At 39.2% G+C, this 288,358-nt stretch overlaps 2 protein-coding genes across 2 annotated transcripts; one reads left to right on the top strand and one right to left on the bottom strand.

Annotated features, from left to right (window-relative positions):
• Positions 1–85,309: 85,309 nt before the first annotated feature.
• On the top strand, positions 85,310–108,260 carry STARD4 (StAR related lipid transfer domain containing 4). Its single transcript, XM_084882852.1, has 6 exons — positions 85,310–85,430; positions 94,009–94,128; positions 95,237–95,286; positions 101,316–101,442; positions 102,452–102,566; positions 103,958–108,260. Exons 2-6 carry the CDS (start codon positions 94,024–94,026, stop codon positions 104,185–104,187), a joined length of 627 nt encoding a protein of 208 aa, XP_084738978.1. The 5' UTR covers positions 85,310–85,430; positions 94,009–94,023; the 3' UTR covers positions 104,188–108,260.
• A 7,255-nt stretch (positions 108,261–115,515) lies between these two features.
• Positions 115,516–259,080, bottom strand: CAMK4 (calcium/calmodulin dependent protein kinase IV). The gene is made up of 12 exons (XM_084882843.1): positions 258,919–259,080; positions 258,079–258,295; positions 189,616–189,694; positions 176,711–176,773; positions 174,145–174,227; positions 165,763–165,835; positions 146,759–146,849; positions 144,596–144,670; positions 133,341–133,416; positions 128,393–128,519; positions 123,743–123,895; positions 115,516–122,693 (listed from the first exon to the last, which is right to left on the bottom strand). Exons 2-12 carry the CDS (start codon positions 258,225–258,227, stop codon positions 122,250–122,252), a joined length of 1,413 nt encoding a protein of 470 aa, XP_084738969.1. The 5' UTR covers positions 258,228–258,295; positions 258,919–259,080; the 3' UTR covers positions 115,516–122,249.
• Between the last annotated feature and the right edge of the window lie 29,278 nt (positions 259,081–288,358).

The raw sequence follows: 288,358 nt of genomic DNA, 5'->3' as shown, positions 1-288,358 counted from the left end.
CCACAGCCCAGTCATTGTAATATTCAGATGGCCAGATCAGATCAAATGTGATGTGAAGGTTGAGCAACCACCCTACAGGTGTTTGAACCCGTTTAATGCATAACTGTCTCCTTAATCATGGAGGCAAAAGCAACACTGACTTATTGCTACAACCGGGGCTTCTCATGCTTTTTGCATGATTGCCATCTACTAGCCTTCTTTCAATTTGTGGCAAATGTAAATTTCAGAGCCAGTGTTTTCCATTTCACTTTTTATGTATTTATGCCCATTGAGTGTTTATAAATATTTAAGCTTGTGAAAGCTGTTTATTATATTTCTATTATCCACCTTTGTTGCAGAACATCTGCTTTCTTTTATATGCTCAATACAAAAAAAAAAAAAAAAAAAAAAAAAAGGTTTTGAGCTAAGGAAAATGTGCCCTAAGCTTACACAGTTTTTCAGTACATGGTTTCCTGTGTCCTTTTTCCATCACAAATTGCATTTCACTTATTTTCTCCACATATTTTTATTCCAGAGAACAGAGGTTAGCTCACTGCTTTGTATGGGCCACATCTAGGCCGTGGCTTAGTTTTGTAAATAATATTTTGTTGGAACACAGCCATGACCACTCTTTAAGTATTATCTGTGGTTGCTTTCACACTACAGTGTCACAGTTAAGTAGTAATGCTGAAGACAGAATGATGTGCAAAGCTTAAAATATTACTACCTAATTTTTTACATAAGACATTTGCTGACCCTTGCTATGGAACAATCACCAAAATTCTTTCTGTCACGGAATCTTATAGTTTCAGAGCTGGAAATGGTATTGGTCTAGAACATCATTTTATTGAAAATAAAACAGGCCCATCCATGCAGGAGTCAACTTTTATTGAATGCTTATGTGCCAAGCACCGTGCTTAGCAAATATTACCTCATTTAGTGCACAACCAAATATTATAATTCCCTTTTTTTTTTTTTTATAGATGAGTAAACCATGGTGCAAGAGCTTAAATAACTCTCTCGTGGTCACAAATCTATTCTAATAAAGGAGGTGGTAGTATTGGACCCAGGAAGTGAGACCTCAGTCTCTAAGTGAAAAAATCTTCAGTAAGTCCCATAGAAAGTCGGTTCAGAACTATGGCTAGTCCTGGTTTCCTGTACTCCCATGCCATTTTTTAATTTTTTTTATTGCTGCATGCTCACCACCTAGTACTTGGCCTGGCATGTGGTAGGTGCCCATATCCCCTTGGCCCACTTCTGACTTCAGTTCTCCAGGGGTGGTGAAGGATCCCCACGATTGCTGCCACCTCACATAACTCTTTGCTGTCCACATTCAGGCTTAATCTTAGAACTTCCTCTGGCTGCCCCGGGAGCAGGCACAGCCTGGAGGTTCAGGGAAGTTAGCTCTTAACTAATCAGGGACAGAGGCCTTAGCCTACCATGCTTCCTAGGAGCAGGGTTGGGTCTCAGGTGCCCACGGTCCCATGCCATGTAATAAAATTTTTATTGACCTCTGTGTTCTGTGACCAAGGGAAGAAGAGGGCCTTTTTTGTATGTCTTTCCTGAGTCTTGATTGAAAATATGCTGACCACTGGCTGTGGGGAAGGACATCTGTTCTAGCATGTGTGACAGCAGTCTTTCCTGGGTGAGTCACACACTTATGGCTCTGCTCTCTGGACTCTTGCTTGGGCTCAACTTAACCCGTTAAAAGTCTAACAGTCTGTGTAGATAGGAGTGGACCGCCCATTAGAGGCCCCTTTGTTCCCATGGGGAAGTGGGACTTTTCTTCCTCAAGTCCACCTGTTATGGCGTGGTTCCTTGTGTTCAAAACAAATGGAAATACCTAATTGGAGCCATAAAATTCATTCCTAACATCATCAGTAGGCACAACCTGAGGCAACACAATATAAAATGATTGATTCAGCACAAAATGAAGCGTTTGCTGATTGCACTAAGACCTGCAGCTTTATAATCATGTGGGGTTCCACCTGGCAGGGAGCCCCAGGGCTTCAACCCCCATGGGCTGGCCCAGCTGCCTTACACACATGCATCTCTCACTCTAGTGAATCTTACCTTAACTTTTAACCCCTTAACTTTTGTAACTTGGTTCTTTCCTCAGGTTTCTGATATTGTCCTCCTTAAGTATTCACTCCTCAAATGAGGGCCTTCTCAGTGCCTTAACCCTGGGCTGTTACACTACCAGAGTCCCACAGGTGGAAGGATTGTCCTCTCCATACATGATGGCCATCATCCTCAGCCGAATGCCTGAGATGGAGCAGCCTGGCAATATTCTCTCTCCCTGGTCAGTTCATATTCCCAGTGCAACCTCAAAATTCTCCCCAAACTTCGGACTCTCTCACCCCCTCGTCCATTTGGAACCCTCCAAATCTCTACACAGCCTGCTCTCAGAGTTTGGTCTCTCTTCAATCTTTATACGTGACAAGGAGCCCTTCCTCCTGTGAAAGGTCAGATATCCCATAGGTTTTCTCCATCATCTCCTTGTCTTCATCTCAAGTGATCTGCGCCGACCATTTCCCCATCTTCAGATCTGCTGTAAAAGTCAAGTTACCTGAGCAACTTGCCAATTTGTAAAAGGTGAAAAACATCCCCAGAGTAAACTATTTTATAAAAATACTACTGTTTGATTCAGGTTTTCACGTACCACCGTCCAGTATAAATTGGCCCCCCTCTTATGAATGAAAATTAAAACCAAACAAAAGGAATCAAACAACAAACATGCCAATTCCTTTTGCAACTCTGATGTCTGACAAATGAGTTTTTGTGATCTTTCACGTTGTGGGATGCAAACCCAGCACTGCCACCAACACTGAACTTGGCCAGCTGACCACTGTCTGGAGTCTGCTGAAATCCTTGAATCTAATATGGCGAGGACGCATCAACAGTGGTTTTGACTTGTTTGAAATCAACATAGTTGAGCCACTCAAGAGGGAGCTGAACAAAAAGTGAGAGCTGAGCAACTAACAATTTAAATCTGATAAACTACTGCCTGCCAGTCTCCTCACTTCTCAGCTGACCTACAATAGTGTTGTCAGGGAGGAGAAAAATGAATCCCTGGGGTGTGTGTACAACGCCCATCTTCATTATCTCATTCCTCATCGCACAGACACTGAACTCATCATTATTGTCAGCATCAGTCATCGTGGTGAGTCACCATTATTACCATCAGAGCCAAGCAAAACTATCCAGGATGCCTGTGAGTATTCAGCATCAGTGTTTTCCCTTTTTTATATGCTTCCATTCCCTTTATCTTGCTATACCATAATTTAAAATCCTGTAGAGTTACATTTTACATGTATACACTTTATGATATCCTGCACATCTTTTACACTTGTGTACCTACAGACTGCCACAGAGTATAATCAACTCTGTATTCAGTATAAAGGATTCTCAAGATTACTTTGAGAAAACATGTTTATCACTTTGTTCTTTGACTTTAAAACCCAACCCCACCTAATTCACAACCAACTGTAACATAGAGAATAATGTTGTTTTCTAGGAGAGAGAATCTTATGTTATTATCCCAGAAAAGCACATAAAGATGTTATCTGATTTTAAAAAATCAAAAGAGAAAGCAATAACTAGAGAAAAGCTGGGAAATATTTTGCCAACATGAAATCTGGAAAAAGAACTTTAGAATACATTTTGAACAAAAGCTGTAGATAATGTGGTTTAAGTTCCTTATTTCCTTAGAGAGTTAAAATGACTGAATAACCAGTTTTGCTCTAAAATGTATGACAATTTCAAATAAGTTAATGCTATATAATATATAATATTTAATACTTAAAACAGATTTCTTATTTTGAGTGGGAGTTTTATGAAAAACTAGAGGCCTGGTGCAGGAATTCATGCACTAGTGAGGTGCCTTGGCCTGGCCTGTGGGATTGGGCCAGCTCTCCAACATCCCCTGAGGTGTCCTAGATTGTGAGAGGGCATAGGTCAGGCCAAGGGACCCCATCAGTTCATGATTGGGGCTGGGGAGGGACGTGGAAGGTTGGCCAGTAGGGGAGGGATCATAGAAGGGCTCCAAGGCATGTCCAGCCTAACTCGCTTAGTCCTGATCAGCTGGACCCCAGCAGCAAGCTAACTTACCATTCGGAGCATGTACCTCTGCTGGTTACTACACATCATAGCAACTGATCGACCAGTTGATTGTCTGCCCCCTGGTGGTCAGAGTATGTCATAGAGAGTGGTTGAGTGGCCTTAGCATATCATTAGCATATTAGACTTTGATTAGTTGAACAGACAACCGGATGACTGGACAATTAGCATATTAGGCTTTTATTATATAGGATAAGGTATGCCATTTCTTTTACATAAAAGATCAGTTTTTCCCTGCCCCAACTTGATAAATTTTAGCCACATATTTTAAAAATATCTTATATGACAGGGAATCCCAACAATGACCATGATGTCTAGAAGAGACATTTAAGCTGAGAGGTGAAGGGTGAATAATAATCAAAAAAAAAATCAGGAAAGAGGAGAGTGCAGACAGAGGAAATAAGTATAGCACAACTGAGGAACTGAACCAAGAAAGACTGAGGGACTAGAGCTCCAAGTGAACAGTGAGAGTGAGAGGGGTGAGGCACATAGAGGCCAGATAGTGGAGAACCTCATCAGCCATGTTACAGAATTAAGATTTGATCCCAAATAGAAGGATATTTTAAAAATATCTCCTTTGTATGACTCCAATTATTATCCTATATCAACTTGGGCTTGCCTCCTTCTTTAATGTATCTTCAGGCATTTATTCTGAATTAGCTGTTGCTGTTAGACTCAAACCTTTCCTTGGCAAAACCAAACCAAACAAAAAATAAATAAAAAATTTCCTTGGAATCTATGTTCTTTCCAACCAGTGTCATATCATCTCACTTTTCTAGCCAAACTTCTTAACCTGTTAACTGAGCGGGACCTATAAATACGTCAAACGTAAACAATATCGGGAACGGGTAGGACGTATGAATACGTCCTTGAAATATATGTTGCGCCCCTAGAGGGACGGTATATATTTTTTGTAATCTTTTTTTTAAAATATTTTATTGATTTTTTTACAGAGAGGAAGGAAAGGGGAGGGATAGAGAGTTAGAAATATCGATGAGATGAGAGAGAAACATCAATCAGCTGCCTCTTGCACACCCCCCATTGGGGATGTGCCGGCAACCAAGGTACCGGAATCGAACCTGGGACCTTTAGGTCCAAAGGCCGACGCTCTATCCACTGAACCAAACCAGTTTCAGCTATTTTTTGTAATCTTTATCATTGTAAAATTTATAATTTTTTAATGCGACGTGTCCATTTTTTTTTTGTCGGTATTCTTTTCTAATTTTTTTTTTTTTGGTAATTTTGTATTTTCCTTTGTGCTTTATATGTATAAACAAACGAATATATATATATATTTCATTTATTTTCATTAAGTATAAATAAAAAAATAATAATATGAAATTACGTCCTCCGGGCGTGACGTACTGACACGTCCTAGTAAAAGAGTACCGTACGCGCCCATTACAGGTTGCGTCATTAAAAAGGGAACTCCCCGGTTAACAGGTTAAATTAGCTAATGTTGTTTGCAATTCTGAAACCTGATTTTTTTTTCAGCCTTCTAAGTGGTCTTCTTGATTTGTTTCCTATTCCAAATGCATCCTCTGAACCATAAATAGAGTAACTCCTAAAATACAGATCTTATCATGACACTCAAACTTAAAATCCTTCTATTTGGGATCAAATCTTAATTCTGTAACCTGGCTGATGAGGTTCTCCACCATCTGGCCTCTATGTGCCTCACCCCTCTCACTCTCACTGTTCACTTGGAGCTCTAGTCCCTCAGTCTTTCTTGGATCAATTCCTCAGTTGTGCTATACTTATTTCCTCTGTCTGCACTCTCCTCTTTCCTGATTTTTCTTGATTAATTCTTACTCACCCTTCACCTCTCAGCTTAAATGTCTCTTCTAGCCATCATGGTCGTTGTTGGGATCCCCTGTCATATGCAGTCATTGCATATTCTTCTCATTAGTCACCACATTTGTAATAACTGGTTTAATTCCTGTACTTGAAGTCCATGAAGGTGAAGATCATGTCTGCCTGTCCTCTTTACCCCTTTGTCTCCAAGACCTAGTACAGTGCCTGGCAAGTGGAATGTACTTAATGACTATTTGTGAAATATAGAAATAATATTGTGATCTGATAATAGAGAGGTTCCCTTTTGAAATTTTAGAAATCAACATTTCAAGTTCTTAATTACACCTTCACTCCAGAATTATCTTAGTTTTCTTTACCCCTCTATGAGAAAAACAATATTTTGCAATCCTAGTCTGTAAAATGGTTAACAAAATCAGACTCTGCCATAAGTGGAGAACATATATTCAATAATCAGTCAGCAACCCAAAATACCAGTGTTAATTATAATTTTTAAAATTAACATGTAGGGCCCTGGCCAGATAGATAGCTAAGTTGGTTAGAGTGCCATTCCAATGCACCAAGGTTCAAGCCTCATACATCACTGAATGCATAAATAAATGCATAAATGAGTGGAACAAATCTCTCTCTCTCTCTCTCTCTCTCTCTCTCTCTCTCTCTCTCTCTCTCTCTCTCTCTCTCCCCTTTCTCTAAAATCAATAAAAAAATTTAAATTAAAAAAAATGAAGATGTAGGAAGAGAAGATCTTGCTTGAGGTTGACTGTCTTATGTATTCTACCTAATGATATAATAAAAATTTAACTAAAAAATAAAATATTAGAAAATCAGTTAAGAGATGTTATATACTACACAGGTGTGAATAAATACTTATACACACTTTATCAAATCTAAAAACATAAAAATATATAGAAATATTTGATTATATAAAAATTTTAAATCTTGTGTGGAAAAGATATTATAGGCAAAGTCAATTAAAAAATATCAGGAAAAAGAATTCAAATAAAAATTTAGTATATGTAATTTTATTAATTATTTAATTCTGCAAAATGAATGAGCCCAGACTTGGCAGTTTAAAACAATGCACGTTTATTACTCACAGCTTCTGTGGGTCAGGAATCCAGGCACAACTTAACTGGGTTCTCTGCTTCGAGGTCTCTCGCCAGCCTGCAGTGTCATCTGAGGGCACGAATAGGGCAGGATCTGCTTCCACACTTATGCAAATATTTGCAGGATTTCTTTTCTTAAGGACTGTTGAAATAAGGGCTGTTTCTTATGGACTGTTGGCTAGAGGCCACCTTGCTCCAAGCTTAGTGGCCCCCTCAATCAGCGCAAGCGTAGAGGAGAGAATACTTGTAAAATGGAGGTCTTGGTCTTTTGTAACCTAATCACAGAAGTGCTATCTCATCACTTTTGCTATACTATCTTTAGAAGCAAATCACTAGGTCCAGCCCATGCTGAGGAAAAGATTACACTAAGGCCTGAATAACAGAATTCAAGGTCACTGGCAGCCATTCTGGAAGGTTATCTACCACAGTAATATAACAATTACTTTTACAAACTGGTTAGAAAAAGATAACTGAGGTGCAGTCTGACTCCACTGGTCTAACACTTGGACAACAACAAAAGGAAAATAAAGATGGCACAAAAAGTATAACCATAAGAACAAGCATGCATTTATATAAAATTATATTTATTTGTGGTGATGTGAACAAATAAAATAGGTAAAGTAAGTTTTAATGGGTTAACTCTGTATTAAGTGACTTGGATAAATTTCCATTAGATATTTCTAATATGTCTACTTTGAAAATCAATCAATAACATAAAGAACACATATGATTATATGTGCATAAAGACAGATATGGAAAAACATGCAGCAAGTTTTTACCAAATTGATTACCTGGGGTAATTTTGTTAGATGGAGTGGTACAAGGAAAGATCAGGAGGGAGTTATGCAACAAATAAAATAAAAATCAAACTTATATAGGAAGCTAAATATGATTTTAAAAAGCATATTTTATCACATTTATATAACAAAATATATGCATATTTGTACATAAAGAAGTGCAAAAAGGAGTCACCAAGATGTTCATAGTGGTTGTCTTAAGACTGAGAGTCCAAGTAATTTTTATTTTCTTTCTTATAGTTTTATATAATGGCCTAATTTTTTAAAAAACCTGTAGGATTTATATAATAAAATATATTTATATATACTACACACTTACGATAAACTTATATATTATATATGAATATGTGTGCATATAACCTATAATAATAAAGCATAGTATGCTAATTAGATTGGACGACCTTGCGGACAAAGCTGGGGCTTTGAGGGAAGCCAGGTCCCAGGTGCCTGCCAGGGGCAGGAGGGAAGTCTGGGTCCCAGGTGCCAGAGGGAAGCCAATGCTGGCAGCCGGGGGAAGGAAGACCTACCTAGTCCTGCACGAATTTCATGCATCAGGCCTCTAGTTTATTATAAGCTGATTATGGAATGGTAGACACAATTTCTATAGGTAAGAGAAGAAGAAAAGGGCATTTTCTATAAAGACTCCAGAATAGATACTGACTCAGAAAAGCAAAACATCACATGGATAGAAAACAAGAGAGCTCATAGGGAATGGATAAGAGAACAGGAAGATTCTAAATATAGGCTGGAACCAGATTTCAAAGGACTTTAAAGACAGTTCTGACTTTATTTGGTAAGCAGAGGGGAGCAACATTGAATTTAATATGACATGATAAAATCTGCTGGACTATGAATCTGGTCCCGACCTTCTGGACAGATGAAGAGAGACCTGCTGCCAGAAAGGGCATGACTGAGGTGAGTTATACAGACCAGGCAGGAGGCAGTCAGGGCCAGAAGTGGGCATGTCAGCAGAAGAAAGGGACACATTGAGCATTGCAAAAGATGGCTTAACGATGGTTCCTGGCATGGAAATTTTGAGGAAGAAAAATAGATGTGTTAACATTTCTGAAATAACTAAGGATAGCACATTGTGTATTAATGTGTATAGATTGACATTTATCAAGGAATTACCCATTTATTGTTTAGCTCTTATCTTTACAACAATCTAGTAAGAGATGGGAAGATGAGGTAGTATCCTCCTATCTCAGATAAAGAAGATAAAGCTTACAAAGATTAAAAAAAAACTATTTAGCCTTATACAGCAGAATATCCACCTAAACCACATGTGTCAAACACAAGGCCCGCGGGCCAAATCCAGCCCGCCAGGCCTTGTAATGTGGCCCGCACTGCGCTGTCATCACTGCACTCCGCTGTCAGTTTATGACATTGTCAGTTTATGACTGTTCAGTAAACCATTCGGCCCGCGATTTAGGCTGGATTTTAGATTTTGGCCCCTTCTCTGATTGAGTTCGACACCCCTAACCTAAACATTTGACCCAAACCTGCTCTTTGGGTTGGGCATCAACCTTAGCCTTAGGAAGTCCTTCATGGGTTTTAGCATTTCTGACAATATTTATGATCAATGTTAAAATGAACCACCAGGGTTCAAGAAAATCGAATCAGTGTAATGTCAGTAAAACAAACAGGGCCCACTAGTTGAGCTTATTATTAATAACTAGATATTCACTTTTAAATACAGGGAAGCATTTCAGACATAAAGTGAAAACCTACTTATGTGCTTTACATGTTGAAATTCTAGCAGTCAGTAAAATTCTGCAGTAATTCATGATGACTGTGATAACTGTTAATCTTATATAGAACAATTTTAAGTTTTCTAAAAATACTCAAAGCAAAATTTTAAAGCAGTGCACAAAGCTTCAGTTTGTGGCATAGTCTCAGTAAAATTATATCTTCTGATAGGTGACAAGAGAAGATAAGTCTTTACCTTAGCAAATTACTCCTAAGAGAGAAAAGAACATTTACTATCTGGTTGGCAACATCATTAGTATCCGAGACTAACACAGTAGGCCCCCAAAATAAAAAGTATATGTACTGCTCCTCAATAAACCCAAATGGAAACTGAGTGACTATTCAGTATGGCAAATTTACAGTGTAATAGCCATCTAGTAGCTGACAGTACCAAGAAATCATTGTTCCTGTAACATAATGTCAAATTTATAAACTCCACCAACTAAAAACTTAAAGAACAAATTATCATAACAATTAAATTGTCGTTGGACTAGAAATTTATTCTAGGATGAACTGAAATTTATATTTGGCCTTGGCTCTGTTGAAATTTGATATGAACACTTGCCCACTCAACACTTTGTGGCCCTCTGAATCATCTACCTAGCCAATGATTATAAGAATAGGTTCAGACTCCATCACTGGCTCCCACATTGTGCTCTCTCCTGTACCCCACCCAGCAGGCTTGTTTCCACCAAAGGAAAGAGGGGGACGCAGAAAGGTCCTTATCTTTTAAAATTATTTGGGTAGTACTGTTTTTCTCTTTTAAAAAACTATATATTTTTATTGATTTCAGAGAGAATGGGGGAGAGAGAGAAACAACAGTGATGAGAGAGAATCACTGATCAGCTGCCTCCTGCACATTCCCCTACTGGGCCATTGAGCCTGCAACATAGGCATGTGCCCTTGACCAGAATTGAACATGGGACCTTTCAGTCCACAGGCCGATGCTCTATCCACTGAGCGAAACCGGCTAGGGCAGTACTATTTTTCTTATCAACCAGAGTCCCTTGAAGCTAAAAAATTAGTAGGGAGATCATAGCCAATTGGAATCACCCAGAAATAAAATTTGTATCTCTTCTTAGAACTTCCAGTAGCCTTCATGCCCTGAGGGGAAAACAAACCAAAACAAAAAAAACACCCATGTGTTATGTCAGGACTGGAGGAGGAGTTAATCCTGACATAGATTTTTATGCAACAATAAACACAGCATTATCCAGAACAGACTCTCACTGACCTAAACTAATTTCTTGGAAAGTGTTCTAGGTATATTCCAAAAAAAGATTAGAGAAATACAGGAAGTTAGCCAGCTTGGCATTGTTTATCTGAAAAACCTGCCAAAAGTCTGGCCTTCTTTGCCAGTGCCAATACTCTAGAGTGCAAACAGCCTTGTGCAAGGGCCATTATGTAAGCTAAAAATTAATCTTAATGAGTCATCCGTTGTCCAAGGGTGGATGCTGCAGAAGCCCCATGCAGTTTCAGAATCAATGTACTCTATGGTCTCCGGTGACCCTACGCTTCATTCTCTTTCTGATAAGGGAGGAAAGCCCTTGGAAAGTTTGTTTGAAACAGTGTTTGGGGCCGCAGGTGTGGTGGAACCAAGTGTGATCCCATTGTCTTCTTCATATCTTTGTCCAATGCACTAGAACTAAAGATGCATTTAAAAAAAAACACAAAAAAAACCTTTTACATTCAGCCTGGGTAGATTTTCTTCTAGTTATCCTCTGCCTACACCTCAGCAACAAAGACCGGAAGGGAAGCCAACCTAAAAAGGTCAGTCCTAGCCCATCTTGATTAAGAAGGGAAAATTTCCTCATCTCGAGGATCTTACAATTTGAAAGGCACACGAGTAGCAACATGGATGGAAGGTTAATACTCCACTATCAAGTCGAGGCAATACATAGCATGATGTTGATCATGATATATCAAGATGTCAATGTGGTATGTTTAGAGATAATAATTTCTCAGTTCCTAAACTGTAGATTGAATCTTACACTTCTAGTGGAGATCTGGGCAAGTCACTCGGCTGACTTACCATCCGATTGAGGAGATGGGGTGGGAATGGTCACAAACCCTAAAGTTTTGTGTGGTTCAACGAACAAGAGTTTATCTAGCCTACTTTGTAGAAAGAAGGTCCTTCCGGTAGTAACCAATTCTGTTTCTGTGCTTCTTAATCCACTGCCCTTCCTTCAGGGGCTTGAGTGAGTATAGTTTCTCTCTTTAGCTCACATTCAAAACTCAGTGACCAGAGAAAAGAAATGAGGCAAGATGGGAAAATATGTTCCCAAGGCCATGGGCTTCTTTCCTTCTGGCTTGGCTACTTGTCTTGCGCTCCAAAGAATGTGGGCAAATGTGTATGATTGGTTTAATAAGAATAAAAGAACTGTTTAGTGCCAGGATCAGTTTCCAACTCTGTTTTTCTACATTCTCTTAGGTAATGAGCCTGCCCAAGAAAGAAGAGAACAAAAAAAAAGAAAAAAAAAAAAAAAAAACAACACACACAAAAAAAAAAAACTTGTATGAGAGATCATATCTCCTGTCAAGCCAAGACCACCCAGCGGACTAATAGAAGGATAGATGCCAGGCAGGGCCACAGGGTAAATACTGAAAAGGATATTTACTTAGGCATAAGAAATGCTACTCCCAATGTCTCATTTCTGCAAATATTCTAGCTCTTATATAATCAGAGACCTCCCCCCCTCCCCCTTCATTTGTTCTACTTCTGGAGCTTCTTTTGAAACTGATCATTTGTACCTTCTCAGTTTTATATCTTGTCATGGGTCATTTTTCTTACACTAGACGTGCTAAAAGCTGCAGATTCTGCCAGAGAATGACTCATAAATCTCATTAGTATTAAACATTTACAACCTAATGGAATTCAGTCAAAACACAAAACCACTATTTTCAGGATGTTTGAAATCCTATGAAAATGCAGACAAAGCCTTGAAATAGATAGCATAATGACTGAAGAAATTAGTTATAGTAGTAGCTGCGATTTGTTAGGTAACTACTAGGCACTTAAAGGTACCAAGGGCCAAGTTGCATTAGAACAGCATCTGTTAAAAGATAAGAGATTCAAAACAAAAGGCTAGGTCTTTTCAAAGCAGCCTCTGGAAGGTATCTAAGGAACTCAGGAGCATATTCTCTTTGTGAGCACTCACCCTGGCACCAGAGATAGATCATGTGGGTTTTCAAAGAGTGGTGGTGGCTGCTGGTTGACAGCAAGCCATGGTAACTGTTGCCCAATAGTGGTGTGGAGGGGCTGAGAGAGGGAAAAGTTGGCCCAATCCTGCCATCATGACCTTGTTTGTGGGTTTTCATGGCTTTTAATCCTCAGCGGGGGCTGGATTTGATTGTCCAGAGTCATCTAAGAAAGGCGATGGGCAATTGGATAATAACAGCTTTTCCCTGCAAGCAGGATTGGCAAGGTGCCTTTTATAGGTGCTTCTAGCAACCAACAATTTTTACCATTTTCCCCCCTCCACTTCTAGAATAACTTTAAGTAAAAACATGTAGCATATATTCATATATTCATTGCTTTGTTCCAGGCTCTGTTTTAAGTAATTTACATGTATTATCTCACCCAAATAAGACCTTAGGAGATGACTAATATTATCATTCTCTATTTACAGATAGGGAAACTGATGTGCAGAGAGGGTTAGTAACCTAGCAGGGGGTGAATCTAAGATGTCTGACTTCTAGTCACTCTGGTTCACACTTTCTAGAACAATTACTCTCTTGCTCTACCACCCTCCCTATTGCCCTTTTCCCTTCATACCTACATTATTTCTTGTGCATTTTCTCCTCTCTTGGAGAAAAAAAAAATTAACAAGTAATATTACAAATGTTTGCTATTGTATCCCATTTGGGAAGGTGGAGAGTTCAGGTGAATATATTGTACTCCATGTGGAGGTGCACCTCCTCCCGTGGTGGGGGTACATAAAGTGTACACTCTCACTATTTGTGTGAGTAAGAAATCTAAGTCTTCCAGCAACCAACCAGAGAGTTTAGCTGAAATTAATACAATGAAACATGACAGGTTATAATTATGACAAAAGGCTTGGCATGATCCAAATTACTTCCTAAATTACTAGTCTGGCAACTTAAAAGGCTACTAATAATATTCATGTTTTTAGTAGAGTTCTGGTTCCAGCCACATGGTAGATTGAGCTAAGTAATGTGTATTGTTCTTATGCAATTACATTGAATGGATGAACAATGTATAGTATAATACACAAATGTTAAATCAGACATTAAAGAACTCAGAAAAGAAAAATTGACTTGTGCCAGAAATGAGGAGTGGATCCTAAGTCAGACTTCGAGCAGCTGATTTTTATGTAATTTCCAGGGTCACCGTGCTTATTTTCATCAAGCTGATTAAGGACACAAGAGCATAGAGGATGGCTTGTAGGAAAGTTTTGTGGGCCAGGCCTAGAAATGGTCTATAGGCATTACCCTTACCCAGAAGTTTTGACTTCGGTTAAAGACATTAGTACATTATTAAAATGTTTCTTAAGTGTTAGTCCCTAGCAGTGGTCAGCAAACTCATTAGTCAACAGAGAGGCAATCTGTAGCTTGCAAGCTGCACGTGGCTCACGAGCCACAGTTTGCCGACCACTGGCATTACTTCCACTAATATTGCATTGAGCACACTTGACAGCAACTGGGAATGTAGCCTCACTGGGTGCCAGGAGGAGGAGCAATTGTGATTGGAGATTAGACGCCTGTATCACAGTGAACAAAATAGCCTTAAACACTCTGGATAAATGAGAATTGGAGAAAGAAGTGCAAATTCTTTAAATCTCAGGTGCTAACATGTTCAGGAAAAGTAGACTGAGGAATTTTTAAGTAAATTAATTAATAGTTAAAGTCTTTGTCCCTGGGGTACATTCTCCTTTGACCTCACTCTCTTGTCTGTAGATGGATTCAATGCCTCCCCACTCCTCTCTCCTCAGGGTGAAAGTGTGGTATTCAATTTTACAGTAAAGGAGGATGCTGTTTTTTCATTAATGAGATCTCACATGCCTAATAAAGTTATTTCTTGACCCAGGGAAATCCCAGCACTACTCAAAATCAGTGTGTATTTACTGCTCTCCGTAGAAAACTATGACTGTGCATAAATCAGGATGTTAAAATAGCTGCACATGTTTTAGAAGATAAATGAGTTCAGGTGCCAAGGCCAAATCTACTGAATCATAGATACAGTATTCAGATGAAAACATGAATTTGATTTAATATTTCTGAGCATTTGCTTTATAGTATTCTCCTGTAAGGGTTTAGTTTTGCACAAAGCTTAAAGGCTGGTTAGCTTTCCCTTAGTTTGCCCTAAAATTTGAGGCTCGTTGGCTAGAGATATCAAATCAGAAGCTGAGGTGCAAGAGACAAGAATGCTCATCTAATTTCCTTTTCTATATCTAGAAGCTTCTGTGAGCCTCTCTTTATCCATGGTCTCCAGAAATCCTTAAGACGACCTGCCAGCTGCCTCAGTCCCATGCAGGCAGGCTCACAGCTCACTGTGCTCCAGAACCACTGTTTTCCTTTTTCTTTTAATGAGGTGTAATTGACATATAGCATTGTATTATTTTCAGGTGTACAACATAATGATTTGATATATGTATATATTTTGAAATAATTAACACAATATGTTTAGTTAACATACATTATCACACATAAAAGTATACATTTCTTTCTTATGGTGAGAGCAGTAAGATCTACTCTTAGCATCTTTCCAATATACAATACAGTATTGTTCACCATGGGTACGTTACATCTCTAGGACTTATAACTGGACGTTTCTACCTCTTGACTACATTCACCCATTTCACTCACTCTCAACTGTGGCCTCTGGCAACCACAAATCTGTTCACTGTATCTGAGTTTGGTTTCTTTTTATGGGGAGGAGGGGGAGTTGATATTTTAGATTCTACTTATGAGTGAGGTCAGAGAGTGTTTGTCTTTCTGATTTATTTCACTTAGCATAATGCCCTCAAGCTCCACTGGTTGTCACAAATGGCAGGATTTCCTTCTTTTTATGGCTGAATAATATTACATTGTATATGTACTACATTTTTCTTATCACTATGCTTTCTTCCTCTTCCTTGGGACATTCTTTTCCTTCTGCCCAGAGCACCATCTTTGCTAATTAACTTCTATTCGTCTTTCAGATATCAACTTAAACATCATTACACAACCACACAACCTCAAGGAAACCTTTCCTGAACTATAGGCTGGGTCAATGCCCTTATAATATACTCTGTAAAACTGGGCACTTCCTTGCAGTCATGTAGCACACCTGTAATTAAATATTATTTATGAATTTGGTTGTTCAAAATTGGTTTTTCCATGAGAATGTAAGCTCCAGGACAGGAGTGGCCATCTGCATTATATCTCTAGTTGCTAGTATAGTGCTTGGTTAGCATGGGCATCAATAGATGTTAATCGAGTAAATGAATATTACATTTATCCATAAACAGCTTGAAGGACCTTGCCTGTCTCCATGTCAGGGATCTCTATGGTTTTTTACTGAATGGAGGGCTAGAAGACTACACCTTCCCAGATCTTCATAGCTGAAAACATCTCTATTCACTACTCTCTGCTGGTGGCTCCCATTCACTACCAGGAAGTGTCCCAACCAGCATTGTGGAATATGCAAGGACAAACAAAAGGATGGGTCTCACTTCAAGAATATTCTCTTTGTACCATGAGGAGCAATCCTGTTGGCTTGGGCTTCAGGGTAGCTCAGGTCTGAGGACAAGCACCTCCCACTCAGTCTCCTCATCTGCTTTCACTCAACCATTTGAGGGGACTTGGGGCTATTAGGCAATGGAACTTCTCTGATTCTTGTACGATTCCATTTCTGTCCTAGCCAGAAGCTTATGGAGGATTTTCTCAAGTCCACAGCTGCAAAGAGGTTGTCTCGGGTCAGTGAGAAAGACTGAGCCATCCCTTGATGTGAGACTAAATAAAACTTTAAAGTCATTAAGGTTGCATTTTTCACAGGAATCCCTGAGAAGACTCAGGCCATCCAGGGCCACTGGACCACAGTCAGCAACATATGGTGGGGGCCTGACCTGGGACTCCCTTACAGCAGGAGCAGAGAACAAAAAGACCTCAGGAGAGGTGTCCTTTCTGTGGGTGTCCATGTTTCTGACCTTTATTTCTATTTAAAATTTCATTATTTGGATTTCATGGACTGACAGATGTGACTCTGATCCTTGCTTTAACTATTTCTGGAGTAACAAGTGAATAAATTGCAAATTTCCTCCCATTAAAGCCTGGGAGCTGTTTGAAACTAACCTTGTGAGAAGAGAAAGAACTAGCAGCCACCTCAGCCTGTGGGTATCCCCACTTGGCTGGGACCTTCACTCAATCAGACTCTCACTGCTCCTACTCCACAGGCCTTTCCTAATGAGTTCTACCACCTTTCTCTGGCCTCTTCAGCATTCATTGGCTCAGTTTTATTATAATATTCTGTACAATTGCTTTTCACAGATGTGTTATTCTAAGTATTTGCTTTCTCTTAAGCCAACTAGGAAATAGGACTTTTTCATGAACTGGGCAGTGGTCTTAGAACCATTTATTTGGTTGTGATAAGGTGGATGGCTCTCCCTACACCTAGAATTGCTTGCTTCTAGCCTTTTTTTATTTGTCTTTTGTTTATAGAGGAATCTGAAAGTGGTTGTATGTGCATAATACCCACACTATCATGATATGTAACTCCTTCAGTGTCAGCAGATGGGTAGCCTGGGAAAAGTAGGAAGCCTAACATCATGACTTAATTCTCTCATGTCCTTCACTTTCTATCATCAGTTTATGTAAGTCCTGCATTATTACAAAATGAATTAAATAATATAACCTGCTGATATATATTCTGTGCATTCCTACAGTAATAGAAAACTTTCTCAGAATATTTTTAACTTCTCTCTACTATTGGCCTCTAGAATAAATCTACTGTAGTATTCTTCACAGAGACTGCTCACTGCTTCCCATCCTCTGTGTTCTGCTTCTTAGCCATAGGAAACCAAAGTTTTAGCTGGGTGCATTGCTGCCTACCTTTGTTTTTGTTGTTTTTTTAAAATATATATTTTATTGATTTTTTTACAGAGAGAAAGGGAGAGGGATAGAGAGCTAGAAACATTGATAAGAGAGAAACATTGACTAGCTGCCTCTTGCACACCCCCTACTGGGGATGTGCCCACAACCAATGTACTTGCCCCTTGACCAGAATCAAGTGTGGGACCTTTCAGTCCGCAGACCAACGCTCTCTCCACTGAGCAAACCGGTTTTGGCGAATTGCTGCCAACCTTAAGGTGCATTTTTCAGCATTTCCTGCAGCCAGCTGTGGCTATGTCATTAAGTTTCAGCCAATGAAGAGATAAATGTAATTGATAAATGGAATTGGGTGAGGGGAGAGAGAAATCCTTAAAAGAAAGTTTCTCCTATTTGCTACCTGGCTGATAGATGTAATTAGATGACTCCTTGTGACTTTTGAGGACAAAAACCACAGCCTGGGATAATGACAGAGACCTGAAAGGACCCTTGGTTCCTGATAACTATGTGGAGCCACCTCATAGCTCTGGACTCCTACCTTTGCTTTGCTTTTGTGTGAAAGAGAAATAAGACACATCTGTCTTGTTTAAGCCAATGTCATTCTGAGTTTTTCTGTTGCATGCTGCTGATCCTAATTCTAACTCATAGAGCCACCTACCATTCACTAATGCCATCGATACAGGGACCCACAAATGAGTATAACAAGCATTTTCAATCTATGGCTTTAAGGCTAAAATGGCAAAAGTGAATGTGATGCCTCCAATTTCAAGAGCTAACGCAATTGCTAAAATTCAGGAAAAATAGAGCTCAGAACCATTAACCTTATTTTCTTTCTTGCCCTTTCTGTCAAGTGTAGGATTATTAAAGTCATTACCCAAGAAACATGTCCACTGCTGTATAGAGCCTGTAGCTGCATATCCCTGATATCCACCCTTGCACCCTCCCACTTCTGTTCTTAGCACACACAAAATGAAATTGTTTGTTACTCAGGTAAGATGAAAGCACTTTGACAAAAAAAGTTTGGTTCCTGGGCTTGGACTAAAGAACTTAATTGGGGCATGTGTGCATAATTACTGGGTTCTATAAAGGAATGTTTGTTCAAATAAGAAATCAATTCAGGAAACAAAATGACAAGAGTGATGTTTATTGTAATCATGACATCAAAGCCCTTCATTGTTTTATCACCAGACCAAATAAATCTTAAACTTTATTCTTAGTGGTGGTTGTCTGAGTTATGGATACTAACATCACCAGATTGTCAGAAAGGAAAAAGCAGAAAACAGAGGCCATCTCACCTTTTCGGAAAGAGGTGATTGAAGAAAGAGATATATATTCAATAAGATGCTCTACTACTTTACTATGCCAACTCAGTTCTCCTTTTCTATATAAATGGAGCTAAAATTAGAAACATCCCATAGGTCAGGGGTTTTATTTAAACTAAAAAGTATAAAGAGAAAATATTGTGTAAAGAATGTCTAACTCCCTCTTAGTAATATTGGCAGGCATTGACATGTTTTTATTCTCTCGAGTCCATTTACCCCCAATTGTGTTCTCTCATTTTAAGCATATGATGGTGCCATATGATTGGCAAAGATGACCCTGTTAGAGTAAAAAAATCTATAAAGAACTAAGCAAGTAAGGAAAGAGCTTAGAATATCCTTTTTGTACAGTGAGCTGCACCTGTGAATTATAATACTGCTAGTTTCATGATCATTCACTTCTAATCCAGTTCCCAAAACCTCTGAAAGAATTGGCAAAACACATGCCACTTTTATATCCCAAGCCACCTAATTGGTTAGTATAAAATTATACCCAGTCAAATTTCATGTCTTGTTGTAGAGAGAAGGGGGACAAAGATAATTCCCAATTAGAATGAAAACCAATGTCTAGTCAACTATTGATTATGTGAGATGACTTAACTGTGGTTAAGGAGTACTAGGACCTTTGCTCCCAAACTTTGGTCTTTTCAGTCTAACCAGTGTCAATTGCTATCATTGCACAGCCAGTGTCCAGTCATGACCCCTAATCAGATACCTACTCCACACATCATCCTGGGCCCACAAGTTACTTCACACCAAAATAATACAACAGCAGCAACAATTTTCATAGGTAACACAGAGTACTACTCAGAAGCACGTAATAGGCATTCTTTCAAGCTATATATGTGTTAGCTCATTTATTTACATCAACTCTCTGAGAGTCTGTCATAATTCTGTTTTAAAGATAAGTTAACTGGGCACCAGATTACATAACTTTCTCAAGGCCACCCAGCTTCTAAATGAAACATCGTAGGTAGTCTGACTTCAGATCCCATAGCCCTAACCACTGCACACACTATCTCCTGAGTAAAGCAGATATAACAAGCAAAGCATGTTGGAGAGCATTCCAATAAAGCTCAATCTCCTTCTCTATGGAGCCAGTCTTTTCTCAACCTGCAGAGGTGTTAGGGTCTGATTAATGGTTGCCCTCAGGTGATGATTCCATAAGAAATACTATCAACCTTTGGGGCATATATTGAACTCAGTAACTTTGCTTAGTAAGGTAAATGTGAATATAATTTAGAATTATGTCATCCTCAGATGAATATCTCTCTCAGTCTCCCCTCCACTCCAAGTCTAGCTTTTTAAAGGAAAGTTTGTATTTATCATTTTCTGGAAATGCTCCCACCTCTTCACCTCTCAAAGTGTCGCTGCACGACCATGCCTAATGCCTTCATTTGCTCTTCAAATGTGTTCCCCATGCCCTGTACACGAATAACTCAAGGAAATCCTCTATCATGTTTCTCAAGCAAAGTGGGGGGGAAGAGCCTTTGGCTTTGGTATTTTAATTCCCTGTTTTCTCTTATTTTGATATTCGTATAAATCATTAAAATTTGACTCTTTTCCTAGGCAGGTTAAATTAACAAAATTTGGCTAATTTGTTTTTATGTGGGAATAATAATTGGGTAACCATCATAAGTCACTAGCATAATGAATCAGGACCTGGGCACAAGCCTGACTTACGTGTCATGCATTTAACAGCCTCTGAGGACCTTATCTAATATAAGAAATCAACATGCTTTATAAATATTGTCTCAGATTCTGTCCTTTGCTTCATAGATTGTTAGACTAAGGGAAGTTCTATGACATAGAATCTATGTTAATCTTTCCACCTGAGAATAGTGAACCCCAGGAGATAGAAACGATCTGTCTAAGGTCACACAGTTATTGACAAAGCCAGGATTCAACCTTTGTTTCCTAGCTTTCTTCTGGTGATCTTGCCATTTCAATATGTTGTCTCTCTGGATTGGTTTAGGGACATAGAAAGGGCCTATTTTATTTTATTTCATTTTTAAAATTTAAATTCTTTATTGTTACAAGTATTATATATGTCTGTTTTTCCCCCTATTGACCTCTCCCCGGCCATTCCCACCCCCCAGCACATGCCTTCACCCCCCTACTGTCTGTGCCCATGAGTTCTGCTTATATGCATGCATATAAGTCCTTTAATTGATCTCTTACCTGCCCTCTTCTACCTTCCCTGCCTTCCTTCTGAGGTTTGATGGTCTGTTCTATGTTTCTATGGCTCTGGATCTACTTTTTTTCATCAGTTTATGCTGTTCATTATATTCCATAAATGAGTAAGAGAATGTGATACTTACCCTACTCTGACTGGCTTATTTTGCTTAGCATAATGCTCTCCAGTTCCATCCATGCTGTTTCAAATAGTAAGAGCTTCTTCTTTTTTTACTGCAGCATAGTATTCCATTGTGTAGATGTGCCACCATTTTTTAAATCCACTCATCAGCTGATGGGCACTTAGACTGTTTCCAAATCTTAGCTATGGTAAATTGTGCTGCTATGAACATAGGGGTGCATATATTCTTTCTGATTGGTGTTTCTGAGTTCTTGGAATATAGTCTAGAAGTGGGATTACTGGGTCAAGAGGATTACTTCATCCCAATAAATTTTTTGAGGAACTCCATACTGTTCTCCACAGTGGCTGCACTAGTCTGCATTCCCACCAGCAGTGCCCAAGGATTCCTTTTTCTCCACATCCTCGCCAGCACTTGTCATTTGTTGATTTGTTGATGATAGCCATTCTGACAGGTGTGAGATGGTACCTCATTGTCATTTTGATTTGGATCTCTTGGATGATTTGTGACTCTGGGCATTTTTTCATGTCTCTTGGCCTTAGAGAAGGCCTCTTTTGAAGTCTGCAAGGACAAGAAAAAGTCATGTGGTCTGCCTCAGAGATCTCAAGCTTGAACTTTCAGGAGCTAGAACAGGCATTTACTGTCATTCTCTCAAGAGCAGCTGTAGATTCCAATACTCATATCTTTTCTAGAATGCCCAGGAGAAAATCTGGAAATAAAGAGCATGTTTCTATGCATCATTTCTCCACTACAGACACACGCTGATTAAAAATGTTGTCTTTTATTTGCAAGTCTCAATTGTTCTACTATTTGGTTTGAAGCTTTCATTCTAGTTCAACTGTAGTTCTTCTCAAAGCAACTTCACTTCTGACCCTTAAAATTCACCCAAATCCCTGGGCCCATCTTCCTTTTTACTCTTTCATATTGTAACCCTGAAGCCCCACCTTCTTCTCTCACGTTGTTAGTCCTTTCATCCCAAATTCTTCTTTCAGTCTTGATAGCTATTCTACTCCTTTAACATCATCCCTCCCAAACCAATAGCTAGCTCTCTGATCAAGCCCCAAGAAGTCCCTCTCCTTATAACCTCTGACATCTCTCTAGTCTAGACACTATGGATTAACAACAGAAAATTAGAAATTCATCTATTTCCCTAGCAGCCCAGCTCAAATTAACTTTAGTCTTCTTCTCTTCCATTTATCTTGCTTTGGATAAACACTGGATTTGGAATAAAAATAACTGGGTTATGGTCCCAGTGCAGCAATCTGGCAGCCTGAGTTCTAGGGGGAAACATTTAGTCTTCCTGAGATTCAATTTCTTCATCTATAAAATGAGAATAGATGGCAATAGTCCCAGCTATTTCAGTGAGTGATTATGATGTCAAACGAAATGATAGATTTCTTTGTTCATTACAAATTCAACCAATTTTGGCACCTATTCAGTGTTGGGATGTGGTAGTAGTTGGGTGTAACCAATTGTGAGCAGACAGACAGAGCCCAGATGTGGAAACAGTGTTCAAGCTAGAAACCACCTCCTGGAATTTCCTTGATCTTTCAGGCTTATTGATTAAAACCCCAGGGTCCAAGGCAGGCTTGACTGAAACACTCGCTACACGCGTCAGAGCCCCAGAACAAGTTTGGCCAGAGGAATGAGGATCTGGGCATACTGGAGGAGAGTACTTACACAGAGGATGCCAACCCCTGAGAAGCCAGAGAGAGACTTCTCAAATGTGCTTGCAAATGGTAATGGGGTGGGGTGGGCTGCACTGGGGATGGAAGCCACCATCTGGAAGCTTGGTCTTGGCTTTGTGCCCTGTTCTTTGGATTCCACCTTGCTTCACGTTTCAGCTAGCACAGCTTGGGGGGTGGTGGGGAGCAGCAGCAGCAGACCTAACAACCAATCTGTTTTCCATACGTTGCCTTTTTCTTTCATTGGTTTATCTTAAAATACATCAGAAGGTCTCTTGCTTCCTCTCAATGCCTGATGCTCCCAGAAGGATATTTATTCGGAAGTATGAGCATAAGAGAGGGACTCTCATTTACCAACTCCCCTGAACAGCAAATGAGAGAAACAACCTAGCAGCTGTCTGTCTACAACTTGCATTCTCCTAGATTTTCTAGTCAATGCCAATTTCCTTGCTGCCAACACTTTATAAATTTAGACACTATATGTTAAAGATCACTTCTGAAATATAGGCTTTCACGGATTTTTCTGAGCCCCAGTTACAGTGAATTCAACTGTGTCAGCAATTTTTGGAACTCGGGGCAAAAAAATCAGACTTTGCATGGAACTAGAAATATGCCACTAGTTATATGCCACTCTAGAACATGCTAAATTGACTGAATATTCTTTCTTCATTCTCCAGTGCCAGGAGTTTCTGAAATAAAGTTAGTTTGCAGCTGATTTTGAAGGGGAAGCATGACTGCAATTCAGGGTTTTGCCATGAGGAATATATATCTTTCCTTCTTGTAAATATGATAAATCCAATACTTACATAATTATCTGAGGTCATTCTTGGATCCCATGCAGAGAGTAGTGACAAATATTGATTTAAAAAAATTTTTAAAGGAGGGATGATGGTGAGAGATGTATGAAAAACATCATCATGTTCTAGAACGGTAGTGAAGAACCTGAAAGCACAAAAGTCAATAAACACAAGCATATTTTATGCCTCAAGAAAATGAAGATCTTTCTGAATCTTAAGTAAGGGGAAATGGTCACTGCACACCCAAGGGATGGCCTTGCACTGCCTATAACATTTCCCAGCTGAATGCACCACCTGCACTAAGAGCGGAAGTCAGCCTGTTATTGACAGGTTGTCTGTAAACCTAAGGATATGTGTAGGGACCCTGGGCATGGTAAACTTTAAGATGAAACCTGAACTATTATTTCTGAAGTGCTGTGGCCTTCACCCACCAATGATCAAGTGAGGAATCTTAGAAAAAAAGAAGTGTAGAAACATTTAATTAAAAAAAAAAAAGAGTTTTTTGCATCCTCAGGGGTGGGAGTGAGGGGTGATGAGATTATGTGACAATGTTATGTGAGTGGGCCAAGGTAGTAATGTCCATGCTCTGATATGTGTTTTGGTAAAGGATTTGTCAAATTCTTCATATCCAGAGTCAGTAAGATATTTTAGAGAAAGGCAATGAACTCCCATATATTTATTGACCTTACTTCAGCATTTTATACCAGTGGGTCTGGATGCTTTGTGTAAGTGGGGTTACCCAGAAGTGATTGTAACATTCTGAGAATATTTCACGATCAAGGATTTGGCACATTCAGTGTGAATGGCATTGCCCTTAACCCCATCTTTTTATAAGCCAGATCTTAGCCCTGAAACAGACCTTGGGATAATTATCTCTTTTGAAAATGTAGCCGGGCTTGGCAACCCAGTAATGCACGTCAATCCAAGGACCCATTTTCAATCCTCCAATCACCTCTCCCGTTCCCACAGGCTGCCATCTCTCACTGATACCTTTGAGAAGAGTAAATCTGGGCTGATGACGGAACATTCTTTGCACACAAAGGAAAAGCTGCACAATCAACCACCTGTAAGGGCTCAGGAAAGCATCACAGGTTGAAAATTAGGCTGAAGAATATCAAGTATCAAGTATCAAACCCTTTTGGGAAAACCCTGGACCTAGCCAAGGTCCCTTGGCAAGAGCACATGGCAGAGAGCCTGAGTCTTGCCTGCCTGAGTGGCTGACTGATATTTGATTCTTTAAATAGACGAAAACTTCAAATCCAATCAGCAGGCATGTCTCCAGACAGAGAGAGAGTCTAGAAGGGCAGGAGGTTCAGAGCAGGTTTTCAGCAGTTCACCTTGAAGCTGGTCATCATTGTGGAGGGTGTTTGGGCTTCAGAGTAAAATGCAGGAGGACAGACTTAGGAAACTTGACTTTATCACTAGCTACATGGGTGACCATGAGTAAGTGTTTAACCTAAGAACTACCTGGGGATAGTCCTCACAGGGGTGTCATAAGGACTAAATGAAGATTGTCTTGTTGAACATAGAGCTTCAGACATAGGAAAGGTTCAAGAAAGGGGAACCAGAATAATCAGAGGCTTAAATGAATGAACTTTTAAAGAGTCTCTTTAAGCAAGATAAATTAATTCAGGGACTAGAGACAAATCATTGATCTATGCAATGCAATGGATAATAGACTTTTATACATATATTTTTCACTAATTCCAGAGAGGAAGGGAGAGATTGAGAGAGAATCATCAGTCTGCTGTGTCCTGCAAGGCCCATACTGACGATCAAGCCTGCAACCTGGGCATACATCCTGTACTGTGAATCGGTCCACTCCTGGTTCATAGGTCCACACTCAACCTCTGAGTAACACAGGCCTGGCTAGAGATAGGCTTTTTAACAATTAGTACTGGGACAATTGTGTACCTAAATGAGGAAGGCACAAAACTGGATCTGTACCTCATCCTATACACAAAAATTATAAACCTATATATGAAAAGCAAGATCATAACGCTTTTAGAAGAATCTAAGATAATATCTTCAGAGCTCAGGAGAAGGAGTGTGGTTATGATAAGGAACTATTGGGTATTGGCAGATTCAATTCCTTAACCTGGGAGGTAGCTCTGTGGTTATACACTTCATAATTAATATTTAGACTATAGATATATGTTTTCTACCCTGTTTTTTATGTATGATCACTCTCTCCTTTTGCATTCTTCAAAGTCAAGTGTTTTCTATATGCCTTTTCAGCACATCCTATAGTCATGTCATTTAGAGAACAACACCAATCAAAGTCTAATATGCTAATGATATGCTAAGGCCGCTCAACCGCTTGCTATGACATGCACTGACCACTGGGAGGCAGACAGTCGACCAGTTGACCAATCACTGTGTCATACACTGACCACCAGGGGGCAGATGCTCCAACTGGAAGGTTAGCTTGCTGCTGGGGTCCAGCCGATTGGGACTGAGCAAGATGGGCAGGCACCCCCTGGAGCCCTTCTGTGGTCCCTCCCCGACTGGCCAACCTCCCACATCCCTCCCCAGCCTGATTATGCACCAGTGGGGTCCCTCAACCTGGTCTGCATCCTCTCACAATCCAGGACCCCTCGGGGATGTCAGAGAACCAGTTTTGGCCTGATCCCACAGGTCAGGCCAAAGGACCCCACTGGTACATGAATTTGTGCACTGAGCCTCTAGTAGTTAAATATTTATTATATTTGTTTTATTTTTTTCTATTACACTTAGAATGGTCTATTTTTCATTTGGAATCATTTATAGGATTTCCAAACTCTAAGTTGCTATTCAGATTTATTCATTACTAGAGGTTCGGTGCATGACGTTCGTGCACTGGGGGTGGGGGTGAGGGGGATCCCCTCAGCCCAGCCTGCACTCTCTCACAGTCCGAGATGCCTCAGGGATGTCTGACTGCCAGCTTAAGCCTGCTCTGGCAGTTGGACATCCCCGAGGGGTCCTTAGCACTGCCACAGAGGTAGGAGTGGTTCCTGCCACCGCTACTGCACTCACCAGCCATGAGCCTGGCTTCTGGCTGAGTGGCAACCCTCCCTATGGGAGCGCACTGACCACCAGGGGCAGCTTCTGTATTGAGCATCTGCCCCCTGGTGGTCAGTGCACATCATAGCAACCGGTCATTCTGCCATTCTGTCTATTTGCATACTAGGGTTTTATTATATAAAATTGTTACTATTACCATTTAAGTGGGCCACAGACAAATCCTCTAGGGAACATGTATTGGGACAGGGGGTTATCCTGAATGATCAAGCTAAGAGCTCTGGCCTCAGCTAAGGTTGACATGGACATGCATGTGAGAATATTCTTCCAGAATTTCAGTTACCTCCTAGGGAAGCAGAGAAGGTCTATCTCAACTTTTAAAAAAAACTGTGAAATATTTGTGATGACAAAATTCTGTGCTATGACTAAACCATCTCTACTTTCCAAGTGTCCTTCAACTTACTGAGGATCAATCTGTTGTGCTTTAATATCTGCATTGGTAGATTAGAAATCTGAAAGAAAAGTAGATAATCCTGGTCAGAAGCAATTAGAGAAACTGACTCCACTGTAGCTTAGCTACAATGCTGAATCTGAGAGGATCAAATAAAGCTAAAAAGCTCTGGGCTTCCCTGGGGACTGTTCTTTTGCCCAGATCCTCTCTATTAGGTCATGTGTGAAAACGAAGAACAAATAATGCATCATAAAGGTTTTCAATTCTACAATGTCACCATTTACACAGAAAAAGAGATAAAGCTGTGCCAATGCACTTGTTTTTCTCTTTAGAATTAACAAGCCAATCTTGCTAAAACGTCTTTTGGATCAAGTCACCTCCAGTTCAAGATTTTACAGTGGCTCTTCTTACCAAATGAAGGCTAAGTCATTCATCCTCGCATTCAAAGTCTTGAAGATGAGATCCCTGCCCTACCTTTGCCTTTCTTACTTTTCACTATTCCCAGAGAGAAGTAGCACAGCAAATTTTAAAATATATATTTTTATTGATTTCAGAGAGGAAGAGAGAGGGACAGAGAGACAGAAACATCAATGATGAGAATCATTGATCGGCTGCCTCCTGCAGGCCCCATATTGGAGATCGAGCCAGCAACCCAGGTATGTGCCCCAACCTAGAACCAAACCATGACCTCCTGGTTAATAGGTCAACACTCAACCACTGAATCATGCCAGCCAGGCAACCCAGCAAATTTTATTAAAAACCTATTATGTACAAAATGCTGACATTCATACACACATTTATATATATATGTGTGTGTGTGTGTGTGTGTGTGTGTGTGTGTGTGTGTGTGTGTATGTAATGAATGACTCCAGCTCCTCATAATATATTAAAAGAAATACATTATTATGTAGGGAAACATGTGAAAGTCCCCATTCACCCACATCTAATTCTCAATGCTTCCCACATGCAAACATTGCTAGCAATTCGGTATGCATCTTTCTCATTTTGTTTTAGCATTTATAAATATGTATGCAAAAATACACCTGGGTATTGTTTTTACATAAATGAAAAAAAATTTTCAAACTTTTTTTACCTAATATCTTTTCATAATGATATTTCCCTGAAGTGTATATAAATCTATCCCAATATTTACAACAGCTGTATAGTAGATTTTATAGTTTGAATGTTTAATCTTTATTTTGCCCCTGAGCGACATTGAGGATTTTCAAATAAGCATCCTTGCAAACATGTGTAAATTATTTAGAGCAGATAATCAGACATAAAATGCTGGCTAATGGCATGTACTTTTTTTGCTATCACCAGCAGTGTATGCCATACTAGTTTATCTGTATCTGACATCTTGTTTTACCTCACTGATTATTAATGAAGTTGATTATCTTCTTAACTTTATGTATCCTTAGCATTTTTTGTTCTGTAAACTGCTTATTGATAAGTTTGGCTCATTTGAGAGGGGGTCCAGTCCCTTGTCATTTTCTTATGGATTTGTAAATTCTTCATATTATGGACATTATTCTTTGGTATACATATTCTTATCTTAAGTTGTCTTTTGTCTCTTTACATTATTTATGACACCTTTGCCAAATGAATTTAAACTGGGAATGGTGAATTTGTAATGAGTTTAATTTAAATTTAAATAAATTCAAAATTGCATGTGGTCAAGTTTATTAATCTTTTTCTATAGCACACTAGAGGCCCAGTGCAGGAATTCCTGCACCAGTGGGGTCCCTCAGCCTGGCCTGCAGGATTTGGCCAACACTCACTCTCTGACATCCCCCAGGGGGTCCCAGATTGCGAGAGGGTGCAGGCCAGGCCGAGGGACCTCACTGGCTGGGGAAGGACATGAGAGGTTGTCAGCCAGGGAGTGACCTTGGGAGGGCTCCAGGACATGTTCCACCTATCTAGCTCAGTCTCGATCAGCTGGACCCCAGCAGCAAGCTAACCTACCAATTGGAGCGTCTGCTCCCTGGTGGTCAGTGCATGAAATAGTGAGCAGTGGAGCCACCTTAGCATATTATTAACATATTATGCTTTGATTGGTTGAATGGCTGACCAGACACTTAGCATATCAGGCTTTTATTATATAAAATGGGTTTTATGTCTTGCTTGGGAAAATAATCTCCCTCCTCTCATCTTAACCACTATCTTTGGCCAGGGTAATTATTTAAAAATTCTTTATTTTTCCCCTAATAAAATATTTCTTAGAATTTATATTTTTGGTTCATAGTTCAGAGCACTTAGTAATATTTTTTCCAAATAAATAAATAAATAAATGTTCCAGAGCCTCTATTTCTAGAAATGGTGCACTACATAATTTAGATTAACCTTTCCACTGAGAATACCTAAAAAGGTAAAGGAAAAGGTAAAAACAAAACAAAACAAAAAACAATCTTAAAAACACCAAGCAGCTAATGAATGGAAGAGAATATAACCTCTAAAACAACATGTAAACCAGTGTTCCAATAAAACTTTATTTACAAAAACAGGCGGCCTGCCTATGAGTCTGCCAGCCCCTGACAGACAATTACTTCAGAGAAGGCAGAAGTAGGCTGCTCTCTGGTCCTGCATGCAATGGGTGCTGAGCCATGGTGGCAGGAACTTCAGTTAGAGGAGCCCTGGCACGGTTGGATGTTGTTCTGGATTGGATAACATGTAACTCTGCAATTGGACTCTACTCTTCCTTCCCTATTCTGGGAGGTAGTTAATATTCCTTTATAAATCTCTTTTCTGCTTAAAATAAACAGAGTAAATTTTGTTATTTGAAACTTAAAGTCGGATTTATACACCCTCCTCCTTACATCAGCAATTTTCAACTGGTGTGCTGCAAGAATTTTAAAATATGCAATACTTGACTCTTTAGTGGGGGACACTGACCTCTTTTGCCTTAGATTGTCAAATAAAAAAGTGACAACAGCCAACACAACAATAGCCATCCGGTGTGAATGAATCAAAATTATAGCTACTTTTTTTCAGGTCAGCGAAAAGTATAATTTGGGTGTGCTGCAGAATTTTAGTAATTAGTGCCACGAGATGAAAAAGGTTGAAAATCGTTGCCTTACATTATTGTACCTCCTTTAAATTTTGTTGAGAGAGGGTACTTTCATTTACTAATATAAGTTAATTATATAATTAAAATTGTTTTCTGTCAACTTACGCAATGTACTCATTCTGTCACATTTGCTTCATTATCACTCAGTTAATGTCAGAGGAATTTTAAAGTGTGAGTGTTTATTCCTCTCAGCTGTTGCAAGTTTGACTCTTGTAGACATACTGATCAGCCTCCTCCTTCCGTGCAATGCTTAACTCATTCAAATGTCTATGCCATTGCAGGTGTTACTCCCTCCCCTTGAAAGTCACCACCTCCATGAAGCCAACTCTGACTTCTTTAGCCTTCATCAATATATCTGTTCTCTGAGTTCTCATCCTGGACAATATTACACAAGTTGGTTCTGAATTTACTTGTTTAAGGTAGTGAATATAATAACAAGATCTAACATTTATCAAACCCTTACTATGGCCAAAACACTTCAAAGTATTAATTCATTTAACCCTCATAACTCTCTGAGGTAGATGCCATTGTTATTATCCTAGTTTTACAGAAGATATAAGCAACGCATAGTACAGATTAAGAAAATTGTCCATGGTTTTATAGCCAGTAAGCAGCACAAAAAAAAAATCAGGATTCAAATTCAGAGTCTGGCTCCAGAGCTTGGTTTTACTATCTATACTGTCCTACCTGTTTTGTTTTGTTTCCCCTATTAAATTGTAAATGTTTATGCTTTTCTCTAGAAGCCTAGTAAGGGTGATAGACCAAAGTGGATATAATTTTGTTCTTGCATTAATTATATCACGCTGTGATGGCCATGTAATCACCTTGATATGCTATCAGTCAAAGCTACTTTGATTCACTTGGTTCCTCTAAGACTAAGCAAGAAACATAGCCACTGTTCTCCTGGGAAATGAAGCCATTATTGGAAGTGGCCCTTAACGCCAGGTGAAAGACACAGCTCACCATTGACAAATCCATGTCTAACCAGTTAGTGGCCTTTGGTGGAGAAGTGAGCATAAGTTCACGTTACTCGTTGGGCTACCTTCTTTCTTCTTATTTTCAAAAGACCAAGACTATGAGTGACTTAAAGCCAGAGAATATAATACTCATTTTTATCTCTTTCAACTTGCCATTTCCTGGTACAAAAATAACACATAGTTAAGTATTCAAAAAAATATTCATAGAATTAAAAATAATCTCACTTTACCTCAATGACAACAGAAAGATGGATGGAGGTGGCTTAGAGACCTGGCTAAAAGCCACATATGGCCAGGGACACCTACAGACCAGAGAGTTTTGATTCCTGGGACTGATGGATCTAACAAGTGTCGCCTCTAAGCAAATAAATGTAGACAGAGAGATTTCTGTCAGGAAACAGGATTGCTCCATTTGCAGTATATAAGGTTTTTGACACCTTGTGAATCATAAAATACTAGAGATAAAGAACCAGTTCTTTCCTGCATATCTTGGGAAATGATTCTGTCCTTTGCTGCTACTTATTACCAGGCTGCATTTGTTGTTGTTGTTGTTGTTGTTGTTGTTGTGTGTATGCGTGCGCATGTGTGCGAGGGAGCAAAGAAGTGATTGGGAAAAGGGATATATTGTACTAGGGAAGACTGGAAAGGTAGAGGTATCCTACAGATTTTGTCTTCTATCTTTCTAAACAGTCTTTTAGATTTCTAAATTGGCCTTTATTTTATAAATATTTTACTTTTAACCAACCATAATGTTTCTCCTTTAATTCCTTTCTATCTTAGAAGATAAACCTTGCATTTTCTTGGAACATTTTTTTCTTTCTTTCTAAACTTTTTTTTTTGTAGCCACCGATTCTTCATTGCTTTTCCTGGGGTTTTAGAAGGGAAAGGACATGGTGATAATAGCAAGGAGCCTGTATTGAAAAGTCTGGTCTTGGAGTTAGAGGAAGACTCATGATACTCAGCCATTAAAACCAAGTACAGACCTCAAGAAGAGTGATTCTTCCAGGCAAAATTAGAAGCCTCAAGGGTGTGATTCTGAGCACAGGCTTCAACTAAATACAATTTTGTAATTATTTCCTACACCAGTGAAAAAAAAATCCCCCTCTCGGTCCAGTCTGAAGAGAAGCTTTGACAAGAAGCACAAGCTACCTCACAAAGGCCCAGCTGTAACACACGCCAATAAGCCCAGCTCCCTGTCATCCACAGGGGTGAAATGTTCGCATTAATTTCAAATAGGAAAGCTGTTAATCTTGAACTCTAAGGGAGAGGAGAAACAGGAAGCCATTGGGAACATAGAATAACATGCTGAACTTTGAAAGTAAAACAGAAAATCACTGCCTGGCTTGCCCCCTGAAAGTGGCTTTCACAGTCCCTTGAAGAAAACAAAAGGCAGCTCTTTGTGAAAGATTCACGACATCATATAGGTTTGCTCACAATGTTGACTGAAACTTGGGAGTCTGACTTCAAAGATACTTATGTAAGAGGGTCTGATTTAAAAAGAAATTTCAAATACCACTTCTAACTCTTCCTTCTCTTCTGTGTTCCTTGTGTTCTTTCATTCCAAGATCTTTGGCAATGCCTACTGACATCTCATAAATGTTTCCCTAAGTAAGAAATGTTACATTAACTCACATCATGTCTGTCAGTTCAGTGGGTTTCTCAAACCTTTCCCAATAGCAGTGGTGCAGAGAACCCTGCACAGAACCCCTAAGACACAGAATCCATTTTAGCTCAGGGACTAATTACAAGCAAGTCAAGTAATCCTTTTGTCCTATGGCTTCATTATTTTTCATTTTAAAAAAAATATTTTTTTATTGATTTCAGAAAGGAAGGGAGATGGAGAGAGAAATAGAAACATCAATGATGAGAGAGAATCATTGATCTGCTGCCTCCTGTACACCCGCTACTGGGGATGAAGACTGCAACCCCATCATGTGCCCTTGACTGGAATTGAACCACCTGGGATCCTTCAGTCTACAGGCCAATGCTCTATCCACTGAGTCAAACTTGCTAGGCTTCATCTTTTTTTTTTTTTTTTTTTTTTTTTTTTTTAAAGAGAGAGTGGATTTCACAGAAAATATCAAATCTTTTTAAAGATGATCTGATCCACCGAAACCGGTTTGGCTCAGTGGATAGAGCGTTGGCCTGCGGACTGAAAAGTCCCAGGTTTGATTCCGGTCAAGGCATGTACCTTGGTTGCGGGCACATCCCCAGAAGGGGGGTGTGCAAGAGGCAGCTAATCGATGATTCTCTCTTATCGATGTTTCTAGCTCTCTGTCCCTCTCTCTTCCTCTCTGTGAAAAATAAATAAAATATATTTTTAAAAATATGTATTTAAATATATATATATATTAAAAATATGTATTTTTTTAAATAAATAAATAAAAATAAAATAAAAATGATTCAATCCCAAAGCTCAAGCTTATTTATGCTTAAATTATACAACCTTCATTAGAATATTAACCATAAATGCAGGGTCTTGGTTTGTGTTGTTCTACTACTATGAACCTAAAACAGTTCCTGACCCTTAATAATTATTTGTTGAATGAGCAACAAATAAAGAAATAAATAGAAGACATTGGTTCATTAAGAGCTGTGAGAAAGACAAGTACCACATGATTTCACTCATATGTAGATCTAATAAACAAAATAAAATATCTAGGATAATTTGATTTTATACATTTAATTTTTTTTCTTTGTTTTTGTTTATATATTTTATTATAAAAACTTAAGGCCTGGTGCACAAAATTCATGCATGGGGAAAAGAGATGTCCCTCACTCCAGCCTGCACCCTCTCCAACCTGGGACCCCTCAAAGGATGTCTAACTGCCTGTTTAGGCCCAACTAAATGGGCAGTCGGACATCACTTTCACAATCCAGGACTGCTGGCTCCCAACTGCTTGCCTGCCTGCCTTCCTGATTGCCCCTAAGTTCTCCTGCCTGCCAGCCTGATCACTCCTTAACCTCTCCCCTACCAGCCTGCTTGATGCCTAACTGCTCCCCTGCCAGCCTGTTTGCCCCTAACTGCCCTCCCCTACAGGCTTGGTCACCCCCAACTGCTCTCCCCTGCAGACCTGAGTTCCCTCCCCCCTCAACTGCCCTTCTCTGCAGGCCTGGTCCCTCCCAACTGCCCTCCCCTGCAGGCCTGGTCACCCCCAACTTCCCTCCTCTGCTGGCCTGATCACCCCTAACTGCCTTCCCCTACAAGTTTGTTCACCCCCAACTGCACTCCCTTGTAGGCCTGGTCCCTCCCAACTGCTCTCCCCTGCTGGCCTGTTTCTTCCCAACTGCCCTCCCCTGCTGGCCATCTTGTGGCAGCCATCTTGTGTGTTGGAGTGATAGTTAATTTGCTTATTACTTTTTTATTAGATAGGACAGAGGCCTGGTGCATGAGTGGGGGCCAGCTGGTTTGCCCTGAAGGGTGTCCTGGATCAGGGTGGGGGTTCCCTTAGGGTATGGGGTGGTCTGGGCGAGGGGCCTGTGGTGGTTTGCAGGCCAGCTATGCCCCCCATGACCCAAGCAAAGGCCCTGGGATCCGGAATTTTATTTATCTTCTATAATTGAAACTTTGTAGCCTTTAGTAGAGGCATGGACCAGCCAGGGTGTGCAGGAAGCTTGGCTTCCTCCATTGCCAGGGAAACCCAAGCCTCCTGTTTGCTCTGTTTGCTCTGTTAACCCAGCCATCTTGATTGGGTTAATTTGCATACTCACTCCTGATTGGCTGTTGGGCATAGCTTATGGTTGTAGCAAAGGTACAGTCAATTTGCATATTACTCTTTTATTATATTGGATATTATTTTATATTTTCTCTGTGTATCTCTCACTTTTTCTCTGATATTTGAAATCTTATGTGAAATTTATTAAAACTCTTTGCCAATTGTAAAATATATATATATCAAGCAAAATAGACACATATCCATAGACAGAAAACAGACTAACAGCTGGGGGTGGTGATGGGAGGATTCTGGAGGGGTGGAGGCATTAAGAATACAGAGAAAAAAAATCATGGATACAGACAACAATGTGAGGGTTACTGGAAGGAGGGGGGTTAGGAGGGTATGGAGGAATAAATGATGATAGAAGGGACTTGACCTGGGGTAGTGAATACACAATACAGTGTACAGATGATGTGTTGTGGAATTGTGCACCTGAAACCTGTATAATTTTATTAACAAGTGTCACCCCAATAAATGCAATAAAAGGTGGAAAACATTGAGCTGTGATCTAAGCAGGATTATAACGTTGAACTTGGGAGCAAGAAAGATTCAGCTTCTCTTGTCTCAAAAGGAAGAGCCCAATGGGAGCTGAGAATTTAAGACAAGATTGAGTTAAAAAAAATGAGCCCCTTCTCCCAGCCTCTGAAAAGTATGCACTAATGCTATGGAGCCAAAGTGAAGTAAGTAAACAGTCTAAGGTGGGCAAGAAAGAAAGCCTCAATTTCAGGGGTCAGATTCAAGCATCAGCATTTATAGTGACTTGCATATATATGGAGAACTGCAAATAATGGAGAAAGATTGATCCAACTTACATAAGGTTGAGGAAAAAAAAGACTCGAGGGTCAAAGTGATTCTAGATATAACTAAGAACTCAATATGTACTGTAACTATCAAGTCAATCTTTTGTAATTATTGACATTGGCCAGATTTTTTTTTTAGGGTGATGGATATTGAGTTCTGTATTTAAACAAAGAAGAAATCTAGAAAGGAGTAGGAGAAAAAATAAATTATCTAAAGGAAAGAATTCACTATTGCTTTATTTGGAAGAAGCTGAAGAATACTGCTTTTAGCATTATTTTCAAATTTAAAAAGTAAGTTTTTTGATTTGTGTGAAGAAAAACTTCCTGCTCAGGGAGGCAACGTAAGAAATATGCAAGCAGGGAGCAGAGGGAAATCTTGTGCACAGTGGAAAACAACCTGGCAGTTCCTCAAATGATAAAATATAATATTACCATATGATCCATACTCTTAGTTATATACCCAAGAGTAGCGAAAACACACAGCTACAAAAACTTGTATATGTATGTTCATAGCAGCATTATTCACAATAGCCACAAAACAGAAATGATAGAAATAACCTAAATATTTATCAACCCAGGAATGGATAAGCAAAATATGGTTTATCCATACAATAGAATGTTTTTCATCAATTTTAAAAAATGAAGTTCTGATACCTGTTACCACAAGGATCAACTTTGAAAACATGCAAAGTGAAAGAAGCCAGACACACAAGACCACATATTTTATGTAAAATGTACAGAAAAAGCCAATTCAAGAAAAAAAGAAAGTAGGTTAGTAGTTGCCTAGGGGGACTGGGTAGGAGGAATGGAGAGTGACTGCTAAAGGCTATGAAATTTCTTTTTGGAGTGATGAAAAGCACTCTAAAATTAGATTGTGCAGATGTTAGCACAACTCTGGGAATGTACTAAACACCACTGACTTCTATACTTAAGTAGATAAACTTTGTGGCATGTAAATTACATCACAATAAAGTTGTTAAATATTTTTTAAAAGAGTAGGTACTCATCTGAACTGAAATGGTCTAGGAATAGCTATTCTGAAACAAAAAACAAACCAAAAAATGTACCATATGACCTCTTATCAGCTCTAGAACACTATTCTCCTGTGACTTTGACCCATAAAGATACCAGACTTAGATGTGATACAAAGACTAAATAGGTTGGAAAAAAGAGTTAGCAACTTTATGTAGCTCATAAGGGAAGATGCTTTACTCTAAATGCATGCAAACAGATGCTGATGGAAACCAATTACGACTCAATTTTTACTGTCCAGGACTGAAAAGTCTTATGTGTAGGATCTAAGCCACATTCCCTCCTTCTAAATGATTATCTTTTACTCCAATTCAATCTTCTTACTTGCAGTCCTCTACATGGAGAGGCCAAGGTGATCTTTTAAAATGTAAATCAGAAAGTGCTACTCTTCCTATTGTACTTAATGCAAAATCCAAATACCCTCTCCTGAAGTATCTTAAGAGCTAACTTCTGCCTCCTTCCCCATTCTCACTTCACCCATAGGCTCAAGCCACAACTTTTTTCCATCTGAGAGCCTTTGCATTAACTGTGCCCTCTCCCAGAGATGCTCCTCCTCCTGATTCCCTGTGGCTGGTGCTTCCTTTTTATTCAAGCCTCAGCTTCTCTTTAGCATTGTCAACCCCATAAGAGCATACTGCTTTATTCTTGGTACTTATCATAAAATAGACACTCAATAGTATTTGTTGAAAGATTGAATTAGGGATTTTTTACTACTCATCATGAGGAGCTGTGATGTTTACCTCTTATAACAACCCTACAGGGCCCTCATTTTATATGAAAAGCAAAGACAAGGCCTGTGAAAGGCTCCATACAGGTCAAGGTGGATTTTGTGTAGTGTGAGAATAATTTGTTGCAAGAGTCACTTGGTGGTTCTCCCTGTATTTTCCCATCTTCCAGTCTGCCAAGCAGGTTGTCAGGTTTTGCATTTCCTTGTCTTAGGATTGCTGTTGGGTTGTTTGAGGGCAATGGCTTTTCCTGTATTTGTATATGTTTCCTGCATTTCTTGCAGTTGAAGAGCTGATTAGTGTCCTGACGGGGCAAGGGAGGAGGGGAATGCCTTTGAGGGGAACTAGCCTGGAAAGGAAAATCCCAGCAGAATAAGTATGAGACCTGGAGCCATGGAGAAGCATGTCCAGTTCACGACAGTGACCCAGTAGAAAGCAAAGTTTCAAAGGGAGATGGTCCCAGGGATGACTCAAAACAGAAAGCCCTGGCTTTCCTGCCCTGATACAGTTTCTTCTTCCAAAGCAGGTTATTGTCTCTGATCTTTGTAAATTGGTCATTTATATTGGGTTAAATGACATAGAGTGCATTTTTGAAAGAGTTAAATAACATAGAATGCAATATTAGTTTTCTGTTGCTGACACCTTCTATGTGCCAGGTACTGTTCTAGGTAATGAATATTGCAAAAAATAAAAATAAAATTTTTTTTTGAAGAATATAATCACTGCAGTTTTAGAGCTTACATTTCTAATGGAAGGAGCACAAAGTAATCAGACAAATAGTAAATCGGATGGTGGTAGAAGCCATGGGGTAAAAGAAAGTGTTTAGTAAGAGACATAGAGAATGCTGGGGCTTGGACAAGGGTCACTATTTTTGTAGGGTGGGGGAAGGAAGGCCCTTCTGAGAGGTGATATTTTACCAGATTCCTGAAGGAAATGAATGAGTGAATGTATAAGTCATAGGAACATTGGGATAACAACAGTCTATGTAGAGAGAAGTACACAGTAGCAAAGTCCCGAGGCAGAACCAGGGTTGGTTATCCTGATTCCTGAAAACAGGAAAACGCCATTTTATAGGAATTCCAGTTTCATGGGTTGAGTGATCAGAGACAATTAAAATATCTTTTAAAATTCCCTCTTTTAATGTTAATATTAATTAGGGTTCTTTTGGTTGCAAGTAAGAGAAAACTTAGCAACATTTTTCTTAAGCAGGAAAACTGGCTCATCAAAGAAAAGTTCTGAAGGTCTAGCTTCAGGCACAGGTGAAAAAAGATGCTCAAGTGATTTTGATGTTATCAGAAGTCAATCTCTCTTCTGTGTTGCTTATTTTATTCTCAGATAGGCTGTTCTTATATGGAACAAAGGTGTCCACACCAAGGTGTGCCATAGTCCCATCACTGGGCCTGGTTATGTGTCCATTCCCAGACAGTGGCATCCTCTCCTCCCAAGTTGTGGAATGAGGATGAAGCGAGTCTGCAGTGACCTTCCTTTCTATGTAATGCCAAGGCAGGGAGTATTGTCCAAAGTAGGACATTGGGGAAATAAATGGGCTTTGAATTCTGGTAGGTTCAAATTCCATCTCTGTTCTTTACCAACTGGGTGCCCACCAGCAAATTTTATAGCTTTTCTGAGCTTCAGTTCCTCATAAGCAAAGTTATGTAATAGTGTTTCACTGAGAAGTTCTTAAACCCGATCATCAGTGTAAAAATGCCTAGCACTGGGCCTGGCATGCGCAGGGTGCTCAGGAAATGTAGATTACCTTCTCTCTTTCCATCTAGTGAAGGTGGATGTCCTGCAGTCAGGCAGCTTCCTACAGAACACCTCTACTTTTGGCTCAGATTTCACTACTCTCCAGAAAGCCTTACTCATCTCTACCTTTTGCCAACTTGAGTCTACCAGCTCCATGGGGGAGTTCTCGGCCATCTCAGAATCCTTCATGCTTGTCTGGCTGAGAGAGAATGCTCTTCAGTTACTTATTTAGAAACAGTGAACCCCTGTGCTCCTGCAAGAGGTGTATATCCCTCACAAGACACCCATCCTCAGCCTTAATCTACAGGGGGAAGAAAATGCAAGCGCTAATGTGCACACAGAGCTGCTCTCATTTCCCCCACAGCCTAAAGCATCCTTGCCCTTGTGAGAGGGGCTGCTGCTTGAACTTCAAAGTGGAGCAGGCAAAGCACAGAGTGCTCACAGAATTTGCTAAATGTTAGGCAAATCAATAGCAAAGCTGGTAATAGATATTTAGAAGCAAATGGAACCAAATTTAATGGAACTAAATAGTTTTCAAATTAAGAACAAAAAAGGTATCTGGCACTATACCCAGAGCTATCTTGTTCATGATCTCACATCTTACCTCACACTATCGCTACCCACGCCAAGAGCTAAAGCAGGATTGGCAGAGCCCGCACAGAATTCCAACCAGTGCTAGTTCCCATCCATGAGAACTCAATTCAGAAAGACACGAGAAAGTGGTAGAGAGAGTATCTCCAAGTTGTAAGACCCATTACCAGCTCTTTAGTTCCTCAATTCTTTTAGGTAGCCACCTCAACTCCAGACCTCAACCATTACTGGTAGGGAAATCTTGTGGAGAGAGTTTTCCTCATCACCCACATGCAGCCAGAAGATAAGAAACATCTGAAAATTCCATTCCACTAGAAACCAAGTGGAACATCACACTGCAGTCCCACTTCCAAGTCAGTAAAGATGAACAATAGTGGGGAAGGTAAGAAACGCAACAGGACAGTTAGGGAGAGAATGAATAGAGAGGAAAAGAAAATAATACCCTAAAGCTATCTTCAAATGTCAGGGGACAGAATGGATTTAAGTTGCCCAGATGCACAGAATGAAAACATTGAGCCATTCCCCGAAATCTTTAAGCATAAATAATAGGCTCCTTGTTAGCCTACCCAAACAAGACAAATCCCCTTGGCAGGTCTATTAAAAGAAAAATCTCTGCAAACTTCATTAACTCACCCTAAACTTCCTTTCAAAGGAAACTGTCAAATAACAAAATGACATCAGTAGGAAGATGTGGGTCACAAACAAGGGAAGGCTGTGGAGTAAATGACATCCTTGGACTCTGCAAAGCTTTAATGGGAGACCGTGAAAATGGCTGGTTTTGTTCTTAGGAAGACAAATACTCAGCTTGCTGACTGGGCCTGTCTTCCTTTTCTGTATCTTCCTCCTGAGGCAGCAGGAGGCTTTGTCATGTCTTATTTTGCATATGTAGCTTCGCAGAAGAAAAGCAATAAGATGTACCCCAGGAGAGAGGGGAGAATCGGGGGATGACAGCAGTCTAAACATTTAAAGCAAAAATCGAAGTAAAGTATTGCCATGCTGACCTTCCATCAGAAACAGATTTATGTGAAAACTGGTTGATAGTTTGGCAGAAAGGGTCAGAGCCTCACCTCTTTATGAGCCAATGGAGATTTTAACGGCAGCTTTTAACACTACTGACCCTATCTCCTTTGAGGACATTCTTTTCTCTGGGCTTTGCAAATACCACAGTCTGCTAATATTTTTCCTCATCCCTCTCTGGGCAGGTCTTATTACTCTCCCAAGGAGTGATTCTTCTCTTCTTTATGCTCCTGCCCCCAGACTTCTCTCCTGGCCTCTCCTCTCCACAGAGCTTACTTTCCATAGGTGTCTGCATCTTCCCTCATGACCTCATGGCGATCCTTGTGCTCAGATCTACCTTCTTTTCTGAGAGCCATAGCGATGTAAAAGCTGCTTCCTTGTCCATCTCCACTCTGGTTCCTCAGTGCATTATGGCTCTCAAATTCTTTTCCTTTCTCTTCCAAAATTGCTACGTTCTTGGCACTCCTGCCTCAGTGAATGGCCCAACTATATTCATAAAACCCTGAATGGTATCTGCAACACCAATTTCTTGCTCATTCCCCACATCCAGGTCCTATCTATTCTACCTTCTATTTATTGAATCAATCCACCATCTATCCACCATGCACCATCTTCATCCAAACTATGACATCAGAAGGCAGTGCGGAGTAGAGGTTAAGAAAACTGGCTCCAGGGCCAGGATTTAAATTCCATCTGTACACAGAAAGTATAATACAACAAACCTCACAGAGCTGTAAAAATTAATGACAGTACATGTGAAGTGCTTAGAAGAGTTTCTAGCACTTAGTAAGCTCAAGAAAGTACTAGTTGTATTTACCATAATTATTGGTGGTATTACTATTGCCATCTTGATAACCGAATCTCTCACCTAACTTCACCTCCTTACTAGTACATTCATTAATACTTCTCCCCAATACTTCTGCACATCACTTGAAGAGTTATGGTTCCTAAAGGCAAATCCTGTCACGACACCACCTTGATGATTCAGTTTCCCTCAGGATAAAGTCCAAAACCCTTAATATCACTTTGGAGGCTCTTTAGGACCTGGCTCTCCCCTGCATATCTCTCGCAACTAGTCCTTTCTAACATGCCTGGCCCTTTTCACGTGACTGAAACACTTCCCTTTCCTCACACAGATAACTCCCACTCTCCCATACATTTGCTATTGAGTGCCTCCTGTCTGGTACTCAGAGGGAAACATAATTGAAAACAAAAACTTCTCCCAGCCCAGAAAATCTCCCCACAAAAGTAGTGAAGATAAAAAACAGTTTTATTACTGAATAAGCATTAAATCAAGAAGTGATGTGTGTCACAGGCAATCCCTAAGAAACTTCAGAAAGAAATCTCACCCTTTTTCTAGCCAAGTAGATACAAACCATTACATGCATGTTTTTGAGATAAATAATAACTAGTCCATAAATAAGAGGACTCAGCAGTACCATCTGTCACATATAGTTCACCCTAACTTTACCTAGTTATTGGAATGATCATCTGTGTTAGCTAGTTAGCTTTATCCAGAAGAAAAACAAATTTCTCACACGTTTATGCCAGGAGGCAGTTTTGCAACTTGGAGCAAAGTGCCCACCTAAATTAGGCTCCTGCTCTCCCACAGAAACTGGGAAATAGGGGTGCTGTCACACTTGATGTTTCTATTTCAAAGAGATAGCTCTCAGGTCCTTGAGAAAGACATATCTGGCCATAAAACTGGCAAAGGGCCTATCTAGTTTTCAAATGGATTTATACTCATTTCAAAGAGAGGAGAAAGTATGTATGCTTACAAGTTTTCTAAGGTAAATGCTCTGAGGGAAATCTCTTCCTCATTTTCAACAGAGAGAATTAAGCCTCTTATTTTTCACTAGAGGCCCGGTGCATGGAAATTCATGCACTGGAGGTGGGTTCCCTCAGCCTGACCTGCCCCCTCTCACAGTACAGAAGCCTTCAGGGGCGGGAGGCAACCCGGCAATCAGGGGAAGGTGATGCTCCATCACACCTTTGCTGCTGCTACTGCCAGCAGTGCACACTTCGGCTGGCCCTGGTTACCTGGGTGGCTGAACAGCTGCCATCTGAGGCTTCACTGTGCCTTGGGACAGTCCTGGGTGGCTGGGCAGCTGCCTTCCAAGGCTTGCCTGTGCCTCAGGCAGGCTCTGGGCAGCTGGAGGGATGAGGAGACTGGGGGACTCCAAATGCAGGTGCACACCTTGCCACAGGTCTGCAGCCCTGTCAGGGCTAAGGGTGCTGCCATCTTGTGGTTGTGGGCACTGCAATTAGCATATTCCCTCTTTATTAGATAGGATTTGTATTTATCCTTACACTTGCACTGGATGGGTTATGAGCCTACCATGTCTGCTCAACAAGTAGCCTCTTCTTCCCTTGTATTACTCTTGAAGCAGACATTCAACATTTTGTTTATCCAATATGTAATTTAAGTAGGTTTGGATACTGACTATGTTGTGGTTAACAAATTGACATGGTTTATCTGAATGAAGTTTACAGATAGTGAGGGAGCTAGGCAAAGAATTAAACAAACAACTGTATAATTAAAAATGTGATAAGTATAAAACAAACATGCCACTTACAAATAGAAACATTTTGTTCAAGTATTAATTAAGGATTGAATAAACATATTTCCAGGGCTCCATAATTTAGGGAAGAGCGATTGCCTGGACAAATAAAAAGGAAAAAAAAATTAGCATTGGAATTGTTCTATAGCACCCTAGTGAGTGGCAGATTAGATTGGGAGTGAGGAAATTGGTTCATGCTGTTATTGTCTAGTAGGATTAACTGGTAAGGCAGAAATAACTAGTGGCCAGCAAAGGGTATTTTAGAGAAAGTAAAAGCAAAGGATTGGTTTGTGAGGCATCTGCAAACTTTTCAGAAGAGCTGCTGCATAAGGAGAGGCAGGTAGAGCTCAGGTTGTAAAGGACCCAGATCTTATAGGTCATGGGGAGACACTGATGCATTTTAAATAGCAAAGTGTGGGATAGAGGATAAATTTTGCATTTTAGATAAGTCACTTTGTCAGTGGTGAAGAAGTTTGATTTGAAAAGAGCTAGTCTATGAGTAGAGGAACACTTAAGGTGCTGTTGAAGCAATTTAGGGAATTTATATGAAGGGTATGTGTGTGTGTGTGTGTGTGTGTGTATATATATATATATATACATATATATATATATATATGTATATATATATATATATATATACACACATACATACATATCCCTAGAGCAGAAGTCTAGGGATCAGGAAGGAACAATGAATTTGAGAGACTGGGGGTTGGGAATTGAACAATTCAAGGACATGGAGATTGATTTTTAGATGGCATATGAGAAAGAAGGTGATGCCCACCCATTACTGAACTGAGCAATTACAATGGGAACACTGAAGGCAAAGCATGTATGGAAAAGATGAGTTTAATTTGAAAGACATTGAATATTGAGGGTCTGTAGACTCCCAAGTGCAGAAGTCTAGTACATGCTGAACAAGAGAAAAATTTGTCCACAATTCCCATTCAGAGAGAGAGAGAGAGAGAGAGAGAGAGAGAGAGAGAGAGAGCGCGCGCGAGCGCGAGAGTGAGAGCGAGAGAGCAAGATGGGCCACGTAAGTGATGAGCATATGGTGGAATATAAGCCCTCATGTGTGAGTCATTATTTCTCTAAATCACTTTTACTCCACTCCTCACACATGCTTTCAGAAGAAACCTGTACTTGGCCCCTCATTTCTTGCTTCTTCCCTTTCCAAAATAGTAAGGAAATCAGGAGGTAAGTAAATCTAAACAATAAAGAGCTGGATGGAAGAAGGGTTTGAAGAATAAAGGGGGAAAATCTCCTATCTGGAGTTTCAGAAGAGAATTTTGGAGATCCTGGTGTGAAAGACTCCAAGCCAGCTGTGAGGTTTAAGAAAACGTTTGAGCGTTATAAGAGGAGTCATTGATAAGAGTGGATGAATTAGATTCCATTTTTTATTCTTTTAGGGATACAGGCTAAGTTGTTTTTAGTTGTTGGTCTGGACATCTTTTTAAAAAAGAGTCTGAATATAGGCTGAATAACATGACATGACAGATTTATCAGGAGTAGATGAAGAAATCATCAGAAAAAGTAATGCCACAGAAAACAGTGAAATGAGACAAAGGCTCACAACACAGAGTGCTGCTGAGCACAGGTAACCACAGTTAACTTCTACCAATGTAGTTTTGGAAGAAAGGAGTCAGAAGTCAATGGATAAAGAATGGATGGGGGGAGGGGAGGCGGGGAGAGTGGGGCAGTGAGTTCAATTTACTCCAACAAAAATCTTGACTGATAAAGGAAAGAAGTAGGAGTAGCTAATGGGAAATATGAAGACTATATGAAGTAAGTCATCAGTTTATGCATGCATGAAGTCATTGATCTGAGCAGCTGTTTTCAGCTCAAGCACTGCTTCTCTCTTGCTAAGGAGTCAAAAGCCAGCTTCTCTTCTCTGATAACTTAAAATCTGAGCCACTTACCTCATTATTGTTGGCCAATTACACATTATTCTCATGACAAAATGCTAAAGAAGAAGTAGCAAAGAAGAAAAATTTGGCTCTCATAGAAGAATATTTGGGACAGGACTTTCCATGCTTTCCTGTGTGTTTTTTTAGAACCATTTTGTTGATTTTTTAAAAAAATTTTAGTTTAGAAAGTTCTCATAAAAATTTTTGTTTACCAAAAATGTTTTTAAAAAAATGAAATCAATTCTCTCTTTTAATTAAAACATTTAAAATAATATATCTGTTTCAACACTAAATGTGGTGTCTCTACATAGGCTAGCCTTTGCGCACACCAGAAATGAAATATCTCCAGTTTACTATGAATGAGGCAACAGCTTCATTAGAGAGGAATATTTACTTAGGAGGAGAAAAGATAACCCCATCTATATATTCTTATTTTCAAAAACAGAACTTTCTTCTTTGGAGATTTCCAGTCAAGATCAGTTTGCCTGTGTCAAGAAAGTGGCAAAATATCTCTAAATTGTTTAAATAGAGTTGGTTTTCTGCTATTGGACATCTGTTACTTAGGGTTTGATACCACTCTGCTTGAAGATGTCAGACCAGTGTTACACAAAATGTGATCTGCAAACAGCAACATGGGCAACACTTCCAAGACAAGGAATGTACCAGAAATACCCATTTTCTCATCTCACTCTGGATCTACTGAATCAGAATTACTGGTGGTTAGAGCCAAAAAATCTGTGTTTTAACAAACCCTCCATGTGATTCTTGTGTCTGCTGAAGCGTGGGCAAAACTGCTGTAGGCTACTGGGAAGGAACCCTGCCTTATCCATCTGTGGGTTAGCTATCTTCCTTCACCCCTTCAGATCCATTCTTCTGCATGCTCACACTGCCATGTTTAAGAAGCTGATCTGTATTAATAATATCACCAGCATCCTGTGGGTTTTGATCCATAGAAGGCACCAGGAGATGGATGTGAGAGTTGTGAGTTTGAGATGTTTATTTTTCCCAATGTTCTTCCTACAAAATCAAGGACTAATATCTTCCTTTAACTAAAGGTCATGCCTTCCTATCACTTGTCTTTCTCCACTCAACTTCCCCTGACTCAGTTTACCTCCTCTCGGTTCTTTTTGTGTAGTGGTAGAAATGAATTCCCTACCACTGTTGTTGATAGTCCCCCCTAAATTGAATTATCCCTTATCCTTTCTTATGATTTAATTCCAACCAACTGATAATTTGTAAATAGTTACTCTGTGGTACTCTCTTTAAATTACCCAACTTAATTTATTTCCTTTATTACCCGACAATTTCTTTCCTTTCAGACTGACAATATTCTCAATGTCTAGCATGCAGGTTAATAAATTTATAGAAGAAGTAAATGAAGGAAAATATATATAGAAAGGAATAACCCTCCCCAAGATCATTAGCTTAGTGACTTTGCAGTGTTTTTTTAAAATGCCACCCAATAGCCTAGTTTGAAAATGGGATATGGATTTTAACAGGCCCGAGGTCCAGAGCACTGGCTTTTGGAAGCACCAGCCCGAATACTACCTAAGTTCATTAAGTGGGAGGTGATTGATCCCAAACAAGACCATCAAGATTCACTGTCCTGGCCTTGTTTAGCTTGAAAAATAAAATAGGTGAGCATAGGTGGAAGAGACACAGTAGATAATTCAAAAACAATGAATAAACCTTCCAGAATTAGTGAGGTTGGCTGGTGGGAGAAGAGCACCTTTATTGCCTACTCTTATAGGCAACAGAGAATATTCAACCAGCTCATGCTTAAGATGTGGCAATATTAAGGACAAAGCTCTAGTGCTTAGAATGGTGCCATGTCTGTAGTTATTGCACATTTAAAGAATGACTATTTTCTTTAATCACAAAAGAGATCTCTAAATATCAATGTCCCCTGTTTTAATAGAACCTGGTCCTTATTCTTGTTAACCCATCTATGGCTCATTCCCTGGCCTTTAGGAAACCACTGTGACTATGAATCAAAAGGACTTGGGAGGCTAGGCAGTTTGGGACCTGGTGTACAACCACACCCCACACTTCATCACCTTTTTTTATTTCCCCCAGCTCAAGCTTCTAGGGCCATGGGTAAGCACTTATCGCTATGTACATAAACACAAATAGATGGACAATGGACATTGTTTGTTTAGAGTTATAATATCCTGGCTGTTTTTAAAAATATCCTCAGTATTTTTAAAAGAAGAACTGAATTCATCAGCCAGCTTATCGAAACACAATCCTGCAGTTTTGTTAAAGTTTCCATCTGCAGCAGACCTGTTTCTTTCATCACTTCTTTCACCCAAAGTTCCTGCAACATTTGATTCAACTCTTCAAATTTCTATTCTGGCTCACCACATGTCAAATCTTGCTAAGCAAATGGAGAAATAACACTCAACACGTCTCTTCCTGTCAACGACAACATCTGTGTTTGAGCCATTAAAGACTAGAACCTGAATTTCACCCCACTGTTTACTCTCACATCAAGCTCTGCAAGGAATGCATACAAGAACTTTCCCTTATCATTATGAGCTGAGGTATGCAAGGGCTCAGAATCTGTGCCCCTATGTTTAGCATATTGTGCCTTGTTTGCTAATTAAAATAACTGATCTCCACTGAATTCTTCAAACACATGATAAATATCTTGCCTGGGAGAATGCAAATTTGTCTACTCTGCCAGACACAGAATACCTTCTGTTAAAGATGGAAACTATAGTTACCAATAAAAATTGTCATGGTGTTAAATCATTTTACCTGCAGAATAATAGTTTCTATATCTACCCAAATTTTTGTACTTTAGTCCCCTCAAGAATTATTTCTTAAAAAAAGGAAAAAGTATCATTTCTACTTAAGGGTACTGAATGCCAATAGAATCTAAGTTCTCAAAGCAGAAAAAAATTTACTAAAACCAAAATATATTTTGCCCCAGGAATGACACTCAGCCTAGAAAGATATGAAAAATTTTGGGGTAACTAGTAATTTGCAATATTGTAAAACTCGTCCAAATAAATTGAATGAGAGAACTACCATGTTGACCTAGCAAGCTTGGTAGAACAGTTGTTTTATATAGGGTGGGACAAAAGTGGGTTTACAGTTGTTTATATAGAAAATAATAAAATAATAACTAATAATACAAGAAATAACCATAGAACTGTAAATCTATTTTGCCCCACCCTGTACATTTAAAAGTAAGCTACCATGTCCTAACAGGTTTGGCTCAGTGGATGGAGCGTCGGCCTGTGGACTGAAGGGTGCCAGGTTCGATTCCGGTCAAGGGCATGTACCTGGGTTGCAGCCACATCCCCAGTGGGAGGTGTGCAGGAGGCAGCTGATTGATGTTTCTCTCTCATCGATGTTTCTGACTCTCTATCCCTCTCTCTCCTGTAGAAAATCAATAAAATATATTTTTTTAAAAATAAAAGTAAGCTACCAGGTTTTTAAAATCCAGTAGCTAAGAAATATTGGCCATAGTTGGCTGTAGGTGCAGGTTTCAGCTTCCCTTGCTCACTTTACACCAAGTGTTCATCATATTATACCTCACACATCATCAGTCTCCATTGGAAATCCCATGGTCACTTCAAACTCAGCAAGTCAAAACCTGATCAAGTCACTCTTCCCTGTGTATTATTCTCCTTCTCTTGACTTTGTTATCACAGTGAATGGTAACCAGTTTACTCAGATGCCCAAATCAAAACTATAATAACATTTCCATCTCTAACCAATCACCACATCTTTTTTTTTTCCTATTTCTATATTTATAAAATTTTCCCCTTTTTATTCCCACTACAAATATCTTCATTTTGTTACTCAAATTTTCTTACTTGGATAAGTGAAATGTCTTTGTAATTAGTCTCTCTAATTAGACTATTTGACTTTCAATTCATTTTCTATATGTGGGTCACACTGGTTTTCTGAAAATATAAATATGATCCTTGGCTTACATATCTTTTAGTAGCTCCTTCTATTTTTAAATGATTTTTTAAATAATTCAAACCCCTTATTATGGCACACAAATTGCTTTATAGTATGACCCAGCCTACGCTTCAGCCTTATTTCTTGCCATGTTTCATCTCTTATTTACAGTCAAACTGGAGCAAACTGTAGTTTCTTCAGCAAGACCTGGTTTCTTGAGCCTTCAAAAACTGGCTTGGTTCTCAGCCAGGACATTTATGACCCCAGTTAGACTGGCAATATCTGGAGACATTTTTGATTGTCAGCACAGAGAGGGGGGCTATTGACATGTACAGGACAGCTGCTCACAACAAAGATTTATTCAGTGCAAAATGTCAATAGTTCTAGGGTTCAGAAACCCTACCCTGACCCCTCTTCTTCCCTGGCGTGACCGAGCCTACTAATTGTCATGGTATTCATGCTTCATCTTTCTTTTACTAACCAAACCTCTCAAGGTTTAACTGGACACACAGTCACTTGGCTAGACTATATTCTCCAGTTTCCATCGCAGCCAAATGGAGGCATGTGTGCAGTGCAGAGGTAACAAAGCAGGCTTGAGACTGATATCCTTAGAAAAACCTGCTTGCAGATTGACCCTTGGCTGGCATCGGGGAACTCAGATTTCAGGGTAAGAGTAGATTACCTTGCCTAAGCTATCTATGTAAAAATACAAATTTTATGATGAATATCTGCTTTCTTTCTGGGAGTATGGAATTTTGGTATGTCTTCAGGTAGAAAGGGACTACATGACCAGAACCAACAAAAACCCTGGGTACTGAGTCTCTAATAAGTTTCCTTGGCAAATAGCATTTTACACACGTAGTCACAATTTGTTGCTGGAAAAATTAAGCACATCCTGTACTGGGAAAGTACTCTTGGAAGCAAGCAGCTGGTTTCCTCTGGACTTTGCCCCATGTGCCTTTGACCTTTGATGATTTTTCTTTGTATTGTTGTTTTGCATTAAATCTTGGCCAAAATACAACTATATGTTGAGTCCTGTAAATACTTCTATTGAATCATTAAAACTGGGAGAAGTCTGGAGACTCCAAATTAAACATGTAACCTAAGTTCTGGTCAATGAGAAATGAACAGAAGTCAACTTCTAGGTCCCATCCTTTAAACAATTGTTTGGTTCTTCTTCCTCCTTTCTTTCTTCCTGAATGCTGGATGGTGGGTGTGATAGTTGCCAGCCTGCTTCAGTCAGATGGAGAAGGACCATACCCTAGAGCAGAGGTTGTCACATGCTTTTTCTGTAAAGAAACTACAATATATGGTCTCTGTTGAAACTGCTCATCTCTACCATTGTAGCACTGAAGCAGCCAAAGAGAATACATAAATAAATGTGTGTAGCTGTGTGCCAATAAAACTTTATTTACAAAAAACAGGAGGTGGGCCAGATTTTGCCCAAGGATCACAGTTTGCCAATCCCACCCTAAAGGACAGAGTTAAGAAGGTAATTCTCCATGAGTAGAACTTTTCTACTCATCTGATGAGCAGAAACCCTGATTACCTTTATTCCAAATGCTTTTCTTTTCACATATGTTTCTTTTCACAGATGTTTGTGTATCAAACAGTCTTAGAAGATAGAGATATTCTCCCTCTTTTAGGGCAAGTTAACTACTCAGGATAATAAAGATAATGTCATCTTCTGGGACAAAAATCAGGCCAACTTACTGCTAATTATGAAATATTTGGTTTCATACACCTGGGGTTCCTTTCTTATATAGTAAGACACAGCCAGTGCAGGTGATTCTTGTTTCTCTTAGTGAGCTGTGTGAGATTTGGGACTCGGGCAACTAGAGCAAATGCTGATACTCTGACTGTTGCTATTACCATGAGTAACACAGTCCTTTGTCTCTGACCCAGGAGTCTCATGTCTGTTTCTATTTATGAAACTGTGGCATGCTAAATTGATACTTTACAAATAAGATAAAATCTAAAGTCCTTCATGGTCGTTGACATAGGAACTTGGAACCCTAAATAATCTAATGGGATAGGGCTTCTTACAACCTTCCTATGTTGGAGGAAAAAATTAACTTGTAACTTGTTTGAGGTACTGGAGATCAGCTTAGCCTATAACTTCATATTCCTAGGCCAATTCTTAATGATCCTGTAAGGGGAAGTCTCCTATGGTATAATTCAACAACCTCCACACACTATTCATACAAATCCTGAGATATATACATTTCATGTGCATATCTATTACAACTACTTTCCTGAAATATTATTTTTCACCTTTAATAATCCATGAGTTCTTGAGAGGAAAGCCCATTTATAGCCATATCTTTGATACCTATCACACTGTGTACTATGTAGCAGGACTAAAAACAAATTTGTTGGTGTGATTAATCAAGTACACTTTGCTTCTTGTGTTCTTTATTACTCATTTTCCCATCATAGTGAATGGTGTCCCTGGCAGTCAAATGAATGAAGCAGCTTCACCATCCAGTCAGAACTCTACCCTGTAGCATTCCCCTAAGGCTCTCCAATCTCAGCCATATCCCATGGGAAACTCACTTTAGGGCTACACATGTCTCACTTTACAGGTGCACATGTTTTAGGCCTTATATAACACTTAATGCAATAAACAGAATATACACTGAAAGGATGTTTATATCTTACTCCTAGAATCAGGTCCAGAATTTAAAAGTTTTTCCCAATGAACCTGGTGTTTATTTATCATACACAGCACCATGTTTCCTCCTCTGTGAAAATAACAATGCCAGAAATTTCCCAATAATTCAGGTGCTGTCACTTTCAATGGTATGTTCTACTAATGTAGATAATGGTCAAATGACACACATTGGGACTTGTCATACTTGTGAGGGCCAAAACTGACCACTTGGGGCAAGAATATATGGCTCTTATGCATACTTCAATGCCTGCTCACCGCACACACTCACTGCTCTTACAATGAAGTTCCAAACACCTTCCCATAAATCCTCCTCTGTTTTTGGAAACAGTCCAAGAGGCCTGTTGAAACTATAGTTTCTTTATTTACACACTTCCTCTTTCTTTCCCTGTAGCCAAGCCTGAGTGTTAGCCTCTAGTGGATTCACCTAAAAATTGTGTGAAATAAAGACTTAATCATAACTGGGAGCCACCAGGTACAGCTCAGAACATGACTTTAGAGTAGGCTTTCCAAATGCAAAGGTTTTAGGTGTACTCCCTGCAGGGTATTAATTTCTTTGTGACTGACTAGATTGTCCTCTAGAGTTCATATTAAGCACATTGCAAGAATCATTGTTTGGTTATGAATGTTCACATGGTTCCTATTATGGCTGTCTTTTCTGGTACCTGTCTTCAATACGGAGGTGGTATTGATCCCTTGGCAGGTCCCTCAGGGAATCAATAGGACCAGTCTGTTTGTTGTTTCAGTATCTCCTGAGGCTGCTGATATTCCTCCTTTGGATGTCAATTACTGATTGCTTATTGTCTCTTAATTTGAAACAGAACAATTAGTAAAGGGACACCAAGTTTTTCTGAAACCCAAGATACATACATGTTTAGGTGTTGGTTCTTATCTAATTTGACCATTCATAAGGTAGGAGAGGAAAATGTAATATGAAAGTGGTATATCACAGATTGGGCAAATCTAGTGGTGGAAATGGATCTAATTACAAATATAAAATATCTAGAACAATAACAAAAATTTGTTGGTTGAAAGGAAACAGTGTGATATTCAAGGAACGTATAATGTTTTAGTCAAAGTTTATGAGAATCAGGAGTTCTCATAAACCTTAGACACAAAGACAGAGATAAATAGGTAATCGTAGATTATCTGAATTTGTATCAAATAGAAATCAAATTCCTTATCTCTTACTATATAAAAAGGTAATACAAGCCCTCACCAGTTTGGCTCAGTGGATAGAGCATCAGCCTGTGGACTGAGGGTTCTCAGTTCTATTGCAATCATGGGCACATGCTGGGGTTGTGGACTCAATCCCCAGTAGGGGGCATGAAGGAAGCAGCCAATCAATGATTCCCTCATCATTGATGTTTCTCTCTCTCTCCTCCTCTTCCTTTCTCTCTGAAAGCAATAAAAATATATTTTAAAGAAATTTTAAAAAGATAATACAAGATGATGAGACAACACAATGAATAAATCAAATCTGAACTGTTGCCATATGCTTTACTTAGCTTACTATGTATTCCTATCTAAATAAATTCAGTTAATTTTACATGCATAAAAGTTCTTTATAATTCATCCACCAATCAGTTTCTACCCAACCTACAAAGCTGGCCATAACATTTCTACTCTCAAGCATCCATTGCTCTCCTTTTAAGATTCCATTTCCAGGAAACTCGTCTCCCACTTACAATGCTGGCCTTCAGGACACACTTCCTTGTGTTACTCAGTGTTCCTTTATACAAATTATTTTTATCTTCTCATCTCAGAGATAAGCTTCTTGAGATCAGAAGCTTTCGCTAAAGCAGTTAACTTAGCACAGTTATAGTGCAGGTACTCAATAAATACTTGTTAACTGGTAGGTTTTTAAACATTTTAAAAGTGAAGAAAAGTGAACACCATGCTACAATGAACATGAATGGTGTGAAAACCAATTTTATGGTGGCTTAGGTTTTTCAAAGAGCTTCAGTGCTGTCACCTCAAGAAGTTCCCAGGATGCCAGGCCTGCAGTCGGAGTTCCCAGGGAAAGAGTTCTCTGGCCATTTCCTTCCCTGAGTTCAGAACAACAGGATAAAGTCATACTCAGATGCCCACATTTGCTGTCCAGAAGGAAAAACCCGAGTCTGTACTGTCTGACAAGTTAGAAGAATGGCCCGAGACTTCAACAGATGTCTTCAGTGACCGAGAATGGGTAGGACATTCTGTAGCTGTTCTTGGATCCCAACACAAGGTCATGCAGGGTGAGGCACGTGGGGCCTGAGGAAAACCAGATGCTTGGGAAAGAAGTCACAAGCGATACTGGAAATACTGTATGGTCTAGACTGAATGCTTCAGTGGTCTTAAGATAAACAAAGTAGGCCAAGGGTGAAATGTGTGAGCTCAGTCAGCTTTCCCCAGGAGAGTTTCTGCTCCTATCTTCAGGAAACAGCTAAGGCCCGTTTATGCGACCACAGTCAAACTTGGCGTGCACTTTCCTCGCTCTCTTTTAGCCTGATGGGTGTACTTGACTTTTAGAGGACGTCACATTGCCATCATAAGCATTTCCCCAGATTCCAGGGCCTGATCTTAGGACATAGGGAGAGGAACTCTCCACAGGTGTTTCCTTCTTGCAGAAGGTGCTAACTGAGTTAACAGCTGTGTGCTCTCCTCAAACATTACTGGGCAGGTCGGTGCTGATGGTCAGCACATTCACCGTGGATAGATTTGCCAAGGTTGAGGGAGGACTGGCTGGGTGTAGGAGAGGCCTGACTTAGAGCTTTAGGTGTCTTGTCCAGATGGTGTCCGAGAGCATTACTCTTCACACAGACATGAGCCGTCATCAGCACAAATCTCTCATTTGGCAGAGTAGGAAAAAACGCTCCAAAACTAGTGCTTGCAAAAGTGTCTCTCCATACTGTTCCCTTCCATCAAAGTATGAGGACCCATCCGTGCTTTGATATTGTCAGACCAAGGGCGCTGTCCAGCTGGGCTCACTGACCTGTGCGTAAGACGTTGCCAGAGCATTGTCTCAGCATTCCCAGGGCGAGTTCCTGAGTTGGCTTTGTCTCAGATCATCCTGTTTCTGACCCTCACTTTGATCCTTTGGCTCTTGTTCAGCTCAGCTCCTCCAGCCTGATGAACTTTTTGATTTATTATTCTTTTGGTTGACTTCACTGGACTTTTAATTAACTTTCTTCCTCTGATAGTTCCATACTAGCCCTGTTGGCCTCCTCCCAGGATCCCCTCCAACACTTGCAGACTCTTCTCCAGGGCAGCCCTGATTGGAGATGAACTGACTCCACTGTCCCACCCTCCACATGGCTTTGCCTAGGGGGCTGCAAAAAGCAGTCTTAACATTTAAAAGACCAAAATTTTCTATCAATTGTCACAGTATCATAATTTTAGTATGTTAATTAAAACAATGTTGAAACCACCAAGCTCTTTAAGGTCCGTAGGTGACAAGTATCAATTAAGGCACCTACATTTGACCTCAATGAGAAAGTACACTTTTTAAAAATATATATTTTTATTGATTTCAGAGAGAAAGGGAGAGGGAGAGAGAGATAAAAATATCAGTGATGAGAGAGACTCATTGATTGGCTGCCTCCTGCCTGCTCCCTACTTGTGGGGATTGAGCCCACAACTCCGGGCATGTGTCCTGCCCAGGAATTGAACCTGGTAGATTCTCGACCAATGAGCCACACTGGCTAGGCAGGCTAGCACACTTTTAAATCCTTGGAGGGCGGGGGGGAATCTAGGCTTGAGATCCCAGGTTTACAAGTGGAATTCAAAATTGAGCTGGTGATCTATTAACACAGGCAGCATGTAGAACTCATTTTTAAAAATGAAGAAATGCAAATCTTCTGAAGAAAATCAGGGAAAAGTGTATCCACATGAACATAATGTACGTGAATGTTCTGAGCACTAATGCAATGCCTTTCAGATTGTCTGCCTCTTGGGCAGCCTTATTCAAATACCTGAACCTACATTCCTAAGATAAATTGAACTTTTCATGCCTCTCAGTCCTCATATGGAAAATGAAAAACTGTAAGTAAATAGTAATGTTTTTTTTGTGGTTTTCTTTTTGTGTGTGTGTGTGTGTGTGTGTGTGTGTGTGTGTTTGTCCAGCATTGCCCCTGTGATGTTCCAGTTTGCTCAGTGAAGAACCAAGTGTCTTATACCGTATTTTCCAGTGTATAAGATGACACTGTGTTCTAGTAAAAAGCCTGCTCAGATTGGCCAGAGTCAGAGAGGCGGTCTATTAAAAAAAGAACTGGTGTTGCCTCGGAAGTGGGGGGTAGTCTTATACAGCGAATATAGGCCTAAACCTATGTTTTAACTGTAAAATTAGGGGGTCGTTTTATACGCCGGAAAATACGGTAATTTTTCTCCCTTGGGACTTGTGGTCCACTGTGCCTTCTGCCCAGAAAATTCCCCTTTCATCTGTTCTTCCAAATCCAACCAGATTCTATCCTTTCCTTCAAGTTTTTATGACTGTACCAGCCAGCTATGTTTTGTTTTATCTTTTGAAGTTTTACATTGCTCATTGTTCTTCTAGCATTGCTTATTTGACTCAAATACAGTTTTATGAAAATTTACCTAGGGAGACCGATTGACATATAAATTTGCCTAGTGTTGCTTTTTATTAAAATATAGGTCCTAAGTTAGTAATTTGGATTTGTTATTTGTATAATTTCTTAGTTCTAGATTTCAAAATGGCTCTTTTAAGCCCTGGCCAGTGTTGCTCAGTTGTTAGAGTTGGCGGGTTTGATTCCCGGTCAAGGACAAATACCTGGGTTGCAGAATCAATCTCTGCCCACCCAAGTCAGAGCATGTGTAGGAGGCAACGAATTAAGATGTCTCTCTCATGTTGATGTTTCTCTCTCTTTCCATATTCTCCCTCCCTTCCACTTTCTCTTCTAAAAAGAAAAAGAAAATCAATGGGAAAAAATATTCTCAAGTGAGGATTAACAACAAACAAACAAAAAAGCTTCCTTTCAAAATGAGTTGTGAATTGGCAGTTTCTGGACCATATTCAATGCAAGAAGTGATTTTTTTCCCTCCTCAGAGTTTTGGATTGTCCAATGTTTTAAAGTTAAATTATTATATATTCAATGTTTTTAAATTGGAAGATTTCACCAACAATATATATCTGTAACTTTTCTTCAACTATCTGAATACTTAGCAGCACTGGGGCCTCCTGATCACTTGTAGGAGCGAGCACTCAATCTAGACAGGCCCTTGTCCTTATGTCACTCACGTTTCCATAGCACTCTGTGCCCGTTGCCTTCCATCTTCCAATCATTTCACTTCACTCATTTGCCTTGTCTGTCTCGCCCCTCCCCATAGCATCTGAGCTAGCAAAGTCCTCCTCACCAAATTGTTTTTGACCAGTTTGGTGCTATTCAAATTTTAGTAGCATTTTTTAAGCTTCATCTTATCTTCACATTAGGCTTAAAATTCTTCTACTTAGCTCCCTGGCTGCTGAGAACTTCAGAACTTCAAAGAAGCTTAATTTCAAAAGCTCTTAAGTACGTAGTTGGAAATAATCTGTCTTTTTAACTCTCAATTACTAAAACACTTCTAATGCACTGTTATTTCTCTACCTCTGTTATTTATTTATTTATTTATTTATTTATTTTTTATTTTATTTTATTTTATTTTATTTTTTAAGAGAAACTGACTTCTGATCCATATTGCCTGCTCTGTTTGGTTTGGCCTAAGTTAGAAAGAGCAAGATGGTAGCATGGCCCCTACCCATGTCCCCAAACTGTAGAGAGCTGACTTTTCAATTAAAAATGAGACATTTTTTACAAATTTGACAGTCCCACTGGCATTCCACATTATAGGAAGTCAGCTCTAAAAACAAGACGGATACCTACATAGACCATACAGTTGTCATGGTCTTCACTCAGATTGGGCCCAAGGAACCAATCTGGCACTGCTGCAGCAGCCTGGAGACTGGCTGTGCAGCTCAGCACATTCTCTCCCCCATCAGGTCTGTAGATATGCAGTCAAATCTCCTGACGCTGGGAGCTAATGGAGTTCAGCTACTAGAAGGTCTTTGGAGGGCAATCAGGTGCTATTAAAAATATGCTAATAGCAGCTTGTGATCTAGCAGCAGGACCCCAGGATTTGGGGTTGGCATGGCAACTGCCAGCAACTAGTTCTGGCAGAACAGGAACAAAGGGGAGAATGAGAAGGAGCTGCTTAAATGCAAGTGTTAATGAAAAATGTGGAGCACAATTGAGGATCACAGAGAATGTTTGGTGCCCTCAGCAGTGAAAACAAACACACACACACACAAAACACAAAACCTGAAACGAATGCCTTTCATTTTGCTGTGGCAATAGAAGGAAAGCCAGCCACTAGGGAAAATGTAGTATTTAGCATGATGGTTCCATGGAGGAACCTATGACTCTGTTGAAATCTGTGTGTTTCAGATGTGGATGACAGAAGTGTCATATGTGTATGTCTCTCCTTGCCAAGGCTGAAAGGAGAAGTCTGACAGGGAACAGCTTTTAGCAATCCACTATATCAAAGGCAGTGCAGATGGCTGGTTTTGCTTTTAGCTTAACTGAATGTCAAAGGAAAAAATGGGCTCCCTCACAAGCACATATCCAACACTCAGAAAGAGGCCTTGTACCCACAGGTGCGTATCAATTACTGGGCAAACCTGCTGTATGTTTGAATGTGTATGCACACGTATACAATCCTGTATTTTAGGTGTGCCCTGCACTCTTTCCCCTGGAGCTGGAAGTTTCATCATAAGACGGCCTCTGCCACTGTGGGCTTGAGACCACACAGAACAAGATTCTTTCCTGCTTTTTTTTCCATCACAAAGAGTAAACCCCGTTGGAAATGATTTCTTGTGGCGGGGATGGACAAAAAAAGCACGCTAAGTTCACTGTCTCTATTCGTCTCGCTGGCTGATGTGGCTGAGGGGGATGACAGAAAAAAAAGTAATGTGAAAGGGGACTATCTGAGACAGGCTGTGATGGGAACGACTCCAGGAAAACAGAGGTAATTTATCTGCAACCAGCGCCTCGACTCTCCCGTGCCGAAGATGAAAATGAAGTCAGCAGTGCAGAAGGTTGGCACGCACATCTCTGGGGGCTGAGAAAAAAGGAAACAGAGAGTCAGATGGACCATGAATTGTGTTTGGGAATGTCAAGAGGACCCTGGGAAAAATCCATGAAGGCGCAAGGAACAATCTGCATGCCTGTATGCCGAAGAGCAGGAGCAGACCAAAGAAGGAATCCCACCGCTCAGAGATGTATGTCTCCATCCGCAGCCCTTGGCCTCACCTGAAACCCCTAATTTGGGAAAAAGTTGTTTTTTTTTTGTCCGTTGAAAAATACACTTCTTAAATGCCTTAGGCATAACTTCCTTTTCTTAGTCACTTCCTTCCTTCTCTTTGGTACAATGGCCCCTTAAAGAAAAACCAGAGGGGGGAAGCTGGTGGAAAGGCACACCCTTGGAAACAATTGCTATTGTCCTGGACTTGTTCAATCTAGCAGAGACTCGCAGGTGTCCTGCTGCTGCTGAGAGCGTGGACCCAGATACGGCTTCCTATAAATAACATCTGTGGAATCAAGGTATTGTGGGGACCGGCTGAAGTTCGTATAATTTGGGGAGCCCCATTAAAAAAATATACAAAATTATAATACAAAATTGCTATGCCCCTCCAAGAGCCTTGGAAAGGGCGTGGACACGTGAAGGGCCATGTCAGGTAATACGCATCACCTGCCACGCATGACTGTGCCAACATCAGTGGCAGCAGGGGAGCGCCTTTCAATAGGGGTCCTTCAGCAAAGAAAAATCAGGTTTGTTTATTCTTTTTGTACTAAAGCAGTCCTAGCCTGGGCTTAACCCACCCGACCTGTTGTCTGCTCATTAGACTAAATTCTTTGCATCCTGTCCTGCTGTTAGCACTTCCGAAGGAAATGGGCTGACATTCCAAGATAACATCACTAAAAAGCCAGGCGGGACAGGCCTATTCCCAGGGACAGATGACTGTAGTGTTTCACGTAAAATTAGACACTGTCTCTTGGTCTTCCAACAGAGCTGATGGTGATGCGTGCCATTCAAAAACGATAGAAGTCAAAAAAGTTCATCTTGAATCCTTCTAGGGCACCAAAAGCAGGCAGCTCATTGCTTATATGGTAAGGACAAATTAAATCAGAACTAACTAGGAGCGAGGGGCTCCTAAAGAATGATGACTTAGGAAGTAGATCACTAAGGTTATAACAGGGCTGTTTTGTTTGGGAATCACAGAAAAGACTGTGATGAAGCGCCACAGGAATGTAAGTGGGCCAGTGGCCTTACTGCCATCACCAGGGATGTTTTCCTTTGGGGGCCCCGCTAGGGCCTTCCTTTCCTCTGCAGTTGCTGGTGTCCCCCCCGCACAAAGGGTGTAAAGGAATGAACAAGGACTTTCTTCTGCAAGGGCACCCTCTTGTGGGAATCCCACTCATTATCCTTCAAGGGAAGGGGCCATATATAGTACACTTGTTTTATTGGGGGGTTTTGAGGGGGAGAGGAGGTAATATTCCAAACCCCAGTGGGTGCCTGAAACTGTGGATAGTACCAAACCCTGTATGTACTATGATTTCTCCTATACATACATACCTGTGGCAAGTTGAATTTTTATGTAAGGAACAGTAAGAGATTAATAGTAACTGATAATAAAGTAGAATAACTATAACAATATACAGTAATGAAAGTTGTAAATGTGGTCTCTCTCCCAAAATGCCTTATTGGACTGTACTCGCCCTTCTTCTTGTGATGATATGAGATAATACAATGACCACTAAATGACTAATGTGTGGGTAGCATATACAGTGTGAATACATTGGAAAATTCGTCACAGTCCTCAGAATGCTGTGCAGTTTAAAACTTATAAATTGTTTTTTTCTGGAATTTCACATTAAGTATTTTTGGAACATGGTTATCCCTGGTGGGAATAAATGATGGGAAGCAAAACCGTAGATAAAGGTGGGGGGACTACTGTACCACCCTGTTGCCTTACACGGGAACAATCGTGAAGATTTATGATGTTTCCTATAAAGCCTTAAGCATCAGGTCTCATCCTGAAATGATCACCCCTCTCTCTTCTTGCTGTGATTAAACTGATGTGTTTCTTGAATCTATTAGATCAGTTTCTCATCCAGCAGAGTGAGTGTCCTGAACACAAACTGCTTGACATGGACATTCTGAACTCTCCCAAATGCACAAAATCAATCTGTTGCTCACTTGCCTCTGTCCTTGCCTTCACCCTTCATTCCCTCAAAGTCTCTCTGCTCAACTTTTGCCTCCAGGTACTCTCACAGTCTATTCTCTTCCTCTGCACCATGCTCCCCCTTAACCTTCTCCTCATCTTCCTCAGGTCGCAGCCTCAGAGCCTGGGAGGGCTGCTCTCCTCCAACATGGAGAGGGTGTGGCTCTCACATGCTCCTATCACAGCTCTTATTGGACTCTATTTTGATCCCCGAAGGCAGAACTTCTGTCTGTTTCTACCTATTTTGTTCCAGTGCCCAGCCTGTTGTCTGTCACTTAGCAGATGTTAAGTAGGTATTGGTTGATGAATAAATGAGTGACTGACACATAACCAGACACCATTCTGACACTACACACATACTTGTTAGCCACGAATGCATACACACTCAGCTCAATTCATAAGCAGTATATGATTACCAACCAATATATTTATAGAGTAGAAATTACTCAGTATTACCTATGTGTCAAAGACAGAACTCAGCAGTGTAGAAGGAATTCGTAGAGAAAGTTAGAAGTAGGATGATAAGCAGGGAAAAATGGGGTCTTCGATGCCAAAGGAGGAGGGAGTTTCACCCAGGAGAGGACTGATCGGATAAAGCTTAACCTGCTGACAGCAAAATGCTTAAAGGCTTGACTGGTTAGGTAGTCAGGGTTAGAAATATTCTTACGAGCAATTCCAGTTAAGTGGTGAAAATGACTGGCTTTAATACTACTTTAATCACATTTCGAGATTTCCATGAAGAGTAAGGAAGGAGAAGGCACTGTTATATCTATTGCAAGCAAGCTCCCCAAGCAGTTGTTAGTTTTTATTAAATCTTGGCCTTCATGGGGCCCTGGCGAAAGGTTCTGATTTGTCTGGTCCCCTGGTCAGGACCCTGGCGGAGCTTCGTGTCCCCCAGGTGTCCCTGCCTCCTTTGAACACATCTCGTCAAGCTTCTTTGGTTCCTCTTTGGGCTCAAGGCACAATCTAAAATTTTAAGAGTGCACTTTGGAGAAAGTAATTGCTGTGAATGACTAAAGAAGGTCTCCTAGCCTTAAAGTGCTGTTATCATGAGCTCTAAAAACTGCAAATCGTATGATAATTATTCCTGAAGCTCCTTGGCAGCCCTTAAATATAATTATCATGTAATCTGCAAGGCATGTAATGTTTTCAAAACAAACACGAATGAAAAAGAAAGCTAATAAAGCCCCTCCCTTTTTTATTAGCGCAGCCCTACTCTGAGGTCAAAGGGACCAACCCGGGCAGCAACAGGTCATGTCCGAGAGCGCCTCCTTCAGGTGGGATGTCCGTCATTTAGTAATCTGTCCTGACAGCCTCCTTTACCTGTTGGCTCTGAACCCTGATTCTATGCCTTTGTGCTCTGTTTCCTCTTTCAGGCATTGCAGGTGACTCCTGCATTTCTTACATAAAATATCCAAGTGAGTCCTAAGGATTTAAAGATGAACTCAGAGCTAATGAACTTTGTCAGGCTTATTAACACGGCAATCTAAGCAAGCTCTTCAGTTTGCTTAGATTGCCATGTGGAGAGGGGAAAATAACGATTTGGAGGTCCATAAAGCCTGTAGGTTCTGCCCCTCACTCGGGAGGAGGATTTCACCTATCCTCCTGGCGAGGAGGTGGTTATTTATCTCCTCTGGAACCATCAGTGCCCTGGTATGAACTGGAGCAACTATGTTGAAATAATAAAGCACAGCACAATTTTACAGCTCAGGGCAGGAGGCCAAGAAAGGCTAATCATGTGGCTATTTGGGGAGATATTCAGTGAAAGGTAATTTTGAGAACAGCAGCATATTTCCATCCCAGAAGTGTTTGTTTAGCTGCAGCAGTGGCTTGCCTGCATCGATGGCAGATGAAATCATTGGCTTATGAGGGCCTCCAGGATAGAGGCAGTGCATTAACCGCTCAGTGTTACAGGGCACAAGTTCTGCCACACAGAGTGATCAAAAGTTTTCATTCAACTGCCATGTACTAATATATTCACAAGTGTTTGTCTCGTTTTTTTCCATATTTTCTCTAGCTTTTCTTATAAACTCAAAGTCACTGAAAACCTCAGGGCAATAAAACAGCTAGTAAATAAAGCAATCACAATTCTAAATTGACTGAGAAATAAATTTGTAAATATATTACCACCTTTTGGTATATTGCAATAATGGATCACATACATTGAAAAAAAAATTAAAATGGAAATAAGAATATTATATATTTGTTAGTTTATAAACCGGCCCCTGTACACAGAGGGCAAGGAGAGATTGAAGACAGAGGTGGGCCAGGTTGGATTGGCAGACAGCAGGTTCCAGAAGCAAGGAACTTACAAAGCTTGGCTTGGGCAGCCTCAAGATAAATACTAGATCTATGCACCTGCTTGCCAGAATCTTAAAGTTTGCATAGAGGCCTTAACTGGTTCAGTCATATATACCATCCAAATGGTCTCAACAACACACTGCTCTGTTAAGACTGCAGCCTTGAAAACAGCTCCAGCTGTGGGAATGGTGGGCAGAATGTGCATTCCAAAGGCAGGGAAAAGAGAAGGAGCCTCAGATTGCTGGGTTCAGCTGGAGGGTCAGGCAGCTGTCACATCTTCTCCATGACCTCCTCCAACAACACCCAGTTTGAATTTGGGACTAAAATCTCTTCTATGACGCTAACAACCTAAAAAAGTCTAAAATAAGCTTTGTCATACTGTGGAAAATTAAAAGTGCATTTTATTTTTTCGAAAGGTATTTGATCTTATTCAAATAAGAGTGGAAATTATAGATTTTTAAAGCTGGAAGGAACTTTAAAGGTCCCTTATTACAGATGTGGAAAATGAGGGAGAAAGAGCCCACAGCTGCCCTGTGCAGAACTATTGTCTGCTAGAGGTCAGTAACTCCCTTCTCTTTCCTCTGCTCTGGCATGGCTCTCCTCCCCACTCCCTAAGCATAGAAGTTTTCCTGACTGGTTGCGGGAATCTGGGACCCATCAGATAGTCTTTTGATAACACCACCTAAAAGCAAACAGAACATATGCTTGCTAAATTTTCAGAGTACTGTGTTTTGGGAGGCAAGTAAAATTATCCCAGATGTGTTCATTTTACTCTTTATTGTGGATATTTTGAGCTAGATAAAATCTCTAAGAGAATAGACAGGAATTGTTTTGTTGCCTGCTACCCTCTGGATATGCCTATATTATTACCTCAATATTTGGTTTGGGGAAGTAATAGGAAAATGTGGTAATTACTCAACTGCAAAAATTAATTCTGGGGGGCATTTCAGAGAGACAATTAGATTTATTGTAGGGAAAGAGTTTTTTTCCGTGAGGTTGGGGTTTAGTGTTGAAAGACAACAATGATGATCGAGTTGTGCATATTGCAAACTTGACTGCACTGTCTTGAGTGGGGTCTGCTTGTGTGAACGCCAGCTGGCAACTGGCAATACGTGTTCGATGAATGAATAAATGATACTCTTACCCCATAAAATGTTGTCTATGTCTACAAAAAGTTGAAGAACTATTAAGATGATGTTTTAACTCAATATGGTGAAGAATTTTCTCAAATTAATTTTGCTTACTAGTAAAATGGAAGATTTTTTATTTTTATTTATTTATTTTTTTTTGGAAAAAGGGTTGTCTTGTAGAATATTTATTCTTCTATTCTGTGTGCCAGAGAAGCCATAACAATCATACTAAGGAATCTAGTGGAGGGCATAAATACAGGATGGGCAAAGGTAAGTTTATAGATTATTTTGTCTTGAAAATAATACAATAATTAAATAATAATAATACAGGAATAAACTCTGTGTTTTGCATACCCACATCTGTAAACCAGCCTTTGCCCTATCCTGTATACATGCACAATTCCTTCGTACTCTAATATTTAATGATTCTGTGGTAAATATACAAAAATTATTCAGTGTTATTCTCTTATTACATCTTTATTCAATTTCTCTTTTCTTAAATCAAAAAAAATTATTTGGCTCAGTGAATAGAATGTTGGCCTGTGGATGGAAGGGTCCCAGGTTAGATTCCTGTCACAGGCACATTCCCTGGTTTAGGCTCAATCCCCAGTAGGGAGCAGGCAGGAGGCAGCCAATCAATGATTCTCTCTCATCATTGATGTTTCTATCTCTCTCTACCTCTCCCTTCCTCTCTGAAATCAATAAAAATATATTTTAAAATTTTTAATTAAAAGATTGAAGTAGCCTGGTCAGTTTGGTTCACTGGGTAGAGCGTCAGCCTGGAGCCTGAAGGGCCCCAGGTTTGATTCTGATTGATGGCATGTACCTTGGTTGCGGGCACATCTCCAGAGGAGGGTGTGCAGGACGCAGCTGATCGATTTTTCTAACTCTCTATCCCTCTCCCTTCCTCTCTGTAAAAAATCAATAAAATATATTTTAAAGAAGATTGATGTAATTATGATACATGAATATGTAGGACATGTATTCATATAGATAGAATATATATTCATATATTTCTGTATATGAAATAATTTTTAAAATTCCAAGACCTCGTTTATGTAATTGATTTATTTGGATATCAATTAATTTCTTCTATCTATCATGAAATTAATAATCAAGTGCCAAGGAGTGGTAATTAATTACCAAATTACATTTGGTAATTAAGATCAGCAAAATGCCTTAATCAACTATTTTTATCCCATTACTAGAGGCCTGGTGCACTAAACTCGTGCATAGGGGATCCCCCTCACCCCAGCCTGGACCCTCTTCAATCTGGGACCCCTTGGAGAATGTCTAACTGCCTGAGGAAAAAAATATGGGTATATATTTAACTATCGGACATCCCTCTCACAATCTGGGATTCCTGGCTCCTAACTGCTCACTACATGGGGTGACCAGGCAGGCAGGGGGTTAGTGAGGGATAACCCCTCTGCTATTTGGTTGTTACTGTAAGGACATCGTGACCAATTTGCATATTACCCTTTTATTAGTATAGATTACCGAAAGGGATTGTTACTTGGTGATTCCATCTACAGCTTGGCAATACTTCTATACACCATTGAAACTGATGTAAATATGTAGTTATGAGCCTCAAGTGGAAGTTCATATATGAATTTTTTCCTCACACTCTTTTCTCAATGAAATAATAATATAATAAATATTTGTACAGAATTTATAGTTTTCAAAGAAATTTCACATATTTATTAGATAGTGCTTTTTACTCTTTATTATAACCTCACAACAATCCTGCTGTTATTAGAAATTTATTGATAAGAACACAGGTTTAGGCCGGGACCGGTTTGGCTCAGTGGATAGAGCGTCGGCTTGGGGACTGAAGGGCCCCGGGTTCGATTCCGGTCAAGGGCATGTACCTTGGTTGCGGGCATATCCCCAGCAGGGGGTGTGCAAGAGGCAGCTGATCAATGACTCTCTCATTGATGTTTCTAACTCTCTATCTCTCTCCCTTCCTCTCTGTACAAAATCAATAAAATATATTAAAAAAAAAAAAAAAAAAAAGAACACAGGTTTAGAGTAGTTGAGTGACTTGCCCAAAGTTGCCCAAATAGTAAGTGATTGAGTTGAGATTGAAAGCCCAGTTTTCCAAGTCCTTATTTTCCATCCCTTTTCCACTACACTAATAATTGATAAATGTTCTCAGCAGCTTCTTCAAAGAGGTAATCAAGTTAATAATGGGGTTCTTTGATTTCTATTTGAACACTCCTCAATGTAAGATGTAGAAATGTGCTAAATATAAATACTAGAAAATAGGCCCTACAAAAACAGATTGATTTATAGAGTTTTTCAAAGACCTTTAAAAATTAAAACAATGAACTTAACTTTATAATAAACGTAATTAGGATGCATTTAAATGCTCACAAGTTCTGCTACTATATAATAGAATTACAAATTAAACTGTGTCATAATTCCAAGTAGGTACATATCATGACTAGAGCCATAGGAATCCAAAAGTAACTGGTTTTATTTTTAAATTTTATTTTGTAGAGTCTAATTATTTAATTAATCTTTCCATTATTTGGTCATGTTTTTAACATAGCAGAGGTAAGGCCTCTGTCTAAAGAAGCATAAATACTCAAAGTGAAATTGAAGAATTCAGTCCAATGTATCTGAGTTTTCTTACATTCATCTTGCTGGCTGTTTTTATATTTGATTTCAGGGTCTGCTCTTTGATCTTCAGCTTCTTGAGCATTGAAACCATATCTAGGTTATATTTTTCTCCAACATGCTGTAAGAACAAATGAGTGGTTTAAAAAAATGTGCATTGAATTGAATAAAACATCAAACAGATGAGCTTCCACAATATCCTACTCTGTGACCTTTGGTAATTTTCTAGAGCTATTGCAGTTTCTCAACACAATTAGAGCCATTCCTTTCAACATGGATGATCATTGCTTCTTTCCTAAAATCATCTTATCCCATGGCTTGGGAACACTTCTCTCTTTTGCTTTGTCTTTCCCTTTAATGCTGGCGCTTCCCAGGACCCTCTTTCCTTCTTCCTCCTGTTTCCTTTCTACATTTTCCCTGGGTATCTTAATATGCTAGTAATTCTCACATTAATATCTGCAGCTCATAACTTTTTAAAAATATATATTTATTCATTTCAGAGAAGAAGGGAAAGAGACAGAGAGATAGAAACATCAATGATGAGAGAGAATCATTGATGAACTACCTCTTGGATGGCCCCTAGTGGGGATCAAGTCAGCAATGGGGCATGTGTCCTGACTGGGAATGGAATCCTGACCTCCTGATTCATAGGTTCACGCTCAACCACTGAGCCACACGAGTGGGCTGAAGCTCATAACTTTTCATTGAGTTCTAGATCTATTATATATATATATCTAGCTACCCATTGGATAGCTTTACATGTTCACTTGATATTATGCAAACATCTCAAACTGAATTTATTCTCTTCCTCTATGACTATTTCCTCCTATTATGTCCACCATTCACTTAGTCTTCCAAGTCAGAAACCCTAGACGCACATGTGTCAAACACAAGGCCCGCGGGCCAAATCCAGCCCGCCAGGCCTTGCAATGTGGCCCGCACCGCGCTGTCATCACTGCACTCCGCTGTCAGTTTATGACATTGTCAGTTTATGACTGTTCAGTAAACCATTCGGCCCGCGATTTAGGCTGGATTTTAGATTTTGGCCCCTTCTCTGATTGAGTTCGACACCCCTACTAGAGTCCTGTACCTCTTCTGCCCCTATTTCCCACCGCCTATGAGCCACCATGTTGTGGTGAATCTGCCTCCTTAATATTTCCTTTTATTGGTCCCTTTTTTCCATCCCCATTGCACAGCTTCTAAAGAAGCTCCTATTAATTTCTCTTAAATGATCTGGCCTCCCAATGTTATAGTCCTGAGTCCTTGTTATAAAATGAAACTATGATCAGGTTTCTCCTGGCTTAAATTGTAACTTATTGGCTCTCTCTTGACCTCCAGATAAAATCCAACTCCTCAGCAGAACCTTATAGGCCTTCCGTGATTTGACCGTTTCTCCCTTTGCCACTAGCTTCCTCCTTTGCCCCTATGCTTCAAGGCAAGCCATATTAAAAAAAAAATATGCAAAAAAAAAAAAAAATAGCAAACAAAAAAAGCAAAAAAACAAACAAACAAACACATGCTATTCCTTATGTTTATATGCCATTCAGGTGTCTCATACTGTAAGGCCAGAAATGAAGAAAGGAGGTAAGGAGTTCATACCCTCACTCTATGGAAGGAACAAGACATCCAGGGACAGTATGGGTAGTGACAGTTACCTAAAGGCGAGGAAAGCAGGCTAGGGCCTAGGGGTCATAGAAAATGAGAGTAGGGTTTAGAAGCTGGAAAACCCTCACGAGCTTCTCCAAGAAGGGGAAAGTCACGGGAAGTGCCTGGGGAAGGAAGAGAAAATGCCATTACTCACAGCCAACTTGAGAACTCAGAAAACCATGAGTCCTACTTGATTTTCTGATTCCCATAGTTCTTCAGTAGGCATTGGATAATAACATTTCACTGATCTTTTCATGCCCTTTTCTTTCCTAATTTATAACAAAATTAATACTAGCTAGTATTTACCAAGAATTTAATATGCACCAAACATTTATCTTGTTTTATATAATGTTTTATTTAATTCTCACCTTAACCCTAAGAGACAGATGGTCTTCCCATTTTATAGATGAAGGCAGTGATGAGCATGCGCCAAATTACCTGAAATAACTTTCCAAGCTTGCACAGCTAAAAGGAGGAATAATTTGATCATATATTTGTCTAGAATCAGATTTAAAGAAAATTGATTATCTCCTGGACAGCCTAGCTCTGTTATCTGTGAGTAAAAACTTTGTTTTCATGGAACATGTTTTTATTATAAGACAATTATTTTAAGATTGATACTAAATTTATTCAATTTTGTTAGATTATATTTGTTAGATTACCAATTTTTCCTTTGCAGCAGAAACACAAGTTGAGAAATGGTTAATAGTGGCAGTTTGAACTATCTAAACTGAATTGAATTTAATGCAAAGCTAATTCAATCAATCACTTCAATGGCCTTGTAGAGACATAACCCTTTCCTTGAGAGAACTAGAAATACAACTTATTAATGGCTTTATTCCAAACCTCTATGTGTATAAACAAAAGTCTTAAACATGAAGGACGTCCAAAGATATGAGCCACTATGAACCAGACTTAGTAGAATGTATTAGTGGTCATGCCTCACTGGCATCTGAGTTCAATGTCACACCAAATTAATATGTCAGCTGCATAAGAGCAGAGGATTTTTTAGCATCTAAATGTGTACCCTTTTTTTCCCCTATGTCAAAGATATTTAGGAGGAAATATTGTTAAAACCAGTTTCAATAGTAAGCTTCTCACAAACATGACATCAGAGTCTCAGACTTAAAAAGTACTGAAAAACCATCTTAGACACCACAAGAGACTGTCCATCTTCTCATATGTATTTCTCATACAACTGATTTTCAACCTAGCATATGTACTACATTATTCTCCATCTGAGCAAATCAGATAATTATATTAAAAATACACTATAATTGAGAGAATTGAGGTATAATAGAGGGACATGAGGGAGAGATATTTGCAAAACAGGGGCCGATATTTTAATAACTATGGTGTATTTCAAAAGAGCGGTTAATGGAGGGATGAGGACACTTATGTAATACCTTAATCAATAAGGAAATTAAAAAAAGACCCTACCCTCTTTGTATTTAGAAATAATTTTTATGTTTTAGCCAGAGCACAATAAATTTAGATGCACATTATCATTAGGCTTGTACATAATGTTATTTCATTGTCATCTGGTGGTCTGGACATAATCAACTTTCTGAGAATTAGCAACTGAGAATTTTTAGAAATATATTAACTCTTTCATGTGAATGAGATCCATTTGGTAACCTACTGGTGCTATGTACAAAATGCTACTTTATTGATGAACAGAAACTGTTGGTTCAAAAATTGCTTAAATTAAATTAAGTTTCAGGAGTAGAATTAAAGCCCTTGGTTGATGTAAAAACAGCCATATCATATTCCATTCTTTTGTGTGTGTGTGTGAGAGAGAGCCAGTTGAAATCCAAGGTAATAATAGCTATGTCTGGTAAACAATGCTGTAAAACAAAGAGCATTGGCATAGCAGTTTCAGTCCTTTGGATGGCTAAGAGGGGCCTAGAAATTGTCTGGTGAGTTTAATCAAACCAGACACTAGTTCTGGATAATTCAGACCAAAAGAATGATGTTTCTTCTTACAAAGAGTCATTTGAAGAGGGAATTTAACATCAATGTAAACCAAGTCTTTAAAGTTTCCCTTTACTGTGTAAGTCTCAGCTTACATAGAATCACTGATACAATGGGGCACTTTTATTGGCTGATGGGAAATTGAGAACCATTTTGTTACTCAAATTCCTTTTCCAGGAGTTACCATCAAAGCACCTATGAAGCTCAGGTGGCATAGCTCAGTGGCTGAGCATCAACCTATGAACCAGGAGGTCAGGGTTTGATTCCCAGGGAGGGTACATGACAAGATTTGGGGCTCGATCCCCAGTGTGGATTGAGATCCGATCATTAATCGGATGCAGAAAGCAGCCGATTAATGATTCTCTCTCATCATTGATGTTTTTATCTCTCTTTTCCTCTCCCTTCCTCTTTGAAATCAGTAAAAATCTTACCTAATAATAGAGAAACATGTAATTTGACCGTATGTCTGCAACGCCCACAGACAATCAGAGTGAGTATGCAAATTTAACCCAACAAAGATGGTGGTTAATTTGCATACATACCCAGGAACTCCTGGGGTGGAGGTTTTAGGCTTGGACAAGGGCCGAGCCTGGGATCAGAGGGAAGGGGATAAAATTAATGGAAACATATCCTCAGGTGAGGATAAAAAGAAAAATAAAGAAATGCCATATCCTATGAAAGACACAACTTGAAAATGCTTAAAGAAAGTTGTCATTTTTTCATGGTGAAGGGACTAGAGTCTGCGTTGATGAAAACACCTTGGTGGCTGCAGTGGCTGGCAGTGTCTGCAGCAGCGAGGAAATGGGCTGGCATCTTCCCCTGATCAGCCTAGTCGCCTCCTGCAAAGGGAGGCCAGACTGTGGCTTAGGTCTGCTCCCACTGATGTTCTAAGCCACCAGTAGGACATCCCCTGAAGGCTCTCAGTATGTGAGAGGGGGCTGAGGGACCCCTTCCCCCAGTGCACAAATTTTGTGCACCGGGCCCCTAGTATATTAAAAAAAAGAAAAGCACCCATGAAGGTTCTTCCTTGGTTTTACCATTCATGAGTGTTGCCAATAGAGAAAGTGGAAAACTTACTGCCAAAATTTAGAAATTAGCTAAAAATTATCCAGTCTTTGAACTGGATTCAAACTGACTGGTAGTGTGTTACATTAGAATTCTAGTCACTTAACCCAAGGACCCATGAAAACTATTCAGGTTAACAAAAAATAAAACATATGAATAAATAAAGCGAGTTGTATGTGGTGAATGGATGGGGCAAAAATATTTCCATATCAAATTTATTATTTGATAAATTTTCTTTTTATCCTCACCTGAGGATATGTTTCCATTAATTTTATCCCCTTCCCTCTGATCCCAAGGTGGGTCCCTGCTCAAGCCTAAAGCCTCTGCCGATTGATAGGCAGTTTAATAGGAAGGTCAAGTCGATGAAAATAGTCAAAATACCTGTGTGAGTTGGTAAGATTCAGTTCAGTTTAACAAATGTTTATCCTGCATTCCAAACCATGTAATCATCACTGTACTAATTGATAGAATGAGACACCAGGCATTTCTTGGAGACATGGAGGGCACAGTTCCAGACCACTGCAATAAAGTAAATATCACAATGTGAGTCACATGAATTTTTTGGTTTTCTAAAGCATATAAAAGTTGTGTTTTTGCACTATACTCTAATATAGTGATAGACTGCACAGACAACTGTAATATGCCCTTGTCTCCTACTCTCTGTAGGTGGGTAGAATCTCATTTCCATGGTGCCGGTTAGAAAACACAAGTGGCCCAATCATAGAGAAATACATTTACAGACTCAGGAATAACTCAATGTGCTGGTTACATCTCAGTGATTAACTTCCTCCTGATGTCCTCCAGTACTTTATCACTAGCTCACCTCAGTCTTAAAAATCCTCCTACTCTTCGTTTTAGTGGAGTTGGGTTCAGACTCAGTTCTGGTTTCTCTCCCCTACTGCAACAGCCTTGAATAAAGTTTCCCATGCCTGTTTAACTTTGTCTGGTGTAATTTTGCTCTGACAATAGGAAGTTAACAAGGAGACAGGAGGGAAGACCTTTCCAGGTAGACAACGCAGTATTGGCAATGACCCGGAAGTGCCATATTCTATGTATTGGAGGATATTTAGCTATATTTGCTTCATATGTGAGGCTCAGTCCTCTCTCTACACTCCATCTTGAATGCCCTGTGTCAGAGAATTTTCTACCTCCACCCCACCACCAATGCCAATTCTCAATTAGGTACACTTCTGAGAATCCCAACCATTGTCTTCCACTCTCTCCCTCCCAGCCTGGAGGAATCTTATAGAGGGACCTACATCCTCAAACCTCTCTTCCTACCATTTCCTTCTGTTTCCTCCATATAATAGCCTAGGCGACTAGGTTTGAATACAAACAATCCTGCCATAGTTGTCACCCAGAGTAAGGAGGCTGCCTGAATAGAGCTAATATTTAAGAGAAATATTATAAATAGAAAATTGAAAATACAAGTTAATAACTCAACAAAATTTAGCGGACCAAGTCTAACCTCCTCTGTGAAGCAGTCTTTTAGTCCCAAACCGGATTTCCAAATCTCACTTCTGCAATCCCAAAGCCCCATCCACCTATGTTCAGGGGCTCTGGCACAATAGGTCCAAAAGAGCAGAATTCTCTTCAGTCTCTTTCTCCTTCAGATCTGTGACTTGAATTCTCCAGTGTCCACTAAAGTCTGTTTTATCTTCCTGATGAAAGATCCTAAGAGGTCTTCTCGTGGATGTCTGCCTAAATGGCAGACATCCACGAGAAGACCTCTTAGGATCTTTCATCAGGAAACAAAGTCCTAAAGATCTGTAGGCACAAACCTAAATGCATGAAGCTGGTCGATTACACAAATGGCCAGTGGCAGTCATCTTGGGGAGCCTGTATTCAAGAACTTTAAATATAGTGGACAACCCTGTATTTTAGTTCTAAATATTTAGGACCCACAGATATAGAGACTAAGAATATTTTATATCTGCAAATTAGAGCACTGACCCCTAGGTTCTTAAGCCTTCCCTTGAAGGCTTAAGAGGAGTATGTGCAAGTTCAAGGGAAGTTAGGTGGGTACAGGATAGTTAACAGTCAACAATTAACATGATAACAGTAACAATGGAGGTATTTATGGTCTCTGCCCAGGCACTCTGACACATTTTGTTGTGCACTGAGGGGTCTGGAAAAGGGGAAGTTACAAGTTACTCTGACATTTCAGTTATGTTATCTTAGATGCAAAAATACAACAAGCTCAGTAAAGATTGAAGTTGATCTTTGTCAAGGAGGATACTGGCCTAGGACATGACTACCCACTATAAACTGCTTTTTAATGAAAAGGTTTTAATTTCAGACCATCCTTTTGGTTACTTTAGGTCTCGTTTGCAAGGCTGCCACGCAGGCCTTCCCTGAGTTAGGTTAGCATGTGGCTCTTTTTTCATCCACATTGGGAACTTCTCCAGCAGTGCACAGGTTAGACGTGCAGTGCCCCTTATAAAACACGACCTTTGTCAGCTTCTTGTCTGGGTGTGCAGCCAAGGTAAGGAGGGCCCCGAAATCTCCTCTGACCAGGGAACAATGAACTCTCAGAGGAAGAGTTCTGACTCTTGATTCCCTTTCTCTCCTTCTTCCCCATTGGAGGATGGAAGAATTAGAAATTATTCAAGTAAATGTGAAATGTGGAGCATTGCTTAAAATTGTGAGTTTCTTGAAGATGATAAAATCATAACTAGTGTTTTATGGCCACCTAGTGGTCTAAATTGGGCTTTGCAATTGAAAAATTAATTTTCTCAAATATTAGCTCTAACTTTGCTGTCTAACTACTCTTAGAGTCAGATAATATATGAGAAATCTTAGATTTACTACTAATAAATATGAGAAAGTCAAATATAGGGGCCGTTTTAATTTCCAATTGTTTGTTGCTAGTATATTGATCTTACATCTTTCAATCTTGTTAAACTTATTTATTAAGTCTAATAATTAGATAGATATTTAGATTTCATAGAGTTTTCTATATAGATGATAATGTCACCCGTGAATAAAGACTATTTTATTCATTTCTAATCTTGGTGTCTTTTATTCCTTTTTCTGGCCTGGTTGGACTGGCTAAAACCCCCAGTACAATGTTGACTTGAAGTGATCGGAGTAGACATCCTTACCTTGTTTCCACAGAATAGGGGAAATAATTTTGTCTTTCATCCTTAACTGTAATGTTAGTGGTACAGTTTTTATATGGCCCTTTGTAAGGTTGAGGATAATCTTTCTATTCTTAATTTGCTGAGTATTATTTTTTGTTTTGTTTTTGTTTTTGTTTTTTAAAATCCAGATTAGATACTGACTATTTGTCAAATATTTTTTCTTTATTTATTAAGATGATCATATTGTTTTTCATTTTTAGTCTGTTAACATGGTGAGTTACATTTCAAATGTTAAACTAACTTTGTATTCCTGCCGGGTTACATTTCAAATGTTAAACTAACTTTGTATTCCTGCCGGGTTCTTGTCCCAGCTTTACAAAGGGTTCAGCAATCTGGAGAAAGGAGCTGATGCGCAGATGAAAGATAATTTTGAAAGGTATTGGGAGTCAGAGGATCTTCAGCTAAAGGAGCTGAAACTCTACTCCTCGTCTAAGGACCTCGTGCTATTTACTAACACAATTTGTTCTAAGGCAAGGTGGAGATAAACACTTCAAAGGGCATTGTCAGTTTGGGGAATAGCCTCCAGCTATTCAGGTGTTTGGCCAACAGGAGGCAATAACCATGCCCTGACCTATCTGGCAGCAGACAATCCTATGTGGGTTCGGAGGAAGTACTAGTCGTTCCAACAGGTAAACTATGTATGTGGCTCAGCCCTTGTTGAGCCGCTCAAGCTTCACCAACCTTTTGGTGAAACTCTTGTAATTATTACATGCTGGAATTGGTTCCCGGCACATTCCTGAAATAAACCCCACTTGGTCATGATGCATTGTCATTTTAATAGTGTTAGATTTGATTTGTTAAAATTTGGTAATTGTTGTTTCTATATTCAGGATGGATGCCATTATGTACTTTCCTTATATAACTTTCTCTAGTTTTAATATCATAGTAATGCTGGCCTCCTAGAATGAGCTGGAAAGTCATTTTCTGAAAGAGTTTGCTGAAATAATATTTCTTCTTAAATGTCAGATCAATAATTTTTTACTATCACATTTTTTTCTTAAAAATTTGCCAGTGAAGGAATCTGCAAGTAGAATTTTCTTTGTGAGAAAGTTTAAAACTCCAAATTAAATGTCTTTAGTAGATTCAGGGCTCTTCAGGTTATCTATTTCTTCTTGAACAAGCCTGCTAGGTTTGATTCCTTTAAGGAACGTGAAAGTTTTCTTCTTTTTTAAGGTAGGAGCTGATATCATTCACTCGAGATCTTTTTTTTTTTTGTGTGTGTGTGTGTGTGTGTAATAGATTCCATAGCAAAAATATTCCCTGTAATTACTGCCTTAACAGTAATTCCATCAATTTTCATTGTTATTCAGTTAAAAAATTTTCCTAATTTCCTTTGACTTCTTTTTTGACCCATGGGTTACATAAACATATGTAATTTAATTTCCAAATATTTGGGGTTTGTCCAGATAACTTCCTGTTATTGATTCCTAATTTAATTTCATTGTGGTCAGAGAACATACTGTGTATGTCTTTTGTTACTCTATCTTGACTGTGAACAGAAATTCAAGCCCATATTTTTGGACTTGTAACTTGCTTTTAATTTTTGTGCTATGAAAAACAATTCTTGGATGAAGATGAATTTGGAATCTTTGCACCCATTCTTTGGTATTTACTTAAATAAGTTCCCAGAAGCAAAATTTTGAGTCAAAGAACATTTACTTCCCTTTATAGAATTTGTACATACTTCTAGGTAGCTTGTTTTATGCTTTTTTTATGTTCAACAATGTGCAAATATTTCCTCAGATCAATAATTTTTTCTATCACATGTTCTTAATGACTGCATATTATCTTATTGAAACACCAAATTATATTTAATAATCCTCTATTGTTGGATATTTCCAATCTTTCTAATTTGGGATGAATTTCCATAGTACTTTAAGAAGTGATACTGTGGACCATTATTATGTGGGAAAGGATGGGTCTCATAAAAGCAGTGATTTAGGAAAATTAGTCAGGAAGTGGTGCAGAGGATAGATTTGGGTTGAAAAAGACTGAAAGTAGGAGATCTGTTCCCTAGTAGTAGGATTTTAATCTAATACCACAAACATGAGGCTATGGTGGAGAGAGAGGAATGGAGATGAGTCAGGATGAGTGGAAGAAATATGAAAACAAAGGAACAAGTTACACTTAATGACTGATTCAGTGGCAATTAAAATCAATTTCTATCTTTAAAGTGATAGCATTTTTAGACAAAAGTATGTCTCCATATTTACCATTAAAATATCTATTGTCTTAGCATTTGTTCTCATTTGATAAGCAGTAATGTTTCTAATTACTCAAGAAGCATTTCTTCATAGACTATGGAAAAAAAAAACACAGGGAAATATGCTTTTAAAGCAATAATATCTAATATATATATATATTTATATATATATGTATATATAATTATGTCATAACTTTACCTGCCTTTATAAGGAATTCTCTTAGTTTCAAAATGTTTTATCCCTTTGAATTATATCCTTATTATATAAAAAAAATAGTAAATTTAAGAACTATTTTTAATTTTATTACACATTTATTATTATCTTGCAATGATTAAAAGCAAAACCTATTTGATCATTGACCTAGAGAAATGGGAAGTACACTATTTCATTATTGCTCAGTTAATGTAAGAAAGCAATACTGTGGTAACCAAAACATGCCTGAAAAAAGTCCAGTTTCCATTCAATTTGTGGTCTTCAGGAATTGTCTAGTAGGTCTGTTGAATAGCAGCTACCTTAACCACAAACTCACACAGCAGCCAAGAAGCACCAACTTTAAATTTATCAATTTATGAATAATTTCTCTCACACATTAAGTCCCATTTGCAACTTTGATGGTCTTTTATGTCTATGTATATAGTATTGGTCATGACTACCTATTCAAATTCATCCTAAAGAGCTAAAAATACTATAAATTTATCCACTACTTTTTAATGCTTATTAACTAAGTCTCAGAAGTGAAGACACTGATGGCATTTATACTATGTGTTGTAAATTTCTGTTTAGTGTTGTGTAGGCAGTCAAAAACTCTGTTGGGCCAAAACCAGTTTGGAAACTCTGTTGGGCCAAAACCGGTTTGGCTCATTGGATAGAGCATCGGCCTGTGGACTGAAAGGTCCCGGGTTCGATTCTGGTCAAGGGCATGTGGTTGCGGGCACATCCCCAGTAGGGGGTGTGCAAGAGGCAGCTGATCGATGATTCTCTCTCATCGATGTTTCTAACTCTCTATCCCTCTCTCTTCCTCCCTGTAAAAAATCAATAAAATATATATATATTTTTTAAAAATTCTCTTGGTAAAATATAATGGTCTTTCATGCAAAATAAGTATTATTCTATTTTCAATTTTTTATTAAATACTTACTGTCTTGGTACCTTGGGAAAGTCACTTTCTCTAAGTAGGAGTGGTATGTTGAAGTAGAAACCAGCTTGTGAAAGGCAATTATTAATTTTTCAGGTTGGCCTACAAGTTGTAAAACCTTTGGAGACATGGTGGGAGTATTTACCATGATGATGATAATTGTTACAAATTGGAGCACTTTTTTTTTTTTTTTTCCTCAGAAAGAACTGGTTTACCAGCTCACTGCTGTCTCTAAGGCTTAGTTTCTTCATCCATAAAATAAAAAAAAATAATTCCAATCTGTATTGGACACATTTAGTTTCAGAAAACAGAACCTCTCTTCTAGTTTAACTAGAAAAGGAATTTGCTAGACAGTCTTAAATGCCCTACAGAATTGCAGGGGAGACTGATAAAAACAGGTTATAGTTTGAGCTCTCAACAAATTTGATAGTCACATCACAAAACCGGGCCACCGAAGGTACCTACTGTCTCTTCTGTGTTCAGGAAGCTATCTTCCCACTTGGAAAGCTGCAATGGTTACCTGTTCATGCCTCTACCACGATCAGGAAAGCTACTGCAGGCAAACCAGAGACCTCCACACTACCTCTGCTTTCCAGATATTTCAAAAAAGTACAGTATCTAATTGGCAAAAACTAATTAATAACCAGAGCTATAGCTGCATAAGCAGCTCGGACATATCTTTATTTGGAGTGGTCTTGTGTACAGATAAAAAATCAGGGGTTCCATTGCCATAGATTTTTTTTTTTAAGGGGCAAGAATAGCTATTGGAAAATATTTAGCAGTCTGCCATAGACCATCCATTTTCATCCCTGAGATCTGTGATTTCCCAAACAGAGAACAATTCATACCCTACCTAAGAGGTATATCTGAGTCATATCAAGTCCACTCCATCAGGTCCAGATGTGACTACCTGACTTCAGGAAGTGATAGGTAAGTTATTCCACCCTGCCCAACTCTCTCTCTCTCTCTCTCTCTCTCTCTCTCTCTCTCTCTCTCTCTCTCTCTCACACACACACACACACACACACACCACAGCTCACTGGTGGAGTAGAAACAGGCTGTACTCTGTGCAGCCTCTTTTCAACCTAACAGTGGTGTTTATTAGTTGAATTATATCCCCTCATAAAAAATATGTTTGATTCTTAACCCCCAGTACTTCAGAATGTGATCTTCCTTACAGATAGCATCTTTACAGAGGTAATTAAGTTAGAATGAGGTCATTAGAGTGAGCCCTAATCCAATGGTACTAGTGTCCTTCTAAGAACAGGAAATCAGAGTATAGTTATGCACACAGGGAGAATGTCATGTGCAGAAGAAGGCAGTGATCAAGGTGATGCATCCACAAGCCAAGGAATGCAGAGGCTGCCAACAAACCATCAGATTCTCCCTCTCAAAAGAAACCAACCCTGCCTACACCTTAATCTCAGACTGCTAGCCTCTACAACTGTAAGACCACAAAGTTCTGCTGTTTAAACCTCCAAGTTTGTGGTACTTTGTTACAGTAGCTCTACTGTGCCTTAAAATAAGGGTCTTGAATGGGAGGGCAACACCCTTAATCTGATCTATGCTGTTGGCTTGATTCTCATTGTCTAGTCCAGAATGCTTTGGAGATTTACTTACAAATAGTTGGAGCCACTAATATCCTTTAGAGCAAATTCCTAGTATTACTTCAGTGTGGAGGTACAGACACATTGAAATTTTCAACACTCTAAGGCACAAAATTATTAGGCTCACAAATATTATATTTTAGATTCTCTGTGACAGTTGAAATTCTCTGCTGCCATTTTAGATTTTCTGTTCTTTCCTTGGCAGAGATATATCCTTTCAGTTCTCTTTGTAGACAGACTAGATCTAGATTTAGTTTATCTTTCTCTTGTAAAACTTTACTGAAAGTTTCAGAAGCAACCAATCATCATTATTATGAACTTTTCCAATGATTTAATAGGCTTGATCAAAATGTAATCTCTCTTCTAAAGGTAACCATTTATCAACTGATTTGCCCCTGAATATAAGGATTTCCAGTTTTCCACACTGCTATACCTATCATTATCAGCTGCAGTTTGAACTGTTAAGTCAAAGAAACATACATGAATATCCTTTATGCAGTGCCCTACTTTTAAATGTTTTTATTGGTCAGAGTTCACTTGCAGAGAACAGAATCCATTTTAGCTAGTTTAATCAGAAAGGGATTTAGTACAGGTTTTGTTATGGTTTAGAGTAGGGGTGTCGAACTCAATCAGAGAAGGGGCCAAAATCTAAAATCCAGCCTAAATCGCTGGCCGAATGGTTTACTGAACAGTCATAAACTGACAATGTCATAAACTGACAGCGGAGTGCAGTGATGACAGCGCGGTGCGGGCCACATTGCAAGGCCTGGCGGGCTGGATTTGGCCCGCGGGCCTTGTGTTTGACACATGTGGTTTAGAGAACCATTTGGAGTACTGAGAAATAATCAAGAATCCTCTGAGAATAGTTCAACAGAATGGGGTCACCAATGCTGATCCTCCTCTAGCTACTGGGAAACCATCAAGGCCATAAAACAACCTTGAACTAGGGTGGGGGTTTGGGAAACAAACCTGTGGTAGAATTACAGAAGCAACAAAAGCATGATTTCTACCTTGCAAATCTTTTACAACTACATCTGATTAACAGGATCCAAATCAATTCAGAGCTCTAGTTATCAGTGTGTGGGAAATGTTTGTTTTTCTGAACTATGATATTCCCACTAAAAATTAGGGGTCCTATTTCTGTGAGAGGAAAAGGGGGAAGGAGATTAAAAAAATAATAAGTAGTTAAAGTGGGAAGGTAAATGTATTAGGATTATTTTTGCCATAGAGCAGGCCCTTAATATAATAATTGACACATTTATAGAAACATAATACAAGTTCCCTCTTTAAAAGAGAACATGTGAAATCAGAACTATAAGATCAGGTTCATGCAAGGCAAATATACCACAATCACTTTTTGCTTTTGCTATTCAAGTACAAATGCACTGTTCTCTGAGCTGGAATAATTACAAGTGTAACCTAATAAAGCTCATTCTCTAGAGGAGTAATTGACCTTAAAAATGAAAGGTTCTGATCTAATTGAATTCTCTTATATTTTATTCTTTTTCAAGTGGCTTTACCTCCTCATGTCCTCTGATATCCAAGAAAATAAGGACTCTCAGATGTGCACCAAGTCTGATTTTATCTCATTAAACATTTCAGTCTTAAATCTAGATTTGTAAACTATGCTTTAAAGGTCATCATTGTGGGTCACACAGTGTGCAGTTTCTCAATCATGACGTTGTAGTGTGATAGTCCAGCGATTAACCAATGCTTCTATGTTGAAACAAAACTTTATTTACAGAAAAGGTTAGGGGCCATTAATTGGAGTGTGAGTTGTCATTTGCAGACCCTTGTTTTAAATAAATGGAGTAAAAAACAAAACAAATCCTTCATCAGAAGTACCTTGCTGAAGATGTGGACTCGAGTTGGCCCATTCTCTTTTCCCTGCACAGTTAGAGTCCTATCTCTCACACACACACACAAACTTCCAGTGTCTGAGACACTTGACGGTCATATAATATCGTTCTTCTGAACATTTATGAACCTAAACACATTACATTTCTTTAACTTCAATAACTGTCTTCATAAAGAGACAGCAAGTTGCTACCAACTGTGCTCCGCCACACCTGAAGCAACCTATATGTTCTTCTTGGGGCTGGACTCACCTAAAATTCCTGATAGCTTTCACATACCATGAGTACCATAAGCCAGCATGACTCCCCACACAGGACAGAAATTCTTTTGCTCCTGACAGGGCATTAGCTTTCTACTGAAAGGGAGAATAGCATAGTGACCAAGAGCACAATCTGACCATTGCCATTCATTAGGCACTTGGCCTTAGGATAATTACCCAACCTTTCTATACCTTAGTTTCCTAATATGCAGGATGGGGGATCATCCAAATACCTACTTGGAGCAGTGCCTGGACTATTCCATAGGTGCGATCTACAACAGAGAATTTGGTATCAGCTATTTATATCATTTATGAATATTATCATTTTGTTAATTGGCCTCCATTTTTATCTGAATATTTTGACATATGAGCAATAGGTAAAAGTTGAGTTTTGTTTGCTTGTTTTAATTATGGTCTCCTCATATGAATATTTTGTATACATTGGTACAACATGTTTTACTAAAACATGCCCTAAATCTTCTTAAAAGATTTATATATATATATATATATATATATATTTTTTTTTTTGTAAATGAATGAGCATAAACTTTAAACAGTAGGGCAGATAGCACAAAAGAGTACAACACAGGAAGTAATAGAAACAAATACCATGGACAATTCAGTATTGTACCCACTGATTCTTAACAGCTGCCTGTTCCTCTGGCCCCTTCTTTTCTAGGAATTCTTACACAGTAGTCACACTGGACTTAGATGAGCTAGGTCAGTGGTCGGCAAACCGGCTCGCGAGTCACACGTGGCTCTTTGGCCCTTGAATGTGGCTTTTCCACAAAAATACCACGTGCGGGCGCGCATGTACAGTGCGATTGAAACTTCGTGGCCCATGCGCAGAAGTCGGTTTTTAGCTCCAAAGAAATTTCAATCGTTGTACTGTTGATATTTGGCTCTGTTGGCTAATGAGTTTGCCCACCACTGAGCTAGGTGGCACAATGCAACGAGGCTTGTAAGCAGTCACATTCCTAGACCTGCGTCCCCAAAGATTCTGATTTAGTAGCTTTAGAATAGGGTGTGAATCTTTATTTTAAAAATGCCTCTCATGATGCAAATGAATGGGAGACTTGCAGACCTTTGTGCCTTGTTCTCACTCAAGTGTTCCTTCCTAACCCCACTCTCACTGTCTGTGTGCCCATGTGGTGCCAAAAGCGGTGCCAGCCTCGGTAGCACTGTCTCAAATACTTACAACAACCCTGCAAAGAAATATTCTTCATCGCATTTTACAGGTAACAATTTCCTTAGTTGTGCAAACTCTTCTTCCTCTTTCCTTGATGAGAACATGTAATTAATAGTTGGTATTAGTTGATATTAGTTGATTTGTTTAAGCATGAAAAAAAAATCTCCTTGAAGGGATGGGCCAAGTGTTTTACCTCTTTGAGTCAGGGAGGACTACAAGGAACAGAAACCCAATCAAGACATGAAGGATTCCTGAAATGATATAGAATTTCATGGAATCCAAATGTAGAAAATGCAGTTTGGCCTTTAAGGAAACTCATTTAAACACAGCCTTGGGTGTTGGTGATATTTGTAACAACAAAAGAAAAAGATGACTTTTATATATGTGTTCTGACATATGTATAAATGGCCTCACTCAGAAGGTTGCTCAGGCTAGCTGCAGAAGCTGCCCAGGAATGCGGGAATTCCCCTTGTCTCCACAGAGCCCAAGCTGAAAATTTTCAGGTCCTCCTTCCTTAGAACTGAGTCTAGAACATCCTGTACCAACACCCACCCCCTTTCCCTGGCTCCAGGCCCATTGCTGGATATAACAACGGGAGAAAGTGTGGCAAGGAAAAAGGGGCCCTCTATTTCCCAAAGGCTCTTTCATCCTAAATGAGAGAAAAATCAACTCAAATTGACTTGAAAAAAACACGCACACATTTATTTGGTTATATAAATAAAAGGATCAGAGTTAAATTCAGCTTTGGAATTAGCTGGGGCCACTTTATAAACTGCCCCAGTTTCAACAGGTTTCCTACAGCAGGTATTTCGTCCATATTTGCTGAAAAAAGGTTACCTTCCCTCCTGATTGGAGTGAGCCTTTCAGAACCAGAAATATTGCAGAAGCCCCTTATCTCTGTCAGGTGACCCAGGCAGAAGGATTCACCTTGAAAAAAAGTTTCCCCACATGTGTCTGGCTTCTTTCGTCTGATCTGCTTCCCACCTATACAACGTTTAAGTGGAAATCAAGTCCCTACTTCACACCACGTGGCACATCTTGATGTTTTATTGGTCCTAACTACCCACCAACCAGCTGCAGCCTATGGATCCTTCTTTGGGAGTTTCTAACCAGAGCTGCTTTGGTTCTGCAAGAAAATTCCAGAATTCTTGAGGCCATAGCTCAGCTCTGCCATCAAATCTGTAACTCCAGGAATATGTCCTTTCTTGGGACATATTATCCTTTCTATTACCTGTCTGTAATCGATATAGATGGGACCATTGGGACACTATGATCCTTTTACGTTTCTTTCCGGATAAGACTATACATAGTAAAAGTAAACTTGCTTAAAAATAAATAAAATGACTTGAAACTCAAAAATAAAGTTACCTTCAAAGAGATGAAAACCAGAACCCTTGATGAGGCTGCTAAAGCCACCTGCCACACCTCTTCTCTAATTTCAAAGTCGTTTGTCCACTAAGAACAAAGATTCGCTCCGTGGCAATGACTTTGTTTATATGCATCCTCCCGGAGTCAGGGGCTGTGGGGCAGAAGGGAGCATCCTCCTGAGCACAGGAGCCTTTTCTAATTTGACTTTTGGTCCTGGGAGGGGAGCGCAGCTGCGTGGTATTGCCTCTGAATAGTTGAGATTAAGCCAGGCTAATCCCATCCTACGCCTTTCACACCCTGTTTGTGTTTGTATTTCTCCCTGCTGGAATCAGCCCCGGGACACCAAGCCCGAGATAAGCCCAGAGGAAACTTCACACTACCTACCAATGGAACCCGGGCCAGTTCCCGCCACCGCCCACCCACGCGGAATCATTCCATTCCCCGGTGGCCAATCAGCACCCCGCACGCCGCCACGCCGGCCAATCCAAGCCAACACACGTTGCTCGGGCCAACTTCTGCTACTAGCCCTCCGGGGCCCCAGGTTCGAGTTGTGGGCGTGGCTAGAGGTTCTGCCCGCCTCCCGGCAGCTCGGTGCCTCCTCATTGGCAGAGACCTGCAGGGGCTGGACGCCCATTGGCTGCCATCGCCCGGGGCCCCGATGGGCGGGGAAGCCGAGAGAGCTGAAGGCGTCAGTGTCTCGGAGAGTGGGGAGTCGGTTCCCGGTCTGACGCTTCCCCGCCGGGCGCCCCGCACTCCTCGTTTCCTCTCAGGTAGCCATGGGCGGGGGCGCAGGGGGCTCCGGGGCCGGTGAGGCGGCTCCGGGGGAGGGAGGGCGGCCGGCCCGGTGCATTTTCCCGGGGCTTTGGCTTGGAATGGGGCGGGGGAGGCGGCGGCGGAGGGCGGAGGTGGCGCCCCGGGGCCGCCCGGAGGGTGTAGACCTCACCGGGGAGGAAGAAAACGGAGCCCCTGGGAGGGGAGGGGAGGGGGCGGTCCGGCCGTAACCCGGGGCCTGCACCTGGTCTCTGCACACTGCTCACCAGGATGTGGACCCCGATTAGGCCTCAGTTTCTTCATTTGTTAAAAGGGGAAGGGGCGGGGATGGCTTTGCTTCCAGGGCCGTGGTGTAGATTGGTGAGGTCACGGTCTGTGAAGGGCGCCGGGCTTCCCAGTTTTCAGTGGAAGCACAGACAACATAGGATCCATCCTCCCACTGGAGGCATTGACTAAGATGATGATGATGATGATGATGATGATGAAGAAGACAGCTTTTTCCAGTGCTTATTATAGGTGTCTTCCAAGTTCGGTGCTAAGTGTATAAACTCATGTAACTCCTCAATAAGTTTATGTTACCTATTGCTGTTAATCCTTAATTGACCATTAAGGAAGATTACCTGAGCCCCAGCTGGTTTGGCTCAGTGGATGGAGTGTAGGTAGGCCTGCTGACTGAAGGGTCTCTGGCTCTGCTCTGGTCAAGGACACATGCCGGGCTTGCTGGCTCCATCCCTAGAAGGGGGCGTGCCAGGAGGCAACCGATCAGTGATTCTCATCATTGATGTTTCTATCTCTTCCTCTCTGAAATCATTAAAAATCATTAAAAAATAAAGAAAATATACCTGAGCTATTTTGGGTTCAGAAACCAGAACAAAATATAACAAATTCAATATGATATCATATATATATTTTAAAATAATTCTTTATTGTTGAAAGTATTACATATGTACATACGTCTTCCTCCCCCCCTCCCCGCCCCCCCCCCCCCCCCATTAATCCCCTCTAATCCGCCCCAGACCCTCACACCCCATTATCTGTGGCTTTGGGCCATGCATATATATGCATAAAAGTTCTTGGTTGATTACTTCCCACCCACTCATTCACCTACCCTCCCCTGATGTCCCTCAGGTTCTGCACTCTGTTCCATGCTACCATGTCTCTGGATCACTAAGTTCATCAGTTTGTTACTTAGGTTCCACATATGAGTGAGATCATGTGCTACTTTTCTTTCTCTGATTTATTTCCCTTAATATGATACTCTCCAGGTCCCTCCATGCTGTTTCAAAGGATAAGATATTCCTTTTTACTCCTGCATAGGTCTCTTCTAGCCAGTGATCAGCTTTTAGCGATCTATTTACAGAATAGATCTTTAGCCTCGAAGGCAGAAGCCCTGGGTTGGAATTCTGGCTCCATCACTTACTAGCTGTATGGTCTTAGACAAGTGACCTGATTTCCCTGTTGCCCCTTTCCCTTTCTATAAAATAGGAATAATTATAGGTTTGGCTCTTAAGGTTCTTTATGAAGACTAAATGAAAAAATACAGTTTAAAGTGGCCCGAAAATTGATCCCACAGCAAATGATTTTAAAATGTTAGCTTTATTCTTTTAAATAAAGGATTAGAGCATTAGGAGCTTGAACATTATTAACTTGGACATAAACTTAAAGTTGTGATATTAGAATTATTGCTGTAAATGTTGTAAAAAGTCTCAACATTGTTGTAAAGCTTGTGCTAAAATCAGTCAGAGTGAGCACGAAAACAGAGGAACACTAGTCACATTGCAGAATAGGCTGCCCTGTGGCAAAGGCTACAGCCACCTCTCAAAAATGAGAAACTCCATAGTTGACTGAGTTAGGAAAGCTAAATTGCTAATTCAAGATTGATTGGGAATCATGCATGTGCTGAAATTTTTATGCTAGGTAGAAAATATAATTTAATTTAAAAGGCGTTGGTTTGCACCACATCTTGGGGGGTGCAAATTGGCATGTTAAATTGAATCTGTTCACACAAATGAAACTCATATCTATTGGTTAATGGAAGGTCGATTTCTATATGAGCTTCTTTAAGGAATGAGTTCTGACTTCATTTTACTACATAAGTAGAAACATATTTTTATGGCATTCACTTTTTATTATGGGGTTTATTATATTCTATAAAATGCAACCTGTGGCCATTTCACTGGACATATATTTGACAAAAATTGGGGTGGTATTGATCAATGACTTATGGTACTTATAGAAAAATTTTAATTGGGGAGAGCTGTCCACCCTATAATGACACCCACTATTTACACCAGTGATCACTTCAAAACTATGGACACAGAAAACATGAACAAAAGGTTAAAGTAAGTAAAACATGGAGATAGGCATTACTCGGCACTGTGTAATAAAACTGTCAGGAGCATATAATCTTATATATGGAGCTCTTAGATTCTGACAAAGTTAAGTGGTACTTGTTCTCTCTGAAATGTAAGTGGTAGAGTTGGAGAGTTTCTTGATATAAAAGGTCAAGAAAGGGAATCAAAGAATTATTGAGAGGGAGTTCAAAATGGTATTTAAAACATCTCCTGACATCCTCCACAGGTGGAGATTATATAGTATAGAGGGCATATGGTATGCTCCATTCAATTAGCGTGAATACCTTGTTATATTAGGAGAGTGCCAAGAGTTTGATAACCTCAGTACTGCCTCTTTTTGGTCCTGGAATATATTTCTAGGGATCCTCTGTCATGCCTGCCCACCCAGGTGGTTTAGACAAGAATTATGGGGGTCCCAGAAGATGAGAGAGAGCAAGATATCGAAAACATACTGAAAGAAATAGTGACAGAAAACTTCCCCCACCTGGTGAAAGAATTAGACTTACAAGTCCAGGAAGCACACAGAACTCCAAACAAAAGGAATCCAAAGAGGACCACACCAAGACAAATCATAAAATTCCAAGAGCAAAAGACAAAGAGAGAATATTAAAAGTAGCAAGAGCAAAGAAGGTAGTTACCTATAAAGGAGCACCTATACGATTGTCAGCTGATTTCACAACAGAAACCATTCAGGCCAGATGGAAATGGCAAGAAATATTCAAGGTGATGAATAGTAAGAACCTACAGCCAAAGATAATCTATCCAGCAAAGCTATCACTCAGAATTGAAGGTCAGATAAAGAGCTTCACTAACAAAAAAAAGCTAAAGGAGTTCATCAACACCAAACCAGAATTATATGAATTGCTGAAGGGGGTTCTTTGAGAAGAGAAAGTAAATAAAGATAAAAATTATGAACCACAAATACTTAACTATCAACAAGTGAATCTAAAAACCAAGGAAATTAAAAAAAAATCTGATGAACAATATTAACTGTGGAATATAATAGAATCAGAGGTATGGAAGGGGAGTGAACTGACGATTCTTCGGGAAAAGGGGAGAGGGGGATGTGGGAAGAGACTGAACATAAACTGTGCACCTATGGATGAGGACAATGGGGAGTGGGGTAAGGGCAGAGGGTGGGTGGGAACCTGGTGGAGGAGAGCAATGGTGGGGGTGGGGGGGAAAGGAACATTTGTAATAATATGAACAATAAAAATTTATTTAAAAAAAATAACCATTATACCCTGTTGGACTTAATCTTGAACAAAAATTCATGTAAGAATTAACTGCCTGGTTAAATAGTTCATTGGCTAAAAGAGAGTTTTCCAAGTTTATAGTTTGTTCTCTTCCTTTCCTACTCTACTCCTACTCCACTATCCTTAAAGTGACTCAATAATTTTTAATATTTTAGTTTTTGTTATTATTGCAGTTAAAAGTTTACTTGAAGGGTGGAACACATCAATTTTGAAACCAAAAACTAGATTATGTTCATCACTGTCGTTCTAAGATCTGGTATACAGATGCTTGATAAATAAAATGGTAGACATCTTTGAGAAATTGTTGTTTCATTACATTAATGGAAGGTTTAGTCATTCAGAAGCTCAAGGATGATTAGTATGAATGGACCTGCCTTAGATATCTTGAGGTCTCCCATAAGTCAGGCTAGTAGCTCACCATTATTTTTCTGTTTTATTCACTGTGTTCTGACAACATTCTAGACTTCACATTTCCCGCCCCAAAGACTGACAGTTAAATGGGAGAAGATGACAAGTGAATAATAACATTACAGAGTTGCTGTGAGAAAACTTGGGAGGGGAAACTAACTTAATTTTCAGGGGAATCCAGGAAAGAAGAGTAGAAACTAGGTAGTGAAGCTTGGCCAGTTCCTAAAGGAGCCCATAAGCCATATTAAGGAGTTTGGACTTTACACTGATTACTAGCAATGATTACTAAAGATTCCTATCTTTATAGGTAATTTTTATTGCTTACATTTTGTGTGCTGGATTTGCGCAGATAACGTTGTTTATAATAATAGTAGCTTTTCATTTCCTCTTTGATTTCTGTCAAATATTTTTTTAAAATTATCTGCCAACCACAGGATTATCTGGCAGGTGACGTGGGGTTTAAATAACATTGTTTTGATTATGATGATCCTAGTAATAGATAAATGAAATTTCTTTTGCAAGTCTTCTCTAAGAACTTGTGCTTGTTTATAACATATTCTTGAATAAGATCCTTGTCCTAGCTATCAAGTTGGCAATCTCTTGAGTGGCAATGGGATATATTCCTGACTGGCAGACTTTCTGAATGCGCTCATTCACTTTGAGTCTGACGGTAGGACCTGTACTTGTTATGTATTTGGCTCCACTTACATAGATCCTAAATTTTATATTATTGAATTTTCTCTATATACTTTTCCATGTTTCTGTAATATGCCACTCCACAATACACCACTTGGGAGAAGGATTATTTTGAGCTGAAGGCAATTAATAAGCAGCAAATGAAAGAAGAGCTTTTTCCTCCCGCTATCTGCCTAAAAGCAGGACGTACTCTTCCCTTTGGGAGAGTTTTCTCTGTCCCTTCTCCTCCATCAGCAGGAGGACAGCTCCTCACTGGAGACAGATAGTTGGCCTCGAGATGGTCTGCACAAACTTTGCTAAAATAACCTATCTTCCATTGTTTTCTTCCAGATAATTAGTTCCCATGATTTACCTACCTTTTCCTCATCTTGTCACTTCTCCAGAATTAATCACCCTTTATTAAAATGCTGTATAAGCCTTGGGTCTATCTACTACTTTGGGTCTCCACTTCCCCCCCCCCCCACCCCACCCCCCCCCACCCCGTATTGATTAAACTTTGGGGTAAATAAAATATTTTAGTGATTGCCTCATATGATTTTGTTATTTTCTAAAGTGTTAGGATACTTTTTAAAAACTTACTATTACATTTTATCTTTAGTTAGAAATTATTTCAAATTTACAGAAAAGTTGCCGGGAGAGTGCAAAAAACTCTTGCTTATCTTTCTACCAGATTACTGTTAACCTTTTGCAATGTTGCTTTCTCTAACCAATAGTTTTTTTAAAATTTTAAATCTTGCTACTTGTTCCAATAATGTCCTTCATAACAATTTTCATTCTGGTACAAGATCCCAAACAGGATCAGGCATTGCATTGCTTCATCTCTCTCTCTCTTTCTCTTTATTGTTCACAGTATTACAGATATCCCTTTATTGTCCCCCTTCACCTAGCCCTTGCCCCTCCCTAGTCTTCACTACACTTCTTTTTTTTAATGAAGACCTCTGAGCCTTAAATTAAAATGGTAAAATCAAATAAGATTTGTGTACCTTTTCTCCTTGTTAACCTTTGGTCAGCTTAATTCCCACATCCCGAGACAGAACCTTAAGAGGGTAGAGAAAAAGTTTTTCCCTCCCCTACTGCTCTATATTATTTCAGTGTTTATCATTTTTAATGGCTTGTATGCTCTGTGTTGCACTATGTAAGTATTGACTGCAACATTGATTTATTTCTCTCACCTCTAGTTTTCTTATCAGTGGTTTTGAGTCCTGGCTGGATGACAGAATGATCAGTGAGGCTTTTTAAAGGACCTGGATTTCTGGAGCCTATCCCAGATCAGACCCACGGAATCACACTGCCTGGCAGTGGGCCCGGAAAGCTAACATTTCAAAAACAGCGTCAAAACTTGAGGGAGGCAGAAGCGGTGGGATAAGGAATTTCTGAGGGTGGGGAATTTTCACGAAACTGACTTAGGATATTTGCTAAAACAACCAAGGGGGCTAAGGACGAGCTCAAGAGCTAGGCCTAGTCAAACATCAGACTTAGAGGAACTAAGGAGAGAGTCTTTGTCAATAGCAGCAACTACTACAAAATACAGCAAAGGTGGTTCTAATGCATGCATCTGTAGTTGAGAATTGAAGCCTTATTTCCATAGAGGCTTGATATTTCATTTAAATCTTCTCTTGGTTTGATGGGTCTGTAAATGGGCAGCTTTTCCCCCCAAACCTTTTCTCCTTTAGGCTGTTCTGGAGAGTACCATGGAACCAAAGGAGACAAAACAAAGACCAAATAATTCTTGTTTTGAAGCGAACACACTTAGATGCCTGGTGTGTTCCAGGCAGTGTTCTCATTGGTGAGGCTATGGTGATGAATAAGGCAGGCAGACAAGGGCCCCTGCTCTTAGTTAGGGATGTTGTGGTCAAAGAGTAGAAAACAGTATAGTACCAATAAGTGAACAATTTATTTCAGATCATGGTAAACACTGTAAGAAAAGAAGACTATAATAGTGACTTAATAGAAGACCCTATTAAGGACAAAGGTTCCAATTGAAAGATTGTTGTCATAGGTTGTTTTTGGTCGTGCTCAAATTTGGGATCTAGCAATCCAGGCAGAGAAATAGCAAGTCCAAAGGCCAAAGACCGTGACAGGCTTGGCCTATTTGAGAAACAGAAAGCTGGTAGGACAAGAACATTGTAGGTAAATGGGTTGAGGGGTGTGGATAGGAATCTCATGTGATTTCAAGGTTTTGGACTTTGCACAGCTGGCTCAATTACCCTTTTACTAGCAAATTCTTTTTTTTTTTTTTTTTTTTTTTTTTTAAATTTACTTGATTATGGTATCACATATTTATCCTCATTCCCCCCATTCCCATCCCAAACCCCTCCCCACGCATGCCCCCACCCCCCTGTTGTCCGTGACCAATGGTTAGGCTTATATGCATGCATACAAGTCCTTTGGTTGATCTCTCCACCTTACCCCCACCCTCCCCTACCTTCCCCTCTGAGGTTTGACAGTCTGATCAATGCTTCCCTGGCTCCGGGTCTGTTTTCGTTCATCAGTTATGTTGTTCATTATTTCCTCTAGATGAGTGAGATCATGTGATACTAGAAATACGCTTATAAGAACTGAAACTGAGACAAGCCATAATGGTTATGCTGAGAGGCAAATGAATCAGTCTGTAATGAGTTTCTTTCTAGGCCAACAGTTCTTTTGAGTCCCAATTTCAATGTCAAACAGTTCCTTATGTGTACGTGTCAGCAATGATAGTCTGGGCGGTGGACAAATGGTTGTAATGCAGGTCCGACCCTCTCTGGTTTGGTCCTGGGCAACCTGCAGTGACGCACAGCTGTACCAGCAAATTCTTAAGATGGGAAGGCTAAGGTGGTTGGAGGGAAACAAGAGATGCACATTAGGCAATAAGCTTCTGGATCTGGGAGAGGTTGCTGTCTCTCTCCCTCTTCCCATGGCTTTCCATATGTCGGCTTCAGGGTAGCCAGATTTTTTGCATGCTTGCATGTTGTTCAAAGTACTCCCAAAGGAGTCATCCTAAGGAAGAGAGCCTGGGTGTCCTAGACTCCACATCTTCATGGGAGGTGTGTCAAAGAATTGGCAGCAGTGTTTTAAAACCATCACAGCAGAATCCCTTATATTGTTATCTTTCAATATTAGTAATCATTTCCTTTTAAAAACAATAGTGAATAGTACCTTGCCTTTGGGGTTATTAATGCTATAGTACTTTTTCTGTTTTATATAGTTAAAATGGTTTCCTTAAATTTAACCGTTTGTTGACACTGTGTAGTGGTTCTAAAAGTCTTCACTAGGACCTTCTTCCTTACACTGTCAGCTGGTTGAATCCTGTAACACTTCATCAAATGCAATACAATATTAAAGACAGTGGAGCATTTTAAAAATGTGAATTGTTTGGAGTTCTGTAGCCCTGTCTTTAGAAGAGGCTTCCAGTTCTTGTTCTCATTTGTTTGCTAGAATGAGTTCTAAATCTGTTGGATAGTAAAATAAAAAAAATTTTCTGTGGCTAAAATCTAAGGAAGTTTTTAAAGATCTATAACTTGTGTATTATTTTTGTATTTTGGAAATAGCAATTTTTTTTCTTTAAGTGACCTGGAATTTTATTTCTTTTCATTGGATTCTATTGGTAAGGAAATATAGGATTGTATTATTTTATATATGAGTGATTTTAATAATTTAAAATGTTTCTCAACCCTATGTGTTATTCACATGGGAAATATTTAGGAAAAAACCTGTATATGCCCAGGTCCTGCTATCAGAGATTCTAATTAGTTGATTTGGGTGGGGTTCGGGTATAGGTCTTTTTTATAGCTCCCCAGGATATTCTATTATGAAGCCACATTCGAAACCCACTGCATCAAATTGTGGCGTTTGCTGATGCTGATTTTTTATCTTTGTAACAGGGAAAAAATAAAAAAATGGAAGGCCTGCCCGATGCTGCTGCTTTTGCAACTAAACTTAAAAATACTCTCATCCAGTACCATAGCATTGAAGAGGATAAATGGCGTGTTGCAAAGAAAACGGTAAATTAGTTTAATTGGGGTATATCTTGTCTAATGAATTGGTTAATATCTTTCAGAATAGTATGGGAAAATGTGGACCATACTGCAAATGGCTGTGCAGGATAGATAATTTTCCTAATAAAGTGGGTGGTTTAGCAGATCATAAAGGAATAAACATAGTAATCCTGTACCGCTTTCAGTAGTTCTTTAGATATTGGACATGAGAATAGACTTGGGCAACAAGAGCCTAAAGAATGCCCTCTTAAGTCAACAAATAGAGTGTATCATTGTCAATTTAAGGAAGTATAGTAATTGGTAGTTTGGAATAGTTTCAGATATTTCAACAAGCTTGTGAGAGTGAGTGACCAGTTAGTATTTTTAGCAACAGGACGTGCCCAAATTATCTTATGGCTGAGTGTTGACAGAGCCAATCCTAGAATCCAGGACTCTTCCAGTTAAGTGCTTTAGCTATTCTGATATGCAGAATTTCTTGGGTAATTATCAGAAAAAGATGTGGGGATTAATTCAAGGTAGCACTGTCAGAACATATGTGAATTGTTTAATATTTTAAAAGATGTGAGCGAGTTCAGAATGAAATATTTAGGGTTCTTAATGTCTTATTCTAAATGTACCAGTAGACAAATTAGAATAAGGAAAGTAATAAATGGCCAGTGAGATAGTGCCATCACTGAATCTTCACAGTATTTGGGTCACATTAAGCTACTGAAAAATTTTTCTTAGAGGTCTGATTTAAATAAAATGTAAGAATTTTAGGATAGAGAAGAAATTCAAATGTGGATCATTTGATGGTATAAATAACTTTAAGTATCTCCAAATATTTACTTAACCCTTTGCACTCCGCTGTCCCCTCTCAGGGGACATCGGAATTCTAGCATATCACTCGATGTCCCCTCTCAGAGGACATTGCAGTTTATTAGTGATTACGGGGAATTGAGTTATTTCAACGCACGTTTCCGCCGCAAAGTAGCGTCGAGTAGCTGGTAGCCAATGTCCAGAATGGTTCGGAGTGCAAAGGGTTAAGTTTTAAAGCAAAGACTAATACTCAGTCTAGACGTATGAAATTGTCAGTTTTATATCCAAGGTTTCACTTATATTATTGTTTTTCTAGAGAGATGTCACAATTTGGAGAAAACCTTCAGAAGAATTTAATGGATATCTGTGAGTAAATTCTAGTAGTTTTAGGTAGCTCTTAAGACATTGCTAAATGTTTTATACATACACACACACAGAAACATTGATTACTATTATTGCCAGTAAAATTAGGCCTCTCCTTTTAAGATTTAAACTTTCTGAGAAGCAAGTTACCTCATGAAGTCAAAGCCTATTTCCATAACCCTTCTGGACTGAGTTGATAGTGAGGGGATCATAAATAATGATGTGAAATGACTGATATGATCCTAATTTCTTAGCATCCTATATAATAAAAGGCTTATATGCAAATTGAATGAATGGCGAAATGACCAGTTGTTATGTCACACACTGACCACTGGGGGCAGATACTCAATGCAGGAGCATCCTCCTGCTGCTCAGTGCACTCCCACGGGGAGCACTGCTCAGCCAGAAGTCCAGAAGCTGGGCTCATGGCTGGTGAGGGCAGCCCAGCGGTGACAGGAACCTCTCCTGCCTTTGCAGGAGCACTAAGGGGAGCGAGCCTAAGCCATCAATTGGACATCCTCTGAGGGCTCCCGGAATGCGATAGGGTGCAGGCCGGGCTGAGGGACCCCTAGAGTGCATGAATTTTTGTGCACTGGGCTTCTAGTCTCTCTCTCTCTTTCCACACCCACACACATAAAAGCCTAATATGATGTGTTCGGCCAGTCGCTATGATGCGCACTGACCACCAGGGGGCAGACACTTCAACCAGTAGGTTAGCTTGCTGCTGCAGTCTGGCCAATTGGGACTGGGCAAAATGGGCCGGACATGCCCTGGAATTCTCTTGCGGTCCCTCCCCAGCCCCGATTGTGCACTGGTGGGGTCACTTGGCCTGGCCTGGGCCCTCTCACAATCCAGGACCCCTCGGGGGATGTCGGAGAGCCGGTTTCGGCCCAATCCCCGGAGGCCAGGCAGAGGTGTATGAATCTGCACTGGGCCTCTAGTTATATATAAGATTCTTCTAATACTCTTCTACATTTACTCAGTGCTATAGCATACTTTATGCTAGGAATTTATCTTGGAGAAATCATCAGAAAGACAATCGTTAAGTTCTTATCTCTTCCATCACAGCATTGCCTATATATTAAAAATTAAAAACAACTTGAATAATCAACAGTTGATGAATGATTAAATTATGGAACATGTGACATTTTACATTAAAAAAAAACACATTTTCAAATATTATTTAAAAACATAAAAAAATGCTCACCATATAATCTAAAGTGAATATTCAACTGTATATAATACGTTTGTGAGTTGACTTTTTATATTTTTATATGTTGAAATGTTTTTATTAAACACCAAATGTAGACCTCTAGATGGTGATTTTGTGGGTGGTTTTATTTCCATTTTTTGTTATTTGCAGGTAGTTGATCATGAATTATCCCTTTAACCAGAAAAAAATAATTGCTTTTTAAAACCAGTGGGGACAATTGCTTTGTGTAATTATAGTTGAACTAGAGGCCCGGTGCACAGATTTGTGCTTCAGTGGGATCCCTCGGCCTGGCCTGCGGGGATTGAGCCCAAACCAGCTCTCTTACATCCTCTGAGGGGTCCCAGATTGCGAGAGGGCTCAGGTCAGGTCGAGGGATCCCACCAGAGCACAATCGGGGCCAAGGAGGAACCATGGGAGGCCTGCAGAGCGTGTCTTGCCCAGTCCCAATTGGCTGGACCCGAACAGCAAGCTAACCTACAGGTTGGAGTGTCTGTCCCCTGGTGGTCAGTGCGCATCATAGTAACTGGTTGAATGGTTGAAGGGTCAGACACTTACCATATTATGTTTTTATTATATAGGATCTTCACATACTTGGGACTCTTGCCCTTTCTAAAATGAAAGTGGGGTCTGGCCCCACTTACTATATAAGAATGTTTTGAAGTGAAATACCAGAGATAGCGTTTCCAGAAAGATGAGTCATACAATATTTATGATGAGGACTGAGAAACTAGGGGTGGATTAAGCATTGTAAGCAAGGGTGGAAAGTTAATTCTTTAGATCAATAATTCCCAGAGGGGGTTGAAAAGAGTACATAGCATTATGCTTGGTGGTTTAAAGGACTTCATACAGGAGCTAATCTGTGAGCTGAGTCTAAAAGGAATCATTGGTATTTCTTGGGAATGGAAGACTGATTCATATTCCAGGCAGAAGGAATTGCATTTACTATATACACACAGATGGGAAACACTTCAAGTTAGTTTAGGGAGGTAGAAATTGTGTTTGTATAGCTAGAACATAAAGTATGAGGGTGGGGAGAACAATATATGTGCAGGAACTTTGAATGCTAAACTAAGGGATTCAGTATGGTACAATCCCCCCCACCTCCTAGGCCCTCAAAGGATTTTAAATTTACTCTAATAGTGTTAAGTAGCATTGTAAAATGAGAACAATAAGAGTTCAGAGAAGAGGTTTTACCCTGGGAGTCCATGACTTGCTTCTTGAAGCTCCCTAAGATTGTATATAAAGTTTTGTGTTGGTGTGTATATTCCTGGGAAGACATTTGTGGCTTTTTCATATGCTTAAAGAGGTGTGATCAGAAGATCCAGAGACTGGTGGAATGTTGAGTTGGACACAGTGCATAAACTAAAGACAAAGCACAGGAGTTGAAAAAAAGGCAAATGAACATGAAAGAGACTGAGTGATGGTGATGGTAGATGATGATAGTGATGACATTTGAGAACCAGATATTGTTCTAAGCACTTTACATATAGGAAATCATCTTGTTAAAGCATGGTGACTTCTTAATTCTGGCTCTTGGAATAGGGTTAAGAGAAAAAGAAGAATCAAAGTTGAATCCCAGATTTCTAATTTGGATGACTGGATTATTTTTTATTATCCCCACTAGAGGCCCGATGCACGAAATTTGTGCACAGGGAGGCAGGGTGGGGTGTGGAGGGTGTGTGTCCCTCAGCCCAGCCTGCACCCTCTCCAATATGGGACATCCCTCTCACAATCCAGGACTGCGGGCTCCCAACTGCTCGCCTGCCTGCCTGTCTGTCTGATTACCCCTAACTGCTAATGCCTGCCAGCCTGATCACCCCCTAACTACTCCCCTGCCAGCTTGGTCACCCTTAACTGTCCTCCCCTGCAGGCCTGATCACCCCCAAGTGCCCTCCCCTGTTGGCCTGGTCACCCCTAACTTCCCTCCCTTTCCAGCCTGGTCACCCCTAACTGCCCTCCCCTGCTGGCCTGGTCACCCCAAACTGCCCTCCCCTGCTGGCCTGGTCTCCTCTAACTATCCTACAGGCCTGGTCACCCCTAACTGTCCTCCCCTGTAGGCTTGGTCCCTCCCAACTGCACTCCCTTTCAGGCCTGATCACTCCCAACTGCTCTCCCCTGCTGGCCTGATTGCCCACTACTGTCCTGCACCCCCCTGCTGGCCATTTTGTGATGGCCATCTTGTGTCCACATGGGGCAGTTATCTTGTGTATTGGAATGATGGTCAATTTGCATATTACCTCTGTTATATAGGATTTCCCATCTTCCACCCCAAGTTAGAGAACACAGGAGGCAAGAGCAGATTCAGGATGGGAAAGATCATATAAATTAGAACTTGAAATTTGCAAAATGATAAAATAGCTTCAGATGTTTTAAAGAAAACAAAAAAGACACCCCCCCCAAAAAAAAAAAAAAAAATTGTTGCTTGATAGAGTTAAAGCCAGTCTGTCTCTCATTTCTTCTCTTCACTTTTCTTTCCTCCCCAGAAGTAATTGCTCCTCGGTAAAAGCTGTGTCTGTTTCATACTTTGACTATGTGCTTCCTTTAGTAACTTGCTCCATATTTCATTTTCAGGATTTAGTCATGTGGTCTCTTCTTTCACTTTTCTATATATAGACCACAATGTGTTTATCTGATTGCACATTTCCTACTTATAACTTTACTAGAAGCCTGGTGCACGAATCCATGGGTTCCCTCAGTTTCGGCCCAATTCCTGCAGGCCAGGCTGGGGATTGGGCTGAAACTGGCAGTCCAACATCCCTTGAGGGATATAACAGTGCATGAAGAAGCAGGCTGCAGGGAAGGAGCCTGAGCTGCTCACCATGGAGGTGGGAGAGGCACATGCCATTGCAGCTGTGGTCACCAGCCATGAGCCCGGCTTCTGGCTGAGCGGCATTCCCACGTGGGAGTGCACTGACCACCAGGGGGCATCTCTTGCATTGAGCGTCTGCCCCCTGGTGGTTAGTGTGTGTCATAGCGACTGGTTAACCTGTCATTTGGTCACTCTAGGCGTGTGTGTGTGTGTGTGTGTGTGTGTGTGTGTGTATGACTAGAAGCCCAGTGCACGGATTCGTGCACCAATATGGTCCCTTGGACTGGCCTGGGGGGATCAGTGGACCTCCATACTATTGCAGGCAGCCTACCTGCTAGCTTCTCGGGCTCCAGCCCTGCCTTTGCCATTGCTTGCTGCCTCAACCACTGTCGACCTTGCACAGTATGAAGTAGTGTGTGAAGCAGCAGGCAGCTGGGGAGGAGCTGGAGCCTGGGCCGGGGCTGCACAGCTCCTGCCCATCCTGGCCCTTTTGCACCTGCTGCTGCCGCCGCCACCACTAGGTAGGCTTGCTGCCATTCCACTGCGATCCTAGGGTGATACTGGCACGCTCAAGATGGCACAGCTGCCACTTATCATCACATCCTTGTTCCTTGTGTGTCACCGGAGAAGTTGCTGTGGGCTCGCGCCCAGTCAGTCCTTTCCCCATCCCAGTCCAGATTGGGGAGGGGAGTGCAGGGGGAGTATCCACGGGAGAGACTTGTGCCTCCATAACTGCGCTTGCCAGGCGTGAGCCCTTCGTCTCATGCTCATCTATCAGCTGAGCGGCACTCCTGCTGTGGGAGCACTCTGACCACCTCAGGGCAGCTCCTGCATTGAGCATCTGCCCCTTGTGCTCAGTGTGTGTTATAGCTACCGGAGGGTTGTCTGGCTGTCCGGTCACTTAGGCTTTTATATATATATATATATATATATATATATATATAGTGTTGTCACTTCTTCCCTATAAAGAATAGTGCTACAGTAAACTTCTTAGTACGTCTCCTACAGGTGTGTGATTTTTTTTTGGGTATGTGCCTGGGGCTTAGAGATGTGCATCATTCAACTTCACTAACCATGTCAAATTGCTCTCTAGAGTGGTGATAGAAGTTTGAGAGTTCTCATTCCCTTCCACTCACTACTTGTCACTAAGTTTATTATTTCTGCCAATCTGAGGCACATGAGATGGTATCTTACTAGTATTTAGTTGATTATGAGTGAAGATGAACATCTTTTCTAAATTTATTGACATTTCAGGTCAATCTTATCATGTCCTTTTGCCCATATTTTTTTTCATTGACTTAATAGGAATTAATTATATATCCTGTTTAGTAATTATATTCTCTGTTTATGTGTTGCATATATATTCTTCCAGTCTATAAAAATGTTTATATTATACTAATAACATGTTAGAATATAACAGAAAAGAATAGCATGCAAAATAAGTGGAAACATTACAGAGTTCTGCAGATTGTTTTTGGTCATGGCATAACATCACAGTACTTTACCAGTACTATGTTCATGATTGCATAAAATATAGCCTTCAGATTTCTTATTACATTTGAGGACAAAGAATACATTCTGATAAAATAATTGGTAGAAAGGTTGTTGAGATTTACTCCCTTTAATAAGTATTCATTGCCCTAGCTGGTTTGGCTCAGTGGATAAAGCATCAGCCTGCGGACCAAAGGGTCTCGGGTTCGATTCCAGTCAAGGGCATGTGTCTTGGTTGCAGGCTCCTCCCTGGCCCAGGCCCTGTCAGGGTACATCCAGGAGACAACCAATCGATGTATTTCTATCACATCGATGTTTTTCTCTGTCTTTCCCTCTCTTCCTTTCTCTCCAAACGATCAATGGAAAAATATCCTCGTGTGAGGATTAATAATAAAAAATCAATCAATTAATCTTCATTGACATGTTTGCTCTATTTGCTCTAGTTAGTTCTGAACTACAGAACTAAGGCATGCTGAAAATTTTCATTCAGTAGAATTTGACTTTTTTTCTTCTTTCCAGTTTCAAAGCCCAAGGTATTATAGATGGTGTTGTTAATGATATAATGGACCATATACGCCCAGGTCCCTGTCGCTTGGATTGGGACAGCTTAATGACTTCATTGGACATTTTGGAGAACTTTGAAGAGGTATTTGTTTATAAACATTCAGATTGTGTGTGTGTGTGTGTGTGTGTGTGTGTGTGTGTGTGAGAGAGAGAGAGAGAGAGAGAGAGAGAGAGAGAGAGAGCGCACATGTGTGTATGGGAACATGTGTACATACTTGCATTCATTGCTTTGAGAATAAGTAGTTATGGTAGAGGTCTCACAGGGGACTCCTTGCTGCCTTTTAAAAAGCTTGAGTTTTCTCATATTACCTAATGAGTGTTAGTCAGAAGTGGGTTTATTTTCTGAAATCTAAGATTCTGAAAACACCACTATTACTGGTATGTTCAGGTTTCCAGGTAAATTGTATGTAAATTTTCTGTTGAAGCCAAAATCAAAGACCAAAGATGGCACTCTAAACAAAAGTGGCTTCCTGTCTTTTTCTATTTTTATTAATTTCTTGCCATGTTTGAATTTATTTTTAAATATATTTTTATTGATTTCAGAGAGGGAGTCAGAGGGAGAATCACTGATCAACTACCTCCTGCATGCTCCCTACTGGGGTTCGAGCCTGCAACCAGGGCATGTGCCTTGACCAGGAATTGAACCATGACCTCCTGGTTCATAGGTTGATGTTCAACCACTGAGCCATGCTGGTTGAGCCAAACATCTTTATTGAATCATGTGGTGTTTTAGTGAATGTATTTGTGTATTTTATCTTAAACACCTAAGGGCTACACCATCTACTTCCATGTTAAATATCATACAGGATACAACGCGACAGACACTATATATATATATATATATATATATATATATATATATATATAGTCTATACAGACTATATATATATATATATATATATATATATATATAGCAGCAGTGAGATTTAGAATAGAAATCTAAACCTGTCAGAATCACTGTAAGAATTATTACTAATTATAAGACATTTTAGATGAGTATCAGTTCCTTACTAAGGATGAATTTATAATCTATGAGTCTATGTATTTGTCCCTAGAGTAGTAAGTAACATCTGTTAACTTTTGTCCTTCAGAATTGCTGTGTGATGCGTTACACTACTGCTGGTCAGCTTTGGAATATTATTTCCCCAAGAGAGTTTGTTGATTTCTCCTACACTGTGGACTATAACGGAGGGCTTTTATCCTGTGGTAATGATCTCAAAACCATATACTGTCTTCTTTCAATTTGTTTTAAATATTTGAGATTTCTAGGCTGGGTTTTTTTTTTTTTCTATGCAAGATATGTTCTCATATTTATTTTATAATCCTAAACTTCATTTATAAATGCTGAACCCTAGGGATTAAAATAACAGTATCAAGAAGGGTTTTGGAATTTAGGTTTTTATTTCCAGTTACATGCTATCTTCCAGGTCAGTGGTTGCCAACTAGTGGTCTGTGAGGTCCTAAAGTTTGGTGACCACTGCTCCAGATCACAGCTAACAAACATGGATCACATGATTGCCTCTAAGAAAGAGATCCAATAAATGAAAAATAGCTTCTTAATCTCACACACACACACACACACACACACACACACACACACACAAACTTGGTATGTGTTAGGCCAGTGGTCGGCAAACTCATTAGTCAACAGAGCCAAATATCCAAACATCAACAGTACAACAATTGAAATTTCTTTTGAGAACCAAATTTTTAAAACTTAAACTTCTTCTAATGCCATTTCTTCAAAATAGACTTGCCCAGGCTGTGGTATTTTGTGGAAGAGCCACACTCAAGGGGCCAAAGAGCCGCATGTGGCTCGCAAGCTGCAGTTTGCTGACCATGGTGTTAGGATATTCTTCTCTGAGTTGTGTACAATTTTTCTTTTGAAATTAAAAATAGTGCTATAAGAAGGTTCCTGCTTCCTAAGATATATCTATAGGTAAGTTAATATGTTTTCTGTATATTCTTGAGTTGCCAGTTGTAGTTAAACATCTATTTGCTTATTTTTGACCAGCTACTAACAGAGTTGGATATGGGAGTGCCTATGGAGAGTGGTGGTACCATAGGTTTTTGTTTTTAATACATTTTTATTGATTTTAGAAAGGAAGGGAGAGGAAGAGAGATATAGAAACATCAATGATGAGAGAGGATCATTGATAGGCTGCTTCCTGCACACTCCCTACTGGGGATCAAGTCTAATTCCAGGCATGTGCCTTTACTGGGAATCGAACCATGACCTTCTGGTTGATAGGTTGATTCTCCATCATTAAACCATACTGGCTGGGTCCATAGGTTTGTTATTGGCACCCTTGAGGCCCAGATGCTACATCCAAGATTCCTAGTTTCCAAGGAGTTACCAAGATGACATGATGCCATCCATTCTAAAGGCAATTAGAGTTTCTGCATTACCTATCTTAGCTCCCTGACAGAAATCTACTTGGTAATTTTTTTTTCATCCATGGTCCCTCTTAGGGTTGAATTTTCACCTACAGGGATAACAAGACATATTGAAACAAGAAATCTTAACATTTTAAATGAGAGTTTTAGACTTATGTCAGTCCCTCTGTTAATAGTGTTATTTTAAAATTGCCTTGCAGGGATCAGCCTTGACTGGAGTGAGAAGAGAGCAGCATTTGTTCGTGGATATAACCATCCCTGCGGTTGGTTTTGTGTTCCACTTACAGACAATGCAAACCAGAGTCTTTTGACAGGCTATATTCAGACGGATCTGCGTGGGATGATTCCTCAGTCTGCAGTAGATACAGCCATGGCAAGCACTTTAATCAACTTCTATGGTGATTTACAAAAAGCCTTACGAAAGGCATAAGACATTTAAACTTGTAGTACTATGACCTTTTGAATCAACTCCTTTCAGTTCCATGGCCTGTAAAAATCATCACCCTTTACTCTCATCTTTATAGCTTGTGGAAGAATTTGAGATATTTTTGTGTTATTTTATTCCTACAGTAAATAATTATCTAAGAGAGGGCATTGCAGTTTTCTGAAATAGTTATTTGCACTTTGTTTGGTATGGCAGTCTGTGTGTCTACGAATGGAGAGCATGACAGAAATCCACCTTGAAGTAGATAACAGGTCTTCGATTCAAACTCTTAAGATAATGAATAGTGCCTCAATATGAATTTTTGGCTGCTTGGAATTTAGAGAGAGCACAAGCTTCATGCCGTTAGGTTAAAATAATCTATTTTAGAGCTTTATGAACATTTTGTAAAAGTTTTAATTTTTTTAAAGTTAAATATTAGTGCTTTCGGTATGCTCTATGAGTTTGCCAATATCTTGGAGTAAAGAAAAGGCTCTTTATATTTTATAAATATGACCTTCATTGTCAACTGACTTGCACTGCTCCAAGTATTGAAAAGATCAGAAATAAATGGGTAGCTATTATAGTAACTATAGATTCAAATCAAATGCAATTCAATTTTGATACCTAGATAGCATTATTTTGTGAATATCTTTAAAAATATGATTGTTTGTGTGCATTTATTTTGGGAGTCTTAAAACATTTATGCATGAAAGAAGCAATACAAAAACTGCCAACTATGTGATGGGGACACATATTGATTGAACAGTAGTATGACTTTTATGAAGTGGCTGGTGGTATCTTGTATTTAGCAACAGGGAATTCTCTCTCTAGAAGGTAAGATTTAATGAATGTTCTGTACATGTTTCAGTTTTAAAAATATCACTCAACTCCAAGTGTTACTAACTACTTCATAAACATTCATAATTGTGATGAAACTTTTGTCTGGAACTATAACATACATTCAGAGATTTACCCAAATGCTAGATGAGTCATTTTGTAACTAGAATGAACAATAATAATTGGTCCCTTGATTCTGTGGCTGCCTTAAAAGAACATTCTACATGATTTTAACATCCCAAATGACTGGCTTTTGAATTGTCCACCTAGTTTACTTCTAAAATAAGAACTTGAGGCATCTCAATGTGTCCAGGCAAATTTTTGTATGTTATCTGTTTGTGTACATACACACATCTTGAAATTCATTTCATTATTCAATGTGAGTTCTTTCTGAATTATTATCATTTTATTTTCTTTGTGTGTGTGTGGTTAATACAGGCAGATTTTTGTATGAATCGGTTTGTGTGCCTGCACACATCTTGAAATCCATTTCAGTGTTCAATGTACTTTCTGCGTTGTTATTATTGTATTTCTTTTTTGTGTGTGGGTTAATAGGGGTATGCTCTGGAAATGCATGATCTGGAAATGCATGCCAGAGAGGCTACAAAAAGCACAAGAGCATATGGTGGTTCAAGTACATGAAGGTTAGATCTGTGTTTTACTTTAATGTGTTTTCCTGAGTGTAAAGAAAGCGTAAGTCATAGATCCTCACACCCATTTTGATAAAATGAAAAAAATTGAGTTGGTTTTGTCTTTATATTTTTGCTATTAGCAATGATGTTTTAAAAAATAATAAATAAATAAATAAATAAATAAATAAATAAATAGTAGTACTACAGTATCCATGGTGAATATCTCACAAGTTTTAGACTGAAAATAATTTGTTTCAAGAACTGACAGAAACAATGTGTAAATGATCCTATTTTCTTAGCTTGAAATTTATTAATATTTTTTCTAAATTGTAACTTTGTTGCTGGATTTTTCTCCCACTTTTTTCTTCTTCTTGTAATAGGGGAAAAAACTCAGTAGTTTAGTTTTCAGTTTCCTATGGAAATTTATTAAATGTTAGTTTTGACTTTATGTGTTTTTTTATTTGTTTTCATTAATGTAGAGTAGGAAGATTCTTGTATTGAAGCATTATTAGATGGAGAAATACCAACAGATGTTCAGTTATAAGGTGCCCAGATTGGGTAAAGGATTTGCAACCATATTGTAGGTAAGGGCTGTGATTGCCTGATCTGGGAACCCTAAACACAAATGAACTGTCCACTCTCAGTTACTCTAATGTTCCCTTTGTCCTATTCCACTTATACCTCTGTGAATGATTACATAATCCACTGTTTCCTGTAGACCAACTGCAGGTAACAGGATACTCATAGAAAAATTCTCATTGCAATATTGAGTCATATATATTCAAATTTATATTCGAATTACCTAAAATTTATATGCAGTTTCTAAATGGCACTTCAGATCTACTGGGCTCTTGTAGAATATACTTAAAACAAACAGCTTTATTTTATGAGGTGTAATTTACATGCTATACAATTTGCCGGTTGTAGGTTTATAGTCCAGTGATTGTTTAATACTTGTATAGTTGTGCAGTCATCATCACAATCCAGTTTTAGAACATTTTCATCTCCCCAAAAGACATTTTTGCCTGGTGCAGACTCATAACTAACCAAAGTTTAGCACAGTTGCCAGTATATAGAAGATGATGAAAAAAGATTATAGAATAGGATTTTGTTTTGTTTTTTAAGGGTAGAGTTGTATTTGAATCTAAGCTCAGGAACCTTGTGTTAATATGTTGAAATATGTTATCTCCAAGTACCATAATGATAAAAATTTAAGAATGTGGGTTGGGATTAATGAGTCTGCTGTTTCTATAGCATTGTTGTAGAATAGAAAAAAGAATATGAAGCCATATGTCATTTTAAATTTTCTAGCAGCAATATTAAAAAAATAAACAGCTGGGGTTAACTTTAATAATATAGTTCATTTAATTCAATAGATCCAAAATATCATTTCAACATGCAATCAATATTAAAAGTCATTAAGCTATTTTATATTCTTTTATATGAATTCCTTGAAATCTGGTGTGTATTTTACTAATGTGGACTTGCCACATTTAAGTGCTCATTATCCACATGGGACCAGTGGTCTGCACAGTTCTATAGTGCATGTATTAATTTGTTATTCTAAAATATGAAGTAGAGAATTTCATGAAATTACTCTTAAATACAAAGCCTTCTCTAATTACCAGAGCTTTCCGTGCTGACTAAATTGGGACTGCTGAACATTAGAAATATATCACTTAGAAGTGCAATATAATAAAAATTATAGCCCTCCCAACTTTCCTTTAAAGATGACTTTTCATGGGATAGTTAATGAAAGCATATAATCTGCCTTGTTATTATGTAGTTATTTTCTCTTGCTTACAGCTAGTTTGTATTAGAAATGTATATACAGGAATACTACTTGGCATAGCACTGTTTTTAGTACATGGTACTTATTTTTTTTTTAAGGAAATTAATTTCATACTAGAAAAGGTAATTTATCATAAGTGATACTTTTGCATGAAATACTAGTTTTATTGATAACTCTTGATTGGTTAACTCTTGATGTTTGACATAATCAGCAAAAATAATTATGAGAATTTAGTGTTCTGCAGTTATGTATAATAGAAACTTCTACAGAATTATAGAGGTTGTAAATGTTTAAAAAAAAATCTCTTCATTTCACTGTTTATTGAGGTTGGGTATATTTGAAATTGTAGATTTCTATGTCTGAAATCGTCTCCCAGTTTAAAAAAAAAAAAAAAAAAAGCTTTTAGGTGTGAGAAATTCCCTTTGTTATAGATAAAAATTTTACCTGTTTACTCAGGAACACACTAGCATCCTTAAAATGTTAAAATCCAGCGTCTTTTTTTATTTAGTAGGTGCCATAGCTATCCCAACCCTATGGTCAAATGAATAGAACCTAGGGAAGGTTGGGGAATGGACCGGACTTCCATTAGAACCTGTATTATTTGTCTGATGTATCTTCCTTGCCTTTATTTTTTTTACTTTTATCCCTTGCCTTATTCAGCTTCTAGAGGTAGGGGATGGTGGGATCTGAGTATGGAAGAAACAGTAATAAATTAATCCCAGAACACAGGAAATTGGAATTATGATGTCTTCATTATTTTGTTGTTTCCAAAGATTTTTACATGTATGATTAAATAAAAATTCATCTCTTGCAATTTATCTCTTGCTGCCATTTCTGTTTGGATTTGTTTACCTTCTATAATTGAAACTTTGTAGCCTTGAGTGGAGGCCTAGGCTGGCCAGGGTGTGTGGAAAGCTTGGCTTTCTCTATTGCTGGGGAAACCCAAGCCTCTCAACTGCTCTATGTGGCTGCAGCCATCTTGGTTGGTATTAATTTGCATACTTTCGCTGATTGGCTGGTGAGCGTGGCTTATGGGTGAATCGCAGTGATGGTTAATTTGCATATTACTCTTATTAGGTATGATGTTTAAATGTGTTAATTTGATTTGGAATTATGGTGATAATTTTATTTGGAGTTTTATAAAAGCTGGAAGAGATTACAAAGAAGTGCTTGATCTGTTCTATAAGAAAGCAATTATGACTACCATGGATGGTATGCATTAGAAAATATGACTACTAAATGGTTTAAACAAATAGGGAGTTATTTTTCTCATAAAAAAGCTGGGTATAGGTAATTGCTGCTAGTGTTTTATTTATCAGCCAAGAATTCAGGGCTTCTGACTCAGTTCCTCATTTTTAACTCACAGTGTTGAGGTGACTGACCAGCCGTGGACATTACATGTGTGCTCCAGTCAGGAAGTAGGGGAAGGCATGACACCCTTCATCTGTGTCTTTTATCTGGAAAGCAAAAGCTTTCCCAGAAGCCTCCAGTAGGTTTTCTTTCTAGTAGTCTGGGTGGCAGACTACTCATGATTACTCCTAGCTGTAATTGTGGCTGGAAAGGCAAACCTAAAAATTTCCAGCCTTTTGGAGAGAGGGCATGACTCTGGATAGCCAGCCATAGCATCAGTGGATCAGCTCTGGGAAGTGTGTATAAGGTTCCTTCAGATGTCAATAGGGGAATGACAGACTCCCAAAATAGAAGTGAAAATAGCAAAGTAGTCATTCACTTCTTCATGAAACATTTTACACAGCTATCCTTAATTGAGGTAGTGAGGTAATGGAGCATCCTCTGTAGGTTAATGGTGTCACATGACATCCAACATGAATGTTTGTATTACACCATGTTCCTATTCCTTAGGAGCAAAGGGTCCACTATAGATGAAGGCTCCTATAGCCGGAGGTGACAGAAAATGGATGGAAAATGTGAACTGCCTGTGTATCCCAGGAGAGAGGGTACATCCACAGTACTGTGTTATCAACTGCATAGGTGGTTTAGTGGCATGTAGTATTCTTTTTCCTTTTTCTTTTTTTTAATTCTAAGAAAGTTTTAGGATGTTTCAGAGGTAGGAGAAATGAGCCAGTTGGGCTATGTAGGCTCAGGAAACAAATTACGGAGGCAGGAGGGCCCTTGGATCTTAGAAAGGCAAAGGCGATGCACCTTGGTGGGAAAGGGAAGAGAGAGGTGCTTCCCAAGAGGTACCACGGGTTTTGTATTCTCAAAATACTGGAGCAAGTGTAGTGTGCAAGCACCAAAATAGACTTTCCACTCATTTGGATGGTATTCTTTCTCAGGAGTTTTACCTTCCTACTTAGGTTTTGCTTTAGTGACATCCCCAAAGTGACAGCTGATTTTTTTTTAAAGGAAGTAGTCGAAGGGTTGTGCAAAGCGAGGTTGAAATAAAAATGTGTTTCATATAGTCAGAATGGACTGGCAGATGGGAGAGGTTTTTTTCTCAAGCACTTGCCTCAATTAAAATGTCATTTATTAGGCTATGTGTGTCTTTTCAACAAAATGAGGATTTGGGATTCAATGGAAATAGCAAGCTGTGATTCTGAGGGTAACTCTGCTCTCATATCTCCCTCTCAAAGCTTTCACACAAGTGATTGCTAATTGAGTGGCTGAGCTTAAGAAGGACTTTCAGATCTTTACAACTCATGTGGCTAACCAGCAACTTCTTAGAGTGAGCATGGGGTTTTGTCCCTCTCATTCTCAGGTCCTGTAAATTCTAAAGCATCATCATGAAGTGATGACTGAATAGCACTTGGTCCAAATAATACTAATTTCACATTAGGATTATGTCCTTAGGTTTCCCAAAACACAAAAGGGGATTTGTGTAGTGTTACTGAGGGGGGAAAAAAAAAATCACAATTGAGACTGATTATGCAGCTATCAGACATGGGGAGATTCTGCAAAAATGTTGGTGCTATAGTGCTAGGTTGATACCAAAACATTACATTATAATTACAAGTCTGGAAGAAAAAATAAACAGGAAAAGAATGCTTGCCTTTGGGAGATGTTATGATGTTAATTTCCTGTGTTTTCAAATCTTTACAATGAAAAATCAGTTTTTATGTGAATTGTTGCATTTACCTTGTACTCTGCGAAGTGACTTTCCAGTGCAGAGAGCACGAGATTGGACTAGGAGGTGAGCAGCCCAGGTCTCTTTTCAGCCACTAACTGTGACTTCAGGTAAGACACGTTCTTTTTGGGTGTCATATCTCTTTAACAAAATGACTGTGTTGGATTAAATGATTACTGAGTTCCCCTTTTAATAGTGTTATGACTTTAATGACATCACTGTATAGTGTTAAAAAATGCTATGAAATGAATAATTTCATCTAAGAGAATGGGAAAACACTCAAGGAATGATTCAACTCCATATTTCAGATGTAAGGGGAACATCCATTGTGTTACTCGACTTGTAACATTTCAAAGCACAGAATGCACAGTTTTGGTGGGCTCCTAGATGATTTATTATCATACTGTACATACAGATTGCTTTACAGATTTCCCAACAGCAAGATAATATGCTTTTGTCATGTTTTGTTTTGCTTTTTTGACACATCTAGGTGACTTACTCAAATAACACTGGCCCTGGATAAGGTTAGTTTCAACAGTTTGCCAATATCTATTTTGCCTCACGTTGCATATTATTTATGTTCCTGGAAAACACCCAAAAAATGAGCCTATGTAGTCATTTAACCAGGTTATTCAACTTAAGTCCAAGAAGCTACAGTTGTGTGTGGCTCTCATTTTGCCTGCCCCAGCTTTGGGCAGCTCAGCCGATGAGTGTGCTGTGTGAGAACCGGAACCCACTGCCAGTCCCACCATTGAAGAATATGGTAGCTCAATCAAAAGCTAATGGACATGGTTTTGATGAGCTCTCTACAAATGTTTTCTGCATTTACATGTATGGCCAGGTTAGACTTACATGCTTACCTAAAAAAAGTAATGATAAATCTATCTTTGTATTTAAGGAGTCGATAGCACCATTTTGACAAGCTTTAAAAATCACTTTTCAATCAGAAGTTGGGAAGATAGTGTGTGATCTTGGCTGTGTAAACTAATAGTTTTATACATATACTAGATATAAATAGGGACTCATAAAAGGGTGTGTACGGGGGGCAAAAGAGGGATGAAGAAGAAAGGACTTGACAGGACCATTAAGTTGAGTAACCTGGTTATACATATACTAGAGGCCCAAAGCACGACATTGCAGCTCTGGCTTCATCCAGAAGTTCGGTTGATTTGCATATTATGCTTTTATTATTATAGAATCCTCCAAATCCTACATGCAATGTTTTTGACTGGCTAATCTAAACTACTGGAGAGGTAGGTTTCCTCTATATAATGGTGTCCTGTCATCTAATCTTTCATACTTATGTCTGTCCAGTTCAGTAAATTTTTGACAGCCCAGGAATACAAATTTCTCTACAAAAAACTAGACAGACTTACCAGATAATGCCACATAAGCCTAAAGAACCCTTGTAGGAGGTATTCTTTTCTTAATGCCTGCTAAGTTGTGTTTTCTGATTCCTCCTTGTATCTATATCTTAGTTTCCCTTTCATCACTTATATGATAGCCAATCTTTGTTCCTCCTTCCATTTCATTTGCCCTAAAGAATAATGCAGCCATTCACAATCACAGGCATGATCTGAAACAAACGAAGTGGCAATACAACTAATGTATATATGCCGTAATCTGATCCTAATGGGTATTAAAAATGTTTTGAAGATGGGTGTCAAACACTGCCTGCAAAGAATGATATAAAAAGGGATTTATAGAAGGGTGTGTGCAGGGGCAAAAGAGGGATGAAGAAGACTTGACAGCCACTAGCTTGATGTTTGAGGAAAGCAGTTGTGAACATTTTTAAATTTCATTGTCTGAGACTTAGGGTTTTTTTTTGTACAGCTTATCTTTTGAAGTGTAAGTGTGCAGATATCCTATCTCAACTGCAGGGATTGCCTTTTCAGATCAGATCATTATTAAAGGGTTAAAATAACTATAGCAGAAGTAACTTGATGCAGGCTGTTGGGTGATTTCTAGAGTCACACGGAGTTATTCAGATATTGGAGTTCTGCAAAAACATACTCAGATAATCACTATCATTATTTACTCTGCTGTCAGTGGAGACCTAGCCAAGGCAGTCTTTGCATCAACTGACGATGTGCAAAAATGTCTTTGATGTCTTGGGTGATTTTTTATTCTGCTTAGGGATGCCCCAAATTAGTAAAGTGCATAGGAGATCACAGAGGGCTATGTCCTCTGAGGAAATGCTACACATGTGTCTTCCAAGAATAAGAAAGGAGCACAGTGGTTTCTTATTCACGTTTGCACAAGATCTGAGACTTTTGTGCAGTCTTAGCAACACTTCCCTTAGGTTTCAGCCTTTCAACCCCAAGTTGTTCCTTCATCACCTTGCCTTGCATTTCTTCACTCTAAATTTTTCCGCCAGATGCATCCCTTTCCTCCTCCCTACCTGCAAAGACTTTCCCCATCCTTCAAATCCAGCCAGTGTTCCCAGGAAGCTTTCCTTGATCATTCCAGGCAAAAAGGAGCTTTTCTTCTTTCCATCCCTAGGGGCTTACTGTCCGTGTAGATATAGCATGGGCTACACATGAAAACTTGTTTCTCCAACTACAAAACTCACTCCTAGAGTAGCTGAATTCATTCTGATTCCTTCATTGTATATAATAGTTCCTCAGTGAAAGTTTACTGAGACAATGAATTCCTGGAATGGGATATTCCTGGAAGCTTCAAAACTAGCAAATCATTTCCTTAAAAGTATGCTTGTGATGTAGGTCTAATGTCCCCTAAACTCCACTGTTTAAAATGGTTCTGAGAGGAAAATTAGTTATTGACTTGGGTCATTTCCAAGAGAAGCAGGTAACCCAGATGTCGAGGGAAACAGAGAAATGCTTTTAAGTCTACTAACAACTGCTTTCAAACTGAGCAATTATGAAAAATAGGCAGGTAAGAATGTGGAATCCTAATCTAGATTTTATCTTTTCCCTCTCCCATTCTAATTGTCTCCCTCCTACATACATTAACTAGGAGGAGCTGGCAGACAGTTCATCCCTTCCTCCCCTCTCCCCGCCTCCCCGGAACTCTACAATGTGTGTCAGTGGTTACATCATATTAATTGCTACAACAATTTCTAGAAAACAATACATTATTTAACTAGAGTCATGATAATTTTAGGTATTCTTAATAAGTTGATGATAGGTTTTCTACTTGATACTTGTAACCTTGTCTGCAAATGTTGAAAGTCAAACACAAAGGTCATGCATGCCTACATTTCTCAATATCGGTAAGTCCTGCTTCCCTTAAGGCAGAAACGATGGAATGAATAATTCCTCTGAGACAGAAATAGACTAAAAAAGGGCCCTTCTTAGGTTTTTAACCTTTTGCACTCCGAACCATTCTGGACATTGGCTACCAGCTACTCGACGCTACTTTGCGGCGGACACGTACGTTGAATTAACTCAATTCCCTGTAATCACTAATAAACTGCAATGTCTCCCCTGAGAGGGGACATCCGAGTGCTATGCTAGAATTCCGATGACCCTGAGAGGGGACAGCGGAGTGCAAAGGGTTAAATATGTAAGAACAGTAAAGGCAAGCATTTACTCAAGGCCCCCACTTTTCAAGTAAATTATGTAACAACTAGAAAACCATGGAGATTGAAAAGAAGCTTTCTTGCATGAAATAATTGGCCATCTGCCTGCTCCCTGAGCTATTGATGAGCAAGTCATTGTTATGAAATGTCACAATAAAGCACATTTCCTAAAAATGACTAAATGATTTGAACTACTTGAAAATATTTGGAAGGACTTAGACCAAAGGGCTCTCTTATTTCTTAGCTTACTAAGTAACAGCTCCAAATTGACTTAACTGTGAAATAGCATTCATTGTAAGATATCATTACATGATTTTCAAGCGTCGAATTTCTAAAACAGAGTGGTAGAAAGCTTTCTAATTTCCCTCTCACCCAAGTCAGTTCATACTCTTTCTTTTTTTAGGAATGTTGCAATTTTGAAATTTTAATTCTGTAGGGAAATTTTATGGTTAAGTTCTACTTTCAGCAGAGTTATTGTGGTAAGACTATCTGCAATAGAAATAAAGCTCTCCCACCTTCCTAAGAAGCAAATGAGAACAGGAACCTTAAGCTGAGGAGAAGGAATCTAGAGCATAGGAATCTTTATTCCCTAGATGTCACCAAAAGGCATGGCGTGCCATGAAAAGCCAGGGTTTGTGGTGGTGTGTTTTTTTAAGATATATTATTGATTTTTTCACAGAGAGGAAGGGGGGATAGAGAGCCAGAAACGTCAATGAGAAACATCGACCAGCTGCCTCCTGCACAGCCCCCACCGGGGATGTGCCCACAACCAATGTACATGCCACTGACCCGAATCGAACCCAGGACCCCTCCAGTCTGCAGACCGACGCTCTATCCACCGAGCCAAATGGATTTCGGCATGTGGTGGTCTTTTTTCATTAATTTTTATTTTCTGTAAACATTTTAGGCTTTTCTGGGCCATATGGTCTCTGTTGAAACTACTCTGTTCTGGTAGCATGAAAGCAACCAGAGATAATATATAAATAAATGAGAGTGATCATGTTCTAGTAAAACTTTATTTAAAAAAAAACAAAAGCTGGCCTCTGGCAGTTTTGGTTTGTAAACCATAGTTTGCCTAACTCATGAAAACTATTCTTGGGAGATTTAAATTCATTTCCTTGGGAAAATTACTTTTTTTAAAATACCATATTTTATATGTGTATCACAAAAACCATAGATAAGAGAATGATTGGCATTCAAATAAGAAAGAGTATAAACATCGGCATTCAAATAAGAAAGAGTATAAACATCAACCCCTAACTCTTTTACTAATGATCACCTTTCACTGATACCCCTAGTTCATTGGGCATCATGAATCTCACTTAAAACTTGTCTGCTGTTCCTTTCTATCTCTCTCTCTTCCCAAAAATTAAAACTTGTCTGCTGTTCCTATTCAGTGAACTCATAGGAAATGTTAAAACTTCAAAGGAAACACAGCAACATCTGTCAGTCAGACTTGGAATGCTATTATATTGTTTGGACCTAACTACTTAATAAAGTGGTTACAGTAGGTAATTCTTGTGGCGTTAGGGCAGCCATGAAAATATTACTGAGACTGTGTGTGAACAGAAACACCTTAGGAACTTCTGGCATGAATAATCTTGATGATAACAGTGTAAACAAAATTGTCTGTCATGAATACACTATCTGTATCCTGTGTTACTGCATATTAGCTGCATGATAGGCTATGGAACAGGTCAGGTTAGAGGAGGCAGTCATGAGATGTTAAAAAAAAGGACACAAAAAAACTCATACTTGTATCCTTTACAAACCAGATTAGCTACCATACATGTACCAAGGAAAAGACAAAGGACAAACCTAGTAAATTCTTATCATCCACAACTGACTCAGAGTGAGAATCCTTAGGGAAAAGAACAACTTTCAAAAATTTTAATGTGAATTCTATTGCATTGAGTAGCTTGAAATGATCTTTTAAATGGGCAAGAAAGCTTATTCTTTAATCTGACTAAAACAAAGTATTTGTCATTTTGAATACAATGAGTCACCGCAAAGATCTCATGGGTATATTCCATATCCATGGATTTCCAGGTCAAGATGTCCACGTCAAAACTTCTTCAAAAAGTGCTGAAAAAGACTCATAAGAACTCAGTATAATTTTGCAGTCTTAGTTCCAAAGTAGATTCTGGGCTACCAAGGACCCCCACATATCTGCAACCAGTGTGGGATCTCACAGTCCTAAAGGGCAGCCTGATGGCCAGAGGCATGGAACAAGTGGTAGCAAACCAAGACACTGGGAAGAGCAAGTGACTGGTGGAATCCCATTTTCCATGACTGAGGACCGGCAGGCAATACACCAACATTCGAACAGCATCACTTACCATCAGAGCTTGGGGAGAGGTATTCTTCCATTTGGCTCATGTGCACTCAACCAGATCAGATGCCTAGAGTCTTCTCTAGAGCAATGCCTGATTCCTGCCACAGAGTCCCGTCATGGGTCATGGGAAGACTTGCATCCTGCCTAGGTGGACCTCTGGCCCAGGCGACAGAGGAGAAGCTGAGAGTTGAAAATCAAGCAAATCCTCTAGTACATCACAAGCATTTATGAAAACTAGAATTCTAAACAAGGAAGTATACATTAGTCATGTTTGTTATTGCTCTCCAAGATAAGTATATAAATGATTGGACTTCATAAGCTGAAGTGATCTGAAAGGCGTAATAATGACAAAAATTGGTACTTAATAGGGCAAAATATAGAAGGAGGAAATGCTGAACTTGGTTACTATGAGTGGATAGCTGATTTCTCTCCTGTGGTCTTTTATTTTCTCTATTTGCCGAGGGACCAGAAAATTCTCCCGAGTTGTGCCAGGGGAAGAAAAACATGTTGAAAAAATTATAGAAAATGGCTGCATACATTTCTGCTTATCATATGGCTATGAATATTATACCAACATTGAGATTACATGTGCATAAATGTTTAAAAAAAAAACACCGAAGAGAGACACACACAGAGTCTAACTACTTAACCAGGAACCATGCAGATGCTAACTATGATCAAAGGACACATTAGTGATGAGCATTAAGAAAATTGGAATATGACCTAATACACAGCAATTACAAGGACATTACAAATGCTATTATGTAGGTAAAAGTCTGGAAACTTTGCACCATCTAAAATAGTATACTGAATACTCTGCAATGACAAATAAATTACATAATGGCATTGTAATTGTCAATTATATATGAAGTTAACCCTCAAGAAAAACCTAGTGTTGATTTTTTCTTTTTACATTTGCTTTGCAAAAATAATCCTAAAACAGAATAAATGGTTTACTAATTTTACTCTGCCTTTTCTGGCATTTACTTTTTTTTTTTTTTTTTACCCTAATTTCGAATGCAACCAGATGCTTCTGTAAAAAATAACCACACACACACACACACACTGAATTATGAAACAAAATGGCTCTCTTTAAATCTTCAGTTTGTGGGCAACCCAGGCAGTTACCTTGCCATGTGAAACTGGAAAAAGGGATTGCTAGATATTCTAAATTACAAAATATGTTTAAAATGCTATGTAATTGAGGTCACAGTATAAGGCAAACTGTTCTTTTTAAGTCTGCCACTAAAAATGGCTATGGAACATTGAGGATTATTCTAAAATAGCAGTATGTAAGAAGTATTTAAAAGTCATTTGAATCCATGTGTAATGGCAGTGTTGGTTAAGAAAATGTAAAAAATAATAAAATAGCCAGCTGATGGTCATATCCACACTTGGGAGCTTATTGTCCTCATCGTGTAATTTACATTATTCAAATTTGGTATGTGTTAGATTTCCAGAAATAACTTGCTTGCAACACAAGGATGGTGCCAGCTGAGTCCAGGCCTATAAAATCCTATTAAGGTTCTCTGTGCAGTCCTTCCTGACTGGGGACACATGGTTCACCCACAGTAAATATGGGTCCACAGGAATTTGCTAGGTCCATGGCAGTACTCAGGAGAGACTAGCCTACAGTCAAGATTCCAGGGCCCAAAGGGATCAGAGGGGCTATGGCCAACTGACAATTAGCAATGCCCAGCAAAGAATTGTCCTCTACAAGTCATGCTGGGAAACACTCCTCTGAAGCACATGACAAAGCAGAAGTGGCCAGCAGAGTTTTTACTTATTTCAGGCTATGACTTGTCTGAAATATTTCCCTTTTGGCCTCCTACCAACTCATCAGTGTGGAAAACGGAAGCAGCTCAAATCTAATAATCTAGCATAGAAATTCAGGTGTCATTTTGTTTAGAAAACACTCTAGAACAGTACTATTCCGATAAAGTAACCATTAGTCACATGTGGCTATTGAGCACTTGATTTATCAACGGTGTAACATCTACTCCTGATTTTGAATACAGTATTAAAAACAAACATTTAAAATATTAATTATTCATATTGATATGCTAGAATAATAGTTTGGATATGTTAGATTAAAATATACAGTTAAATTTGCCTAATACTTTGTTTTATTTTTTAAGTGGCTAAGAGAGAATTTTAAATTATGTATGTGGCTTGCATCATATTTATATTAGGCAGCACTTTCAGTGTTTCCCAAAGTGTGGTACGCGTACCCCCAGGGGTACGGGAAGAGTTTGGTGGGGGTACGCGTTGCACCGGAGTTTGGTGGGGATAAGCACTGCACTGTGCTTAGCTGCGCCTAATTCTGCGTTCTCATGAGTATGAGGGGTACTCAGCGGTAAGAAAATTATAGAAGGGGTCCACATATGTCAAAAGTTTGGGAAACACTGAAACTTCAACCATATTATTCTAACTTCTACCTTATTTTGTTGTCACTTTCAGAATGTATTCGTGGAATGAATGAGCTTTACAGTTTGAGAAAAATCACTGGGATTCCAATTAGGCTTTTTAAATAGCAGAGATAAAGATTGTTCTTTCTGGGAAAATAACCTAGGTTATGCTATGCATCTGAACTACTCTGAAAACAAAAATTAATAATGTAATATAGGCGGAGACCGGTTTGGCTCAGTGGATAGAGCGTCGGCTTGCGGACTGAAGGGTCCCGGGTTCGATTCCAGTCAAGGGCATGTACCTTGGTTGCGGGCACATCCCCAGTGAGGGGTGTGCAGGAGGCGGCTGTTCGATGACTCTCTCTCATCGATGTTTGTAACTCTCTGTCCCTGTCTCTTCCTCTCTGTAAAAAATGAATAAAATATATTTTTTTAAAAATAATGTTATGTAACTGTCAGCTTTAAAATGCAAAACATAATTTATTGTTCTTTGCTAAAATTCCCTTAATTCTTTTGCTTTAAATATAATTTGACTAAGGGTTACATTATGAAGTAGTTTGTCAAAATAAAGATCTGTCTGCCATTATTTAGCTAAATAATCTGAGAGAGATGATCTATCCCATTTCAACAGGTAATATCAATGTTTGCAGTTCTTTCAAAATGTTAACCCAATAATTTGAACCTATGTTGTATTTTTTTCTATTTTTTTAATATACTTTTTAATTTTAGGTTGTATGTCTATGAAATCTTAGATTGAATCTCTTGGCTGAAAGGACCCATTGTTATGAAAACTTGACTTGTTTTCCACTGAAATGACTAAATTAGCCACTATTTAGGCATTATTAAAACTTTAACATAAAAGTCAAGATTTAAAACTTCCAGTGATTTTTAAAGAGTGCAATTTATAGATTAAAAATAAATTACCTTACACCCTCTAGAACTCATCAAGGAATAGGCATGTGTACACATTTAGATGGGTCAAACTCTCCCATTGACACTGGCCTTGGCATTCACAGTGCTGTTTCTGACATCCACAGGGCCAGCCACTGACGGCAGCCCTGGGTGCTGGATGACAGAACTGCCCTGGGAACAAAATGGAGGTGGCTGGGAGGGATGGTATGATCTGATCTTCCAACTAATTGCCATTCTACAATTAAGATCTATTTTCCCTCTCTTCTTCCCATTTGAAATATATGGAACTTTTACTGTACATACCTGTGAAGTCTCACTGGGAAAAGTACACCACGCAATTTATCTTTTTTAATGGAAATCTTAATGCTTAGTAAAAAAAAAAAAAAAGCCATCTTAGAGGTTAAAAATAGTGAGCCCTTTATAATAGCTGAAATGGAAATTTTGAGAGAGATAAAGATTGAAAGAAACAGACAAGAAGAGGATAAGTACTCTCTACGAATTAAAATAAAATAAAACAAAAATCACCTTTCTCTGAGCCCAGATGATGTGCCTCACTTGAGGGCTATTTCCTCCATGTCAGCGACCTGTTAGGCCCTTCAACTATGGAAGATGAGAAATCCTACCTTGTCTTCTTCTCAGGAGAATAGCTGTAAAGGAAGATTTGTGCTTGGAAAGCGGAAGGTCTGCCAAGGTCCAATCACCCTGGAAACCAGAGATTTTATTTCATTGTCCAATATAATAGCTTTGAGGAAGTACCCAAATAATTTTTTTAAGATCTCTTTTTTGGAATAATTTTATGCTATAGTCATTTTTTATTATAATTTTGTACATTGAATGTAATTCTTTTTTTAAATGAAAGTGTACCAACATGTGATACATAATTTCATAAATGTTCATTTCATTTCAAATGAAATAAATCTGAGGTACTTGTAATTTAAATGTGATTTCTATAAGGGAAAGGTTTATATATTAAAATCAAAGAGATATTTTTGGGAAAAAATCATAGTAAAGTATAAAGTCTAATGTTACAGCTTCTCAAGTCTGACTTAAAATCAGTGCTTTTTCCTCCTTTCTTTTCTGTTTTTTAAGGTAAATGAAAAGTTGTACTGTCCTAAATTGACATGAACACTTTCAAAGCTACGTTGCAAAATGTGGGCACTTCATTCCAAGTGTGAGAAAAAGATATACTAGCTTTTTAAAAATATCTCGTTTATAATCAGTATATCTAAATAACCATCAATTGAAAGGGAAAAAAGATTTTATAAACCAAAATGTTTCCTTATTCTAGTAAAATAAATAATGATTTTTTAAATGATCTTTCAATGAAATACTATTCCCACTCTATTCAGACATTTTGGCATCAGCCTGTGGAATAGATTTTTCTAAATATTTGGAACTTGGTAATTATAAAGTTTATCCATAACAATGCTCCTATCTTTAAAGTTGTACACATTCATTAATAAATCCAATTTTACTTGAAAAATGATGTCAATATTCGTTATTCTAAGTCTTAGTCTTATCCTGTCCTTACCCCTTTTTCTTCCCTAAAATTATTTTTTAAAATATATTTTTATTGATTTCAGAGAGGAAAGGAGAGAGAGAAACATCAATGATGAGAGAGAATCATTGATTGGCTGCCTCCTGCATGCTCCCTATTGGGGACCCAGCCTGCAACCCAGGCATGCGCCCTTGACTGGAATTGAACCTGGGACCAGCTGAACGTGGGAACCTTCAGTCCACAGGCTGACACTCCATCCACTGAGCCAAACCAGTTAGGGCTTCCCTAAAATTTTTTACTCCTCCCTAAGTGTTGTCCATGAGATAGCAATGAAGGATGAATTGGTAAAATACTTTCCTTAGGATTGTAAAATAGAACAATTGTATCATAGAATATTTTTGGTTATTAGTAATATAGAATATATAACTAAGGATAAATAAAAAAGCATTCTCTACACAAGCTTTGGAGCATATAGCTTCATGGCCCTTAAAAGATGCTTCAGTTTCTTACTCTTGGGTTTTTTTTACACATGCCATACAACTATAAAGTATAACCATCTCCTTGTAAACACTTTAAACACACTGATGATAATAAGTAAAATGTGAATGTCATAGAAATACATCTTAGAGCACTACCTAGTACTGACTGAGGAACAGTCCGAAAAGATGACTGCCTTGTGAAGAAGTCCAAAGGGTACTGGATGGTTAGGTTTTCAAAGCAAAAACCAGTTAATATTTACTTCAAATGTGTGCTACTGGTCCCTGAAAATGCATGTTTTTAAATGTTGTGTTTACTTATTTCAAATTTAACTCTCATTGGTATTAAGTATCCATTACATACCATAGAAAACACTATTTTTCATAAAGCAGTCACATGCATTGAAGTTAGGATTACCAGCTGATATACATGTATTTTTTTGCACCTCAAGAACAGAATCACTATAGCGCACATCATGCTTCCACACCTTCCTTGCTGAAGAACGAAATGTATGAAGTACCAGGAGTTGGCTTCCAGGTTGGAAGGAAGCCAGCTCAGTGCTCTGGCAGGACTGCATCATTCTGCTCAGCTCCAGATCCCAGAGCAGGCTCTTCCTGCTCTTCTTCAGGCTCCTCTTCTTCCTCCACCGTGTCCACCTGCTCCTCTGCAGGGCTCTCCTCTGCTTCTGGGTCAGCCACCTCTATCCCATCCTCTGGTGACTCGGGCACCATCATGTCGGCCTCAGCTTCATTTGTATCAGCCTCTGGATCTTCTGAAGCCCATATGTTGAACAGCTCAGCCTCTGCCGTCTTGGCTGCCAATTGGGCCCCATCTTTTTTAACCTTCTCTTCTGGAACAGCTGGAACAGCTTTAACAGCTTCACTGCCATCTTGTATTGGAGATGGCTCTCGGCTGGCCTTCTGGTTGTCCTGAATGTTGCCATGGCTGCTGCTGGCACTGCCCAGCCGGGAGGAGGCCACCACGGCCTTCACTGCTGCCTGATTGGAAGCAGAGAAGGGTCAGGTGTCACCACCACTGAAAATCCCAAACTAGAGCCTAATCTCAACTTTGCATTTAGGAAGTTTGCTTTTTATGTTAGTGTTCCATCTTTCAAAATATTATTATACCAAGATTGTTATATGAAAACTCGTTTGGAGAAATAACAGAAAAGTCTCTCTAATCCCAAACCAGTCTGTGTATTTAATTATGTGGATAAATGAAAGCCCAAGTAAATGTGTTTGTCCATGAATTACCAGTTTTCAAAAATTTTAGAGTGTGTTTTCCAAAGTATTTGTTTCATGAAACATTGGTTCCATAGATGTATTATTTTAGAGGTTATAGGGATAAAAGAGTTCCATGGTTAGATTTATTTTAGAAATACAGAGTTAAGTTAAGGTTATTTAATCCAGATATTTTAAATTAGGTTAACCATGAAACTTGTCAGGTTTATTTAGTATCGGCCTATAAGTGATATTTGAGTAGAGCACCATTTTTTGCCCCCAGCTATTCTCTAAAATTCTTGTACATATAGTTGGTCCTAAACACCAATATATGAGAAAAGCTGTTTTCTCTATTCCACATATGCCTTATAAAAATAGATATATTTCTCTGGATAATTTTCTATATCATTTGAATTTTTAAAATTTTTACCAAATATGCTAATTATATATACATTATAAAACATAGTTTTTAAAGATTGTTTCCCAATATTCACACATTCAAGGAAGAAGACAACTTTCTGAGTAAATATCAATTTCTTAAACAATGCCATTTAAGGTCAGCTTTAAGTAAATGAGAAGCAGTGATAATGTATTTGGTGAGTAAATCTCAGTATACAACACATTTCCTTTAGTTAACAGTAAATTACTATCATGGATAATTTAAGACTGTAAGTGGCTTTATACTAGCACGGTTAGGATCTCAAAGCAGGATTTTCCTGTTACTGCAGGAGATGAATATAGTATTAGATGAAGAATGGTGGAATTGTCTTCGATAGTTCAAGATAAGGGAGACATCTTTAAAACAAACAAATCAAATGCCATCTTACCTTAAGCTTGCGCCGGGCATTGAATTCTTGGAGCTTCTTTTGAGCAGTATCCATGTGTACGAAATTGGCTGCTTTACCTGTGACCCATGGGTGCTGGAGAGCTTGGAAGGTAGTCAGCCGTTTCTTAGGATCCAAAACAATTAATTTCCTGACCTGAAGTGATAAAGAGACATAAGGAGATTTTTATGGTGACTTGGGCTTGCCCCTCAGCTTGTGAACTTCTAGGTCTGATTCTGTTTCCCTGAATATACTTAAAAAAATATATATATTTTTTTTTAAAGCTATCAGAGGCCACCTTGGGTAAGAATGGCTTCAGGCAGCGGTAGCTGAGGGAGTGAAAAAACAGTGGTGTATGCCCCCTGAGAGCCCAAACTGTGAGAAGACTTTCCAATAGAGGTCAAAGAAACAGGTCCTGGCTGGCCTGTGGAGTGAAAGCTCTTTCAAGGAGAACCGGCATCTGAATAATACTAGGCTGCACTTCACATCACTTAGAATTCAGAACTTCTAATATGTCTCAGTGAAGATGAAATCATTTGCTCATCATCACTCATTCTGTGGGGATTAAAAGACAAAAATGGGATAGTATCATAGCCTTCAAGATTATGCCACAATGCATAGATTTACGGTTCGCTCTAAACCTTTGGATACTTGAAGAAATAAGCCTATTTAGAATCAAATAAGCCTATTTAGAGTGCAGGGGTAAAAGCCTATTTAGAATCAAAGTAAGATGTCACTGGCTTGGGAACATTATTTGTTTTAAGAACTGAATTCGGCCATGGCAGCCCATTCTGGGAGGTTTACCCCTACTCCTGAGAAAGAGCAGACAATAAATTGCCCGGAAGATTAACAACCCAAATAAGGCTAAGAAGAGGGGATCTGGAATAAGTCAGAGACTATTTGAAGTCAGCAGGCATGTTTAAGCCCTACTTCCTGTGATCCTAGACAACGACCTACTGTGAACTGAGTGCTGATGGACACTCTCCTGGGCCCTTTTGTTACATGACCTCATTACCTTTGTAAATCCATTCATCCTATATAATAAAAGAAGCCAGGCTCATGGCTGGCAAGCACAGCTGCAGTGGTGGGAGCCTCTCCCACTTCTGCAGCAGCCTACAGAGAGTGGACCTAAGCCATCAGTTGGACATCCCCCTAGGGCTTCCAGACAGCGAAAGAGCGCAGAATGGGCTGAGGGACTGCCCCCCCTTGAGTGCATGAATTTTTGTGCACTGGGCCTCCAGAGTGTGTGTGTGTGATATATGAAAATCATAGTAGTCATGGCTATCAACAGATATATATATATATATATATATATATATATATATATATATATATATATGTATATGTATATGTGTATATGTGTATATGTATATATAATTTTAAAAACATATAATCCTTTGCATAACATCAATTCATAAAGGAGGGATGAAAGGAAGCTCAGAAGGATTTAGTAACTTGTCTATGGTCAACTTGTAATTGGTGGAAAGTGTATTCAAACTCAGGTCTGTGCTACCTCAGATTTCATCTTGTCGGTACACAGTAGTGCCTCAGGCAGTTAACTTCTCTGACCTTTGGTCTACTCAGGTGTAAAATGAGGAACTTCAAATGATTTAAGGCCTGAGGTCTTTTCTAACTCTAATAATCTAAGAAGAACTGAACACAGGCTATCAAAATCATGAAGCATGGCAAATTAAGTATAAATATCCACTTCTCCTTTTGCTTTTCTGTAAAATATGCAAAGAAATGAGTGTTTGGAGTAAAGACACTGAATTTGTAGAGGGCAAAGACATGAGACTTCTTAGGCTTAAAATATGGGAAGAGGTGGAAGGAGGTACAGATGATTAAGAAAATGAATGCACAGCAATAAATGAAGATCTGATAGTAGTCATAGCTATCCTCTGTTGAACAGGTGAACATAATACTTTTTATGTAAATGATGTCTAATCTTTAACAATATCCTTGACAATTAGATATTTTCCAATTATCGTTTCCCTCTTCCTCATGATTACCATTCTCCTCCTCATGAAAATACAAAGAATTTATTGAAAGACAATAGGTACGGGAAATTTACATATACCAGCATTAGTCTTTACATTTGAAGATATTGAAGCACTAAATTGTTTAAAAAAAGAAAAAACTTGCAGAAGGTCAGAGATTCAGGCTTCAAATCCAAACCTTACAAATATCCTAGAGCCCCCTTACAATCTGATTCCCCTCTCCTTGGCACTGTTGCCTCTGTTGAAGACAGAACAGATGTGGGTTCTGTTAGTAAGTACAGATTCAGGATTCTTTTGGTTCTGAAGCTTTGTAAATTTATTGACTAACAGAATTTAGTTAATTTAAGAAACATCACTGCTAACTAACATTCTTATGCATTTAATTTTGGAAGGGATAAAAAAATATAAAAGGAGGGCTAAGTAAAGGAATTATAATTGGGTTGGTGGTCATTACTTACCAGGTATTATATCCTTTAAGTCTCCCAACAATCTAGAGATAGGTACCAGTGTCATTCCAGATAAGAAAACTAAATCATAGACAGCGAAAGAGCGCAGAATGGGCTGAGGGACTGCCCCATTCTGCGCTCTTTCGCTGGAGTGCATGAATTTTTGTGCACTGGGCCTCCTTATATAACAAGCCCAAGGTTATACCTTTAGGTTGTGAGGAAGGGGCACTTGAATCCAGCTGTGTCCAACTTTTAAAAACCAATGATCTCCGTCCTGATTCATTGTTTCATTCAGTAAACATTTATAGTCTGTATTACATGTCCATATGGCACTAAGATCTGGGCACATATGTTTCATCCTCTTCCAAAGTTTAAGGAAGGCTTTTGCACAAGCAAATATAGGTGGTGACTATCATGAAAGAGGAAGACTAAGGGAAAAAGAAATATTTAGCAAAGGGAGGAGGAGGGACTGCCAAAGAGGGGCAGACTAAGCCTCTCCGAGGATGTCGAGGATGTCGAATGACAGCTAAGGCTTGCAGATGAGTTACCCCTGCAAGAGGGTGTGTGTGTGTGTGTGTGATGGTAGGGAGGCAAAGGGGGGAGGAATGGCAGAAAGAACATTACAAGGCAGAAGTGAGAACAATGACCCGAATTCAGAGCTACATGAACCAGGGACTGGAAGTCTGGTGCACTGGAGTGCAGAGACCAAAGGAGAGCGATGGGAAATCAGAGGCATGAGAGAGGATGACAGGCTCCAGGCCAGGCGATGTGAGTAGATCTTGTTATAGAGCTTGGATTGATCCTAAGAGACTTGACATGATGTGATTTATTTATAAGACTATACCTGTGAGTCCTGTGTAGAGAAGGTCATGAGAGGAGGCAGGAAGAGCAAACAGGAGGCTGTGACAGTGGTCCAGTGGGAGAAACTGGAGTATGGGCTGGACAGTGGTGGTGGCAGTGGAGAGAAGTGGATGGATTAAATGTTTAGGAGTGTGGGGCCTGACTTGAGGGCAAAGTTGGGATGACACATCCACATGCCACACATCCTCCCTCGCTGCCTAGGCACACTTGAAAAGTCATGGCCCACCGGAGATCTGCCTCATGAAAGAACGTGGATGGTAAAGAGAAAATGGAGGGGAGAAAAGCTTTGGATGAGGGATCTGGACACCTGATTCTTTAGTTCCTGACAATGACTTTTTGCTAGGAAGCTCTGTGACCTTGGACAGTCATTTCATTTCTCTGGGCTTTAGCACATTCATCTTAAAAACGAGGGAAGCACCTGGCCCGTGTGGCTCAGTGGTCGAGCGTCGATCTATGAACCAGGAGGTATGGTACGATTCCCCATTCAGAGCATATGCCCAAGTTCTGGGGCTTGATCCCCAGTGTGGGGCATGCAGGAGGCAGCCAATCAAGGATTCTCTCTCATCACTGATGTTTTTTTTATCTCTCCCTCCCTCTCTTCCTTTCTCTTTGAAATTAATTAAAAAAACATATATATTTAAAAACGAGAGGAAGTCATCTTAGATCCCTTGGAGATCTAATTTCTGTGATTCAAAAGTCAGCCTTTAGTAATTTCTGCATAATTTTTTTTCTGGAGGATGGCTGGTAAATGTTTAATTACATGTTAGTATCCTCTTCATTTTAGAACTGGTGGGCCATCTCCCCATTCATTTCCTGAATGCAAACAAACTTCAATAGAAGCCTAAGTGACAAGCAGAGTAAATCAAGCCAACAACAACAAAAAGCAAATAGAATGCACTGTTAGTACAGTGTAACTTATTTACAATGCCAATGATGCATGGTGGGACTTGTGTTAGTATTAGGATATTTTAATAAGTTTAAACATTTCAAGAAAAACTGTTTTATTTGAAATATAACCAAATCTAAGTAATAGCCAGCTATGTTAAAACAGAATTCTTCTGTGCAAATTACATTTAGACTCACCCAGCAGATCTGTCTTCATAAGCAAGGCTCTATACTAAGTGGGAAACGATAATACTGTAGTAATTTATAATCTGTGATAACTCAGCTAATGACGAGTCAAACATATCTATTTTTCATTATGTATAAAGAAAATGTATTAGCTTGCATTGTTTTATTTAAAAATATAATTGTAAAGAAGATATTAAGAGGGGCAAATGACACTGCCCATTAATAAGCTAAACATGAATGTGAGGGATTTTATTTTGTTCTGTTTTGATCACACTTACCAAGTCCTTGGCATTTAGAGATACTTCATCCCACCAGGGGGAGATAAAGTAATATTCACAATTCAGAATTCTCCTGAACATGAACTGATCGCCTCTTTCATCATAGAATGGCTCAAATCCACAAAGTCTAGAGGGACAAAAGATAGAGAATAAGTATCTTTCACCAACATTTTTGCAGAAATTCAAGATCGTTCTTTCTCACAGCTTCCTCAAGTCTACTCAGCACAGGTATGAAATCGCCTCGTCTCTTTTGAGTTTGTAAACACACAATCATGTTGTCAGGAAATAGGAATAGATACAAAACAAATTTAGGATTTCTAAGAACAGTCATACTAATATTAGTAATTATGACACAAAGCACCAATGACAATAGCTAACATTATTATAGGCATCATGCTTATGATTCTCCATACATTTTTTCACCAGGATTCGAGAATATAGAGATCGATTAGAATTCTGGTTTACTATCAAGTGGAAGAATAAGGATTTAGAGAATAAAGAGATTTAAAGGCGGGAAGAAAAGATTTTTCAGTCATTTTTACTCAGCCCTATTCACTGAATTCCCACACATAAATAAGCATTATATTTCCATTGCATTCCAGTTTGGATTTCAGAGAGAACAAAGACAGGAGCTAAAACTGCTGCTGGAGAATGGCCCTTTGAAACTTCATACAGTGAACAGATAGATGAGCAGCCTAGAGTCTCCTCCACCTTGTATGAGACCCTTGCTGTTGTACATCTTACAGACATTTCATTATGTTCCCCCTCATTTTCCACAGCCGGGTCAGGAAAAGAATGAATAGAGGAAGCGGGAGGAAAGAAACGGAGAACCACCTGTGGCATCCCACAGAGAGAGAGAAGAGTGAGCTCTAGGTCCAGAACCAGGAAGCCTCCAGTGTTTCTAGTCAGTGGTTCTCACCCTTCCTAAGGCTGTGACCCACAGATTGAGAACCGCTGCTGTAGAGCCTAAGACCATCGGAAAACACAGATGTTTACATTATGATTCATAACAGTATCAAATTACAGTTATGAAGTAGCAACAAAAATAATTTTATGGTTGGGGGTCACCACAACATGAGGAACTGTATTAAAGGGTCGTGGCATTAGAAAGGTTGAGAACCACTGGTGAATGTTCTGAAATCACTAGGAACCAAATGGAGACTATATAAAAATAAAAATAAAAAGTCCCTGCCAGGGCATGTGTTGCATTTGACAGGGAACGGGGCAAGGAAGGGGGGTAGAATGAATAAATTAAAAAAACATTTCCCCAAATTCTTCCTGGCCAGATTGGTGCAGAGCACGAAATGTTTTGCATCCCAACATAGTGGGTTTCTAAGAAGAAACAATTCCGCACGACCTTTTTGCTCTGGGAACGTCCCTTTGGGAGAATCTTTGTCATTTTCAGATATTCAGGAGCAGCCAGGCAAAGGCAATGTCAGGGGTGCTGTGGCCCAGGCCATGCACCCACCCTCTCCCACATCAGTGCCCACACAGAGGGTCCGACTGCAGCCTAAGGCGAGAGGGAGTGCGTGTCCACACCTTGACAAGGAGGCGGCCTAGCCTCTCCTGGCCCTCCTGCGCCCTCACCACCCTAGAAAAAGAGCCTGTTGGTTAGTCCTGGAGAAATTAGCCAGCTTTCCAGGTTTACTTTAGCTTGTGTTTCCGTTCCAGGAAATCTAGAGAGAAAAATGACAGTTCAGAAGGTACAGTGCTCAACTGCCTTTCTTTCATTTCAATCATGTCAGCAAATGTGTGCACTGGTGACAGAGGTAAAAAAGTGTATGTCATGTCAGCCTGCAGCAGAGTGCACACATACGTACACGCGCATGCATGCACGAGTCAGAAACCATTCAGAAATGGGAAAATGAGACTGCTGACAAGGACCATTTAGGAGGGTGTTACGATTACACTGTCCTGATGTGTGAATGCATAGTACATGCCATTGCTCCAAGCCACTGGGCAGAACTGCAGTGTTGAAAGCTAACGGAAAGTTTGAATCTCTGACATTAATCTGATTCTGATTCTGACTCTGACCTTGGCACTGTAGTAGTTGTTTTTGTCTATGGGGACAAGAGTTTAGTTGTAAAAGGTAGAAGGACCAGAATTCCTGTGAGAAACGACAATATGGCCTTCATTTCCAGTCTACCATCATCCTTAGAAATAGCAAGGTCATAACACAAAATGGCCCAGTGGAACTTTCAATGGCAACAAAGGAGATGCACAGGTCCAAGGGCACAGTTCCCTGGAGAAAATGTGCCAGTGATCCCCCCTCCCCCCCCAGGTAGACTTCACCAATTATTAATGAGCTACAGAATACATGAAAAGTCCCAGATCCCCTGGCAATGGGCAAGGAAACACCTGAGGGTGGTGTTTCTCTTACATCAGTCAGGGGCCAAGCAGACGTACAGTCCTTGGTTCATCCTAGCTCGATGCCTGTGGCACATAAGAAATAAAGGCCCCCAGGCTGACAGGAGTTAGACCAGAATTAAGGGATATTCATTGTAAGCAGCAATCTTATTTTCATTCTGGGGAGTTCCTGCTGCTACTTTCAACCAACACCTATTAACCAAGTAACTAGGGGAAAGGACATTTAAGATTATTTTCAGCCGAACCTGGTTTGGCTCAGTGTTTAGAGCACAGGTGTCAAACACAAGGCCCGCAGGCCAAATCCAGCCCGCCAGGCCTTGCAATGTGGCCCGCACCGCGCTGTCATCACTGCACTCCGCTGTCAGTTTATGACATTGTCAGTTTATGACTGTTCAATAAACCATTCGGCCCACGATTTAGGCTGGATTTTAGATTTTGGCCCCTTCTCTGATTGAGTTCGACACCCCTAGTTTAGACCATCGGCCTGCGGACTCAAGGGTCCCGGGTTTGATTCCGGTCAAGGGCATGTACCTTGGTTGCGGGCACATCCCCAGTAGGGGGTGTGGAAGAGACAGTTGATCGATGATTCTCTCTCATCTATGTTTCTAACTCTCTAGCCCTCTCTCTTCCTCTCTGTAAAAAATCAATAAAATATATTTTTTTAAAAAGGTTATTTTCAGGACTATAAGAAGTGTCTCAAACAATCACAGATTTTTCCCTTCATTTCCCCTTGTCAGTGACCATACCATGGAGTTATAGTCATTTCATTTTTTCAGGGTGACTGTAACTTATTTTCCTACTTCCATCTCTGAGTTCTTATACTTCCTTAATGCTTTAACCCCTCCCATAGCATTTCAGTATGAAATTGTAACTGGGTGGGCAGTGTTACATTTTTGGGGCACATATGAATCATTGTTTGTGTAGTTCAGTATTTCACTTAATGTCACTAAGAATGATATGTCACCTCCATCATTCAGGAGACAACATTCTTTCCCAGTATAAAAGTGATCTCAAGTATAAGCTGAAGGAATTTAGTAATCCTATCATGTGGTCTTAGGAATTCATGTTAATGAATTAAGAACTTAATGTGGCAAACAGAAATTACCTAACATTTTTCACTTTCATAAGAACAAACGTGGTTTCTACCTCTCCAAATTTTCTGAAGCTGCAATGCACTCAGGAAAATCTTTGGATATTACCGAATAGCCTCTGGTTACTTATGGGTTGCTTGTTGACACTTTTGTCTTAGCTACTGACCAATGTCTATGCTCAGAGTTTACTAACTTGGTTGGGGGTCTGACCCCAGTCACCCCATGCCTAGCCATATTACCTAAACACTGCAGTTTCTAAGATCGCTATCAAATTAAAAACAAAACAAAGCCCTCTTTCTTCCATTAACTGAAATGTGTCCCCTTTTCAGTTGAGATATTAAAGCTCTGGATGGGATGTGGAAATGAGGCTTTTGGCAGGAAATCAGGGTTAGAGGAGATCGTGAGGGTGGGACCTCACGCTGGTATAAGTACCATGTTAAGAAGAGACGCCAAGAGCTAGCTTCCTCTCTCTGCTGTGTGAGGACACTGAGAAAAGGCATTTGTCTATAAGTCAGGAAGAAAACTCTCATCAGAACTCGGCATACTGGCACCTTCACCTTGGACTTCCAGCTCCAGGACTGTGAGAATAAATGTCTGTGCTTAAGCCACCCAGTGTGCAGCATTTTGTTATGGCAGGCTGACCGGACAACATACTTTCTTTTACGCTCTCTAAAGCCCCTTTGCTGAATTGGATATTATTAAGGTTCCAACAATTAATCTTGCAATGGCAACCAAATCTGTTTGCTTTGAATTAAATTCTGGAACTCATTGGTATCTCGCTTTGTTGCTGTGGTAGGCATATTCTTCACTCTTCTATCGTTCTTTCTTATTTCCCCTGTATTCATCTGCAATTCCATCATCTCTTTAGCAAGTTTTCCAAAACCCCCGTTTATTAATTAAAGGAGCTCAAGAATGGGATTGGGGATACCAGAGAGAGATTTAGCCCATTTTCTCTCTCTACCTAATGTTTCTCTGAGTTTACGGTATTAAACTCAAGGTCCTTGAGAACCTAACATAGAAAGGAAATAAAATTGATAGCTAAAATACATTTAAGACATTTCTGATGGGAAATGTCCCAGTTTGGGGTTGCTTAAGAGGTTAAATATATATTTGCCCTTTAAAAAAAGGATTAATACCCTAACTATTTTGACAAGATGCAAATAGGGAAAATAACAGCATTTAAAATAAATGAACATGAGTCTCACATACATTATCATCACCAAATAAGGAGTTGTTCCCCAAATCTGCTCTCCATTGCATAGCAGAATGAGACACAGAAAGCCCTGGACAGGAGTACTGGCCCTGAGAAAACTACAAAATAAAAAGCAATGCTCAATTTCAGAAAATTATATCACTAAGCATGTTTACTATGTTGTAGAAAATCACAAAAAGTCAAAAAGTAATCTGGCTTTTTATGAGGACCGTGAGTACCTAGCAAATATTACAGTCAAGGCAGACAGTGTGCAGGGAGATTGCTTTTCTTCACTTACAGGATGTAGGTGATGATCCCTACAGACCACATGTCCACCTCCGGTCCGTAGGCGCAGCCTCTAAGAATTTCAGGTGCTGCAGGAAGAGCAAAAATTGTATTACATTGGTGTTTAAATTCAACACTTACATTTTATTTTTTTAATATATTTTATTGATTTTTTACAGAGAGGAAGGGAGAGGGATAGAAATCCAGAAACATCGATCAGCTGCCTCCTGCACACCCCCCCAAAGGGGATGTGCCCGCAACCAAGGTACATGCCCTTGACCGGAATCAAACCCGGGACCCTTGAGTCCGCAGGCTGATGCTCTATCCACTGAGCCAAACCAGTTTCAGCAACACTTACATTTTAATTTAATAATAAGCAATGGGGAAGAAATGACTTCATCAGCATCAACTTCAGAGAGTTTTATAACCTATCTTCTCTCCCCAAACCAAAGTGGAAGGCTACAAATGCTTATGTCTATGTTCGTGGGAGAGATTATCGTCTCTCTGTCTTTGGAGTGCATAAAGAGAAAGCTGTTAGTTTTAATATTCCTCATCATGCAGAGCTCTGTCTCTGCTATGAAAGATCCCTTACTTCAAAGGGAGCTTTGTGCAGAGAAAGGAAAGGAAAAAAAGTTTGGCAGGGTAAGGAAAACAGGCACAATTATACTACCTTGGGAGCCCATCTGTTTGGAGCAGGGTGTTGATGAGTGTCTGTGTTTGACAGTGCACGGGCCAGAGGCCGGGTAGACAGTGGAAGGACTGAAAAGTCACTAGAGCTGAAAGGTTGGGACAGAAGCTGGGCGGGCCCTGGCATGTGCCCCCGGATGGTGTTGAGAACTACAGAGAGCAGCCGTCCCAGCGAGTTTGGGACTATGAGCTGAGAAAGGAGGACTTCTCCGATAGAATGGGGCTCCTCCTATTAGTCCTGCCCGCACTGTGAAAGAGGAAGGCGTTCTCAACCACAACACAGCCCTCAGTACAGAACTGTGAAGAGCTCTTTAATGTTCTTATTACTTTGGAGCCGTGAAAATGGAGAGGTAACTGAATCCAAGCCCCGTGGATTGCGGGTGGTGTTGGTTTGCCTTACTAACAAAGGAAGAAAAGATGCCAGAAGTCTACCATCGATGCAGAAATAAGGCTCAGAACTACAGCCCAGAGTAGCCTTTTTTTTATTTTAAACAAAAGTGCTGTCGGTGTCAGTGGGGTCCCCAACGAAGGCGCTGATAGATGAATGCCGAGAGCTCTTTGAGGGAGGCCATGGGGATGGGGGCACCACCACACGCCTCCTTTCCTCAGGGGACAGGAGAGCAAGTGAATGGGACCCCCTGTCCCTGTTGGCGGGAAATGCCATACTGCCAAAGTGAGCTGTCCGCATGGGACTCTGGATTTAACTCCAGGAAGAAACAGTGGCTATTCCACTGGCACATTCTCATGCTACCACCTCCTCCCCATCCTTTCCCAATCAGGATCTTCTCATTCCTGCAGAACTTGTGTTCCATGCGATATAGAAGAGGAAGAGCTGGTATGTGGAATGGTGTGCATTACAGCACTCTCAGCAGCAAGTCAGCAAGCTACACCCTTTAAGGAATCCTATCTGGGCCAAGTAGTTCTCATGCATAGACAAATGATTCCTCAAAAACTTCCCTTGTAAGGTTCAATTAACATAATTAAGAAAAATGCATGCTCCATGCCAACGCCACTCACTGCCAGGTTAGCTTTCATTTCCCAGAACAATCTGTACCCCACAGACTGTTCCTTTGGACCCCAACAGCCCCAACACTGAATTCCCACTCACAAAGGCTTTTTGCTCATCATGCGTAGGAAAGTCAAGTTGGGCTGCCACTCTCATGAGGGCTCCTACGTCTGTCTGTGCCTCTGAGAGCTGTTCAGTCTGGGGACTGAAATGCATGCACAGGCCTTCACAGCCGCGAAGGGCTACCAAGCCCCCCGCTGCGGTGTAAACAGAAATAGGGAGTCTTTACGGTTTCTGGGTCTTGGTTTCAACCTCTGAAATCTGAGTGAATTGGACTGGCTATTTCCAAGTTTACTTGGAGTTTTAGCCTGCAAGCCACGGCTATGTTGGTAAAGGGAGAATCATTGACAGTTCAAGCAAGAGGAGAGGACAGCACTCTACCCATGGAACCTGTTACACGCACCCCTCCTGCGCCTTCTGTGTGTGCTGCTCTGTGGGCTCCGCTCTTGTTGGCTCCAGTGAAATAAATTAACCCTCCCATCCTGTGCTGTTTAGAGGTCAGCACGCCGTTGCAAAGGTCAGATGCTTTTGCTGGGCATTTTTCATAGCTCCCAGGCCAACAGCCTCCAATCAAGTGAATGCCATGGAACAAAATTCTCTTTGAATCCACTTTATAGGGCATCTAGCATTCTTCACTACCACGGCAATATCTCCCTTCACAGCACTGGGTACAACCTCATGTTCCAGAGACAATTCATCTCCTTGTAAGGCATTATGTTGCAATGCACGTGAACTTGGGGTATGACAAGCTAAACTTTCCATCATGAGGCTCAGAGACAAAAAGAATATAGAATGTGTTTGTCCTCCATAATACATTTCTCTTAAGATTTTTTTAAAAAGGAATTTATAATATTTATTAATCATAATATAAAATTTGGGTAAAACAAATTCTAAACACCCAGACACAATTAGATACCATTCATACTATCCTTAAATTTTTACAATTACTAGTTAATGTGACCTTGACTTCAGAGCCAGCAGAACACATTCTTATAATCTATCCGAAACCTTTCCAAGAGCCAAAAGCTTTTCTAGAATGAAGTTCAGGCTCTGGCACACCAGGGATTCAAGTCTCTCAGGGATCAAATGTCCTTGCAGGGGTTTCCAAATACACACGATTTTCTTAGAGTGAGAAATAGTTGACGACTTCCATCTTAGTTAAAGAAAAGGCATCAGATAGCCCACCTTTAACACTATAAACACATTGGGTGTCCTTCATATATTTTCTCAACTCATTGCCAAAACAAACAAACCAACAAGATAGGGGAGGGAGAAAATTTCAGGTGTAATTGTTTTTAGAATAAATTGAGAATAATTTAGAGTCATCTTTTCTGAAATAGTCAGTAATCATTTATTGATTTTCCTGGCTATCTTTTAAATCTCCTCTTCTGCCTGACCAAAGTTCCCTGCCACTTCCTAAAATTACCTTATCAGTCATGCTATTGTTCATTGAACACTAAATACCACAGAGGTCCTAGGAGAAAACATACTCCAATCTCCAATGAACAATAATTTTGGTAGACGGTTTTGGAATTTCCAAGATATCAGACATATCTTTTAAAAAAGCAATTTTAGCTGAATATAAAATTGTATTAAAAATTCCAACTCATAATATTTATTCACCAGTACACAACTTAGACTTTACAGTGCTGTATTTTTTTTTTTTTTAATAAGACCATGGTACCATTAAAATATCTAGAGATTGAGGATCTAGCAAGAGATAGAAGTGATTGTCAATTTATTAAATAAACTCACTGTATCAAGTTCTGGAAATGGTCTTAAATAAAAAGCATCAGGTATGGAGTAAGACACACAGGGATCATTTGTGCAAGGTTTTCCCTCTTTTTCTAAAGCCCCAGGAGAAAAATTAAGGTTGATTTTGGTTCTTGATTGTACCTTCATTTGCCAATGCCTTATGGCAGTGGTCAGCAAACTGCAGCTCTCAAGCCACATGCTGCTCTTTGGCCCCTTGAGTGTGGCTCTTCCACAAAATACCACAGCCTGGGCGAGTCTATTTTGAAGAAGTGGCGTTAGAAGTTTAAGTTTAAAAATCTGGCTCTCAAAAGAAATTTCATTCATTGTACTATTAATATTTGGCTCTGTTGACTAATGAGTTTGCCGACCACTGCCCTAGGGGACCTTTATGATCCCCTCCTACCTAACAAACCAACAAAGTGGAGGGAGAAAATCATCTCAAGTGTAATACAGAGTGGCATTCTTTATCAGAGGACTTTTTCAAACTACTGTTAACTGTTCTGAGAAAGCCAAATCCAAGGGAGACTAAGGTGAATGAAATCAACACATTCATTCATTCACTGATTAAAGAATTATGAGCGATTTGTTAAGCACCGGCTGTATGGCAGGCAGTGTGTTAGGCGGTGCGAGGGAAGAAGAGTGAGGCATCAGAGGACAAGCCTGCCATCATGGAGTTTACAGTTTGGAGAGGGGAGGAGAGGTTGGTCAAGAAAACCAGGTGAAGAAGCACACAGTGGTGATTGAAAGTGCTTGTAGGAAGAGTGTCTCTGATGGAGGGTTGGTTGGCTTGGTCAGAATGAGAAAGCAGTTTAACCTGAGATGTAAAGGATCCAGAGCAGTAAACTCGGCAAAGTGGGAGAGGGCAGTGGCTGGGGAAAGAGAGAGAAGAGGGTGCGGGCAGAGAAAGCACATATGAAGAGACCTGTGGCAGGAAGGAGCAAGGGGCACCCAAGGGAAGCCAGTGTGGCTGGAGCCCTTAGCAGGCAGGTTAAGGCCAAACTACAGATGCCAGTAGGTCAGGGCTGCTGTTTGTTTTTGAAAATTCTCTCCTGTTTTCATTTTAGCGATTCAAAACATACGTTTGCGGGCACGCGCCTTTTTTTCACTTTAATGCCTGACTCTGTCTTTACTCCTATACTACAGCATAGGGCATTTTCACTGTAGAGGCTTTTCTTAAATTCAGAGTGTCTTGGGGCCACAAAAATCTATGTTTTAGGTTCTAACTCATCCTTTCCATTTTCCTGGACTCTCTTGGTCTTTTAACATTATACATATCAGTCAATCCACCTCTCACTTAATATTTTTTCATTTAAGTTGTTAAAAAGTTGTCTTTGCCACATGAACTGTGTGATATCTTTTTTAAGATACAATAATAGCACAGAGGCCACACCTCTTTCTAAAAATTTCTCTTTATTGTTGAAAGTATTACAGATGTCCCTTTTTCCCCCCTATTGACTCTCCTCCCCACTATTGATGGATGAAGAAAGTTAGCCTGTTTCTCTGTCTTACCTTTCCATTTTTGTGGGATGAGGTGTGGTATAAAAAAATTAACCAAATTAAAAATAAACCAAACTCATCCTAATATGAACACTATTTAAGAATCTCTTTTGTAGATGAGATGCTAATATAAAGTCATAGACTTAGAATTCAAACTCTGACTAGTGTTAAGTATGGCAAGTATTGCTTTCTTTTCTAAAGGTGCTATAAATCTTACTGATAACTATCACTGATTCTTTTGAAACATTTTATTTCATGCATAACTTTTCTGCAGCAACATTCTAAAATGGAACATTTTGCAGGGTGTTCAGGGCCCAAATAACACATTTTAAGTAAGTCTTCTACCCACTTGCCATCAATCACCTCTTCCTTCTGACCTCTATCCCACACATCATTCCCACCCTCACATACGTACGATAACAGATCTGAGCCTCACAGCCCGGTGCATTTATGGGAACAGCTGGTTCTGTTGCTAAAGTAGTCAAAGTTACAAAGAAGTGGGTGCAGAAAATGGTATAGTATGGAGAGACAGGAATTAAGGAATACCAGGACCTTAAAAGACGATCTCTAAACCAAAGAAAACATGCGAAGTGAGGCTATGATGTTGGTGAAAACCTCTTTAGACTCCATGTTATCAGCCATCTCAGGCCAAATTATATTCAGTTAACTTTTATTTAACTAGGTGGTTTCCATACTCCTCAAGTTGACTACTCAGCTGCACACAGCTGCAGGGGTATTAAAAAACCATATATCTGCTGGGTAATTCCAAAAGTAGCGGTATTCTTCCTCCCTTCCCTTGTTGGCAGCCCTGAATCCTGAGCGATAAGTCAATCAGCTTTTGTGATCATTTATTTCCCAACCCAGGGAGGCAGCCTCTTCTACTGCTGACAGCTTTCGATGTTAAAAGAGTTTTATACACATATCGAGCCCCAACTCTATGCCTTACAGCATTCATTCACAATTCCTAATTCTGTCCTGCGGAACTTCCTCTACTATTTTGATATCTATGAAAGATAAATATGGTTCTTTCTTCTCTTTCTGGCCTCCGAATGGTATTGCCCAGGGATCAATCTGGATCATTTCCTTTTCTGCCTGGAGTCTCAGGACTTTAAATAGCACCTGTTAGCTGATAACACCCACATCTGTATCAACCACCACATCCCTGCTCCTGAACTTCACACATACACACCCTTCTGCCCACCTGTCATCTCCCCTGGATGTCTAACAGGCATCTCAACAACAAGGCCTAAACTGTTGCTCCAAAAGTCTCCCTCATCTCAGTAAACATTAACTCTATCCTTCCAGTTGGAGCTCTCAGATCCCCTTCTCCTACCTACTATTTCCCGCCTTGTCACCGCACGCCAACCAACCAGCCTCCTTCCTGGACCTTAAAGACACCCAGGAGTGTTCCTGCCTCTGGATTAGCCTCTCTGTCCCCTCTGCCTGGGCTGTTCTTCCCTAGACAGCACATGGTTTGCTCGCTCCCTCACCTCATTCAAGTCTTTGCTCGTGTGTCCCCTCTGAGTGAGGCTTCCGTGATTACCCCGTTTAAATTGCAGCCCAGGCCCCTCACACGTCCTATTCTTTTTCCTAATTCCATATCCTTCCATGGAAATTGTCACCTCTTTTCATCTAACGTACACAGTCACTTTGTTTATTGTCTTCTTCCACTAAAACATACCACCCTTAAAGATGAGTGTTTTGTTTTTTACGTCTATACCTCTAGCACCTGTACACTGCCTGGTGTATAACAGGAGTTCACTAAAGATTTATTGAACAAAAAAGGAGCAAACATCTACAAAACTGAAGCTCCACAGAACATACATTGCTTAGGTCAGTACCAGACCAACAGACCAACTCCGAGACCTCAAGAGATTCACTTCCTGTAGATGTAAAACTCCTAAGACAGCTTAAAATAAGCCCACATTCAACCTGCAGAGTCCTGTCTTCTGCAAGGTCAAGAACAAAGGAGCTACGGCCTTTCCTCACCACTTTTTCCTTTACCTGGCACTTGTTCATTTGGATCAGGCACCGTGAGCATGCCTCTGGGACAGTCATATGATGCTTGGGGACACAGTCTATCTCAGGGACAAAGAAGGGCTGTGGTCGGGAACAGAAGCTGGATTTGGGCACCCTCTACCCACCTGCTTAACATTCTCTTTCTTTCTCTCACCTTCCCTGCTCCCTTCCTATTGTCGACAAGCCCCATGGGAACCCTCGTGTACACATACCATCTGTCAAGCAGAATGTTACAGAAAGTGCAGTTGACATTTTACTGCATATTTATTAATTCTTCTAGTTTTAAAAAAGTTCATAGTAAGAAGAAAGTCATCACGGGAGGGTATTTAATTAATTCTCAGGTGAGGTTATTTCTTACATATTTCGATTACCTCTAAAGTTTTATTATTTCACTTTAGCTATTTAGTCGTCTAGAAAAGAACAAAACCACTTCTTTTTTGAAAGCACTTTGAAAGCTTGTATTTTATGTTTACTTCTTTTCATTTAGGTTTTTCTACATTTTTCTTAGTAGTGTGTGTTCTTGTGGCAGAAATCTCTTCTGACTGTAGGTTGTTGAAAAATTGTTTTTAATTTTGGTATAGTGAACATAATAACTTTTCTAATGAGATCCTGGGAAATGCAAAGAGATAATAAATTCTTAACAGTTCTGGACCCTGGAAATAGAATTTGAATAAATAGACAAGTAGAAATATGAAATATAAAATACACAGTTTAATTAAATTTATAAATGAATTAGATAATTGGTATTAGGAATATTTTTATCTCACCCATCATCATATTAGTTTCTTTCCTACTCTACCAGCTTATAGAGTAGGCCCTGGGACAGCATGAGCATAAACGGCACAAGTCTACTTACACACAGATCTTTTTCAATCTATACATACAGTGCTGTAAATGTATTTACTTTTCCTTGTGGTTTTCTAAATAACATTTATTTTCTCTGACTAACTTTACTGGAAGAATACAGTACATAATAAATACATAACATACTGATATGTGCTAATCGACTGTTCATGGGTAAGGTTTCACATCAACAGTAGATTATTGATAGTTAAGTGTTAGGGGAGTCTAAAGACATATGTGGATTTTTATTGCAAGGGTTTGGCACCCCTAACCCTTGAGTTATTCAAGGGCCAACTATCCTTCTTTTCTGTCATTGCTATGGGTAGGTTTTAGCTATTTACATCTTAAACAGTTAAACAGTTAAGACATTTTGGTAGTAATATTGCATAGTGACATTGTAGCACATTTATCAGGAGTCCAGTGGATATTTTTGAAACCTATTTTTCCCCCAAAAAACAAGATGTCGAGAATTTATTTAATATTGAACTCTTCATGGATTATTTCAGAGAACTAGTCATTGATTTCATTTAGCTGGGTCACAAATTTTAATTTTCTGGCCTGGAGTTTTGTTTCAACTGGGCAAATTTCCCAGGAAATAATATTTGCATAAACATGCAGCATCTGTGATTTTGTTTTGAGATTTACTTATAAGATAACCCTCTGGGGTAAAGGGTTTGCGAATAGCTTTTCCTTTTTGTATTTCTTGACAAATGACAAATGGTGTAACATAAACACCCACTTTCCAGTATACATAGAAATAATTTACCTTGGATGCAATCGCTCTGACTGTATAAGCAAGGAAACAAGCTCTCCGTCAAGTATATGGCCCTCAGACCCTATGATTTGAGTTAAATGAAAAGTCCCCGTGTAAAGTCATGTATCCAGGAGCACACTAGTCTTGTACTTGGGTCTCATTTCCAACTCATGCTATAAATGCAGTTTCCTTTCCACCTAAGTATCTCAGGAGGACACACCAAACTGATGTCAGTGCTTCTATGTGGTAAGGGGAGGAGGGGCTAGAAGTGAGGGTGAACCTCACAGGGAACTTTAGCCTGGTCCATAAACGGTGTAATTGTTCGTAAGACAGATAAACAGAAACTATCATTACTAAATTTTTAAAAATTCAGAACTCTGCATCTTTTTCCAGCTCTAGGCCATCCGCTTCCTTTGCCCTGATGCTACTGTGACTTCCGTTTTCCCCTAACTCAGCTTTTTCAGTTTTTCTGTTACTCTGCACAGGTGTATTTTTAAAATCCTACCCACCCTCCCAACTATTCCCACTTTAAAGTAATATTTTATTACATGCTGAAGTAATATTTTAGTGAACTTCCTTAGATCAAGAGCAAGGTCTAAATTATGTATAAATAACCAGAGTTTTTAGACCATGCTCTTGTAATTAAATATATGGAACTTATTTGTTTTTGACTTCCAAGCCTTCCTCATCCTATAAAAGTAATTCCATGCATATGTTTAGTGCATGAGTCCACAAATGCATTTGAATTTTCATCTCAATTCTCTCTCTCCCCCATCCGTTAGTTTTCTTGCTTCTTTCTCCTCCTCTTCTCATAATATAGCAAATGATTGCTTCCTGGTGAGCCTCTACCACTCAATTCCCTCTTTCCCGATTACACAGCCCTAGAGTGATCTGGATGTCTACAAAGGAAAAAATAGTAAGTGGAAAATAAGCCTTCATCATAAGGTGGCATTACCTGTAAGACAGGCTTGTTTATAGCAGGGACATGCATCTGATATAGTTTTATAATCATTTTTATCTAAAAAATAAATGATTGGACTTAGGAGAAGGTCAGAGACATCATCTGCTGAGAAGCTGTTTATGAAGTGACAATAAACCATGTGTAGATTTCTGACACGAGAAGGCCAAGAAAGAGCATTTGCAATAGCTTTCTAGTTTGTCTTCTTCTGACCTCTTTTCTTCTCCAACCCATCTGTCATAATGTCATTGTCAGGATATTTATAAAATACTGATTTGACTTTAAAATATGATGGTTCTGATTAAGAACCTTTGATAGATTACTATTATCTACCAAAGCAAGTCTGAATTGTTTAGATTGATGTACAAATTCTTTGAAAGTATGGTCCTCCTGACCTTTCCAAGTCCATCTGCATCCTCTGTACCAAGCAGTCTATGTTCCAGTCATACAAAGCGATGAAGTAACAAACAGTCCCTGAACTTGCTATCACTCCCCTGTGACTTTCCCTATGCCTACTGGCAAAGAATGCTTTGTGGCCACCTCTTCACTTGTTAAACTCCTACACACCCATCAGTGTCCAGCTCAAATGCTCCTCTCTGTATGCTTGAGCCTCTGGCTCAGATAAATATAAAATGGATCATAACAGACTTTGACTTATTATGTACATGCCTTTCTTTTATAGCGCATGAAATCCTTGGAGGGCAAGACCGTACTGTACTTGCTCTTGTAATCTCAGTGCCTAAAATGGAGTCCATTAGACAGCTAATGTTCATTTTAACAATGAATGAATCATTCATGCACAGAATGACCATTCTGGTATGCTGCAAAAAAGAACTGTTCTTATCACTATTATTAAAGCTGTTGGAAGGTTGCTGTTCTCTCTTTAGTCACAGAAGGGACTCTGAGGGGTCACTAATGTAATTGCATACTGGCCTCCCCAGGCTTCAGGCTGTTGGCAGATGAATTTAGCCACTGAGGGGGAAAAAGGGTGAGTTTCTTGCTGGCATGGATTAACAGCTATTGTTCTGTCTCTGGACTGCGGAGTGCATGTGGGGTGCCTTAAGGCCATCCTGGGAGATTGTGCGTGAGGATGTGAGGGCTGTTACACTGTCCATCTCCAGAGACTGGGGAACTCTGACAGGGAAACACCACCTAAAGCCCTTCTGTTAATGAGGTTAGGCCAGTGCCATCAATGAGAACTAAGGACTACCCCATTCCCCATTCTCTCTGTTGTCCTATATACCATCTGAATTAATGACACACCCTTCCTCACACACCCTCCCCCCAAAAAAAAGCAAATAAGGAAAGTGACAAAGAGCTCATGGCTTTAAATCCCAAAACAAACAAAGCTATTTTCCTGTCTTCTTCACCAGGGATGGTTTTTCTGCTATGGAGTGGGTCCCAGAGTAGCGACTGCCCAAAGGCAGATGCAGAGCCCCAGTCTCCCCACGTGGGCCCCTCCATTCCTGCTGTTCTAACAGGGGTGCCCTAACACTGACATCATAGAGCCCTTTATAGAGAAGAAGAGGTGGTCTGAGTATCATAGACATATGCCTTCCTTGTGGAGTCTTGCATCCTATTGTAAGCATTTTAAATAGAGATATTGGGAGTTTAAAAAAATCAAAACATTAAATAAAATACATTTCAAATAACAGTGAAACTATAAAATGTCAGTACTAAAGAACGTACCACAATACCCTGGGGTTCCACACACCGTCTTCATGAGCACTTGATGGTCCACAATTTTGGAGAGTCCAAAATCAGCTGACAACACAAGAAGAAAAAAAATAGTTTTTTTCTCAGCTTTTATAAGACGACAGAATACTTTAGTTATTAAAAAGAAAACATTTGTTAGTTTTGGTATTTGATGAGAGGATATAGATGCATACCAGTCACCAGGGAGAGAAAAATTAAAAAGAGAAGCAATAATATTTTAAGGCTTGCTTTAAATTGGAGGAAAATATGATTCCTACATACATTTTATACTTTTTTTCCCTAGAATTCCCAGCTTTCAGCATATAAGCTATTTCTTCTTGAAGTAATAGTTGCAAGAGACATATTTTGTTAAATATTAATTCCAAGACTCATGAAACTATCTCTGAAGGACGATATAGAATTAGCGATATAACTCAGAGCTTTTAATCCACTGGAACGAATTAAAATTTTTAAAAAATGAGACTTCATAAATGTTGAAAAAATGAACAGAAACATCAAAAGGTTTATTCTACTTCAAAATAATGCCATTCTCTAGTGTATTTGATGGATAAAAATTTACTCTTGGATGAGAAATATGCTTTTTTTTTTTTTTTTTTTTTTTTTTTTTTGCAAAAATCCTTTTTATTTATTCCACAGAATATTACCTAGATGAAACATTATCAAAGGCTGCTGTCATTATGGTCTACTTGCTGGGCTACGTGGGCCTCACTCAGGAAACACCAGGAACACTCTGAGGCCATTCTTCAAGAGAGGCAGGTGCAGAATTGATGCCATTTTAGACTTCAGAGATAAACCCACTTTTCCATGGAGGTGCCAGATCCTTATCAGAGGAAGCAGCAGGAAGTCCTTCGGAAAGAAAGGCGCTCCTGCCTAAATTAGAATCTATCCATCCATTGAAAGAAACTCCTTTAAGGATAACATCTTTGAAAGTGATGTCAAAGGAAACCCGGAGCCTGTCTGCCGTCCGCTGTCTTTCAGGAGTGATTACGAGAACACGCCACCGCCCCGCAGGCCTTCAGCATCTTGTTTTTCGGGTCTTTCATTCATAAGGCTCGCACGTTCTGTGGTCTGAGCTCTCCCAGGATAGGTTTGACTTCATCTTCAAAGGTGTTAACACTCACAAATGCAGTGAACTCATCAGATTAGCATTATAAAGGACAGCACTGAGAGAGAATGTCCTTCAGAGGATTTAATTTAAAAAATGTTAAACCCTACACAGACAGGACAAAAACAGATTCTGCTAAAGAGAATTCATCTAACATAAATTCTACTTTTTTTTTTTTTTTCAAATGAAGATTTACTTTGGAAGGCATGTGGAATGTAATATTTAATATGCTTTTTTTTTCTTTTCTAAAATGCTAACTGAAAAATCTCTTTGGATAGATCCCCAAATTCATCTTTTGTAGTTCCTCAAAATGCTTACTGGAAAAAAAAAACACAACAAAACAAAAAAAGGTTTCCAGAGTCAGATTAGATGTCAGCGTACACATTAGCGTTTTACAGGTTTGGGATGAGTCCTGAAGAAATAAAAATCTTGTTGAAGTTGGCACTTTCTCACTTTTTCTAACTCAGGACCTCCAGGAACCATTTCCCTGACCCCAAAGGGACTGACAGGCCCTGCTCCCTCGGCCTAGGAAACAGCGTTCTGTGAGGTGCACTCTGGGAAGCAGAGCAACGTTTATCTCTGTTCGTATAAACACAGCCTAACTCCACTGACAGGTACCCAATATTCTGTGTCAGAGTTCTTGACTATCTAAAATTACACTCCCTCTAATTTGTGGAATGAAAGTTAATAACCAAGAAAGAAGTGTTACGTTATTTGTGATTCCCCCCCACCCCTATATAAATGTATTTACAAAATACAAGGTCACCTCCTAAAGTTCCTGTTATTTCCAAGAGTTGTGATTCCTTTGTGTGTCCAGCAATGCGACACTAACTTTAGGCACTAATTCAGATGAACACTCTAGGAAAGCGCACAGACTTCCAACACTGTGCCTTATTCCTTTACAGACCACATTAATGTCTGAGAAAACTGAGTGGAGGTGAAATGGAATGGAACCGTATTTTAAAATTCCACAGGATAAATTTCTTCTGCTCCGGGAAAGGGGTCAGAGGAGATCAGGGTATGGTCCTCACCAATTTTGAGGGGTGCGTCTGGGGCTGGAGTTGCATAGAGAAGGTTCTCCGGCTTGAGATCACGATGAACAATCCCATTTTCATGGAGGTACTAATAGGGAATAGAATGAGGTAACGTTCATGTCAATATATTTATGGTTCCAACATTTTTATTTACTATTTTCAGAACTGTAATAATCTTTACTAAATTATGTGATTCAGCAACATGCACATATAATTTCAAAATAAACACCGTAAAGAAAAACTATGCTCTTCTATCATTCTAGAAGAGCTTATATATAGTTACCTAAAAGTGAAATGCAACTTAAATAATATAGTACCAAATAAATAAAAACACACATGAATAAATAAAATAGAACCAATTGCCAGGAATAAAATATTTACCCCTCAGAGAATGTTAGTTGCAGTTCTCTTTTTTGCATATTAGCTCAAATTGGCTAATCATTATAATAATAAAGTCAAGGGGTGTCTTGAAATTTGGTTTATTACCTAGAAAGCATGATTGTATGTGCCATCTTATAAATTCCGAACCGGGACAAAGGCTTCAAATTACTGTTTGAACAGACATTTGGATGTAAGTAATTATTACAGAGAACACATGCAATCTAGGACCCTGGGCAGGTCTCTCTTCTCACTGCCTCGGGTATCCGCCCCCGCCCCACTTCCATCCCTACTGCCGCTCTTGCCTTCAGCAGGCCACCTGGCCAGCTCCTCTCCAGACCATGCTCCATACTGTCACAGGGTCATTTTTTTAAAAAATACATATATATTTTTTATTGTTTTCAGAGAAGAAGGGAGAGAAACATCAATAATGAGAATCATTGATCCGCTGCTACCTACATGCCCCCCCACTGGGGATCGAGCCCACAACCTAGGCATGTGCCCTTGGCTGGAATCGAACCTGGAACCCTTCGGTCCACAGGCCGACACTGAGTGTCATTTTTGTAAAGTGCAGATCTAGTCAGGTCACTCCCTGCTTTCTCTTGCTTTTGGCATTGAGTGGCCGCCGCAATGCAGCATTTGCTTTTGTATCTGCAGCAGGGGTCAAAAACTCTCCAGGGGCAGGCAGGCACAGAAAAGAATGAAGGGAGTTGGAAGCGTGTGAAATAAGAGGGAGACACTGGGAAGTCCTAGGGACTCAGCTGTCCCTGGAGGGAGCATGACCCCTGAGGAGGCCAAGGTGACTCAGGGTCAGCCAGATGCTGTCAGGTAGGAATGCAGGCCCCAGGTGGCTAGCTCTTCTGACTTTTCAAGGTAAGATGAACATAATTTTTAACGTAAAAATATTTCCAATTTTAAGTGTTGGCAATGAATTTTAAACCCTGTACAGGCCAGACAAAACACTCTGCAGCCTTTGATTATTGCTTTGAAGTTTAAAACAATCCTTGGCACTCAATAGAAAATTGTTAAGGACATGAGTACAGTATCTTTCCTGGCTGCTTCTTAAATTAAATCCTTATTGAGCAGGTGCTGCAAGACTTCTCTTTTGCTGTAAACTCTCCTTGAGTGTTTGTGTACTCCTTCCCTTCAGCTACTCTTTATAGCCCCCAAAAGTACATGTGTGTAAAAAAAAAAAGTGTGGTGGAATTTGATTGATTTTAATTTTTTACTATGTAAAATTTAACTATAAAATTATATATTACTTGGGTGATACGTTTTTAAAAATCTTTATTGTTAAATTTGTTACGGAAGTCTCCCCTTCCCCCGCCCCTTGCTCCCTCCACCAGAATCCCACCCCCCTTGGGATGCCTTCAGCACCTTACTGTCTGTGTCCATGGGTAATCATGTATGCATGTAAGTTCTTTGCATATAATCTCTCCCCACCTCCTCACCCCCTTCCCTCTGAGATTTGTCAGTCTGTTCAATGTTTCTATGCCTCTGGTTCTATATTACTCATTAGTTTATTTTGTTCATTAGATTCTTTGTTTATTTTGATTATTACGGTCAATTGTTGGTAGATATGTATTTATTATTCATAAGACCCTTTAACATTTCATGTATTACTGGTTTTATTGTGACGAACTCCTTTAGCTTGTTCTTATCTGGGTGATACATTTAAAAAAAATATATTTTTATTGACTTCAGAGAGGAAGGGAGAGATAGAAACATCAATGATGAGAAAGACTCACCTGCACGCCCCCTACTGGGGATCAAGCCCGCAACCCAGGCATGTGCTCTTGACAGAAATCAAACCCGGGATCCTTCAGTCCGCAGGCCCATGCTCTATCCACTGAGTCAAACTGTCTAGGGCTTGGTGATACATTTTTAAAAATAAATTTTATATAACTGGCAGGCCTTTCATGTTTGTTTATCCTGAATACCACCCATCTGCTATAAATGATGTGCTCCGAATATGAATAAATACATCTAGTTGGTAACTGTGTCTGGTCTGAAATTAACTAAACAAACTATGTTTAAGAATGTTCTAGTTCAAACCTATTCCTTCAGCTCCAGCACAATTTTCCCACCTGCCTCTGTCTCATTTCCAGCTGTTTCCCAGGTACCTTCGGTTCTACATGTCCAAAATGGAACCCTTGACCTTCCCCCAGCCCGGTTCTTCCAGCTGCTCCCACCGCAGAACGTGGCCTCTCGGCCAACTCAAGTATTCAAGCCAGAAACGAATTCTCTTCCCCACCCTGCTGCTTCCATCCAATTCTCAACAGAGTGCTGTCGATTCTAATTCCAGAATGTCTCCTGAACCGCCCACCTCCCTGCATGTCATTGACGTGATCTTGGCTGGCCCATCACGGCAGAGTTGAACTACTCATTTGCTTTCCAGGGTGTCCCCTTTGATCAACTCTCCACTCAGCAGCACAGGGAGCTGGGCCATTTCTCTTCCTTGGGAAACTATCCAGAGGTTTCCCAATACTTTATCCGGGCTTTCCAGGCCTTGGTCGTCTGGCTCCTGCCTCCCCCTCCAGTCTCATATTCTGCCGCTTCCCCCTTTATAGCTCTCTGTTCTGCCCATACTGACTTCCTTTCAGTTCCTCCAAAGCCCTCATCTCCTTCCTACCTCAGCATCCTGACCAGCTGCCCTCTCTTATCAGGATGCTTTTTTACCCTCTTCATCTGGCCACCCCTCCTCTTCCTCAGGCCACAAATATAATGTCAGTTTCTCAGGGAGGTTGTACTTGTCCTTCCAAACTAACATATGTGCCCACTCTTCTGTGCTCTCATGGATTTCCTTTCTCCCCCCTTTTCCTTCCTTCCTTCCTTCCTTCCTTCCTTCCTTCCTTCCTTCCTTCCTTCCTTCCTTCCTTCCTTTTTTTTTCTTCTTCTTTCTCTTCAGCATGTCTTGATTCCTTGCAAGCTTTATGTTCAGGATGTCTCCCTCACTAGACTGAAAACTCTGTGAAGAAATGGAAATTTGCATCTGCTTTCCCATATTCTTAGTACCTGGCACTAAGTATGCACTCAATACGTACTTTTAAATGATTAATAAATACCTCAGTTTTCCTATTGAAAAATTGGAATTCCTATTGGTATAATCTGCATTTTTTATCCACTTGCCATCATTAATTTGTAACAGAAGTTAACATTTTTGTGCTTACTTTGCAACGGAAGTTCCAAAGCAACATCACTTTGATATGTTTAGCTGTAACAAGGCTCAGCATCTGTGAGCTTATGAAACATACTCTGCTTATTGTTTACTGATACTTGGTCTCCTCAAAGATGCTCACTGAGGACCAGCTAGATGAATTAGATTTACAGCATCATTTTGAGAAAAGCCAAAACCCAATAAGAACATTTTAAATGAAGATAAGGCAAAAAGATTTCATCTTTTTGAAATCTTTTGAAATGACGTTTTGAATAATTACATAATCCGTGTTTGTTCTTCCACCAGTGTATGAGCATTAAGTTGATAGTTATGGCTGAACTAACTGCTTCACATCCTTTGAAGTTGATCTGAACATCATATGCCTCAGGGGGGTTTGGGAAGTGACAGTTGAAAATTCATCTGTTAGTTTTCTCTCCCGTTTCTTTCATGATTGAAACATCCGTAAATTGCACTTGCCAGTGTAATAAAATGGAACCGATTAGGGATTCGCCAAAGATAACAACATATTAAGGAGCACTGGGGAAGCTGAAAGACCTCTGTAAGGAAATGAAGGAGCCCTGGGAAGTCCAGTGGGGAGCTCACAGGTGACCAGGCCTCCGGGGTTCCTTCAGTAAGGATCACAGGTGTGCACTATGCTTTGGGTTTGGGGTGTGGCCTAGAAGCATTCTGAATAAAGCAAAGCTTTGCTGAAAAATGCTTGCTGGGGTAGCTATACCATGGCGAAAGTGAGCAGGATGCTTCAGAGGGAATCCCGATTCTCTGAATTCAGGGGTTAGGCATGTAATTAAACTCTCTATGGTCCTAACAAAAACTGTGTCATTGTGTAATGAAAGCTGCTGCACAGCAATTTAGTTTAATTTCAGCTATGCTGTGGACGAGGGGCTGTGTGTGGTTAATTGATAATGTCTCAGGTGTTAGTTAAGGGGAAGTTGGAATCTCTTTAAAAGTCTAACAGGACAAAGAACCAGTCATTAAAAAAAGTAAACAGTGTCCTGACTATAGTTCTATTGGGGTGGAAAAATTAAACTGCATGCATTACCTCTTCTCTGTTCAGAAAATTTAGAGCCAATATACATCAATTTAAGTAATAACTTCATAGTGGAACATTCTACTTTTGGGTTGTATCTTCTTTGATGGCCATCCCTACCTTTGCCTTTACCCTTGACTTCTATTTTTGACCTCACAAAGCTGGCATAAAAGGGCAACTGCTTGTGAAGAAATATGATCATTGAACAGAAATTGAATTTGGCTACGAAGAACTGAATAAATCTTCTGTCCAATGTCTTGTTATTGTATCACATCAGGCATGTTGAACTTTTTTAAAAATTTGTATTTTATTTTTTTAATCTTTATTGTTGTGAGTATTATAGATGCTCCCCTCTTCTCCCCCCTTCCTCATCCCCCACCACCCAGTTCCCGCTCTACAACCCTATTGTCTGTGTTCATGAGCAATGCATTCAACACATCAGGCATGTTGGACTTTAGGTCCCACCATCATTGGTTACTAACGAAGTTACAGAGCTGCTTGCACCTGGAAGAGTCACATCTGTGGAGCTATCATTATTCCCACCCACTCTCGTTCTAAAAAGGGTGGAATATGCATTTGGATATTCCACCCTTTTTATCCTTCATTTATTTGAGACAGACTTTTAAATCTAGCATTAGTGTGGCTCTCTTTCATTATGTCAAAATAAGTAGTAGTTTTCAAGAACTGAAGCCAAGAGTAAAAAAAAGTAGAGGGATATATAAACAGGCACACCTACTGCAATACATCTGTGTCTTTAAAAAAAATGTCACTCTTTTCCTGCTATGTGACTTTAAAATGGATGTATCTCACTTGTCTTGTTACAGTGTTAGCCCTCAAATTTTTGTGGTTGGTGCTTAGGTCTGCTCACCTGTGTCTCTGGCTTTGGGCCCAACTTAATCTATAGCCAGGGTACAGGCAGACAGTCGTGGGATTAAGAGCATTTTGTATTTTGCATTCCAATCCTGATTTTTGCCTGGGACCAGCTGTGTGACCTTGAAAAAGTTACCTCATCTTTTTGAGTCTGTTTCCTCAGTTGTGAAATGAAAATAAGGAGACCCCTAGTCTTATAGGCGTGAAGAGTACATGAAATAATGTACATAAAGCTTTTGTCTAAAGAATTAAGTGTTTAACAACATACATGGCAGCGATGGCTGGCATTAATGTAATTACTGAGAGTTATTATTAGGTCTTAGCCATATTTAGTCCAATTGTATATTCCTTTTAAGACTGTGTCTTCTTTCAGTTTTCTAGCAAAATAGAGCATAAGCATTAAGCCGCTTTGCTAAATGGCCCCTTATATGGATAAACAGAAGGGATGGATGGCCATTGTGAATCAGTGTGGTGATATGAACTTAGAATAAGATGGCGTTTCTAGGATTCTGCAGGATCCAAAGACAATAAAGCCTTCAGTGTGGCCAGTTCTGTGACAGTAATTTCACAGGTAAAAGTCAAGAAGATAATTTAAAAGTTGGATACTGTGGTTTTGGACCAGTTGCAACATTCAAGGGAACATTTCAAAGGATAAATCACACAGATGGTCAGAATCTACGGCACATTCCACACATTATTCATAAAAGTGTAAGTGATTTAAGGTTAAATTTTGAGAAGTAGAAACCATGATTGGAATTGTCAAATATATGTTTGAGAAATTACATTTTTTCAATGTGGATTTTCCCCTGTATCTATCATTATGCCAAGGTCTATGAAATTAGATATCTTTTCCCAAACATAGAGAAATATGCCCTGTATATTTACTTAAGTATTTTAACCATATGTTCCTTAAAAAATGCTTTCCTGTAGAGCTGAGTTACCATTACCATTTTTGAAAGTAATGTGATTTTTAAAGTTATGTGATTTAACAATTTCTTGAATTATTAAACGTATTTGAAGTCCTATTGTCTTGAAGTCACCATGAATATAAAGCCAATTCCAAAATATCCCTAGGAAGGCAGGGTTGGGTGCATAGGTAGGAAGAGATTAACCAAAGAACTTGTATGCATATATGCAAAACTGTGGACACAGACCGATAGTGTGGTGAAGGCCTGGGGCTGGGAAGTGGGGGAGAGGAGGAATGGGTGTAGGCTAGGAGGAGTCAATGATGGGGGAACAGGGGAACATGTTGCTGTTTGAAAATATCATGTTATAATACTTTCAATAATAAAGATTTTAAAATAATAAAATGCTGGGATCCTAAACAAAATTTGTAAATAACTGGATTAAGTCAATAAGTATATATTGTACCTGCTATGTGCTATGAATACAAAATATATATATATAGTGTGTGTGTGTGTGTGTGTGTGTGTGTGTGTGTGTGTGGCGGGGGGGGGGGAGGTAGATGGCAGATGAGAAGAATGACAGAAAGAAATGAATAAATTATTATTCCTAATCTAGAGATAACCTGCCTACTTCAGGAGACAGGTTCCTATACAACTAACCATAACCAGTGGTAGAAATTCTGAACTTATATCTCTCAGGAATAGAAAAATATAAAAATGCAGTTAGCTTCAGAATTTATTACAGGTGAATGAAAAAGCAGGTAGAACCTTACATTAAGGTTCAGAAGTTCTCTAAGAAATGGGACAGGGAATCATCAAAACTAAAATAGATCAAATTTTTCATCCGCTTTGATTTAAAGAGTGAAGAAAATTATCAAAATCCTACAAGCCTGCTTAAATTAATGGGTTTTGTACAAACTGGCACAGAATCCCAAAGGCTCATAAGGAAGACTTTTACAGATGCCTGGCAATGTTGTCAAGCCTAGTCTGGGAGTTTTAACAGCTTTGGTTCTGCTATTTGTACAATCCCTGAGACTGTGAAAATGCTGTTTAATAAGGCAAAGGACTTTACAGATGTAGTTCAGGTTCTTAATCACTTTGGCCTTAAGTTACAGAGATTATCCTGGTTATCCAGAGGGGCCCAATGTAAATGTATAAGCCTTTCAAAGCTGAAGAGGAAGGCAGAAGGGTCAGTGAAAGAGATTCAAAGCATGCAAAGGATTGGGTGAGCCATTGTAGGTTTGAAGGTGGACGAGCAACAGAAAGGGACTGAATTCCACTAACAAAAGGCATGAGCTTGAAAGCAGATTCTTCCCAGAGCCTCCAGAGAAGAGCCACCCTGCTGACAACTCGATTTCAAAACCGTGAGTCTCCAATCTATTATGCCATGCCTCACTTCTCACTCCAACCTACACAATTGGGAGGGGATAAATGCATAAATACATAAATGAAGGACTACCAAGGCATATTGTTGAGGGGGGAAATGTCAGACAGCAATATGAAAAAACAAATTTATGTAAGTATATTGCATTTTTATATATTTTTGAGTGTGTCAAGAGGCAACATACAGCCTGAGCCACAGCCATCATTCCTTCTTTTTGATCAGGGACTTGTGTGAGACCTTCATATCTAACATATGGCAAATAACTTTGAAAACATTTAAAAATACTCTGGTTAGTGCTGTAAATTAACAGAATTTGTTTCCTAACATGCAAAAAAAAAAAAAAAAAAAAAGGGACAAAAAGAGGGAAAAACAGGAAAAAGGCATGAGCACACAAAATAACCTCTACACATTAACAAACAACAACAAGCAAACAAACTAAAACACTTGTGAGTGAATGAATCTCTGAAAGGTCTGAAAGCAAATGACATTCAAGTTTATCCTGTGTCTAGGTATTTGGGTTGATTAGTTTAAATATATTATGTTGGGAAACGAATGCATCAAACCCTTATTATGGAGAGTAGGTTGGTGTGTGTGTAATAGGCAGAGCTCTAAGAATGACCCCTCTATGAGATTTGCCTTCATATTAAATGCCTTCCCCCTTTGAGAGTGGATGGTAGCAATGAAGACCATGAAGTAACATTCCAATGACTATATTAAATGACAAAAAGGAGATCACTTAGGTAGGCTTAATCCAGTATCATGAGCCCTTGAAAAGCAGAATTTTCCTTGGCAGGCAGCAGAAAAAGAGGTCAGGAATTGGAAACACTGAGTTTGACATGGAGGAAAGCATATGCCAAGGAACGTAGACAGCCTTCAGGAGTTGAGAGCAGCCCCTGACTGACAAGCAGTGAGGAAACGGGGGCCGTGGTCATGCAACCACATGGAAATGAATTTGTCTGACTACCTGAATGAGCAATGAATTGGATTCTCCAGAGCCTCCAGTTAAGAGCCCAGCGGAACACCCGGGGTTTCCACCTTGCAAGCCTAAGACTTTAAGGGATTAATGGCCTTATATGAGGAGGAAGAAATCAGAGGTGACACCTCCCTTATGTGAGGACATAACAAGAAGGCAGCAGTCTGTAAACCAGAAACAGAGCCCTCACCATACTGATCTAGGACTTCCAGCTTCTACAACTGTGATGAAGAAATGCTTATTGTTTAAACTACCCAGTCTGTGATATTCTGTTATAGCAGCCTGAACAAGTTAAGATAGCCATGGATGCTAGGTTAGCTACAAAGAACTGCCTTGCCCAGATGAAACTAGCATTTCCACTGTCTCCACATAAAACTCTTTGTCTTAATCAAAGTTAGTACACTAGACTTTTGTGAACATTCTTTATTCAGGAGCTACATACTCAAGGTGGGACTAAAAAAACAGTGAATAGAGCAAGAAAAATGAGTTTGACACTTCAATTAAAATATATATTTCTAACTTGACAGGCAAAATATTTTATAAAATGTTTGCAGAATTTCCCCCCAAATTATCTAATAATAATAAAATCAAAATTCCATGTTTGAGGAGTGAAGTTAACATAATATTATTAGAATACTGTCTGAAATCTCTTTTTCTGACCCAGAAAAAAAATTCTACCTGACTATTGAGAAAATTGGTCATTTTTTTCAACACTATTTCTGAGTTAGCCATTCCCAAAATAAAAATTTATTTTTTAATGGGTCAAAGACATCATAAGTACTAGGTTCATGTTGCTCCAAATAATAAAATATAGGATTTCATTCCCTCAATATAGGAAATAACGTCAGCTTTGGGGCAGACAACTACTATCAGAAAGCAAGGAAATAAATTTCCTGATCTTATCCTCATCCTCCAATAGATAATCAATGAAAGAACAACATGGACATAGTTAACTAGAGTCTAACCTTAGTCACTCTACCATCTTTGGAAAGAAGCACACATACAAAGGAAGGATCACTGTTCATCTTCTAACCAAAATACTTTCATAATTTCCATACAAAAATTCTTCTTCATATAACTGATTTCAGAGAAAGAAAGGGAGAGGAAGAGAGAGGCAGAAACATCAATGGGAGAGAATCATCATCAATCAGCTGCCTTCCACACTCCCTTCACTGGGGATTGAGCCCACAACCTGAGCATATGCCCTGACTGGGTATCAGGTTATGACCTCCTGGTTTACGGGTTGATGCTCAACCCCTGAGCCACACCAGCTGGGTCGATATTTCTTAAAAGGGGATCATAATCAAAGGAATCCTTCCAGCGGAGAGCCCTTCCCTTGTGCCAGATAGGTAGAGGCTGTCATACAAAAACCACATCAATATAAAGCTAGAGCACATTGTGGGTGGTAAAATTCTTTGCTCAGCTTTTCCTGAATTTTAGCTTTTTAGAACACTGGATGTCAGAGGAACAGAATATATATATGATATAATAAAAACCCAATATGCAAATTGTCCCCTCAACCGGGAGTTCGACCAGCCACTAGGGCACTACCCACGCATGAATTTCATGCAAGATAATTTAGATGTTAGTTTTCTAGCCTCTTTTTCTTGTTAAATCCTAGCTGGTAGGGCCTCTCCCGGGCCCTGCAGTGTGTTGTGTACATAAAGAGCACAATCATCTTGGTCTGGTTGGTCTCTTAAGATGTTTGTCATTTTTGTTGTCATTTTATTCACCATTAGTTCTTAGAGGAGGGGGAAGGAGAGCATAGAAAGGAAAATGTAGGAGAAAGATGCAGGAAATGAAGAAAAAGAGGTAATTAGAGGAGCTGTGAGACTGGCTGAAGGAGAAGGATCTAAAACTTCAGAGAGCAAGTGGGCAGAGAGGTGAGGAGGAGAAGAGAATATCTTGTTAAGTGTTCATGAGGGTGAGAAAGTTAGGTGGAAAATTCTTGTCAATTGACTAAATCCTCTACCTGCATGTTCCCTGCTCTAGGTTATTTTTCATAATCTCTATATCTTGGCACATGTAGCATTCCCAAGTACTGGCAGTGAAGTTCCAAGTATGGTCTTAATTAATTAGCGTTTTTCATTTCGAGAATCACAAACCATGTCTCTTCAGATGCTTTTCATCTTTTGATTGGACAATTTCATATCTTCTTATTTTTATCAAGTAAGATTATTTCTCTTTCACACTAATCATGTTTGGGGGCTGGTGGACATCAGTGTCTGGTGTCGGCTCTACAGCTGTGGGAGCCGGTCCCTGCAGCTCTCCGCTGGTCCCGAGGGTTGATCCGCATCCTCAGGGCCCCACAATGGCTGCCTGAGCTCAGCTATCACTGCCGTGTTCCAACAGAACATAAAAGGCGTCCCTAGAAGTCCCACAGGGCACTTCTACTTACGTTTCCTGATCTAGAACTTAGGCACATGATTGCAACTAGATGCAAGGGAGGCTGAGTAACGGAGGCAGCTGGGACCTCCATCCTAGAGAACAGGCGGGCTGCTCTTTGGCCTGTCTGAAAAGACAGGCCTGGCTAGAGTTGTCGATTCACAGCCCAGCACAGGCCTCTACCTCCACCTCCCCTTGTACCCCTCCATTTGGGGCTCCCTGAATACAGGACTCTGTTGCCCTGCAGACTTCACCTTTAGAATAGTCCTCTCACTTTGAATGAGGTCTGGGTGTCTGCCCTACCTCCCCCTTATAAGCTCCTATTCAGGGCAGGGGCTGCAGGGTCTAGGGTGCTGGCCTCAGGGTGAGCCCTGGGGTCAGTGTGGGTGGCCTGGGAAGTGAATGCGGAATAATGGCTCCCAAGTCCCTTTCCTTTCTTCCTGGACCCTCTGCCCCATTGTGAGGCCATGAGGATGCTAATCTGGCCTTGGGGTCATCACCAGGACACAGGGCAGCCTCTGCTCTCTGGCTGGGTCACTGGATGCCTGCCCATTTTCTTTGTTAACACATCCTCCTCTTCCAGGATAACAACAGGGTGTTGCTCCAGTGGCTCTTCTTGCTCCCCCAACACATGACGTATTAAGTTCACGAGCCCGGTGGGGTGTAAACGGTGCCTAAAAGAGGCCAACAGTAAAGGACCCTGAGTGCATCTCAGTGTCTGCCAGTCCCGTAGGCCTCCTCACTGGCCTTGCTGCTTTGGCACTCATGCAGCCATCAGGGTAAAGGTCCTGCAGCAAAGGTCGTCCCGGGTCTCCTCATCTTCAGAATCACGTGAACCTCTCGCACTAGGCATGTAAGCCCTCAGGACAGGTCCCTGCCTCTCTCTCAAGCCCAGTTCTCACCAGGTGTGAGTCACTATAGATATCCATGCCTTTGTGGGAGAAAAGGAGTATCTCTGGATTCCTTTTCTTTCATATTGGCTGCCTATTAAACAATTTTTATTTCAAAACCCAACTCAGATATAACTTCCTTTGGCAAGATTTTCTGACATAATACATATCTTTCACCCGCTCTAATGCCTTTGAATTTGCATGATGTATTAATTGGTTCACATATTTGATCTCAAAGCCATGTGCTTATATATGTCTATCTACCCTAAAATCTGGTAAACTACTTCATCTCTGTATCCAAGACTCTGGCGCTTACCAGAGAATCAGTTAATGGTTGAACTGAGGCTTACAAAACCCTAAAGCAAGGAAAGCCATTTAGAATGTAATGATTGACATATTTTTGTATAGTAATTGGAAAGTTCTTAGACATATGCTCAATAATTTATTGTGATTCTTCTGGGAATCAAAAAACAGAATGCCACTTAGAATTTCACTTGATCGGAGCCAAAAGGCAGAGAAGTGATAAAATTTGATAAACTTTTGATATTACTCTTGCCAACAATGACGTACAGAAACAGTTACTGAGAAAGATACCTTTCCTAAGAATTATTTTTAGACCTCCAGTTTTGTAAAATTAAGTTATAATTTTCACTATGTATACTTCTTTGTTCCAGGTTTTTTTTTCCTGATAAAATATGTCATCTGGTTGGACTGAGCCACTTATCTACTTTATTCTATCTGAATATCAAAATATTACAACATTCATAGAACTGTTTGTTATTTTTTTTCTCTGATAACTGTGATCTCTCAACTCTTAATGAGAATAAGCACTTTTACTTTTTATTGGTTAAATTAAAGTACCCTTATAATGTTCCAATGCTTTGAGCTTTGCATTACTACCCACCTTCCAAAGATCCATGTTCAGAATAACAAGAGACAGAATCCTCCCAGAAAGAAATGCAAATACCATAGTAACTGACAAAGTTAAAACAAAGAACAAATCCCCACATTTTCTATTCTAGTCTCTTATTACTTAATTGAATGCTCAGGCTCTTTTTATTGACAATAAGTGGAGCTAAGCAGGAACAATATTCACAGAAACAAAGCACAAGTGTCAGAAGTAAGCTTATTGTTAATAACCTTGTGCCTTCAAATAACATTGTGCCTTCAAATCACACTTAATCCTGACTTACCAGTGTGTGGGTGTGCATTTGCTAGTCAGTAAAATTCAGTTTTTAGAAAATTGTGGTAGCAGAATCTTTTTATCTAGGAGTGTGAGCTCCATGTTATGGCTCGATGGATAGAAAATTATACAACTTGCTCTTGACCACAGAATCAATATTAGCATAAACTCAAAAGTTCATTCAAGAACAAGTACAGTATCTTACTGCTTTAAATAACAGGATTTACACTTTAAAGTGGCAGAAATATTAAGAATTTTATCAACTGTGAGATATCAAGCAGGAGGAGAATTCCAATCGTGTCTATTTTCTCTCTCTGCCTTATTTAACATAGTTATGTCTCCCTCCACAATTAGAATACAACCAAAGCAGTTCCCGGCATCAAATGCAGATGCAACAATGCCCGTGAGAAAAGGAAATGGCCTTTCCTCCCCTGGGTCTCCTTTTATTAAGGGGAAAACTTTTCCTACAACTCATAAGCAGTCTGCCCATTGGGACTCATTTGTGAGGACCAGGTCATTTGCCCTTGCCCAGCTGCAAGGAAAGCTGGGAAAAGTCCTGGTATTTTCTAGTTTAATAAAGGTAGATCTTTATAAAGGTAGATAGATCTTTATAAAGGTAGATTGGTTCTGCCAACAAGAAATGAGAGGTCAAATGGAAGATGGCTTAAATGTATCAAGTAAAGTTCAATAATGTACGTGTGTGTGTGTGTGTGTGTGTGTGTGTGTGTGTGTGTAATATTAAATCCATAAATGTTATCAAGCATAGTGCTTAGTACGAAATATAGATAGTAATTTATTTTAATGCTGCCATACTTGTTTTGATTTCACTGACCTCTAGGACCATTTCATGCTAATTAGTAAAGATTGTGAACATTTTTGAAAACTCTATAAATAGAAACAGAAACTTTGAGATTTTTGTTTTCAAATAACTTCCTGTACCATTTATTAAACGATTGTCTCTAAACTTTAAGCTCACCATTCTATAATGTACTTTGTGAAGCTGGCACTGGAATTATAAGCCACACTTTCTGTTGGCCCTTGCTTGGCGCTGCCATGAGGGGACCAGACAGAGAGCAGGAGGCTGGAAGAGCATGAAGAGGCTTGCTCAGTCCTATTTACTTCCTGAATCTGTCTTTCTGCTTGTTCTCCTCGTGCACCCTAGAAATAACTTTTTATGCTGCAGTAGCACATTATTCTGTAGCAGGTGTTGATGCCAGTTTTTAGTTATTCCAATGCTCATAGAACCAATTCCAGTGTCCCTCCTCAGCAACATTCCCATTAGCTGGCTAGGACACCATGTTCAAAGGTTTGAGTGGCAGCTTTGTGGGCGATTCCTCTGAGCTCAGAATGAGATACCAGCACCAGGCAGGCAGTGAGTCTGCAGAGTACTTTCCTTAGTCTTACAGCTTTTAATCATCTCAACCTCTTCACTGTTCCCCAGTCCAAGGGGAGGCTGCTTCCTCAAGTTCCACAATACCTCATTTTAGTGTTCCTCTTTTGGTTTTCTAGGTCTTCAATACCTAGTCATCAATTCTTTATCAATTGATTCTCTAATATAGGGGTGTCGAACTCAATCAGAGAAGGGGCCAAAATCTAAAATCCAGCCTAAATCGCTGGCCGATGGTTTACTGAACAGTCATAAACTGACAATGTCATAAACTGACATGGGAGTGCAGTGATGACAGCGCGGTGCGGGCCACATTGCAAGGCCTGGCGGGCTGGATTTGGCCCGCGGGCCTTGTGTTTGACACATGTGCTCTAATAGGTTAAGTCTGTTCTTTTTCACCAAAAACAGCCTGTACTATTTCATCCTTTTTTGCATCCCCATAATCAATCATGTTCATTTACCATGTTTCTTCACTGTGCAAATACCACATGGGTTTCCCTAACTTTAAAGGACTAGATGGTTTTGTTTGCAAACCTTCACCCACACCATTACCATTTTTAAAACAATTCTAACCAAAAATATCTGTGCTGGCAGAGCAGACATATTTAACCATTTTTCAACCATTTCCTTGTATTTTATTAAATTCAGGATATACTCTCTGTGTACAAATTCCTCCAGGCTCTTAAGTCCAGGCTTTGAAGTTAAAACACACCCAAGAGAAATATAGCTAGAAAAATAGGAAAGATGGCAGTAGGGGTGGGGGGAAAAGGGACAGAGATTTTTTTGGAAATAGAGGAACAGTAGGCTATCAGTGGTGACAAGGAAAGAACTGAATGTGTGGTAACAGTAAGAGATGTCAGAGGAGATGGAATATTCCCTGGCTATCTTTATAAGTATATGGCAAAGGAGGGCGTTAAGGGTGTGCATTGTGCTTTATGACCCATGAGGACACAATGACTCTTTCAGAATGACTGGATCGACCTAGACACTTTGACTTGGGACTCCCTGGAATTCATTTCGAGACGACAGAACACTCAAGAAGGCTTACGGACCTTACCTCAAAGACTAACTGAATGAATGAGTTAGGGGGAAATATCTTCTAATTTTACTTTAAAAACTTTCAAAAATGCTAGTTAAAGCTAAAAAGCCAAAGGTGCAAGAACACAGTCAGATTGATACTGTGAAATATTTAAGGGAAGAATTAGGGTGAAGAAGGGAGGAAGAAAAGGATTGCAAGATCTGTTACCTAAGGGATATAATTATAACGGCAACATATTTCCTGGGGTGTTTCCATCTTTAAGTTTTCAGCTTCTGTGCTTTCAAAAATCAGTCTTATAAGTGTGTGATCCAGAGGCACTGTGAGACACATCACTGATTACTTTGAGTTCCCAACTGTCCTATTTTTTTTATAGCTATCTATAGCAATGTAGTTGACAATAAACTATTTTATAAATGTCAGCCACTTCTCGCAAGTTTAAATTGCTTGCTTTCTACCTGTGAAATGCTTAGAGAAATGATTTTATGTTTTTTCTCTAACTTAACCCTTAGTTGCAGCAATCAGAGAAAATCTGATTTTGTGTAAGACTTCTTACAATGAATGTTTTACTTGAATGTGGTTAACTATGGTACTTCTTAAACTGGAGCTTGGTGCAGTTTTGTGAGTAGGTAAAAATCACAATTTTTGTTTTGAATTTATAAATAACAGTCAATCTTTGCAGACCTGGAATAGATTTCTGGGAACTCTAGTCCCTCTGTTCTATACAGGACACCCCTCTGGGGCATCTTGGTTGGGGGACCCTTTATTTATTAATTGGTAACTCCAATAGGTGAAAAATTTTGATGCTCAAAGGATCCATTTCTCATTCATTGAGTGAGAAGAGGGTTCTCCCAGTTAGCTACTCAAGGTAGAACTAAATTGAAACATGCCCACTCTGATAAGCCAGAAGAATCAAGAGCTGACATGAATGCGTGGAGGAAACCAGAAAGAACATATTGAAAAAGGTGAGTTTAGAATGACAGGAAGGTAATTAATTGATTATAAGGGAGCAGAAAGTAATCTGATGAATGAAAGCAAATTATATAGCTTTGTTTCATATGAGATGTGTAGAAAAGTGATAGTAAGGATGTTTCAGCAAATGTGGCATCCTCTAGAGCAGTGGTTCTCAACCTTTCTAAAGACCATCTGTGTTTTCGATGGTTTTAGGCTCTACAGCAGCAGTTCTCAACCTGTTAAGACCATCAGAAAACACAGATATTTACATTATCATTCATAACAGTAGCAAAGTTACAGTTATGAAGTAGAAACGAAAGTAATTTTATGGTTGGGGGTCACAACATGAAGAACTGTAATAAAGGGTCGCAGCATTAGAAAGGTTGAGAACCACTGCTCTAGAGAAATAAAATATAGAATCTTGCCTACTTCTGACTATTTTGAACTGTTTTCATTTATTTATTCAGTAAATATTTATTGAGCACTTATTGTTTCTTGTTTGATTTTAGTACTAGGTGGGGAGTTGGTATGTATATACCACTGGGTCTGAAGTGGCCTATCTTCTTTTCCCTCTCCTTTGAACATTGCTATGGCTTTTCCACATCCCCAGTAGGTTGAATGCTATGCCTATTTTATACGAGGAACTGAGCACAGAGGTGTTTAGAGAGGGGCCCAAGCTCGTATCTAGAAACTGAACCATCTTTGTTTGGCTCCCAGACTACTCGTAACTGCCACACCAGCTGCTGGCCAGAGTTTGGAAAGTGATAGTGTACCGCTGCCAGCAAGTTTACTTGAGCAGATAATCTATTGGAAAATGAAGTTTTAAAATTAGTATTTAATAGAGGTGTAAGACTGCCATTATCGAATTCAGAAGTGACAAAGTAACAACAAGATTGGAAAAGAGAATTCTAGACTTCTCTAAAGAACTGGAAGGACGTAGAAGTGATTTTGTTTGTTTTTGAAAAAGCATGCCAGTAATAGTCATAGCATGATATGAAGCAGGATTAGGTTCATGGACAATCTGAAGGAAAATTCATCTGACTTTGGGAAGATGAAGGTGAGGAGAGAAGGTAATGGAAGAGTAAAAAAATCATTCTTTAGTTGGCAAGCTTAGGAAACCAGGGGTGGTAAGTATACTATGATAGATTAAAAATAAAAAATGGAATGAAGTGATTCTTTTGGGTATGGTGAAAAGGTGAATGAATCTGATATTCGATATTCACATAATCTGAAGCTGTATTGTATATTTAGAGAGTACAATTCTATGGCATCCTCTCCAGCTTTTATCCACCCACAGTTCAAACGTTTTATCCCCCACCAGAGCAAAAGACCAAAATACTTTTATAGGAAGCGATAATTTGGAAAGACTGGGCTATAAAGCCGGTTGAACTTGGTATTAATAACTCAATAATGGGTTTGGTTAGACCAGAGATCCCCTCCTTCTAGCTGCCCTATGCAAAGACAGTGAAAGCTGTTTTTGTCTTTTGTCATTGGTAAAAGCGTTTTTTAGATTCTAGGGACTTCCTATCCTTCCTCCCTGCCTTTCTTGCCCCCTCCTTTCCATTTTGGTTGTAAGTGAAATTCATAAGACGTGTGCTTGAGTCACTGTGGCTGATTTCTCAAGATACTGAATAATGATTTTAGTTTGACAACTGACTGAAAAACAGAACAGATCTTAATTTGGAGTATATTTTATATAGATCTGTCTCTAACTGATCCTGATCAATATCTCCCCTTGAGCCCCATTCTGTTTTCTTAGAGAACAATTTGTTCTTGCTTTATGTTCAATAAACGAGTCACCAAAATATCTTAGCATGTATTAGACACCATTTAACATATGGGAAATTTTCAGTGGAGTCTGTTTTATCTCAAATATTTTCTTATTAATTTAATCCAAACAAGCTTTTTGAAAATCTATATTCTTTAAATGTATGTGCTTGCTTCCATCATTAACTTATAAAACTTTATTCCACTTTAAAATTAACTTCTATTTCTTCAACAAAATTGCCAGTATTTTTCCTTCTAATTCACTCATTCCTTGTCTTGAAAGAAAAATCAATAATCTCTGTGCTCCAAGGTCTATATTTGTCACATTCAACCTTCTTCCACTTTCCTAACAAACAACAAAAACAATAAAGGAATAAACTCAAACAAAAATAACTTGAAAAGAGAGAAAGAAAATAACAACTATAGACACTAAGTCTGATGTGATTTCATAATAATAGAATAGAAAATATTTCAACAAACTTATGGCTGGGCGTGCATTTTTAAGAGTTTGAGTCATCAGTAGAAAATATAAATTTATGAAACACATTTTCTCACAAATATTTCACATGGTTTTGCTGTAAATTTTATGGCCTATCACAGACACACACACTTCTTCAATAAGATTCTAGAAATGGAAGGAAGGTATTACCAGGAGTTGCACTACAGCTGTCACTTCATACTTACAGCAACAGCCTCCAGGATTTGTTTGACAGCATCTGCAGCATCTCGTTCACTGTAATATCCCTTTTCCACAATCCTAAAAAAACACACACATGCGCTCTCAGTTGAGTGGATGCTATCAGAAGTTTATTATATTACTGTTAGAGAGGATGGATCCAGATAATTGCAACAGACTACCCTAACACCAGAAAAAAAGATTTCCAATAATCTGGCACTTTGGAAATCTTTGCGTTTATTTAATAAAATAAAAGACATTCATTTTCTATTAACATTATAAAAATAAATAGGACAAAAAAATTTTTTTTCTTTTTAAACTTTGTATTGTGAATCATTATAAACATATACCACGTTGACAATAGGCCATCAACCATCTCTGTACTTCGAGGAATGTTTTACATTTATTTTCTTCCATTACTTTGGTTTTCTTCAGTGGATTGTGCATTTATACATGGAAATGTTTTTCAACTTTTTGATTTACATGGTTCTCCTATAATTTCCTTAATTTTAGTGTATTTTGCAATATTAAGCTATAGTTTTAGCCATTCTGTGGGCACATCCTCCTGGCTTGCTTTCACTGCCTAAAGGAAACTTTTTCTGCGTCTTATTTTCTGTGCTCTTATAATCATTTTATATTGGAATTAAATAAGACACCTCTCTGTTGCTATTTATGTTTAAGCCAAATTGGTCTTTTTTTTAAATTATAGTTAACATACAATATTTTATTAGTTTCAGGTGTACAACATAGTGACTTGACCTTTATATTCCTTACAAGGTGATCACCACAAGTCTAGTAACTATCTGTCACTGTGCAAAGTTAACACGATGATATCAACTATTGTCCCTGATCTGTACATTACATCCCCAAGACTTATTTTACTTTTTACAACTGGTGGTTTGTATCTCCTTTCCCTCTTCACTCTTTTGACTAAGACGGACCAGGCTATCTTTTCTAGTTTCATGGCTTTTGACCTTCTGTGTTTTGTGGTGTGTGTTGTTTTTTCCCCCCATGAAGCATTAAAAGTATGATCCTCATACATTCTGAGATATGCTTTAGCTGGAACTTCATTCCCTTGCCTCTACCATCTCTCTGATTATTAGAATTTCTCCCTTGCCGTTTCTCCTAAATATTGGGCTTTTTCTTTAAGGGGCATCAGGTATTAATTTCAGGAGTTCACAGGGTTTTGAATGCACTCATAACTTCAGACCTTATGTGGATACAGCCTTTACACTTCTCAGAAATGTGGATGGCAAAATTGATTTCAGCTGTTTTCCTTGTATGGTATTGGCCCATCCTGCTTCCCAATAATTTGGAGATTTTAGAAATCTGAGTGTTCTGCCCCTTTTAGGTCCATCACATGACCTCTCGTTAACCTTTGGTTCCTCTTACATAGGCGCTAACACCATGTGGCTTTTGGATTTGTCATCACTTTTTCCTCACTTGTATGTTGGGCTTCATGGGGATACCTTGTCACCTGGTTTTATGTTGTCTATGAGTTTTTGTTTTTTTCTGTCCTAGTTTATCTGTCTATTCTTAAAGGAATATTTGGGAATAAAAAATTACTTTTTATCTTACCAGAATTTCAAGATTAGCAACTTGCATAAGATGTTATTAGCTAATAAAAAGTGTGCAGTAAAGATGTGAAAAAATTCAACTCAAAACATAAAAGAGACAAAGCAACCAATTTTCATAATTTTGGATTGAAATTTGTTTTAGATCATTGATTCCTCAAATAGCATAGTTATTTTTCAGAAAGTATCTTCATTTTTGAACAAAAAAATTTAGCAAGAAGTTATAAGTTCTCAAAGTAGCTGGTGTTAAAATTTGAATTTAAAATCTATAAAATGTTTTCACAATAGGGGATTAAGGATGAGGAATGCAGAACAAAACATTATGAAAAAAATTAAAGATATCCCAATGATCATAATTGTCAAGGTTCAGAAAAACTATATTGATACAGAAAATCCAATTATTTTATTTTCTCCATTCAATTATTTAGAATATCGTCAAGAAACACAAACTCATCTTTTCAAAGGATAGAAGATGGAATATTTTTCTCCTTTTGTTTCTTAGATAGCTATTATGTAACAAGGTCAAATAAAATGTGAAAATATATCAGAATATTTGGAGGACTATTATTAATTGGTTCTTGAAAATCAATTTTCATATACTTCCAAGAATACACATTTTTCTTGAATCCATGTTTGAGTTCATAGTCTGCTTGCTAAAAATTTAATTGAAATAATTTCTTGAACTATACTTTCTGAACATTTTTAAATTAAGTAGAAGAGGAGAAAAGGACTGTTGCATCAGAGGAAGTTGAAAACTTTGGCTACCATTATATCAACCACTGCATTTTGCTCTAAGTATGGATTCTGTGGGACACCCACCTCCCAACACAAATGTAATTAGTGCTTCCTCTGGGCACTGCACCTGCTAGCCTCAAATGAGACCACAGACAGTAGAGAAATTATTAACAAAAACATTATCATAGATGCAATTCATGCTATATTAAGGTTTGTACCGATGAAAGGTTTATTAATTCTGTTGTCAGAAATGTCTCTAGAGTAACATGAGGGGCAGGAGCACAAAATGCAGGCACCTTCCCTGCCTCATCTCAGTGTGAATTCTGCACACCATCACTTGGCCCTACCATCAGAATGCAACTGTTTCTCTTCCAGGTTCCTTCTCCTAAAAGGAACTTTGTTCCCAAGTTGATTGTTCATCAGAGTGTCACAGAGTTAGGTTCCTGGAACTCAGAGATTCAACTTTTAAATATTTTATAAGTTGAGCTACCACCAAGGCCATCCATGACTGACTAAGAAAATCAATGGCATAAACTTCTCAAGTTGCAAATGCAGGTTTATCACTCAGAACTAAGATGGTAAGTGAAGATACTAGTGAGCAAGCAAAGGAAAAGGAAGTTCTACAATCTTTTTCTTTCCATTTAGGTAGCATGACTACAGTAGATGTGTTGAGCCAGTGCCTTCTACAGGTTTGGTGGCAGACTTCTTAGTTTCTCACTAGCTTGTTGCTTTGATCACCCAGAGAGCCTAGCGCCAAGACTTACTCATAGTAGGCAATCAATGAATATTTGTGGAATCAATATTAATTACCAAGTAAATGATGCCAGAAAAATGTCAGACTGTGGACATTTGGACAACTCCTTTGCCTATGTCCCTTATCCTAGGGAACAAAAGCACTGAACTGGGAAGTACACGGGCCATGGTTGCAGGGGAGAACAATCATATAGATGCTTCCCAAGGCAAAATGCAATAGGTGGAAGGGTTATACTAGCCTGAGGAAGAAAGTCAAAGTCACAGTTTCTAGATATTATTGTAATACATAACATAAATTTTTTTAAGAAAAGTATTTTGAAGAAAAAAATGATTCATATTCATTAAAATAGAGTAATTTTGTTCCATGAAACATAAATTCCTACCAAAAATTTAGTTTAAAAAATGTTTTTTTGATTTCCCATGAATTGAACATACATATAAGTAAAGACTTTATAGCTTTACGTAGAAAATAGCAGGATTTCAATTTTTAGAAGCAATAAAATGTTCAATCATGATAGTGTTTTTAGAGCTATAAAAATAGGATAATAATGGTTATTTCAGTTTTTTTTTATATTTAAACATACTTATTGCTATATTTCTCTTCAGATTGAATAAACTGATTTCCTTTTCATGCTTTGTAAAATAATAAGAAGGCAGTTACAATGCCACCAGCATCTTAAGATCATTTTCAAAGGCCCAGGGCCATGTAGTTTGTTGCTACGCCACGTCTGGGTTAGAAGACTCAGTGCTAAAATCAAAATCTTTCCTAGGATTTTAATAACAACTCTGAACCAAAAGGCTGCCCTGGGATCACAGTTCCTTCAGGTCCCTGAGTCGCTAACTCGTCTAGCTGACATCTAGAGATCTGAGAAGGCAGCACAGCTCCAGGCTGTGACTCTGGCCCCAACAGGCCTTCTACTCCAGACTGTGCCTTGTCTTTCCACTGTTTCCTGTGTTAGCTCAAATGCTCCTCTTCCCCATAATTGGCATGTTTTCCTTCTCATCATTTTAAAATTGTAGGATGAGAAAACACAGAAATAAGACTACTGTGCATTTGCTTCTGTCACCTTAATTGCTGCAAATTGAATTGAGCACATCTCCAGCCGGGCAGTTAGCACAGGCAGTGCAACTGAAGAGCTCTAATCCGATCATTTCCAGAGGCCTCAGACTTCCTGGCACGTACATTGGGAGCCTTACTGCCTTCTCCACCACTGGCAGCTTTTCCTCAAATGGAGATGTTATTGTGATTAGATAACTGCAGGTTCATGTGAGAAAGACACCGGTCTTATGAAAATGTATACTAAAAGATTCAATGACAAAGGGTAGAATCCCCAAATAACATGAGTTTTAAGAACCAGGTCTTAAAGACTGCTGGTACATCATTATGCTGTTACATACAAAAAAAAAAAATGACACTAAAATAAATTCCACCGTTTCCAATTAAATCCACTACTCCTTTATAAGCTTCATTCACTGCTTTTCCCCCTTTCATTGATGCTTTTTATCTAATGCTTCCCCATTAGTCTGTATTGATGCTTTTTCTAAGAACTTTCTCAGAGTATTAAATTCATATATTTAAAAAATAATTTCAAAGGTATTATTACCACCTGTTACATTTGAAAGGTAGGGAGAGAGTGAGGATACGGTGGGTCAATGTGTGTACTGGCCAGGAGCTGACAGTGCAGGAGAAAGGCAAGACCAGATCCAATTGTAGACCTGGGAACAGAGACTAGGGATTTCTAGCTCAATTCTCTCCTACTACACAATAAAAGTCTGACCCAAAGAGGTCATATAAATTGCCCACTGTTTATAAAATCACTCATTTTACAAATATTCAGTAACTTCTTGCTTCCTGTCTCAAACAGCTTCTAAAATGGAGACTAAGGTTCTCATATCTAACCCCCACCTGCTTTGGGACATCACTTTATCCTTCCCTCTTCCCTTTACCTGTTGATTTATGATTTCTCACTTAAGATTCAGCTCAAAGACTCTATTTCTGATTTCTGATTTAGAAGACTCCCATATTTTGTATCCGGTGTTCTGTTTATTTCCCAATCACAGCATTTATCACCCCCAAGTGAATCCGTATAGCCAAATCCATGGCAAATACAAAGCATCATGTCTTCTGTGTGCCAGTTCTTATCTGTATATATTGTTAGTCCCTTCTCATTTATTTATTCTTTTAGTCTATTAATTAGTTTATTTATTTATTTATAATGTTCAATAAATTTCTATGAGTCATGACTAGACCAAGCAGGATGGAAGATCAAAACCTCTGGAGCTTTCTTTTTCACATTATATCATAATTTTGTACAAGTCTTTTTGGGGGCCAGATTTTCTTGGACATACACATAAAAATCACTGATTTTATTCCAAAAATTTTAATCAATCTTCCTATGCAATTTACTGTTTATATGCTACATGAAATGGAAAATTTCACTTGGATTTTTATTAAAGTTTAGTTTTTTAGAAGACCACAAAATAGATCTTTTAGTGCTAATAAAATACAACCATTTTGCCTATAATGTACTAAAGTGATTATCTTTTCACCAATTGCTCCATTAGTGCATTCATTATATACAATTAAGGCCATCATTAGACCAGGGATGAATTTTTATCATCACAATTAAATAAATTTGTTTTTTGACATGAGTACGGGGGGGGGGGGGGAGTACATTATGATTTTTAACTCTCAAGAAAGAAAATAATGCATAGATAATAATGATATATTTTCAGTTTTAAATATAACTGTAGAATTAAGTAATTTAATGGAGAAACCAAGTTCATCTCAGATATGGCAACAGACATGTAGACAACAACATTAAGAGGGAATGACAGTTTACTGTCTAAGACCACTGAGAGTTTCTAGAGTGCTTTACTGGCTGTCTGCCATTCTTTAGATGTATTCTGTTAATTCTGAATATTTTATCAATTTTCTCTGTAAATGAAATTTATCACCAGCATTTAGTTTTTTTCATTCTTGTTTAAAGCTGAATTAACTCTATCCCATCAAAATCAACTAGACTACAAGATGAGAGAACCAGAATTCTTTCATAAAAAAAAAGGTTGGGAAATAAGGAAAGAGACTCATGACTCCAAAATAACTTATACAAATAGAGGTATGTAGGTAAATAATATGTGCTGTTTGTAGACAATAACTTCAGCGTGACATCCCTGTCCTACAATTACAGAACATGAGATTTCTGAGTTCTCCTTCAAGAGACCTCATGGCTACAAAGCCAGCAGGATATAACTATAAACAGACTCTAAATGTACTACCTAAAGAAGGAATATGTTCATGAGAGAGTTGGCTAAAGAGGTATTAAAAAAGGAGCCGCTATTGGCAAATTTTGGCAACCTTCAAATAAGCTAGTCCAGATGAATCTTGACTAAGCATGGGAACATGGTGGTTTTAGAACAAGACTATCCTTACATAATCAGAGGGATCAGACTGTGTCAGATCTGAGACTGAGTGGATCAGAGTGTCTCAGCTTCCTTAGCATCATAGAACTGCATCAAATTTGTAGTGAGGTTCGAACAAGTTAAGCGAATCAGGTTAGTTCGTTATTTGTCCCTTATGTTTAGCTACTAGCCAGCTGCCACAAGAAGTACTACCCTGTTTCCCCGAAAATAAGACAGTGTCTTATATTAATTTTTTCTCCCAAAGTTGCGCTAGGTCTTATTTTCAGGGGATGTCTTATCTTTCCAGGCGCTAGGTCTTATTTTCGGAGGATGTCTTATTTTCGGGGAAACACGGTAGTATATATTTAAAAACTGATGTCCACTTCCCCCCTCAGTTGATTCATTTATTGGTGATGAATGAATATACTGAAAATGTTACAACTCTCAAAGTCTGCTAATTCATATAACTTATTTTAAGGAAATTTCAACATATGTATGAACAAATTATATATCTGTTGAAGATATACATGCAGCTCCAATCAAACTGTGCCATTTTGCTCCTTCCTACTTGAAGATCCAAACCTTCATTGGGTAACATTTACAACAGAACCTTTGAAAACCAATATAATTACTTTTAGAAGCTCTTGAGAGAAGTGCTTCCTCTCCCAACATAATCTAAACCTAACCCCTTTATTTTTTAATTGTTTTTTAAAAATATTTCTTATTGATTTGAAAGAGGAACGGAGAGGGAGAGAGGGAAAGAAACATCAATGATGAGAATCATTGATCTGCTCCTCCTGCATGGGATTGAGACCACAACCAGGGCATGTGACCAGAACTGAACCCAGAATCCTTCAGTCTGCAGACTGACGCTCTAACCCTGAGCCAAACCATCTAGGGCTAAATCTATCCCCTTTAAATATCTTCCTTCTCAGAGTCCACTCATTTTAATGGTTGTTTATTCATTCATTCATTCATTCATTCATTCATTCATTCACTTAGCAAATATTTATTGAGAATTTGCTGTACTTTAGTCACCTAGATATATCAGCAGTTCCCTCGGTCTCTTTTGTGTCTTCTGTCTACAGCCCACATCTTCTTAACCAATTTTATAAATCAACAGGAACTTTATATCTGTGCATAACTTCTTATCATTTCTAATATATACCTACTCAGTCCTTTGACTTCTTCCAATTTCATTTTTTTTTATTATGCTCATGAACATAGCAAAGGTGTCCCAAGAGATAATCAGGGTAAACAGGGAATTCTCCTGAGAAGACAAGGAAGGTGGGAAAGCCATGGAGACTTGAAGCTTGTCTCTTATACAAACAGTTTTTCTATATTATGCTCTACCAGTTTTCTAGGCATTGCAGGCCACCCTCCTCAAACCTCTGTCTTGAGTGATGAACACATGAACAGACAACTAAAATTGGTTATTATTGAAGAACATGTTGTACTTGGAACTCTTTACACAGCCTAATAGAGAAAGTAGGCCTCAAAATAGTCATTTGAAGAGTATTGATTTTTAAGAACTTTTGGATCATAATCAAGAATACAATTATAACACATCTAGCTTTTTATACTTTTTATGTAATGTTTTCTTACAAAATATTATCATAAATCTTACTGTTTAGTTTAGATTTAGAATGTCTTTAGAAATTCTGTGATTATTGCACAAATAAATTTTTGCAAAAGTAAATAAATAGATATAATGCTTCCCTTTTTATTCACTAAACATCCCAACTTTTCATTCACTTACATCTTACCAGGTATGACTCTCCTTTTGTTCTACACTCCTCTTAAGATTTATTTTATAGAATTAACTGGTATGATGTGTCATTATAAAAAATTTCAGGAGAAATTTCCCTTTAATTCTTTTTTGGTGACTGGAAGCAAAGCCTTTCTGGATTTCCAGAACCAACTCACCTGTCAAATAGCTCTCCTCCTGTGACAAGTTCCAGGACCAGACTGATTTCTGTCGGGGTTTCAAATATCTCTTTAAGTTTTATCTGGAGAAAGATATTAAAAAATGATCACACATTCCTTATTTTCATCTTTCTAAGAAATAGCTAAAGCTATGGCTAAAACAAAACTCTAACAGTAACGTGTTGTCAATGAAGGGAACTTATGCTAGTATGAGGGAATCATTTGTTACTCTCTGGTTGTTATTATCAGTGACCTCATTTCTTCCAGGGTCCTTTGAGTTTTGATATTATTCCTTTTGACAGATGAAAGATACCTGCCTTAGAAATACTTTCTAATTTTTATCAAAATATCTCAATTTCTGAATTGCTGCAGAATCAATATATATAAAAGCCTAAGCAACTGAACAACTAAATGACCAGTCAACTGGTCACTATGATGTGCACTGACCACCAGGGGGTAGATGCTCAATGTAGGATGTACCCCCTGGTGGTTAATGCACTCCCACAGCCAACCTCCTATGGTCCCTCCTCCCCGCAATTGGCCAATCTCTTGGGGCCCCTCCCTCCTGGTGAGCCAATCTCCCATGGACCCGCCCCCAGCCTACCTTCCTGGGCCCCTATTGGACCTAATCACTGACCAGGCCAAGGGAACCCACCCGTGCACAAAATCATGCACTATGCCTCTAGTTTAAAAATAATAGCAAACAAATAAAGCTTCCTAAGTCATTTGAAAGCATCATGGCTGCTGGAAATGCAAATGCATTTTCTCCCAGGAAGGAATCTGGGTCTGAGACAGAATAGGACCAGGGGAAAAGATGTCTTTGTGGAAAGGGTGACCCTCAACTGCTAAAAAAAAAAAATCACTTGTAGATGAAGGGAACCTCAGAAATGTAGTGGCAATGATTTGATTGGCCATAACAGGGTTTCCATCACATTCAGATAATCCATCCAATTTTGGATATTTTCCTGACTACATCTGAGAATTGAGTGACAGGACTGATCTACATTTGAGGAAAATTCTATACTGACTTCTCTTTGAAAGAAAAAAGATGGACAATGAAAAGTTGGTGGTTGTATGTGGCACATTTCATTTGATTGCTTACCCAAAGCCCTTCTCCCCCTACTTTACTGCAAACAGAACTTTGAATTTTTCTTAGGGAAGAAAGGTGCCTAGCCTCCAAATATGGATGGTAATTGGTCTGAGTCACTTATGATAACCCTACTCCCCATTTTCCCAGGCTCTATGAAGTTAAGGCTGCTCTTGTGACCAGCTCTGACCAATAAAATCTGAAGAGAATTCTGCTGCAACTGGAAATTCTGGAAAAACTTTTACTCTTCTCATAGGACTCTGCTTTGGGGCCTTTCTACTTCATTCTGTCTTGAATATAGACCTGAAGGCTTGTGGAGTATATGGAACAGCCATTCGAGGACCATGAGGGAAAAGCATGAAAGCAAAGGCACTGAGGGTGGCAGAACCGATGGATAGTAGGCATCTGGATTCTGCATGACATCAATGAGGGGCTGAACCAGTGCTAGGATGGCCTGCCTTCTGATTTCTTATAATTTAAGGAAAACATCTGTTCAGACCAATATATTCAAGTTTTCTGTTATTTATAGCTGAGTGCTATAAATAATACTGCTGACTCATATATTAAGTTTTAAGCACTTGGCTTTGAGCCGAAACATTGCAGGCCACCCTCCTGGATGCAAGTTTCTCAGAGAAATGAGTAAAATACTTTAAGTGGTTGGCTCGACTCATAAAAACAAGTGATGGCCGGACACGGACTTTATTCTTTTCACTTCACTGGCTCCAGAAAGCTTTTCTCCAAACCTTGCCCTCAGGGCTTTTGGACACAGCCTAGAGCACAGCTTCTGAAAACCTTTTGTTTTCCCCATTCAAGCCCTGTATTTATTTGAACCCACACATTGTTTCTGAAGCAGACACTCCCTCCAAGGAGGCTGAAATGACTTTGGAAGCAATGCATTTCCTTCACAGGCTTTTTCAGTAACAGTATATTAATAAGATGGCCGAGCCCAGTTTGGCTCAGCGGTAGAGTGTCAGTCTGCAGACTGAAGGGTCTCGGGTTCGATTCCAGTCAGGGGCATGTACGTTGGTTGCGGGCACATCCCCGGTGGGGGGTGTGCAGGAGGCAGCTGGTCGATGTTTCTCTCTCTCATCGACGTTTCTAGCTCTCTACCTCTCTCCCTTCCTCTCTGTGAAAAATCAATAAAATATATTAAAAAAAAAAAAAAGATGGACACACAGAAAGAAAAAGACAGTGTTTTATTCGCGCGAAACAAAGCTATCCACATTTTAGCTATCCTTTTATGTATAAAAATAAAGATGTGATATATTGCTGACCTGTCCATTTTTAAACTCTTTGAAAAGGTACTATATTTAAGATTCATTTGGCCAAAGACTAGAAAGTTGTGGTCAGATGAGGACAAGAACCTGTGGCTGTTTATGGGTGCTGGATGAATCCCTTTTCCATGATCAGCATGGACAAAAATCCCATTCTATTACTTTAGAGATCATTTGAAATAGTAGTTTTAAAAAAATCACTTACAATGTTTGGATGTGAGAGGCGAAGAAGAACTCCTATTTCAGTTCTTACGATTTTTTTGTCCACCTAAAAGGCAAAATGAAAGAGAAACTGAAAGAAACTCCCACCTTAGAAATGTCTTAATTATAGCAAAGAATCAGAAACAGCAATCACTCACTACCTTGATGAATCAGGTAATTGGCAGAGGTACATTCTAAGCTTTTTTCTTGTGTCTCCTTCGCTCCCACCCTCCTTGTCTTTCCCCCTTGTCTTTCCTTTCTGCTTTGTACATAAAGTAGAACTTGTTACAAATACAGGTCACAACATATCAGACCCCTTGCATGGCCCATTTCCTATCAAAAGTCATTGCTATCACCATTACGTCAAAAGTTCATGTCAACCTATTCCTTCTCTTTCTCTCCCATTCTTTTATGGATCCCTGTCCCAAATCCACTGGAGCTGTCAATCATTTCACCTGCCTTTTTCACTCAGCCGTGGCCACATAACCCAACCTGACCAATCAGAGTACTGTTTCCTGTCCACAGTGATTGGGTCATGGATATCTACCAGACCCAAGTCATCCCAATCAGAGTCTTCCCTAGAAATTTTGCTCAAATAATCAAGAAAGAGGTATTTTCTTTTTCTCTGAAATTGTGAGATCAGAAAAAGAATAGAATATGCCACAACCAGTGTCCAATTTTGATACCATATCAGAATCAATTAACTGAAAACAGAGCCAAAACAGAAAAAAAAATTTTTTTTCCTCTGAGAAATGAAGAACGAGTACTGGTGACATAATGTAATCCACTGGATTCAGTTATGCATAAACTAGTTTGGCCTTTGAGATTTCTTATTACGGTACATGAACCACTAAATTTCCTTTTCTATTAAGTTATCCAGAGTTAATTTTCTGTTGCTTGCCATTAAGGAATCTTGGTTGGGCACCACTTGATCTTTATATTTAAAAGAGTAGCCATTTACTTTAGGATATTAAAAGAATAGGAGCATTTCCCTTTCTAGGTCAATGATTGACATTTTTAATCACAGTGAACTCAAGTTTTAGATGCTAAAAGTCATATACTAGAAAGAAAGGTCTTAGTGTCTGCCACTCCCAACAAAATTTGTCAAAGCAAGATATGGATAATTCCTGCACTCTTACTATGGTCTCTGCCATCTGAGCTGTCCAGAACCCACTGATTGGCAAAGCTCACATGGTTTTAGAAATGAATATGCAGAGGTTTCTGTGCAATTCACAGACAAGCTCTGTGGGCAAAATCAAGAGAGATGGCTTTAAATAGAGAATGAATTCTACCATTTAAGTTACATGCCCTGAGAAACAAAGGGTGGGCCTGAGGAAAAATCCAATCATGTTTCCATGGTGATAACCAAATATACTTTCAAGATGATGATATTGATTTATTTGTTTTATACTCTAATGAGAACATTAATCAACAAAGATATATTGTTTGAAAGTAAAGAAATATTCAAGGTAATTTTGCAAACTTTATATGTTCTTTCGCTTGGTAGCAACATATAAATATATTGTATATGCTTTCCCAACACATATAATTTTGCCAGAGCTTAGAGTGCCTGACTTAAAGACAGTGGTCACCATTTACAAATGTCTTTTGTTTCTATGAGAAGAAAAAACATTTACAATAAAGAATCCTCGTTCTAATAAGAGACTTTTTCAAGAGTCTCCTGTTTAATTACTATACATAATAAAACAATAAATAGCCATATGGTCATGCTAAGTTTATTTAATCAATATTTTTATTGATTTCAGAGAGGAAGGGAGAGGGAGAGCAAAAGAAAGAAATATCAATGATGAGAGAGAATCATTGATCAGCTGCTTTCTACATGTCCCATACTTGGGATTGAGCCCATAATCGGGCATGTGCTCTGACTAGAAGTTGAGCCATGACCTCCTGGTTCATAGGTTGATGCCCAACCACTTAACCACACTGGCTGGGCGCTAAATCTTCTTAAGCTATGGTAAAAGTTTTAGTCATTCATATGGTCAACTATAAGGCTCAGCGTGTTTTGACATATTTTTTGCCAAAGAAAATTAAATTATTAAAATTGATTCACAATGCAAAACGAAGTGTATTATATTAAGGCTGAATAAATGCTAGTAAGTGCAACTCAGCATACTTCTGAGAATATTCATAGATATCCCATATAAAAATGCAGCATCAGTTATAAATTTGGACTAAGAAGAAGGGATAAAAACATGTTCCTAAAAACCAATATGAAGCGGTTTTATAAGAGAGATTCACTGTGAACAAAGAAAAACAAGTTGGTAAGGAGTAACCAAGTGACTGTACACTGAATTGATAGGCTCTGGGACTTTCACAGTGAAGGAATAAAGGAAGGTACACACAATGCTCGATGACTCAAGAACTTTGGACACTGTTTCACCTGTCTGTCCCAGACACTACCAGGGGTCTTCAAACTACGGCCCACGGGCCACATGCGGCCTGCAGAGGAGTCTGATCCGGCCCGCCAGGTTTTTGGGCAGTGAGCGCAGCCGAGGTGTTACAGTAGGAATTAGTAGTTCATATAGTCCGGCCCTCCAGCTCTCTGAGGGACCGTGATCTGGCCCCCACTTTAAAAAGTTTGAGGACCCCTGCACTAAACTATAGCACAATTCAAACTGCATATTAATCAAAACCTTTTTAATGATAAGTAATACCAAGCTGAAATGTGCTTAAGCCAAAAAGGTAATTTATTAACACATAAACTGGAAAGTCACAGCAAATCTATCTTCAAATATAACTAAATCTAGGGGTTGTAATTGTAGTGTTTTCATCCTTGTGTGTCTCCCCCCCCTCCCCCCCCGTTTCTCTCACATTCTGCCCCCAAATGTCAGAACACATGGACATTGGAAGCCACAAGCCTATATTCTTCAGTTTCATATTTTAAAGAGAAAGAAGCACCCTTCTCCACTTGTACTATCTAACCTAATGTAGTCATCTCCATGGCCTTGCTTGTTTCTTACACCCGTAAAACAGTGTGTGTGCGCTTACATTTCTGAAATAGTGTTTCTCAAACTTTTAGACTTTAGGAGGCACTCTCACAATCCCAAATAGCTACACACACTACAATATTGGCGATTAAAACAGATTTTTAAGAAGTTTTTAATAACTTAGCCTGGCCAGTGTGGTTCAGTGGTTGAGCATTAAAAAGGTGTTTTAGTAACTAAAATATAACAATATAACAATAATAAACCTGTTATATTTTAGCATAAGTAATATTGTCTTTAAAAATAACTACATTTTCCAAAATTAAAAAATGCATATACTCCTGTGCTGAGAGCTGAGAAGGTTGAGGGAGAGAAAAGAGAAAAGATTGAAAAATATGTGAAGAAGAAAGTAATGAGGACTAAATTGGAGGTTTGAGGGAGGAAGTGTAAAATGTTCTCTTGTAGAGTGAGAGAGCCTTATAAATTAAAAATGGAACCAGTGAATATGGTTGTGTGTTTTCTTCCAACCACTGGGATAAGAGCTGTACTACTTTGGTTAAGCTTTGGGGAGGTTAAAAAACCACTTATGTTTGTTAATTACTGTTGACCATCATGGTCACATCTGAGTTACCATAGCCCTGGGCATCAGCCACGCCCTGCGGACACGGAGGTTCTCATAGAAACGTGAAAACTGGCACCATTTCTTCGCAGTGCCATTAGTAATTTCCACATGGTAAGACAGTACTTTTCCCAAAATGCTTTTTAAACTATCAAGAAGGCATGAAGCCAAAACCGGTTTGGCTCAGTGGATAGAGCATTGGGCTGTGGACTCAAGGGTCCTGGGTTTGATCCTGGTCAAGGGCATGTACTTTGGTTGTGGGCACATCCCCAGTGGGGGGTGTGCAGGAGGCAGCTGATCAATGTTTCTCTCTCATTGATGTTTCTAACTCTCTATCCCTCTCTCTTCCTCTCTGTAAAATATCAATAAAATTTTTTTTTTTAAAAAAAGAAGGCGTGAAAATAAGGAAATTTACTCTTAATTTTACATTTCTTTCAATACTCAGTTGCGTAATTTCCAGACTGTCTGAAGTGAGAGGCAGGACAATGTATACTCTCAGAAGCCCTGAGATACCCCTTGGATCTTAAAATGAAATGATTGTCTCTTAGTTATAAAACTGAGTACTTAGATATCCCAGAAGCTTCTGACTTTGTAATTTGTAAATTAACAAACACAAAAATTACGCCTGGAAGAATTAGCATTTTGAACCCCAACAGTAGCATTTTGGGTTGAATCTTTTACTGAGCATGGCTGTGAATAGGGGAAAGCCCAGACACTTAGAAACTTGCCTGTTTTTGTCCTAAGATAATTAAGACCTTCAAATACCCTGGTTAACATTACTCATGGATGCTAAAAACTTCCTAAAAAGACAACAAAAAAAAGAACAGCAATAGGGGGGAAATGTTTTTAAATGACTTCAAAAGTAGTATAATCGTGCTGTGGGGGTGGAATTGGAAAGAAAGAGATCTTAAAGATTTAGGGTTTGAAAAAACTCCATTACTGATTTTGCTGCACAGCAGTATTCTTACTCCATGGAGAAGTGTGGATGTGACTCCCTGACTGAGGAAGCTTCCTAACATGAGCGAACCCCAGAAGATACTAGGTCTTTCCAGAATTAGAAACTCAAGTTTCAGCTCGGTCCTTTTCAACATCGTTTTCTTTATAGGAATGTGCACATCCTCAATGCACGCCCATCAACATGGCTTTAAGCCTCTTTCCGGTGAAAGCACTCAGTTTAAAAGCTCGAAAGGACTCAGTTTAAAAGCTCTCCGTATGCATAATTGGGTAGATCTGAGCACATTCCTGCTCCTGTCCCAGCTTTGCTCCCTCTCCAATGCTTGCCAGGACTATTTTAAATGAAAAGAGATTAAACTGAAGAGGGAAAGAAAAAAAAAAGAAACCTAAAATATCTTTGACTAAAAATGTTAAGTGTTGTTACTCCCAGATATCCAGTGGTACTTGTCTTACGAGGAATTTTAATTGTGATAATAGAAAATACTTGAAAATAAATTTTCAGATGTAAGTATGGTAGGTAAATCTTGACACCCACATTCCCCTTCATAAAAATACATCAGAATTTGAAAGATGAAGACGATAATCTTGGATCTGCTTTGATTTATCATTAAAAGAAATCATTCACAGCTTATAGTGCTCTAGTATGTATGTCACACCTCGAAACTCATCGCAACACCTACATGTGTCTCGATGTGTTGATGGGAGAAACAGTTCCAGACTATCCTGATCTCAAATCTCAAAGGAAAATCCTCCCAGTGACAGCTGGATATGTTGTAAGAGGATAAAAAGCCATTGCAGATATAACCATCCCTTTGATATAGCTTTCAAACTTCTGGGGTAGAGATAAGTCTGAGCAGCTTGAACTGAATTTATCCTGTGACACTGACACTTGCAGCAGAAAGGAAACTGGAGCTCGATAAACCCAACCGCACCTGGGCCATCACTGCATCCCCTCTGACAGTAAGACAAAGAGCAGAAAGAGCCACGGCAAGCAAAGCTGGCATTTTGTATATTATACTCCTCCAGTTGTTTTTTGTTGGTGGCTGTTGTATGCTGACACTCCTTAAACAAAGCTTTTAACAGCACTGGAAAAGAGAGATGTTGCTTGTATTCTTTGCACATAGGGAATATTAGGTAACCTTGTTTCCCAGTGTGACTTAGAACTGCACTCGACTTCTCTGTTCATCTTTTATAAGCTTAGCAGCCAGCATCTTTTAGTTTTGGTCCTCAATATGGGCCATGAACACGCCTGACCTCTTATTTGTCTTTTTCAGGACCTAGTTGGTGTAAGTGGGAAGGGCCTGGATTGGGGACTGGGTTCAAATTCTACAGGCCATTATGTACCTTGGACATATCACTTCTCTAAAACTCCTGTAAGTAATCCAGTCCCCTGGGGCACTCGACGTTAACATGTGACAGGGGCTACCAATAGTGTTTAAGGATGAAATACAGGCTCCATTCTCACTAGCATTATGCTCCTTTACTGTTAAAACTACTGAAGTGGCAAATGCTGATTCAAGTGCTTACTTAAAAAAAAAGACAGTTGAAAGCTAATTCAATCCTGAAAATTATTTGGATCTCTTCTAATTAATATCCTCTGCACATAGCCATTAATTCCTCCCTTTTAACAAAGGAAAGGTTTTGGAGTTCCATAACTTGGCCTTTTGTAAGCCTTGTTTCTCTCTTTTCTTGCTTCTCACTTTGGATGGATGGAGGAAGTTTTGACCACCATTCAACTTCGTGCCATGAAGAAATGCAAAAATAAAAGTAGATTAAAAATGTTTTCCCAGTTAACACGAAGATTCTAGATTTTCTCCTTCTCACCAAGGTATGAGTCCTAAGTTTGCATTGAGGCTGACAGGCTCTGTTCCTCAGGGTCTCTCAGCTCCTCTGGTTGTGGTCCACTGGGTACCACTACCCCAGCTCCAGACTCCTGACCTTGGGCCCCTGTCAACTTTCTGCTGCCAGCACCTCTCCTTCGGTTATAAGACCTTTCTCACTCAGCTATCGGAGAAATAGTAACGTAAGTTCTCCCGCTAAGATTTCCTCTATTTTGGCTAGTTATACATCTCCTTTTTCTGCTCCATAGACTCTATATGAAGGGGAAAGAACACTTTAACTCCAACCACCTACTACTTAGAAAAGTACTAGTGGGTTAAATGTGATAACTTGAGTGGATGGTGTAACTGCAAAGTTTGTTTTGCTTTAGGCAACAGCAAACAGGCATATGCCTAATATTGCCTAAATGCTCATATGCATATTCATTCTCTCCCTCTCTCCCTCTCCTTCTTCCTCCCCTCCTCTTCTTTCTTCTCCCCCCCTCCCTCCCCCTCTCTCTGCTTGTCCTCTCCCTTATTTCAGCTTGTCTCTGAATTATGGTGCTTGGTTTTAACAAAATATCTATGAGTTTAATACAATGGCATGATGGATAAGCAAGCTGAACATTCTAGCAATATTTCTATCAAAAAATAAAACAAATCAAACTCTAACTACTAATTCTCTAAAAGAATGTTCAGATATCCAAGTGGCTCTTTGACTGGTAAGGCATTCCAACCAGGCCAAGCTTTTAACATTCCACCCCATTACCTTTCTTCTCTTGTAGACAATTACATGTCTACAAACTGAACAGAAATATCCCTGTTCCTATTCCAGGAAACCTGGTTTAATAGTCCCTATGAAAATCAATAGGTTCCAACTGACAGAATGCTTGAGAAGTTTCGCTTCACTTGACGCAGCTTGTTATCTGCAAATTACTTTCCTTAATATGTTCTGAGACCTCAATTGGGCCAAAAAAGCCTATTTCAGCCAGTGATGTATTATTCTCCTCCCCATCACTGACTAAAGGTGACCTTGTCTACATGTCTCAAGCATGCCCATGAATGGTTAAAAGTGGCTAGAGTGGTGTAAAAATGCGTATCTTTAACCCAAATTGACCCAGCTCTCTCTCTTATGTACATTATAGCAACTGGAAAATGAAAGACCCATGGTTATTTTTCTGTTCTCACAGGTTAGAAAGAATTAAGCCACATAGTTTGAAATTTCATCTGAATTCCAGAATTCAAATATTTGTCTCCAAAATTCCAGTGACACTATAAGTTACTGGTGAGCATAATTTTCTTACATCTCAATCAGTTCTTAAAAACGAGCTTTACTGATAGGACCAAAGTGTGTGATTATTTAAATATACCCTAAGGTGTGTACTCCTACAAAAGGTAAAGCAAATAAATCGTCCCTGAAATAGTGGCTTCTTATCACCATGTCTATCTTCAAAAGTTGAGATCCCATTTTACTCAGCAAAATTCAGTCCAGGCTGAAGGTTCCAGGTGCTTAATCTCTTCAATTTTAGCACACACACTCCCTTTTGTGCAGTTTTAAGATCAGCATATTCAGTCTTGCAACATCAGTTAAAAGGTTCCATCTTGTAAATCACTTGTTGTCCTACTAGATAGTTGTGTCTGTCAGATTCCTTCAATACCCCAAAGTCATTAACCTGAGGAAGTAGCTCAGTAAATCTTTCAACTCTAACTCAATTTCTTCTAAATATCACAACAAATGGGATGACAGAGGGCTCATGCATAAAGGGAAAAAATTGCCTTCTTCCCTTCATACTTGATTCTTGTTTTATAAAGTCATAGTAAGCTCTACCATGCCTGCAAACCAATTTGTTCTTATGTGCAAATGAGGTAAATGGCACTGCCTGTAATTATTTCCAAATAATAAGTTACAAAATAGGCCACCTTTCCCACAGAGGAGAGAGTATCGATGCCACTCCCAGTGATTTGACTTCTTCAGTACAAGAATCACTAATCCAAAGTGGGAAAAAGTTATAAATACCCAACTAAAACGGCCACTCAATTAGTTTCTCTATCCCTTATCCTCATTAATGATGCAATGAGACAAGATAATATTGTTTCTGAACACATCCAGGTTTTTTCAGTACAGTAAAAAGTTGGGTCAACTATATTTTCTATTTTCTGGCATTAAAATAGACCTACCGTATCATCGAGAATCACCAACACTTACCATTCAGATACTGCAAGATCTGAAAATGCTTTCGAATGTTGAAAGTAATGCTAAAAGTTATATAGAACAGAATCTCATTGTTGAAGCTATGCCTTTCTCAAACTTTCTGTTAGGAGAATTTTCATTGGTATATGCTGAAATGTTGAAATACCATCATGGACACTAGCATACAGTCTTAAATTCAATAATGGGTTTTTGTTATATTTCCTGTCTCTCTCTACCCCGCTCCCATATTCTCTCTGTCTCTCTGTCTGTCTGTCTCTCTATCTCTCTTTTGGTTGATTTGCTTTTCAATATACTTTAATTCTTTGAATTATAGTTTTCTAAATATATGGTATTATATCCATTTATAAAACATCCTACGTATTAAAGAGGTAATATACAAATTGACCATCATTCCAACAAGATGGCTGCCTCCATGTGGACACAAGATGGCTGCCACAAGATGGCCAGCAGGAGAGGGCCATTGTAGGCGATCAGGACAGCAGGGGAGGGCAATTCGGAGGGACCAGGCCTTCAAGGGAGGGCGGTTGGGGGAGATCAGGCCTTCAGGAGAGGGCAGTTAGGGGTGACCTGGCTGGCAGGAGAGGGCAGTTGGGGGGGACCAGGCCTGCAGGGGAGAGGAGCTAGAGGAGACCAGGCTGGCAAGGGAGGGCAGTTAGGGGTGACTGGGCCAGCAGGGGAGGACAGTTAAGGGCAACAAGACTGGTAGGGGAGGGCAGCTAGGGCAACCAGGCTGGCAAAGGAGGGAAGTTAGGGGTGATTGGACCTGCAGGGGAGGGTAGTTGGGGGTGACCAAGCCTGCAGGGGAGGACAGTTAGGGGTGACCAGGCTGGCAAGGCAGTGGTTAGAGGGTGATCAGGTTGGCAGGCAGAAATGGTTAGGAGCAATCAGACAGGCAGGCAGGCGAGTGGTTGGGAGCCAGCAGTCGTGGATTGTGAGAGGGATATCCGACTGGGGTCCCAGATTGGAGAGGGTGCAAGCTGGGCTGAGGGACACCATCCCATGCACGAATTTCATGCAACGGGCTTCTAATATGGTAATAAAAATATTTGTATTATAAGTACATGTTAATTACCCACAGGGATATTTTCTTAGCTAACATACCCAATGGTCTGAACATGATAATTCATGTTCATTATCAGTATTAACTATGTCTTGTACCTGACCAACAATGGGATATGAATTTCTCCATAAGAGCTGGTGCTTTCTATCTTTCTAGGGATAAATGAGAGTATTTGTCTACCACAAATATATGAGTGCCTAATGGATTCTCAATGATGATCAGGGTGTTTTATAGGGAAATAAGTCTCTTATTGCCAATGTAAACGGAATTCTTTATAAAATATTAAGCTCTGAGAAAGGTACCTAATACTACCACAAAATAAAATGTCGATAAACTATCCTGAAAAAGCCCTTAAATAAATCCTGGAAAAGAGGATTATTGTTATCAAATAATTAACCTTAAAAAAGATAGGAAAATTTCATTGCACTTCTTACAGATAGTATTATGGAAGGAATTATGCCCCCCCCCCCCCCCAAAAAAAAAGAATGATTTGTTGAAGTCCTAACCCCCTAGTACTTCAGAATGTGATCTAATTTTGAAATTGGGTTGTTGTAGATGTAAGTAGTCAATTGAAGATGAGGTCATACTGGAGTAGGGTGGACTCTTAATCCAATAGGACTGGTGTCCTTATAAAGAAGACGTATATTTGGACACAGACTTGCACTGGGAAATATGATGTGCAGACATACAGGGAGAAGATGGCCATGTGACAAGGAGGCAGCAAGTAGAGTGATGCATTTACAACAAGGAAACCAAGCAATAGCAGGCTGTCATCAGGAGCATGGAGAGAGGCAGGGGACAGATTGTCCCTCAGAGCCCTAGCAGAAGCCAGCCATGTTGACACCCTGATTTTAGACTTCTAGCCTTCGGCACTCTAAAAGAATACCAATTTCTGTTGTTTTAAGTCAGTTGGGTAGCTTAGTATGGCAGCCTTAGGAAACTCTCATAGATAGACAATCTTCCAGATTTCTTAGGTTTGGGTCTAGTCATAAAATGACAACCTAACAAACTATCCAGTGAAATAGTATAGTGGTCCCAAAGTTGTTGAATTAAACAATATGTATCTACTACATTGAGCCGCATAAAATTGCCATTTTGTAAGGGGGGGGGAAATGATTTAATAGAGGTAATTTTATGTGGCTCCATATAATAGATTGCATAAATAATTCAAGTTTTCTGAATTATTTTTCTCCTCAAGAGCAGATCCTTGGCTGGACTTGCTAGGAAAATACTTTGTTTTCCCTGCATCACTTTCCCTCTATATATTTCTTCAGCTTCATTCACTTCATTCAGATAAGCAAGTTTCCATCTCCAAGACCTATGTGGAATAAAACATTGGGGGCAATTGCCCTTTGAGGTGGGTTTTTTTTTTCTTCCCCCCCACCCCTTTGAGGTTTTGCCTGCTATTTCTCTCCTCTCCATGCATGGTTTATTCTAGAAAACAATGCCGGGGATTCTACTAATTCGTGTTCAAAGCTGAGTTTCTCCAGGGGATTTTCTCTTCTTCCATTTGGCCCAGCAGTGACTGTGTCTGACAACATCTGCCTGCAGCACTGCTCTGCAGCTCCATCTGACCCTTGGTTCCCATCCACGTTCTCTTCCTGCCTGAGGAAGATGTTTCCACAACAGAGATGGAGACGAGAGCACAGTGAGGGCAAACAAGTGCTTCACTTTCCAATGAGAACGAGTCCGGAGCCTACCAAATGTTTCATTCAAAATTTTTTACTTAAATCAGCACTCACTGGAGCATTCACAGATCATTTCTGAATGTTTATTTTTCTGTATTTTCATATATCTAGTGCCTTTAAAGGTTTCCTCAAATATGAGAAGAAAAATAACCACTCACACATTTTACTGACCATGTTTTTAACCTGCAGGAAAGGATACAACCAAGTCCAAAAATGTCTCATGTGTGATTCTGGATTAAGTATGCCAACTTACTTAGACAAGGAGCAGATATTTAACAGAAAATTCTATTTCATAGAAATTTTAATAATCCTTAATTCAAATAAATTTTATGACTATCAGAAACTGATTTAAGAGAAAATTTCAAACCTTGCCAATCAAAAGATTCCTCTACATTCTGGGATAACTTAAATCATCGCCTACAGGAAATCCAGAATATAGAGTTGATTAGTAGCTTTTGCCATTAAATTACCAACTTCAGCCCTGGCCAGTTTGGCTAAGCGGATAGAGTGGACTAAAGGTCCAGGGCACATGCCTGGGTTGTGGGCTCAGTCCAATGTGCAGGAGGCAGCCAATCAATGTTTCCCTCTCATCACTGATGTTTCTATCTCTCTCTTCCTCTCCCTTCCTCTCTGAAATCTACAAAAATATTCAAAAAATATTACCAACTTCAATTAAACTGTCATTGTTAGTTTGCTATAGCAACTCTGAGATTGTTTCCTAATATTATGCTACTTTACTGAAAACCCTGTGCTATTATTCTCATCTTCACTATATGAGATTCTAAAATTTCCCTGTGCCAGACGATGCATAAACAGCTGGTAACACTAAGTTGTCTTCAGGAAAATAAATCCATTGCCCTAAAGCAGGCATTATTTGACTTCAAATTTATGATACTTCTCAGTATACTTTATAACTGTGTTTCCAAAGTGTATATATATTTCACATACCTGTTGACATAAAATTTGAGAAAGGAAGAATGTGCTATAAAAGAAAATGCTGTCTTTTTTTTGGTTTTATAAGGAGAAACAACCTAAGGACAGAAAATGCAGGTGGGGCTTTAGAATTACAAATGCCCTCTGGGGCATGTGGTATAGTAGTTACATCCTACTGGCATTTGTATTTTGAACTTTCACTTGCATCACTCACTGGAGACAAGCCTAAGTAACTTTTGCCTCTTCAGCTCTCCTACAGGTATAGAGCAAAAAGAAGAAATCCCCCCAAAGAACTTTCTTAGATGAATCAAATTAGTCCCAAAGACATTAGCCTTTGTCCTAGTGTAATTCACTGAAGCAAACCCAACATTTGAAATCTAGGCCTGTATATATACCTAAAATCATGACTGATCCACAAAGCAAGATTCACCTGCCAGATCTAAATGCTTTTCCTCCCTACCCTTCTCCTCCCCACATCCAATCTGAGATCCAGCTGCTTTCAGAGGCACAAGCAGTTCCCATCAGACAACAAACAACCCATTTGGTGGCACCCTCATAACTGAAATTCAAATGAGTGGCTCTTTGGCCCCTTTGCCCCTTGCATCAGGGCGTTTGGCTTCTTCAGGTAACAGACCACTTACAGATGCTAGTATACTAGTATAGATAATGAAATAAACTTACTGTTTTCTTTAACACCTTGAGAGCATAAGGCTTCTGATTCCCCTTCTGTTTGCATCTGTACACGATGGATGTAGCACCCCTTGAGGGGAAAAAAGACAAAAAGAAAATGTTATGCTCTGGACATGCAATATAGGGTAAACCTTGAAAACACGTACCTCTTGCAGTTACTCTCATAGTTGACATATAGTTTATAAGTTCATAATTTCTACTGTTGAGAGTATTTTTTTTTATCTTAAAACTGAATGTAGCTGGCTCCAAAAAAAATCCCAGGGTTTCCAGTCCGCTCTTTCCCTTTGCCCCATCCCCATACAAGCAACAACTGTTGCCTTTAGTGGCTCCATAAGTAAACGAGGCCTTCAGGTGAGAATGGCTTGTTGGGTGCATATCCACTCAACCTGAGAGCCCCTGAGCTTTCCTAAAAGTGGGAGTTTGGAGAAAAAAACTGCATGGTGGTGTCAGTGAGAGGATTTAAGTTTAGTCCTTGGTCAGGGCAGTATCCACTAGTTGGCAAGGGAGCTGGGAACCTTTGAGAATTTACACCATTTGGTGCCCTGGCATTCTCCTAGAGCCAGTGTTAGTCCTACAGAGATCCTGGCTCCTGTGTGTTAGTGAATACTGCTACCATTTATTTCACCTGCCCTAACAAATGAGTTGTGTGAAATGTTCAGGAGAAAATGTTATTTAAAATGGTGAAAGATATAAAGGGGGGGGAAAGCTTGAAGGAGCCGAAACTGGTTTGGCTCAGTGGATAGAGCATCAGCCTGCGGACTGAAAGGTCCCAGGTTCGATTCCGGTCAAGGGCATGTACCTTGGTTGCGGGCACATGCCCAGTGGGGGGTATGCAAGAGGCAGCTGATCGATGATTCTCTCTCATCGATGTTTCTAACTCTCTATCCCTCTCTCTTCCTCTCTGTAAAAAAAATCAATAAAATATATTTTTTTTAAAAGGCTTGGAGGAGCTCAGTTGGTGTAACTCAGTGGTTAAGCATCAACCTATGAACCAGGTACCCCTGCTTTTTTTTTAATTTCCATTTGCAAAAAATAAAAAATAAAAAGAGTCTACATTGAATTGAAAAATCAAGACCAAACTATATGCTGTGTATAGAAAACCATGTGGAATCTAACAAGCAAAATAAACTGATGAACAAAATAGAACCAGAGTCCTGATACATGGGACAGACTGACAGCTATCAGAGGGGAGGAATGGGGGGACTGGATGAAAGGTGAAGGGATTAGCCAAAGAACATATATGCATGACCCATGGGCAAAGACAACAGTGTGGTGACGGCCAGAGGGGAGTGGGGAACAGGAGCAGAGGAGGAGAGATGGAGACATCTGTAATAGTGTCAACAATAAAAATAAAGTTTAAATAAAGAAATAAATAGAAAGGTACAAATAGGTTAAAAATAAAATGATAGGAAAGAGATACCATGCAAACACTATGAAAATAAATCAGGGATAGCTATATTAATATTAGCTTAACTAGACTTCAGAACAAAGATATATTACTTAATCATAAAGGAGTCAATTCCCCAAGATGACATAACAAATATAATTGTGTATACACCTAACAATAGCACTTCAAACTGCATGAAGCAAACACTGACAGTACCAAAAGGAGAAATAAAAAATACCCTAATATAGTTGGAGACTTCAAAGAACATCGTTGACAATCAATAAAAAGAAAAAAGTAGACAAATTGTCCTAAAGATGTAGAAGACACGAACAGTACTTTCGACTAAATTAACCTAATTGGCAATTTGAGAGGACTCCACATAAAAACAGAATACACATTCTCTTCAAAGTCAGAAGATTCACGTACTTGATTCCCAGATTTACTACAAAGCTACAGTAATCAAAAGAGTGGTATTGGAGGAATAATAAACATGGAGACAAATGGAACAGAAAGAAGAATCCAAAAATCATCTTACACTTATATATGGCCCATTGGTTTCTGACAAAGGTGAAAAATAATTTAATGAAGAAAGGACAGTCCTTCCAACTATAAATAGTGCTAGAACAACTAGACATATACCCATATGCAAAAAAAAAAAAAACACCAAAAAAAACAACCAACCCAAATCTTCACATACACCTCATACTATACAAAAAGTACTTAAAACGAATCACAAATATAAATGTAAAACCTAGAACTCTAAAGCTTTATATAAAAATAAAGGAGAAAATTATGCAGCCTTAAATGTTTTTTAAAATATATTTTATTGATTTTTCACAGAGAGGAAGGGAGAGGGATAGAGAGCCAGAAACATCGATGAGAGAGAATCGACCGGCTGCCTCCTGCACACCCGCCACTGGGGATGTGACCGCAACCAAGGCACATGCCCTTGACTGGAATCGAACCTGGGACCTTTCAGTCCGCAAGCCGATGCTCTATCCACTGAGCCAAACCGGTTTCGGCAGCAGCCTTAAATATTTAATGCTGTCTTATCAAAAACAAACAAAAGTACAGTGCATGAAAGAACAAATAAATAGGACTTCATTTAAAATAAGAATACTTTTATTTGAAAGTCACAGGCACGGGGAAAAGTATATACAAATCACATGCCTAACAAAGGACTTGTGTTTAGAATTATAAAAATCCTTGAAGCCCAATAATAAGAAAACAAACAATGCATTTGAAATTGGATAAGATATTTAAACATATACTTCACCAAAACAAATATCTGGATGGAAAATAAGCACAAGGAAAGATGCTCAGTATCATTAGTCATGAGGGAGATGCAAATTAAAACCACAATAAGATACAACTACTTACTTATTGGATGTGGCGAGCTGGCATGGCCCTGGCATACTCAGCCCCAAGGCGCCTTATGTGTCCGCCAGCTCAGCCAGGTTCAGTGAGCCTGAGAGGGGGCGGTGAAGGATTTAGAAAAGACAGACAAGAGGATGAAAACTGGGTCTCGGTGGGGCGCTAACCTCTGTAATGGAGAGCTAGCGACAGTGCCATGGACTACAAGCCATGTCTTTATTTTATAGCCAGGTGCCACGAGGCAAAGTAAGGGCGTGGTCAAGGTGTTTACCGCCTACTCATGGATTTTGAATCTACTCAATTACATGCACCTGAACCCTATCAAGCCCACATCACTCAGACAGGTGGGACCACATGTTGGGACCATAGGCTCAAGCTTACAACTTAAAGCTGTTGGCTATAATTGCGCTGGGAGGGCTCTGCCCTACAAGCTGAGACTTGCACGTGGCCATGGGAGGACTGTGCCCTCTCATTAGTCCGAGGATTGAACCGTAGAACACTGTAGCCGCTCTTCACATTTAGACACCTTATGGAGAGACAATATCATGGGCTGGCAAGGTTGCAGAAACAATGAAACTCTCATACGTGGCTGGTGGAAATGCAAAATGATAGGGCCCCTTTGGAAAACAGCTTGGCAGTTTTTGGAGGGTGGGTGGGAAGAGATCAACCAATGAACTTGTATGCATGTATGCATAACCTGTGGACACAAATGATGGGGTAGTGAGGGCACGTGGGGGAGGAAACCGGAGTGGGCTGGAAAAGGCTAATGGGGGAAATGAGGATCTATATAAAACTTTCAACAATAAAGATTTTTAAAAAAAGAAAGAATACTATATGATCTTTCCATTCACTCCCAGGTATTTACCCAAGTGAGATGAAATCTATGTTCACTCACAAACTTGAACATGAATCTTTATAGCAGCTTATTAGTAATCCACAGGAACTGCAAACAACTCCAATATTCCTCAACTGAGAAATAAACTGACAGAACGTGGTACATCTATATAATGAAAGACTACCCAGAAATAAAAAGAAATGAACGAGGGCACACATAACAGCTTGGGTGATTCCCTAAATTAACACCCTCAGTGAAAGAAACTATGTTCAAAAAGCTATAAGCTGTATGACTCTTCACATTAACTTATCAATAATTTCAGTATACAAGCCGTTATCTTAGCAGAGCTTTAAGAAAACTTCTTCAACAAAATACACCCTCGATTGATGGATCTCAGGACACAAGTACGTTAGAATTAACTTTTTATTTTTTGTACGTGAGGAATCTATTAAGAAAGTCCTATTTTATTTTGGTAAGTAATGGACTTATTAATATTACAGACCTTTTAATTTTTTCCAGCTTTACTGCAATATAATTAACATATAACATTGTAAACGTGTAAGGTATATAAGATAATGACTTGATATATGAATACTGTAAAATGATTGCCACAATAGTTAATAATGTTAGTTAACATCTATGACCTCACATAGGTACAATTTTAGAAATAACTTTTTAAAGTGTGGAAATATTAAATTAAAAGGATAGGACAGTCCAGTCCAGTTTGGCTCAGTGGATAGAGTGTTGGCCTGCAACCAAAGAATCCCGGGTTTGACTCAGGTCAAAGGCATGTACCTTGGTTGCAGACTCCTGCCCTGCAGGGCCTGAGCCCTGGTCAGGATGCATGCAGGAGGCAACCAATTGATTTGTTTCTCTCACATCAATGTTTTTCTCTACCTTTCCTTCTCTCTTCTTCTCTCAATTAAAAATCAAAGGAGACATAACCTCAGATGAGGATTAACAACAAAAAGAATAGAACAACAGCTCATATAAATTTATGTAAAATAATATTTCAGTAATTTCCCCAAAATATAGTTTATATTCTTTTGCTAAAATTAAATGATTATTATAATGTGTATAAATGTAATTTCAGAAATATATAAATTTTATATAAATTTACTGTTTATATAAAAATAAAAATTATTGTGCACAGTAAGTTAATTTTTAATATATTATAGAAATAACATTTTGTTATAATGCTGAATTCTTGCTTCAAAAAGATGATATGAAGAGAGAAAAAACATAAAATTTCCTGAGAGCCAAAGGCAGAAAAAAGATCAGAGATTAGAGGATATTATATTCAGAGTTATTCAACTGAAAAAAAAATGCTTCACTGCTATTGTCTATTCATTTTTTTTTAACATATTCTTTAACAAAAAGGCCAAGAAATATAGAAACTAGAAATTATTCTGCTCTCACTTGATGAGAAAGAAAATCAATACTCCTTGGGAATCAGAACCTGACTTCTACTTTCAAATTGCTTTTGTTTAACAGAAATCTTGGAAAAATAATTTTTAAAAAATGTATTTTATTGATTTTTTTACAGAGAGGAAGGGAGAGAGATAGAGAGCTAGAAACGTCGATGAGAGAGAAACATCAACCAGCTGCCTCTTGCACACCCCCTACCGGGGATGTGCCCGCAGCCAATGTACATGCCCCTGACTGGAATCGAACTTGGGACCTTTCAGTCCACAGACCGACGCTCTACCACTGAGCCAAACCGGTTTCGACGGAAAAATAATTTTTTAGCTCTAGTCTATGGTTGATTATTTAAAAAAAAGTTAAAGGCAAAAGGCTCTAAATGTAAACTACCCTGTTTCATATCAAAGAACAAAGAAAATGTAGCCAACCTACTTTATTATGTGTACATGATAACTGTAATGTGATGTATATGCTATTTTATATGTTTACTAGAGGCCTGGCGCATGAAATTTGTGTGCAGGTATAGTCCCTAGGCCTGGCCTGCAATCAGGACCATCTCCCCTGGCTGCCTGCAGCTGGTCCCATCCCCCTTCCCCCACCATCACCCACCCTGGCTCCCCATTCACCATCTGATGATCCAAGTCTGCGAGCTGGGGAAAGAGACCAAGAGGTGGTCAGTGCACCTCATAGTGACTGGTCCAGTGATCATTCTGGTTGTTCCCTTATTAGTGTCAATTTGCATATTACTCTTTATTATATAGGCTAGAGGCCTGGTGCACAGGTGAGGGCTGGCTGACCTGCCCTATGGGGGCCCCGGATCAGGGTGAGGGTCCCCATTGGGGGGTGGGGCCAGCCAGGACAAGGGGCGGCAGTCTTTCTGTTCTCTGGTTGTTCTAGTTGTCCTGCCATTTCAGTCACTGGGCTTTTATTATATAAGATATTTTATGCACACACAAGGCCCCTGTTAAGCTATTAAGAAGCATTTGATGTTGGTATTTGCCTAAACTTATAGATGTATGGAAAAAGCTCCATATATATTTATTTGCCTAGAGACATTTCAAGTATAGAGTCTTTTGCTACGCATTTAGGGCTACTTAGTACAAAAAAAGGGGGGCTTTTTAACCTACAATTTATATGTTCCTCCCACTCAACATTTAAAGAACAACTATCAAAATTTTTTTCATCTCTTTTATAAAACATGTTTTTTTATTTTGTTTTTTCATAATCTTACTCCTTTATTCTCCCCTTTGCTCTCTTTTGTTTTAAGGAGAGATTGGTTCAATTTTATTTTTTCCTGCAAAAGAAATCCAAGCACATTGACCTGTAACTGTCTACCCACCAGCTGAGAGATAGATAACTGAATGCATTCAAAGGGCCAGGGAGAGATCAATTCTGATTTGAAATGGAAGTAGGAAGTCAGAAGTCTGAATGCACATCACTGGTTTAGGGAATCAGAATTAGATTGCACGATGTTAAGACAATTTAGCATCATGGGCATTCTCCCAGCAAGGGGGATTATAAACCAGAGACTGATTTTCTTGGGGGAGCAAATCTAGTGAGACATAGGTGGTTGTTTAGGCTGAAGCAATAGAGGCTTGGATTCCCTTCCCATTAAACCTACAACTTGCTCTTCAGAAATGCAAGAGAAGTTGAGATACAAATTCTTTTAAAAGACAAGAAGTCTGGAGACATTGCTGACTACTGTCTCTTTGTTCCCACTGTGTTTCTGCAATGATATGCTTCAAAGCCATGTAAAACTATCTTTGCTGAGGGTATCAGGTGGTATAAGTTATTGAAGAGTTGCACTTTTTTTTTTAATGGGAGGGGTCCTGAAATGAACCCAATCTTGTTGTCATTTTCTAATGTTGTAGGTGCTTGGCTAAAGAATATATTTATATCAAAATATTAATCATTTAAAAATTTTTTAATGCATTTATTACTTTTTGTTTTTGCATTTGATGTTTAATGTTTTTATCTTCAATGTGTAGATGTGCTAGCATGATAGAGCCTCCTAATGCTCATTATGAAAAGGTTTAAAAGCAAAACTGTGATTTATAAGAACTGTCAATCATCTGTTGAAAAGATAATGTGTGCAATTCTATGTATTATATTGCTTCTACATGATTGACTTTCTATTGTTTAACAAGCCCACTCTTTTCATTGACTTTTAATTAGGTGAATTATTAAAGAAGAGTGGTTGTAACCTCACAATTAATTCTTCTTGGGGGTGAAAGTAAAGTCATATTCAGGAATAGGAGCCTGAACTAGTCACCCTCTGAGTGATGAATGTCAGCACACACTTTGCCCCATTCCAGTGACAGTTTTTCATTGTTTCATCCTCCAGCTCTGTCAGCCTGTAACTCCTCAATGCTCTTCAATACTTGTTTCAAAATGTTCTTTGGTCACCAAAGACAAGAGAAATTGGAACCTTAAGTCAATAAAGAGCTGGAGGAAAACTGCTGATAAGACTTAATTACTGATTTGGCATTTTCAATCTACAACTCGAAGGATGAATGGCTAACCTTTAGATTTTAAAAAGTTGTTATTAGACCTGGAATTTTTCCAAGGAAGTTAAATATTACAGTCTTAAAGTAAATCTTCAAAAAAATATCATGTTGAGGAACGATATTGAACTCCAGATTTTAAGGAGTGTTCCAGCCCAAGGTTTTAATAAGTTTGGGTTCAGACTGTGTCCATAACTACCCTCCTCTTCTCTGGGTCATTTACTTGCTAAATCCTGCATGGGTGTGGGCAAACACCCTATTTCATACCCTCCTACTTGGAGTTGTTTCATTTATTTTAAAATGTCTTTATTTGTTCGGCAAGTGTGGTGCAGTGGTTGAGCATCAACCCATGAACCAGGAGGTCACAGTTTGATCCCAGGTCAGGGCACATGCTTGGACTGCCAGCTCAATCCCCAGTGGAGGGATGTGCAGGAGGCAGCTGATCACTGATTCTCTCTCATCATTGATGTTTCTATCTCTCTCTCCCACTCCCGTCCTCTTTGAAATCAATAATAATGTATATATTTTTAATGTCTTTATTTTATTCTCAATTTTGAGACATTTTTACAAGGTATAGAATTATGGCTGACATTTTTTTTCACACAATTTTAAAGGTATTATTCCAGTGTGCTGACCTCCACTTCTTTCTGATGAGGTATTAGTTATTCATATCATTGTATCCTGTGTATCTCATATCTTCTTTGGTTGCTTTAAAGATGTTTTCTTCCTCTTCAGTTTCTGTCTTTTGACCACATACGGATATTTTGTTTTCTTTTAATTTATTATGATTGCTGCTCAATGAGCTTCTTGGATCTGCAATATTCTTTACCAACTTTTGAAAATGTTTGCCTATTATCTCTTAAAAAATTTTTTTTGTGTGTGTTTAATTATTTCTCTCCTCTTCTTCTGGAACACACAATACATGTAGAGTAGCTTACTTGGTATTTTCCCACAAGTTTTTGAGGTTTTCTTCATTTTTACCAGTTGTTTTTCTTTCTATTCTTCAATTTAGATAATTTCTATTGATTTATCTTCAAGTTCACTGACCTTTTCTTCTGCAGCCTTCAATCTAGTCTTATGCTTATTAATTTTTAATTTCATGTAAGTACTTTTCAGTTCTAAATTTTCCATTAGGTTCTTTTTTATAGTTTCTATTTCTTTGCTGAGATGCCCCATATGTTTACTCACTATGCTCATATTTGCTTCATGTTCTTGAATAAATTTACCATATTTGTTTCACACTCTTCATCTGTTCATTCCAACATCTGGGTTATGTCCAAATCAATTTTATTGACTGTTGTTTTTTCCCCCTTGATTAAGGGTCCAATTTCCTGCTTCTTTGAATGTCTAGTACCTTTTTTTAATTGTGTGATCAAAACTATAAAATGATACACACTAGGGAGTTTGGATTATATTATCTTATTTTAGTGCCAGGCAGTTATATTGTTGAAAAACCTATTTGATCCTGTTCAGGTTGGTTTTATTTGTTGTTACAGCAGATCTATTTGAGTTATGTTCTTGGTCCTATGTCATGGTCCTTCTCTAGAGTATGATCTTTACTCTTAAGTGATCTTTTTGAGATCTCAACTAAGTAAAGTGTCTGAGATGCTCAGTTAAGTCTCTCAATCCTTGGCCCCAGATCCAGTGTCTTCCAACAATATATGCTTGTCTCCCCACTGATATATTTGTTTGCTCACAGCTTCTTCCCAACTGCTCCAGCCTAGCTTCATAAAGCCCCATACTTGTCCCAGTTAGAAAGCCAAGGGGAATGTGGTACTGACCTTGTGTTTCCCTTCTCTCAGGAACCTCAGCCCTTTACTGCCAATTGTTCAGTTACATGCACTATGCCCAAGTCATGTATGGGAGGAGGTCAGCTACAGTACCTGCCATCCATCATTGGCAGAGCAGAACTCCTCCCTCACAGTCCTAATTTTTATCACCTTATTGAGTTCGAGTCAGACATTGATGTTGCAAAAGAAAAAAACACTACGTTTATGCTTTATGCATTTATCAATAGTACATTACACATGTTGACGATGTTTGTGATTGCAGGAGATTAGCAAACGATAAATCTACAAGAGCTGAGTGAAGAAATCCCCCTTTGGCATTCCAGGCCGCTTTTAAAATACCAACAGCTTTTGTTATTGTTTCTAGAGAAGAAAGGAATTTTGAGGCATGAGATGTAATTTTATTGTTTTAAAACACTATGCCCAGGAATTGTTCCTGTTGAGTAGGTGATCAGACAGACATATTTTAGGACAAAATAACTAACCCATTTTAGATCACAGGCCTCGAGACTATCCCCACTGCTGCTTCTAAAGGATTCATGTGGCTGAGAGCTGTACCAGATGGCTGATACAGACAAGGAAGATTTCATCTTCCCAGATGAGACTTATAGTCTTGTCACTGGCATTCAGCGACATTTAGCATTTAATATTATGAAACTGAAAGGATTTGAAATCAGTATGATCACTCCTTCAACAAGAGACTTAGCAGAGTGACAAGGCTGGTAGCTTACCGAGCACACAGATAGGTTTTGTTTGGCCTGCACAGGGTTATTTAAAATGTTGGCTGTGTTGCCAACATTTAAATATTGAGACATTTTATTTAAAATTTCACATTTCCATCATCTCTTGAATCTGGCAACACTCATTTTTAATTTGTGTCCAGCAGCAGTTGGCACAACACAAATAGTAACTGTCCTTTGGAGAGGGCCTGTGGCCCCTCCCCAACTCTCCCCATTCACACACCTCCCAGCGCCTACAGCATTCACAGGTGCCTCCCCTGATCCAATTAGTACTTAGGAAGTAGGGACCACTGGTCACCAAAGCAGAGAAATGATTAAAGGCTCCCTTCCAGAGAGGTAGGTGGGATTATATTTGTCGAACTTCCTCCACTTCCCTGCTTTCAAATTCAGTTTAGTGATTAACAGACCATGATTATTATTCCATTTCACTGTATCAAAGATGCCATCAACTTGAAGAGGCATCATTATGCTATGATCACTGAAAGAAAGAAAACCTGCCCCCATGAACTGAAGGATGCATTCTGATTGCAGAGATGTTAAAAATGTGGAAGATTTTGCATTTTAATACCAATTAAAATGTAAATAGTATCACACATGAATAGGATGCTTTGTCAGCTACAAATCAGTTTAAATCTCTTCACAATTCCCATTGCTACTGCCACAGTCTCTTAAATAGGCCTTCTCCCACTCCCTTTCAATCCTCCTCCATCTACTAGTGGAACCATATTTCTAGAGTAGAAGTTTGACCTTGTGTCTCCCCTGTGGTCACTATCCCCATGAGAGTGAACGGGCCCAGATCCCTTAGCTTTTCACTCGAGACCATTTACCATTTTGCCTTTTTTGTTGTTGTCTCACCTCTTCGGGTCCTCCCTCTTATACATAGCAACACCAAATTCACTCAGTCTTTGAGCATCCTGTCCTTTTTGTTTAAATCACCTCCTCGAATTTTCTGCTTAACAAGGTTGTAGTCATTCTTTAGTTCAGCTTGGACACCTCCCATGGCACACATACCGCATCCTTTTCATTCCCTCCTGGAGCCACTTGTAACTAGCATGGTCCACCTCTGCACCTAATATCTGCTTTGTGATTTATCCACAAGCATGCCTGTTTAGACCAGAGCTAATGCCACTGAGATTATGGCATCTCATAAGTTGACCTCACTCTTCACAGATGCATTTTGCCTACAAAATGTCTAGACAATGTTTGTAATGAGATGTCAACATTAAAAACAGAGACACCTCACATTTTAAGAACACTAAAGCTAGAAACATTGGATTATCATTCCTGGATGCCACAACCAGCTAAATCTATGGCAATACCACAACCAGCTAAATCTATGGCAATACCACAACCAGCTAAATCTATGGCAAAGGCTGCCCCATCAAGATATGATGTATTTTCTACAGGGTGTCAGGAAACCCATCAGCTCCCTTGGTCTTTAATGTCTTTTCACTCACTTATAATTCAGGCATGGCCTCGGTAAGCATCAAAGTTGCAGATTTTTAGACAGACTGTGAACTCCTTGAATTAAGATTCTATTGATCTATGACCCCTGGTGCCGAGCACAGAGTCTGGCATACGCAGTTGGTGTTAAAAAATATTTTATAATTGAATAGTCTGATATGATAATCACAACAGTCCAGCAAAGAGGCAAGATACATATTATGATTCATTGTTGATAAAGAATTTACAGTTTGGGAAGGTAATGTCTTGTTCAAAAAGAAATTCATAAGAGGCAGAGATGAGATGGAAATCTGTTCCATGTTTTAGGATTTCTTATTAAGATACACAGTCTTTCATTGCTGGAAACATCATGAAACCTTAATACTTTCACAATTGATGAATTAATCTAGATCCCCACCATTACAGAACTTATCACACACTGCTTTGTATTATATCATTACATGTATGTGACTTAATAATGAAAACCTGTGACCAGTTAGTGCCTTTCATATAATAGACCTGTAATATGAACTTAGAGAATTTTTAAGAATTAAATGAATAACTTTCTATTCTTTATTATTTCTATCATAATAATGCCTTAAATCCTGTATGCAAGAATGGAAGAAAAAAGGGATGAAGGAAAAAATGGAGAGAGGCAGAGGCAGAGGAAAGGAAGGGAGGAAGGATGCAAGGCAAGAAGGAAAATATTATGATAAAAGAAGAAAAATAAAAATGCAGGCATTTACACCTTGTTACTATTTCCTATCGTTATCAACAGTATCTGTCATGATAAAACCGACAAATTCAAATTGTTTCTAATCCACTTAAAATTTCAAGTGTTACCTATATTATTGTCATACTAGAGGCCCAGTACATGAAATGTGTGCACTCAGGAGGTGGGGGTCTTTCAGCCCGGCCTGTGCCCTCTCACAGTCTGGGAGCCCTTGGGGGATGCCCTAATGGCTTAGGCCTGTTAGTTGGACATCCTTAGTGCTGTTGCAGAGGCAGAAGCGGCTCCAGTCACCGCCACTGAGCTCCTCAGCCATGAGCCCAGCTTCTGGCTGAGCAGCACTCACCCTGTGGGAGCACACTGTCCACCAGGGGGCAGCTCCTGCATTGAGCATCTGCCTCCTGGTGATCATTGTGGATCTTAGAGTCGGGTTGTTCCACCAATCAGATTTGCATATTAGCCTTTTATTCTATAGTAGGGGTGTCGAACTCAATCAGAGAAGGGGCCAAAATCTAAAATCCAGCCTAAATCGCGGGCCGAATGGTTTACTGAACAGTCATAAACTGACAATGTCATAAACTGACAGCGGAGTGCAGTGATGACAGCGCGGTGCGGGCCACATTGCAAGGCCTGGCGGGCTGGATTTGGTCCGCGGGCCTTGTGTTTGACACATGTGTTCTATAGGACTTATTTTCAGATATTTGTATTTGTTTCCACTAACACCACAGCCACTGTCCTCTGTAGTAATACCATATGCTTCTTTCATTAATGCCAGATTGTTTGAGTCAATCTTATCATTAGAAGTGATGCTGCTCTTCTGGACAGTGATGTCTGAATTAAATTTTTTTCTGACTGATAGCAGAACTTGGCATTTTCAGTTTGTTGGTCCTGCCCCCCAAAGATAATAATGTCTTCTTCCCCTTTTCCCTTAGATAATCAAGTTCAGGTGGGAATAAAATAACTGTTATCCATAGTTATGTAAGGCAATCAACCCAATAGAGTCTTATACTACACACACAGTATTCAATAAACCTCCCTTACTCATCCCAGAGAATAGGAACCATATTTGGGGTTTTACTATCTGACATCTTCTCAGCCTGGCACAGGGATACTGCCCAGCAATGTGGATGATAGGAGCTATGAATTCAGTTAGCCATATATATATATATATATATATATATATATATATATATATACTTTGAAACTCAAATATGGCATCTTGATCACTTTCTTTGTGGCTATTACTTACTAAACCATTTTATATAGTAAATAAAAAATATACTTCCTCCTAATGCAATTACTAAATTAATATACTTATAAACCAACCATTATTATTTATAATTATCTTCTTGCCATAAAGAAAAGCTGGGGTTTGAAGGGATTAACATGAATCAGTGCTGCAGCTCTCCCGCTTAGAATACAAATCTGCCCTTCTTTCTCAGCAACCTGTCTTCATATACTCTACCATAAGATATATTTTTCAATACTTCTAATGCTTTTTTACGTATTACTCCACTTGTTTTAGGATTCTGGACCTATTTGAAAAAGATAATGTATTCTGCATTCAGACAACACAGGGTACCTTGTTCAAAAAATATTGGTAATTTCAAAATGTCAATAACAAAGCATTAAATCAAGTGCCGAGCTCTTCAGAGCACAGAAACCTGTGTACTGACAGGTCACTTGCTCATGAAGCTACTCCTGACCAGAGGCAAATCATTTCACCTCCTTGACCCTCAAAGTTCCTTATACCTCTCATGCTCATTGTAAGGGTCACATAAGTTCAAATGCTTTGTAGACTTCAAATCACTTAGAAATATATAAGTTTGTGTTTTAAACTTATTGGTTAATGCACTGACTTTTTAAAAGTTTAATTAATAAATGTTATAGAACACCTCTTAAAGACCAAGACTGAATCAATAAGTATTGCTTATTTCCCTATGAAGACCCAAATTCTATCTTAAAACTATAGGCTTTACCATGACTTCACACTAATTGTGGCCTTTGGAGAGTTAGCAATAATATGCCCCTTGAAAGCAGAGCCCATTAAATAGATCTACCTGAACACAAAGGATGACTTGAAACTAACTTGAACTGCTGCAATGTAACTCTTACATTTTATGTTCATTTTCTGGCACGTCCAAGTCCTTGCGTCAGTCTGCCCCCAGTTTCACAAGCCTCCCTGGTTTCTGGGTAGAAATTCTCCTAGCATATTAGCTTATCAAATGCATTAATAGGCACTTCTTATTCCTGCCTGCTGATATCAGAGTTTATAAAAAGGGAAGCCTGAGGTCTCCTCACTTCTAAGCTCTTGTGTCATTTTGGCAGAATTTCCTATCCTGTGGTGAGTTTTTTTTTTTTTTTCTTTTTAAATGTCTCATCAGCAATTTTCTTACATTTTGCTTTTGAGTCAAAGGATACAAACTTAAACCAGCTAAAAATGTCAAAATACATTCCTGTATGTTTTTGACTCTCAAACCACAAAACATGTCAGGATGCAATTATGAAAAAAAAAAAATCCATTTTTACTGTGGAGAAATAATATCTCCTCTTTTTGTTCTGATCTTTGTTCTCACTTAGCCTTCCAAGGAACATTTAAGCAGCTATGCAACATTAGAATAATACTATTCCTATCCTTGAAAATGTAATATCAATTAATATTATAGAATCCCCTTTCCCATGATTTATCAATGCCAGTAAAGGATCAAGATACACTACAGGCTCCAAACTCTTTTTTCTTGTAATAAAATAGCTATAATGTAGTCTTAAGGAAACTACCTTTTTTTAAAAAGTAATTTAAACAAAGAATAGAGCTCTCCAGTTGAACATGGTGCCATCGATGACTGTATAAGAGCCTTCTCTGTGCATCTTCATGCTCCTACCTCAGCATCTGAATAGAGCTAAGCATCTAGCCCTCAGTGCTGGAGGAAGATCAAACACTCAACTTCTATCAGAGGCTCCGAATTCAAAGAAAAAGCCAAATCGGTGTCCTAATCTTCAAAGGAAAAGTGAAGGGGAAGAAGGTTACAACTCAATGCGTGTTTCCAAATGTCAGGCTGGGTGTCCTGCGAAAATGTCTGTGGGGTGGGACTAAACGGTTGAGGACAGTTAAGTGGGACAGCAGTGACCACAAAGAACCCCAACCTGAAAATGAAAAAAACCTGGTCACGGAAAAGAAACTGAGCAGATGCTTTTTCTTCCCTAGGAACTGGTGATACCTCCTGCCCCATCCCTGTGAAGTGGGAACCGCCAAGGGAGGTTGGGAAAAGGATTCAGAGCATTAGGCCACAGTGTTGGTGTGATTAAAAATCATTGGAAGTCCCTTGGGAGGATGCCAAACTTCTCTTTATTATTGGCAATGTTTGATTAGGACCATGAAATAATTTGAGTTAGCCTAAAAATGCAATCTTTAATGGCTAAAATGTAGTGGTCTATTTGGCTGCCTACATTAATTATTATAGAAAAGGCATCTAATTGCTGCCGAATGAGCCAAACAAAATGGTAAGCTTTTTTTGAGCTCTCTTTAACTTTAAACCCAGACCACCCATCTGCTTCCTGGAGAAAGCAGCAAAGCATGTGTAACTTACGCAGACAAAAAGGAATCTGGCCATGGCATGGCAGCCCTTTGCAGTCCGTCATTCAGGTAGTCATGCAAATTATTTAGCAGAAGCTGCCACTGGCCACAGACTGGAAAACACTGAGAATGAGCCTTTTCAACAAAGTATATTAGAATTTGTCTAAACATTGCCAAACAGGAAATCCTTTCTCTCCCCCCGACCCCCCAAGCTAATATTTATTTAGGTTCTCCTCTGCACTCGGGGGAAAAGAATTAGTGAGTTTGAGAATTACAGGAAAAGAAGTAAAAATGCGTTTAGACTTTCTTTATATGTCACAAATGGAGATCACCATCCTCAAAAACCGAGGTTGTCATGAGGATTACATGAGATATCTCCTGAGAAAGGCCCAGCACAATGCCAAGCACAGAAATAGAGCTAAATTAATTTTCCTTTCCTTCTTTTTTATCCCCTTACTGTATCTGAAACAGAATCCCTGCTGAAGACTAACCTAGTCAGATAGGAAAAAACTCTTTAATACATGGTGTGTGCCCCTGTTCTGTTCACCACCCACGATGTTAATATTTCAAATTAATCTGGACAAATCAATAGTCATTAAATTGCACAAGGCAAGTAGTATGTTAAATTAAAGTAGCTCACTATTTCTCTCCCTAATCAACTGAAAAGCTAATGCTAGCAAAAGTTTCTAATTATATGTGCAAGCAGTGACCTTTCCCTGCCTTACCAATTTTAAGGAGGAAATAAAACCTTTCAATTAACAGGTTTTTTTCTTAAAGAATTCTGTCTAAAAGGTCACCCAAATGCATATTCATTTCAAATAAAGTATGGAAGAATTTCCCAGCAGATTCAGCAATAAACAAGATAAAATGTTTATCGGGAAACAAATGGTCTTAAACAGAAATTGCCATATGGAGCTATGTATGTTATCCATTTGTCATATCATTCACTACTATATTCTTGTATCTTTGACATAAAAATATTTTTTATATCAAATCCATTTCAAAAGTGAAATGGATTTGATATAAATGGGTTTGATATATACACTTTGTCATCTAAATTGATATCCCCTCATCAAAATACCAAGATTGAGAAATTTCATTCAGTTGTGTATAATTGTTTCTGCTTCATTGTAAACACAATAATATTCACAGATTAGTAAATGCCAACTTTCCTCATCTTAAATTGTTAATTCTGAAGATGGAAATAGTAACTTAATCATATTATCAAGGTACTTATTTGATTAACTTAATGGTCTTCATATTCAGAGCAGAAATGAAACAAAGTTATATTAGAGTATATCATTATAGTATTCATAAGAACTAATTAATTCATTAACTTCTGTAAATTTTTACCTACAGCTTTTGAAAGTTATCAAAATATCAAAATACAAAATGAAAAAATGATGAGATGTTTGTCCCTTTTCTGAATTAAAGGCACTATTAAATTTATTGGTCAATAATAAAGCAATTTCTTTGAAATGTAAAATGTGTATTATGGGGCAAATGAGCAATATTATATATTTACCAGAATATAAAGCAATTTACATTTTTGTAATTACATTGAAAGAGAGCAATGGTTTCTAATTATTAATAGGCTTCACTATTATAAAATTGGATTATTTTGTATACTATTCACTAAGAAATAGATTTGCAGACTCATAATTACCAAAGTGTTAAAATCATATTACAAGAAGACTTTCCATTATATGGATCTTGATGTGCTATTGATCAAATATTAACTGTATTTGGGACAAAGATTGTGAATGTGAGTCTTCATGAGGAGTCAGGGCAGAGGGGATAGGGGACTCTCCATGGAGGGAAAGGGTACTTGGGGAGAGAGCCTGGCATAGGGACCCAAGGAGGGTCTGTTTCCCTGCCCTGTCCCCTCACTCACAGGCCTCTGAGGGGCCTGTGCTCTGGTCTTCAGTCTTCATCTCTCCTGCCTCTGTGCTATGTGCCACTCTCTGTCCCTGAAGCACATTTCTCACTCTCTTCATCTGTCTAAACCCTGTCTGTGCTCTCGAGACACATTTCAAGCCATATGAAAAAGTAGAATACTGCCATTTGTAAAAACACAGATGCACCTTGAGAATATTAGGCTAAGCCAAATAAGTCAATCAGAAAAAGCTACCGAAACCGGTTTGGCTCAATGGATAGAGCGTCGGCCTGTGGACTGAAAGGTCCCAGGTTCGATTCCGGTCAAGGGCATGTACCTTAGTTGCGAGCACATCCCCAGTAGGGGGTGTACAAGAGGCAGCTGATCGATGACTCTCTCTCATCGATGTTTCTAACTCTCTATCCCTCTCTCTTCCTCTCTGTAAAAAATCAATAAAATATATTTTAAAAAAGGAAAAAAAATAAAAAGCTAAGAACCATGAGTTCACTCATATGTGGGATATAAAACTGAAACTCACTGCCGGGACCGGTTTGGCTCAATGGATAGAGAGTCGGCTTGGGGACTGAAGGGTCCCGGGTTGGATTCCGGTCAAGGGCATGTACCTTGATTGCGGGCATATCCCCAGTAGGGGGTGTGCAAGAGGCAGTTGATCGATGACTCTCATGGATGTTTCTAACTCTCTATCTCTCTCCCTTTCTCTCTGTATAAAAATCAATAAAATATATTTTAAAAAATAAAAAAATAAAAAAATAAAACTGAAACTCACAATGGTTATGCCTAGTGAAGTCGGCCTGTGTATGCCGATGGCTCATCAGTCCTCCTGGTTCTGATGGTAAATGTGGAGATACTGTAACCAAGTCCACACTCCTGAGATACAATCAGGGCATAGCACCCTGCCTTCAAGTCTTATGGGCTTCACTTAACTTGGCTAAAGGGAGAGATTGTGGGCCAGTTGTCATTGGGGGGAGGGGACAGGTCTCCACAAGGACTTATCCCAAGAGTCCCCCCAAATGCCTCACCGTCCAGGACCTGTGGGACACTGTTTAGCACTCAATTCTACTCTTGGCTAGGATATGGGAACTAAGGCCTGTGCTTTCATATGGTCCCTTTTCAGCGCTCACTCCCAGTCACCCTACTGTGTGTTGTGATTTGTTCCAGAGGCCACCTCACATGCCTGGAGGTGGGCAGGAATAAAAAGAGAGAGAAATGGGGAGGTAAAAAGAGAGAGAAATGGGGAGAGAGAAATTCTCCAGGAGCTCAGATTAACTGAGAGTTTGCTGGGGGAGAAACTAGAACATCCTGCCAGTTTCCACTGTATTTGAGGCATTTATAGAGTATGGCATATTTAACCAGCTCACCAAAGCCTTCAACTCCTCTGAGGTTTGCTCGCCTCAGCTCCCCCTCAGATCAGAAAAAGACTCATAGATACAGAGAACATGTGATGATTGCTAGATGGGAGGGAATTTGGGGGTGGGTGGGTCAAAAAGGTGAGGGGGTTAAGAAGTACAGATTGGCTGTTACAGAATCATCATGGGGATGTGAAATACAGCATAGGGAACATAGTATTCTAATAACTATGTATGGTGTGTCAGATGGGTACAAGATTAATCGGGATGATCACTTAGTAAGTTATATAATGTTTAATCACTGGGGTGTGAAGCTGAAACTAATATAATACTGTATGTCAACTGTAATTGAAAAAAAGATTTTAAAAAAGAACAAATAAAGGTATTAAGCACACACTTGTATTTTAAATGCCAGATAAAGTAATCAAGTATGAACTTAATTATATATTTTTCTATCAGAAGTGTCCAGAGTATAAACCAAACAGTCCTGTATTTGCCTTGTCCCTTGACTCTGATGCAATGAAGAAAACATGCAATACAATTGAACTTCGTTGCCCTAATTCCAGGAAATTTCTTGTCAATTTTAGATAAGAGGTCTTTGGGAGAAGCAGCCATTCTTTCCTCTTCGATCTTAATGCATGTAAGTTGTCAATATGCCTTTAAACCCTTATGAACTTCACTTCTCAAAGTGTCTTATCCTTATCTCTTTTGATAACCATCTCATTTTCCAAAATGGTTTCTCTGAGTTATTTAATGAACTAGAGGCCAGGTGCACGGATTCAAGGACATCCAAAGGAAATTAATTAGAAGGTGGCAGGTGGGGTGGGACGGGCTAGACGGGCCAGACACACCCTGGAGCTGGCCTCTGGTGGTGCCTCTCCAGCCAGCCACACCTGGGGCAGTGCCACAGCTCGAAGGGTGTCTGCAGTCATGGCAGCTCGGCAGTAAACCAGATTCGGGGCCAGTGGTGCCCCAGCAACAACATAACCCATTGCTAAAGGTGGAATTGTGCAGCCCCCGAGGAATCTGGTTCCAGGGTGTGTCACCTGAGAACCACCTCTGCCAAGTCACCGCAGCTCAGCAGCTCCCAAACTGAGCGTCTGTCCCTGGTGGTCAGTGCACGTCATACTTACCAGCCAGTCGGACAGTCAGAGAGTCGCTTAGCCTTTTATATATATATAGGTAAGCTTAGCCCCTTTTTCTCCTAAAATGTTATTCTCCTCTTCCTTCTAGAGAATGATGAATGAGGAAAGATGTGTACTTTACAAGTCAGCATGGAAACAGAACTCATTAAAGACTCAGCACAGATTTGGGGGAGGGGAATGCAGCTGGGAAGAGCTGCGTTTTATGTATGTGCTCTATCAATCCAGTCTGGGTTGCAGGCAAAAAAATTATTCTGGCTCTTTTAAGCTAAAAAGCTAAGATAGAAAATCAGGAGTCTACAGAATTATTGACAGGACTGGAGTAGCAGGCTTTAGGGTAGGCCACCAGAAGAAAACACCACAGAACTGTCTCCCATGTCAGGAATTTTTAGATTTCCAGATCCATGAATCTGGAAGTCGCTCATGCCTCTGTCGTAATAGTCTCCTGACACTTGCCAAACCAGCACCTGGGCCACAGAATGCTGCTATAAAGACATACAACAAAACAAAACTTCTCTACAACTTTACACCAACATGAACACCACAACAGAGACACTGCCCACACACGTCTTACTTCTAGATTTTATTTGTGTGCATATAAAAGTCAGGGCCAAATCACATCCACGAAGTTAGTAAAATCTAAAGCAGATTCTAAAAACTCCTCAGCCCTCCCAACTATTGGTATCATAGCAACAATACAACCAATACTGACACTCCATTATTATTCTGAAGAGGTATACTCCAGCACTCTGAATTTTGTTCTGTGTTTTAATTAAAATGCTCCAAGGTTCACAGAGAGATAATGTTTCCTCTCTAGCTTGCTTCCTTTCTGGTTCTGGTCTCTGCAGTTTGCATGTAGAGCTCGTTGTGTCGCCATTATCATCTGCTTAAATAACCCGCATCGCAGAGGTTTACACGGCTGCATGTGTCTCAGCAAACCTTTTGTGTGAAGATCTAGGTCAGTCAGCCTGGGTTTTTAACAGAATAGTTGGTTTTCCTATAGAAATAATTATATTTACAATTTTGGGAGAGCTCGTTTTCTTTGCCAAGTTCTTGATCATCTGTATACATTTTAATTATAAGACAGCACGATGGAGGGAAAGAAACATGGGTGCTACAGACAGGGCCTTTGGTGGGTTGTCTTAAAACCTGATGTATAACTAGGTTATGCAACTACCAGACTTATTTTTAGTTTCTAAAAAACAGTAAATGGATTTGAACTATTGAATTCTTTTCTGCCTTTTTTAGGTGCAATCATGCTTATCTAGTGGCTTCAGAATGTTTCTTCATATCAAGCTAATGATTTGTTGGAGCTGATCACTATTACCTGATAAGCTATCAGGAAAAAAAATCATTTAAAAGCCTGTTTTGTTTTAAAATGGGTCCTCTTAGTGTGATGTTTGGAAAGCGTTCTTATTCCATTAGCAAACCACAATCAGATATATGAAAACACACATTTTGAGAAGTGTTCTTGTGTTCTTTAGAAACAGTGCCTCCTAATGTTATTGCTTACATGTTGCACACATAAAATTGACCATTTTATTTTAATACTGTCTGACCTCAGTGCTTCTCTGAATACTTGCTCTGTGACACCTCCTCTTCTGTATGACCGCCTCCAGCCCACTCGCCAACGAAACTTAGTCGGGAGTGGCTCTATTGTTCATGAAACTTAGCCATTCCTAATTACAGTCAGCAATTTAAATAACATGGATGCAGTGCCTAATTAAGTGCTAGATGTATGGTAGATACAAAGGACACAGGGATATTACCACATAATGCTCATCCTCAGAGCACTCAAACTCTATTAGAGAACAGATACACAACAAGCAGGTCACATACACATATGCACGTTGCATGTGCACTACAAACACACACACCATAGGAATGAGTGTGCCATTCTTACAATATAAAAATAATGTTCTTCAGAAACTCTTAAAGTAAGCAACTAATAAGCAAAGGGAGTCAGGATTTGCTGAATGTACTCTACTTTCACTCAAAATAGAATAGTTGTATTCTATAAACATGATTATTTCTATCAATAAAAAAGAAATCAACTTCAGAAAAAATTTGAATGCCCCCTTCCTCTTGCTCATCTACGCTTGGTTTGTGCGTCCTTCAGTATGTAGCATCTGGCGTTATCGTGAATTTGATGGCTCAGGGCTGGAGCTGATTGGCAGACACAGCTAAGATCTGCAGAAGTGGTCCCTAGTGTTGCTATGGTGACAGAGCTCATGCTTCCAAGCGGCTCAGTCAGGGTGTGTAGTACTGAACTGCAGTCACCGGGCCAAGAACCCAAGTGCCCCTGACCCTAGTCTAGCCTCACTCATTTATCCTGGTAGTATCCATTATTCTACCCTGACTTCTCAGGTGAATATACATAATCATTCCAAGTCTACAACCAAAAGTGCCTCAGACAAAGGGAATTGAGGGTGCAAACTGGACTCATTTCATCTGTCTGAGGAAGCCCCTGTGATGTAAAACTCTAAGGGGTGCCGTTCATACTGAACTAAGGTGGTGCTCCAGGGGGCACCATTCAGGCTATTTTGAGATATCCTAATGCCAAGTGTTTTAAGGCACTTGACAATTTTTTTCTAGAACTTTCTAAGGTCACTTTTTTCCTATGAAAAAAGATCTGATACATTTATGTTTTTTATTTCCAGTAATCACTTTGAAACCATCCTTTTCCCCTCACTCTTTTTTTGTAAAGGAAGAACTGAGTGGTTTTTTGCAGGAGGCAGAGAGCCCGTTTAAGATGCATGGCAAGCCTTGCTAACCAGATGAGCAAGAGGAAGGGGGCATTCAAATTTATTGTACTATACACAAGTACTTAAGACAATAAATATTTGTACACTAGTTTCCTTAATTATTCATTTACATGGACATAGCAGGACCTCTTTTTATAATATTATAATGTAATTTGATATATAATATGTATATGTAATTGAATGTTACGAAAGCACTTTTCTTTTAAACTTTTCATTGGGTTAAAGGTTTTAGTATCTGTGAATGGCCTTTCCCAAATTATTCTGAACTACTTAAGTTTACTGTGAGAAAAAATAACAACCAATTTTCCAAATTTCATATTGAAACTCGTTATCCCATAAATCTAGGAATTGCATCAATTAATGAGTTTCAGTCGCTATTCTCTCCCACACAAAGGTTGGCATCCCAAGTGTCGAGGGCTGTGCAAGTGACTCCAAAGGTCCCAAGCCTCCTTTTTAGGGAACAGAGTGTAGAGCGCTGTAATGGTTCATGCAGAAGGGAAGCAAAAACCTTCCCTCATGGGCATTACCATCTCAGTTGGGAGCAACAAAGCATACGGAGGAATAAACATACTATTACAGCCACTGACAAAGTAACAGAGTAATCTGATTTTCAAGTTCCAAGACACAGAGTTTCACTGCATATTAGCTTTTCCTCTTTCTCCGAGTTATGCCACATCCTGAACTTACTAAGTAATTATTATCCACAATTATCAAATATTATCTTAGACAGTATTGAATTAAAAAATTTCCAGGTTCACAGTTTTATACATATATACACGCTTGTCATCCTAACACATTCTAAGTTCTCACTAAGAAGCAGTTAATAATCATTTGATCCCCCAAGCATTGATAAAAGGAGTTAGTAACATTATAAAATACATGAAATGGCACACGCAGAGTAAAAGCTGGGGATGAGAGACACAAAAAGCTGTGTGAATAAACTTAGAGAAGAAAAATGTGTCTGGGTTTCATGACCAGTGTTTAAAAATTCATTTGTGGTTTTATTTAAGCATCTAAAAAGTATATTGATTTCAAGTTAATGCCGACTCTTCACCCTTTTGGAGCTGCTGAAATTTATGATACTGTGCCAAAAGTCAAGTCATTGTAAACCTTATTACAGGAAACTTTGACAGAGAGGTAAAAAGGAAAATAAGAAATAAAATGGCTTCAAGTTTGTTGAAATTGCAACAAGCAACTGGCTAAGTGAAACATTCATTACCTTTAATCTCAGGGAGTCTGTGTGATGTATGATGCTCCTAATGCTTTATGACACAGCATACCCACATGCCATTGTTTCATTCAATGGATATTTTTCAGTGAGTTTCTATAAGAACAAGCCAAGGACTTAACCCAATGTCTACTAGATTCCAGTTTAAGTGGATGGAAGCTTGTTGTCTCCAAAACCACAGCCAACATCTCTAGGATTCAAATATCTCATTATTCACGAAGCTGCCTGCATTATATTTATAAACCCAGTTTCTCAAAGTTTATCATCCATGTGTTAAAACCTTAATGAAAATTAAATAGATCAGCTCTAACTCCCCAGTAGTATATTTTGGGCTATGTGACATAGCTCCTGGGAAATGAAAATTCAGTCAAGTGGAGATTTTCATTTAAACAGCTAATTTCAATCTAGAAAAAAAAAAAATGTCTATAGCAAAGAAATAGAAATATGCATGCTTAGTTTTAAGATCAAATTGCTTACAGCCTTGGAAAGTTAAAAGGAGCCAAACTCTTCTGATTGGAAAGGGCAAGTAAATGATAACAGAAATATGGCCACGAATCATGTTTTTTAGAAATTTCAGTAAGGACTCTTCAGTCTTCACAGCTCTAATGTTTATATTTATGGCAGGGAAGTTATCACTATAATCTAACTCATTAAGGACGAGGTGGGAGCAAGAGGGCAGAGTAACTCATTGAGGCCTCCCATCCCATTCCGAATTTAGACAAATGACAGAAACAGATTTGAAAAACAAAAAGTTTACAAAGCTGGTAGAAAACATGGTGTGACCTAAGTAAAGGAGAAATGTTTCAATGACAGATTCAGATTGCTAAAAAATAATAAAGATGGAGGCCAGCTCCAAGTGGCCCAGGGGCTAAGGGTGGTCAGTTAGCTGCATCACCAGTAATGCGCCTCCCCATTACCAAGCCAGCCTTTCCATAACCCTCACTCGTGCAGGAGGAGGAAGCAGTGAAGCAGTGGTATCTGACTCCAGGGTGACATGAGCAGGTGTGGCCATACAAAGTCCCCAAGAGCAGCCTCTAGCAATCCACGAATGAGAATGTCTCATCCCCAAGTATCTCCTGTCACTTTCTCATAATCACAAACAGAAAAGCAGCAGATGCTGTGAACAGGTCTAACACTCAGATAAAGGTGTAAACACAACATGAAATTACCATAGGAAAGGGAAGCCCAACTAGAACACACAGAAGTAACCCAATACACTGAAGATGGAACAAAACAAAGTAACCCATTTAATAGAACAAATCACCTGCCAAGGTCAACAAGAAATCTTAACAATAAAAAACAAAAAATTTAAATGTCACGTGATCTCACTCATTTGTGGAATATAATGAACAACATAAACTGATGAGCAAAAATAGAGATAGAAGCATTGAACAGACTGTCAAATCTCAGAAGGAAAGAAAGGGGAGTGAGGGGGTAAGAGATCAACCAAAGGGCTTGTATGCATACATATGAGCATAACCAATAGACACAGACAATAGGAGGTGAAGGCATGTGCTGGGGGATGGGAGCGGCCTGAGAAAGATCAATTGGGTAAAAAGAAGACAAGTGTAATATGTTCAACAATAAAGAAAAATAATAATAATGAAAAAAATAATAAAATAATAAAAGTCTAAATTGAAAAAAGTACCACCCATGATGCTACCAGTAAAGCAAAGCTATTATACATACATATTTACATATATAAATAAAATTACATCCTAACATTTTAACCTTAAAGTTATATTGTTTTCCTCTTTGTCATTAAAAATGTTTTGAGACAAAAAAGAGAGAATGAATGAATGAATGAATGAATGAATAAAAGAAACAAAGAAAGAGACAAAGAAAGGAATAAAGAAAAGAGATATAACTGAAGAGTGAATTCATTCCAAGGGAAAGAAGTGCATATGTCTATAATATACTTATACAAGAATGTTTATAGTAGCTTCTTTCTTGATAATCCAAGTGTCCATCAACAAGAGTCTAGATAAAGACATCAAAATATATTCATATGGTGACATACTTCTCAGAAAGAAACAAACTATTGAGACAGCACCAGTGGGGGGAAATCTCACAGACATATTGAGTGGAAAAAAGAAAACAGACACACAAAAAATATGCTTTATAATTTTATTTATATTAAAATAGTGATTGTCTCTGATAGAGGCTGGGAATGCCTGGGAAGGGTCCCAAAAGTACTTTCTAGAATCATGAAACTGCTCTGAACCTTGATTAGAGTGTTAAGCACTTGGGTTGTATGCATTTTGTGTGTGTGTGTTATTTCTCACCTGAGGATCTTTATTTTCCTATTTATTTTTTTAGAGAGAGTGGAAGGGAGAGAGAGAGACAAAAAGAGAAACATTGATGTGAGAGAAACACATTGATTAGTTGCCTCCTACACACGCCCTAACTGGGGCTGGGGATAGAGCCTGCATACAAGGTATGCGCCTTTGACTGGAATCAAATCAGGAACCCTTCAGTCCGCCTGCTGATGCTCTATCCACTGAGCAAAACTGGCTAGGGTGGATTGTATGCATTTTAAAGTATGTAAATTATCACTCAGTGAAAAAAGATTAAGGCAGTGAGCTGAAAATTGAGGGAAAAAGGTATACCAAAATGCATAAAAAACAAAAACAAAAAAGAGCCCAGCTGGTGTGACTCAATGGTTAAGTGTTGACCCATACACTAAGAGGTCGCTAATTCAATTCCTAGTCAGGGCACCTGCCTGGGGTTGCATGCTCAATCCCCAGTAGGGAGCATGCAAAAGGCAGCTGATCAATGTTGATTCTCTCCCATCAATGTTTCTATCTCTCCCTTCCTATCTTCTAAAATCAATATTAAAAAAAAAAGAAAAAGAAAATACGAGCTTGAAAGAAAAATACAGAGAACTATTAGATAGATAGAAATCTTTAAACATTTATGTAATAGTAGCTCCTGAAACAGAGAATAAATACAGCTGACTGGAGAAAATGCTTCAATAAATTATATATTGAAATGCTTAATGAATAAGAATATTTATTAAACCTAAACAAACACATTAATCCTCACAAACAAAGAGATGAAAGAGTTCAGAGGAGGATAAGCAGACACAGATCACCATCAGTTTGGGAAACCTAATAAAGAAAATGAATACTAAGCTTGTAGTATAAACACTGAAGAAAACAAATTTAACATCAGGTTTAAACATAATTCTCAGTATATTTGATACAAAAAAGAGACTATATCTTAAAAATTATGAGATATATAACTTTGAACTTAAAATTCCATACTCCTAAATGTGAAAGTAAAATAAAGACATTTTCAGGTATGTGAAGCAAGTTTATCACTCTCAGATGCTATCTGAAAAAATTACTACAGGAGGTACTAAAGTAAAATGAAAAATAAATATCAGGAAAACTGAACACAATAAGTAGTGGTGAACAACAACAACAAAATAACAGTAAAATGTATGGTTAAGTGCAAATAAGCCTAAATTATAAATTTAAAAAACCGCAGTAATAATTTAGAATTTAAATCCCACATGCTATCAATATAAAAAGAAAAGAACAGGAGAAGAAAATTAAAGTGCTCTCAGATTCTTGTTTTATTCAGTGGAAAATGTAGCTACTGAATAAGTCATTAAAAGTGAAATATGAGTTTAAGTGTTTGTAATAAATGAAGACATTCTACTACGTAGGAGGATACGAAGAGGAAATGTAATTTTCAATCATTATCAGTTCCAGTTTGACCAGTGCCAGTGTTTAGTCAAGCCAATTCAGTATTTTTTTTAAAATCAAATTACTTGCCAACACTTAAAAATAGGATTACTTACATAAAATCCAGATGGTTTGGCAAGTACACTATAAAAAGGTGGGAGAGAGAAACAAATAAGAATAAAAAAAAGGAAAATTAAAAATAGTAAGAGATTTATAAAGTATTATAAATCACTGAGAAGTTTAACAATAAATTTAAAAATCTAGGCAAATAATTTCTTTAGGAAAACTTACAGGGTGAGGCAAAAGTGGGTTTACAGTTTTGAGTACACGAAACAGAGATTAATCTTGTATTATTATTTATTATTTCATTATTTTTCATATGGACAACTAGAAACTTACTTTTGCCCCACTTTCTATCAAAATTGGCACAAATAAATCAAAGAAAATTAAAGAGCTAAAAAAAAAAGTATAAGACATGGAAAATATCTAACCCTCAAAAGTTAACTGTTAAAATAGTTTAATCAGTGAATTTCTATTTCCTTTCAAGGAGATGATAATTCCCAGTTTATAGAAACTATAAATGGAAACTATGGAAAACTATTTCAATAATTTATAATGCTAAAATAACTCCTATACCAAAGCCAGACAGGGCAATATAAAAACAAAAGTCAATCTTACTTAAAATTCTAAATAAAAATAACAACAAATTGATTCCATCAAGACCAAATGGATAGTTTATTCCAATAATGCAATAGTCTTTCAATACTAATTTGTGTATCAATGCAATTCACTGCAGTATAAACAAAAGGAGGGGGGAAAGCCCATAGGAAGACCTTAAGCAATGAAATCCCAAAACCCCAGAGGGTATTATGCTAAGCAAAATAAGCCAGTCAGAGAAAGATAAGTATCACAGAATCTTACTCATATGTGAAATTTAATGAACAAAATAGATCCTGAGACAGAGAAGCATGGAACAGACTGATGATTCTCATAGGGAAGGTGGGAGTGGGTGGATAGAGATTAACCAAAGAATTTATATGCATTATGCATAACCCATGGACACAGACAATAGTGGGATAAAGCCTGGCCGGAGGAGGGGGGGCGGTGGCGGAAGGGGTGAATGGGGGAATTAAAGGGAGACATCTGTAAGATTTTCAACAGTAAAGATGAATTTTTAAAAACACGAAACAAAACTCATAGCAAATTAAGCAACATTTTTGATCCAATATGGAAGCTACAAGAAAGCAAGAGTAGCCCAGCTGGTGTAGCTCAGTGGTTGAATGTTAACCCATGAACCTACTAGGGATCAATTCCCAATCAGGGCTCATGCCCAGTTGGGAGCTGGATCCTCAGTAGAGGATATGCAGGAGGCATGATCAATGATTCTCTCTCATCAACGATATTTCTCTCTCTCCCTCTCCTCTCTCTCTAAAATCAATAAAAACATATTTTTTAAAAAAGAAAGCAAAAGTAACCAGCATATATATAGTGAAAACTAAAGCCAGGAATTTAAAAAAAAAAAAGAAAAAAAGGACATTTCTATCTCTTCTATTACTCAACAGTGTACCAAACTTTTTCATCAAGTTGGCTTATAAATTAAAAAAAAAAAAAAGGATTGATATAACATTTAAAAGACTGCCTTTTTCTGGACAACTCTATAAGAAATAGATATGGCCCGTGTGTACCTTACTGCAAAGTCAATCCTTTAGGTGGATACTGATGTTGAAATTGATGATTAAGTGCCACCCTAAGTCATATCTGAATGTATGAGTGAGGAAAGGTGATGTACATAATCTAATGATTGAGTATGGATGGCACTAGCAAATTACTTATTTGCCAAGAATTTCATAAACATTGTACAGAAACAAAGGTTATACAAACAAATGACAAACCCTTTTTAAAACCATGGCTTCTCTAACAGTTTGCTATAAACTCTGTGGAAATATCCAACTCCTTACTAACAAAGCCACCTTTTCCATTTTTGGAAATGGAATTTATTTTAGATTCCTTCAACCTGGCACTCAGACATTTTGCAACTTTATTGAAACACTTGAATAATTTTATTTACAGCACTTCCAAGTCATTAATTATCCTAATTACAAAAAAAAATCAAAAATGAAACATTACCTAATGTTTAATTTGCAATCACTGGCATAGCACATAATGCAAAGATTGAACAAACAGCCAGGCAGGATGGGGAGCTCTAAAACACCGGAAATCTGGCCGGGGGCACATTCTACACGTGTTGTCTGAGGAAGGGGTTCCCTTGCCCATGTCCAGCATTGTACGGCATATAGCAGAGGCAAAAGTAAAGAAAGTGGTTCAATGGGTGAGCTGAGGTAGAGCTCCAAGCCTCCTGTACAGGGAATCCAGAAGTTTCCATATGCTCCAGGCAGAAGATAAAGAGGCGCTAATAGGATTGGAGGTGGACAAAATAAGCACATGCAGGGACTTGGTGAGCAATGAACGGCAAATAGCTAGGACCAGGGAGGTCAGCTGTAAGTGCATCCATGACACCCATATTGCAGGTCCTGGTCAGACATCAATCAGCAGCCATCAATCAGTCGCAAAAGCACACCAAACCAGTCACTGCACAGCAAGGACCCAGGAAGGTCCAGAGAATGTGGATTGGTTGTGTGACCCACATTTGTTCTACCCCCAACCCCCACAGAAACAGATGCCACCTTGGAGAGGAAAAGGGGGAGAGGAATATAAAAAATTGAAATTAAATATTCACTGGAAAAAGGATTAGCTATCCAATATAGGTTACTTAAATCGGAAGATAATGTGATACAATGAAATTGTCAAGTTTAAGATTTGCCTTCTCAACCCTCCCCAATCAAAACCTTCACAAACCCCACTACTCAATACATATCAGCTCCCCAAGGGGGCTTGTACAGGTACCTCCGTTTCTTGGCAAGTATGCATGCAGTGTGCATATTTACAGTTTCAATGTACACAAACATTAAAAAGTATCTTCTCAAGTTATCATTATTGGTGAGTATTAAAATGCTTTTAAACTAAACTTCCCATACCTTAATTTCATTTTGTTCCTTCTAGTCATATATCTCTATAGCATCAAATAAATGTTCCCTACTTTTAGAATTTCTTCTTTGCTGCTTTTCATTATTTGTAGGTTACATCCTTTCTTACACTGATGTAACTCGAGTTGTATGTATTTAGCTTCTGTAATCTTTTCTTTTTAAATAAATACTCATGTTTTCTTAATTCTCCTTTTCTTACTCTACATGGCATTTCTTTATTTTTTTACTACCTTTCAAGTTTACAAGTAGATAAAAATGCCCTCTTCATGATGTCTTATTAAAACAGAAGCATAAATTATCCTTGACATGCATATACGGGAAATCTCTATACCTTCCTCTCAATCTGGCTTTGGACCTAAAGTCACTCTAAAAACTAAAATGTTAAAAAACAAATCTCAGTGGGGATCATTTGTGGGCTGGGAACTCAAGGGACACTGCCCAGGTTTACATTATTCCAGCCTGCTCATTATTCCCCCTGAAATCTGTTTCAGCCTAGTTCTTCCTCCAAAAGGATGAATGTGTTATTCCTGATCACAAACACAGCTCTATCTTTATTTGAAAAATAATTAAGATCCTCTCAAAGTGGCTTTCAAGGGATTAGCCATTAAAATATCTTAGCAGGAAACAGAAAATCAGTACTACGGTATATTTATTGCAAGTAAAACATATAAACAGAGTATTGCTGATCCCAATGAATCCACTATTTTCATAAGTCTGGCAGTTATTTTTACTGCACGAAAAGTAAAAATAATGAGGAGTACGGGCCTATTTCTAGACTCCTCCACCAGGCACCTGGTTGAAGTGAAATACACTGAGTCTAATTATACTAACCTACGGGTTGAATGTGGAATTCCCACTAGGCCTCTCTTGGAAACCACTGACAACCTCAAGTATAGAGAAGGGAATACTGAGGGAAAGTCATTCCTACTAATCAGTACCATCTGCTACACAGACAAATAAATAATACAGAGGTCTGTAACTTTCTAAATTGATTAGAACATGCATAGAACAAATTCATCAATATTCTCCCTGACATTTCCTGAACCAAAAGCAGTATATAAATCATGCTGGTGTTGACAGTGTTAGAATCGTTATTTGGAGGCTGTTGGGTTTGAAGTGTGGGATATTCTAATTATATCATCCCCAAGAGTCTCAATGTGGAAGAAAAAAACACAGACATAATATACAAGAGATAAAATAGGAACCAGATAGTCCTAAATTTGAATTATAAGTATTAATTTACATATAAATCAATACTATATATATATATATATATTGTGTATATATATATATATATATATATATATATATATATATATATCAAAAAAGGCTAGAAATAATGGCAAATTCTATCACAGCAAGCAACTCTAGCCCCCAAATTATGGTCTTAAAGTACCATTTCTTACTATAAGAAACCAGGATTTCTTAGGGAAATTGCTGATCCCAGGTCTAGGGCAGAGATGTATAAGGAGAGCCTAAAATATCTTAACAAACTAGAAGACAAAAGAGCTATCGGAGACTAGCAGAATCAGGTGAAAAAAACTCAGGAGCCAACTTGAAGAGTTTTCTACTGGAATATGATGTGGGAGGTATGAATGAAGGTAACATCTGAGAGACATGCAAGTTTAGAAGAGAAGAGGACTTAGTCTTTGCGAAATGTCAATATTGAATGGCCATGTAGAAACTATATCTGCAGGGGGGAAAAAGACTACTAAGAGGCAAGGAGAAAAGAAAACAGAGGAAAGCTATGTTACGAAAACCAATAGAAAACAATGTTTCAAGGACAGAGTGCTCATCAGCATCAGATATTCTAAGAATTCAAATAAGTTGACGATAAGCACAGTGGATTTAGCACGTTGGAACCATTAGCTGGAGCTATAGTACATGCTCAACCAAAATATAAGAATGAAGGATATAAACAAAATGTCCTAGGGCTAGATGTGATTTGTATGGCAAAACATCTCTGAAACAATTATGATTCAATCTGCTCTGTGTGTGTGTGTGTGTGTGTGTGTGTGTGTGTGTGTGTGTTTCTTGGTGAAAGTAGGTAGGTGTGACAGACTTAGAGAGAAAGCTAGGCCATCTATGTTAATCTGTTGAGAAAACCTAATAAATAGCTAAATACCAGTAGTAATGCATAAAAATAAAGAGCATTGATGGTCAAACTCTAGTCTGGTTCTTTCAAGCATGCCAGAAATGTGGAGTATTTTGAGAACTCTAGAGATCTTAAACATGCTTTTAAATACCTGAGAATAATAAAATAGACTCCAAAAAAGGAACACACAGTCAGAGATAGTTCATAAGTGTGAAGGTGAAAAAACCTGGGTTTGAAAAATAGAGTAACAATTTAAGATAAATATCGTTAAGAGAAAAGTTCCTTGTGGGTGCATAATTCTCATTCTCTCTCTCTCTCTCTCTCTCTCTCTCTCTCTCTCTCTCTCTCTCTCTCTCTCTCTCTCTCTCTCTCCCTGTGTGTGTGTGTGTGTGTGTGTTGAATACATTTCTTTAGGAAAACCACTGTCATTCTATCAAACTCTATTCTGTTATTGCTGGATCATCGCACCACAAAAGATTGCTAATCCATTGGTCTTCCTGCCTCCGCTTGTCTTCACTACAAATCATTCTGCCAAAAAAGTCTAATTGACTTTTGCGAAGCACTGCTGTGCTAGTCCTGCTAACAAATCTCCAGTGGCTTCCACACATCTTCCAAAGACATTTCAACGCCTTCCAGAAAGAGGTCCATTCCAAAACTTCATGCTGATGCTCAATGGAAAGACTCCTATTCTTCCCTTGCCATTTCCTCCATCTGTCAAAATCTTAATGATTATTAAAACCCAACATGAAGCTAATTTATTAATAAAGCATTTCCTGTTCATTTTCCCTCTGTGTGATCACTCCCTTTTCTAGAACAAATTTAGTATTTGTTCTGCCTTTTATGGAATTTACAAAATTTAGCTTATGTTTATCGAAATAGAGAGTTTATCTCTCCCTACTAAATTTCTTAGTCCTTGAAGACAGGATAAAGATCTTACCTTTATGTCTATTCCTCATAAAAAGCAGTAAAAAGCCTTGAGTCTGATCCCTGCTGGATAAAGACTATTAAAGTGAATATATAATGTGTATATAATACAAGAAGCTAAATTTTAGTTTCCTAGGCAGTAGACATAGAATATACTTAGAGAACCAAATATATCTAACTATCCATGAATATTATCAATTCATCTTTATTTCCCAAAGTAAACCCTAAAAGATCTTTGGGAACCAAATGCCCAGATGAAAAAATCAGCCAGCCAATAAGCTGGGAGATGTATGGAACCATGCAATATTTATTTCTGATCCCCAAGGGAATGTTTCATTGGACCTGGAAGACAGTAGGACATTAATAAATGATATTTACCTATTAATTAGTTCACTCAAATATTTATTGAGTGTATCAATGTTCCAGGTTGGTTTTTTGTTGTTGTTGTTTTTGTTTGTTTGTTTGTTAATTCTCACCTGAACATATTTTTCCATAGATTTTTAGAGAGAGTAGAAGGGAGGGAAGGAGGGAGGAAGGAAGGGAAGGAGGGAGGGAGGAAGGGAGAGCAAGCTATCTGCCCTGACCATTGTGGGCACCAAAGGGTTGCAGATTTGATTCCTGGTGAGGGTTTTTTGTTGTTGTTTTTTATTTGTTTGTTGGTGGTGGTTTTTTGGTTTTTTTTTTTGTGTGTGTGTATGTGTGTTTGTGTGTGTGTGTGTGTGTGTGTGTGTGTGTGTGTGTGTGTTTAGGTTATAGCAGTATATATGACAGGCAAGATCCTTATCTTCATAGGACTTACAGTCTCATAGTAGTGAACAAGTAAAACAAAGCAAACAAGAAAATTTCAAGTAATTTTAAGTATTAAAATGTGGTAAGAAATTTGGTGGATGAGGCAGAGTCTAGAGTCAGTTGGGTTTTGAGGACCACAGTGAGGAGGTGGGAAATTATTTTTAGTATACTGGGAAGCAGTGGGAGAGTTTTATAGGTATTAAACAGAATGATTTGGCCCAGTTAATATTTTTTAAAGCTACTCTGAATAAAAATTTGATTGTAGAGAGGCAATACAAATTGAAGTATTAATAAAGATACTGCAGTAGTCCAGCTGAGATGTGGGAAACTGACTAGGATTGGGTGGAGATCGAAATAGAGATGGCAATGTCATGGGATTTGGAGAAACAGACTAATGTGGGAGCCATGCAGTAGGAAAGAAGTGGAGGAGTGAACAAATGTGGAGGAATAAACAATGGTATTTCTTAAAGTCCACAAGTTACTGATTGTCCTCAAAGAGTCTTTACTGACCACTCATTCAGTACCCGAACACAGCTCCTATCTTTCCTCTTCTTCCCAATTTCATGCAACTTTATCTAAAAGGTCAGTTCATAATCAAAATTCATAGGCCTTGGTATCACTTGGAGAAATTAAATCAAATACCATTTCTACCAAGTTAAAAAAAAATAAAAATTATCGGATATAATTAAGATTCACCCTTGAAAGTGTATCCTTTAGAAAGATGATGACATTGAACGATGATATTTTTGTTTTCTTACTAACTGCTACCCTTTCTCTATAACTTACCTGCCTTCTGGTCTAGTATGAGTCACTTATAATAGAAATTGCCGAGGTAGGGCACTAAATCATTTTCTGTGTTGCAGAAAGACTTACACTAATGGGTACTTCTACAGTAAAGAGAAAGCAATAATACAAATCAATCAAACCACAAGTGTTTGCCCATGTGATAAATGCATTCACCTTTAATAAGCAGTGAGTCAGAAGGAAGAAAATAGTGATAATTGCAAAGCATTTGTTTTGAAGTGTCTTTCATTTCTCCTCAAAAGGACATAACCTAAAAGGGAAATTACTCACAATTGTATCATATTATTAGGATAAAGTACAAAAGAATTTTATTAATTATGGCATCTGCCCTAGCGCACAACCCATTTTATTGTTATTGATGAAATATGAAAAGCCACGTGAAAGCAAGTTAAGTAGGTCATTTGTCTTTTAGTTTATGCTTAGTCACCTGACCAAGATGGACTTAAAGTTGCTTGACTAAACTTTAAACAAGTTTCTTCCTGACTATACAGCCCTGACCCCTTTTTCTTAGAGCATTTAATTTAGGAAACTTGCAACTATCAATTCTTTCTCTGCCCCTTTGAGATAAAACCTATAACCAGGAAAGTCTTTCTACAAGATTTGGGAGCTATCCTTTTGAAATGTAACCACCAAGAAAGATGGCATCCCTATCTCCCAGTCTCCGGGGGAGGTAGCGGCCTAACTTCCACAAGTGCTGGCTACCAAACACAGATGGCTTACTCACACTGACCATCCTCCCCATTAGCCCATCCCAAAACTTAAAGCTCTCTCGCCTTTTGTTTCAATAAAGTTGAGTTCAAACTCTCTCTCTCTGATTACATTAGCCTCACTCCCTTATTGAAACTGTCTTAAATAAATATTCCTTGCTAGTGTAACTGGTTTGGTGCAATTTTTTTTTACACGTCAAACTTGCAGATGCAAGATTTAAGTTGGGTCTCCACGGTCCATGTAGATGAATTGGTGGGGTGAGTGCCCTGGGAATCCATACAATGTGCTAATGAGTGAGCCCCAGGATGAGTCTGCAGATCTAAGATGCCTTAGCTGTTAAACTATCATGGATAGGCGCCTCTTTTTCATGCCCCAGGCTGTGTACCATGAAAAAAGGAGAAGACACACTGTACAAGTTTTGCCTCTGGACAATGGTTAAGCATGTGAAGGGAAGAAATACTTCTCAGGAAAGCACAGTGCCAGTCACTCAACCTGGCAGTCCAATGGAGCTTAAGCTGGTTCACAAGAGGGAGCATCTCTGTAAGGAACAGTATGTTCCAACTTTTGCAAGGTAAATGTGAGTACCAAATAGAAAGAGTGACTATCTCACAAAATTGGAAGTGCAAAAAGACCTCACTTTGGTGACATGAAAGACATTTGTCAGAGGCAGAGTCTAAAATCTTAAGGATGGCCCTAGCTGGTTTGGCTCAGTGGATAGAGCGTTGACCTGCATATTGAAGGGTCCCAGGTTCGATTCTGGTCAAGGGCACATGCCCAGGTTGTAGGCTCAATCCCCAGTAGGGGGCATGCAGGAGGCAGCCTATCAATGATTCTCTCTCATCATTGATGTTTCTTTTTCTCTCCCTTTTTCTCTGAAATCAATAAAAATAAATAAATAAATAAATAAATAAATAAATAAATAAATAAAATCCCAAGGATAATGTGAAGTAGATGAAGATAACTGCTGTTGGATTGTTTGTGAAAAGTTGTAGACTTTGGAAGAAGCAAGGAACACTTCACCATGTATGACAACCAAACTCTATCACAGGAATGAACAGGAGTTGACCAGGTGGACAAGGGCTGACACGGGGCATTCTAGGAAAAGTAACAATGGATTTTAGAAAGAAGCCTTTAAAATTAAGTTGAGTATTGAAATTGCAGTCAATTTATGTATCTAGAAATGTAAGAAATGATCAGATTGGAAAATATCTTAAAAACTATGATTGAGATTGTTAGATTTTAATTAGAGACATATTTCTTGCTTGATGAAGAGGGTGGTTGTTAAATGGAAGGAATGAGAGATCAGGATACATATTAGGGAACCACTGAAATAATCCAAGTGAGAAAGTCTGAGGGTTTCAAAAAATAGTGGCAATAGGAAAATAGAGAAGTTTCTGGATCTGAGGGATCTGTAAGGTTGCAATATGATGGAGTAAACTGGGAAATAAGGAGTGAACAGAGCTAAAGAAAAGATTAAAACTATACACTTGGGAGCTTGGTAAGAGCAGGTAGAATATAGGGGGAAAACTGGATTTCTTGAAGAAGATAAAATGTTTATATTGGAAAATGAGGTCTACAGCTCAGAAGAAAATTACTTACTATAGATACAAATGTGAGCCAAGAATACTATTATAACTAAAAATGTTGGCCCTTATGAGATCACCCAGCAAGAGAGGAAGAGAAAGACAGCAGGCTAGGAGTGGTGCTTTGGGGGAAGTTTGGTTGTCAAACATGGTGGAGTGTTCCCCGATTCTTCCAAAGTCTACAACTTTTTCACAAACAATCCAACAGTAGTTGTCTTCATCTTACTGGCTTGTCTCAAAGAGAATGCAGAACACTTCAGGAGCAGACCAAAAAAGAAAAGCCAGTGAGGAAAGCAGGGAAGAGCTAAGAAAAAATATGAAGGGGATTTCACTAGAAGGCAAGGTATAAGTGGAACCAAAGGAAAATGTTTCCAAATTTTTGTATGACAAAAGCTATCCAACGCCACAAACAAGTCACAAATTAATGTAAGAACTAAACATTTCTCTTGAATTTGGCTAGTACAAAGAGATATTCATGTTTACGTTTTAGTGACCTGGTAGGACAGCATGAAGATTGACCTGGATAGAGAAGAGAACAGGAGACAAAGATGAGGCATATGTAAATGGAATGACTTCTCCTGCAAGAATGTTAGCCACAAAGGGAAAAAGAGAGATACTGATTTTGTCTTTTAGAAGTATTTTCAACTATTATTTATGATGACATAAATTAAAAGAATTTATAGACAATATACAAATGTACATAATTGATATGATGGCATATAAATTATTATTGTAATAATTAAAATATAAATTATAAAATGGCATATAAATTATTTTCTGCTTAATTCATCTAAAGGTTTCAGGAATACTTTATGTCACCTTTGATTGATCTTCAATGTCCATTGCTTTCTAGCACATCAATTTCATATTTTTTCTACCCACAGAACCTGTCAGGTTGTTAATGATCTATAAAAATCCACTTTCACACCCTAAAGAAATTCACTCTTAAATTAACCGCAGGAAATCTTTTGTTAATGTGAAGTCTTTTTGAAACAATTTTAATTAGCTTTGTACAGGGGACAATTTGTAAATCACATTCTCTTAATGCAAACCAGAACATTTAGGAGCTCACATATATGGATGGCTATAGCATTTTACAAAATAGTACGACATCTTCTCATTACTTGGAACAATCAATGCATATATATGGGCCACTGTTATTACCTGGTGTTACCAGAAGATGTTACCAGAAAGGGGACCTGGCCCTTGGCGGGTCTGCCTAGGGCCAGCCGGCAGTGTGTGGGTTCTTGACTTTGTGCAGGAAAGATTTCACGTGAGTCCAAGTGATTATAAGGGAACATTTATTAAAGCAGGGGACAGTAAAACAAGAAAAGGCTTAGCACAGAAAAAGAAACAGGGTGCTTAGGCTTGGGCTGCCCTAATTCTCTGGGAAGTCAGAGAAAAGGGGGCCTTGGGGTCAGGTTCAGAGGCTAGCCTGGAATTGGCTGCCATTGCCCATAGCTCCCTTGGTTGCAAGTCTCCTGGGCTCCTTTGGGGTTTAGGAGAAGATGCATCCTGTGGGGGAAGAAGTGGGGGGAGAAGTGGGGGAAGAAGAAGGGAAAGGGAATGGTGGGGGTGGGGGAACTGCTCCCCAGAGGAAGAGCATGCTCTGGGTCCTTTGTCTTGAGGCATTAGGTACCTCTTTCTCGCAGGTGGGAATCTTACGGGAGGTCTCCAGGGAGGGTTCCAGCAGAATATCAACCAGATTTTTAGGTGAGTTCCTCAAGGGCCTTGGTCTCCATCAATTGGTCAGTGTCAGGGCAGGGGGTCATCTGTCATCATAGCTGCTCCTAGTCTCAACTACCCAGTTCTGCTGCTTTTTTGGGTCTGGAGCTGAAACGCTACTGAGGCCTAGATGTTATTTCTAGGGAGGTGACCTTCTGCGTCTGCTGTAATGTCTTCTGTCAGTTTGTTCCAGCTCTCTGTCTCAGTTTTCCTAGTCCACTTGTCCTGCCTTACTGGCTTGTTCAAAGAGAATTCAGAACAGTATACATTTACCCACATCCCATCCTTCAGAGACAGCGGATCCCTGTTATTTACAATGAATTATGAACACTTACCCTTATCCCCTTCAATATTCTTCCTGTGGATATCATGATTTCAGTGAGAAGTTCCGTTAGGATACTTGGGTTAAGATCATTTTTCTTTTCTACACTTCAAATGAAATTATGCTTAAAGAATCCATTAGTTTTGTATCATTGCTGCAACTTTCCCCTTGACTACACTCAGTTTCAAAAGAACAATTCAGTTCCCATTTATTTAAGAACAACTAAGTGTCAACAGTTAAATATTCAACTCTATGGCAAATGCTGAGATATGGCAGTGAGAGACAGAGTTAATATAAAATACATTACCCTCCAAGAAGTATATACTCTGTATGTCTAAGGGAAGCAAGGGACACCCTTTCTGCCCCTTTCTGAGGGTTGTTCTATAATTTTTTTTCTTTTTTACTTCACTAAGGAAAGGAAGAAAAGATTGGAAAGAGTGCATACAGCATATTCCAAGAATGACTTAAATTAGGAAAAGCAGGAAAATCTAAATCACTTCTCTTTCCTTCCCTAGATTTGGGGCTGCCAGTTTTAAATAAATTTCCTACCATATGTCGAGGTTTCTTTCCTCATGGGTTTCCCAGGTTCCCTTTGCCATCGCTTGAAATGCTTGCTTTGCTGAGCCAGCTTAAAGGCTTGAATGTGGAACTTTTTATTTTTTTAAAACATTAAACAGGAAGTCAACAAGTTCCACCACATTAACAAAATTTTACAATGAAAATGCTAGGATGGGCACATTATTCTGGCATTTGTGTATGAATATTATATAAAGCCTTTTCCAGTTCTGAGAGTCAATGACTGCACGTATAGCAACATCAGTAATTAAATCCCTGTTTTACGTAAGGCTCCCTATATCTACTAGATCATTTAAAAAATATCTATTTTTAAAGAATTATAGACCCACAGGAAGTCGGAAAAATATTATAGAGAGGTCCTGCATCCTTTCACCCAGTTTTCTCCGTAGGATAAGGATTCCTCTGACAGCCAACACTGCAATGGCCACATTGCAGCAACCTTGACCAGCCTCCTGGACAGTCTGCCCACAGTGATCTTCCTTTGGGCCTTACATGTCCCCCACTCTAGCCTCACTTCCTGTCAGTTTCTTTGTACCAAACTCAGAGAATGGGTTAATATGAAGATGCAGTTATACTCCAGGAAGCAGAAGAAAGGCCCTTGTCCTCAACTTCCAAAACAGATCTTGACTATGTCGAGAACAAAATTTGAGTCATTGCCACCTCCACATGCAGCTTAATCTAGAGGAAGATCACGTATTCTGGGCTTTTATTTTTCATAAGCCAGATTCAATGTTTAGATCTTAAACAATGATAGTTTTACCAGAATGTATATGAATATCATCACGCTTCTGAAATGCATTCTAGCTGAAAAGAAAAAAATTATATATAACAAGCCATTTTTTATTTAAATAACTGTAATTTATGTGGAGATTATTTAAGCTATGAATTGACCTGTCATTATGCAGCTAAATAGAGCAGATAATGACAAAAGTCTTGTCTGAGAAGAAGAAATATCCGTGTGCATATATAAATATCAAATTAGAAAATTAAAATGGAAATTTCTGGCACACTTATTTTTGAATAATGAAAAAACTGCACATATAAATTCTATTCAATAGCTTCTTGGTAGCTAAGCCTTTCTAATCTACTATAACGTGGAATAAATGAAGATCATGGAGGAATTTTAGTTAAGCATTTGAGTAAATGTGCCAGGTTCATTTCTGTTTTCTGTTGTTGTTGTTTTTTAATATCGTGCTTCACTCTTGGCAACATTAAAGCTGCTGGTTATTTTGAGATGGCATTGTGTTCCCCTTTTCTGCTTCTTTTTAATGAAAAGTAAGTAACAGAATCTCAGCCAGTATTAGAGTTCACCAGGTGACGGGACTGAGAAAGCCAAGTGCTGACCATCTGCTGAGGCAGAACAGCCCGACCCTGTCCGGAACTGAACTGTCTCTCCTCCCCGGCCCCAGGGCAATGGGGTGGCCGCACCTGCTGTTGGCTGAGAGGTCTGCTTAGAAGAGTAGCATCAGCACATGGCTCCGAGGCTACACCATATGCAGCTGCCAAACGCTAAGGTGCTTTTGGAGGAAGATGAAAGGCAGGGAGGGATGCTGGAGCAGGAGAGGCACCCCGAAGCACAACCTAAGCAGAAATCAGTACCCACCTCCACATCAGGGACTAAGACAGAGCCAACGTGAACGTGAACGTGTGTGTGCATGTGCCTGCATTATTCTAAACTAGCTATTGAATCAGCAGAGGCCAATGACCTAAAAGAAGTAAATCTCTTTAGACAAGAAATCAGGCTTGACAAAAAACATATAAAGCTAATACAAAAGCAAATAAATTTTGCAGCTTGAATCCTGTATCTCTTTATGTATTATCCATGCAGAGCTGTCACCAGTACAAGTAGCACCACTTGCTATTGCTAAGTAATTGTCAGACTGGCAATGCTGCGTCAATAACTATCATTACGTAGGGGACAAATTTCTTATCCAGTCCTTATTTTGAAAATCAGTAGAATCAGAAAATAAAAATATGTAGCAAGTCACAAAAATTTAGTCAAAGGCTTTTTAATATGTTATTTTGGTTATCATCACATTACAATGAACTTACTATTGCAACAGTATTATTACTACATTAGCACCTGACTTGCTAAGATTGCCATTATACGCTTTGAAGTTAAGTATTATGTATAGGTCTAAATTGAGACCTACAAATAAGGCTTACAGGATTTTGTTATACTATCTCCATCAATAACTGCTATTTCCCCAACAGTGTTTTTTCTATTTAAGTTGGTTAAATAGAGAGATACAGGGAAAATATATAAGAAAACGTTGGTCTTGAACATATCATGAAGGCCCAAAAAAGGAAGCAGCCTTTCTTGTGTTCTTCCATTCATCTCCACCCTAAACAAAACATATAAGAAGGTGTTTGCTCTTTGCTGGCGTACATACTATTTATATGTCACACTATTTACAGCATGAGCCTCGTATCTCTATGTACAGACTGCACTTCAGCAGCCAACCATTAGAGTCTCTACATAAATCAACTGAAGAAACAGACAAATGACTTTGACAAGATTTAAAATACATCTCCAAAAGATCCATTCTTGGAAAGTGTATGACTCCAGCTTGGGGAGTCATTCCCAGAGTTGCCATAAATACGATGGTGCTTTGGCATTTTGTAACTATAACTATGACTTGGCATCCCATAACTCTGCCCTAGCCCAAATGTCTTCTCTTATGCTAACACGACTCAAGAAATAATGCAAGCAAAAAGGAAAAGAAAATGTACCAAAAAATGGAAGAGTTTGGACTCATAATTATTTATTGCTCTCTCCCTTCAAATCTACCTGAGTTCATTCGAGGCAAGGAGACATCGGCACTGAAGACCTGGGAAGGAACAAGTCAGTGAATCCCAACCTCAACACCAACAAGTCACATCCTTCACATCACACAACGTGAACTGGAAAAGTGCAAGCTTCCTCAATGTACTTATGTACCAGGAAACTTCATTAGTGAATATATGTTCGAATCTCCCTTTCATCACAGCTATGCATCACATTCTTACTTATTTACATCTGGTATTAGAAGCATTTAAAGGGAAGGAAGGGCTAGGCAGAAAGAAAGAAAGAAAAGCAAGTAGAGAAATTTAAAGAAAACCATAGAAACTAGAAAACATCACGGAGAGAAATAAAATCCTCCAAGTTAAATTCACATCATTGTATTTTTTATTTTAAAAAGATGTTAAATGAAGATAAGGCTGTAATTAACTCAGTCCAGACCTCCTTCCAGCTTTGTGATATAGTGGGCATGGAAACACATTGAGCATGGAAACACAGTGGGCATGGAAACACAGAAGAGAACTATCTAACAAGACACATGAATGTGTCTTGTTAGATAGTGAGCATGGAAACACAGTGGGCATGGAAACACACTGAATGTGTCTTGTTAGATAGTTCTCTTCTGATATAGTCGTGGCTTATATTTCCAAGATCAACTTGGGCACTCAGGCAGACAAAATCTCCGCTAGAGTAAAAAATCCTGGAAAAGGAGTATTTATAAAAGACACCCATTCCTTTGTAAGGAAGTGGTTTGGCCAATGGAGAAAGAACTGGATGTCACTCATTCACTCAAAAGCCTTTGTGCAGAACACAACAGATTGTTGAAAGTACAATAAAATCAGGTTATTCATAACACAAGCGCCTTTGCACATTATGAAAGTGCAGCTAGCGGGAGTAGAATGAAAAGAGAAGCTACCCACATTATATTTCTTAAAGATACAAAAATGCCCTCCATTGACTGAAGCTTCTGGTCTGAGCATTCTTCTACAATAGAAATAAAGCCGGCACTTTATGGGCCCACAGGCATTGACAATGGATGGCAGAATATAGTAGGTTAACAGCTAGCCTCGAAGTCTCTGATTTGGGTCCTCTAATACTATTTTGAGGCCATTATCAGACACAAACTTGATTTAAAGAAAAGTCTGTGGAGAAAAGCTTCCTTTTTAAGGGAGTACATCATGCTTTCAATGAGGCGGGACCAGGCAAAGGACTCTGTCCCCTGACGGTGCAGGCCTGTCACTGCTCTGGAATGTGAAAACTCTCTGAACGCTGCTGTCAAGTCCTAAATATCAAATTAGTATGCACGGCCAATTTGCTCCTAATTTCATTCTACTGTATCATAGATATTTTCTCCAGGACCTGGTAAATTCAACATGAAATTCCCTTTAGAGGGGACAATATAATAATTTAAATTATATAATTATATAAGAAAATTTATAGTCTTTGGAGTCAGACAGATAACCAGTCCTGGGCCATGGCTCTTACTACCCATGTGACATAGACAGGTTATTGCTGTCCCCAGACCTGTGCTCCCTCAGGTTAATAATGCCTACCCAACAGGTTATTAGGGAAATTGAGGATGACAAAGATAATATGCCAAGCTCATGGCACACGCCTATTAAAGGTTAGCTGCCATTATTGTATGTGATTTTGTATACTTAATGAAAGAACATATTAAATATGATTTAATACTTTAAATGAATCATATAAAAGCATTGAACAATAAATGTATTTCTAAATTTATAAAACACTAACATTAATAAAATAATTATTTGGGGAGATAAGTGGGCAGAATAATTACCTACATATATTTACAAACACATAAAAGAACTGAGCATAATGCGAAGTGGCCATTTCTGAGTGATGGGATGAAAATTAATTTTTATTGCCTACTTTTTGTTTACCTAACATTTGAAAAATTTCTACCTTTTCAGTTTTTGGTGTTTGTGTTTTTTTTAATTGATTTCAGAGAGAAAGGGAGAGGGAGAGAGATAGAAACATCAATGATGAGAGATAATCACTGATGGGCTGCCTCCTGCACACACCCTACTAGGAATCGAGCCCACAACCAGAACATGTGCCCTTGACCAGGATTGAACGTGGAACCCTTCGGTCCACAGGCTGACACTCTATCCACTGAGCCAAACCAGCTGGGGCCCCTTTTCAGTTTTCAGGCTATTATTTCGAGCACATCAGGTAATTTCAGGATCATTACTATCCTTGGGAGGAAGAAACCTTTTCAGTTTTATAGTTTCCTTTAAGTTTTATACCAACTCCTTAACCAAGGGCAGCTTCAAAACACCTTTTTCTTTTGTACAGTAAGGAAAGGAATAGGAAACGAACAAGTCCACTTCATGCCTACTCATACAAATGGCTTTTAGGTAATCCAGTTGAATTCAGTCAAGCTACTTATTTTAAAACAATAATCTCTTCATATTCAACTAGTACCTTCCTAATTAAATCAGACTTTAAATTTGGTTTTGTTTTCCAAAAGCATTTTTTCTTGTTCACAAGATCCATGCAGACAGATCAGGGTGGCACCCATCGAGGAAGCAGCTCAGAGGATTTGGCAGGGATTTGTGCTACAGTTCACATGCTCAGGATGTGCAGGTGACAATCAAACCTGTCTTCCAGGCTCAGCTCTCTTCCGGGAAGATGAGTCTCCCCACAACATGATTCAATTACCAGTCATAGTAAGACACATCTAAACTCTATCATATGACAGGACTGATGGGTTACTTACAGGTGAGCAAATCTCATATATCATCTCTGTTTGATCTAATAACATGTCATCACGATAAAAAGGGATTTAGACAGATTATGAGAAAATACTTTCTCTCCTAAGAGTTAGGCAAAGCATACACCAAGCACCACTCAGAGTAAAGCAATGTGTTTGATGTGTAAAAGGATAGTAAAAGGAAACATAGATGAACTCATTTTCAGGACCTTAACTTGTCTTGTTCTTTTCTTTTATTCATTTTCTATGGATTTAAATAATCTGTTAAATGGAACAAGTTATAGCTTTTCACATTAAAAAGCAAAAGTGATGAGACGGGGTTTATAAAGTACAGAATATGGAACTTGCTCCATCTTATTGGCTGGCTTCCTACAGTGAAAAGATCTCCAAAGAGCAGCAAACATTTCAAAGCTATTAAAATGTAATGTCTGCCAAGGATAAGTTATGGCTCTGAGAGAATATAAAAGATCATTAACCCAAGACTTCATAACTATTCATTTATCTAAGAACATTTCTCAGTCAATATTATTGAATTTCCACTTTGAAGACACAAAGTATGATCCCAAAGGGAAACAAAAAATTATCCTTGATCAAGTAAGCTTGAGAAATAGTTAAAAAACCACAATGTATGGGAGCATGTTAAAGAACAGAAAGTTTTAAGCAAAGTTTAAGGTAACACTTCTCAACTTTATTCAACCACAGAACCCTTCTTTGGTCTTACACTTAACATCTGTGATGGTGAGTTTTACGTGCCAACTTGGCTAGGCTATAGTAGCCTATTATTCAATTAAACACTAGTCTTGATTTGCTGTGAACATATTTTGTAGATCTTATTAACATTAATATAAGAAGATGTTGCAATGAACATTGATGTACATGTATCTTTCGGGTTCCCATTTTCAATTCTTTGGAGTGCATACCTAAGAGTGGAATTGCTAGGTCACATGGTAAAAAAAGAAAAGAAAAATTATATGTTAAGAAGGTATGTATCTTTAATAATGTGATTGGGTTTCATCCAGTCCATTGAAAGGCTATAAAGAAGAAACTGAGATTTCCCTGAGGAAGAAGAAATTCAACCTCAAGATTATAGAATCAGCTCCTGTCCAAGAGTTTTCAGTCTCTATGGATTTCAGGCTGGCCAGCCTCCAAGTCATGTAAGCCAATTCCTTGGAATAAAGAAATAAACAAATAAACAATCTTTCTCTCTACCCCCCTCTCTTTTCCTCTCTCCCTCCCGCCATGTGCGTGTGTGCGTGCGTGCGTGCGTGTGTGTGTGTGTGTGTGTGTGTGTGTGTATGTGTGTGTACTGGTTCTGTTTCTCTGATAGACCTCTGACTGACAAAACATCCCAAGGAACTAACATTTCACATAAATTTCTTTAGGGAACACAGTAAGTTCCCATCTTCTACGGCAGTAAAATTAACCTTCTACAACATAATTATAATCAGATACCATGAGCGGTGGGCCAGAACCCCACTTAATTTAGGGATATGATAAATATTATTAGTTGCTGTTGAGCATCTTCCCTACCAGCACCCAACCCACACCCACTCACAAGTTGGAATTGCCGAAGTCCTGAAGTAGATCCTGGGTGGCACAAACAAAACATTGCACTCTCTTTCCCTCTGTCTCCCTGACTCGCTCAGCTGTGGTGGTGCTACGGTAATATGGGTCCTAAGTCAGTTAGTGTGCGGATATGCCTCTGGCCACACTGATTGGTTCTGTTTTATGAAATGACAAAAGGAAAGTGAAGATCCCTCTTGGATGGTGATGGTTGGTTGTCAACATCAGGACTCAAACTGCTGCCCATTTGTGACCATAAGGGAAGCTGGCATGAGAACAAAGCCAGCACACCTAAGAGTGCAAAGTTGAAAGAAATGCAGAGAAATTAACCAGCAGTCCAAATCAAACCACACGTGAAACCTGGACAACCTCTGAACTTCAGTTACTTAGAACCAGTAAATCCATTCCATTGTTTAAGGAAACCTGAGTTGAGTTTCTTTTGGTGTGATATATACCTGTTGAATTGCATTTGCATGTAATAGCATTCTGACTGACAAAACAGAACATAGAAAAGTTAAAAACTGGGAACGTAAGAATACAGAAAGCCCTGCTTGTAGATAGATGGACTGGGCAGAGCAGCACAAGGGAAAAAGAAGATTGTCTAATGATTAGGTTATTCCAATCTTTGTGCCTTTCGATTGTTCTGAGCATATGTGAGAACATGAGTATGTGGACTCCTCAAACATTAGGGATCCTTAAACATCTTTGAAATTTTGATGAAACTATAATCACTTTCCTCAGGAAAAAAAAAATGCTTTCACACATAAAAGTTAGCTTTCTATTTCAGGAACTTCCTGTAGTTCTGAAACACAAGCATAGAGGTCTATGGATCAAAGTTAGGAACCCCTACTCTACAGATGGCAGGAAAAACTGTGTGTTGGTGATATTTATAAATAGATATGAAAGAATAAAACCAAAAGCATGGTTTGGCTGAACACAGTTATTTGTAATTCACAAATTACAGTGATTTGTGAAACCATTTACTCCTAGGGCTAAGTTGCTCCATGATTATGATGTGCATACCCAATAGAGTTGTTTCGTTTTTTAAAATATTTTTTATTGATTTCAGAGAGGAAGGGAGAGGGAGAGATAGAAATGTCAATAATGAGAGGGAATCAATGACTGGCTGCCTCCTGCACACCCCCACTCTCCCCCCACTGGGGATAGAGCCTACAATCCAGGCATGTGCCCTGACCGGGAATCAGACCATGACATCCTAGTTCATAGGTCGACACACAACCACTGAGCCACACCAGCCAGAAACCAATAGAGTCTTGTGGTAAGTCTCATTTACATCAGTAAACTTTGCCCATGAATGGTTACCATTCATGACACATGCTCATCATTTCACTTTAAAGTAGAGAAGGGAAAAATTTTTATCAGTTGATTCAGAGGCAGTGAAGAGGTTTAAGAAGTGAGGTCAGAGAATCAGTTTGGAGGTGGAGGTGAAGTGGAACTCAGCTGTTACTTTTTAATAGACCGATGAAGATAAAAACCAGATTGAAGGGACCAAAGGAGAAGTTTCTGGAGAGGAGTAAAGAAATGACAGTGTTGCTTCATATCAGACAAGGTAAACCAAGAGAGGAAAAAAGACATCTCTCATTAATTGTTATTAGTACACTAGAGGCCTGATGCACAAAAATCATGCAAGAGTAGGTCTTCTTTCCCCTGGCTGCCATCCAGTCTAATTAGCATATTATGCTTTTATTATTACAGATACATTCTTCAACATAGGCTTAGATGTGAACAAAAGGAATAAGACATTGCTACAATTTCCCCTGTGATTGGTAATGAAAACTTTGGCTATTTCTATCAATAATAAATTGAAAATGTTTTTTCTTATCAGTTAAAGAAATTTAAAACAGAAGTTGCCAACCCATCACTGTAATCAGCAAAATTGATGCGTAAAGAAGGAAAGATAAGAATATTTATTTAATGCAAATGAGGTGTTGGTTTCATTCATTAAAATTATGAATAAATATCCAGTCGATTTCTCTTATAAATAACTTTTGGAGTCAATGGTGTTCCCAACTATGAGAAAACAGGTTTGGTCTGAGGATATGTGCCAGCACCATAAAAATACTTCTATGTGATTTTTCCAGTTCTTAAGTTCTACTAAATATTGGAGTAATATTTTAAGCAATCCATCTGCTCAAACACTCAATTTTACTGGCATCAGGAAGAACAAACAAAAGTTGATTTATTCTGTTCTATTTTAATATAGGTAGCCTTTTAAAGTTGGTGGGACACCTGCATGTTTAGCTAATTTCTTCAATGAGTTGTATAAGAATGAGAATCTCAGCCCCCAAATTACTCGAAAACAAAACCAGAATGTACTCTGACATGCGTGCTAGGATTCTTAAATGTGAATTTAATACATTTAGGGACAAAGGTTTTTTTACAAGATGAACAAACAATATCAAGGATGTGAAAGAAATCAAGTACAAAGTATTAGCCAATGTATAATAGGTTTGTTGCATTTTAGTCTTTAAGACTACATCCTCTCAAAAAAAAAAAAAAATGGAAACACAACATGCAAAGTAGAACATAGCGCAAATACAATAATCACTATCTTTTACAGCTTCCTGTAGATAAGAAACTTTGTGTTCTGAAATAAGCTGGGAAAGCCCAGATTTTTGCCAACGGCACTTATGAGAAAAGGGAGTGGATCACATAGTCAAAGTCCAGAAGACTAAGGTACGGGTTCCATTTCTACCACTGAATAGCTTTGGAGTGCTGGGACAGACACGAGCCCTATCTGTCCTGTGGTCTCTTCACCTGTACAATGAAGCCCTGTACTGGTTGATTCCTAAGGTGCTATCCACTCTACATTCTTGAACATCTAGATCAGGATCTTAAGAATGATGTAGATGTATGCACATTTTAGTCATGTAGATACAGGCACAAGACACAATAAAATATATTCAGTGTTTTCACAATGTGAGGGTCAGCATACAACCAGCACTGTCCCTTTTGGAGCACAGGAGGGAACCATTAGCCATATCTCTCCTCACCTCTGATGCACTCCATGTAAGCACATGATCTCAGCAACAGCTTCTTCTCCCAAATTCAAAGTTTCCCATTGTCTACTACAATCCCCATTGCATGATTTGTTTATAGTGGCAGTATATTTTTACAAGAATTGTGGGAAATGACTTATGATGTGAAATCATTTCATATACATATAAGAATTTACTAGTACTGAAACCGGTTTGGCTCAGTGGATAGAGCGTCAGCCTGCAGACTGAAGGGTCCCGGGTTCAATTCTGGTCAAGGGTGTGTGCCTTGGTTGCGGGCACATCCCCAGTAGGGGGTGCGCAGGAGGCAGCTGATTGATGTTTCTCTCACATCAATGTTTCTAACTCTCTATCCTTCTCCCTTCCTCTCTGTAAAAAAATCAATAAAATATATTTTTTAAAAAAAAGAATTTACTAGTGTTAAAATAATATCTCATAAATCTTCCTTACAGAAGAACTATAAATAATATATGTAGGAGGCGGAACTTAATCACCCTCTGTCCCAATAGTAGTTAGACTTAGTGACCCAGTTCCAAAGTTTAGACAGAGTAGGGAGAGAGACATAGCAAGTGCATGGAGAAACTTGGCAAACACCACTGTGACCAAATGATGCAGGTTAGCATCACCAGTGAGATCATGTGGTACCACGTGCCTCTGATTATGTGATGGGCTAAGAAGGGCACTTCATCTCTGTGGTGCCCTTTCCAAAACATAACCCCAGTTAATTATGTGAAAAATCACAGACAAACCCATTCCACAGGGTATCTGGCCAGTATTCCTCAGGATTCTCAAAGTCATGAAAAACAAGAAAGACTGAAAAAATTGTAACATGTCAGAGAAGGCAGGGAAAACATGACAACTAAATGCCATGTAGTTACCTGGATTGGATCCTGGAAAAGAAAGATGACGTTAATGGAACAGCTGATGGAATCCAAAGCAAGTCAGGAGTTAATAGAAAGAAAATAATCGTTGTTATTCAATAAAATCTCATGCAGTGGGGGTGGGGGGGACAATGGTGAGATCTGTACACATAAAATATCTTAATTTTAAAAATGGGGAAAAATAAAAATAAATAAATAAAATCTCATGCAGTATGTGCACAGTTTCTTGGATTCATACAGCCACATAATTTACCTTTCTTAAATCTTTGCCATAATCTTGTGAAAAAGGCATTAGCGTTTTCATGTGACAGATGAAGAAAGCGAAGCTCATTACAGTGTAAAAGATTCATTAGCAAAGGGCAGCCAATAGGTGTCCGAGCTTGAATGCAGTTTTGCGCTACCACAGTTATCACTGGAGGTTCTATTAACATCTGCATTGTACATGGCCTGCAGCCCCTTTTCATTCTCAGCATCAGGCTCCAGCCAACACATTTCTAGAATCTGGGAATCAGAAGACATCTTGAAAGATTGTTCTATCCAATAAGTTGCAATGCCTCCTCCTTCACAGAAAGCTAGTCTAGGATTAATGCCCCTTACCTGAAGGACACTCAGGTGAGGCATGTCCTACGTCACCTGGTCTCTATGCTTTGATTTTTCCCTAGCTATATCTGCCTCATTAACACCTTCCTCCTCAAAGTTTATTAATTTCTTTTCTTAAGTGCTACCAAAAAAGACAAAACAACAACAACAACAAAAACACAACAATAACACACACACACACACACACACACACACAAAAACAAACAAACAAACAAACAAAACAGAAGAGAAACCAAAACAATTAATATTAGCTACTAATGGAATATATGATGAAACCAAACTTTTGCTATTTAGGTATCAGGTTAGAAAAATACATTTTTAGGTCTGATTAATGACATCATTTAAATATAAGAAGTCTCTGCCAGGTCACATATTTTTATCAGTGTAACAGACTGCTTTCAAATATTCCTTACCATATGTGGGTTTTGGTTTTGTTTTCTTGTTTTTTGAATCTTTAAATGATTTCCAAAACTCTACTCTTTATTCCTGAATCACAGTCAAGTTGCAGTAATTCTGGGTCTGGTTATTTAACTTTCCAGTGAAGAATGCATTATCCTGAATAAAAAATGAGTAAATCTAGGACAAAGCATTAAGTTAGCACAAATAAAATCTCAAACCTACAAAATGATTAATATTTTCTAATTTTAAAACCCTTCTTATAAGCAAAACAAACGAAAAATTACACAGGAAGACCTACCTATAACAATTATTTTAACTACTCCTTTTGTCTGCAGATATGGAGAACCTAGGTTTATACCACACACTCCTTTTAGAAGGTAAAGTGTGGAGAACAGCAGTCTTTTTAGAATGTGAAGAGCAGAGATCTTACAAACGTTAAGATCTCTTTTGTTGGGTCACCTCGTGCTCATGTGAAGTCACGCAGCATGGATATGTGTTAGCTGTTCACTAACCTGAGAAACACGAGCCTTATTCTTGAGAATCTGCCATTTAAGACATGAAACTGATACCAACTATCAGAGTAAGCAGCCCAGTGCTAAAGAAACACTGAACAGGTTAATAAATTCAACAAGACCACGAAGAGTCTCGGTAAACTAGGTCCCCAACTAATCATAAGCATCCCAGGTTTTCTGAGGCTGGAAGTTGCATTTGGAATAAGCAGGTGAAAATGCAGCCAGCAACCAGAACAATACGCATCCTCAGTGCTGAGAGACGTGCCCGAGTGATGGTGTGAGTTGTGCCAGAATGCGGATCCGAATTCTGATGAAACATATGATATTCAAGATGGGCCAAGTTTTATTTTTTAATAACTCGGCTTCCAGTTGGCAACAAAACATTCCTGTGCCAGCTGCTGAGGAAATAATGTGCCTGGAGCTGGCAGGCGCTGGCACTTGGGAAGCCAGCAGGTACGGATGCACAGCAGATACTGAGGTGCTAGTGCCTAGAAGGCGGAGGAGCGGGAGGGGAGTGTGACTGCAGAATCATCCCAGCCTAGAACGCAGCAGGGCAGCACAGGTGCTAGGAAGCTAGGAAGTGTAGTTAATTAGTTAGAAAGAACGCAGAGCAACTCAGAGTCAGCTCCAGCCATCCTGGACAAAGCAAGGGTAGGGGTCTCTGGACCTCTTTCTCCAATATCAGGTAGAAGAACAAGGGTGGGCATATGGGAGATTAAAAGCACAGCGCTGTCTTCAAACTCTGCTGGCCACATTAGCATAGATGAGCTCAGGTGAGCGTTTGAAACATAATAAGTAGATTCCAAGGTTATGAATGAAGTCAGACTGATGTCAAAGTGGAGAAGAAAGGCAAAAGAATGTCTTAGCTTGGGCTGCCATCACAAAATATCAAAGACTGGGAGGCTTATACAATAAAAATCTATTTCCTCACAGTTCTAGAAAATGGAAGTTCAAGATTAGGGCTTAGCATGGCTGGGTTCTGGTGAAAGCTCTCTTCCTAGCTTGCAGACATCAGTCTTATTGCTTCTTCCTCACAGGACAGAGAGAGAACAAGCCTTTGGCTGTCTCTTCGTTAAGGGCATGGATCCCGTCCGGAGCGCCCTCCTCCTTCATGACCTCATCTAACCCTAATTCGCTCCCAAAGGCCATCTCCAAATGCCATCACATTGTGGGGTAAAAATAAGAATTGTGAGGGGACATCCATGCCTTAACAAGGGGATATATAAGGAAAATGGGAGAGATCTTGACTCTCGTGGGACAAGAACAGGGGGAGATCAGGCAGGGACAGAGAAGTGCTTGTGGGGTGAGGTATAACTGGACTCGGAAAACAAGAAGGAGACTTGCATGGAGAGTGGCCTTCCTTCTACCCTTCAGCCCTGTCCCTGCCCCTCTTCCTCCTACACATAGCTTTTCTTTCACCACACTCCCCTGGGCTTTGTTGTCAAAATAGAGACGGGGACATGCAGATTTCCAGAATAATTATTTTGACACTGCAGAGAAATTATGAAATAAAGTTAATGACCCTACTTGGAAGTTAAGTCGAGAAGTGATTTTTTTTTTTAATCAAAGAATTAGACATCTCAATGGATGGCTGGTGTTTAAATAACATCCCCAAATAAAGATAAACACAGAGCAGACCTTCTATGTTCTTATCTCCTTCATGATCCTCTGTTTAGCTCTTCCCCTCCCTTGGTCAGGCAGGGCATGTGTTACAGGACTACGTTACAGGACATTGCAAATCGATTGCACGGTCACAAACAGGTCACAAGTCAAGATTTTTCAATGGTCCTGCCCTAGCTAGCTTGACTCAGTGGATAGGGCATAGGCACTTGGACTAAAGGATCCCCGGTTCAATTCTGGCCAAGGTCACATATCTCAGGAGGCAAACAATCAATATGTTCTCTCACACAGATGTTTCTTTCTCTGTCTCTCCCCCTCCCTTCCACTTTCATAAAAATCAATGGAAAAATATCCCCAGGTGAAGATTAAAAAACCAAAAACAAAAAACAAAAAAAAGAATAATCCTTTTCAGAAACAAAAAGAGAAGACTGTGGAAAGCTAGGAAGCTTCCCTTCTTGCTAAATCCTGTCCTACTTATGCCAGCATGTGTAGGATCCACTAAAGGAAGTAAAAATGAGCAAATATGACAATGAGTACATGTTTCTAAAAAGAGGGAGGCATTTAAAAATAAAATATTTTTTAAAAAGAATAAAATTATTCCAGAATCTGTCCTTACATTTACGAAGCCTTCGGAGCTTAGAGCACCACTTACTCCAATAGCTGCTCTGACTCCTCAACACCTAGTAAAGAACTGAGATAACCATCCAGAGGATTCAATTGGAAGAAAACACAGATGCACAGATGCCTGTGGCTAGAAGGGACCTTAGAAGTAAGTGATTGAATCACAGAAGGTCATACAGAGACGGGGCCTTTTAAGAGAGAGTAGACTGGTGCAAGAGTTCCTTGGGCTCCAAAGGACTTTCAATTGCAGAAGCCCTGCTGGTACAACTGACTCACACAACAAATGTTCACCGAGTGCTCGCTGCATAGCAGGCATTGTTCTAGGTGCTGGAGACAGAACAGTGAACAAAGGGACACCAGGCTCCTCGTGGTGGGGAATGGGCCTGGCAGACAAGTTGGGTCAGACTGCTAAAAGGGCCATGTAAACTAGACTTGATATTCTTTCTATAGGTACCCAATTTGAAATCATTATTCCCTACCTCCTACCTTGTACCCTGTGTGGGGAATATTCAGCCTATGTGCCAGCTATGGTGTTAAGTGTTCTTACCTACATAAGTGATCTCATCTCATGGTCATAGCAACCTTGGCGGGGCGGGGGGATTAGGGGGGGAATATACTACAATCATCTTCATTTTACATACAAATGAGGGTGAGTGAAGTTCAATGTTATGCTCAGAGAGACACAGTCATCAGTAGCAATTTTATCCTGTTTTCCTGCCCACATCCTCTACCATCTCGCTCAGTTCTTGTCTTAGCTTTGCCTTGCTCATCAGTCTTCTTTCACCCCACTGACTCAACAGTCCAGAATGGTTTGCTTGCTGCCCCAAGCCTGAAGCCATTCTGAGTAGTTAGCTGCCTTGCCCACCTCTCTTCTTGAGCTGGGGCTACCTGAAGATCACTACCCTCCACCACCTGCCAGTTTAAGCCGGGACTGGTACTCTGCTGCCCCCTCCTGTCTAGGGCCAGAACCTCAACTGCTCCCCCAGGGGCCTCAACTTAATCCTACCATTTCATTTCCTCAGTATCTCAAGATAAAAAAGAACTCTACGGATTTGCTATGATTTCCATTTCACTAATGTGTCATATATACACATAAAAATCTGTTTATTATGTTTTTAGTTTGCTTTAGTGACAGGTTTTCAAAAGTTTATCTCATTGAACATTTTTATCAGCTTATGTGTTCATGTTAAGGGAGAAAAGAGAGGAAGAACCCAGAGTCCTAGAGAAGCCACTCAAAATGTTTCCACTTACACACGAAATCTTCAGAGGCCTACAACGACTGAACACTCTGGGACAGGCTGATTTATTGAACTTAGTAATATTTAATAATAGTATTGTACTAACAGGGAGCTTTTAAAATATATATATAAGATACCACTGAACTAATATATAGCAGTATATTTACATCCTGTCAAAGATAAAACTTGGATTGACAAGCTGTCACAACTAAAGAACAATACCATACAAAGGTTAGGGTCCCAAATGCATGGTTATCACATCCTAAATTAAAGTAGTCACTAACTACTGTTCCTTCAAGACAGTACAAGTACATTAGGCCAAGATAAAAGGTGTAATGAAGGATAAAAGGCAAGCAAAGGCCCCTATTAGAGTCCATAAAGATTTAAAGTAGGAAAAAAATCCTTCAAATGCTGCATTGTAGGTAACAACAAATGTGTGAACATAATTACAGATTTGCTATTCCTGACTCTTCTTCTTATAGTTTGTAATATCAATTAAGTTCTGTTGATAATCATGACATAAATCAAAGAAAGTGCACTTTCAACAAGGAATGCTACTATGAACTGAGAGAGAAAAGAGTTAATAACATGTCATGTCCATTGCCTTTTTTAGCAGACCATTCCAGTCAGCAGGTTATTCAAGTCTAGCCTTTTTGATTTTTTAAGAAATGTTTCTGTACCTGGTTAATTTTTCAATCATATCACCTTGAAGCACGACTTAAGAAATAATTAAGTGATGACAATGGATTTGTTAACAGGGTTAAACTCAATATCCTGGCACTAATGCCTACTGCTCTTCACACTCTGCCCACAAACACTTCCAGGCAAAAGCAGTCATCGGCCTAAGACAGCAGTGGGCAACGTTAACCATAAAGTAAATTAGCCATATTAAAATCGAGGTTCTTGCAAAATAATATGAAATCTGTGTTCAACAACAAAGAAAAATAGATTTTATTTAACCCTCTGCTTGATGAGCAAGCTGTATTATTTTTCTCTTTTTCTGTTTTTGTTTTGTGACTTTTTCGGTTACAACGGCAGTAAGTTCTTATCAAATCTTTCATCGGATAGTAGCTTAAAAGGCATAACAAGTGCACATGCATACCCACTTCCCCTTTCTGCACAAAGACACACCTTGCAGTGTGATTTCTTTTTTGTCTGCATTTTGATGTATATCTATATCTTCAGTTCAATCATTTTCATACAGCAGAATATTATTGAAATATAAGTAAAGAAGCTTATTTAGTATCCACTTATAACTAGCATTTTCAATGTGATAATCATCCAATGAGATGTTTTAAGCACATGCTCCTCCCGTTATATATCCTTGTGTTCCTGTTTAAATGCCATACATGTGCTACTGAACCAATATGTACTGTGCTTTTAAAACACCCAAAAACAAAAATTAAAAGCAAAAATTAGATTAGACGGATTCTTTAATACTTTCTTGTAGCACCTCACTATATTACACACACCCTGGATGTGGACATTCCATTTTTGAAGACCTCTGCTTTAGTCAAAATATGTGACTGGTTTAGTACTAAAGTCTATTCAAAATAAAAAAAGTAATAATGCTATTTTAAAAAATAAATTGCTTAGTTAAACATAATCCCAATTTAAGGGCTGTAACTAGTGCATCTGAGATATATACATGGTTTATAGAAGGATTACTCAAAATGCAGATAATATATTAATAAACAGATAAATTAATTAAACTTTACTAGAGACAAATCTTTTATCAATAGTTTAGCATATCATTTTATAATGGACTTTTCAAACATAATAGAAGAATGATCAACTTGAAACATATATTTAATTATTATATGTAAAATAAATTATCCTCCAATAAATAATCTTTGGATGTGAACACTGATCATGGTATGGAAATCTAACTTACACACACTTCTTATAAAGTTTCACCATTTTCAAAAACATGAATGATGGATGAAAGTAGCTAACAGGCTGCACAGGCAAGAACTGTGTTGAGACATCAATAGACGTAAGAAAAGGATGAGTAGGCAGGCATTTAAAGGTTGTGCCCACCTTAAAAAGTATCAGGTTGACATTTTCAAAGTGAATGGAGGTGGTGCAAAGTGGTTCCTTGAATAAAAGAAGTCTTGACATTTTAACCTGAAATGCTCATGTAACTGAAGAGAAGCAGAATTTTAGCTTGATGGAGCTAGGTCAGTGTTTGGCAAGCCATGGCCAAGGACTGCTTGTCTCTGTATAGTCTGCAACCTAAGAGTATTTTTTACAGTTTTAAATGTATTTTAAAAATTAAAAAAATAGAAAAATATAATATTTTGAGATGTAAAAAGTATATGAAATTCAAATCCCACTATTATAAAGTTTTATTGGAACACAATCATGTGCATTTGTTTCTGTGTTGTCCCTGGCTGTTTTCACTCAACCATCACAGAGAGCATATGGCCCAGAAAGTCTAAAAGATTGTCTGTCACTTTACGGGAACTTTACCATGATGTTAGTCCTCTCAATCCCAAACTTCCCCTATCTGTAAGAGGTGTTTCTTTCTCTTTTTAACAAACTTGATAAGTTCTCTCTTACCCATTCCCCTGGCTTACGGATAAGTGGCAAATTCTGAGTCACACAACTTAAAACCAAGATGCAGCTGCTTTGATATAGTTACCTTTTGCTCTCAAAATGGTTACTTTCTTTTGTTTTCAGTTGATATAGACAGTTTTTTTGTTTTGTTTTTACATGCTATCTTTGGTTTGACACCAACTTATTCTCCCAACCTTATCTGCCATTGCAATGTCTATGTTTTGTCAAGTTTACAAATGGGCAGCCTGCATTTTTCTGTTTTTATATATTTTATAAATCAATATCTTTATTGATTTCAAAGAGGAAGGGAGAGGGAGAGAAAGATAGGAACATCAATGATGAGAGAGAATCATTGATCAGCCGCATTCTATGCCCCACACTGGGAATTGAGCCCACAACACAGCCATGTGCCCTGACCAGGAATCGATGCTCCTGGTTCATAGGTGGATGCTCAACCACTGAACCATGCTGGCTGGGATGGCTTTTTTTTTTTTTTTTTTTTTTTTTTACTTTTCACCTGGCATGCCCTTCACAAAAGCTCTACCTATTAAAATTCTGCCAAATCTCAAGGTCCACCCCCACCCCCATAAAGATACCTCAATCCTTTCAGTCAGAATTATCATTGTGTTATAAAGTGGATCTACTATTTTTTTACCTCATATTATTTTACCTGGTGTTTATGTATTTATCTCATGTTAAAATTATTGTTGATACGTTTGGAGGCCAAACAGTGTTATATAAATCATACTATTCATACCCTAGCCCCTCACACCACCACTCACACACTCTACCAACATATACAGTGGTGCCTCGCATAACGAACGCCTCGCACAGCGAACTTTGGACAGGTTTTTCATGAAACCATCGGCCAAAAAGCAGAAAATGGATGAAGATGTGCAAGATTCGGTAGACTCTACTTAGTCTGTCTTAAAATTAAAAAAATGTGTGTTTTTTTTAAAAAAAAATTATGTTTTTAGATGTATCTAAATAAAAATATGTCATCTTAGCATATTTTTTTTATGTCATCTTAGCATATTTTATGCTACAGAACGAACTATTTTTTTTAACATGTATTGTTATGGGAAAACGCGCTTCACATAACGAACTTTTCGCATAACAAACTTGCTCCTGGAACGAATTAAGTTCGTTGTGTGAGGCACCACTGTATTGCCTAGTTCATAGTTATTCAAAAGGTCAAACCTATAAAAGGATTTTTAGGTGCACAAAGGCATTGAATTAAATAACAAGGGATCAAAAAAATTGAGAACTTCATTCTCTTTTCAATGGTTCTGATTACATATCAAGAAGAAAACCTCAATTAGTACTACTGTGGTTTTAACCCTGATAACTTTAATAATCTCCCTTTAAAAAAAAAAAAAAAGAGAGAGAGAGAGAGAGAGAGAGAACAATCCTCAAGTTTGGAGCCTTTTGTGGACAAGTATTTCTAACTATCTATGTATATAAAAGGCTAATATGCTAAGTGTCCCTTTGGGAGTTCAACCAGAAGACCGGGAGTTAGATTTCTCACTATGATCTACGCTGACCACCAGGGGGCAGCGTGGAACATGGCAGGTGACCAGCGGTGGTGGCAGTGTGCTGAGGGAGTGAGGGAAAAAGGAGGCAGGGAACCTGATCAGCCCTGATCGCTAGCCAGGCCTAGGGACCCTACCTGGCACACAGGCAGCTAGCAAAAGAGGAGATGAGGAGTTAGAGAACCTGATGGGCCCTGATCTCCAGCCAGGTCTAAGGGACCCTACCCACTCATGAATTTCGTGCACCAAGCCTCTAGTTTAGATACATATAAAAGCCTAAGCGACTGGACAATTGGACGACTGGCCAGTAGCTATGACATGCACTGACCACCAGGGGGTAGACACTCAATGCAGGAGCTGCCTCCTGTGGTCAGTGCACTCCCACAGAGGGAGTGCCGCTCAGCTGAGAGAGGAACCCCAGACACCAGGCTGACAGTGGCAGGCGCAGCTGCAGCAGTGTGAGCCTCTCCCAAGGACACTCGCCCTGCATGCCTGAGCAGCAGCAGCAGGGACAAAGGGGCCAGGGTGAGCGGGAGCGGTGCAGCACCCAGCCTGGGCTTGGGCTCCTCCCCAGCACCTGCAGCTTCACGCACTACTTTGTGCTGTGCAGGATCAACATAGACAGTGGGCTGCAGCCTGATGAGCTGGCAGGTAATGCCGGGCTGTGGGGGCCCCACCAGTGCACGAATTTGTGCAACAGGACTCTAGTAATTCGTCCACTGGCCCCCACAGGCCAGGCTGAGGGACCCCACCAGTGCACGAATTTGTGCAACGGGACTCTAGTAATTTAATGAAAATACTTTGTTTTTATTGCAATTTATTCTTATAATTATTTATGACATGAATACTAGTTTTCAATTTAATAAAAGTAAGTATTCTTGATAAGTAAATTTAGGTTAACAAAAATGGGATGGTTTAAACAAAAATATTAAGCAAATTATAGTACAGGTGGTATGCACATATGAGAGAAATCTTAATGGTATTACATAAAAAATGGAAGAAACATTTGGTCATAGCAGATACTCAATAAGGTCAAATAATCTTACTCCACCAACCTCCCTGTTGTTAAGCATCTACATAACTATAAGAAAGTCATGTAAAAGCCTAACCTCAGGCTTCTGAGACAATGGTTCTCAGCAGGAAGAGGGGGGTGGGTAGGAGACATTTGACAATGTCTAGAGACATTTTTGGTTGTCACACTTGGAGGTGGGGGAGGATCTAGTGGGTAGAGGCCAAGAGCACAGCTAAATATCTGGCCCCAAACATCTACAGTGCCAAGGTTGAGAAATCAAGCTCTAAGAGAAAAGAGAAAGCTCTACCAGGACTGCTCTTTGTCCAGCTCTGCTCCAGTCCTCATGTGATCTGTGCCACTGATAAGATTACTGGGGAAAATCCCCTACCCAAACCTTTCACTATATGACATCCCCACACAACCACCGTGCTCCATTAAGATTAGAATTTTTCTTAAATGGACTGTCTTGAAAAGTCCATATCTTTTATGTGCTAATACTATGCGATCAATATTTAAATCTAACTTACTAATTAAAACACTGTAGTTATAAATTTTCAGATGATCTCCCAATATCAAATAGGAAAAAAATAATTAACATAAGGATTAATATGAGTAAAACTTTTATTTTAGCTGCTATTGATTTTTATGTGAAGTTATTCTTCAGCCTGAGTTATATGCTTCAAGAACTCAATTAAGTGTATATTTTACATAATAAACCTGACTTTGAAATTTTTAAAATTTAAATTTTTATTAGACATGTTAGCTATCCCAAAAGAGAATCTAAAGAGAACTACTTTTTAAGCTAGTCCCACCCCCCACAAAAATAATTAGCATAAAAAAATTAGTGGTTGAAAAACTTTGTTTGACTATCACTCAGCACTCTATTCTCAAATGCATTGGTGCAAGCACATAATCCACACCTTATGAGGGTAAACTGTTTACAATCTTTGAAGCGATTTTGTGGTTAGTGCTTTCTTTCTCTTTCTCTCTCTCTCTTTTTGCAAGTAAAGTTCTTCATAACAGTTTAGAAGCAGATGGCACCTGTGTCTTTTTTTTTCCTTCAAATTGAGTTATTTTTACCCTTGCAACATTATTTAAATATGAAAAAGCAGTGTGTTCTTTAAAATATATATATATATATATATATATATATATATATATATATATATATATATTTACTGATTTCAGAGAGGAAGAGAGAAGGAGAGAGAGAGAGAGAGAGAGAGAGAGAGAGAGAGAGAGAGAGAGAGAGAGAGAGAGAGAGAGAGAAACATCAATGATGAGAGAAAATCATTAATCGGCTGCCTCCTGCATTACCACCCCCCCCCCCCCCCACACACACACACACACACACACGGGATCGAGTCCCCAACTCGGCCATATGCTCTTGACTGGAATCAAACCCAGGACCCTTCAGTCCGCAGGCTGATGCTCTGTCCACTGAGCCAAACCAGCCAGGGCAAAAGTACTGTAGTGTATTCCTAAAGTAATAATTCTATCATAGTCTTCACTGAATACTGAGGCTCTTTACAATGAGTTCATTTCCAAAACTTAGCAGTTAGTATGTATGAACTTCAATTGTTGGTATAGCTGAGAGGTATCTCATGCCTTTAAGTTGAACTTGAACTAACTCCTAATCCCGACACGCCTGTGGTGAAATGATAGTGAAGGTGAAACTTGAATCCCTTTCATTTCAGAGATACGAAGCCATCAGAAAGGCAGCGCTCCTTTCAACACCTGCAAGCTACAGAGAGGCAGTTATTGGGACTCCCATCGCGAAGACGGGAAGCCAACCGCTCAGTGACATCAGGGCCACAGGATTTCCCTTTCCCCGGGGTCCCTAGGACTGAGGTCATCATCTCAGGACCAACAGAGACCACATGTCAAAGAGCAAGGAAGCAACACCCCCCCCCCCCCTTCCCGTGCCTAATCCGTTTCATTACCATTCATCCACTCCCTACAATTATTTGTTGGGCACCTGCTGAGGACTGAGCACTGTGCTGGGTGAGGAGCACACAACAGTGAAAGAGCAAAATCCACCATCAGCCTCTGGGAGCTTCCAGTCAGTGTTCCTGAGGCAGTTTCTGTTCTCTCATTGCAATCCCACCTTGCTCCCCACTCAACAGCCTGAGAAAAGACTTGGGTGGCCCCGGTGTCGGGGGATGGGGTGGGGGGCAGGGGAGTAGGAGGTGGGGGAGGGGAGTCAGTTAGTTGGAACTTCATCCTGTGCACCAAAAGGTTTCGAGTTGGTTTCAGGTCGGCACATTCCATGGTAGCAGGTTCAATCCCCAGTTGGGGTGCATACAGACAGAAGGCAATCAACTGCTGTTTCTCTCTAAAATCAAAGAACATTTCCTTGGATGAGGATAAAAGAAAAAAGGTTGGCTGCACAGAGAACGAGAGAGGGACCACACAGTGGTATTTGGTCACGAGCACAAGAAGTACTGGCCAAAGGAAAAGAGAGGGTTCCATTCCTCCCCAGCCAGGAACATGGGTGGAACCCTTGTGAGAAAGGGCACGTTTTTTCACGTTTTTTTTGAGGGGAGCATTTTCTGGCCATTCCTGGGCCCAGGAGTTCTGTGTCACCAAGTGGAAGACACCACTGCTCAGGCTCCTGAGGTCCTCCTCTCTACAGGGAAGGTGTCCAGGCCCAGCGGCCGGCCCCCTCAGCCGTTCCAGAGTACAGTGCACCCAGCAGATATTGGGGAGACACCAGTTTGTAGAAGTGTTTGAAAAAAGAAGCCCAATACTAATTTGGAGGCAAAGCTAGGAGACCTTTTCTCTACAGAGCTGTGCAAATGGAGACCACTTGATGTTGCCAACTCATTTGCAGGGTGTTTTTCAAAAGGACTCTGCCTCATACTTTAATCTGCCTACACAGAGTTAGGGCCGAAAACAGCGCTTTTCAAACCATCATAATCCATGAGTGGGATGTGAAATCACATGGATTCGGCTGATAAATTTTAATGAAACAATAAAATCACACAGTGTAAAATAGGAAATATTAGAATACATTGTTGGTAATAAGAATAGACATCGTTTTATGAAACTAGTTTCCATTTTACACACACCTCCGCCTCACCATCTAAATCTAGTTGGTTCCTCAGCAATAACACGTAGAGCAAGGGATGCTGTATGATTGTGCTTCGATTGGGTGCCATATAAATGCATTTCTTTTCTTTGTGGATCAGGTTATGGTGGAGGGAGGAACTGAAAGTCACCAGCCTAAAGAAACTACAGGTAAGTGGAATGGGAAGTTTTTTAAATTTTTTTATTCCAAATTAATTTAACTCTTTTTTTTTTTGTCCTAATTATTTTTTTATTTGGTTTCCCTGAATTTGCATTGTGGGGGGTGTGTACCTCTAGTTTTGTTACAAACATTTTTTTCAATTTCATACAACAGGAACAAAAGGTGTGAAGTAACAAAAAAAAAACAAGACATGGGTTTGGGTGCACAGGGGGAAATTCTCACCACAGAGCGGGCAGACCAAGTCCTGCCCTCTTTGTGCCAAACCACCGGACAGAGTCTGGACCAGACACAGGCTCTCCCTTCTCCCTTGGCAAAGCCATTAAAACACCAATTTCTCAAATGACTGGGCGAAGGACCAACCTCTCTCTAAGATGTGGAGCCCTGAATAGGATCACGGCCAACTCATATTTTTAAGTAGAAATGAATTTGTGGGTGTATCGTGATTTTTGTAAACTTTATGACAAACTATACATGAAGCAGTATTTTCAAATGCGAGTAATCAGCTGCCTGTTACTCTTTTTTTTAAAACAGTTGACACTTCATATATTTTTAATATGTTTTTATTGATTTTAGAGAGAGGAAGGGAGGAGAGAAGGGGGGGGGGGAGAGAATGAGAAACGTAAGAGAGAAACATGGATGTGAGAAACAACAATCCTTTGCCTCATATTCCCAAGTAGGGATCAAACCTGCAACCTGGGCATGTATCCCATCCAAGAATCAAACCAGAGACCCTTCGGTGCATGGAACTATGCTCAACCAACTGAGCCATACTGGCCAGGGCCTTGATATTCTAAAATAATCCTCCTCACCCATACCCCCCACTCCTCACCTTCATCCTGAAATGAATGAATGAATGAATGAATGAATGCAAGCAAGCTATCCCATCTGCTCTGTTCTAAATGGCTACATATAGATCATTGTTGTCTCACCATCCAGGGGCTTCAAGTGGTTATAGCATTGGGAATTTAGCTGCCTGGAATTTCCCAACACATCCTCAGGGTGTGTTGCCCTAAGCTTACATGTCCAATCTTCTTGAATTCAGAAGCCCCTGACCTACAACAGATAAGGATAATAGAAGAAGGACTACTCACAAATTCGTTTACCTACTGGGGATTGTCTGTACCCTGGAACCAACCGCCCTCGCACAATTATCTGGAGCATAGTTCTCTTAGCATCTTCATGATGCCTGTGCTACTAATGAACTACATGTGTTAGCCTTAGAGGCAGGCAGCTTTGGCCCAAGACAGAGTCAAGAAAGCAAAGACTTGAAACCAGTTGTTTCAACTTTGTCACTAACGCAGGAAGTAAGAGGACTTTTGTCATTCAGTCAAACTCTGTGTTGCACTTTCTGGCTTTATAGATTCTTAGTACTTACACCTGTAACACAAGTTGCTTTATGTTTTAGGTCTTTAAAAAAAATAACTTTGATCGTGAAGTGATAATATCTCAACCAAATGGAGTAAAGCAGGCACCTCACCAATTCTGCCATCTACAGAGACCTGACTAATACACATGACTGCTGGAAAACAGCAACAGTAAACATTCTTAGTTTTCTCAAAACATTTTAATTCTGTGACTGTCAAAGTATTGAAACAACTGGGTAGCAGACTGAGAGTCTTAGCAATATAAATCTGATTGAATCTGTCCTCCAAAATGTATTGCAGAATATAAGCTTACACAATAACTTCCAATTCCCTAGGTTTTCTTTATGAAATCTACCATCCCATATATGTGTATAACTTGTACTGTAGTTTATTCTCTTTCTAACCCAGTGGTCTGGCAAACTGCCGCTCTCAAGCCACGTGCAGCTCTTTGGCCTCTTGAATGTGGCTCTTCCACAAAATACCACGGCCTGGATGAGTCTATTTTGAAGAAGTGGCGTTAGAAGAAGTTTAAGTTTTAAAAAATTTGGCTCTCAAAAGAAATTTCAATTGTTGTACTGTTGATATTTAGCTCTGTTGACTCATGAGTTTGCCGGCCATGGTTCTAACCATTTTCCCATTCCTCAAATTAAGTGAAATTTTAGTTTCCTGAGGGTGAAGCTTATTGGTAAAGATTAGCATGTGCTGATGATACATTATTGCCAGTTAGAGGCACCTGGGGGAGAGGTTAGCGGGAAGCAATGAGATTTGGTGGTGGGGCAGTCCCTGCAGCACCATCAGGCACTTCCTCTCCTGGGTGGCAGTTTCTAAACCACCAAGTAAACAATTTTAAGATTATCTCTTTCATCAGAAGTTTACACTGCTCCCCTGCAGCTCATCATACAATTATAGGAGGTTTGGAGCCAAGGAAGGAGACATTTCATTTTCAACTTGCTAGTGAATGCATGCAACCGCAGATCTTCAGAGGAACACTGAAAAACGTGGTCAAATCAGGACGCTAATGTAGACATTACTCAATGCTCACATATTTGGAACATTTTTAAAGAGTGACAAACTCCTGAATTTTCATTCAATTCTGCCTTTCTTATACACCTTCGGTACTCCATAAGTTAGAAACAGCTGTGACAAACTGAAGGTGGGGGTGACCCTTACACCTTCCCACCAAGGAAGTGCCAGCATCCAGAATCCTGCCCAGTGGCCTCGAGATGACATAGAAAGAAATGGGCTGTCAGCTAACCTCTGGACAGCAAGAGGAGAATGAAAGTGAAATTGCAAAGAAGCGCTCAGCGCAGAAGCTTCAACTTGTCAACCGTTGAAACTACGTCTTCAGATTCCCTATCATAAAGGGCCTGGATCTAAAACGTGGTGAAAAAGAACTCTCCTTCCCTATGGATAACAGAAAGGGAGGAAGTGGAAAGGAAGGAAGGGAAAAAATAATATTCAAAGGGTAAAAGTATGAGACCCTGTGGCATCATTCAAGTGGCAGAACTCCCACCTGTTTGGGTCTTCAGAGGCGGGAGGAGGGACGTTTCTGCAACCCCAGGGAGGTGGCTTTTTCATGCAAAATTTGAATAAATCACTCCAGGGTAGGGAACTAAGAAGAGCAGCAGAACCCTCTTAATTTCCACTGCCTGGACCCCATGGGCTGCATTTTTCTTTAAAGCCATTCTCCCATCCACTCTTCTAAATGATTCATTCCCCCCCCCCCCCCCCCCCCCCTCGCAGCAGACTTTGCAAGGTAGCTAGTATTTGAGTTTCATTCCCAGTGTCACTTGCTTTTGGAAAGCGTGCTGAGGTGAAGGGGAAAGATCTCATGTATTCATTCCGTTTTGATTTGGAGGGTTACCCTCCGAGCCCCCGACCCCCAAAATAACTAGACCAACAGGACCCTCTGGTAAAGCTACAATCCTGAGCAAAGACACCATTTGGGGAAAGCGGGGCCCACGTGCGATGGGAGCTGTCACCCAGGGAAGCGGCAGCCGGCGAGGAGGAGGGACAGTGGGAGCGAGTCGGGCTGCTGGGCTGCTGCTCGCAGCTGCACCGGCCTGAGCGCTCGCTCGGGGGAGACCTGGCTCCCGCTGGAACGGGGCTCCGTTCTCTCCTGGACACCAGGCGGGAAGGAATCCAAGGGCAGGGAGGCCGCCTTCGGCACCCCAGGCGGCTGTCGCTGCGATAGGGACACCCCCAGCGCGCGCCGCGGGCTTTCCCAGCAGCCCGAGCCCGTGCACGGGGCGCCCGGCTCCCCCAGGTCCGGGGCGCCCCCGCCCCCGGCGCCCCAGCCCGCCTTCCCCTACCCGCCTCCCCCGGTCTTACCGTCCCAGCTCCGACTCCACCTCGAAGAAATCGCTCAGCGCATCCCTTTTGGAGCCGTCGATCCAGTAATCGGGGACGAGGTTGCCGGCCGCCGCCCGGTCCACACTGGCGGTCGAGGACGAGCAGGAGGGCACCGTGACTTTCAGCATCTTCGCGGCGGGACTCCGGAAGCCGCCGCCGCCGCCCGAGCCAGCAGCCCCGCCGCTGCCGCCGGCGCCTGCGGACGGAGGAGAGGCGGGGTCCTCCCTCCCCGCACGCCCCCGCCCCCGGCGCCGCCCGCCGCGGCCCCGCTCCGCGCCCGGGGGAAGGTGGGCGGCGGGGAAGGGGGCGCGCAGCCGGGAGCGGGCGCGGAGGCTGAGCCCGAGCGGCCGCCGGCGGGGAGCGGGGGCGGGGGCGCTGGGAAGGAGTGAGATTCCCTCCCCCTTCTCCCCTGCTCTCCGTCCCGCTTCCCCTCCGCCCTCCGAGCCTTTCCAGCGCCCCCCGCCCCCTTTCCCTTCCTCCCTCTTTTCCGTCCTCCGGCTCCCGCAGGGCCCGCGGCGGGGCCGGCTAGGGCCGCTCCGAAAGCCGAAGCTCGGGGAGGCGCAGGGACCAGAGCATCCTCCAGCGGGAGGAGCCGGAGCCGGGAGGACCGCGCGGCGGGGCGCTCGCTCCGGGAGCACGTGGCTCCGGGTGGGCCACGGGGCGGTGAGGCAGGGACCTGGCCGTGGGAGCAACTCTTCCCTCCCTGGAGCGCCTGTCGGCGGCTAGCCCCTCCGCCTGCCCCCAGCTCACCAGCCATCCCTTGCCTGACCCTCTGTGGAAGCTCCTCTGGGTGGTCTGTGTCCACGCCGGCTGACTCACCTTGGAGCGGAGTCTCCTGTTGGAATAGATCCCGTGGTGCTGCTACCGGTGCTGCCTCCTGAAGCTCTTGGAAAGGCGGGTACTTGGCTGTGTCGCCTCCGCTCCCAGGTTCTGAGGGCGAGCAGCAGAAGTGACCCGGAGAATTACAGATCTGGAAGGGCCCCCCTGTGGAAGCCAACTGGTCCCGCCCTGTGCCCGAAGGCAAGAGCTGTCACCATTCATGGCAGAGAAGATTGTTCCATTTTAAAGCTCAGTCCTCTTCCCAAGTGACATGTCCCATCACAAACATTCTGTCCATCAACCTTCGGGATATTGGTTAAATATTGGTTAAATATATATATCCTGCATATTTCAGTCCTGGAACAGTTTCTTTCTCTTTAGATTTCAGCAGAGATGACCAGCAATTAATTGTATTTTGCAGTACATATATATGAAAACAATTATTGCATCGCATCTCATTTCTGGCTAATATACTCTAAGCCAGTGGTCAGCAAACTCATTAGTCAACAGAGCCAAATATCAACAGTATAAGGATTGAAATTTCTTTTGAGAGCCAAATTTTTTAAACTTAAACTTCTTCTAACACCACTTCGCCCAGGCCGTGGTATTTTGTGGAAGAGCCACACTCAAGGGGCGAAAGAGCTGCACATGGCTCCAGAGCCACAGTTTGCCAACCACGGTGCTAAGCTCATTATTTAATCTTACTTCACAGGAGTTAACTGTTAGTCTTTTTTTTCCCCCCTGACTTTCCTCCAATATGCATTAAACTCTTCCCAGTACGACCCCATTCCCAATACCAGTAAACAAGGTCCCACATTTTTCTCTCAGTTGTTTATTTATTGCTTACACTTTGAACTTTTCTGCTATGTTGGTGAATTACCAGCAAAAATAAAAACAAAAATAACTAGTGGTAGAAATGTAATCCTCAGTTGATTAGAATTGAAAATCTGGCCGAAACCGGTTTGGCTCAATGGATAGAGCGTCGGCTTGGGGACTGAGGGGTCCCGGGTTTGATTTCGGTCAAGGGCACGTGCCTTGGTTGCGGGCACATCCCCAGTAGGCGGTGTGCAGGAGGCAGCTGATTGATGACTCTCTCTCATCGATGTTTCTAACTCTCTATCTCTCTCCCTTCCTCCCTGTACAAAATCAATAAAATATATATTAAAAAAAGAAAGAAATGAAAGTCTGTTCCACACAAGCAATGATGATGACCACGTGCTCAACTTACAAATAGGCTAACAAACAGCAAGTATACCTAGACTAAAGATGCTCACAACTTTTTACTTTTCAGACAAGGAATTCATTTATCTTCATGTTAGAAAATCAAGTTCATAAACAAAGCAAGCTAATAAAACACTCTAAAGTAAATTCCAGTTCTCAGGAGGTAGGTTTCCCTTCGCTTCCGCTGAGCAGTGGCGGGATGGGCGTGAGGTTGCCAGGCCACTTTGGTCACACCTCTTTGAGGCTGGTCCTGAAGTGGCGCCACTGCGTGTAGATTCTTGTCTTCAGGAGCAGTTGTTTCACAATGTAAGTCCAAAGCAAGCATATCACATTGAAAGATATGATGAGCCTTTTTTTCTCCTGACATTTTAAGGAACAATAGCTGGAGAAACACCATTTCATGGTCCAGCGGTGACGGTAGAGTTGATATTTACTTTCAACATTAGTTTAGTCATTTGACACTTTTGCTTTATAAAAGTACTACTAACTGAAGGTTAAAGAGGGTATTTGGCTTAATGCTTTTCAATTTAAAAATATAAGATGAGGGGACCCTTTCCCCCTCCTCACATAGGAGTCTGTACTTCAATAAATCTCCATCTTCAATAAATCTCCGTCTTTGCTATTCTCCACCTGCTGTCCAGATTCATTCTTCAACCTGGGCAGACAGATACCAGGGCCTCTGCTTGGATGGCTGGGGGGCGTGGCAGGCCTGCAAACCACCATGGGCCCCTCACCCAGGCCACCCCACGCCCCAAAGGAACTCCCACCCTGATCTGGAACACCCTTTAGAGCAAATCAGCTGGTTCCCACCCATGCACCAGGCCTCTATCCTATCTAATAAAAGAATAATATGCAAATTGACCATCACTCCAAGATGGCTGCCCCCATGTGGTCAAAGATGACTGCCCCCATGTGGACACAAGATGGCCAGCAGGGGATGGCAGTTGAGAGGGACCAAGTCTGCAAGGGAGGGAAATTGTAGGTGATCAGGCCAGCAGGGGAGGGCAATTGGGAGGGAGCAGGCCTGAAAGGAAGGGCAGTTGGGGATGATCAAATCTGCAGGGGAGGGCATTTAGGGGTGATCAAGCCAGCAGAGGAGGGAAGTTGGGGATGACCAGGTCTGCAGGGAAAGGCAGTTGGGGGAGACCCAGGCCTGCAGGGGAGAGCAGTTAGGTGGGGAGGGGAGGACCATGTCTCAGGGGCGGGGGGACAGTTAGGGGCAAACAGGCTGGCAAGGGAGCAGTTAGGCATCAATCAGAATGGCAGGGGAGTGGTTAGGGGGATGATCAGGCTGGCAGGCAGAAGTGGCACATGTGTCAAACACAAGGCCCGCGGGCCAAATCCAGCCCGCCAGGCCTTGCAATGTGGCCCGCACCGCGTTGTCATCACTGCACTCCGCTGTCAGTTTATGACATTGTCAGTTTATGACTGTTCAGTAAACCATTCGGCCCGCGATTTAGGCTGGATTTTAGATTTTGGCCCCTTCTCTGATTGAGTTCGACACCCCTAGGGGCAATCAGGAATGCATGCAGGCAAGCAGTTGGGAGTGGTTAGGGGCAATCAGGAAGGCAGACATCCCTCAGGGGATGTCCAACTGCTGATTTCAACCTGCTCCCCAAAAGGTCCTGGACTGCAAGAGGAGTCCCGGGTTGAGGGACATCCCTTCTCCCCAGTGCACAAATGTCGTGCACCAGACCTCTAATAATATTATATTGATCAAAGTGACCCAAAGCAAAGGCCAGATTCAAGGGGAGAGAATATAGTATATGTGACATATGTGTAGGATGCGGTGGGTTTGGGACAATATTAGGAGACTAGCTACTGAGCAGGATAATTATTCAAATTTCACTAGGGGTGAACAAAGATGGTAAGGAAAAGCACTAATGGGGACAATGTCTTAAATCTTCAAAAAGTTGAGGGAAAGTCATAATTATAATGATAATAAAATCAGATATATTTTGTTGAGTGAAATGAGGCATTGGAGAAATAAACAAGGCAATTTAAATTTATTTTTTAAAAGACTTTAGCATAAAGTTATTTTATAGAAGAATTTTGTCAAACTTTAAATAGCAGATACTTTTCACATTATATATAAACTGTCCCAAAACAAACAAAAAAAAATATGAAAAGTTTGATATTCCATGAGAATAGCAAAATTCTAGTCTTAATAAAAGACAAAAGATATACAAAGAAAGAGAAATATAATCCAACCTTTTTTCATGGGCATGGATACCATAATCCCAAAGTAAATATTAACATTTAAACCCCGGCAGAAAACTAAAGAATGAATCATAACCAAGTAGAAGTTGTCTCTGGCCAAAACCAGTTTGGCTCAGTGAATAGAGCGTCAGCCTCCGGACTGAAAGGTCCCAGGTTCGATTCCGGTCAAGGGCATGTACCTTGGTTGTGGGCACATCCCCAGTGTAGGCAGGGGTTGGGGGTGTGTGTGTGTGCATCATTGATGTTTCTAACTCTCCCTCTCTCTTCCTCTCTGTAAAAAAAATCAATAATATATATATATATTTTTAAAAAGTTGTCTCTGTTCTAGATACTAGAAAAAAATCAGAGAAAACTTACGACTCAGATAAAAAATATATATATATGATAAATATAGAGTCAGATATTTGTCCACCTTTGAACCAGGAGGTCACAGTTCAATTCCATTTCAGGGCACATACCCGGGCTTCGGGCTCAATCCCCAGGGTGGGGTGTGCAGGAGGCAGCTGATCAATTATTCTCTTTCATCATTTATGTTTCTATCTCTCTCTCCTTTCCTCTCTGAAATTAAAAAATAATAATAATAAATTAAATGGGTATTATTCCATTGACCATTTATTCTATAGCCAACATTGTGTTACATATAACTCAAATATTGTCACGCTGTTTTCAATCTTTTGTTTATGAGATTTGGTTTCTTTTTTTCATGTACCTGAACTAATATTGACCTCCTTCTTTCTGCTTTAAGTGAGACAGAAGGATCTCCGTCAAACCTCTCCTAGTGCAGCTATAATTGGCAGTGATCCTGCCCAGTTATTATTCAATTGCTTTGGTCACACTAGTTAAATGGTTAAATTTCTCTCTGTTCTTTGGTAGGAAAGGGAGAAGAATTACCTTGAATAAAAAAGATTCTTCTAATCAGGGGTTTTCCAGAACATCTGGTTAAATATTTGAAAATAAATGCATTTATCATTCTTAGCAGATTAAGGGGGGAAATCCATTTGATTATATCCAATTATATTTAATGATTCAAAAACTAGCGAGCAGAGAGCGAAACACCCTCAATCGAATAAAGGGTGCTTATGTGAAATCTAAAGAAAATACAATAGTTCATGGCAAATTATAAGAAGCATTCTGATTAAAGGCACAAGAAAAGGATAGCTACCATAGCAATGCTCAGTGTAACCGAAGCAAAGGAGAGAGAAATAAGAGGCATCAATATGAGAAACAGATAAAGCTAGCACATTTCTTTATAAGCAATATCTGGTGAGAAAATAGTTCTCATTAAAAAATATAAAATACCTGGCAAATAAAATCCAAAAGACTACACATACCTATTTATCTAGCTAGTCAGCTAATCTACTCTTTCATAAGAAAGAAAAGATGCCCCAGAAGAGCCAAAAACATTTGACAAAGACTATCCATGAACAGGATGTCTAAACAGAACTGAAGAGCTGTTATGGGGTATATACTAATTAAACTTGGAGAGTTTAGGAATAGGAGAATAAGTTAATAAAATGGAATAGGGTATATAGGAAGACTCATGGGTATGTAAAAATTTAATTTATTATTAACTTGACCTTTTAACCAGTGGGAAAAGATCATGTCGAATTAAATTGTAGAAAAGTAGCTATCATATGAAAAGTAAGGCAACATGCTATCTATCCTTCTTATTATTTACTAAAACAAATTCCAGATGGTTTAAAGCATTAAACATTAAGCAAAAATACAAATATGTTAGTGCCAGGCTGGTGTTGCTCAGTGGTTGAGCATTAGCCTATGAACTAGGAAGTCATGATTCAATTCCCCGTCAGGGCACATGCTTGGATTCTGGGCTCGATCTACAGTGTGAGGCATGCAGGAGACAGCTGATCAATGTTTCTCTCTCATTGGTATTTCTATCTCTCTATCCCTCATCCTTCCTCTCTCTAAAATCAATAAGTATTATATATAATTTTTAAAGCTTTGGGTAGCAAATATTCTCTCAAGTGAGACTCCCAACCTAGAAACCATCAAGAGTATATGACAAATTTTTCTTACAAAGCTTTAAAACTTTTGCATAAGGGGGGGATACAAAAAGGCTAATTTCTCACATGGCAGAGAGAAATTACTGCAACACATTTAGCAGACAAGGTATTAATAACCAGAATGTATAAAGACTGCTATAAATAATTTAGGAAAAGCAAACAGTTCAACACTAAAGTGAGTAAAGGATGCCAGATGGCAAGTCTCAAAAAGAGAAACAACATGGATAGTCATTCTCACTGGCAATCGTGTGTGTATGTGTTTTCTCACTTAGAAGGTGGCATAAATTGACAAATTTATGGATAATAAGAGGAAATGGGCATATTCATGTGCAGTAGATAGAGGTCTTAATGAGGTGTTTGGAAAGGCAATTATATAATTTCAATTTTAAATTTCTTTGGGCTGGAAATTCTGCTTCTATAATTCATTTTCAAGAAATACATTCTCAAGTGTCCAATGACACATTCAAAGCTATTCATAACTTTATTGTATACTAGAGACCTGGTGCATGAAATCTGTGCACATTAGGGTCCCTAGGCTTGGCCACTGATGAGGGCTGGTTGGGGCCTTCTGGTTCCTGGCCTGGGGCCTTCCTTCATCCCACGCTGCCCCCTGTTGCTCAACACACGTAATAGCAAGTGGCATGTAAAAAAAAAATAGCATACCTATATATTTACATGAAAAAATTTCCAGCCATGTTATTTTTACATGATGCCTTTTGTTTTAAAAATTAGAAAGCAAATCTATATCCATATAAATAGGAAAGCATATACAAAGAGAGAGTGTGAGAGAGAGAAAGAGAGGAAAAGAAAAGAGACAGAATCAGAGAGAGAAATTGCGGGAAAGAGACATATGTAAATTCATGGGAAGAGACAAGAATGCATATCAGACTCTTAACAATGTTACCAACTGTGAAAGAAAAGTAAGGAGACGCATACTATCAGGGTCATTTCAGGGTTTGTTCTTAATACTTCTGAGTTTTAAAAACCTTTTACAATGAGAAAATATTGATGCATTAGTAGGGTAACAAAAAAAAAAAAAAAAGACAAAACAATTAGAGCAATGCAGTAGCAAAGAATTTTTGTTTTTGGTTCATTGCCACATCTGTTTGTAATGGAGAAACAGCATCTCAGCTTGGCCACTCCATTTATTTTGGTCATTTATTCGTCATGCTTTGAGAAAGGGCCAAATACTCAGTGAATACAGAGGAAAATAAGCAATATACTTCTCAAACAAATTATTCGGCAAAACAATCTCAAAAGCTCACTTTAGATACATATTTACCTACCTTCTGCACTCTCCTCCCCTGGAATCTAGAATTTTCCTTCCTGAAAACTCTAGTTGCTAAGCAACATTTCCTTCTTTTCTGTGGAGCTTAGTTGCCATATTAACTTTTCGTCAGTTTGTTATTTATCTTTCCTCCTAATCATAACACACACACACACACACACACACACACACACACACACACACACAGTTTTCTACAATTCTTTCATGCATATGGTATTCATTCATTTGCTCTGTAAGAAATAAAATTCTTATCTTTTGTACTGTTGCATACCAAAAGAATGAAGAGAGGATTCCTTTTTTTCCTTCTAAGAGGGTAGCCATCACAGAGATAGCTTTCCAAAAACTAACAAGAGGACTGGTCTAGGGGTTTGAGTTTGGAGATATCCTAGGTCCGACTCTTTACTTTAGGGTGATGGCTTTCAGATGGGTAAGGCCTATTATAATTTCATTCAGTAAATAGTTATTGAGCTGCTATTATGTCCCCTATACTGTATTGGATATTGAGAATGCAGTGGTCAATAGAAACAGCTCCCACCCCGAAGCAGGTTCCATTCAAAGATGGTAAAGTGTGAATGTATGTCTGCCTCTAGTTTATTCAAACTCTGCTCCAGCTTCCAACTACACCCTAAGCTGGATGATGGTTGTCAAGGAGGAAGAATTTATAGGAGGATGTGTGCAAAATTTTCTGCCCACCTGGGTTCTGAAGGAGTGATGGGATACAGAACACTTTCCCCCTTTGGCCAACAGTCTAAAAACAAGTTGTGGAAAGGCCTGGAGCAAGGATCTGAGCCCTGGAATTCCTTTTGCAATTTTGGCCTCTGGAGCCCCATGGTCCCTCTGGAGGAGCTACTGGTCTCCTTGGCCAGGGATACCTGCTGGGAATACATGCCTGGGTAATGCTGCTACAGCCAGAGCACCACATTCCCTTGCTATTGACAAAGACTGCCTGGATTTAAGTCCTGGCTCCATAGTTTCCTAGTAGTGAAAGCTTGGGCAAGTTCTTAACTCATCTTTCACAAAATGGCAATAATAGTGTGTAGACCAAAAGGTTGTGATTATAGGAATGTTTTAATTTTGATAAATTGCTTAGATCAGGATCTGAAACATAACATGGTCAGAAATATTGATTTTCTATTTCTTCAGCCAGGCACTAATTCTGTAGCTCAGAATGGAAAGAGGGGAGGCTTACTTGGGAAAGTGCCATGTATGTCTGTCATCAACTCTCAAGAGTATGCGATGCCATCTCTCCCAGTCATTGGTTGGTTATGCTGTGTTTGTAGGACCCGACTAGGTCAACCTGAGCCCTGAAGGCAATAAAAGCCAGTTCCCAAAGGTAACCATCGCCTGATGGAGGAAGAGCAACCAGGAAAAAGGTAACTCCTGGGGATCAGAACTTCTGATGGAAGCAGGCCCCACCTTTAACAGCATCAACAACAACAAACTAAGAGTATTTAAGTACATTTAATCACAGCAGTGAGATATACTTCCTGGAAATGAAAGGCATGTTTTAATTTTTTTAATATAATGCATTATGTGAAGTGGAGAGAAATGAGCAGTGCGAAGAATTGAATTATTATCATGGAAAATCAAAGTATAGAAATGTGTCAAAGGTGAAACAAAAAATAAAGGGTTGAAATACTGAAAGAAGAGAGGAGTGATTTGGAGAACACATGAGAGTCCAAATAAGCAAATGATCGATGATTCAGGAGAGAAAAAAGGGGGGGAGGCGACAATTAATTACCAGGGGAAAATTCCCTGACTTCAAGAAAGATTGGGTTCTACAATCTTTAAAGTGTAAAGTACTTAATGAACGTGAGCAGGATTTACTTGTAAAAGACAACTATGCATTTTATGATAAAATGCTTGAATCCTGAAGATAAAAAATAAAACATTTTAAGCTTCCAGACAGAAATAATTAGTTATAAAGAAATAGAGAACAGACTGACATCAGATTTCTTGTCTGTGATCCTAGAAGCCAGATGGCATTTAAATAACATCCACAGGCTAGTGAGAGAGAAAACTGTGAAGAAATAAATAAGAATTCACAGAAGCTACCAGCACACCACTCTTCTAAAGAGAACAGTAAATATATATATTTATATATTTCAAATTTTTAAAGATGATAGGCACATTCTTATATGCATCGAACAACACAGTAACTAAAACACATGGTGATATAAACTGTTATAACTATAAAGTTGAAAAAATTATAGAGGGAGATTTTAACATCTCATCAGGATTAGGCCAATCTAGTAGAAAAGAAGCTTACTTACTGGTAGAGTTATTGGGAATGATTATAATTGCAGGCAAGCAAGTATGACATAGGGAAACAGCTGCTGTAATAGAAGTGAGTACAGCATATCCCTAACCCAACTTCTTTTTTAGTACATACTACCTGCACAAAGTAGATTAAACAAGAATGCTTCTGCCTTCAAGGAGTTCATGATTAGGGCAGCAATTTCATTTTGTGATACACTTTAAGGTCATCCTTTTGTTTCTAAAGCTTTTCCTGGGTTTAAAGTGAAAACTTAACAAATACATCATCAAAATAACCTGCAATAAGTACATGTGACTTTACTAAATAGAAAATATTTTTTAAATGATTTCGTTTTTTAGATCATTGACATAATCCATTAAATAGTTTTAATTGAGTAAAAGTCAGAGAAAATACTCATCTAATTAATCTTTTTTTCCCTCATTTATAGTATATGAGGTAGGCCCTGGCTGGTAGGTAGCTCAGTTGGTTAGAGCATTGTCCTTATATGACAAGGTGGCAGGTTCAATCCCTGGTCAGGGCACATACAAGAATCAACCAATGAATGCATAAATAAGTAGAACAGCAAATTTATGTTTCTCTCTCTCTCTCTCTCTCTCTCTCTCTCTCTCTCTCTCTCTCTCTCTCTCTCCCTCTCTCTCTCTCTTCTCCTTTCTAAAAAAAAAAATAATAATAAAATGTTCTTATAGTATATGAGTGTATAGGGACAGGTGTTCACAGGTCCTCTAAAATAATCACTGTTTCAGGACGAGAATGTTGATAAGTTCCATTTACTGCTGTAATGATCTGTTTGACTGACAGGTCCTGAGGGGCTCCTGAGATTGTGAGTTCATCATTTAAGTCACCCACTATTCCTTTATCCTCTCAAGACAGTTAACAACTTCCCTAACATGTACTTCTAATGCTCCCTTTTTCCTCCAAATTTAACCACTTTCAGTTTGTTTTTTAACTTACTCTGATATAGTTACTGTTACAGTTCTGAAGTGTACTGAATCATGACTTGAATATGTAATTATTACTGAAGTGTATCCAGACCTTGAATTTTACAAAAAATAGTGGATTACATAATCCCCTTTAAAAAAAAAAAATCCAGTGCCTTGATAAAATGCCAACAAAGAAAAATGCTTATGAGAAATATACACAAAACTGCTTACAAAAAACATAAATATGATGTTCTGTTACATAAGAATATTCATCTCTGAATTTCAGATCTTGCATTTATTCCCTTCTGATTGCCCACTCCTCGCTTCTTGCGGCTTAGTGAATGCTGAGCACTAAAAATCACTTAGCCATCTTTCAAACCATTGCTAAAAGTTTTCATTCTTTGAGTCTGACCCAGGCAAGCTTATAATCGAGCTCCACTGCACTGGTTTTCAGTGAAGGTTGTCCCACATGCGGGGAGAATTCGGCAGATCTGTGGGGCCGTGTTGGGTCATCGCAAGGGAGAGCTGTTAGGGGTCTGCAATGCCAGAAACAGTCATACACATTGAAGGGCTGCTTCACATGAGCCCAACTTCTAATATCCCTTCAGATGATTATGTAACTGAGAGACCAACTTGGAATTAGCTGAACATAAAGTATTTGACATATAAACACATTTAAAATCTTTAAAATGTAACCACAAAGTGTCTTCTCATGTTTTTTTTTTTCTAAAGTTACATTCATTTTTATTTTTTTTTACATTCACTTCTATGTCTTTTATTTTTTTCTTCAATGTAAACAGATTTAAATGAACTTGAGAAGGAAAAATATTGTTTCATACACAAACATTTAGATCTCCTGGTAACATCTTTACTAAAACTTAACTATGGTTTAAACTTCTGAAGGCTGTTTGCAATCACAAAATGGGGTATGGTCCTATTAATACCACCGTGGGAAGATCACACGGTTTACCGGAGAGAATGGATATTTCACAAAGGGAAGCGTTATTTGGATTAATGGGTAGGTGGAAACATCTCTTCTAGTTCTTTCTTTAGCAGACGGCGGTAACAAATTGTACTCAAATGCAGAGGCATCTGTTAGAGCAAATTCTCTTTGCAGAATGTCGATAATTTTTTGTGTACTTCTAATTCCTCTCTGTCTTGAACTTCTGAGCCTCACAAAATTAAAATTACTCATTAAGAGGAAAATCAATTAAAATCAAACCGTGGATCCTGTTTCACAAGTTTATAGTGGCCCAGCCTGGGGACCCTCCAGGGACCCCCACTTCCGTGCCAACCTGGGCCTCGCATAACATACTCTGAGGTAGCCAGATATAGATTCTGTGAGGTAGGGCATAATTAGTATTAATAATCAAGAGTATTTCACCAAAACTTTTAATAATGAACAAGGATAGCTTGCCAAAAAGGATGGAAAGCAAACAGAAAGTTTCAGTAACTAGGCCTTTATGTCTTAAATAAACCTCATACTAAAAAAATATTTAATCATTTCATGTTTTGAATTGTTATTATGTATACATTATTTAGAATGAAAACATCTCTCCCAACCTTAGAAAATTAGAATTGCAAATAAAAATAAATATTTTTTTCCTATTGGATATTTGATTGCCACCTACATTAATGAACTTACAAAATTTGCACACCTTTTTCTTGCCTTATAAACATAATGAATGTTATCAGTCAGGGTCCAGTTGTGAAAACAGAAACCACACAGTGATTTTAACAGAGTAAATTTAATGTAAGGAATTGGTTGAAGAGTTATAGAATGATTGAGAGGTAAAAGGACAAGATCTAAGAATTATAGAAAGCGCTCCTACCTCTACCGGCTGGAGGAACCAAGGTTGAGGTTATTGAAACTGGCCAGCTGGTGCTGGTATTCTAGGAGCTCGGAAGAGGGATCTTCGTAGCTGGGACTCAGATGTCTGAGGAGAGGCCACAGAGGGGGCAGCTGCAAGCTGGCGCTGCTTTGTAAGGAGGCAAATGAGACTGGTCTGAAGGTGCTGGAAATAAACTGCCACTGCCAGGGTGGAAAACCATGGCTGTGGTGACCCTGCTTTGAGCAGGAGGTAGAACGGGAAGGAGCGAGTTTCCGTTCCTGCCTCTTCTTTTGCCATCTGCCTCCTGTGCCCGTTTTTAGCAGGGACCAGATGGCAATGAAGAAATGCTGTTTGCAAAGTTCCAGCCCGGGATCACAGGGAAGAGTGGAGAAGGGTTGCTTTGAAGCCAAGAGATAAAAGCTAATAAACAGGGAGAATCAGTAATTATACTTTTACATTTTAAGGGGCATGCGTAGTGAAAATTTTAAGAATGAATTAACGTTTTAACTCTTCATTATTCTTTCACTATACCAAAGGCAACCCCCCAAAAATTAAAATTGCAATTAATGTTTTTGTTAATATCACATTAATGAACTCATAAAATGTGATGCTTTTTCCTTGCCTTATAACAAGTAATGGATTACTTATGCCATAATCTTATTCAAGTTGCCAGTGGCATCCTAAACTACCTTAAATCTCAGTTTGTAACAGTGTTAGAATTCTTTAATTAAATTAACCTTGCAATTTGTCTCTACATGTCAATCAATCTGCAAGCTTTTTCTTCAAATATGATTTTCTTCAAATATTAGTATTATATATGAAAATAATATAAAAATTATAACGTGCAATAACTAAATTGAGACCAATTAGAAAATGGTCTTTAAAAATAGAAATATGTAAGTGTTTATTTCCAACCTTGACTCTAAAATATATACAGACTTTTTTTTTTGTCAAGTCTTACACTTTGGAATAAATAAAAATAACAATATTTATGGAATAGCTACTTTGTACCAAATGCTGCCATGATGAATTCATGGATAATCTTCATTACAAATGTTTGACGGAGCTACTATGTTATTATTTTATAATTAAAGGAACTGAGAATCTACATTAAGATTACATGATTAATTGTTAAAAGTAAGCTTTATTATAGTGCCAACATCAATTGCATTACCTATATAGTCCATCGGTAAGAGCCAAGCTTGATTTTCTCTAGAATGCCATATGCTTTTTTTGAGGAAGAGTGTGACCTACCATCTTTACAATTCTCTTTCCACATGTAACTGTGTTCTTAGTTGTGTTTGATGCCGTGCATTGCTCGAAAAGTAGTAAACATAGGGAGGATAGCCTAATCCATGAGTGATGGAATAATAGTCTCAGAGATGGTAGGGACCTTAATAAACATCACCTAAGCTAATTTACAAATCTCTTATTATAATACACTAAAAAAATTATTGAGCACTTGCTTTTGCCCAGTATAATGCTATGTGGTTTATAGGTACTGTCTCGTTTAATCCTTACTACAATAGAACTAATAAGTGAATTTAGGAAGGTTGTTAGATACAAGATCAATGTACAAAACTTAATTACCATCCTACATATCAGCAACAAAACTTAGAAAATAAAATAACATCACTTATAATATTATCAAAGCTCACCAAATACTTAGAAATAGATTTAGCAGACAGTGGGTAAAATTTCTGTACTCAAACCCACAAAACATTGTTGAAAGAAACTTAAGAAGAGCTACATTAATAGGTGTAACAAACCATGCATAGGAATTGGGAAACTCCATAATGAAAGGATGTCATTGTCGATGAAATAATAATGAATGTGGGTCAATATACATTTATCCAAAGCCATAAAAAGTACAACGTGAACTCTACCATAAACCAGAGACTTTCAGGGATAATGATGTAACTGTGTAGGCTCATCACGTGTAACAGATGTGACCCTCTGGCGGGAAATGTTTTAATAGTGAGGGAGACTCTGCCTGTGTGGGGGCAGGGAACATATATGGAAATTCCTTGTACTTTCTGTTTAATTTTTCCCATGAGCCTAAAACTGATCTTAAAAATAAAGCTTATTAATTAAAAGAAAGATGTCATTGTTGATTTGCCTCAAATTGGTGCATAGCATCAGTTTGGTTTCACTAAAATACTCAACAGGTTGTTTTTTGTTTGTTTGTTTGTTTCTTTTTTTTGTTTCTGTTTCTTGCCAAAAAAAAAAAAAAAAAAAGCTAATTTCAAAATCCATATAGAATTACAAAGAGCTAAAAATAGTTAAAGCAATTTTAAAGAAATTACAAAAAGAGCTATCAATATGTATTAAAAGGTATAATACTTTAAAATGTGGTATCACCACAAAGATAAGCAAATTGACTGCAAAATATAATAGGGAGTGAAAAAATACTGAATTTCTCAAAAAGATGGCACTGCTGTCTTTTTTATACATAACCCTTAGTCAATTAGATATCCAAATGAAAAGTTATTTTAATACCACATTAAGCTGCAAGAAAACTGGAAGCAACTTGACATATCTTGAGCTTACCTTACTCCATACACAGAATCAACTTCAAATGGATTGTACACTTAAAAGTAAAAGTCAACAAAACAAAGCATTCTGAGAACATAGAGAATGTGTTTAAGGCTGTGAAATAAGCAAATATTTCTTAAAGTCAGACAAAAGGCCCCCCAAATTGACACATTGGATTATATTTAAAAATATGTGACTTTTTGATGATACTATCAAGAGACTTAACAAACTATAGAATAGAGACAGCATATATATTCAACAACTCATATCTAGGGACATAAACAACTCCTACAAATCAATAATAAAAATATGGTCCATCAAATAAAATATGAACAGAAGACAGACAGTTTCCAAAAGAGGATATCAAAATGGCCAATAAGCATATAGAAATGGGCTCAACTTCTTCAGTAGCCAGAGGAATACAAATTAAAATCTAAAGCACAATGCAGCACCATTGAACACCCAACAGACTGACTAAAGTTAAAAAGGCAGAAGGTAGCAAATGTCTGTGAGAATGTGGGAAATCAGATCACTCGTCACTGCTGGTGAAAAATGGCACTACCACGTTATAAAACTGTTTAGTTGTATCTCTAAACTAAACGTGTATGTTCTACATAGCCTACAGTTTCAACCTCAGATTGATATGAAACAGAAATGCATATATATCTTCACCAAATTCAAGAAGAATGTTTATAGAAGTATTCATTCAAGTCCAAAACTACCCAAATGTCAGAAATAGCTAAAGGAAAAGTCAATAAACAAAGTGTGGCACTTTATCAAAATTGAAAATGTATGCAATAAGAATAAGTTATTTATAATTTCATGCAGCAATATAAATCAGACTTACAAACAATGCTGAGTAGCAAAGTCAGGCACAAAAAAACACACATGTACAAAGCACACAAGGAATAATAAAGTACCTCTGTGATTAGAAATGAAGCTGGTGGCTGTAGCCAGTTTGGCTCAGTGAATAGAGTGTCAGCCTGCAGACTGAAGGGTCCCGGGTTTGATTCCAGTCAAGAGCACAGGATTGGGTTGTGGGTTTGATCCCCAGTATGGGGTGTGCAGGAGGCAGCCAGTCAATGATTCTCTCTCATCATTGATGTTTCAATCTCTCTCTCCCTCCCCCTTTCTCTCTGAAATCAATCCTATATAATAATCCTATATAATAAAAGGGTAATATGCAAATTGACCCTAAAGGCAGAATGACTGGGAAGACCTGTCGCTATGATATGTACTGATCACTAGGGGAAAGATGCTCAATGCAGGAGCTGCCATCTGGTGGTCAGTGCACTCCCACAGGGGGAACTCCATTTAGCCAAAAGCTCCCTCTTTAGCAGAGCTAAGGATGTCCCTGTAGGGAATTGGCCTAAGCTACATTTGGACATCCCTTGAGGGCTCCTGGGCTGCCAGAGGGATGTCTGACTGTCAGCTTAGGCTCGATCCTCCAGGGAGTGGGCCTAAGCTGGCAGGTGGACATCCCCCGAGGGAACCCAGATTACGAGAGGGTGCAGAGTGGGCTGAGGGACAACCCCCCCAAGTGCACTAATTTTCGTGCACCAGGCCTCTAGTAAAAAAAAAAAAAATATATATATATATATATATATATATATATATATATATATATATATATATATATTTTTTTTTTTTTTTTTTTTTTTTTTTTTTTTTAAAGAAGTGAAGCAGGTGGCTTTCCTTGTGGGAGTTGTGATTGGAACAGATTATAAGAGGAGTTTCTGGGGTGCTAGTAAACTTCTATTCTTTGGCTGTAGCACTATTATACAGGTGTGTAAAATTCATGAAAATCCAATGACCTGTACACTTACAATGTTTTCATGAGATAGTTATACTTTATAAACGTTTGAAATGCCCATACCCTCAGACCTAACAACTCCTTTAATCCCATAGAAATTAAATGACTAGTAAGTAAGGATTAGGCACAAAGTTTTCATTGTAACATCAAGCTTCAAGAAAATTGGAAGTAGCTTGAATTTTAATTAATAGATGAATGATTAGATGTGGTGTGCTTCATTCACACCATGGAGTAATATGGCAATTAAAGAGATTATTGGATTTCTACCAGCTGACTCAGAGGCATCTGCAGTGTGGGTTACTGAGAAAATCCACAGGGAAGTATGTAAATGATGAGTTCATATTTATAAAATGATCTGTGTGTGTGTTTGCGTGCGTGTGAGTATGTGTTGATAATATTGGTTACTTAGGGTGGGTGGGTGCCAGAGTGGAGTAGAGAAGAGGAGAGTCTCGCACACACATACACCACAAATTCATAAAACTATGTTTGGAAAAAGTGGCTCATTATTAAAGAAAAGAAAAAGAGTTATATGTATTCTGCCCTCATGCATGTGCAGTTGGGCATAGGCAAGAAGAGATAAAGAAAAGACTTGTGTTTTAAATGTTAATCGGTTTCCCTCAGGCTTGTGGGATTTCATATATATTTTTAAACTTCATCTGTCATACATATACGCGTTGTTTGAATTTTTACAATGTATATGTGTAATTACATGACCAAACATACAATAAGCTTTTTTTTTTTCATTATAACAATAAAGATGTGATAGGTGAAAAAATTGGTATTTATGAGAAATGTAAAACAAATATTGATCAAAAGGCTACTGAGTAGCCGAAACTGGTTTGGCTCAGTGGTAGAGCGTCTGTCTGCAGACTGAAGGGTCCCGGGTTCGATTCCGGTCAAGGGCATGTACCGTGGTTGCGGGCACATCCCCGGTAGGGGGTGTGCAAGAGGCAGCTGGTCAATGTTTCTCTCTCATTGACGTTTCTAGCTCTCTATCTCTCTCCCTTCCTTTCTGTAAAATATCAATAAAATATATTTTTTTAAAAAAGCTACTGAGTAATTTGAGAAGATATTTTTTAAAAGATGCTACTAAAATGCAGGAACACAGAAATATGGAAGTAATGATTAGACTTAAAATGTTTGGTATTGTTAAAAAAGAAGTTTCAAAAACTGTGTATGATATTCAAACATGGGAGAGAAATTTACAATTTGATGACTGTGTGTATACACTGGTATGAGATAGGACATGTTTGGAATGATTCACAACAAATTGTCTGAGCCCCAGTAGTTGCCTATGGGAAGAGGACATAGACTTACTTTGACTGTATAGCTTTGTGCTTTAAAAAAACAAAAACAAGCCGAGACCGGTTTGGCTCAATGGATAGAGCATCGGCTTGGGGACTGAAAGGTCCCGGGTTCGATTCCGGTCGAGGGCATGTACCTTGGTTGCAGGCATATCCCCAGTAGGGGGTGTGCAAGAGGCAGCTGGTCGATGACTCTCTCTCTCATCGATGTTTCTGACTCTCTATCTCTCTCCCTTCCTCTCTGTACAAAATCAATAAAATATATTTAAAAAAAAAAAAAAAAAAACCAAAAACAAAAAACCCCAATTCTATATTAAGTATTACCCCTTCAAAGGAGTAAGGGAGGGGAAAAAAGAAGAAAGGAGACAGAGAGGGAAGAGGTGTTAACTTCAGTACTTTATCAAGAGTCAACATTAAGATTTATTTTCTTTTTCTGAGAATATCATTGCTCACAATAGCAAATCTGAGTGATAAAATAAAAATATGATTGGCTCTTTAAAAATATTTTTATTGATTTCAGAGAGAAAGGGAGAGGGAGAGAGAAATAGAAACATTAATGATGAGAGAGAATCATTGATTGGCTGCCTCCTGCATCCCCTTTCTCTCTATGGTGGGTCGAGCCTGCAACCCAGGCATGTGCTCTTGACCAAAATTGAACCTGGAACCCTTCAGTGCCAGGCAAAGCTCTATCCACTGAACCAAATCAGCCAGAGCAGCTCTTCTTCTTCTTCTTCTTCTTCTTCTTCTTCTTCTTCTTCTTCTTCTTCTTCTTTTCTTTTTTCTTAAGTCAAATGAGATTGCTCCATTTATGATCAACTTGGTTGTCTTGTTTTTTGTGTTGAATGGAGATCAATGTACAATCCAATGCAATGAGTGGACATAAGACTTCTACATAGAAAGTGCATCAATCCAGTGATTTTGAGGAAGGGATAGGCTAATCATTTTATGAACATTTTTTTTGTGTGTGTGTGTGAGTAGAAAGTAGTTCCTGGAATGAAATGTTTACTTTTTTCTGGAAAAATAGGCAGTGGGAGTGCTGGAAATTTATTATAGTGTGCACATATTATAATGAAATGAGATTTATTTTGCTTGACATAAAATGACTGCAATCTTTTCTGTTTTTTTTTCTGTATAAGATTTAATCTTATTTCAAATTCCAGCAAGTTGCTTATATTGAGAATAAATGGATTAAAATAGATAATGAGAACTAAGTAGAAAAACTTGCACCTCCTGCCAGATCCAAACATTTCTATTGAGCACAAGACAGTCTGATGGAAGGTTTTCTGTCAATCAGCCTTACGAGAGTTCCTTCTCTAAGTTGTGCCCAAGTTTTTGCAATAAACAAATTAATTAAAGGAATGATGATCTAACCATCTGTGATGGTTTATCATGGGCTGGAGGTCTGACTATACAGAAATAAATAAGTAGTAATCTCTTCATGGATATTCAAATTAGTCAAGGAGACAGATGAATAAAATAATACTATAGAAAGGTTTCTAGTTAAAAAAGGTGTCATAATATGTGCATTTATCTTCACTCCCAACTGAAACACAATTAAAATGACAGTAAAGGACAAAATTAAATTTAAATGAAAAATTTAAAGGTATAAACCTACATGGAAAAAATAGAACAGAAGAAATTATGGCAATAGAATTTATAAGGATGAAATCCAGATGGATGAGTAACAAATAACTTCACACACCTGAAATATCATCAACTCACAATGACTCCAAAGTTCGCATATTATTCAACAGTGTCAGACCTCTCTGGTCGATCTGTCAGGACTACAGTGCCAAAATGCTGACAAGACACAGGCAACTCATAGTCCTCATTATAGGCTTTTTTTTTTAACATGTAGCTAAGCTTTTTTTTTTTTTTTTTTTTTCAAGTGAGATGTATGAATCTTATTAAAATATTTTAATGGTTGTATATTCCTTTTCAGGATGGGTAGGTATTTATTTATGTGCAGACTAGCATAATCATTGGCAGCAAGAGACATTTACATGACTTAATTGCTACCCTGCCTATTAGAATCATAATTCCAAAAATTCAGCAATACCTTATCTCCCAACAGCACTCTGAACCAGTGGGGAAACAGGTCAAAATAGAATTGCAAAAAACGAACTCACCAAGATTTGTGCAGAAACCAGACATACTACCCATAGTTCATGTGCGTAAAATTGTCTCCCTCACAAATGCTCATGAGTAGACCCAGGAGACTTCTGGTTATATAAAATGATGGGCCCCGCCGAGGCCGGTTTGGCTCAGCGGTAGAGCGTCGGTCTGCGGACTGAAAGGTCCCAGGTTCGATTCCGGTCAAGGGCATGTACATTGGTTGTGCGCACATCCCCAGTGGGGGGTGTGCAAGAGGCAGCTGGTCGATGTTTCTCTCTCATTGACGTTTCTAGTTCTCTATCTCTCTCCCTTCCTCTCTGTAAAAAAATCAATAAAATATATTTAAAATGATGGGCCTGGGTAGAATTAGCATATGGCATGAATAAATGGACAGAAAATAGAACAGAGAAAAAAAGTTCCTGCATTTCAAGCCTGCCTGTTCTTTATCTGTCTTAGTTGTAAATAGGAATCACAAAATTGGTTTAAAGGGACTGGAATCAATCAATAAATCAGTGCTTCAGCTCAGTAGCTCCACTCTGAAAGTCAGCCAATCCCTAAACTCCAGGATAAACATCAGCCAATTTTTATAAGAAGAAGAAAACATCTATAAGGATATAAATTATTTAGAAACATTGTCATGCAATATCGTCTAATCAGAACAACACAACATCTAACATAAAAAAGTGTAATAAAAACATTTTCAGACTTTCAAAGACTCACATGTATATCTCCATACTCTTTTTTAACAAGCTTCTAAAGGAGATACTTCATTATAAGACAATAAACTAAGAAAGCAGAAAACATAAGAAAATCCAATATCATGAGAGGCAATGAGAATTCACAAAATGATGGTGAACCCCAAATAATAGCTGAACTACTGGCGCAGAGAGAAATAATTCCAGATTTTGGCAAAAGCATAGTGTGGTTCAGGAGAAGGGAATAAAAAAGATTAAGTTCATAGAAATATCTATTAGTTTGAATTGTTGACAAAATTTTTATTTAAGGTAAAGAGTGCACAGATTGAGGTAAATTTAATGTTAGCTATACAGAAACCTTAAGGAGACAAGAAAATTAGATTTATTCTGTTCGAGAAACACATAAAGCTATGCAAAAAAAATAAGAAAAAAAAGAAATGTGATCATAATATTTTTATACTAGAGGCCTGATGCACAATATTTGTACAAGAGTAGGCCTTTCTTCCCCTGGCTGCTGACACCAGCTTCCCTCCGGCACCGGGACCCAGGCTTCTTTTGCAGCCCTGGCTTCTTCCAGAAGGTTGTTCAGAAGGAGGTCCTGTCTAATTAGCATATTACGTTTTTATTATTATAGATTGCTCAGCTGCGAGCCTTATGGTACCATTGTGTATATCTACATTACAAAGATTGTGGAAGTGTGTGTGCGTGTGTGTGTGTGTGTGTGTGTGTGTGTGTGTGTGACTATCTATATTTTATGGGTTGTGGAGGGAGTGAAAAATCACACACATTAAATTCTTGTGTTTCCACCAAGAGAAGACTAAAACACTAAGAAACCACAGGATAAGCAATAAAAGCCTGCCATTTAGCAAAAAGGAGTTAGAACTAAAAGAGGTCACCAATATAGCTGAATTTGGACAATAGGATATTTTTTATAATAAAACTTGTAAAACTGTTTAAATTATATGAAATTTTAAAAATTTAAACAATGAATGAATAGTTTGTGAGATGTTCCATAAAAATAAAATAAGGACAGTATTTTTGGGAGCATAGCATCTCAATTGGGGTACAGTTTAAGGAAGTCTCAGAGAAAGTTATTCTTTACTATACAGATAAATTGAAATTAATCACAAGGCTGAGGGAAAAAACTTATCATGGACAGAAAAAACAGTCTGAATGAAAGCTAAGTAGCATTCATGAATATGCTTCCTTGGTGGACCTCAAGTAGTTCTTTGGGGTTGGAGTATGGAATGTGGGCAGAGACTGCTGAGGAATGGGGTTGGCTGGGTCTGATGGTGCTCAAGTCATCTTGTGCTCAGAATTCGACTGACAGAACAGATTTGCATTCTGAGATTAAAATGATCTTTCAAATGAGAGATGTATTGAAAAATGAATTTATTGGGACAAGCAGATCATTTAGGAGGCTGGTGAACTAAATTAGGCAAGGACTGCAAGCAGTAAAAATGGAGAGTGAACACCTACCTTATTTTAAAGAGGTTGAACCAGTAGCTAGGGCCTGGGGGAAATGAGGAAGGTAGAGAAGTCACAGGTGATTTGAATGTTTTTATTTTCACTGTTGGAAGAATTTAGTGGGAAAGAAAATAAAAGAAGGGACATATTTTCATAGGCAGTATGATGAACTAAATGTTTGTGTTCCCCACAAAGTTCATATGTTAAAACCTTAGACTCCAATGTAATTGTTTTAGGAGGTAGGGCCTTCGTCGGTAATGAGGATTAAATGAGGTCCACTTGTGTCTTATGGAACTAGTGTCCCAAGAAAACTTGCTTCTCTCTGCTCTTTGTCATGTGAGGATACAAGAAGACAGCCATCTACAAGTCAGAAAGTGGGGTCTTACCAGACCTGCCAGCACCTTGATCAAAGTCTTGTCAGCCTCTAGAGGTAAGAAATAAATATTTCCTGTATAAGCCTTCCAATCTATGATAATTAATTGTAGCAGCCTGAATTATAACAATGGGTATGAGTTCAGCTCCCTGGGCATAAGCCCAGCTCTACTATTAAGCATTATGTCCTTAAAATAATATTCTCGTTTCCATATAAGACAAGCTGTGATTGGATAATTTCAGCCCAGAAATTCATAGACACAAAATAATAACAGTTGGAATTAAAGATTTGTTTTTTAGTTCTCCCTAGATAGGGAAGAATACCTAATTGGACTTCATTCATGTGCCATGGTTTATTAATTCCCTCCCTCCCTCATTCATTCATTCATACATTCACCATCAAAACTTGTTAAGGACCCCTACCTTCACAGCTGACTGCCCATTAGAGCAAATAAGCATATATATCCCCCCAAATAATTCTATTTTTTAAGTAAAATATAAAAAGGATAATTGGATAAGTTAGAAAGGAACAATGATGGGAATGAGAAACAGAGCAATCACTGTCCGCTTAGGAAGTTCTTGGTAAAAGGAGGATAAAAAAAGAAAGAGAATTGGAAGAAGGTAAGGAATGGGAAGCATAAAGAAATTTTTTTAAAAAATCATAATGCCACAATAGTGCTGTAAGACTTCTGGTTTTGAATTACTAACCAACTATCTCCTATCTCTATTTAAATCTGTGTCTTACTAATCAGAAAAAGTGTTTATCATAACAGCAAAGTCCAGTGATGAATAAAAAAAATACCAAATCTGAAATTATTAAATATATTACTTATTCCCATGGGACGAGGTTAATTTATGGACCATCAACTGATCCCAAAAAAATAAATTTTAAATCATGTTTGAAATTCACATCTTTAGGTAATTTCCTTCATTAGCAGCATTAGCATTTCTTCTGCATTTCTCATTATTTAATCACTGCTGGAAGTACATGCCCAGCTTCTCCTGTGATCTAAATCATTGTTCGTGCATTTTTATGAAACCACTAGCCTTGTTTGACTGAAAACAAAACCTAGACATTTTCTAAATCATGATTTCTGGGTTTGCCTGCCTGAACGTGGTAAAGGTTTCTATAACCAACCACAACCTACATCTCATGACCTACATTATGCACATGCATATTTTTCTGGAGAAATTTAGATGCCCCCACATTTTCTGGAAAAAAAACACTCTTTTCTTCTTAGATAATATTCTAAAACATAATCATTAACCTGAACTTTAAAAAGGGCAGAACAAACCATAAATTTGCATTTTTTTAAAAAACTTTGGCTGCAGCTCTTAATAGTAAGCAAAGCAGATCATGCTTTTTAGAGGGGCAGGGGGGAGAAGGAATTATTATAATGACATTAAATTGATCTAAAAATCTCAGAAGGAGTCCAGCCGACATGGCTCAGTGGTTGAGCACAGGCCTATGAACTAAGAATATCAGAGGCGATGGAGAAGGAGGCTCATAGGCTATGCAGATAGGAGCAATACTTAAAATAAACCAGCAGAAGCAACCTGCTTCGAACACCAAAACCACTGTTAACTGTCACAAGTACCAAGTACTTCAGCGTGGACAGCCAACAGCACCAGCACTGGATTCTGGACCCTGCCCTAGCACTGCTGCATGGCTGCCCTGGGCACTCCATCCCACTACAGCCACAGCTACCAGAGGGTCCTCCACAGTTCCCCACACTCTATCTTACTAGCTTGCAATTTACAGATTGGTTGGCCGCATATGACTGGCAGAGCTAGGTCACATGCTCATACTCTTGATACAAGGGAGGTGGAAAAGTAGGGCCTGGTATCTTCAACCTCTATATTCGGAGGTGGTTTTCCTCCTACCAAAATTCAGCAGGTGAGACATTCCTCAAAGAGGAAGAAGGCTTAGATGATGGGGAGGCTAAAAAAACAACAAATGTCGACTCAAAAGATATGGATGTATTTCTATACCGTGTCAGTTCTTCTTGATCTCCTTCACGGGCTCCTCTTCCAAATGTTGGGGTCTCCTTTGTATTACTTTCTCGTCTGCACACTTCTCTTGAGATCTCATCCAAACTCACACTTTAATGACTCAGAAATATACATCTTGAGCCACTTTCACATCCTTACTCTGACGGAGGCTGCTCACAGTCTATCAAAATCTATTACCCTTTTCTTCCATAGAAATCAAATTTTAGTTTGGCCTAGACTCTTCCTTCTCTCGTATCCCCCAAATTAAACCTATTATTTATACTTTATTAATCTATCTCTTTGTCTAGAACTAAAGATAACGCCTCATTCTGGATTCTTAGTTTATTTCTCCTGATGTGAGTTCATTGTTATATTCATCAGCCGAGATTGCCATAAAGAAATTCCACAAACTGGGTGGCTTCAATAACAAAAAAAAAATGTATTTTCTCACAGTTACGGAGGCTAAAATTCCTACTTGCTCACTCCCATCACTTTGTTACTTAAACCTCTTTAGCTAAAGACCACACAAGTTTCAGGGGGGAAAAAAACAAACATTTTTAAAATCAGAACAACCTCATTTCCTTGTATACTGAATGAAGTCAGTCCCCCGAGAAACACTGACAGGAAAGATAATTACAGAATCCTAAAGCATCCTGTCCTGATTACAACATAGAAATTCGTGGGCTTTCCATGAGACAGCCTCTCCTGAAAATGATCCTGTAATTGGGATGAAAAGCAAGAGAAAAACACATTTCAGACCAATTCTCTTGTGTTCCCATATTTTAAATTTGTCACGTCTAAATGAAGTAAGACTTCAGTATGTTATTCTAAGATTCGCCATTTCCTTCCCTTTCGTATGCGTGTTTGAAAACCCTGACATAGCACACTGAAACAATACCAAATTCTTACACCATGCTCTGTGTAAGGTGGAATCATCCCATGTAAACACTGAGTAACACAGCTCCGAGGGGATCCACTGACTTCTGTGATCTTGAAGGATCATTACCATTCATCATGATGATTATCCAATTAAAAAATGGCATGATCCCACTTACACTGTTGCCCCTTTCACACAAAGAATGCTCATTGAAAACAGCTAACAAAATTGATGACAGAAAACAATAATTCCGTATTCAAATGCCTCCAACTTAAGGGACTTCTAGCCAGGAATCTTCACGTGTTAGATGCTGTTGTCATCTACTGGCAAAATGTGATATTGCATCTATGCACTAGGCCTTGCATCTGGAGGAGACTCGCCTTCCACAGGGAGCCCGTGCAAGGGAGAAGCCCGCCTCCCAGGAAGGGCTTGTGATTTACTTGAGGGAAGACATGTTTTTTTCTGGGTTTAGTCTGTAGATTTGAGCCATCCTCCAAATTCTTAAGTAGAGACTAATACTAGCAACTAAGATCTAATGTTGGCCTGGATGTGAACATTGTGGTAGATCAAACTGTGCTTAATACAGGGGGGGGGATGTTCATAGAGAATACAGAAAAAATCATTTATGGTGAAAACTTCAGAATTTTTATGTGGATTAGACCAAAACATCAACTGATAATAGATCCAGAATATATTACATTAGGAGCCCCTCCTGATTGTTTTTTTTTTTTTTCCCGAAGATGCTTTTTGTTATTATCCACCTATCTGGAGGGACATTAAAAAACACTGAGAGTTGCCTTTCCCATCATCATTCACCCCTTCTTCCTCACTAGCAGAATCCCAGTGTTGTTCTAAGAGAAATGATCACAAGCTATAAACGTCTGTGTCTAGCACTCCACCCCCTCGGCTAGGGTCTCCATATGACACAGTTCCTGCCAGGGAGATAGATGTAAGGAACAACATGATCTTTGGGAACTTCCTGAGAAAACAAAATTGCTTCCTGATAACACGCGACCCTTCTTTTGCATCTTTTCTGCCACCAAGGTGAGCTGCAACCATTGGAACAGAAGCCACATGCTAAGGACAACAAAGAAGGGAAACAGATGGAGCCTAAGACAGTAGTAGCATCATGCAGCTGCTACACCAATCCTGGATTTCCTTCCTCCAGAATTTTATATTTAAAAGGTTTGTTAAAAATATATATAAAAAATAAATAAAAGAGGATTCTAGTTATGGACTGAATTGTGACCCCCCCTCCCCCCCAAAAAATGTTTGTTTTTTTTGTATGTTTAAATCCTAATCCCAGATGTGACTATATTTGGACTATGGTGCCTTGAGGAGACAATTAAGATTAAATGAACTTGTATGCATATATGCATAACTCATGGACACAGACAATGGGGTGATGAGGGCCTGTGGCTGGGGGTGGGGAGGGAGGGCCACTGAGTCAGCTGGAAGAGGTTAAGGGGGGGAGGACCTATGGTAATACTTTGAACATTAAAGAATTTTTTTTGAAGAGATTATATGAGGTAATAAGGGACCCTAGTCAGATAGGATTGGACAACTTTTAAAAAGAGAAAGAGAGGTCTTTTTCTCTGTGAATAAAAATCAAATGTTTAACTGAATTTACAAAAAGAAAGCTATCTCTCTGTCTTTCTTCCCTCCCTCACTGCCCCTTCCTTGTGAGGACACAGCGAGAAGACAATCATCTACAAACCAGTCAGAGAACTCAACCAGAAAACTAATGCCAGACTTCTAGCCTCAAGAACTAAGAAATAATTTTCTGTTGTTTAGCCACCTCATCTGTGGTATTTTTGTTAAGGCAACCTGAGCAAACTAATACAAATTTCTATTTATTTTTTTCTGTTGGAATTTCTTTATTGATTAAGGTATCACATATTTGTCCTCATCCCCCCATTTCCATCCCAAACCCCTCCCCACACATGCCCGCACCCCCCTGTTGTCCTTGACCACTGGTTAGACTCATATGAATACATACAAATCTCTAATTAAGCCAGTGCAATAAGTTTTCTATTACTTGACTATTCATTCTTCACTGATACACAAATACAGCACCTAGTAAGTGTAATGTTTTATGTAAAAGAACCAAAAATGTGAATTTCCCAGGTAAAGAAGGTTGAGAGACAGGAAACTAAGTCCCGCTATTTCAAGATGGAAATCTGATCTTTTTTTTATATTATATATGGTGTTTACACATTTAATTTCATGCACAGACTTTGAGCTTCAAAATATGTGGGGTGCTTACTGCTGATTTTTGCAAAGTTCTACCCAAGAGAGACAAACTCAGGCAAGAGCAGGTCAATCTGGCAGCTGAGAGAGCAGGTCTCTGCATGCAGCCTGCCATCTCAGTGGTCTGAGAAGCCTATGCCATGAGTCTTCCTGCTCCAGGAGGGAAGCATACTGCTTTCCACACCAGAACAGAAGCCTGTCTCACCAGAGCGGAGGTAGTGGCTTTACCAGAGGTTGGTATGATTGGGTTTCCAGTTCGTTCTTCATGTTCTCTGCAAGACAAAGGAGGTAAACCTGCTGATAAAAAAAAAAAAAGGGCTAAAAGATGTTTCTTTTCCTTCAAACTTATGATTTCACGTTGCCAATAGCAATTAAGTAAAAGCGAGGGGAGGATGTATGGAACATGAAAACCTGTTGCTAGGAAAACAATATTTCCCAGGTGTTCACATTATAACTCTGTAAGATCTCTGGGTGTGGTTGTTCAGATGTAGAGTTGACTGGAAGATACTGAAAGCCTATTGGGTTTTAGAGGAAACTATATTTCTAAAGAAATACTAAACATTGCACGATTGATCAACTTATACCAGAATTCCAGAGCCCCCAAATTACACCCAGAAGAAACGCGCTGTGTCAACTGTGTAGCCCCCAAGCCTTCCTTGAATGTTGCCATGGAGAGTAATAAACAAGAGGGCCCTCCCAAGTTCGGCTACCCACAGAATTCAGTTCACTGCTAGAGGAGTAAGTGCTCATTATTCTCACTCGGCAAGAACTGATTTGTGTTAAGTAGACCAGTGCCTGAGTTTCTCATTCTCCCCTTTTCCAAATGGGGGCTTAGAGCTTATGTCTAAGCTTATTGATCACCAGACTATAAGGGGCCACCTCACCACCTGACAAAACAGCACATCACACAGAAATCTGGTCTTTACACTGGATGAAATAGCAGATAGGACGATGGTGTGGTAGGACTTGGGAAGAGTCGGGAAGGAATTCTATTTAACGGAGGAAAGGTGTGTGTGAAAGGTACAGTGCCAGGTGGTAGGAACTGCTGGTTTTCTACCAGACAATCTTTTATTCCTTACTAACAGAAGATTAATTTTGTTCTGAACAGCAATGTGTCCTAAGAGTTGGGAATACAGTGACTTATCAGTCTCCTTTTTTCACACTAACTTCTAGAAGTCTTGGAGCCAAGACTTTTCTGTTGTGGCTCAAGGAAAGCTCTGTGGTGTGCAGTATTATAACAGCCTCATTTCTAGCATTATCATACATCTCCAGCAAAGATCTAAAATGTTCTTTTTCACCCTTTTTAATAAATAGTATGTTGCTGCACTTAGTTGTCTCATTAAACCACCTTAAGACATTCCAAAAACAAACCATGTGTAAGAAGTGGCTAGGATAGTCACGAGAAATAGAGAAAGAGGAGGAAAGAGGAAATGGAAGAAAGGGAGGGAGGGACAGTAAGAGGGAAAAGTATAAGTGATAAAGGGAAGAAGGGGAAAAATGAAAGAATATGGTACAGAAAGAGGGAGGGAAGGGAACATAAAACATAATCAGGAGAAAGGGAACTTCGCAGGTCCACATCTATGAAGGAACAATGAATGCTATTACTGTCAATAACTCATTGTAAGAATGAAACAACATGGTATATAGAGAAAAAACTGATAAAAAATGGGTGGGCCTGGCCAGTGTGGCTCAGTGGTTGTACATCAACCTAAGAACCAGGAAGTCACCGTTGATTTCCTGTCAGGGGACATGCCAGTATTTTGGGCTTGATCCCCATTAGGAAGTGTGCAGGAGGGAGCCAATCAATATTTTTCTCTCGCAGATGTTTCTATCTCTCTCTCAAGTCAATAAAAACATAAATTTTTTTTTTAAAGATGGGAGAAACTCTAAAGGTATACAAATGCAAAACTAATTTCCTGAGGTATATGATTTTTGTTCCAAGCTTTTGAAATACACTTTCTCTCCATTCCTGGTCTCGTATAGGAAATCACATTAATACAATGGTTGCCTGTAAGTTTACCAGGCCATCTGTTCTAGGGGCAAATGCCTGTGGTCACAAAATAGCTCACCAATTAGCCGATGAGCTGCTATGGTTTTTAATATGGCAGAGGATAGGTGGGGCCAGAATGGGTGTCACTAATGAAGACAGATTGAAGATCTCACAAATAGTGAGTGTCTCATCTATAGTGAGTATATTATAAAAACTTAGAGTCTACTAGTTCCTTCCATCACTTTCT

Source organism: Pipistrellus hanaki, assembly GCF_964339955.1.
Source record: "Pipistrellus hanaki genome assembly, chromosome: 4".
Lineage (NCBI taxonomy): Eukaryota > Metazoa > Chordata > Mammalia > Chiroptera > Vespertilionidae > Pipistrellus > Pipistrellus hanaki.
Note: the sequence above shows the minus strand (reverse complement) of the source record. Positions and strands in the feature narration are given on the sequence as shown.

Excerpts from the sequence above, each read along its gene's own strand:
- STARD4 (XM_084882852.1), top strand. The coding sequence starts at position 94,024 with ATGGAAGGCCTGCCCGATGCTGCTGCTTTTGCAACTAAACTTAAAAAT. Across the intron at positions 95,287-101,315 it reads GAAGAATTTAATGGATATCT|TTTCAAAGCCCAAGGTATTA; the intron begins GTGAGTAAATTC and ends TCTTCTTTCCAG. Across the intron at positions 102,567-103,957 it reads CGGAGGGCTTTTATCCTGTG|GGATCAGCCTTGACTGGAGT; the intron begins GTAATGATCTCA and ends ATTGCCTTGCAG.
- CAMK4 (XM_084882843.1), bottom strand. The coding sequence starts at position 258,227 with ATGCTGAAAGTCACGGTGCCCTCCTGCTCGTCCTCGACCGCCAGTGTG. Across the intron at positions 133,417-144,595 it reads TGGAACCCCAGGGTATTGTG|CACCTGAAATTCTTAGAGGC; the intron begins GTACGTTCTTTA and ends CTCTTCCTGCAG. Across the intron at positions 128,520-133,340 it reads GGGATCATCACCTACATCCT|ACTTTGTGGATTTGAGCCAT; the intron begins GTAAGTGAAGAA and ends TTGTCCCTCTAG.